Here is a 288,358-nt window from a genome sequence, read left to right as displayed (position 1 = left end):
TAAAACACATCTCCCGAAGCAAGCAGAGCCACTGAAGAACCTTACTGGTCTACTACACTTTCTTTGTGTGTTCGGGTTATGCTATGAAATACCAGCCAGTTAAGGAGTGTTTGTGGCCCAAGATTTTCTCATCTGTGATTTTCTCATACTAGTGAACTCTAGTTTGAAGTCATTCAGATTTTTCTCGTTATCTTGATGCAAAATTGGACAACTGGGCCTGCTCAGCATGTTCTGTTCTGCAGTACACGTCCCTTATTCAGTTTTATTTGTTGCCTTGTCTATACATAAACACACATCAGTCTAAACCCTCTTTGCACCCAATTTGGATGTTTATGATTTCCCTGTGCACTCCAGGACCACACTACTCCCTCCATGTTCTTCCACCGCTAGTGTCAGGACCACAACAAGACACCACTAACCTCTGCAGCAGGAATAAGAATGTTAATCCCCATCCGATCTTACCTCCCTTCGACTATGGCTACTGGTGTCTGTCTGTTTATGGTTTATGCTGAAGAAACTGACAGTCTTGACAGTGTGACTGACATTATGAAGTATCAAGGTAAATATCATTATCGAGGAACTAAGTTCTGCCTTGTTTGGTGAAACTGAACCTTGCTAACTGATAAAAGGACTTTCCAGCATGACAGTGATTCCAAGCACACGTCTAAATCAACCAAAGTACTGGAATATCCTGGAGTGGTCTTCGCAGTGTCCATATTTAAATCCCACAGAAAACCATTTGTGGGAATCAAAGAAAGTAGATCAAACATCAATGAGCTTGGAAGCTATTGCAAAAGGGAGATGTCAGAAGCTTGTCAGCACTTATTAAATCACTTATTAGAGCTTATTAAGGCAAAACGAGTACTGGGGGTTGAACAAAAGTACTGGGGGTTGAATATTAGTGCACATAGAAATTTATCAAATAAACAAAATTTGATTATTTCAACTTAATGCCGACTTACATTCTCAAAATTGCTTGTATGTATCAATAAAAATTCTTTCTCTGTTTGCTGAGACGTCATATTGTAGATTTTCATTCAATTCCATACACATTACCTATTAACTTCTGAGGCAAGGGGGCTTGAATAGTTCTAACTGCAGCTGCACAAGAGCAAATGTGTGAGTCTGTCTTCCAAAACACACAACAGTCAAAGACAATTAAGAAGATTCAGAGTTTAAATCTTATATGTGACACTTTTAATTGTATTTTTTTTTTTTTTACAAATGTTGATAAACCTGTGGCCCTTTTAATCAGCTAATATACGGATATATACACTGATCAGGCATAACTCAGTCCATAGAAGCACTTTGTAGTTCTACAATTACTGACTGTAGTCAATCTGTTTCTCTACATACCTTTTTAGCCTGTCTTCACCCTGTTCTTCAATGGTCAGGACTCTCACAGGACCACCACAAGAGCAGGTATTATTTAGGTGGTGGATCATTCTCAGCACTGCAGTGACACTGACATGGTGGTGGTGTGTTAGTGTGTGTTGTGCTGGTATGAGTGGATCAAACACAGCAGCGCTGCTGGAGTTTTTAAATACCGTGTCCACTCAGTGTCCACTCTATTAGAAACGCCTACCTAGTTGGTCCACCTTGTAGATGTAAAGTCAAGAGACGATCGCTCATCTATTGCTGCTGTTTGAGTTGGTCATCTTCTAGACCTTCATCAGTAGCCCACGGGGCGCTATTGGCTGGATATTTTTGGTTGGTGGATGATTCTCAGTCCAGCAGTGACTGTGAGGTGTTTAAAAACTCCAGCAGCGCTGCTGTCTGATCCACTCATACCAGCACAACACACACTAACACACCACCACCATGTCAGTGTCACTGCAGTGCTGAGAATGATCCACCACCTAAATAATACCTGCTCTGTGGTGGTCCTGTGGGGATCCTGACCATTGAAGAACAGCATGAAAGGGGGATAACAAAGCCTGTAGAGAAACAGATGGACTACAGTCAGTAATTGTAGAACTACAAAGTGCTTCTATATGGTAAGTGGAGCTGATAAAATGGACAGTGAGTGTAGAAACAAGGAGGTGGTTTTAATGTTATGGCTGATCGGCGTATATTGTTAAAAGTAATTAATGACTAAATACTAAACCAAGCATCCTAAATGTATTTTGTAGTGTATTTAATTACAGCACATGTAGAAAATAACATATTCAGATTATATTGTAAAAAGATATATATGGAGCACCTACAACACACTGCTCTGTAGTGCTATTGGCTGGGGCAGCTCAGAAGGGTCTAGCGGGAACACTGGGGGCGAGGGGCAGTACAACAGGGTCAACAAATTGAAGCCACATAGGTAGAACATATGCACAAAAGTTCGTTCTCCTTTCGATTGCATAAGCACAACCTCTGCAGACTATAAATGCACGCTTTGTGTAGGTACTTCATCATCATTTATACAAAGAACAGAAAAACTGTGCAAACATTTGAACCCCCTCAGTTTATCAAATTAAATAATCAGGCCTTAATTGACTCACTTGGACTTATTTGGCAGGTCAGGCGTTATTATTAGGGACTGTTAGCTGTTAGCTGTAGGTCTAGCTGTTAACACCACTGAATATGAATCAAAAAATGAAGCTGATCGACCGATTTACAAAGTAAAGGAGAGCTATAAAAGATATCAAACCCGCCCGACCTTGTGCATGTAGGTACGGTAAGTGGCCTCGTACCTACACTCATTAATACCCGCATCAGGAAACCCTAGCATACAAGTATACAATTACTGACTGTAATGGGACAGGTTCTATCCTGACCACAGTACGTCAGAGTAATAATACACCCAATATTATTTACACTGCTATATAAATATCATAATCGTGTCACTGCTGCATTGCAATGACGCAGCATTAATGTGATATCTGGTGGCCATATGGTCGTCCATCCTACTGACGGGCTAAGAAATGGTCATTAGTTGTTACCACTCTAAATAAATAGCCTGTTGTTTTAATAGTGAATTATATTTATGTGCTGATTGTGTCTTTTAAAGAGAGCTAATCTTTGGTCACCTTAAAAAATGTCTATTCCGGGATTTCAAATACATCGTATCGAATCTCAGCTCTGCCATCCGACTGGGCTGGGCGCCTACATAAACAATGATTGGCTGTTGTTTAGGGATGGGTAAGCAGGAGCAGAGTTCCTTATAAGTGGTGCAATTACGACCTCTGCTGGCTGATTGATGGCGCCTGTGCAGAGTCGAGGAATAATGCTGATCAGGGTGTGGCTCTCCATACACAAGGCTGATCCGCATATGAACTCAACTCATGCAGGGGGAAAGATGCAGTCGGCTACTGCACACGTGTCGGAGGGGGCGTGTGTCAGTCGCGAAGCTCCTCAGTCAGCAGTGGAGGGCTGTATCGGTAGAGGGGAAGCGTAGCGCAATCAGGGTAATTGGATACGACTAAATTAGGGAAGGAAAATGTCTATTGACTCTTACAGGTACATCTGATACACTCTATATTGCCTAAAGTATTCGCTCGTCTGCCTTCACACGAATATGAACTTGAGTGACTTCCATTCTTAATCCATAGGGTTTAATATGATGTCGGCCACCCTGTGCAGCTATAACAGCTTCGACTCTTCTGGGAAGGCTTTCCACAAGGTTTAGGAGTGTGTTTATGGGAATTTTTGACCATTCTTCCAGAAACGCATTTGTGAGGTCAGACACTGATGTTGGACGAGAAGGCCTGGCTCACAGTCTCCACTCTAATTCATCCCAAAGGTGTTCTATCAGGTTGAGGTCAGGACTCTGCAGGCCAGTCAAGTTCTTCCACACCAAACTTGCTCATCCACGTCTTTATGGACCTTGTGCTTTGTGCACTGGTGCGCAGTCATGTTGGAACAGAAAGGGGCCATCCCCAAACTGTTCCCACAAAGTTGGGAGCATGAAATTGTCCAAAATCTCTTGGTGTGCTGAAGCATTAAGAGTTCCTTTCACTGGAACTAAGGGGCCAAGCCCAACTCCTGAAAAACACCCCCACACCATAATCCCCCCTCCACCACACTTTACACTCGGCACAATGCAGTCAGACAGGTACCGTTCTACTGGCAACCGCCAGACCCAGACTCATCCAGCATGATTCGTCACTCCAGAGAACACGTCTCCGCTGCTCTGGTGGCGTGCTTTACACCAACAAACAAATGTTTGTAGAAGCAGTCTGCCTGTCTAGGTGCTTGGTTTTATACACCTGTGGCCATGGAAGTGATTGGAACACCTGAATTTATTGATTTGGATGGGTGAGTGAATACTTTTGGCAATATAGTGTAAGTCATGTATAATTCAAAGACCAAGACCTAATAACTCTAGTTGAATTGGGTCCTACTTGGTTGTATTCAACCTCCACAATGCTGGAGAAGACTGACCACCTCTGTTACAGACTATTTCCATACTAATGTATTCATTTTCTTTTAAAAAAGTCACTTTTTACATGAACACTGTTACAATAATGAAGTAGAATGAAATACAGCATGTACACAAAATAACATAACCAGTGCAAAATATTCACAGTAAAGAAAGTGCTTTGTACATCATCCGCTCTGTTAATACTGTCATGATAACGTCCAACAAAAGTCTGATTTACCAGCTGCTGTAGTGTCCAACAAATCAGAGACAGGGTTTCCAAAATTCATCTGTCAAACAATGTTCATTATTCTGGATTCTATATAGGAATGAATATAAATAAAGATAAATAAAAACCTTATATATTTAGAATGACTAATCACTGGAGTGGTCTGAGACTGTAGGTTTATGTGGTTTAGTAGATGAATAAATAAGCAGAAACGTTCCCAATGTGTTTTTTTACACATACCACTCCTCTTTAGAAATGATAGAGCCATCTTTCTGAGGAACCATATCCACCGAAACCTCCATCTCAGTCCCACTGTCATTGGCGTAGCATTCACCGTATCTGAAGCGGCTTCTGTCGTTCATCATCCTGCTGCCGGGATAATTATAAAACTCGTGTAAACTCTCATTAAAGAAGCCGTGGTCCGCGTGAAGATCCGGCTTCTTTTCTTCGTCGTCAGGAGAGGAAGGGCTCTGAGGCAGTGAAGGACCCGAGGACAGGCTGCCTGATTGGCCGAAGCCGTTCCCAAAGTCCTTTTTCCTGGTGCTATAGTCTCCTTTAAATGTACGTCTTTGTCGAAGGAAAAAGAATGCCAGCAGTATGATGGCTGCCAGGAGCACCGTGCCGCACACGACAGCTGCGCCGATGGCAGCGCCGGCTCGCTGCTGCTCCTCGGACATCTCGTGAGAGAAACTAGGGAACTCTGGGTAGGGAAAGAGAAGGAAGGGAACAAGGTATGAGATCCTATTTCGGCCTCGCTTTTTAATTTAAAGGAATGGTTCAGCAACAAAATAAAAATGTTAATGATCATCCTACATGCAGCTGAAACAACCAGATTTAATGTTTTAATGTTTGCTGTTTTTATTTTGCACATAAGTTCTGCGTATTTTGGGCTGATGTGGCTAACAAGACAAGTCTTTCATATCTATTTTTTTTATTGCTGAACCATTTCCTAAAATAAGATTGAGGTAAAAAGGGAGATGACAGAGGGAAATAGCATGGTAGCATTACTTTGGAGAGGTCCAAAACAAAGCGTGCAGCAGTTATCTGGTATCAAGCATAACAAGCATCGTTCCACAGACCGTACGTCCAATATTCCAGCTTCAACAGAGCACGTTTACAATCAGCAGCAAGCAAGACGGAGGTAAATAAAGTATCATGCACCATCCATGTCTTGTCAAGAATCCAACGAACAATGAAGACAGGTCACGCAAAATCAACACTCATGTTTACACAGCAAGACCATGCAGCTGAGAGAACGCGTTCCAGTAAACACCAGCAGCTGATGTTTATGAACAGAAATCAGACGATGATTCAGAGGCAGTGCATAACAGAGCACAAGCGCATTCACATAATAACATGCACACTAAAGAGCAGACAGATCAGTACCAGCGCTTACCTGTTACAGTCACCTCCACCGATGCCGTGCCTGTGCCGATGCTGTTGGTGGCGTCACACACGTATGTGCCGGTTACCTCGTAGCCCACAGGACCACTGAAGATTAGCATGTTCTCACGGGGCTCTGCTGTATTCGGCATGGAGCCATTCAGACTTTTAGGGGGGGAAAAGACAGTTTTAAATTAAGATACTTGAAAATAAAAACAGCAACATTATGTTGTATATTATCAAGTGTAACCCACATTACATACTACATCTCTTATACTGACACTGTCACCCTTTATAACATAGTAAAAACTGATTTTTATTTAATAACTTCAATAGCTTTTAAAGTATTCAGCATATTGCTACAAAACAAGTTGTATATTATCAGGTGTAACCCACATTACATACTACAACTCTTATACTGACACTGTCACCCTTTATTACATAATAAAAACTGATTTTTATTAATAACTTCAATAGCTTTTAAAGTATTCATCATATTGCTCCAAAACAAGTTGTATATTATTATTATAATATATTAGTATTATTAATAGCTTTTAAAGTCTTTATGTCTTTATACAGCTAGCTTTCTTAGTGCACAGGGGCCTTCCCTAAACTGCTGCTGCAAAGTTGGAACATATAATTTACTTTGTATAAATGATTTATTACACAAGAATTCCATAATTAGAAGGGGCGTCCCAATACTTTTGACCATATAGTGTACAATCCTCTACAAGTGTATGTAAACTTTTGGCTTGAGCTGTATCTAGTACTGAAGTGTACCTACTATCTCCACTGAAATGATGAGATGGCAGGATTAGCATTAGCAAGACAGGTTAGCTGAACGTCCTCCCGGTTTAAATACCAGTTTCCATCGAACCCCTCGATGATCACCTCCGGCTCGTCTGTGTAGAACAACAATGAACATGTGTGACACTGAAACCTTGTAATAAGACGGATGTGTTTAACTCTGTGACGTTTGCTTACACTGAACGTTCAGCACGACGCTCTCCGTGAACTGCTCATCGTTGTAGGTGGAGATGCAGGTCAGCTTCTGCTGGTGAGCTTTTCGACTGGGTGAGACCATGTAGTCGCTGCGTACTGTGGTGGTTCCATCATCGTTTCTGATCTCCAGGGTTTTAGCTTCTCCGTCCAACTCCGTGTCCCACGTGATCACGCTAGGTGGTTTCCCATTGGCCGAGACACACGTGGCCACGGTAATTTTCTGGTCTTTGGATCCTGCCACTATGGTGGGTGTGGGCAGACTCGTCTGGATCATCGGCCGAGCTGCAGGAGGAAACAAATGGAATATAATATTAACTGATTATAGTTTTATAGAGTCGCAAGAACGCCCTGGACAGGTCGGCAGGGCGACACAAAGTTGCACATTAGATCACTTGTGGACTCATCGACATTTAGGGACTCCTTACATACCAACTCCTTATAGACAGGCTCCCTACAGACAGACTGTTTAGAGACAGACTTCTTACAAACAGACTCCTTACAGACTTTTTAGAGGCAGACTTTTTAGAGAAAGACTCCTTACAGAAAGACTCCCTAAAGACAGACTCCTTACAGACAGACTTTGAGACAGGCTCCTCACAGAAAGAGTCATTACAAAAAGACTCCTTACAGACAGACTTCTTAGAGACTCCCTACAGACTCCTTACAGACATACTTCTTACAGACATACTCCTTACAGACTTCTTAGAGACTCCTTACAGACAGACTCTTTACAGACAGACTCCTTACAGACAGACTGTTTAAAGACAGTTTCCTTACAGATAGACTGTTTAAAGACAGACTCCTTACAGACAGACTCCTAATAGTCAGACTCTTTACAGACAGACTCTACAGACAGACTCCTTACAGGCAGACTTTTTAGACACAGACTCCTTACAGACAGACTTTTTAAAGACAGACTCCTTACAGAAAGAGTCATTACAAAAAGACTCCTTACAGACAGACTTCTTAGAGACTCCCTACAGACTCCTTACAGACATACTTCTTACAGACATACTCCTTACAGACTTCTTAGAGACTCCTTACAGACAGACTCTTTACAGACAGACTCCTTACAGACAGACTGTTTAAAGACAGTTTCCTTACAGATAGACTGTTTAAAGACCGACTCCTTACAGACAGACTCCTAATAGTCAGACTCTTTACAGACAGACTCCTTACAGAGACTGTTTAAAGACAGACTCCTTACAGACAGACTGTTTAAAGACAGACTCCTTACAGACAGACTGTTTAAAGACAGACTCCTTACAGAAAGACTCTTTACAGACAGACTCCTTACAGACAGACTGTTTAAAGACAGACTCCTTACAGACAGACTCCTTACAGGCAGACTTTTTAGACAGACTCCTTACAGACAGACTCCTTACAGGCAGACTTTTTAGACACAGACTCCTTACAGACAGACTCCTTACAGACAGACACTTTTTAGAGACAGACTCCTTACAGACAGACTCCTTACAGGCAGACTTTTTAGACACAGACTCCTTACAGACAGATTCCTTACAGACAGACACTTTTAGAGACAGACTCCTTACAGACAGACTCCTTACAGACAGATCATGTTTTAATGAGGCACCCCGTCTACCAACTGCACCACAAAGCCCATATTTTATTTCTTGTATTTATTTTGTTTTTTTTTCCAATTTCCAATTCCCTGTTGCATTTGCCACTCACTGGATGAGGAGGCTTTGTGGATGTACTGTACATTCCCAACACTGCTTATTCCGCACCAAACAGCTAAAGCAAAGCCCAGCGTCTTGTTTTTGGGTGGACCCCCATTTTAAAAACTGCATTCACACATGTTCAAATGTACCAAACTCAGGGTCTGTGACTAAAGTGCAGAAGCAGAAAAACTTTAACATACATAAACTGTACTTCTTCTAAAGCAAAGCAGCTACAAACCTGCACACTCCAGTTTAAATATAACTGGTGTTTTCATTTCCATATTATATATAATGTATAAAAGACTTAAGTACCAAATTCTAACCTCTAAATAGTTCAAAATTAGTTTAGCCCTGCTTGCAAAATAAGCACCAGTGAAGGAGGCAAACCTTTAGGGGTATAAAATGTAGTAAGTGAGGAAAAAATGAAAGATGTTGACGCATTTCCAGTGAAATTCCTTTCTCTTGAATCTTGGCTGCTTCAAACCCCAATAAGAAAAGTGGGGCCAAGATACAGAGAGCTGTCCAGGCTCCAGAGCTGTGTTGTGAAATCAGGTCAGCAGTGAAGATGTGAATCCATTTTTCACTTGGCTGAACTGAAGCATCCAAATTCTCCATATTTATCTCTGCCAAGAAAACGCTAATGTATACAGTCTGGCGGAGCTCTGATTCGATCTGAGTTTGGCACTTAATACGTACTGATCTTCACAATGTGCCATTCAGCACATTTTCATCTAGCAAAGTCTGTTCTGTACAGCACTGGTGGATCCGCTTTTAATTATGGAAACAAGTGTCCAGTGGCTCTGCGAAGATTATTTTAGCCTGATGTGTCTCTGCTCATAACATGTTAGATAGATAAACCACTTTAGTCCAGGGGTTCCCCACCTTTTTGCCAAGTGACCCCACTACAACCCCACTTCCCACTCCATGGGTTTCTATTTTAGCACATCACTGTACAGCAGCGCATGTTTAACAGAATGCTGGCCAAGTTATTATTTTATTTCTTTTTTTAGAAACATTCTTTTACAAGGGCAGCTGTAGCCTAGTGGTTAGGGTACTGGACTTGAAATCAAAAGGTTGCGGGTTTAAGCCCCACCACTGGCAGGTTGCCACTGTTGGGCCCTTGAGCAAGACCCTTAACCCTCAATTGCTTAGACAATATATACCCAGTGGTTAAAGTAGTAGACTAGTAATCAAAAGGTTGCTGGTTTAAGCCCCACCACTGTCAGGTTGCCACTGTTGGGCCCTTGAGCAAGACCCTTAACCCTCAATTGCTTAGACAATATATACCCAGTGGTTAAAGTAGTAGACTAGTAATCAAAAGGTTGCTGGTTTAAGCCCCACCACTGCCAGGTTGTCACTGTTGAGCCCTTGAGCAAGACCCTTAACCCTCAATTGCTTAGACATTATATACTGTCACAGTTATGTAAGGCGCTTTGGATAAAAGTGACCGCTAAATGCTGAAAATGTAAAATTCTATTAATGTTGTTTGTATTTCAGCAAATGTAGATTCTCAAATCACAATTAATGTTCACATGAAAAAAGATACAGGGTGGCACAGTGGCCTCACAGCAAGACGGGCCTGGGTTTGTTCTTTCTGTGCAGAGTTGGCATGTTCTCCCTGTGTCCAAGTCCAAAGACTAAGACAAAGATTAATTGGAGCTACTGGAAAATGCTTTAAGTGTGAATGTGTGTGTTTGTTTGCCCTGTAATGGACTGGTGACCTGTGCAGGGTGTTTCTTAACTTGTGCCCAATTAATCTGACCCATTGTGACCCTGACCAGGATAAAGCGATGGTAAAACAGACAGTTAAAGAATGATTTACACATTATTACAGAAATCCAATTGTTCTGATCTGCCTCACCGGAGATGCATTTGACTACAGGTCAGATAAAAATGCTCTAAGTGTGAGTGTGTGGGTGAATGTGTGTGTTTGTTTGCCCTGTAATGGACTGGTGACCTGTGCAGGGTGTTTCTTAACTTGTGCCCAATTAATCTGACCCACTGCAACCCTGACCAGGATAAAGCGATGGTAAAACAGACAGTTAAAGAATGATTTACTCATTATTTATCTGATCTGCCTCAGCAGAGATGCATTTAACTAACACTCCTGATAATAATCTCATCAGGATGCAACTCAGATAAAGTCAGCGTGGCACTAACAGATAAAAATGTGGTACCTAAGAGTTTATCTACAGCTCCAAATGTTCACACATACCATAGACGGTGAGGTTGACCATGCTCTCCCTGTTCCCAGCTGGAAAGGTGGTGTATTCACAGATGTAGGACGCCTCATCAGACAGTTTTAAGTCATTAAAGATGATAGTGGTGTCCTCCAGGGAAGGCGTCCTTTGGCGCACCGCAGGGTTTTTAAACCTCACTCGATCCTTAAAGGCCGGGAGCACAGACACGCCCAGCGCTGGGTTGGCAATAGCCACGTTTTGCTTCGTCCCATTAAGGAACTTCTGCCAGGTGACCTGGGAGATCTTCACGGGTGGTTTACTGTTGGCAAAATGGCAGCGCAGCTCCACTTGAGCACCCACATAGCCTGACCTGTCACCTTCGGTCTGCACTGTCTGACCACTGGTGCCTGAAAAACAAGATAAAAAAGCCATTAAAGCACTTCATCAGAAATGTACATCATGTGGGTCGCTTCCGCTGAGACGTAGCTATAAAGCAGACAAGGCAGGTAATTAAATCTTAAAACGTTTTTAAAGTTTTAGCTTGAGTGCTGTTTTTAAGCAAACCAAAACCTTGAAGTAGCATCTACAGGTCATCTTACATGAACACACACCACACAAACACACACGACTGGCTGCTATTTTACCATTTTGTAGGCATTTTGAACACTTGCTAATGCTAACAGTGCCGTCTGTGTTGAGATGAGCATAAGATAACGCCGGGCCAGCCAACCTTCTCATTTTTAACAGATGAATCTGACGTATCAGAGCTGGCATGGTAGTTCTGTAAGAAATATTTATTTTAGGAGGTAAAACTGGTTCATCTTTGAAGTCTTGTTAAGTGACAAAAAAAATGGGACTGTCAAAATAAAGAGACTGAAATTAAACAAGAGGAAAAAAGAAAGCAGAGCGGCTGTAAGTGGTGCAACTAATCACACATGAATTAAGGTTGACAACTTTAATCCACAGTGTCATGTAACTTGAGCTCAACTTCCCCAGAGCAAGCCAGCAGAAATCTGCACTGAGAGTGGATTAATATCACATTTGTGCTTTTGATAGATTTGATAAACGGTCACATAATCTGGGTACATTTCGTAACAACTGGTTTCAAACCCACTAGTAGGGTTTTGTTAATCACACAGCGACATCTTCAAAGTGCAGTGCAGAAACACAGTGGACCCATTTAGGGACAGTGGTAGCCAAATGGGTTGAGAGTTGGTATCTCAGCTCTGCCATTCGGTCACTGTTGAGCCCTTAACCTTCTCTGATCCAGAGGCGCCATAGAATGGCTGACCCTGCGCTCTGACCCCAGCTGCCAAACTAGCTGGGATATACGAAAACAGAATTTAGTTGTACTGTACACCTACTGTATATATGTACTGTATATATGACAAATAAAGGCATTCTTTTCTATTCTATTTAGAAGGTAACAGTCAATCTCTGTTATTTAAACATACTGTTTGTGTACCTTTATATCCCATCCAGATACCACAGCAAAATATGCTCTCTTGGACTACAAGTAGCTACATCATCATCAGCAAACTCATCAGCAAACCTGCAAACCTCGGATGACACAGTTAAAGTCATAGACTTACATACAATTATAAGATCAGATTCAATTATTCGAGAGAAATTCGAGTGTTACAGCAACTCCAGCACAATAAATACAATTAGAAAAAAAGTATAGAATAAAATAAAAATATTTTGACTATGTAGTGGCAAGTACTTTTATAGAGTAGTATGACAAATTATAGCTATAAAGGGAAACACAATATACACTATATAATGTATATATTTACATGTGTGTAATATGTAATGTAAAGTTAAGTGCATTAAAAAGGCGGGGGAGAAGGATTGTGAGATATTTTAGGGGGCGTGGGCTGGCTGGTCAGTGTGAAACACGTCTTTAGTCACGTATTTTTTTATAATTTTTGTGACTGTTTTTTTCCTGTGACTGAATAATTGGAATACCTTTTTGTCCAAAACGCCTTTACAACCTTGAGTTCTATTTCAAATTTAATGTGGTTTTTAGAAAATCTGCAGGGACAGAATTTACATTCAGCAGCTTAGACAATTAATTTGAAGGTGTAGAACATTCTAGTATGTTAATTATCTTTGTGTCCTAATTTTTCACGACTGATCACGGTCGAATACGAATTTGGTCCACATGATCCACAGCTGAAGATCTAGAAGCGTGGGAGATCTGATGAGATTGCAGGTTTCTAGTTCTTGATTCTTCAAATCTTAATAAGAATTATTAGAGAAGATGAATGTGCTGGAAAAACCTTTAATGAAATTCCTTAAAGACTGGAGTATGGGTCTGCAGAGAAGGATCACACATGGATGCTTGGTTTTCCACTCCCTAAATAAAAAATATTTTAAAAAATATTTTCACTTTTTAAAGTCTCAGTTTTTAACCACAAAGGCATTTTATAAAGGGTCCCTGAATTCTGAAACTGACCTTTTATTCAGTGACATGAAGCTTGTTAGTTGGAAGTTTATGACCACTGCTGTTGAGAGTTGAGACTTCATTTACATTTTCGGCATTTAGCAGAAGCTTTTATCCAAAGCGATTTACAGTACTGTGACAGTATATTGTCTAAGTAATTGAGGGTTAAGGGCCTTGCTCAAGGGCCCAACAGCAGCAACCTGGCAGTGGAGGGGCTTGAACCAGCGACCATCTGATTGCTAGTCCAGTACCTTAACCATTAGACTACAACTGCCCTAAATATGTATTTAGCAGACGCTTTTATCCAAAGTAACTTACATTATAGTGTCAGTATACAGTTTGAACAATTGAAGATTAAGGGCCTTGCTCAAGGGCCCAACACGTGACCATCTGATTGCTAGTCCAGTACCTTAACCGCTAGACTACAACTGCCCTATCGGGCAGAAGCTCCAGCCTAAAAATTCGACAGTTTAAAGCTCGACTGATGTTTTTTGCAAAGAAAAAAAGCCTCTAAGCCCATGTTAACATTAAGCTCTCCTGAGTGTTGACAGAATCAACCACGTTCCAGCAGCTTCTAATTCGTGACAGGCCTGTTTTTCCACTGGGATTGCATCTGAGCATCCACAGAAATTTCCACAGGCAACAGTTTGGGTTCTTCTTTCTTATCACGTTAAAATGTTTACTTACTTATTTACATATTCCATTCTCTTTATTTATAAATGAGAAATTTTATTTAAATGACATAATGGGAATTTCTATGCCGACAAATGAATAATCTGAGTTGCGTGATGTGATTTTATACACAATAACCACAATGAATTTACCAAGAGGTTTTGACATTAAACATTCAGTCACAGGAAAAGAACATTAGCAGAAATCATTAAATCCCCAGACTGACAGGAATCGCAGTACGTGTCCCCTGTTATCGGATGGAAACGTCGGATCTCAGCTGTACTGTACTGTACTGTTTATATTATGCAGATACGTCTGTGATCAATATGATCCATAATCAAACACATGCTGGTTATAATGTTTCGGCTTCACCTGAGTGTCTCTGTGCAGCTGATTCACCTGAGAATAACAGCCTGTAAATCTCAGTCTAAAAATAGGAAGATTTAAAAGCTGTTCGCTCAGTAAAGGACTGAATGTAAGCTGCACTTCAGCTCGGGATTTAGCCTGGTAGTAAACAGTATGTGTTTACCTGTGTGTGTGTGTGTGTGTAGGTGTGTGAGTCTGTGCTTGTGTGTGTTTGTGTATGTCAGTATGTGTGTGTGTTTAGGTGAGTGCGTATGTGTGTGTTTATGAGTCTGTGTGCTCACAAGTGTAAGTGTGTAAGTGTTGTGTATGTAAGTATATGTGTGTTTGTGTGTGTGTCTCAGTGTGTATGTGAATTAATTAATTAATTAATCAAAGAATACATCAAAAAATAAAACAACAAATCTATCTAATAAATGACTGAATTAAAGAAATAATTAATGAATTGAATGAATGTGTGAATAAACAAATGAACAAAAGAATGAATGTAAGATTCAATGAATCAATGAATAAATAAAACAATGAATCAATGACTAAACTGAAGAGCGACTGAATAAATGAATAAAAGAATGAACAAAATAATGAATAAATTAAACAATAAATTAATAAATAAATGACTGAATGAAAGAATGAATGAATACATTGAATTAGTGTCTAAATGAATAAAATAATAAACAAAAGAATGAATTAATTATATAAAACGAATAAATTAAAAAATTAATAAATAAAACAATGAAATAATAAATAAATGAATTAATTAATAAATGAATGAATAAGTTCAATGAATGTCTGAATGAACATAAGAATGAATAAATGAAAAAATGAATAAAAAAACAATAAATAAATAAATGACTGAATTAAAAAATAAATTAACCATTTTAATGAATTTCTGAATGAATGAATGAGTAAATAAAAGAATGAACATAAGAATGAATGAATGAATGAATCAATGAATTAACGAATCAATGAAAAAATGAATAAATAAAACAATGAATCAATAAATAAATGACTAAATGAAAGAATGAATAAGTTGAATAAATGTCTGAATGAATAAAATAATTAACATAAGAATGAATGAATGAACATAAGAATAAATGAATGAATGAACATAAGAATTAATTAATGAATAAATAAATAAACCAATGAATAAATGACTGAATTGAATGAATGTGTGAATAAATAAATAAAAGAATGAACTTAAGAGTGAATGAATGTCTGAATTAAAGAATGAATGAATAAGTTGAATGAATGTCTAAATGAATGAATAAAAGAATGAACATGAGAATGAATCAATCAATGAATGAACAAATCAATTAAAAAATGAATTCATGAATTGAATAAATGTGCGAATGAACGAATAAAAGAATGAACTTAAGAATAAATGAATAAAAACAATGAATGAATAAATGACTAGAAATGAATGAATGAATGAATGTGTGAATGAATGAATAAATAAACCAATGAATAAATGACTGAATTAAAAACATGAACTGAATGAATGTGTGAATGAATGAATTAATAAATAAATTGAATGAATGTGTGAATGAATGAACTGGTGGATCCTGATTAACAGTGAAACAGAGGAGCCTGAGCTATAACACCCCGGTCCTGTTCTGCACTAAATTCCAGTCTATTACGTAAGTTTAATATGAAATTCTTCTGTTGGGCCGCTGGTTCTGTTTTGGGAAAGTGAAGCCAGCGTGCCAGGCACAATTTATCTGCCTTAAGGTCTGACAAACTGAATAAAGGCTTTTTTATTTTCACCATCAGCAGTTTTATTGTATGTGAGTTTTACTTTTCAAACTGCTGCGTTTGCAGAGACGAGTTCAGGTCATGTGTCTGAAGTGCTTTTCATCATGATGGTACCCACAGAGGCGACCGCATTAATAATAATAATAATGATGAAAGTTTATCTAGACTTTTACAGGACATGAACTGTGTGTCACTGCAACTCATTTTATTTTCTGTTACTAAGTGACTCTTTTATAAGTGAAATTTACAACACATACAGCAACTTCATGTGATATTATAAATACACTGATCAGCCATAACATTAAAACCACCTCCTTGTTTCTACACACACTGTCCATGTTATCAGCTCCACTTACCATATAGAAGCACTTTGTAGTTCTACAATTACTGACTGTAGTCATCTGTTTCTCTACATACCTTTTTAGCCCCCTTTCATGCTGTTCTTTAATGGTCAGCACCCCCACAGGACCACCACAGAGCAGGTATTATTTAGGTGGTGGATCATTCTCAGCACTGCAGTGACACTGACATGGTGGTGGTGTGTTAGTGTGTGTTGTGCTGGTATGAGTGGATCAGACACAGCAGTGCTGCTGGAGTTTTTAAATACCGTGTCCTCTCACTGTCCACTCTATTACACACTCCTACCTAGTTGGTCCACCTTGTAGATGTAAAGTCAGAGACGATCGCTCATCTATTGCTGATGTTTGAGTCGATCATCTTCTAGACCTTCATCAGTGGCGCTGTTGGCTGGATATTTTTGGTTGGTGGACTATTCTCAGTCCAGCAGTGGCAGTGAGGTGTTTAAAAACTCCATCAGCGCTGCTGTGTCTGATCCACTCATACCAGCACAACACACACTAACACACCACCACCATGTCAGTGTCACTGCAGTGCTGAGAATGATCCACCACCTAAATAATACCTGCTCTGTGGTGGTCCTGTGGAGGTCCTGGCCATTGAAGAACAGCATGAAAGGGGGCTAACAAAGCATGTAGAGAAACAGATGGACTACAGTCAGTAATTGTAGAACTACAAAGTGCTTCTATATGGTAAGTGGAGCTGATAAAATGGACAGTGAGTGTAGAAACAAGGAGGTGGTTTTAATGTTATGGCTGATCGGTGTATAGCTAGTAATGTCTCAGAGCTCATATACAGTGCCTTGCAAAAGTATTCAGCCCCCTTGAACTTTTCAACCTTTTGCCACATTTCAGGCTTCAAACATAACGATATGAAATTGTAATTTTTTGTGAAGAATCAACAACAAGTGGGACACAATCGTGAAGTGGAACGAAATTTATTGGATATTTTAAACTTTTTTTAGAAATAAAAAACTAAAAAGTGGGGCGTGCAATATTATTCAGCCCCTTTACTTTCAGTGCAGCAAACTAGTGAGGATCTCTGAATGATCCAATGTTGACCTAAATGACTGATGGTAATAAATAGAATCCACCTGTGTGTAATCAAGTCTCTGTATAAATGCACCTGCTCTGTGACAGTCTCAGAGTTCTGTTTAAAGCGCAGAGAGCATCATGAAGACCAAGGAACACACCAGGCAGGTCCGAGATACTGTTGTGGAGAAGTTTAAAGCCGGATTTGGATACAAAAAGATTTCCCAAGCTTTAAACATCTCAAGGAGCACTGTGCAAGCGATCATATTGAAATGGAAGGAGTATCAGACCACTGCAAATCTACCAAGACCCGGCCGTCCCTCTAAACTTTCAGCTCAAACAAGGAGAAGACTGATCAGGGATGCAGCCAAGAGGCCCATGATCACTCTGAATGAACTGCAGAGATCTACAGCTGAGGTGGGAGACTCTGTCCATAGGACACAATCAGTCGTACACTGCACAAATCTGGCCTTTATGGAAGAGTGGCAAGAAGAAAGCCATTTCTCAAAGATATCTATAAATAAGTCACCTGGGAGACACACCAAACATGTGGAAGAAGGTGCTCTGGTCAGATGAAACCAAAATCGAACTTTTTGGCCACAATGCAAAACGTTATGTTTGGCGTAAAAGCAACACAGCTCATCACCCTGAACACACCATCCCCACTGTCAAACATGGTGGTGGCAGCATCATGGTTTGGGCCTGCTTTTCTTCAGCAGGGACAGGGAAGATGGTTAAAATTGATGGGAAGATGGATGGAGCCAAATACAGGACCATTCTGGAAGAAAACCTGTTGCAGTCTGCAAAAGACCTGAGACTGGGACGGAGATTTATCTTCCAACAAGACAATGATCCAAAACATAAAGCAAAATCTACAATGGAATGGTTCACAAATAAACGTATCCAGGTGTTAGAATGGCCAAGTCAAAGTCCAGACCTGAATCCCATCGAGAATCTGTGGAAAGAGCTGAAAACTGCTGTTCACAAACGCTCTCCATCCAACCTCACTGAGCTCGAGCTGTTTTGCAAGGAAGAATGGGCAAAAATTTCTGTCTCTCGATGTGCAAAACTGATAGAGACATACCCCAAGCGACTTGCAGCTGTAATCGCAGCAAAAGGTGGCGCTACAAAGTATTAACGCAAGGGGGCCGAATAATATTGCACGCCCCACTTTTCAGTTTTTTATTTCTAAAAAAAGTTTAAAATATCCAATAAATTTCGTTCCACTTCACGATTGTGTCCCACTTGTTGTTGATTCTTCACAAAAAATTACAATTTCATATCGTTATGTTTGAAGCCTGAAATGTGGCAAAAGGTTGAAAAGTTCAAGGGGGCTGAATACTTTTGCAAGGCACTGTAAATAGGACTAGTTCGACTATAAAAACAAAGACCAAGACAAGACAAACTCTACTCATGCCAGGAGGACATTTGTCCTGATGCCCAGATGTACTAAAAAAACAGATCTGCTAGATTGTAAAGCCTGCTTGATTGTGGACAACAGCATATCCTACACTACAAACCCAACTGTTCCTCACCCAAAGAAAGAAATCCTATCAGAAAAGTTCCAATGATGTAATTTCCTGTCACATCACTAACATGATGTCTTATTGTCGTTTCCAGTCTTTGTGGCACTAAAGTGCAGGAAATGTGTTTAACCGCTCCGGTGGCGTCCCACTCCTTCTGAGTGCTTTTAAAGAACCCACGCTTCTTTAATGATGACAGACTGTTATTGATTTTCAGGTCAAGACTTGAAGGACATAAAATCAAGAAGTACAGACAGACTCGATTAAAGTATTAGGAAGCCCCCAAGGATACGAACACTTTCGGGATTTGTCCATCTATATTTATTGATCATGTTATCTAGTCATTACTGTGTATAAATAAACATGTACATTTACATTTTAGGCATTTAGCAGACGCTTTTATCCAAAGTGATTTACAGTACTGTGACAGTATATTGTCCAAGCATTTAAGGGTTAAGGGCCTTTCTCAAGGGCCCAACAGCGACAACCTGGAAGTGGTGGGTACTAGCCCAGTACCTTAACCACTAGGCTACAACTGCAGCCTAGTGAAGGGCAAGTATTATTTTGTATTTTATAATGCCTACAATCTCCTGCTGTTGTAACGCATGGTTAAAAGCTTACAGCGTTGTTCCAGAATGTGAGTATATCTCTAATATCATTTTAATCAAGGCTGTAATCACAATATACACCAGGTGGGACACGTTCCCACCAATACTCACTCACTAGCTTAGCGTAATGGGGGTGGCACAGAGGCTCAGTGGGTAGCACTGTCGCCTCACAGCACGAAGGTCCTGGATTTGAGCCCCAGGTGGGGCGGTCTGGGTCCTTTCTGTGTGGAGTTTGCATGTTCTCTTTGTGTCTGTGTGGGTTTCCTCCGGGTGCTCCGGTTTCCTCCGAGTCGTGCAAGTGAGGTGAATTGGAGATACAAAATTGTCTATGACTGTGTTTGACATTGAACTTGTGAGCTTATGAATCTTGTGTAATGAGTAACTACCATTTCTGTCATGAATGTAAACAAAGTGTGTAAAACGTGACGTTAAAATCCTAATAAACAAACAAACAAACTTAGCGTAATGTGATCTGTGGTCCATAAGTTCCAATCCATGACTCTTGTGCCTAACATTACACTAAGCTAGTGAGTGGAATATATTTATTACTCATCTCATTTTTATCTTAGTATATTGGGTGGAGGGTTAAGCATATCTGAATATTGTGATTACAGCCTTGATTAAAATGATATCAGAGATATACTCACTGCCAGGTTGCCACTGTTGTGCCCTTGAGTAAGGCCCTTAATCCTCAATTGCTTGAACTTTATACTGTAAGTCGCTTTGCATAAAATGCCAAAAATTTAAATGTAAATGTCCTCCTAATGTTTAATTCATGGTTATGACCTTGGTTTTAAGGATGCCCTCAAAGGTGTTTAAGTTACTCAAATTGTGCTATTGAGCCAACCAGGCTGACACAGGACCAAGCCTTGTGTGGTTCTCCTTTTGTTCCCAATCATAAATAAATCACCTGTTCATGATGTGCACAACATTTGTGGTACTTACTTATACTTGTCACAAGTTTTAAATGTGTTACAGGTATCAATTTGGAATAAGTGAAACATCAAATTTTAAATATATTGTCTAAGGGTGTTTGGGTAGAGCAGTGATACATTACAGAAGCTCATGTACACTGGGATCCACCGGCCTACAGTGTATCACAAAAGTGAGTACACCCCTCACATTTCTGCAAATATTTCATTATAACTTTTCATGGGACAACACTATAGACATGAAACTTGGATATAACTTAGAGTAGTCAGTGTACAGCTTGTATAGCAGTGTAGATTTACTGTCTTCTGAAAATAACTCAACACACAGCCATTAATGTCTAAATAGCTGGCAACATAAGTGAGTACACCCCACAGTGAACATGTCCAAATTGTGCCCAAATGTGTCGTTGTCCCTCCCTGGTGTCATGTGTCAAGGTCCCAGGTGTAAATGGGGAGCAGGGCTGTTAAATTTGGTGTTTTGGGTACAATTCTCTCATACTGGCCACTGGATATTCAACATGGCACCTCATGGCAAAGAACTCTCTGAGGATTTGAGAAATAGAATTGTTGCTCTCCACAAAGATGGCCTGGGCTATAAGAAGATTGCTAACACCCTGAAACTGAGCTACAGCATGGTGGCCAAGGTCATACAGCGGTTTTCCAGGACAGGTTCCACTCGGAACAGGCTTCGCCAGGGTCGACCAAAGAAGTTGAGTCCACGTGTTCGGCGTCATATCCAGAGGTTGGCTTTAAAAAATAGACACATGAGTGCTGCCAGCATTGCTGCAGAGGTTGAAGACGTGGGAGGTCAGCCTGTCAGTGCTCAGACCATACGCCGCACACTGCATCAACTCGGTCTGCATGGTCGTCATCCCAGAAGGAAGCTGACGCACAAGAAAGCCCGCAAACAGTTTGCTGAAGACAAGCAGTCCAAGAACATGGATTACTGGAATGCCCTGTGGTCTGACGAGACCAAGATAAACTTGTTTGGCTCAGATGGTGTCCAGCATGTGTGGCGGCGCCCTGGTGAGAAGTACCAAGACAACTGTATCTTGCCTACAGTCAAGCATGGTGGTGGTAGCATCATGGTCTTGGGCTGCATGAGTGTTGCTGGCACTGGGGAGCTGCAGTTCATTGAGGGAAACATGAATTCCAACATGTACTGTGACATTCTGAAACAGAGCATGGTCCCCTCCCTTCGAAAACTCATGGCAGTTTTCCAACAGCATAACGACCCCAAACACAACCTCCAAGATGACAACTGCCTTGCTGAGGAAGCTGAAGGTAAAGGTGATGGACTAAACCCAATTGAGCACCTGTGGCGCATCCTCAAGTGGAAGGTGGAGGAGTTCAAGGTGTCTAACATCCACCAGCTCTGTGATGTCATCATGGAGGAGTGGAAGAGGATTCCAGTAGCAACCTGTGCAGCTCTGGTGAATTCCATGCCCAGGAGGGTTAAGGCAGTGCTGGATAATAATGGTGGTCACACAAAATATTGACACTTTGGGCACAATTTGGACATGTTCACTGTGGGGTGTACTCACTTATGTTGCCAGCTATTTAGACATTAATGGCTGTGTGTTGAGTTATTTTCAGAAGACAGTAAATTTACACTGCTATACAAGTTGTACACTGACTACTCTAAGTTATATCCAAGTTTTATTTCTATAGTGTTGTCCCATGAAAAGATATAATGAAATATTTGCAGAAATGTGAGGGGTGTACTCACTTTTGTGATACACTGTACATACAGACACAACTCACCATGTCTGAGGAAAAATGGGTCTGGGGTGATGGATTGGCGTCCCATCAGGGGTGTGCCCCGTGCCCAGTGATTCCAGCAAAACCAGACTCATATAAAATCTAATAACTAAAATGAGGTTTGTATTATTGTATATACACTATATTGCTAAAAGTAGTCACTCACCCATCCAAATCATTGAATTCAGATATTCCAATCACTACCATGGCCACAGGTGTATAAAACCAAGCACCTAGGCATGCAGACTGCTTCTACAAACATTTGTGAAAGAATGGGTCACTCTCAGGAGCTCAGTGAATTCGAGCGTGGTACCGTGATAGGATGCCACCTGTGCAACAAGTCCAGTCAAATATTCCACAGTCAACTGTCAGTGGTATTATAACAAAGTGGAAGCGATGTTCAATTGCGCTTATGGAATAGTGGTCAAAAATTCCCATAAACACACTCCTAAGCTTTGTGGAAAGCCTTCCCAAAAGAGTTGAAGCTGTTATAGCTGCAAAGGGTGGGCCGACTTCATATTAAACCCTATGGATTAAGAATGGGACGTCACTCAAGTTCATATGCGTGTGAAGGCAGACGAATGAATACTTTTAGCAATTTATGTTATTTATTAACCCCACTATAAACCTTTATAACCTTTTTGTGCATTGACAAAATAGGTTGGAAAGCAATACGGAACAAAAAGGATGATAAAAAAACCAGCCTGACCCTAACAGCTATAAAATAAATACACTCTCTGAAATCTAATGGACAGGATTAATTACATTTGAAGAGATACTAGCTGACCCTTCACTAAAACAGATTAAAGAGTAGCCTACTAACCAAAAGAGCAGCACTGGCAGAATTTAAAGAGAGACTGTCCTACATTAGGCAGGCGGTGGGGGTGCAGGTTGGGGTTTACCAGGGTTAAAGGTGGTTTCTGTGTGGAAACAAATACGGGAAAGCTTGTGTGCTGAACGCAGGTCTGAATGTGCTGACCAGTGCAGCAAATGACTGCTATCAGTAAGGGCAATAAATTCTCCAAATGCATGATTAAGGATGTTTGGCTTCTGCCTGCCGCACTAATACCTGAATCATTATTAATGTTTCTGAGCATGTAAACACTGAGATAAAACCAGGAAGCCAAACATATATCATACGATAATACAAAAGCTTCAGCAGCAGGCCAGCAGCCATTACTAACCACAAACTTCATTATCATGATATATGGATGTTTGAATGTAAGATAAACCTTTAAGTACCAGTAAAAATGTTGGAATAAAAATAAATTGTCATGCTTTTAATGCTTATGTCCAAGAAAAACGTCCTAAGATAACTTTTTCCTCACAGTGAACACAAGTACCAGGTTAAAAACAACAGAACTTAACCCAGACTGAACAATAACATACCTAAATGAAACCAAACAGAAAGCCCAGGGCAGGGCTCAAACCAGAGTGACTGGGTGCTAAAGCCTACAGCTCTGTTTACTGTACCATAGTTGTGAGCAAACATGAGAAACACTTAAAAAAGACTACAAACCCCCCGGGTATAAGGGTAAAATGTAAGAAATGTGCTTGTCAAACAAAACACAATAAAACAAACCAGCAGTTGAGGGAACAAACCAGCTCAGTCCACCAGTGTATCACAACAGTCTACTTGAGAAAATGTAGATGAGATGAAAGAGATGGTTAAGGTACTGGACTAGTAAGCAGAATGTTGCTGGTTCAAACCCCACCACTGCCAGGTTGCCACTGTTGGGCCCTTGAGCAGGGCTCTTAACCCTCAGTTGCTTACACTGTATACTGTAAGTCGCTTTGGATAAAGGCGTCTGCTAAATGTCGAAAATGTAAATTATTCTCCACATCATTTCCCAGTAACATCCCAAATCAAATCCCAGTAACAACCCAAATCATATCCCAATAAAAACCCAAATCATATCCCAATAAAAACCCAAATCATATCACAATAACAACCCGAATCATATCCCAATAACAACCCATATTATACCCTAACAAAAACCCAAATCATATCCCAGTAAAAACCCAAATCATATCCCAATAACAACCCAAATCATATCCCAATAACAACCCAAATCATATCCCAATAACAACCCAAAACATATCCCAGTAACAACCCAAATCACATCCCAGTAACAACCCAAATCATATCCCAAAAAACCCAAATCATATCCCAATTAAAAACCCAAATCATATCCCAATAACAACCCAAATCATATCCCAATAACAACCCAAATCATATCCCAATAACTACCCAAATCATATCCTAATAAAAAGAGTAGAGTAATAAAGAAAAACATGGCATTAACGAATGGTGCTCTAGATTCTATCCAAGACATCTTGAAAGAACTTTTTTTTACTACCCCTCCCCACCTGACACTTAGCTGGTGACCACGACTCAAGTTACCACAAAGAGCAACAGACTCAGCTGTGGTCAGTACAAGGTGACACTCAACACCATTATCCCTAAAAGATAATACATGTAAGCAGGGATGGGAGCAAGGAAATGCCATCCCTAGGTCAAGAAAGGACAAAAATCTGTCCATTTGTAAAATTGTGATCCAAATTTTGTGCGATTTAAAAGGCATAAAATCTTATGAAACAACGCCAACATACTCATGGTGACGGGCTGGCAGGGAAGCAGTAGGTGAACGGAAATTACAGTTCTCTTTCTCTCTGAACTACACTTCAAAGCATTCCCTGCACCTCATCAAACATTCTTGCTATGCCTGGTTAAGTCTACTTTGCTTTCGTCTCCTGCGTTTGGGTTTAACCTTAAATATCTCAGGTGTAGGGTTAGACTTGGGGCCTCTGTCACCAGACACTTACCACCATTTGCAAGAGAGTCGTGGTATCCCAGTGATTAAGGTACTGGGTCAGTGATCAGAAGGCTGATGGTTCAAGCCCTACCACTGCCAAGCTGCCACTCTTAGGCATCTAACCAAGGCCCGGTTCTGTCACAAATGTAAGTTACTTTGAATGAAAGCATCTGCTAAAAGGCTGTAAAGCTTATTTTAATACTACGACTTAAAAATCAGATCAGTTGTATTTGAATTTGAAGTAAAAATATGCACTGAATTTTATCCAGACACCTTTAAGTATATTTTAAATCTACACTACAGCATGTCTACTGCTGTATTTGTCACATAGCCATTGTGACCTGCGAGGTCTTGTGGCAGGACCTGCGAGGGCTTTGTAAGCGAGTTGTCGTGCTCTTAAGGACACAGGCTAATGAGAAGTGAAAGCACTTTCGGAAATATCAGCATGGCCCCGGTCCAAAGCTCTTGCTTTATCTGTGAGTCAACTATCACAGACACTCACCTTTCCACACTACAGGATGAGCCCAAATAAACACGGCACTATCACATCAGTGTATTACATAATCATAACAACCAACCGGAACACAGAAACACTTATCACTCATGGAATCACACATTAGGGACAAGATGTAGTGTTTCTGCACCAGTTCTTAGTGTGAAACAGCTTGCATGATATGTTTAAAGCTGGGTTATAAGCCTAGCGGCACAGTTTACACGTCATGTACATCGAAAAATGCAAATTGTACTTCAGCTCATTCATATGCAAATGAAAGAGTATCCCACAAAGGTCACCTCATTACAGCACACCACCTGATTACTAAGGTTTGGGCAAATATCGTCCATTTGCATGTATTTTTCTGCATTAAAAAACAACCTTTCCAGAGGAGTGGAGGCTGTTATAGCTGTGAGGTGCAATGACTTTATATTATTGCCTATGATTTTAGATCGGAACAAATCAAGTAGATCATGCGTCCACATACATTTGGCATAAATCGTCGTGTGTTATTACATCATGCTGTTATTACTAATCACAATTTACATAGAACAGTCATACTACATTTATAAAGCACTGGTTGTGCTTTAGGTGGCATGGTGGCACAGTGTGTAGTGCTGTCGTGTCACAGCAAGAAGGGCCTGGGTTTGATTCCCCAGTTGGGAGTCCTTTCTGTGTGGAGTTTGCATGTTCTCCCTGTGTCTGTGTGTGTGTTTCCTCCTACAAGTTAAAAACATGCAGTCAGGTCCATTAGTGCCTTAAGTGGGAGTGTCTGCCCTGTGATGGACTGGTGATTCCTACTTTTTGCCCAATGAACCAGACCTACTGTGACCCTGACCAGGATAAATCGGTGGTAAACAGACAGTGAATGAATAACGGTTATGCAATCAAGGTACAAGAGCCCAACTCAAGGATTTGGACTAAAACATTTTAGCACAGTAACATTTACACCGATCAGCCATAACATCAAAACCACCTCCTTGTTTCTACACTCACTGTCCATGTTATCAGCTCCACTTACCATATAGAAGCACTTTGTAGTTCTACAATTACTGACTGTAGTCCATCTGTTTCTCTGCATGCTTTGTTAGCCCCCTTTCATGCTGTTCTTCAATGGTCAGGACTCCCACAGGACCACCACAGAGCAGGTATTATTTAGGTGGTGGATCATTCTCAGCACTGCAGTGACACTGACATGGTGGTGGTGTGTTAGTGTGTGTTGTGCTGGTATGAGTGGATCAGACACAGCAGCGCTGCTGGAGTTTTTAAATACCGTGTCCACTCACTGTCCACTCTATTAGACATTCCTACCTAGTTGTTTGAGTTGGTCATCAGTGGTCACAGGACGCTGCCCACAGGGTGCTGTTGGCTGGATATATTTTTGGTTGGTGGACTATTCTCAGTCCAGCAGTGACAGTGAAGTGTTTAAAAACTCCAGCAGCGCTGCTGTGTCTGATCCACTCATACCAGCACAACACACACTAACACACCACCACCATGTCAGTGTCACTGCAGTGCTGAGAATCCACCACCTAAATAATACCTGCTCTGTGGTGGTCCTGGGGGGGTCCTGACCATTGAAGAACAGCATGAAAGCAGGCTAAAAAGCATGCAGAGAAACAGATGGACTACAGTCAGTAATTGTAGAACTACAAAGTGCTTCTATATGGTAAGTGGAGCTGATAACATGGACAGTGAGTGTAGAAACAAGGTGGTGGTTTTGATCTTATGGCTAATCGTTCCAAATAGAACGTTTGAATAATGATTTGCATACAACACATGATTAGCTTATATATGAAATTCGTTTACAAAACTGTCTCTGAATTGACAAATCATACACATTGCATTGAGAGAAAATTAACACCCTATAAAGTCCAGTGACACAAACCGAACTCCAGCTCAGTAATACTGCGGTTGTGTCATTTTTCTAAGGAGAATCATGAGCCAAGAATCTCTTCACAACATTCATAAGTACAACAAATATGATCCAGATGGAGGACTTGCCCTGTTTCTGATTAACACAAGCCCGGTTAAGATCTAAACAATGACATATTCGAGGATTTCAACTGTAGCTGAAACAACAGAAACAACAGAAAAATAAATGTAACATTTTAATGGTAAAATAATTATATGTGTATGATTGAAATTGATATATATGGATTACACAGCACAATGCATTTCTGTTTTTTACGCTTTGGCTTTTGCTTTCGTGTGCTGTTTATAGATAAACCATGGAAAAAAACATCTTCATATTTGACCGTTCAGAGCAAGTTCACGAAATGTAACAAACCAAAAGCCATAACATAAAACCCGGGCTTATTTTAGCTCCGTGAAACGTGAGATGTACAATCTGTCAGCAGCAGTTTATCTTTATTGTTTTAAGAAGCCAAAGTCATCCAAAGTCACACAACCCTGCTGCTCCAACACTTACAGTTTCATTTCATTTCTTCTTTCATTTTCATCAACCAATTCATCCACTACTGTTCCAGTTCTACCAGGCACTGGGCATAAGGCAGGAATAACTGGGAATCACATCAAGCTTTAAGCTCAAGTACAGATGTGTGTCGTGTGTGGAAAAACCATTACAAGCAAAAATCCTTCTTTTAAAGCAACAGTACCTTATTATTACCTAATATTCTCCTCCACATATAGAAATTTGAGCAATAACTACAAAAAATATGACCATATTAGTTCAGCCATAACATTAAAACCACCTCCTTGTTTCTACACTTACCGTCCATTTTATCAGCTCCACTTACCATATAGAAGCACTTTGTAGTTCTACAATTACTGACTGTAGTCCATCTGATTCTCTGCATGCTTTGTTATCTCCTTTCATGCTGTTCTTCAATGGTCAGGACCCCCACAGGACCACCACAGAGCAGGTATTATTTAGGTGCTGGATCATTCTCAGCACTGCAGTGACACTGACATGGTGGTGGTGTGTTAGTGTGTGTTGTGCTGGTATGGGTGGATCAGACACAGCAGCGCTGCTGGAGTTTTTAAATACCTCACTGTTACTGCTGGACTCAGAATAGTCCACCAACCAAAAATATCCAGACAACAGTGCCTCGTGGGCAGCATCCTGTGACCACTGATGAAGGTCTAGAAGATGACCGACTCAAACAGCAGCAATAGATGAGCGATCGTCTCTGACTTTACATCTACAAGGTGGACCGACTAGGTAGGATTGCTAATAGAGTGGACACAGTATTTAAAAACTCCAGCAGCACTGCTGTGTCTGATCCACTCATACCAGCACAACACACACTAACACACCACCACCATGTCAGTGTCACTGCAGTGCTGAGAATGATCCACCACCTAAATAATACCTGCTCTGTGGTGGCCCTGTGGAGGTCCTGGCCATTGAAGAACAGGGCAAAAACAGGTTTAAAGTAGGTAGAGAAACAGATGGACAACAGTCAGTAATTTTAGAACTACAAAGTGATCCTATATGGTAAGTGGAGCTGATAAAATGGACAGTGAGTGTAGAAACAAGGAGGTGGTTTTAATGTTATGGCTGATCAGTGTACAGCTTTATAAACATACGTATTCATTTTTAAAATAGCATTTTAGTCACGTGTGAGGGAACTGGAGGTGCACGAAAGGTCGCGATCCCATCATTGTGTTTCATATCCCGCCCAGATGGTGAACAATTCCAGGAAACGGTAGCATGCCTTTTTGGATGCGAACAAGATGACAAATGATTCTGTGCTACACATAATCGAGCTTAGAAACACAAAGGTTGATTATGGCAATGGCAGGTGTGTTTAGGTCAGTAGTGGTCTAGCTTTAATACCAAACACGGTTGGGTTCATTTTTACACCACTTAGATCTGTCTGTCTGTCTGTCTGTCTGTCTATCTATCTATCTATCTATCTATCTATCTATCTATCTATCTATCTATCTATCTATCTACCTGTCTGTCTGTCTGTCTGTCTGTCTATCTATTTTAGCTGTAATGACATCAACAGATCATTTTACTTAATTTTCATTTTAGTTTTATGTTTTATACCACCTTTCCCTAACCAGGGTCGTGGTGGAGCAAATTTCTCTGGAATCATTGGGCACAATGCAGTAACACACCCTGAACCGAATGCCAATCTATTGCTACCACTTTCTCAGACACAGCCAACCGTGTCTGCATGTAAATGCCCGGCAGTCTATTTTGCTAGTCCACCAACATCCAGCAGTGCTATGGACAAAAGTATTTGTACACCTGACCATAAACTTGTTGGAAATCTCATTTCAAATACAAATTATATTAAAAAAGACACTGAGGTGTTTAAAAGTCCTAAGAATACTGCCTCACCTGATGCACATATACCAGTACAACACACACTTCCATGTCATGACCATAGTTAGTATCACTGCAGTGCATTTATATTTCCGGCATTTAGCAGAAGCTTTTATCCAAAGCAACTTACAGTACTGTGACAGTATACTGTCTAAGCAATTGAGGGTTAAGGGCCTTGCTCGAGGGCCCAACAGCAGCAACCTGGCAGTGGTGGGGCTTGAACCACTGACCTTCTGATTACTAGTCCAGTACCTTAACCACTAGGCGACAACTGCAGTGCTGAGCCACTCAAACATTGTCCTGTCAGAGGGAGTCCGTTGGTCCCTTTCAATTGATAAATCGGGTACAGGGCTAAATCAGTGTACAGAACAATAGATGGGCTTCAGTCAGTAACAGTATACCCACAAAGTCAGTTCAATAAAATCTTTTGTTTGGGCAGAAGAAACATTTTTAGTATTAGTTGATTTCTTGTTGCTTTTCTCAGGGCTGATGATGTAAATTTTCCCAGTTTGTACCAATCAGTCGTTGTAGTTTTTACATTATTTGTCAGTTTTGCTAAATTAAGCCAAAAGAAGATGGAATTGCTGATTAAAAACATTTAAAGCTGTCTTGTTTTGGGACATGTACACAAATTAAAAGGTTTTACACAAGCCAAGCTACTTAATTCACGATGTATTAAACTTAATACCATATGAATTAGAATCAGATTTTTAGCTCGCTTCCACTTCGATACGGGACTTAAATTTCTACCATGGCGGACTTATATTGTCACATTAAATTGAGTTGATGATTTCCAACCATGGCTGTTGTTGAACTGAACCCACTGTGTGAGTGTTCTGGCAGTCAGACTGGGATGAAATCACCAGTGTCGTTACACAGCGGTACGAAGGCCAGATGACGGTGGGGTGAAACTGAGTTTTTGCAACCTGGTTAACTAGAGTCAGGCTTTGTTGCAGAAAGCAGACTAATGCAGGGATTTATATTTAACGTGATGTGCCAGGAAGCTGTGAGTCGATTCGAGAAGCTTTTCTGGGTAATGCTGTGAAACAGACTTATTCGCTACTGGCATCGCATGCTGTGACAAAATGCGCAACCATGAACCCTGAATTTCTTCCTGACCCGGTGCACTTTCTGCTAGAACGACTCGTTTAATGCTCCAGATATCTTTCCAGTCTGTGCTTCGATTACATCACGATTGGATGTTTGTAATCCTGAGATTTCCAGTGCTCGGGGGTGGTGGGTGGTTGTAATTACATTGTGATTTAATCACTGCTCAAGATTACTGTAGCTCACAATGCCGCGGCCTGAACTTGGACATAACGTAGACTAGACGTATTCAGTACAATGACATAACGTAGGGTCCATACCCCACAGCCGGTGACCTACCACGTTGTTAGGATGTACGGCATCACCATGGCAACGGGCCAGTGTGAAACAGATGGCAGAGGCAAGGAGGCTCAACAGCGGTTAAAGAGGCAGTGATGAGACCCGGAGGAGGAAACTGGGTCAGGATTATCCCCTGCACGAGCAGATGATTCTGGACGCCGCGCAGCACCGTGTACCCACACACGTACATGAGCGCATAACATCCCTGTGAGCCTGGGATGTGCATTTGAATATTTTGAGTGGATTATCCGCCAGCCTTTCATCTAACTGTGAAAAGAGCTTTTTGTCTCCGAGATTAAACCCACAACCTGTTGCATAATTCATATCATCATCAGAATATCAGAATCAGCTTCGGCTAACGTAAACAATGTGCTGCGTGAGAATCTTATATTCTAATACATTTCTAATACATTCATTTGTTATAATATTGTAAACACACACATGTACTGCCAACCTTAGATACAAACACTTACACTGATCAGCCATAACATTAAAACCACCTCCTTGTTTCTACACTCACTGTCCATTTTATCAGCTCCACTTAACATATAGAAGCACTTGTAGTTCTACAATTACTGACTGTAGTCCATCTGTTTCTCTGCATACCTTTTTAGCCTTCTTTCACCCTGTTCTTCAATGGCCAGGACCCCCACAGAGCAGGTATTACACTGTCCACTCTATTAGACACTCCTACCTAGGTGGTCCACCTTGTAGATGTAAAGTCAGAGGCGATCGCTCATCTATTGCTGCTGTTTGAGTCGGTCATCTTCTAGACCTTCATCAGTGGTCACAGGACGCTGCCCACGGGGTGCTGTTGGCTAAATATTTTAGGTTGGTGGACGATTCTCAGTCCAGCAGTGACACTGAGGTGTTTAAAAATTCCATCAATGCTGCTGTGTCTGATCCACTCATACCAGCACAACACACACTAACACACCACCACCATGTCAGTGTCACTGCAGTGCTGAGAATTATCCACCACCTAAAAAATACCTGCTCTGTAGTGGTCCTGTGGGGGTCCTGACCATTGAAGAACAGCATGAAAGGGGGCTAACAAAGCATGCAGAGAAACAGATGGACTACAGTCAGTAATTGTAGAACTACAAAGTGCTTCTATATGGTAAGTGGAGCTGATAAAATGGACAGTGAGTGTAGAAACAAGGAGGTGGTTTTAATGTTATGGCTCATCGGTGTACATGTGTCAGAGTAAACCAGCTTTGGAATAACCAGAATGATGAAGCTTTCTGTAAGTGGGTGGTTTAGAGCAAAACTTGTAAACAGTGACGCGTTCTGAACAGACAATCATCCTGATATTTCATCCACAATAACACCGTGTCTGAGAGTCCAAGAGAGCATAACTGACTTTATTGTCTATGTAAGACAGGTGGTTGTTTACTGCGTCTCTACTTAATCAAAGCGACCGGCCAGTCTGGGGCAGCTGCGAGCTCATGGGTACAGAAGGGGCAATTAGTGTCTTTTCTAAGCGTGTTAATAAAGCCCAGTGAGAGAACATGAGCCGCTGTTTGAGGAGAAGCTGTAGTTGTTTAAGTAATAGCTGAAGTCAGCGCATTTTTCAACCGAAAGAGAAAAATATGTGTTTTGTGCCTGGAATCATCTGTCAATATTAAATGTTTGGCTCCTGCACACACACACACACACACACACATACACACACACAGATGTACAAATACACAGGGCCGAACATACAACAGAAAAGCATTATGAGTGCCATTTACTTATGGTTAGTATGGTAAGATGAATACAGTTTTGAAAATCCATTAGTATCAATTACCAACCAACTGCAGCAGGGGAGGCGAATTTCTTTCAAAACATGAGAACAAAAACTGCTGAATGGCCTCTCATCAGTCATTATCTGTGTGGTTACCATGTTTGAGAATAATCGAAACATACACCATATGGCCAAAAGTATATGGACAGCCATTCTGATGATTGGGTTCAAGTGTTTTAGTCACATCCATTGTTGTAGCCAGCCTAGAGTTGTAGCCTAGTGGTTAAGGTACTGGACTAATAATCAAAAGGTTGCTGGTTTAAGCCCTACCACTGCCAGGTTGTCACTGTTGGGTCCTTGAGCAAGGCCCTTAACCCTCAATTCCTTAGACAATATGCTGTCACAGTACTGTAAGTCACTTTGGATAAAAGTGTCTGCTAAATGCTGAATATGTAAATGTAAATAACTGTATCCCGGTGCAGAAACCATATATAAATCATGGTTGATAAAATGATATGAAGGATTTCCATTAATTTTCATGTTTTCACACGTTTTGTGGACGGAATGGGAACAAATTCTCACAAACGCACTTCTGGTCACTGGTTTGTTTCCTCTGTGTAGTCCAGTTTTGTTCCATCTGCAGAAGGTGGATTGGTTCATCTGAACTGCCTCTAGCTATAAGTGAGTAAATTAGTCAAGAGTGCCAGGCTGTATTCCTGCCTGTAGGCTCTGTGACCATGATCAGGATAAAGTGTCAACTGAATACAAATAATACATTTAGTAAATCAGAACTGGACAACTAGATGATAATAATCTGGTGGACTGATGCAATTTAGCCGACACTTTTTAGCCAATTATGACTGAATACAATTCAAGCAGTTGAGGGTTCAGGGCCTTGCTCAGGGGCTCAACAGTGGCAACCTGGCAGCAGTGGGCATGAAACGGCAACCTCCTGATGACTAGTCCAGTACCTTAACCACTGAATTATCACTGCTTTGTATTTAGCATGGAGTTTTCAGTGTCTCTGCATTTATCATTTTGACATTTTTCGCTTTTTCTTGAGATCTAAACCTTTCTTTGGGAAATACGGCATGCCTGCTTATTTTAGGCCCCATCAGTGTGATTGTGAGAGGGTGGAATGTAATCCTGGAGGTATGAAGGATTTCAATTAATTTTCATGTTTTCACACATGTTTTGTGGACGGAATGGGAACAAATTCTCACAACCGCACTTTTGGTCACTGGTTTGTTTCCTCTGGGTAGTCCGGTTTAGATCCATCTGCAGAAGGTGGATTGGTTCATCTGAACTGCCTCTAGCTCTAAGTGAGTAAATCGGGCAGTGTGCCAGGCCATATTTCTGCCTTGTGCACAGTGTTTTATGGTAGGCTCTGTCTGTAATCATGATTAGGAAAAAGTGCCTACTCAATACAAGTGAATGAATGAAAACATTTGGTAAATCAGAACTAGACAACTAGATAATAACATTATGAGGGACTGATGCACTTTAGTTGACACTTTTTATCCAAAGCAACTTTTAATTATGACCGATTGCAATTTAAGCAATAAAGGGTCTTGCTCAGGGGCTCAACAGTGGCAACTTGGCAGCAGTTGGCTTGAAACAGCAACCTCCTGATTACTAGTTCAGTACCTTAACCACTGAACTATCACTGCTTTGTATGTAGCATGAATTGAGAGTTTTCAGAACTATCCGAGACTCTGCATTTATCATTTTGACATTTTTCTCTTTTTCTTGAGATCTAAACCTTTCTTTGGGAAATACGGCATGCCTGCTTATTTTAGGCCCCATCAGTGTGATTGTGAGAGGATGGAATGTAATCCTGGAGGAGCGGGAAGCCGCAGAGCCATCCAAACCAGGCATGAATCTCAGAGGAAAATAAATAAACACCAGATTTTAATTCAAAACAGAAAGAAAGTAATAAGCTGATTTTCTTACACCGGGAAAGAATGTCGAAGTTTTTGGATTCATTTGCTGACTTCTGAAGTAACGTCAGTGAAAATAAGAAACCAGCTGTAATATAAATACAATCTGTACTGAGCAATTTATTTTCCTACACGAGCCAAGGGCTGTCGACGGTACACGTCTCCCGCAGACCTGCTCCGAGTTACCACATTTTAACAGTCGGGGCTTGGGTTCGATTCGGCCCTATTGTGTAGAAACAGAGCTCTCACTGAGACTGATATACCACCGCCTGTCAAATACAGTATACACACACCTATACATCAAGGAAATATGTTATACAAATCTTTCCTTAATACATTGATTTATTCGGTTTTTTTCCACACGATTTATTCTGGTCAGGATCCCCCAGTGCTACCCAATAAGACTGGCCACAAGGTTCCGGTCCATTGCAGAGCAGCTAATCCATGTTCTGTATATTTTTGAAGGTGGGAGAAAACTGGAGTCTCATGAGTACACAGACAAGAGGAAAACTTAAACCCCATGTACTCAGGACCACTCTTGCATCCCTCAGGATGCTGTTTGCCTCCTCATTGTGCTCATAATTCACACTCATAAGTACAATATTAAAGAGTTTTCACTCGGTTACCATATACACTGATCAGCCATAACATTACAACCACCTCCTTGATTCTACACTCACTGTCCATTTTATCAGCTCCACTTACCATATAGAAGCACTTTGTAGTTCTACATTTACTGACTGTAGTCCATCTGTTTCTCTACATACCTTTTAAGCCTGCTTTCATGCTGTTCTTCAATGGTCAGGACCCCCACAGGACCACCACAGAGCAGGTATTATTTAGGTGGTGGATCATTCTCAGCACTGCAGTGACACTGACATGGTGGTGGTGTGTTAGTGTGTGTTGTGCTGGTATGAGTGGATCAGACACAGCTGTGCTGCTGGAGTTTTTAAACACCTCACTATCACTGCTGGACTGAGAATAGTCCACCAACCAAAAACATCCAACCAACAGCGCCCTGTGGGCAGCGTTCTGTGACCACTGATAAAGGTCTAGAAGATGACCAACTCTCTGACTTTACATCTACAAGGTGGACCAACTAGGTAGGAGTGTCTAATAGAGTGGACAGTGAGTGGACACGGTATTTAAAAACTCCAGCAATGCTGCTGTGTCTGATCCACTCATACCAGCACACACACTAACACACCACCACCATGTCAGTGTCACTGCAGTGCTGAGAATCATCCACCACCTAAATAATACCTGCTCTGTGGTGGTCCTGTGGGGGTCCGGATCATTGAAGAACAGGGTGAACGCAGGCTAAAAAGGTATGCAGAGAAACAGATGGACTACAGTCAGTAATTGTAGAACTACAAAGTGCTCCTATATGGTAAGTGGAGCTGATAAAATAGACAGTGAGTGTAGAAATGAGGAGGTGGTTTTAATGTTATGGCTGATCAGTGTACATCTGGTTATCCGTGTGCTTTAAGGTATGAGAATGTGTGGTTGTGGTTGGGGAAAACACTTCCACTGGACTGATGACGTCCACCAGATCAATTCATTAATGGCTTTGCTGTTATCTGATATACTGTGGGGAGAAAAGTGATGGTGCAACACAAAAAGCAGATCAAATCTAACATCTAAATCTTTAAAAGCACATTGTACTGAGTGAGCTTTACTTATATGAGTCACTTTGGTGTTATATAGTTGAAAAAAAAAAACTACACTAATGAGCAAAAATGTTTTTGATGGCATTTAACACCAATAATGATGACAAATGATTACAAACAATGTAAATAAGTAATAAACAAAGTGATTACTGGTTAATTGAAATAATTCTTATAAGGATCAATTCTGACACCTATATTTACAAAGCAGCAAGCTGAAGTCAAAAGTTTATACACATGGAGGGAACATGTATATCATTTCAGTATTATGATTTTGATGACTGATCAGTTCCTTTTTTTATTATTATTATTAATTTATTAGGATTTTAACGTCATGTTTTACACTCTTGTTTACATCCATGACAGAAACTATAGTTACTCATCATACAAGATTCATCAGTTCTAATGTCAAGTTTTAAAGTCACTTGAATGTCTTTGGACTGTGGGAGGAAATCTGAGTTCCTGGAGGAAACCCACGCAGACATGGGGAGAACATGCAAACTCCACACAGAAAAAACCCAGACCGCCCCACCTGGGGATTGAACCCAGGACCTTTTTATAATAATATACCTTTTTTATAATAATTTTATTATTGTTAGTTTTATTAACATATGACCACCCAGATTAATAATGTAGTGGTTTAGAAAGTTCTATAATGCCATTTAACTTGCTGACTTCTTTGTGCATGTATAAATTAGGTTAATTTGACCACACCCTTTAGACTGAGCCACAATAATTATAATAGGAAAGTCTAGAAAGCTCTGCACAGATCTCAGAAAGCAGATCCTAGAAATTCACTGGAAGCTTTAATTTCTAAAGAGCATTAAAAAAGAGTCAGAATGGATTGGAGGCTGCGGAAACATGGGTGATACAGTTTGTGGTCAAGGTGATGATGGACTTGTAGGCAAAATCAGCTCAATAGAAGTTTGTTTCTTGGGTGTCCAGGATATTAATTCATGCTTAGCTTTGATGGGTCGTTGATGAGTTTATTATTATGTGTAGTGTTTCGGAATCAAGCGTCAAAGGGTGGCACATATTGACCCCCAGTTATGCCCATATGTAGATGTTACTTGACTATTGCATACATAAATACAGTATTGTCTGGCTGCATAGAACTGATTAATGTACAAAATATCCTACATGACTTGCTTATAATAAAATGTTTACAATGAATCTTTCATTAAATCCCTTAAATACCCCAAAGTTACACACTGCAGCTGGAAGTTATTGTTATCTGCAGCAGCATCATCCTCCTGTTCTCCTGCAACCCTGATCTACCATTCATCACCCAGTATGATGCTCTGCTTTCCCATTGCACTAAACAATGTGCCAGTTTTGCATTCTCTGCTAGATACTGGGTATACTGGGTGATTCATGTGCACCAACGCAGATGCCATCCTCTGTACCAGAGCAGAAGTGATATAAGGACATTGCGGGTGATGGAATAAAGAAGCAGGCAGTCTGATCTTACCTGATATTAGGAACGCGGTGATCACAGCGATGCCCAGATTCACCATAGTCCCCGCGTTTAGCAGCAAACTGCAAGTTTAAACACAATGGAAATGAAAAATTGGCCGAAGCCCCATTTATAGGAGCGAATGAATCAATCGCGCGACGGGAAACTGACGGCGCGCGCGCTCAGCGTCCTCTCGATGCACGTGCACACTGAAAACGCTCTGTGCTCTGTGTTGTTCCTGCGCGTGGGCAGCGCTGCACGGTGCTGCATTGGACTGCAAGAGCAGATTATCGAGATGCTGGTCACTATATCACACAGCAACCAATAGAGATCCCAGTGAGATCAGCGTACTGGTTTCTTCAGGTCGTTCCCATTCCGAGATGAGATGTGCGCTCGCGTTCAGCCGTCCTCTTATTTATGCCTCTTTTGTCACAAGACCCCGCAATGCAACAAGTTCCAGCAGAACCTGTCCTCTCTCTCTCTCTCTCTCTCTCTCTCCCACACACACACACACACACTGACTATTGGAGTACAGTAGACCCTTGACTGAGGGGCTGTTCTTAAGTGAAAATGTTCGTTTGTTAAACCTGTTTTTCCAATAAGAAATAATGTAAATAGAATTAATCCGTGCCAGACCTCCCAACCCCCCCCCCCCCCCCCCCCCCCCCACCTAACCTCTCTAATGTCTTAAATGCTCTTTTTTGTTATAAATACACGTAGTTTCCCTTAAATCTTAAATTATAGAATAGACATTCCTGTAATAAACAATAATAAACAACAATACACAGTAGTACTGTACATAAACACACACCACATCTCAGTACGTGTGCTGCACCATACACCATAATACATTTCCTTCTTTTTTTATAAAATGTATCTACCAGAAACAACAATAACTCTCATATTTTTCTATTATTTCCTTCTTTATTTCAATAATGTTGTATTTTGTATGTGTAATTGCATGAAAGAAAGAATACTTTACTCAGCAAATTCCTTCTTCTCTCTCACTCACTGTCCCCTCTGTCTGATACACAGTGACAGCTACTGGCAGGAGTAATTATACAACCACAAATGCTCTGCGCTCTCTCTGCACCTTATTCGGGGACATTTTAATATTGAAAACACCGGAAAAACACCGGAAAAACACCGGAAAAACACCGTCCGATGTGCGAATGTTCGATCACTATATATATATATATATATATATATATATACTGTATATATATATATATATATATATACAGTGTATCACAAAAGTGAGTACACCCCTCACATTTCTGCAAATATTTCATTATATCTTTTCATGGGACAACACTATAGACATGAAACTTGGATATAAGTTAGAGTAGTCAGTGTACAGCTTGTATAGCAGTGTAGATTTACTGTCTTCTGAAAATAACTCAACACACAGCCATTAATGTCTAAATAGCTGGCAACATAAGTGAGTACACCCCACAGTGAACATGTCCAAATTGTGCCCAAATGTGTCGTTGTCCCTCCCTGGTGTCATGTGTCAAGGTCCCAGGTGTAAATGGGGAGCAGGGCTGTTAAATTTGGTGTTTTGGGTACAATTCTCTCATACTGGCCACTGGATATTCAACATGGCACCTCATGGCAAAGAACTCTCTGAGGATGTGAGAAATAGAATTGTTGCTCTCCACAAAGATGGCCTGGGCTATAAGAAGATTGCTAACACCCTGAAACTAAGCTACAGCATGGTGGCCAAGGTCATACAGCGGTTTTCCAGGACAGGTTCCACTCGGAACAGGCTTCACCAGGGTCGACCAAAGAAGTTGAGTCCACGTGTTCAGCGTCATATCCAGAGGTTGGCTTTAAAAAATAGACACATGAGTGCTGCCAGCATTGCTGCAGAGGCTGAAGACGTGGGAGGTCAGCCTGTCAGTGCTCAGACCATACACCGCACACTGCATCAACTCGGTCTGCATGGTCGTCATCCCAGAGGGAAGCTGACGCACAAGAAAGCCAGCAAACAGTTTGCTGAAAACAAGCAGTCCAAGAACATGGATTACTGGAATGCCCTGTGGTCTGACGAGACCAAGACAAACTTGTTTGGCTCAGATGGTGTCCAGCATGTGTGGCGGCGCCCTGGTGAGAAGTACCAAGACAACTGTATCTTGCCTACAGTCAAGCATGGTGGTGGTAGCATCATGGTCTTGGGCTGCATGAGTGTTGCTGGCACTGGGGAGCTGCAGTTCATTGAGGGAAACATGAATTCCAACATGTACTGTGACATTCTGAAACAGAGCATGATCCCCTTCCTTCGAAAACTGGGCCTCATGGCAGTTTTCCAACAGGATAACGACCCCAAACACAACCTTCAAGATGACAACTGCCTTGCTGAGGAAGCTGAAGGTAAAGGTGATGGACTAAACCCAATTGAGCACCTGTGGCGCATCCTCAAGTGGAAGGTGGAGGAGTTCAAGGTGTCTAACATCCACCAGCTCCGTGATGTCATCATAGGGGAGTGGAAGAGGATTCCAGTAGCAACCTGTGCAGCTCTGGTGAATTCCATGCCCAGGAGGGTTAAGGCAGTGCTGGATAATAATGGTGGTCACACAAAATATTGACACTTTGGGCACAATTTGGACATGTTCACTGTGGGGTGTACTCACTTATGTTGCAGCTATTTAGACATTAATGGCTGTGTGTTGAGTTATTTTCAGAAGACAGTAAATCTACACTGCTATACAAGCTGTACACTGACTACTCTAAGTTATATCCAAGTTTCATGTCTATAGTGTTGTCCCATGAAAAGATATAATGAAATATTTGCAGAAATGTGAGGGGTGTACTCACTTTTGTGATACACTGTATATAGAGAGAGAGAGAGAGAGAGAGAGAGAGAGAGAGAGAGAGAGAGAAAGACGCTCGGAGTCAACTTGTTCGTGACGTCACGTGTTTCGCGAATTTTGGTTCGTAATCCGAAATTTGTTCGTACGTTAAGTTGAAAAAGATCGTTCGTAACCCAAAATGTTCGTATGGTAAACCGTTGGTAAACTCAAGGGTCTACTGTATTCTAAATTCAACGTTCATTTTATAAGAGAGCAGCTTAAACTGCTGAAGGACAGCTGTAGCCTAGTGGTTAAGGTACTGGACTAGTAATCAGAAGGTTGCTGATTTAAGCCTCACCTCTGCCAGGTTGCCACTGTTGGGCTCTTGAGCAAGGCCCTTAAACCTCAATTGCTTAGATAGTATACCATCACACCTGTAAGTCGCTTTGGATAAAAATGTCTGCTAATGCCGAAGATGTAAATGTAAATAAATTGCCCTGTGGTGTGACATCACATTACGCTAAAATAAAAAGAACATGTAAAAACTATTTTAAACATGTTGTATTCAGAGTTTAAGGGTCCCTTTCGTAGATGTACATTTTTATAGCTGTTTTTCACTTCCATTCTTCACTACAGTGGTAGCCTAACAAATCCCAGCTCTGCCATGCAGCCACTGTTGGGCCCTTGTGCAAGGCCCTTAATACTCTCTGCTCCAGGGGCGCCGTACAATGGCTGACCCTGTGCTCTGACCCCAGCTTTCAAAAAAACGAGCCAGGATATGTGAAGAAAGAATTTTGTTGTAATCTACACATGTACAGTGTATCACAAAAGTGAGTACACCCCTCACATTTCTGCAGATATTTAAGTATATCTTTTCATGGGACAACACTAACAAAATGACACTTTGACACAATGAAAAGTAGTCTGTGTGCAGCTTATATAACAGTGTAAATTTACTCTTCCCTCAAAATAACTCGATATACAGCCATTAATGTCTAAACCACCGGCAACAAAAGTGAGTACACCCCTAAGAGACTACACCCCTAAATGTCCAAATTGAGCACTGCTTGTCATTTTCCCTCCAAAATGTCATGTGATTTGTTAGTGTTACTAGGTCTCAGGTGTGCATAGGGAGCAGGTGTGTTCAATTTAGTAGTACAGCTCTCACACTCTCTCATACTGGTCACTGAAAGTTCCAACATGGCACCTCATGGCAAAGAACTCTCTGAGGATCTTAAAAGACGAATTATTGCGCTACATGAAGATGGCCAAGGCTACAAGAAGATTGCCAACACCCTGAAACTGAGCTGCAGCACAGTGGCCAAGATTATCCAGCGTTTTAAAAGAGCAGGGTCCACTCAGAACAGACCTCGCGTTGGTCGTCCAAAGAAGCTGAGTGCACGTGCTCAGCGTCACATCCAACTGCTGTCTTTGAAAGATAGGTGCAGGAGTGCTGTCAGCATTGCTGCAGAGATTGAAAAGGTGGGGGGTCAGCCTGTCAGTGCTCAGACCATACGCCGCACACTACATCAAATTGGTCTGCATGGCTGTCACCCCAGAAGGAAGCCTCTTCTGAAGTCTCTACACAAGAAAGCCCGCAAACAGTTTGCTGAAGACATGTCAACAAAGGACATGGATTACTGGAACCATGTCCTATGGTCTGATGAGACCAAGATTAATTTGTTTGGTTCAGATGGTCTCAAGCATGTGTGGCGGCAATCAGGTGAGGAGTACAAAGATAAGTGCGTCATGCCTACAGTCAAGCATGGTGGTGGGAATGCCATGGTCTGGGGCTGCATGAGTGCAGCAGGTGTTGGGGAGTTACATTTCATTGAGGGACACATGAACTCCAATATGTACTGTGAAATACTGAAGCAGAGCATGATCCCCTCCCTCCGGAAACTGGGTCGCAGGGCAGTGTTCCAGCATGATAATGACCCCAAACACACCTCTAAGACGACCACTGCTTTACTGAAGAGGCTGAGGGTAAAGGTGATGGACTGGCCAAGCATGTCTCCAGACCTAAACCCAATAGAACATCTTTGGGGCATCCTCAAGCGGAAGGTGGAGGAGTGCAAAGTCTCGAATATCCGCCAGCTCCGTGATGTCGTCATGGAGGAGTGGAAAAGCATTCCAGTGGCAACCTGTGAAGCTCTGGTAAACTCCATGCCCAGGAGAGTTAAGGCAGTTCTGGGAAATAATGGTGGCCACACAAAATATTGACACTTCAGGAACTTTCACTAAGGGGTGTACTCACTTTTGTTGCCGGTGGTTTAGACATTAATGGCTGTATATTGAGTTATTTTGAGGGAAGAATAAATTTACACTGTTATATAAGCTGCACACAGACTACTTTTCATTGTGTCAAAGTGTCATTTTGTCAGTGTTGTCCCATGAAAAGATATACTTAAATATCTGCAGAAATGTGAGGGGTGTACTCACTTTTGTGATACACTGTATATGTATATATGACAAATACAGGCAGTCTGTTCTATTTTAGCCTTTTTATCCCTCACACAAGTAGAACTATTTTATAACATTATATGATTTTATACACTGATTAGGCATAACATTATGACCACCTTCCTAATATTGTGTTGGTCCCCCTTTTGCTGCCAAAACAGCCCTGCAACTGTGATGCTGCACTGTGTATTCTGACACCTTTATATCAGAACCAGCATTAACTTCTTCAGCAGTTTGAGCTACAGTAGCTCGTCTGTTTGATCGGACCACACGGGTCAGCCTTCGCTCCCCACGTGCATCAATGAGCCTTGGCTGCTCATGACCCTGTCGCCGGTTTACTACTGTTCCTTCCTTGGACCACTTTTGATAGATGCTGACCACTGCAGACTGGGAACACCCTGCAAGAGCTGCAGTTTTGGAGATGCTCTGTCCCAGTCGCCTAGCCATCACAATTTGTCCTTTGTCATACTCACTCAAATCCATTTTTCCTGCTTCTAACATCAACTTTGAGGATAAAATGTTTACTTGCTGCCTAATATATCTCACCCACTAACAGGTGCCGTGATGAAGAGATGATTCTCTGTTTTCTGTTTATAGTTACATTATGCAGTGTTTAATAAAACACATGAGGATTGCATTAACCGTACCTTCATAAAAGTAAGTACCCACAGTATCTTCTGTGTTTTGCAAGTACTAGAGTCAAGTGGTGACTTTGAAAATTACACCAATGAAAAGGGCATAGCAGTAGTCTAGTCAAGTCAAGTCAAATTTATTGGTATAGTGCTTTTTACAGTGGACATTGTCTCAAAGCAACTTTACAGAATCCAGGACCAACAGACGAAAAACCCCTGTTGAGCAGCCGATGATGACAGTGGCAGGAAATACTCTCTTAAAAATACAGGAAGAAACCTTGAGAGGAACCAGACCTAAGGTGGCCTGGAGGATAATTTGAATAAATAGGATTTACACAAATCATACATACACAATTTAAATTGAACTAAAAGTTATAACTAGCAAAAAAATAATAAAAAAATATAATGTAAACATGTAAAATAGGTTATCTGACTTTAAGAAAGACTTTAAGTAATTCATGGCCAGAGCCAATAAGTCATCATGACAACAAGTAAAGACACTAAACCAAGATTCAGATTTAATAAGGGAGAGCTGAAGTAGCAGCATGCCACTCAGTAGTCCAGTCTTGAATTTATAAAGACATAATTTATTGTCTCTGTGTCTTTTATAGTAAGCAAAGGACAAAGTCTTGCAATGTTACCTAAAGGATAAAAGACAGTTTTGCCAAGGGAGCTGATATGAGCTTCAAAGTTAAGCAGTAGATCAAAAATAAAACCAAGGTTATGGACTGTGTGAAGATTTGAGTAGAGTTTCATTAATTCCAATGGCAAACACTGCACATCTGTATTTGACTGGAGTTGAGGTTGAGAAACTGGGAATGTGTCCTTTATTTTACAGAGGAGGAGGAATTTGTGCAGCAGACAAATTAGTGACATAAATTCCAATATCCTCAGCATGAAGTTGTGATGTCGGATAACGTGCCAAAAATTAAGAATGCAGATTATGAAAAGCAGACCCAAAACAGATCTTTCAGTAATAAAAATGAAGTATCAATATAATATTGATATAATATAGTTTTTGGTCTGCTTTATAAAGACACAAAGAATATTTGCTCTTTTTAAATGCATTTTCTCCCTTTTTTCTCCACATTTTAGCATGTCCAATTTTTACCTGATTGTGTTATGCTTCCTCTTTACTGGTGCTGACCCTGCCCCTGATTGAGCAGACACATGAGCAGTACCCGATTGCATTTTTTTACCTGCACAAGACGAGTTCTTATGCCAATCAGCCTTGTGCATGAAGAGCCACACCCTGATCAGCATTATTCCTCTACTCTGTGTAGACGCCATCAATCACCCAACAGAGGTCGTAATTGCACCAGTTATGAGGTCCCTATCCGGCTCCCTACCTGAATGAAGAACAGCCAAACACAGCCGCCCAACCCAGCCAGATGGCAGAGCTGAGATTCGATATGATGTGTTTGAAATCCCAGCTCTGGTGAGCTAGCATATTTTACCGCTGTGTCACCTGAGCGGACGAATATTTGCTTTTTTGTCTTTTTTACTTAAATAATACTCTCAAAATGCTCTAGAAATGCAACCACGCTTTTTGTTAGTACAGATACACGTGAGGGGCGGCACAGTGGCTCGGTGGGAAGCACTGTCGCCCCACAGCAAGAAGGTCCTGGGTTCGATCCCCAGGTCCTTTCTGTGAGGAGTTTTCACTGGGAGCTCTGGTTTCCTCCCACAGTCCAAAAACATGTAAGTGAGGTAAATTGGAGATACAATTCTGTGACAATGTCCGTGACTGTGTTTGACATAAAAAACTTGAACTTATAAATCTTGTGTAACCAGTAACTACCGTTCCTGTCATGAAGCAAAGTGTGTAAAACATGACATTAAAATCCTAATAAATAAATAAACAAACAATTGAACATGACTGTCATTATTTATTTATTACAGCAGGGGAATACAAAACTGTAAAAGGAATTACTGTTAGTCCCTGCACTACCAAGAAAGGTAAGGTGCCAGCTTGGGTTTTAAGATCAGAGTTTGGTGCAGGACACTGGATTTAAAACCTCAGAATTAGAAAGGGTGTCCATATACTTTTGACTACATACAGTAGTATAACCGTCTGTTGTTTTGCCCTCATCAGCATCTCATTTTAAGAGCAGCTATCTCCCCCGTGTGGTAAATTTTAGCTTCTACATCTAATAAACAACCTCTGCACACGTTTTACAATGCATCACACAATCAGTCATTCACCAACTTACTGACTTAAAGTTCAGGTAATTAAAAACAGCCAATATTTATTACATGGTTTGTAATTAAGTTGGCAGAAACCTGCAGAAACCCACATAACACATGGAGAACAAACCAAACTTCAGAAAGACAGTCTGAAGGCAAGATTTGGACATGCTGTGCAGTACCCACCTTACCTACATTTTGTATGTATAATTATCATAGCAAATAAATACTAAAAAGGCAGCTCAGGTGCCACAGCGGAAAAACATTGTTTTTATTTTTTGGGGACTCTAGTTTTCTGCCACCTTACAAAAGTTGGCTTGACTTTCCTTCGGCTGAGGTGTAAGTAAGTGAATGTGTGATTCCCTGTGATGGATTAGTGCCCTGTACAGGGTGAATATCAACCTTGCACTTAGTGTAACATAAATTTTTTGGTTGATTTCTAGTGGCCCATCTTTAGTGATACAATTGACTGATAAATAAATGATTATGGCAAGCTGTAGCCTAGTGGTTAAGGCAAAGGACTAGTAATCCAAAGGTTGCTGGTTTAAGCCCCACAACTGCTAGGTTGCTGCTGTTGGGCCCTTGAGCAAGGCCCTTAACTCTCAGTTGTTCAGACTGTATACTGTCACTGTAATGTAAGTCACTTTGGATAAAGGTGTCTGCTAAATGCTGAAAGTGTAAATAATTATTGTTCTGCTTGATTGAACTGTTTATGTCTAAAAACAACTGTTTATGAGTGAATATTAGGTGATGATTTATTGCAGATGTTTCTATAAGCTATACGTTTCTAGAGAAAAAATAGCATTGTAGGTTCAGTGCAACCCTAACGACACAAACTTTTTGTCACCCTACATGTCTTGTCTTATTAATAACATTCCTTAGATTTTTATTGTTATGCCTTTTAACTAATTATCATCTATTTGCCATCATGCATATTTCATTCCACACGAACAAATGAACAAAATACATTCTGATATATAGATATTTATGTTTTTGGATGATGGATGCTTTGTCTCCCATCTGACTCCCCCTGTGCTGGTGTGTTGGTTTGGTCCGCTGCAGATCTGCAGACTGGGTGGACGGGGAGGGGGTGTGTGTGTGTGTGGGAAGGGGGGGGGGGGGGGGGGGTTTGCTGCACTGCAGCACAGAAAGAACCAGGCTGATCTGAGATGTGAGGAACATCTACCTGGAGCTGGAGCTTTTCTCTTGGTATTACCCTTGGAGGAAACAAAACAGCTGAGACGATGAAGCTGATGAACAGACAGGTTAGAAGATAGAAGACGTTTCTTATCGGTAGATTTAAATGTACAATAGACACTGGGTGGATTTCTGAAATACATCATAGGGGTTCTGTATTACCTTGTGTTTACAGTGCAGTAGTAATGATGTATTACTATGTTCTACATACATGGGATTTAAAGGGCAATTTCAGAATTTTTCAACCTAATTTGCTTAAAACTGAGATCTTAATATTTATAATTCTACTTTTTTACAGTATGTGGATACAAGTGTGTTGCTCCTAAAATAGTTCAACATGTAAACATGTATACTAAATGTATTCTTAATGTTCTTTTTCATGGTTTTAAACTAAATGCATAATTAAATTACAATTAGACCAGTGCATTATTTTATTTATTTAGTGTTCAGCCATTCCTACTTTTCAATGTGTACCAACAATTAATATATCATATCTAATTAAATTAGTAATTACCATGAATACGTCTTAGGTCAGTCTTTTGAGCAGATTATGAACCCTTATAGCAGTGATTTCCAAATTTAGGAACCACTTTCTGTGTGGAAAACATGAACTTAGGCTGTAAATTATTTAAAAAGCTTCCCTTTACTGGAAGTACAGTTAGTGGGTAGCACTGTCGCCTCACAGCAAGAAGGTCCTGGGTTTGATTCCAAGGTGGGGCGGTCTGGGTCTTTTCTGTGTGGAGTTTGCATGTTCTCCCTGTGTCTGTGTGGATTTCCTGCGGGAGCTCCGGTTTCCTCCCACAGTCCAAAGACATGCAAGTGAGGTGAACTGGAAATGCTAAATTATCCATGAGTTTGAAATTGAACTTGTGAACTGATGAATCTTGTGTAACGAGACAAATGTAACCAAGTGTGTAAAACATGACGTTAAAATCCTAATTAATAAATACATAAATATTGAACTGAAATCTATGTGCAGCCTGCCTTTGCTAAGATAGCTTGGATTCTTCTTTTATAATGCTTAATGAACTGTGAGTGAGTTTATTAGTCCTTTCTTCTGCGAACTCTCCCAAACAACTTCTTGTATTGTAGTTAGGGAGATGTTCTTGGAGCCAACAATCACTTGTGGCAAGATGAAGGGATGGACTGATGGATGGAAGGAAATGCAGACAGACAGACAGACAATTAAATAGCAATTAAATTGAATTACATTTGCAACAGTATGATCACCCAAATGTAATAAAGTAGATCTGATGTAGGGCAGCAGTTGGTATCTAAAAGAAAATAATGTTGTTAGCAGAAAATATGGTTCTTTAACAGTGATAAATAAAGCAGCATTACTCATTACTAGTGTATTACTTTTATTATTATTATTATTATTATTATTATTAAGTCCAACAGCAAGAAATTTGTGCAGATACTGATTGTAGAATCTTCTGGCAGTGGGAGGTGTTAGTGGGTCGTGTTTTCGTCTGTTACTGAATGAACTCTTTTGTTTAGTCATGGTAGCTTGTGAGAATATGAGCTGTTGTCCATAAGGGTTGACTAAAATTATTATTATTATAATTTGCTGTTTTGTTGAAACTAAAAACATTTTTCTTTATCTGATTTTCTCTCTCGAATACACAGCTTGCAACTAACCTGTTTGTATGGAGTGTTATGTTGTTGGGTAAGTTCTCTTAATAATGCTTCCACAATCTAGCTTTTGATTACTTGTTGATGATTTTAAAGTCCTTTAGCCTGCTAATATCTTCTTTCCTCTGGCAGCTATAAATAAAATATACATATACAAAATCTTTAAGAAAAACAAATTATCTTCAGAGGTCTCCATCATTTTGGGTAACTTAATATCAATATTCTGATTGTATGATGCTGGAAATCAATGTGGGTGGTACTGTGGGTGCTGGACAGCTATCTAGGTCCTGGAGACCTAATTGACCCTAATTGTTCCTTTCTACTTCCAAAAACATGCACAAGGTGGATTGGCTGCTCAAAATGAGTGAATGAGCGAGTCAGCCAGTCAGTCGATAAATGTGAGTGTGTGTAGATTGCTGCTTTATCCAGGGTATAGTATAGTCTTTCATCCAATGTTTCCAAGTTTCACCAGACTGATCTTGCATCTGATAATTAAGGACTTTGACTCCAGGTTACTCTGTTTTAAAACTGATATCTTTACCGATTCAAACCGTGGCACATGTGCACCGATTTTTAACTGCCTTGTGGTGCATCGTTACATCCCTACTTTTAATTTTTTTGTTGGAAACAGTGAGGGTGGGAGAAGGAGTAATCGGTCGTGTCTGAGAGACTGAGAGACGCTTATAGTCCGGATTTAGCTCCATCTGATTTCCACTTTTTGGACGCTAAAGGGGAAGAAGATTTTCATGTGATGAAAATCAGTGGCTACGCGCTCAACCAAAACATGTGTTGCTGACGGCATTAAAAAGTTGGTACGACGCTGGGAAAATGCATCGGAAGGCGACTGTGTAGAAAAGTGATGTCATTTGTTTTTGAAATTCTTAATAGAGTTTAAAAAGTGTGGAAACTTTTTGTAAAACCTTCTCTTGTACTGGTTGAATCTTTAAATGCCAGAAGTGAAAAAGGTAGAATTTTAACTGGCGCAGTTTAAGGCAGTTGTTAAACATGGCAAATGACCCAGTGACACAAAAGCTGTAACTCCTGCTATCCTGTACAGTTCACATCCTTTATCCTGTACAGTTTAAAACAGGTGCTGGACATGGCACAAATCCCATCACTTTACCCAGCACATGGTTGATGGAGCACCAAAACCCAACAGTGCATGTTTGATTCTGTCCTTCTGTTTTTCAGTGTTAATGAACCCTGTTGTTTGTGGTAATGATGATGATGATGAGGATCCCGACGAAGACAATCCCAGTGAAGACAGTAACAGTGAAGAAGATCTTGATGAAGAAATGACTGTGTGCCAAGAGGAGGATAATGACCTGAGAGTGATCTGTCCCCTGAGGCCCGAGCCAAACTACCACACCGATTATGAGTTCTCCATGACCAAGGGCAGCAGAGAGATCATCATTAACACCAACGTCTCCGGCACCATGCCCGAGCACGGCTTCAGGCACAATACCTACGTGGAAGATCTACAGCCGTATGGATTCAAACTGATAATGTTGAGCTTCACCCTGAAAGAGAACACTACCTTCATGTGCAAAGTGACCAAGGAGAAGAAGATGCTGTTCGTTAACGTAGGTACGTTTGTCTCTAATTAATCCAGATTCTCACATGAGCTGACAGATAATGGACAAAAAATTGCAAAACTATGCAGGGCTCTAGACTAACTTTTAGCACTGGTTGCACTGGTGCGCCTAACTTTTTTTCTTAGGTGCACCAGCACAAAAGTTAGGTGCACCCAAATTTTCGACTGCATCGCATTTAACACCGCAGTTTTACAGGTTCACTTTTTTTTTTTTTTTTTTACTCACTGTCCATACAGGCAATATTGACTTGTAATTAACTAACAATCTGGTCAACATGGCCTCATCTGATGATCTGTTTGCTACTGCCTGCCACTGAAGGGCAGTGGGGAGAGGGGACACTTGGGCAGTGCATTTATCGCCGCATGTAATGTGTTTTATAGATGCATTGTGCTTTTTCAGCCTTTCAATTCAAAATGTATTAGAACCAGTCACAAATACACTATTGCCGGCCATGGTCTTCCCATGCTCTTTACAGTTAATTATAGTATTATAGTCTAATTATAGCAATTATTTTTTATAAAAATTATAAAAATAATAATAGAGTAAATGTGTATGTATGTGTGTATATCTATTTATATGTGTGTGTATATTTAAAATTATATGTATATATATATGTGTGGGTTTGTGTGTGTGTGTGTGTGTGTATGGGGCTCTAGAGTGTTAGAGTGTAATCTTAAATGCAGTGCATTATATTATCGGCTTTACTGAATCTTTTACACAGATTCCCAAAATCGCTTGCGGTGCACTCACTGTGTATTTTGACTACATGTATTCTAATATATTATGGTCTTTTAGTTATTTTTATATTTTATTAACGAAAATATTGTCGTGTTTTTACTTTCGCTATCATCGCACTTTATCGCTAGCATTAGCCCCTTGCTACTAGAGGGTCGTCTCACCTAGCCGCTGTCCGGTGGGGATGTAACGGGTCTTTTGCTGTGCGGTGGTGGAGGTGTGGGAATTAAGGCTTCGGTGAGCATTACAACACTTTAGACTGCCTAGCTCCAGAACCCGAACTTCCATTCTGGGGACATCCAGCGAGTCTCATATACAAAACTAAACTAACTGCAGAACATCCGAACGCACATGTATAAACCGGGTGCTGCATTCTGATTGGCTGAGCTGAATGTTGCTTACATATCGCCGCTAGAATATTGTCCCGCCCTTCACTATCTCTGATGCGACCTGAGATTTTTTTTAGTCGCACCATTGAGAAATTAGGTCGCATGTGCGACCAAATTGGTCGCACTCTAGAGCCCTGTTATGCTAATACACCGATCAGGCATAACATTATGACCACCTTCCTAATATTGTGTTGGTCCCCCTTTTGCTGCCCCATACACAACAAACTGTGCTGCACTGTGTATTCTGACACCTTTTCAGATTCAGATTCAGATTCAGATTACTTTATTTGTCCCCGAGGGGCAATTTAAAGAGCATAAAGGTAGCTTAAGAGCACACACAACTCTCAAGACACATAACAGCACACACAATACAATACAATACAACAAACAGCGTTCACAAATAAGAACATATACAAACTCGTAGATGAATTATAAAGTGCATGCATTATTAAAAAGTTGTACTTCATGTAGCCGCATCAGCGCTTATGACCGGTCAGTGTTCAGCATGCGTACGTGCATCAGTGAGCCTTGGCCGCCCATGACCCTGTCGCCGGTTTACCACTGTTCTTTCCTTGGACCACTTTGTAATAGATACTGACCACTGCAGACTGGGAACACCCCACAAGAGCTGCAGTTTTGGAGATGCTCTGATCCAGTCGTCTAGCCATCACAATTTGGCCCTTGTCACTCAAATCCTCACGCTCGTCCATTTTTCCTGCTTTAAACATCAACTTTGAGGATAAAATGTTCACTTGCTGCCTAATATATCCCCCCACTAACAGGTGCCGTGATGACGAGATAATCAGTGTTATTCACTTCACCTGTCAGTGGTCATGGGGCCTTGGCCGTCCCTCCCTCAGACGTAACCTATATTGTCTGTATGTAGACGCTCGACTAGCAAAGTTGGAGATTTGCACCGTGAAACCCTGGAACCCAGCAGTAGTGGGCTTGCATAATTCACTCTAGCACCACCTGGGTTTTTAAATGTTTTAAATTATGTGCAGTGGGACTGTATTATTATTATTATTATTATTATTATTATTTTATTGAGTTTATACGGGTTTTGTTTAGACTGGGAATAGAGGGGCACATTCAATCCTGTGGTTATGTTTGGTACTGTTCTTTTTTGGTGGATTCAATTTCTGTTAGTGCTCTTTGCTCTTTGGTGGACTTTGACATCTCATATATAAATATATTTATAGCTAATATATGTTTACATTTTACTTCCTCCCTTCTTTCTTCTTTCCTTACTTCCTTCTTTACTTCCTTTCTCAGATGATCTGGAGGCGTGCTCTGCGATCAGCCTGTTTCTCCTGAGTTCTCCCTTCCTGCTGTATCTGCTGCTTCCTCTCTGCATCATTCAGCTCTTGGAAATTCTGTAGGAACCAGCCTGATACTCAGTGTGTTTGCTTTATAATGTAAACATGATATTTCTTTGTATTTCTCTGGATTTCAAAGCAATATTTTTAGATATGCTGCCTCTCCAGTCTGTGTGCTTTACTGCACTGTGAGCGTCAATCACTGCTTCTGTAATGGAGTCCGTTTCCTCTCAAAGCGCCTTTCCTTCAACAGAGCCACTAACGTTCGCAGCTGTGTCTCTGTTCACTTCCTGTTTGTAGTTTTTTTTAATAAAAGTAGCAAAACTTATACGCATTAGTGTCAGAAGCACATGATTACTGACTCTTCAACATGCCTTCGTAACCCGAGTAAACAGGAATTACAGGAAATAGCAGTCAAAGTTCAGGCCTCACCCACACACGCCAGAAATGAAAGTAAAAGTGCTTCAGTCAAAACAAGTAGAGACGAATTAGAGCAAGCAAGCAAGGTAACACTGTCTTACAATCTTATTTAAAAACCTGTATGTTTAATTTATATGTTTAACCTTTTAAAATCCACACAGCTACAATCAGATCTAAAATAAATCATATGTTGTAACAGCACATCTGCAGAACCACTGGTTGGGTGTAGACGTCTTAGTTACTGTTTTAAAGAGCAGAAATTCTTTTCATTTTTAGCATATTAATCTTTCTTACTTTTTTATTCACAGTAAGTAAATGTCAAACATTTACAAATAAAGACATCTACCGAAAACAGAGATTTGAGATTTGTGATGATTATGCACCATTTAGGTCAGCTGCTAAGATTAAGTTGTTTTGGTCACTATCAAATAAGTGCAGCCTGTTTATTTCTGCTGTTCTAGAGACAAAACACAGAATTATACACCGACGAGGCATAACATTATGACCACTGACAGGTGAAGTGAATAACACAGATTGTGATGGCTAGACGACTGGGTCAGAGCATCTCCAAACCTGCAGCTCTTGTGGGGTGTTCCCGGTCTGCAGTGGTCAGTATTTATCAAAAGTGGTCCAAGGAAGGAACAGTGGTAAACCGGCGACAGGGTCATGGGCGGCCAAGGCTCATTGATGCACGTGGGGAGCAAAGGCTGGCCGTGTGGTCCGATCCAACAGATGAGCTACTGTAGCTAAAATTGCTGAAGAAGTTAATGCTGGTTCTGATAGAAAGGTGTCAGAATACACAGAGCAGCACAGTTACAGGGCTGTTTTGACAGCAAAAGGGGGACCAACACGATATTAAGAAGGTGGTCATAATGTTATGCCTGATTGGTGTAAATACAAATAAATAACAGTTAGATTAACCTAAATAATAATAATGGTTTGAGCTTTTCAATAATACATTAAACTAAACATTACACCAAAAAGATTAAAGGAAAATGATTGGATTGCAACCGAACAAGCTGCTTCATTAATTAAAACCACTAAATTAATGAGACATGTTTACTTAATCATACACTTCAATCAAAAAAGTGGTGAGATTTTGGTTCATCCCAGCTTGTAAACAACTGAGCCTTTAGCTAATGGTCCTTTTCATCCAATCATGCCAGAATCAGCAGTTTGAGACGTTGTTTAAACACACATTTTATTGTACACCTGATGCTGCCGATTGTACAGATGACAGGCTTGAAACTTGAACATTTTACAGTAAATGTAATAAAGTAATAAAAGCAAGGCAAAGTTTATTTATATAGCACCTTAAAACCCTGCCGTGGCTGAGCAAAATGCTGTACAGGCTTTTAACATACAGTAAAACTATCGAGGATACAAATAAATCTTACAATCCCATGAAGAACATAATAAATTACATTCCTTGAACATAATATTAAACATATATACATATTAAAACTATTAATTACAGTCGATACACCCCTCAACCAGTAGTTATAACTTTATATTCATATTAATCTTAGATACAGTATATGTTATATCTATCTATCTATCTATCTATCTATCTATCTATCTATCTATCTATCTATCTATCTATCTATCTATCTATCTATCTATCTATCTATCTATCTATCTATCTATCTTCTATCTATCTATCTATCTATCTATCTATCTATCTATCTATCTATCTATCTATCTATCTATCTATCTATCTATCTATCTATCTATCTATCTATCTATCTATCTATCTATCTATCTATCTATCTATCTATCTATCTATCTATCTATCTATCTATCTATCTATCTATCTATCTATCTATCTATCTATCTATCTATCTATCTATCTATCTATCTATCTATCTATCTATCTATCTATCTATCTATCTATCTATCTATCTATCTATCTATCTATCTATCTATCTATCTATCTATCTATCTATCTATCTATCTATCTATCTATCTATCTATCTATCTATCTATCTATCTATCTATCTATCTATCTATCTATCTATCTATCTATCTATCTATCTATCTATCTATCTATCTATCTATCTATCTATCTATCTATCTATCTATCTATCTATCTATCTATCTATCTATCTATCTATCTATCTATCTATCTATCTATCTTCTATCTATCTATCTATCTATCTATCTATCTATCTATCTATCTATCTATCTATCTATCTATCTATCTATGTGACTGGAAATTTTATATTTTATTAGTTATTTGCATTAAACTCAGAAGTTTCTGTTTTCTTAGTTCCATTAGCAGAGGTAAAAGTGACTTTTGGAAGGTTTCTGAAGTCCAGAGATATGTTGACCTTGGCATGGGCACCCCCGCACACACAGTTTTGATACTTATGCATTCTTATGCAAGTGCGCCATGTTCTCAACAAGCTGACTCTTCTGGTAGGATGATAAACAAGTTTGGTGTGGAAAGTCGGCCTTGAGCTGGGTCGCTGAGCAGAGTTAGCCTGAAGGGGCAGTAAAGGGGGTATGAATAAGAAGATAGCACGGACGGTATCCACCCTTCTCTCCTGTAAAGGCATGTGTGTGTTTGCATTATGAGATGGGTCCTTAGCTGAGTAATAAATTGATTATTTGCTTTTACTATTACTCCGGATATCTGTGTCAATCTTTAAGGGTTATTTTGAATTCCCACAACACACATTAAAAAGATGTGCCTTCAGCCATGACTAAAAAAAAACAAAGTGTTTGTGTTCCACAATGTCGGAGCAGATACTGCAAATGCTCGATCACCTCTGCTTTTAGGCTTAGAAAGTTCTGCAATGTATGATGGTGTCATGCCATTTAAGGCTTTAAAAACCAGTAATAACAGCTTAAAATCAATCCTAAATTTCACTGGGAGCCAATGAAGGGAAGGGAAAGTAAAAAACACAAAAAAAAATATTACAAATCCCTGCTCTCTTTTTTATTTGAATTTGATTTGCTCAAGGTTAATAAAGTAAAAGAACACATATGGTCATGTGCTACTGTAAAACAAAATCAGTTGTGACAGTCAACAATTAACTGGAAGTTGTAGCCTAGTGGTTAAGGTACTGGACTAGTAATCAAAAAGTTGCTGGTTCAAGCCCCACCGCTGCCAGGTTGTCAAAGTTGGGCCCTTGAGCAAGGCCCTTAACCCTCAATTGCTTAGACCGTATACTGTCACAGTACTGTCAAAAATGTTAAATGTAAATTCCACAGCTGTGAGAATATTTGTAATAACGCACTCCACCTTATGTCACATTGTTTGACCAACACATATTACTCACTGTCTAAACTTGATTGTTTATTATATATTTAGAGGTAAAACCACGAAGATGCCAGTTGTCTTTAGTGGATGGAAGACCTACTGTGACAAAGCAAAGCAGCTACAACCAGGCCAGGCACCTAAAACCAGCCATGACTACACCATGTACCACGGGACTCTCAAGAGCAATGCTTCAGCCATCATATCATCAGGATTCAAACCCTCATCAGGAGGAACTCTGGGACCTGGAGTCTACTGCAGTCGAGACATTAAAAAAGCCATGAGCTATCCAGCATTTTGTGCCCCCGATGACAGAGTGGTGTTCAAGCTGCGGGTCAGAGTGGGCAAAGTCAAGAGGATCGATAGCCAGTGTTTACACCTGCAAACCACATGGCATCAGAATGGATACGACACAGCCTGGCTGCCCGGCTCTGCCCTCAACTACGAGGAAGACTGTGTGTGGGACCCGAAGCGCGTCACTGTGGTGGGAATAGCACACTGCACAGACTCCAGCACCAAGAGCTCCCTGGAGGGTCTCATAAAGCAGCACGGAGGTGGAAAAGGACCGGGAAGGTCTGAAAGAGCAGGGAATCAGTGCAAGACGTGTGGGATTCAAACAAAACAGCCGCACGCTGAGGGGAAATGTTGGACGTGTAAAGCAAATATTTGCTATTTTATGGAAAAGCATGTATGTCCGATGAAGTAATTACTCACATAACTGTTGAAAATAGAATTAAAATGATGTAAAACATAAAGTTAAAAATAAAGTAATGAATGTTGTTTTTTTGGATCAGACAGTCCTCTTGAGAATGAGGATTAAACATCAGCCTTGTAATATCATGTTTGTTTATTTATTTATTTATTTATTTATTAGGATTTTAAGGATCATGTTTTACACTTTGGTTACATTCATGACAGAAACGGTAGTTACTTATTACACAAGATTTATCAGTTAATAAGTTTAATGTCAAACGCAGTCATGGACAATTTAATATCTCCAATTCACCCCACTGCAGACACAGGGAGAACATGCAAACTCCACACAGAAAGGACCCGGACCGCCATACCTGGGGATAAAACCCAGGATCTTCTTGCTGTGAGGTGACAGTGCTACACAATATCATGTTTATGATGTTAATCTTAATAGAGGAGTGTTATTGATAGCAAGCATTTTAATAAATGATGCAAACAGTACATTACATACCACCGGTTTATTTTGGTCAGGGTTGTGGTGGGTCCAGTTTCCTCAGAATCACTGGGCACAATGTAGTAACTCACCCGGGACAGGACGCCAGTTGACTGCAATGCTTTACATTTACAGTATTTGGCAGACATTTTTTTATCCAAAGTGACTAATACAGTGCACGCAATTGAGGATTAAGGGCCTTATACAGCGGGCAGTGATTGGGTTTGAACCAGCAACCTTCATATTACTAGTCCAGTACTTTAATTAGGCTACTGAGCTACTATTGCATTTAATGAACAATACATTTGTGAACAGAGGCGCATTGATGTGGGGTCGATAAGGGGTCATTTCTAAGCTGTTGCCACACCTTTAAAAGCATTTCAATTCGTTTAACATAACAGATTTTATGAACCTGTTATCGAATGGAGTGGCTGAAACACCTAAACTCAATATTCTGACTTTTCTCTTGACGCATGCTCAATACTTCAGGTACACAAATCCACAAAGTTGAATCAGTTCATCTGGACGTACCTCTATACCAGACCTGGGCATTGTACGGCTAAACAGATCCAAACAGCAACAGCACTTTGTGTAAAGCTAGTACATATTTTGTTCACATTTGTTTTCAAGAAAGTTGATTAAATAGTGAAATAATGTTGATGTTTTTACATGATTTTGTAACATCTACCTTTAGCAGTAACAGCTTATTAGAACTAAAATTTAGGCAATAAAAAGAAATCTTATTAATATTGAGCAGAATGAAGTTCACCCTATTGGTTCGGCCCTCCACAACAGTAACAGTTTCTTATGCGGCCCCTTGGAAAATGTAATTGCCCACCCCTGCTCTATACCAAACTTGTGTCCAGTTAAACTGATTCAATATTTTGACATCATGATTTTTTACACAGTTCCATTTCTGTCCACTAGGTGGACAGTAACAACAATAACAATAAACCCAAGCTGTCACAGTAGATCAAGTTTTTATTTATATATTAATCGAATTATTAAAACGTGTTTGCGGAGATAAAACACGAGTAAGCACCATTTTTAGAATCGTAAAGCCCACAATCATAAAGATATTAAAGATTATAAAAACCTACATATGTCAGTAGAAGCTTCCAGTGTGTCCAGTAGATGATTTAAGTGTTAAAAACCATCTAAACAATATCATTCCAAAACAATAGTTTTTTATTTATATTTTAAACCGCCAAAATAATTACAAACCAGCCCAAATTTTGTCCACCCGCCAAAGCGTGTTTTTTCCCTCCAATTTACAACAAAATCTGCAGAATTTGGCGTAAACCGCCCAATCTGGCAACACCGGCTCAGTGTTCCGAAACGTTGCTTCGAAGTCTGTATCAAAATGGAAAAAGTCACGTGACTGTCCCGAAAAAACGGTTTCCTCCCACAGTCCAAAAACATGCAGTCAGGTTAATTGGAGACACTGAATTGCCCTGTAGGTGAATGTGTGTGTGTGTGTGTGTGTGTGTGTGTGTCTGCCCTGTGATGGACTGGCGCCATGTCCAGGGTGTTACTGTGTGCCTTGCGTCCACTGAGAAGCTGGGATAGGCTCCAGTACCCACCCCCGACCCTGATTGGATAAGCTGTTAAGACAGTGAGTGAGTGAGTGAGTAAACATATTATCATTCTTAACCAAAAATAAACACGTGCAATTAATATTAAATCTTTTATTGATTTTACAGTTTATCACCACTAATTTATGCATAAATCACAACTGACTGAACATTTTACCAGTCATCTTCAAATTCTCCCCATGTTTTATTTGGACGAATTATGTCAATAACCTGGATACGATTTGGATCCCACACACAGTCTTCTTCCAAACCGCTTGAAACCATGCCGCATCCAGGGGGGCACCAAGCTGTGTCATACCCATAATAATGCCGGATTTTTTGCATTGGGTGACCTCGGTGATCGATTTTGTTCACTCTACCAACATTGACCCTCACTCGAAGCACCACTCTCTCATGCTCACACAGCTCCAGAGGGTATCTGCTGGCCTTATTAAGATCACGACTGAGGTAAACACCAGGCCCTAACATGCCATCTTTGGATTGTTTAAATCCATATCTGATGATTTGTTCTGCGGCCTCCGGAGACGTACCATGATACATAAGATACACCTTCCCATCTGTAGGCTCTGACCAGCTTTCAAGACATGGTGCACTTCCTGGACCCAAATCATCTTCTGCCCACATTATGATGACTTGCAAAGTACAGTAGTTTAATCAGCAAACCTTAGAAAAAGTTATAAAAGAAAATTCTTAATTAAGAGTAAAAACTAGTTACTTTTTAATATTTGCAGGACAGTGACTAGCAGTAATGTTGGTAGTGGGTATTTGTAAACTAGGTGTGAAAAAAATATTTGCCTCCTTTACTATTTGACTCTTACTGCATACTATATCACACTAAGCAAAACATGATGTTACGCTAAGAACACTTGTAAAAACACAACACATTAAAAAAATTATATCATTAAAGCAATTATATAAGTGAAGCGTGATACCTAAACAAGCAGAGTGTTGAGTAAATTAAAAATGTACAAAATATGTTGTGGTTTATAAGATGTCGTGTTATGTTTCCTTTGCATAGTTTTATTTATTATGTAATAAGGCAAAAAGAATCATTTTTAAACATTACTTCATCTAGATACAGAAGGTAATTTAAATGAAGTCTATTACTGTGCATGTACAAGAAATTAAAATAGAAGGAATCTAGTGTGACATACACTGACTGCTAAATCACAACCCTAACCTTCATCAGAAACGTGTTACTGTTGCACTGCAGTTATTTTAGAAAAGTGCCACCAAACAAATTTCCTCCAACCTGGTTATTCATATTAATAATACAGATAAGTAAGAGAATTAAACTACAATACAGAATGCTTACCACTGTTAGGACATCTTTAGTCTGTCTGAACTGATACTGTGACAGGTTTATAAAGGAAATCCTGGGTGTGTCACTGCATGACTTCAAATTGAGTTTCGTTTTTGGTAAAAACCACAGCTAATAGTTTTGCATTCGTATTTAACCCAACCTAAATACATACACCTACACACTATATAGCTAAAAGTAGGTATAACTGTGGGGATCTGTGCCCATTCAGTCACACAGTTCATCCCAAAGCAGTTCAGTGGGGCTGAGGTCAGGACTCTGTGGAGGCCGCTGGGTTTCTTTAAACCAGACTTTATTTCTTTGTCTTTATAGAGTTTGCTTTGTGCACAGGGGCTCAGTCATGCTGAAACAGGAAAGAACCTTCCTCTAATTGTTGCTGCAAAGCGATAGCATTTAATTTCATTCACTGAATTATAACACCTGCAACTGTTGTGTCTGAAACACAATTTACAAGGGGCGTTCCAATACTTTTGTCCATACAGTGTAGCCTGAATTATTGGATTATAATTGGAATAGAATTCTATTTTAAGTATAAATATAATTAAAGTATATCTTGTTAAAGGCTTTTTAGTTACATTGATTTGTAGGCCAAACTATAGTATGACCTGGGTTATACAGATTACCTCTGATCATTTTACTGGATTTTTTTTATCAGTTAATCTTTACTAACTAAAAAATACATATATCAGATTAAATACATTCATACCTAGTTAACGTGTAATACCTGAAAATTTGTTAAAATTTGTTAAATGTGTAAATATTTGTAACTTTATGTGTTTGTCTATATGTTTTATATATACTGTAGATATAGTATTTATATATCCACACACACACACACACACACACATACACACACACACACATATATATATACAGTATATATATATATATATATATTTGTATCCTTTTATCCTTTCCCCGTGTCTGTGTGGGTTTCCTCCTTGAGCTCCACTTTACTCTCACAGTCCAAAAACATGCAGTCAGGTAAATTGGAGACACTGAATTGCCCTATAGGTGAATGGGTGTGTGTGTGTGCCCTGAAATGGACTGGTGCCATGTCCAGGGTGTTACTGTGTGCCTTGCGCCCACTGAAAAGCTGGGATAGGCTCCAGCAAGACAGTGAGTGAGTGAGTAAACATATTATCATTGTTAACCAAAAATAAACAAGTGCAATTAATGTCAAATATTTTATTGTCATACAGACATAAGATTTAACATTGATGATGTTACAGTATATCACCACTAATTTATGCATAAATCACAACTGACTGAACATTTTAGCACCAGCCTGAGACTAACGCATTCCCGGGTTTGGGCATTTAAGATCAAATGGTTCCCGTGGTCTTTTTGGACGAATTTCACCAATAACCTGGATACGTTTTGGATCCCACACACAGTCTTCTTCCAGACCGCTCGGAACCATGCCGCATCCAGGGGGGCACCAAGCTGTGTCATACCCATCATCATGCCAGGTTTTCTGCAATGGGTGACCTTGACGATCGATCTTCTTCACTCTACCAACTTCGACCCTCACTCGAAGCACCACTCTCTGATGCTCAGGCAGCTTCAGAGGGTATCTGCTGGCCTTATTAAGATCACGACTGAGGTAAACACCAGGCCCTAACATGCCATTTGCAGATTGTTTAAATCCAGATCTCATGATTTGTCTTGCGGCCTCCGGAGACGTACCATGATACATTCGATACACCTTCCCATTTGTAGGCTCTGACCAGCTTTCAAGACATGGTGCACTTCTTGGCCCCAAATCATCTTCTGCCCACATCATGATGTCAGGTGTTCAGATCAAAAAACCTTTGAACAAGTGGTTAAAGAAAACTTTTAATTATATAATTAAAGTAAATTATAACAGTAAAAAAGCAGATTGTTGGGCAACTTGAATAAGGTTGTACAAAATGTGTTGTGATTTTACTTACGTTTTCATTTGCATAGTATTAAGATTTATTATGTATTATGGTTTATTATGTGATAGCAGAGGCAAAAACAACATTTTTCAACACTATTGTGCCTAGATACAGAAGGTAATCTAAACAAAATTCATAACTGTGGAAGTACAAGAAAAACGAACCTAGTATGACATACACTGATTGCTTTGTCACAACCCTAACCTTCATCAGATACGTGTTACTGTTGCACTGCAGTTATTAAAAAAGTGTCACCAATTAACATTTTTCCCAACCTGGTTATTTTATATTAATTATATAGATAAGTAAGATAACAAGTTTATAATTAAAAAAGTTTATAGTTATGACATTGTAGCCTGTGGCCTGCAATAAACTACAATACAGAATGCTTACCTCTGTTAGGACACCTTCAGTCTGTCTGAACTGATACTGTGACAGGTTTATAAAGGAAATCCTGGGTGTGTCGCTGCATAACTTCAAATTGAGTTTCGCTTTCTGTAAAAACCCCAGCTCAAAGTTTTGATTTCTGATTAAACCAGGCTTAAATACATACACCCACACACTATTTAGCTAAAGGTAGGTATAACTGTGGGGATCTGTGCCCATTCAGTCACACAGTTTATTTCAAAGCAGTTCAGTGGGGCTGAGGTCAGGACTCTGGAGTTTCTTTAAATCAAGATTTTCTTCATGTCTTTATAGAGCTTACTTTGTGCACAGGTGCTCAGTCATGCTGGAACAGGAAAGAACCTTCCTCAAGTCGAAAGCATTTAATTTCATTTACATAACTGAATTATTACACCTGCAATTGTTGTGTCTGAAACACAGTTTACAAGGGGCGTTCCAATACTTTTGTCCATACAGTGTAGCCTGAATTATTGGAATATAATTGGGAAAGAATTCTATTTTAAATATAAATATAATTGAAATATATCTTGTTAAAGACTTTTTGATTTGTAGAAAATGAAAGTAGGCCAAACTATAGTATGACCTGGGTTATACAGATTACCTCTGATCATTTTTTTGAAATTTTTATCAGTTAATCTTTACTAACTAAAAATATATACATCAAATTAAATAAATGTATACCTAATTAACGTGTACTACCTGACAATGTGCAATTTGTGAAAATGTGTTAAATGTGTAAATATGTGTAACTTTTTACTGTATGTTTCTGTATGTTTTATACATAGATGTATTTATACACGCACACACTCACACACACAATTATATATCTTATATTTGGAACTTTTTATGTTTCTATATATGTTTTATACATAGATATATTTATATACCGATCAGCCATAACATTAAAACCACCTCCTTGTTTCTACACTCACTGTCCATCTTACAGAGCGATCGTCTCTGACTACATCTACAAGGTGGACCAACTAGGTAGGAGTGTCTAATAGAGTGGACAGTGAGTGGACATGGTATTTAAAAACTCCATCAGTGCTGCTGTGTCTGATCCACTCATACCAGAACAACACACACTAACACACCACCACCATGTCAGTGTCACTGCAGTGCTGAGAATGATCCACCACCTAAATAATACCTGCTCTGTGGTGGTCCTGTGGGGGTCCTGACCATTAATGAACAGGGTGAAAGCAGGCTAAAAAGTATGTAGAGAAATAGATGGACTACAGTCAGTAATTGTAAAACTACAAAGTGCTTCTATATGGTAAGTGGAGCTGATAAAATGGACAGTGAGTGTAGAAACAAGGAGGTGGTTTTAATGTTATAGCTGATCAGTGTAAATTATGAACAGTGCCTAAAAGCTAAAAATATCAAATTCTATTTGTCTGGTATTCTAAGTATAAAAGAATAATTCATTACAACTCATCACTGTTTTACTTTCATTTTCTCTTCCACTAAAACGGCGGTTTGTTCTCCACCCACGAAGTTTCCACGAATCCTGAGGTGGGTAAAACATAAACACCTCAACAAACACAAAGCTGCATTGTACTCAACTAGTGGCATTTTATTTTTAATGCTAATGTAGACAAATATTTGAATTGTAAATTAAAACTCTGGGTTTCCTCAACAGCTGCACAAACTAGAAAATCTAGAAAAAAAAAAACATTTTAAAAATTACTGCCATTATTTATTTCTGCTATTAGAAAATGAGTGTTCCTTTTTAACAAGCTACACCAAAAACTTGAAGGAATATAAAAATCTTCTTCAATCTAAATATTTATTTTAAAAAAATATATAGTTTCGTAATCTCGACACCCTCAAACCTTTCTTATTTGTAATGAATTATAATACATGTACATCATTGATTCATGAAAAATACAGAACCACAAGATCAGATCAACTGATAACAGCAGTTTTCACTTTACTCGACTGTATTTCTGCTTAATGTGAGTTAAGCTCTTTACAGTCTTCTTTCTGCTTTCTTATACCACACATATGATTACTGATAGTCAGAAACAAACAAGTGCAATAAATATCAAATCTTTTATTGTCATACAGACATAAGATTTAACATTGATGATTTTACAGTATATCACCACTAATTTAAACATAAATCTAGTCAAGGATCATTGCTGGATCACAACTGACTGAACATTTTAGCACCAGCCTGAGATTAATGCATTTACAGGTTTGAGCACTTGTAGATGATTCACTCATCTTCAAATGGTCCCTGTGTTTTTTTTTGGACGAATTACGTCAATAACCTGGATACGATTTGGATCCCACACACAGTCTTCTTCCAGACCGCTCGGAACCATGCCGCATTTAGGGGGGCACCAAGCTGTGTCATACCCATGATCATGCCAGGTTTTCTGCATTGGGTGACCTTGGTAATCGATTTTTATCACTTTACCAACATTGACCCTCACTCGGAGCACCACTCTCTGATGCTCAGGCAGCTCCAGAGGGTATCTGCTGGCCTTATTAAGATCTCGACTGAGGTAAACACCAGGCCCTAACATGCCATCTTCGGATTGTTTAAATCCATATCTCATGATTTGTTCTGCGGCCTCCGGAGACGTACCATGATACATTAGATACACCTTCCCATCTGTAGGCTCTGACCAGCTTTCAAGACATGGTTCACTTCTTGGAACCAAATCATCTTCTGCCCACATTATGATGTCTTGCAAAGTGTTCAGATCAAAAACCTTAGAAAAAGTGATTAAAGAAAATGTTTAATTAATAGTAATAACTAGTTTACATTTTATATTTGCAGGACAGTGACTAGTAGCGAAGTTGTTAGTGGGTAATCGTAAGTACAGTGGTGTGAAAAAGTCAGGTTTCCTTTTCGATTTAAACACATTTTGAAAACATTTAATTAAAGTAAAGTATAGCATCTAAAGCAAGGTGCTGAATAACATTCAATTCAGAATACAAGTGCAAATAACACAAAACACACAGTGCAGATAAAATGGTGAAGGTTTATAAATACAAAGACCTACAATAAAAACAAGACACGTTTTCTTACCTGAAGAAGAGAAGGAGATCAGACCAAAAGACACTACGGGACCAAAAGACAAATGTGTTGTTGGCTAGTACACAGTTCTGGGTAAATAAAGAGAGAGTGAGAAAAGAGAATTTACAACATATTTTGATATAAAGTGATATGGTATGGTATGTATAGCCCCAAATATGTTAGAAAATAATGTTTAAAAATGAAATTCTGTGCAATAAATGTGGGTGATAATAATCGGGGAGAGTAAGGAACAATAACAGTGTGTATTATTCAGAATACACACAACTTTCTTCATTAAACTAAATGAGTATAAAATGTTGTGCTTTTACTCTATTCTTTGTGTAGTTTTATTTATTATGTAAAAACAGAAGCAGAATTTTTTTTGCACTATTGTGCCTAGATACAGAAGGTAATTTAAATAAAATCCATTACTGTAGAAGTACAAGAAATTAAAATAGAAGGTAACATACACTGACTGCTTATTACAACCCCAACCTTCATTCGAAAAACATGATACTGTTGCACTGCAGTTATTAAAAAGTGTCACCAATAATAAATTTTTCTCAGTCTGGTTTCCTCACATATTTTAAATTAATCATTAACTATATAAAGCAACTATTAACTATAAAGCAAGAGAACAGTTTATAATTAAAAGTTTATAATTATGACATTGTAGCCTGTGGTCTGCAATTAAATACAATACAGAATGCTTACCTCTGTTAGGACACCTTCAGTCTGTCTGGACTGATACTGAGGACAGGTTTATATAGGAAACACGGTGTGTCGCTTCATATTGGGTTTCGATTTCCATACAATCCACAGCTCTAGGTTTTGCATGCTCATTTAACTAGACTAATTACATTTACTTATTTACTATACAGCCAAAAGTAGAGAATAATTGCGGGAATTTGTGCCCATTCAGTCAAACAGTTCAATTCAAAGCAGTTCAGTGGGGCTGAGGTCAGGACTCTGTGCAGGTCACTATAGTTTCTTTAAACTGAGATTTTTTTCATGTCTTTATAGAGTTTGCTTTGCACACAGAGGGACAGTCACGCTGAAACAGAAAAGAACCTTCCTTAAATCGTTGCTGCAAAATTGAAAGCATTTAATTTCATTTACAAAACTAACACCTGCAACTGTTGTGTCTGAAACACAGTTTACAAGGGGCGTTCCAATACTTTTGTCCATAAAGTTTAGCCTGAATTATTGGAATATAATTGGAATAGAATTCTATTTTAAGTATAAATGTAATTAAAGTATATCTTGTTAAAGGCTTTTTAGTTACACTGATTTGTAAAAAATTAAAGTAGGCCAAACTATAGTATGACCTGGGTTATACAGATTACCTCTGATCATTTTATTGGATTTTTTTATCAGTTAATCTTTACTAACAAAAAAATACATATATCAAATTAAATACATTTATACCTAGTTAACGTGTAATACCTGACAAAGTGCAATTTGTTAAAGGTTTAAAGTATTTGTAACTTTAAGTGCTTGTCCATATGTTTTATATATAGATATAGTATTTACACACACACACACACACACACACACACAAACAGCGTATCACAAAAGTGAGTACACCCCTCACATTTCTGCAGATATTTAAGTATATCTTTTCATGGGAAAACACTGACAAAATGACACTTTGACACAATGAAAAGTAGTCTGTGTGCAGCTTATATAACAGTGTAAATTTATTCTTCCCTCAAAATAACTCAATATACAGCCATTAATGTCTAAACCACCGGCAACAAAAGTGAGTACACCCCTTAGTGAAAGTTCCTGAAGTGTCAATATTTTGTGTGGCCACCATTATTTCCCAGAACTGCCTTAACTCTCCTGGGCATGGAGTTTACCAGAGCTTCACAGGTTGCCACTGGAATGCTTTTCCACTCCTCCATGACGACATCACGGAGCTGGCGGATATTCGAGACTTTGCGCTCCCCCACCTTCCGCTTGAGGATGCCCCAAAGATGTTCTATTGGGTTTAGGTCTGGAGACATGCTTGGCCAGTCCATCACCTTTACCCTCAGCCTCTTCAATAAAGCAGTGGTCGTCTTAGAGGCATGTTTGGGGTCATTATCATGCTGCAACACTGCCCTGCGACCCAGTTTCCGGAGGGAGGGGATCATGCTCTGCTTCAGTATTTCACAGTACATATTGGAGTTCATGTGTCCCTCAATGAAATGTAACTCCCCAACACCTGCTGCACTCATGCAGCCCCAGACCATGGCATTCCCACCACCATGCTTGACTGTAGGCATGACACACTTATCTTTGTACTCCTCACCTGATTGCCGCCACACATGCTTGAGACCATCTAAACCAAACAAATTAATCTTGGTCTCATCAGACCATAGGACATGGTTCCAGTAATCCATGTCCTTTGTTGACATGTCTTCAGCAAACTGTTTGCGGGCTTTCTTGTGTAGAGACTTCAGAAGAGGCTTCCTTCTGGGGTGACAGCCATGCAGACCAATTTGATGTAGTGTGCGGCGTATGGTCTGAGCACTGACAGGCTGACCCCCCACCTTTTCAATCTCTGCAGCAATGCTGACAGCACTCCTGCGCCTATCTTTCAAAGACAGCAGTTGGATGTGACGCTGAGCACGTGCACTCAGCTTCTTTGGACGACCAACGCGAGGTCTGTTCTGAGTGGACCCTGCTCTTTTAAAACGCTGGATGATCTTGGCCACTGTGCTGCAGCTCAGTTTCAGGGTGTTGGCAATCTTCTTGTAGCCTTGGCCATCTTCATGTAGCGCAACAATTCGTCTTTTAAGATCCTCAGAGAGTTCTTTGCCATGAGGTGCCATGTTGGAACTTTCAGTGACCAGTATGAGAGAGTGTGAGAGCTGTACTACTAAATTGAACACACCTGCTCCCTATGCACACCTGAGACCTAGTAACACTAACGAGTCACATGACATTTTGGAGGGAAAATGACAAGCAGTGCTCAATTTGGACATTTAGGGGTGTAGTCTCTTAGGGGTGTACTCACTTTTGTTGCCGGTGGTTTAGACATTAATGGCTGTATATTGAGTTATTTTGAGGGAAGAATAAATTTACACTGTTATATAAGCTGCACACAGACTACTTTTCATTGTGTCAAAGTGTCATTTTGTCAGTGTTGTCCCATGAAAAGATATACTTAAATATCTGCAGAAATGTGAGGGGTGTACTCACTTTTGTGATACACTGTATATATATCCTTTTATACTCTTTCCATTCTCACTGCTGTAACAATGTGAATTTTTTTTAGTGGGATAATAAAAGGCTCTTATCTTATCCTATTTTATGTAAAGAAATAAGAATGATTAACATTCACTAAGAATCTTCCACTAAACGCTGTTTTTTCTAACAGAAAAACATGCAGCAGCTACAAGTTTAGCTTTGCACTACTTACACCAGCACAACGATAATGTATATATTGTATATATCTGCTAAACTTGTATACTCTATTTTATTTATTCTCATTCATTACTCATTCATGTAGCCACTTCAGTCACCTTCTATTATTCTGTAAATACATATTAGTCTGTACACTGTACAATCATCATCATCATCTGTTTAAATCAACATCATCTGTTTAATATTCTTAACTTGTGTCTCTTCATTTCACTTATCTGGTCACTCCTGTATTATATGTAAATAATCTCTCTCCTGCACTTCTGGTTGGATGCTGCTGCATTTCATTTGCTTTGTACTTGTTTACTCTGCACAATGACAAAGTTGAATCTAATGTTCTAATCTAAGTTTGTTCTTTATTTGCAAGTTTATGCTCATCCTTTAGTTCCTCTTGCTTCAGTTCCTAACATTTAGTACATTTACATTCAATAACTATATTATGAATAGTGCCTAAAAACTAAAAACATCAAATTCTGTTTTTTTTATGTACAGTATTCTAAGTATAAAAGAATAATTCATTACAACTGATCACTGTTTTACTTTCATTTTTTCCTCCACTAAAACGGCGGTTTGTTCTCCACCCACGAAGTTTCCATAAATCCTGAGGTGGGTAAAACATAAACACCTCAACAAACACAAAGCTGCATTGTACTCAACTAGTGGCATTTTATTTTTAAAGCTAATGTAGACAAATATTCGAATTGTAACTGAAAAAAACACCAAAAACTCAAAGAAATATAAAAATCTTCTTTAATCTAAATATTTATAAAAATATATATATATAGTTTTAAATAATTGTGTTGTAATCTCGACCCTCTCAAACCTTTCTTATTTCTTATAAATTATAATACATGTACATCATTGTTCCATGAAAAATACAGAACCACAAGATCAGATCAACTGATAACAGCAGTTTTCACTTTACTCGACTGTATCTCTGCTTAATGTGAGTTAAGCTCTCTACAGTCTTCTTTCTGCTCTCTTACACCACACATATGATTATTGATAGTCAGAAATAAACAGGTGTAATTAATATCAGATTTTTTTTATTGATTGCCATACAGACATCAGATTTTACAGTTTTACAGTAAAAATTTTAGGGCCATAAACAACCTGAGACGCTTTCTTGGGCATTTGATTTCCTCTTGTGTGAATGTTCCCTATCGTGTTCTTGGGCAAATTGCATCAATAACCTGGATACGATTTGGATCCCACACACAGTCTTCTTCCAGACCGCTCGGAACCATGCCGCATCCAGGAGGGCACCAAGCTGTGTCATACCCATGATCATGCCAGGTTTTTTGCATTGGGTGACCTTGGTAATTGATCTTCTTCACTCTACCAACATTGACCTTCACTCGGAGCACCACTCTCTGATGCTCAGGTAGCTCCAGAGGGTATCTGCTGGCCTTTTTAAGATCTCGACTGAGGTAAACACCAGGCCCTAACATGCCGTTTGAGGATTGTTTAAATCCAGATCTCATGATTTGTCTCGCGGCGTCCGGATATGTACCATGATACATTCGATACACCTTCCCATCTGTAGGCTCTGACATGCTGCTGAGACATGGTGCACTTCTTGGACCCAAATCATCTTCTGCCCACATTATGATGTCTTGCAAAGTGTTCAGATCAAAAAACCTTAGAAAAAGTGATTAAAGAAAATGTTTAATTAATAGTAATAACTAGTTTACATTTTATATTTGCAGGACAGTAGTAGCGAAGTTGTTAGTGGGTAATCGTAAGTACAGTGGTGTGAAAAAGTCATGTTTCCTTTCCGATTAAACAATGTTTAAACAATGTTTAAACAAAGCATGATTTAAACACATTTTGAAAACATATTTATTTAAAGTAAAGTATAGCATATAAGAGCAAGGTGTTAAATAACATTCAATTCAAGATTTTGGCTGTTTTATTATCATTTTAGGTATAAGTAAATACTGAAATGAAATAACGTTCCTTCAGTACCAGGGTGCAACACAGAATACAAGTGCAAATAACACAAAACACACAGTGCAGATAAAATGGTGAAGGCTTATAAATACAAAGACCTACAATAAAAACAAGACACGTTTTCTTACCTGAAGAAGAGAAGGAGATCAGACCAAAAGACACTACGGGACCAAAAGACAAATGTGTTGTTGGCTAGTACACAGTCCTGAGTAAATAAAGAGAGAGTGAGGAAACTAACAATATACAGCAAGAGAATGATTTATATAATTATTAATGGTTTCAATAATGATAATGTTTAAAACGTTTTAAATGATTACATTGTATGCTGTGGTCTACATTAAACTACAATACAGAATGCTTACCTCTGTTAGGTCTTCAGTCTGTCTGAACTGTTATTGAGGACAGGTTTATAAAGGAAATGCTGGGTGGGTCGCTGTATGACTTCTGTTTGAGTTTCGTTTTCTGTAGAAAAAAAAAAAAAACCACATCTCAAAGTTTTGCATTCTGATAACACCAGGTTTTTATTGAGCTGCATTGTGCACAAGTTAGATTAATAATTTGATGGTGTAAAAAGTTCTCTAATCTAATCTTAAACTTTGTGACATGACAGAGTTCATTATTTGTAAGTGATTATAAATGTCTACAGCTGGCGTCTACTTATTGCCCATAAAAATAGGACTAGGTAGACCTATCACACTGAGCTACAGCTCCGTTCATTTCAGAATGTTGATCAGATCTTTAGAAGTCAAAAATGGAACAAGTGTATTTGTACAAACAGTAGTAAGCAAATACAAATTACCGTAAACAATACCACAATAGTAATATAATATTAGTATGGAAAAATGTAGTACTTTATTTAAAGTAATAAAGCAAACAATCAATCAGTCAATATTTCAACAACATGTCTAAGTTTGAGATAAAATACTGATTTTTTGTGTCTCCTTCAGACTATTTGGAAACCTGCCCAACCTGAACAAACACAAAACTTTTTCCATTAAACAACCACCAGATAAAAATCACAATTAATCTACTCATTGGGCCCTTAAGCAAGGCCCTTAACCCTCAATTGCTCAGACTGTATACTGTAACTGTACTGTAAGTCGCTTTGGATAAAGGCGTCTGCTAAATGCTGAAAATGTAAATGAAATAAATGAAGCACCTTATTACCACTGAAGCTCTAATTGTAGCTGAACTGCTGATTGTTATCTGATCTCACTGTACTTAATCTTACATTTTTAACTTATCTCACCAATCCATCACGGGGCTTACAGTTTACTGTAAATGCAAAATAAAACTATATTAAAAAAACACACCTAAAATATTCTCAGAGGTTTATTATTATTCAAGCCAATAATTCTACTGTGTAAGCTTGTGCAAACCTTACCTTATGTATTCCATTCAGGTTTTTTACAGGTATGTAACAACACCACGTGAGAAACATCATGTGATGAGCTTAAGAAACCAAAGTAAACAGTAATTAAAAACTTTCCATGATTCCAGTATTGAAGCTATTTGAATGTTGCATTGTCTGTTTTACCACCGTTTTATCCTGGTCAGGGTCGCGGTGTATAAAATTAACAGGTCGAAAGTTCAGGAGAGTTCAGTGACGCTTAAGGGCCTTCAAACTACCCTCCAAGGTGCTTTGTAACTTCTACAACTGCACCATTGAATCCATCATAACAGGAAACATCACTGCCTGGTTCGGAAACAGCACCAAGCAGGATAGGCAGGCTCTCCAGAGGGTGGTGCGTTCAGCTGAGTGCCTCATCCGGACCTGCAGTCCATATACAGGAAACGGTGCCGGTCAAGGGCCAGGAGGATAGTAAAGGACCCCAGTCATCCCAGCAATGGACTGTTTTCTTTGTTACAGTCTGGGAAACGCTTTCGTGCCTTGAAAGCCAAAACAGAGAGGATGAGAAGAAGCTTTTTCCCATAAGCTATTCAAGTCCTCAACCAAAATAGCAATCAGGACTAATGGTACACAAATCTAAATTTATGTGTATATATGAGTATATATATATAGATATACAGTGTATCACAAAAGTGAGTACACCCCTCACATTTCTGCAAATATTTCATTATATCTTTTCATGGGACAACACTATAGACATGAAACTTGGATATAAGTTAGAGTAGTCAGTGTACAACTTGTATAGCAGTGTAGATTTACTGTCTTCTGAAAATAACTCAACACACAGCCATTAATGTCTAAATGGCTGGCAACATAAGTGAGTACACCCCACAATGAACATGTCCAAATTGTGCCCAAAGTGTCAATATTTTGTGTGACCACCATTATTATCCAGCACTGGCTTAACCCTCCTGGGCATGAAATTCACCAGAGCTGCACAAGTTGCTACTGGAATCCTCTTCCACTCCTCCAGGATGTTAGACACCTTGAACTCCTCCACCTTCCACTTGAGGATGCGCCACAGGTGCTCAATTGGGTTTAGTCCATCACCTTTACCTTCAGCTTCCTCAGCAAGGCAGTTGTCATCTTGGAGGTTGTGTTTGGGGTCGTTATCCTGTTGGAAAACTGCCATGAGGCCCAGTTTTCGAAGGGAGGGGATCATGCTCTGTTTCAGAATGTCACAGTACATGTTGGAATTCATGTTTCCCTCAATGAACTGCAGCTCCCCAGTGCCAGCAACACTCATGCAGCCCAAGACCATGATGCTACCACCACCATGCTTGACTGTAGGCAAGATACAGTTGTCTTGGTACTTCTCACCAGGGCGCCGCCACACATGCTGGACACCATCTGAGCCAAACAAGTTTATCTTGGTCTTGTCAGACCACAGGGCATTCCAGTAATCCATGTTCTTGGACTGCTTGTCTTCAGCAAACTGTTTGCGGGCTTTCTTGTGCGTCAGCTTCCTTCTGGGATGACGACCATGCAGACCGAGTTGATGCAGTGTGCGGCGTATGGTCTGAGCACTGACAGGCTGACCTCCCACGTCTTCAACCTCTGCAGCAATGCTGGCAGCACTCATGTGTCTATTTTTTAAAGCCAACCTCTGGATATGACGCCGAACACGTGGACTCAACTTCTTTGGTCAACCCTGGCGAAGCCTGTTCCGAGTGGAACCTGTCCTGGAAAACCGCTGTATGACCTTGGCCACCATGCTGTAGCTCAGTTTCAGGGTGTTAGCAATCTTCTTATAGACCAGGCCATCTTTGTGGAGAGCAACAATTCTATTTCTCACATCCTCAGAGAGTTCTTTGCCATGAGGTGCCATGTTGAATATCCAGTGGCCAGTATGAGAGAATTGTACCCAAAACACCAAATTTAACAGCCCTGCTCCCCATTTACACCTGGGACCTTGACACATGACACCAGGGAGGGACAACGACACATTTGGGCTCAATTTGGACATGTTCACTGTGGGGTGTACTCACTTATGTTGCCAGCCATTTAGACATTAATGGCTGTGTGTTGAGTTATTTTCAGAAGACAGTAAATCTACACTGCTATACAAGTTGTACACTGACTACTCTAAGTTATATCCAAGTTTCATGTCTATAGTGTTGTCCCATGAAAAGATATAATGAAATATTTGCAGGGGTGTGAGGGGTGTACTCACTTTTGTGATACACTGTATATGTATGTGTTTATATATGTATATGCGTGTATGCAGGTTCTATGTATATATACTGTATATATATATATATATATATATATATACAGTATATATACAGTATATATATATATATATATATATATATGTGTGTATATGTATATAGATTTGTGTTTGTGTACGATATTCACACTCTTATTGCATTACGTTGCACAATAATAGATCAATATTATGTAAAGTTCTTGCACAACTGTTGTCACTTTTGCACACTTGGTTAATTTTAAATTACTTTTATTTTAAAATTGTATTTAAGCTTTCTTAATTTCAATTTTTAAATTTCTGTATTCTTTTACACTTTAGATTTTAAACATTTCTATTTTTTTGTATAATATATATTTTTGTCTACTTTGTTTACTTTTTGTAACTACTGTGGCTGAGCAGTCACAAAAGTATTTCACTGCCAGCTGTACTGTGTATGACTCTGTATGTGACAAATAAACCTTTGATTTGATTTGATTTGAAAGGTAGGAAAACTTCTGGACAGGTCAATACTCCATCCAGGGCAACACACACAGTCACAGCTAGGACAGTTTTGTATCTTCAGTTAATCTGACTGCATGTCTTTGGACTGTGGGAGAAAACAGCAGCATGAGGAGGAAACCCACGTAGACACGGGAGAACATACAAACTCAACACAGAAAGGACCAAGACCGCTCCACCTGGGAGGTGAACCCAGGACCTTCTTGCTGTGAGGCAACAGTGCTACCAACAACTAATTTACTCAACCCCGTGATCACAGTGCTGTGTGTGAAAAACGGTGCTGTAATCCTTACCATATCAAATTCAATAAGTCTTTATAATACTTTTATTTTATCAGTTCACTCTCTTTTTTTATTTATGATCTGATACAGAATATCACATCTTGCTTAATGCAATTTAGAAACCAAGTAACACATTAAATTTCACTTTATGTTGGCTGGGCAGCATGGTGGCTCGGTGGGTAGCACTGTCGCCTCACAGCAAGAAGGTCCTGGGTTTGATTCCCAGTCGGAGCGGTCCGAGTCCTTTCTCCCCGTGTCTGTGTGGGTTTCCTTCGTGAGCTCCGATTTCCTCACACAGTCCAAAGACGTGCAGTCAGGTTAATTGAAGACACTGAATTGCCCTATAGGTGTGTGTGTGTGTGTGTGTGTGTCTGCCCTGCGATGGACTGGCATCCTGTCCAAGATTTTACTGTGTGCATTGCAGCCATTGAAAAGCTGGGATAGGCTCCAGCACCCCCCATGCAACCATAACTGGATAAGCGGATAAGAAAATGAATGAATTACTTAATTTATGTTGGCTGATTTGTAATTTTACATTACTGACCAAACTAAAATGAATAAAATTATTGGATATGACAGTCAGGTTCAGTAGATAAATGGTTTTGTTGCAGCTAGGAAACCTAAATAAAAATAATAAATAAGTAATATTGTGCCTTTGTGTTTTATTCCTTATCTCTATAATCACTGTGTTTTAATACTTCAGACAAGTAATGACTTTCTCTTCTTCTTCATTTAGTTTAGTAAACTTAAATTAAGCTTGAGATTAAAAATAGTTTTCATTCTCCTTCAGGCTGTATGGAAACACGCCCAACCTGAACAAACATGAAACTTTTCCTGTAAAACGAATGTGAAACAAAACACAAGATAAAATCACAATTCATCTACATATTAAACAAATATTTTAGTACTTTTACATAAAAGCTGAAGAAATAAAAATCTAACTATGTAATAAATTACCACTGAAGCTCTGATTGTAGCTGATCTGATGATAGTTATCTGCAGATCATTAGATATTTGCTGTACTTAATCTTAGGTGATTTGACTTTTTAATGCTTTTTGTTTTTTATTTTACATTTATTCATACATTTATCACACACTTTTTTATATGTCAAAAAATGTAACAAACGTATTTATTTAACATACAGTTCTAAACAAACAAAAAGTACCACACACAGTGGTCAGGGTCGTGGCAGGTCCAGTTCCACTGGGAAACTCTGGACGCAAAGCATGAATATCACAAACAGGGCATCACTTCATCTCAGAGCTTCTTGTTTATTTTAAACAATATTTTAATTAACGTCCATCAAACATTCTCAGAGGCTCATTACTATTCAATCTGGTGATTCTACTGTGTAAGCTTGAGCAAACTTCACCTTTTGTTTTCCATTCAGGTTTTTTGAAAATATGCTTCACCTGAACCAAAGATTCTTTCATTACAGGTAACAACAGCAGGTGAAAAACATCATACCACTAGTGATCAGCTGAAGAAATGAAAGTGAAAATGTGGTTTTCTCAGAAACAAGGACATGAAACAAAAAATCTTTATTTTATTTACATTTGATTTACAGTATTTACTTTCCATGACGTTTTTATTGTGATGCTTGTTACTATGTGTCAGTTATTATTTCTGCTTAGTTCTAATGTATGCACACTTGTAAACTACAATAATCTATAGCATATAATAAGCATTATCATAAATCACTCTGAGTAAATAAAACTGCAGCTGTGAAAACTGGAAGCAGATATCAAACCCAGAGCAGATATTTAGATTAAGTTAGAAATAGAAGGGGGTTTTCTTCAAAAGTTTTAATCATTTTCATGTTCCGTACATCAGGTCATGCTTTACGCACACAGACCAAAGGCTCTCCTCTGTCACCTTTTACATACACAAACTTTCTTAAACATTATTAGGTTATAACTTATAACACATTTGATTCACATTATTAATTAATTATTGATTTTAATTACATTATATATATAATATATTATATTATATAGAAATTTCAGTAAACATCAAATGTAAAACATAGAAAAGATTAACAGTAACACCAAATCTACAAAATGCTAAACTACAAGTTTGTTCTTTATTTGCAAGTTTAAATTCATTTTTTAGTTCTTATACCTCTCGTGATCCACATACATTACTTCACTGATAAGTAAACCTAATGGTGGAGAACGTTGGATCTGAAACAGATTTTTTAAAACTTGTTTTATTGTTTTGTTAAGTGCATTTGACACACATTTGACCTCTCCTTGACTTAATCGTTTGTATGTTTGTATGTTTTTAATAACAAGAATAAATGTGAGAAACACCAGAGCTCTGATTTTGCTTTTTCAAAAACACAACACAAGGCTCAGGACGGGTCCCACAGTGGTCTTAAATGTTAGCCCACCAACACTGACATCTCCAGTTCGAATCTCAGCTGTTTTGTTTATTTAAATGTGGGTCACTTGAAAAAAAGTTTGAAAAACCCGACTCGACTCTTCCTATCTCTGCTTCATATGAGTTATTTTCTTAGTTCTTTTTGCTCTCACTTACTGCCACATCACTGACTGACATTATTGCTGAAATCTTCAGCTTTAATGACCACCTCTGACCACCCATGCGAAGGGTGAACCATGTTTTCGAACATGGGGGAATAAACTGGGTGAAATCCATGATGTCAAACAGTCTGCACTGGGTGACATTGATGATATTTGTCACTCCACCAACATTATTATGCACTCTGTGAATTGTCTCATCAGGTTTATACACAGGGCGTGTGATAGCCTTAATAATTTCTTGACTGAGGTAAACACTGTTCCTAGAGTTATAATTTTTTGATTGATTTAATATAGATCTCGTGATTTGATTGACGATGTCTGAAGGACACACATTCCTTACTGTAGGTGTTGATAGGCTGTTGACAAGTGATAGATTTGTAAGACTCAAAATCTCTTCTGCGCTCATGATGACATCTTGCAAAATCTTCAGGTAAAAACCTTAGAAAAAGTGATTAAAGAAATGTTTAATTAACAGTAAAAAATACTTTACTTTTAATATTTGCAGGATAGTGACTAGCAGCCGTGTTGTTAGTGTTTGTGTGTAAATACAATGATGTGAAAAAGTAATTGCCTCCTTTCTGATTGGCTCAGTTACTGCATATTTGTTGCACTGAATGATGTTTAAACAAAACATGATGGTACACCTTTTGTGAAAACACAACACATTTTCAAAATTATATAATTGAAGCAAAGCATTGCATCTAAAAAGAGTGTTGAATGACTTTCAGTTCAAGATTTAAGAGGCTTTATTGTCATTTCAGTCATAAATACATACTGAAATGAAGCGTTCCTTCAGTTCCAGGGTGCAACACAGAACACAAGTGTAAATAACACAATCTACACAGTGCAGATAAAAACTGTGTAACACATAAAAAATACCCAAATACAAAGACCTACAAAGAATACAAGGCACATTTTTGGACCTGAAAAACAGAAAGTTGTTGGCTAGTACACAGTCATGAGTACATGAGGAGAAAGTAAGGAAAAGGAATATACAACATATTTTGATATAAAACGAGAGGGTATGGTATGTAGAGCAGCCGATATATTAAAGAATAATGTTAAAAATGCAATAATGTGCAATGTGAGTGATAATAGTCAGAGAGAGTGAGGAATAGTAACAGTGTGTATTATTATTCCTCCATTAAACTAAGTTGCATAAAATGTGTTGTGCTTTTATTCAATTTCCTTTGTGTAGTTTTATTTTTTTCATTTAGTATGCAATAACAGAGGTAAAAAGCTTTTAGCAGTTCTGTGCCTAGATACTAATTTATTAATTTAAATAAAATTATCATATTTTTATCATAATAATCATATAAAGCAAGAGAACAGTTTATAATTAAAAAGTTCATAATTATGACATTGTAGCCTGTTGTCTGCATTAAAATACAATACAGAATGCTTACCTCTGTTAAAACACTTCAGTCTGTCTGAACTGATACTGAGGACAGGTTTCCTTACTGTGAAAGTACAAGACATTAAATTAGAAGGAAGCCAGTATGACATACACTGACTGCTAAATTACAATCCTAACATTAATCAAAACCATGATACTGTTGCACTGCAGCAGTATAAAGTATAAAGAAAACACCAGTATAAAGAAACACCAGTTTATGATTAAAAAGTTTATAGATATGACATTTTAGAATACTGAATGTTTACCTCTGTTAGGACACCTTTAGTCTGTCTGAAATGATGCTGCGGACAGGTTTATAAAGGAAAGACAGGGTGTGTCACTGCATATTTTGTGTTTTGTTTTCTTAGTGATTCTCATTCTTATAATTCTACATTCTTATTACTTATACATACACGTACAGTGTATCACAAAAGTGAGTACACCCCTCACATTTCTGCAGATATTTAAGTATATCTTTTCATGGGACAACACTGACAAAATGACACTTTGACACAATGAAAAGTAGTCTGTGTGCAGCTTATATAACAGTGTAAATTTATTCTTCCCTCAAAATAACTCAATATACAGCCATTAATGTCTAAACCACCGGCAACAAAAGTGAGTACACCCCTAAGAGACTACACCCCTAAATGTCCAAATTGAGCACTGCTTGTCATTTTCCCTCCAAAATGTCATGTGACTCGTTACTGTTACTAGGTCTCAGGTGTGCAGAGGGAGCAGGTGTGTTCAATTTAGTAGTACAGCTCTCACACTCTCTCATACTGGTCACTGAAAGTTCCAACATGGCACCTCATGGCAAAGAACTCTCTGAGGATCTTAAAAGACGAATTGTTGCGCTACATGAAGATGGCCGACACCCTGAAACTGAGCTGCAGCACAGTGGCCAAGATCATCCAGCGTTTTAAAAGAGCAGGGTCCACTCAGAACAGACCTCGCGTTGGTCGTCCAAAGAAGCTGAGTGCACGTGCTCAGCGTCACATCCAACTGCTGTCTTTGAAAGATAGGCGCAGGAGTGCTGTCAGCATTGCTGCAGAGATTGAAAAGGTGGGGGGTCAGCCTGTCAGTGCTCAGACCATACGCCGCACACTACATCAAATTGGTCTGCATGGCTGTCACCCCAGAAGGAAGCCTCTTCTGAAGTCTCTACACAAGAAAGCCCGCAAACAGTTTGCTGAAGACATGTCAACAAAGGACATGGATTACTGGAACCATGTCCTATGGTCTGATGGGACCAAGATTAATTTGTTTGGTTCAGATGGTCTCAAGCATGTGTGGCGGCAATCAGGTGAGGAGTACAAAGATAAGTGTGTCATGCCTACAGTCAAGCATGGTGGTGGGAATGCCATGGTCTGGGGCTGCATGAGTGCAGCAGGTGTTGGGGAGTTACATTTCATTGAGGGACACATGAACTCCAATATGTACTGTGAAATACTGAAGCAGAGCATGATCCCCTCCCTCCGGAAACTGGGTCGCAGGGCAGTGTTCCAGCATGATAATGACCCCAAACACACCTCTAAGACGACCACTGCTTTATTGAAGAGGCTGAGGGTAAAGGTGATGGACTGGCCAAGCATGTCTCCAGACCTAAACCCAATAGAACATCTTTGGGGCATCCTCAAGCGGAAGGTGGAGGAGCGCAAAGTCTCGAATATCCGCCAGCTCCGTGATGTCGTCATGGAGGAGTGGAAAAGCATTCCAGTGGCAACCTGTGAAGCTCTGGTAAACTCCATGCCCAGGAGAGTTAAGGCAGTTCTGGAAAATAATGGTGGCCACACAAAATATTGACACTTCAGGAACTTTCACTAAGGGGTGTACTCACTTTTGTTGCCGGTGGTTTAGACATTAATGGCTGTATATTGAGTTATTTTGAGGAAAGAATAAATTTACACTGTTATATAAGCTGCACACAGACTACTTTTCATTGTGTCAAAGTGTCATTTTGTCAGTGTTGTCCCATGAAATGATATACTTAAATATCTGCAGAAATGTGAGGGGTGTACTCACTTTTGTGATACACTGTACACATTATGTAACACACTGTATTTGGGCACCTGATCATGAGGCTGTTGGGCATCCCCTTTTAGTCACCAATTGTATAAAAATAGAGTGAGCTCTGTGTGATCTTTTTGGCTGTAACAACAGCCACTCCTTTGTGGAGACTTCTCACAAGACTTTGTAGTATAACTGTGTGAATTTATGCCCATCCAGTCAAACGAGAATTTGTATGGCTGATCAAGAAAGCCTCAATTGATGATCCAGTTCATTCCAAAGCTGTTCAGTGGGGCTGAGGTCAGAGCTCTGTGCAGGACACTGGAGTTTCTTTAAACTATATAATTTCCTTTATACAATTAATTTATTACACTGTTAGCAACTGTTGTGACTGAAACACATGAATTCAAAATTTAGAAAGGGTGTCCCAATACTTCTGTCCATATAGTGTAGCTGGAATTATTGTAACTCTTAGTAAAGGATGGTAAACTGTTAATCACCTTTGCCTTAGACTGAAGCTTACAAATATTTGTAAGGGATATACAGTGCCTTGCAAAAGTATTCAGCCCCCTTGAACTTTTCAACCTTTTGCCACATTTCAGGCTTTAAACATAAAGATATGAAATTGTAATTTTTGTGAAGAATCAATAACAAGTGCGACACAATTGTGAAGTGGAACGAAATTTATTGGATATTTTAAACTTTTTTTAGAAATAAAAACCTGAAAAGTGGGGCGTGCAATATTATTCAGCCCCTTTACTTTCAGTGCAGCAAACTCACTCCAGAAGTTCAGTGAGGATCTCTGAATGATCCAGTGTTGACCTAAATGACTGATGGTGATAAATAGAATCCACCTGTGTGTAATCAAGTCTCCGTATAAATGCACCTGCTCTGTGATAGTCTCAGAGTTCTGTTTAAAGCGCAGAGAGCATCATGAAGACCAAGAAACACACCAGGCAGGTCCGAGATACTGTTGTGGAGAAGTTTAAAGCCGAATTTGGATACAAAAAGATTTCCCAAGCTTTAAACATCTCAAGGAGCACTGTGCAAGCGATCATATTGAAATGAAGGGAGTATCAGACCACTGCAAATCTACCAAGACCCGGCCGTCCCTCTAAACTTTCAGCTCAAACAAGGAGAAGACTGATCAGAGATGCAGCCAAGAGGCCCATGATCACTCTGAATGAACTGCAGAGATCTACAGCTGAGGTGGGAGAATCTGTCCATAGGACAACAATCAGTCGTACACTGCACAAATCTGGCCTTTATGGAAGAGTGGCAAGAAGAAAGCCATTTCTCAAAGATATCTATAAAAAGTCACCTGGGAGACACACCAAGCATGTGGAAGAAGGTGCTCTGGTCAGATGAAACCAAAATCGAACTTTTTGGCCACAACGCAAAACGTTATGTTTGGCATAAAAGCAACACAGCCCATCACCCTGAACACACCATCCCCACTGTCAAACATGGTGGTGGCAGCATCATGGTTTGGGCCTGCTTTTCTTCAGCAGGGACAGGGAAGATGGTTAAAATTGATGGGAAGATGGATGGAGCCAAATACAGGACCATTCTGGAAGAAAACCTGTTGCAGTCTGCAAAAGACCTGAGACTGGGACGGTGATTTATCTTCCAACAAGACAATGATCCAAAACATAAAGCAAAATCTACAATGGAATGGTTCACAAATAAACTTATCCAGGTGTTAAAATGGCCAAGTCAAAGTCCAGACCTGAATCCCATCGAGAATCTGTGGAAAGAGCTGAAAACTGCTGTTCACAAACGCTCTCCATCCAACCTCACTGAGCTCGAACTGTTTTGCAAGGAAGAATGGGCAAAAATTTCAGTATCTCGATGTGCAAAACTAATAGAGACATACCCCAAGCGACTTGCAGCTGTAATCGCAGCAAAAGGTGGCGCTACAAAGTATTAACGCAAGGGGGCTGAATAATATTGCACGCCCCACTTTTCAGTTTTTTATTTCTAAAAAAAGTTTAAAATATCCAATACATTTCGTTCCACTTCACGATTGTGTCCCACTTGTTGTTGATTCTTCACAAAAAATTACAATTTCATATCTTTATGTTTAAAGCCTGAAATGTGGCAAAAGGTTGAAAAGTTCAAGGGGGCTGAATACTTTTGCAAGGCACTGTAAGTGTCATGGCATTTCTAAAATGTGACAGTAAGGGTTAAAAATAAAAGTTATAGATTAATAACTTGATTGTGTAGAAAGTTCTCTAATATAATCTTAAACTTTGTGACATGACTTGTTAATTCTTTGTTAGTGATTATAAATGTCTACAGCTGCCGTTTTCTCATGGGCCATAAATTAGGACTACATACACCTATCACACTGAGCTACAGCTTCGTTCAGAATGTGGATCATTTTATTAGAAGTCAAAAATGTAACAAGCTTATTTGTACAAACAGCAGTTAACAAATACTGACTGCCTTTCAGTTTCCTTCAGGCTATTTGGAAACCCGTTCAACCTGAACAAACACGAAACCTTTTCCTTTAAACAACCACCAGGTTGTTTGTTTGTTTATTAGGATTTTAACGTCATGTTTTACACTTTGGTTACATTCATGACAGGAACGGTAGTTACTCATTACAAGATTCATCAGTTCACAAGTTTATATCAAACACAGTCATGGACAATTTAGTGTCTCCAATTCACCTCACTTGCACGTCTTTGGACTGTGGGAGGAAACCGGAGCACCCAGAGGAAACCCACACAGACACGGGGAGAACATTCAAACTCCACACAGAAAGGACCCGGACCGCCCCACCTGGGGATCGAACCCAGGACCTTCTTGCTGTGAGGTGACAGTGCTACCCACTTAGTCACCGTGCCGCCCTAACAACCACCAGGTAAAAATCATAATTAATCTACCTAACTAAATATATCAGCACTTTTACACAAGATAAAAGCTGAAGAAATAAAAATAAAACTATCTAATAAATGAAGCTCTGATCATTGCTGAACTGCTGATTGTTACAGTATCTGATTAAAGACTCACTTTACTGAATCTTGTTTTTTTGGCTTTTAAGCTATTTCACCAATACATCACAGAGCTTACTGTTGATTGTAAATGCACTATAAATCTACAGTATATAAAGAAAACATACCTAAAATATCTCAAAAGTTTATTATTTAAGCCGGTAATTATACTGTGTAAGCTTGTGCAAACTTCACCTTTTGTTTTCCATTCAGGTTTTAGAAATATGTTCCACCTGAACAAACACAAAGATACTTTCTTTACAGGAATGTAACAAGACCAGGTGAGAAACATCATGAGATCACAACAATGAAAATGTGCTTCAGAGAAATAACACAAATGACATTTTATTTCATAATTTTATTTTATTTATATTTTACTATCATAGAAGACCAAAACCCAACATAAATAAGTATTATTGTGCCTTTGTGTTTTTGAATTGTGTTTCCTTTTCTTGCACCAAACACTTTTACTCACTCACTTTCTTAACCTCTTATCTTATCAGGGTCGCAGCTGGAGCCTATTCCAGTTTTTCAATAGGCGCAAGGCACACAGTAACACCTTGGACGGGGCACCAGTCCATCGCAGGGCAGACACACATAAACACACACACAAACACACCCATTCACCTATAGGGCAATTCAGTGTCTCCAATAACTTGACTGCATGTTTTTGGACTTTGGGAGGAAACCCACACATACACGGGGAGAACATGCAAACTCCACACAGAAAGGACCTGGGCAGCCCAATCTGGGGATCGAACCCAGGACCTTCTTGCTGTGAGGTGACAGTGCTACCCACCGAGCCATCGTGCCGTTTTAATACTTCAGACAAGTAATTACTTTTGTAGTTCATTAACATTAAGTTTGAGATAAAATATTATATAAAATTCATGAATAAGAAAATTGTCTCCTTCAGGCTACTTGGAAATATGTTCCACCTGAACAAACACAAAGATTCTTTCTTTACAGGAATGTAACAAGACCAGGTGAGAAACATCATGTGATGAGCTGTAAAGTAAACAGTATTTAAACACTTTCCATTACATATTAACTTATTTGCATGTTACTATTATTAATCCATTCATTCATTCATTCATTATTTCATTCATTGTCTATTGTCTATGGCAGTGAAAGCTCAGTGGTTAAGATACTGGACTGGTAAACAGAAGGTTGCCGGTTCAAGCCCCACCACCAACAAAATTGCCACTGTTGGGTCCCTGAGCAAGGCCCTTAACCCTCAATTGCTCATTGTGTAAGTCGCTTTGGATAAAAGCGTCTGCTGAAAATATATTTTACCACCGCTTTATTCTGGTAAGGGTCACGGAGGGTGAAATTAACTGGATGAAAGGAAACACCCTGGACAGGTCACCACTTTATCCTGAGCAACACATACAGTCACAGCTAGGACAATTTTGTATCTTCAAATAATTTGACTTCATGTCTTTGGACTGTACAGCATCAGAAGGAAACCCACATGGACACAGGAAAAACATACAAACTCCACAAAGAAAGGACCCAGATCTCTCCAACTGTGAAGTGAACCCAGGACCTTCTTGCTGTGAGGCGACAGTGCTACCCACAACTAATCCCACAACTAATTTACTCAACCCCGTGATCAGAGTGCCGTGCGTGAAAAACTGTGCTGTAATTCCTACCATATAAAATTCAATAAGTCTTTATAATACTTTTATTTTTAAAACATCACTTCACATATTTGATTTATGATCAGATATGAAAGATCACACCTTGTTAAATAAACTTAATGCAATTTAGTCACCAAGTAATAAATTAAAATCCACTTCATGTTGGCTAATTTTGCAATACTGTCCAAAACTAAACCTATAAAACTATTGGATATAAAAGTTCTGCTGCAGCTCCAATCAGACCAGGAACCCCCCTCCAAAAAATAGAAAATAAGTAAGGTTGTGCCTGTATTCTTGAATTGTGTTTATAAAAGTCATTACTTGTCCTTCAGGCTATTTGGAAATACGCCCAGCCTGAACAAACATGAAACTTCTTCCTTTAAAACAAAAAGTGAAACAAACTACTAGGTAAGATTCACAATTAGCCAGATATTTCATGACTTTCACACAAGATAAAAGCTGAAGAAATAAAAAATAAAGCTATAAATAGACCACTACAGCTCTGATTGCAGTTGAACTGCTGATTGTTACTTAATTTAAATCAATTTTAAGTTATTTGGCTTATTAATGCTTATTCTTCTTGTTTTACATTCATGTCATTTACCAGGCACTTTTATTCAAAGCAATTTACACTTACTATTAATGAATACAATTTGAGCAGTTGAGGGAGGTGGTGGGATTTCTAGACCTCTTGATCTCTAGTCCAGTATCTAAACCACTGATCTATCACTGCAGACTATCTGTGATTTTGTGCATCACTGTAAACTACAGGGGTTGGACAAAATAACTGAAACACCTGTCATTTTAGTGTGGGAGGTTTCATGGCTAAATTGGACCAGTCTGGTGGCCAATCTTCATTAATTGCACATTGCACCAGTAAGAGCAGAGTGTGAAGGTTCAATTAGCAGGGTAAGAGCACAGTTTTGCTCAAAATATTGCAATGCACACAACATTATGGGTGACATACCAGAGTTCAAAAGAGGACAAATTGTTGGTGCACGTCTTGCTGGCGCATCTGTGACCAAGACAGCAAGTCTTTGTGATGTATCAAGAGCCACGGTATCCAGGGTAATGTCAGCATACCACCAAGAAGGACAAACCACATCCAACAGGATTAACTGTGGACGCAAGAGGAAGCTGTCTGAAAGGGATGTTCGGGTGCTAACCCGGATTGTATCCAAAAAACATAAAACCACGGCTGCCCAAATCACGGCAGAATTAAATGTGCACCTCAACTCTCCTGTTTCCACCAGAACTGTCCGTCGGGAGCTCCACAGGGTCAATATACACGGCCGGGCTGCTATAGCCAAACCTTTGGTCACTCGTGCCAATGCCAAACGTCGGTTTCAATGGTGCAAGGAGCGCAAATCTTGGGCTGTGGACAATGTGAAACATGTATTGTTCTCTGATGAGTCCACCTTTACTGTTTTCCCCACATCCGGGAGAGTTACGGTGTGGAGAAGCCCCAAAGAAGCGTACCACCCAGACTGTTGCATGCCCAGAGTGAAGCATGGGGGTGGATCAGTGATGGTTTGGGCTGCCATATCATGGCATTCCCTTGGCCCAATACTTGTGCTAGATGGGCGCGTCACTGCCAAGGACTACCGAACCATTCTGGAGGACCATGTGCATCCAATGGCGGTGCCGTGTATCAGGATGACAATGCACCAATACACACAGCAAGACTGGTGAAAGATTGGTTTGATGAACATGAAAGTGAAGTTGAACATCTCCCATGGCCTGCACAGTCACCAGATCTAAATATTATTGAGCCACTTTGGGGTGTTTTGGAGAAGCGAGTCAGGAAACGTTTTCCTATACCAGCATCACGTAGTGACCTGGCCACTATCCTGCAAGAAGAATGACTTAAAATCCCTCTGACCACTGTGCAGGACTTGTATATGTCATTTCCAAGACGAATTGACGCTGTATTGGCCGCAAAAGGAGGCCCTACACCATACTAATAAATTATTGTGGTCTAAAACCAGGTGTTTCAGTTATTTTGTCCAACCCCTGTATATACCAATAAGAAGTTACGGATGTTTATTAAATTTTGTAATTCATATTTGACATTTAGCAGACTATTTTATTCCAAAGCGACTTACAGTACTGTCACAGCATATATTGTCTAAGCAATCGAGGGTTAACAGTGGCAACCTGGCAGTGGTGTGGGGCTTGAACCAGCGACCTTCTAATTACTAGTCCAGTACCTTAACCACTAGGCTACACCTGCCCTCAGTGTTTGTGTAATTACTGTGTTCATGTCTAAAAGTAAATTGTATCATAACCTTGAAATATTAAAAAAAAACTCTTGTAAATGTACATTTGTAAACTATCTAATTTTATAGTTAACACACTTGGTGCTCTGGTACTTATTACAAATTGTTCATATTTTATCTAATAAGGTTAAATTGTGGCACTGCTGGGTGCTGCAGTGGGTGCTGCACAGCAACAGAGCTCTTGGTGCATTAGGTTCAATTCCTGAGACATTATCACTTTATTGACATGCTTTGTACCTTTGATACTTTATAATTTGCTACATAAAATACACAAATTCAATAAATAAATAAATAATCACTGACGTTTGCAGGCGATTTGTAAATTCTGTTTTGTTTGTCCTACTCCGGTATCCGTATTGTTACGTAGTTCTTAAACAAAATGGCCGCTTCCAGGAGCCTGAGCGCTGGTGCTGCTCTTTCTAAAGCGGATTATTTAAAACGTTATTTATCCAACGATGAAGATGGAAAGAAATCCAAGGAAAACAAAGTCAGGAAAAAGCGGCACAAAACTACCGGTAGAGGGTAAATATGCTCAGATTTCTCTGCATTAAATCTTACATAATGCTAGTAGTAGCCGCTAGCTAGTTAGCATAGCATGTTAGCACTGATGTATAAACACGGCTCAGGACGATAACAGTGTTCCGCACAGTCACATTATCGTTTAGTTTAATATTAATTAGGATTAAAGTTTGTACACGCGAGTAACAAACTGCAGCAAATTCAGTTTGCACTGATGTTTGATTATTTAAAGATATTAAAATGTAGTCTTATTAAATAGGTAAAGAAAAATTGACTGCAGTTACGTTTGGACAAATTTGGTGATGTACCGCAATCTTTACTAACTGTTTATTTATTTATTCATTTAAATACGTTTTGTGTTTGTCTGATCAGCCTTACATCTGACTTCTCTCTGTATAAATATCAGTGTATTACTTTAATAACTTGATTCAGTTTTATGGTTAAAATGATCCCTCTTTAATTATTCATTGATGTCATATAAGTAGAGTAGAAAATAATTCCTGTAATAATAATCAAGGTCACAGAGGACCCGGAGCACAAATTCACCAGTCCAACAACTGCCCTTCTGGTTAAGTGAAGTAATAAAATGTTATTAAAATCATTGCAGGATGAAGATTGTTGATGATGATATTGATTGGAGGGAACTGGCTGTAGACAAAGAAGAAAAGAACAAGGAGGAAGATGATGATGATGAAGAGGCACCTGTAGTAAGTACCATTACATTATCCATTACTCATCAGGACACATTCAGTAACCTGTGAAGATTAAAGCACAGAATGTAGTAGTAAACTCTCCAGTATGTTGATCTGTCTTAGTGTCTGCTAGATTTATGATGAGGGCCTTTCGGATGCCCTTCATCAAAATCATTCAAAACTTAATTCTTAATCTGTTATTTCCTAGTGGTTTCCTAGCGTGCACTCTTGTTACTAATTCTAGCCAGCATACAGTTCAGCGACAGAAATAAAAAAACAAATTGAGTACATAAAACAGTAATACATATTACATACCTGTGGGGGCGACACGGTGGCTCGGTGGGTAGCACTGTCGCCTCACAGCAAGAAGGTCCTGGGTTTGACCCCTAGGTTTTGCATGTTCTCCCCGTGTCTGTGTGGGTTTCCGGCGGGTGCTCCGGGTTTCTCCCACAGTACAAAGACGTGCAAGTGAGGTGAATTTGAGATGCAAAATTGTCCATGACTGTGTTTGATATAATCTTGTGTAATGAGTAACTACCGTTCCTGTCACGAATGTAACCAAAAATGTCAAACATGACGTTAAAATCCTAACAAACAAACATACCCGTGTGTTTCAATCATTGTCACAGAAAAAGAACAATGACAACAATAATTAAAATCCCAAGATATACACGTTGTATAAAAAGGTATTTAAACTTGTGACTGAAATAGTACTTTTTGGAGCACAGGTGGCAGGAGCTTCAGTCACAAAGACAGCATAACGTTTTCGTGGATTTCATGGAATGTGTGGTAAGAAAATGATGCAGACCTAAAGGATAAATGTTAGCAACTACGCACAAAAAGATGTTACATGCAGGTACTCGGGGGAAAAAAAAAACATGATTTGTAATCCTGCACCTTAAAGTTTCAACACTGGTAACCAAGAGATGTGATAAAATGCCAGGGGTTTGTAAATTTGTGCACAACGATTTCCTTTCTACAGCTTTAATGTTCTTTACTCTTTGTCAGATTGCAGACATAATTGACGAGCGTCCGGACGAAGTCAAGCAACTAGAAGCTTTCAGGACCAGTAACAAGTGGAAGGTCCTGGGAGGTGAGAAATTCAACTTACCATTGCTGAGATAGACAGACAGACAGACAGATACTTTATTGATCCCGAACAAAATTAAAGAGGGAAATTGATATAAGAGTTCAAATCTCAGCAGTGCCACCAACATGTCCGGGTGTCCAACAAGGGTGGGAAGATGGGACAGGGTTTCTCCTGCCACTGTGAGATGCTTTCTCTGTGTGGAAATTCACATTAAGATCAGCATGACTTTCCATGTGCAGTAAAGCTCTGTGAGGCCTCACAACTGACCAGTGAATAGGAAGCAGGTGGTTACTACTGCACATCGTCAGAACGGGGTTTGCAATACGCAATAGGGGATTGGAAATAACTAGATTCAGACAGTTGAATTACCAGTGAATTATGTAACGTATGTTTTATTATGTCACAGTTACAAATGAGGATTCCCAAGACTCTCCAAACTCGCATACAGCAGCAAGGTAAGAGGGCTTCAGTGATTGCTGGATAAAAAATATCTATTAATAAAAAAAATTATTTAGCTGTGTGCTTACTGTTGAGTAACATGGTGTTTTCACAGTTTGTGTTTATAATATTGTTTATATTATTAAGAATTCTGCTAGAGTTTACTATTGGTAATGTACCGTGCATTGTTTAAAGCCTTTTACTCACTCAAACATTGCTCGTATTTTGGATAGTCAGGAATCAGGACCTTCTTTTCTTGTATTTATTTTAGTTCAGATGGTGAGAGAAAGTCTCGACATGATTCCCCTGAGCTCTCACCCAAGAAGTCTCGCCACGATTCCCCTGATGTCTCACCTAAAGGGAAGTCTCGCCACGATTCCCCTGATGTCTCACCTAAAGGGAAGTCTCGCCACGATTCCCCTGATGTCTCACCTAAAAGAACAGGTCGCCACGATTCCCCTGATGTCTCACCTAAAGGGAAGTCTCGTCATGATTCCCCTGATCTCTCACCTAAGAGAAGAGGTCGTCATGATTCTCCAGACGTTTCACCCCCCAGACACAAAGCAGACACCAAACACAGACGACATGACTCATCACCTCCTCCTTCACAAAAAAATGCAAGCTCGTCCACTAAGACGCAAAGACATCATCGTAAAGGTACTCACACTTAGTTCTTTGTTCATTTTTATAGTTTCAGGGCGGCACTGTGGCTCGGTGGGTAGCACTGTCACCTCACAGCAAAAAGGTCCTTGGTTCGAGTCCCAGGTAGAGTTGTCTGTGTGGAGTTTGCATGTTCTCCCCATGTGTGTGTGGGTTTCCTCCCACAGTACAAAGACGTGCAAGTGAGGTGAAATGGAGATACAAAATTGTCCATATTGTCCATATTAAACTTGAACTGATGAATCTACTGTAACCAGTAACTACCCGTCCTGTCATGAATGTAACCAAAGTGTAAAACATGACGTTAAAATCCTAATAAATCAAATAAACTATTTTCTATTTTACAGATTCACCACAGAGAGAACGCACAGCAGACTCAGACCTGTCGCCACCTCGAAGACGCCCTAACAACAAGCAGGGCTCCGACTCCGATCTTTCTCCCCCCAGGAAAAGAAAGCAGGGTGGCAGAGGCTCTGATTCTGACCTGTCACCACCCAGGAGGAGAGCACAGGATAAGAATAGATCAGACTCCGATCTCTCGCCACCTCGACGGGCGCGGTCTCCTGCTGCACCTCAGGTAAGCAAGATGCTGCTCATATACACCGATCAGCCATAACATTAAAACCGCCTCCTTGTTTCTACACTCACTGTCCATTTTATCAGCTCCACTTACCATATAGAAACACTTTGTAGTTCTACAATTACTGACTGTAGTCCATCTGTTTCTCTGCATGCTTTGTTAGCCGCTTTCATGCTGTTCTTCAATGGTCAGGACCCCCACAGGACCACCACAGAGCAGGTATTATTTAGGTGGTGGATCATTCTCAGCACTGCAGTGACACTGACATGGTGGTGGTGTGTTAGTGTGTGTTGTGCTGGTATGAGTGGATCAGACACAGCAGCGCTGCTGGAGTTTTTAAACACCTCACTGTCACTGCTGGACTGAGAATAGTCCACCAACCAAAAATATCCAGCCAACAGCGCCCCGTGGGCAGCGTCCTGTGACCACTGATGGAGGTCTAGAAGATGACCGACTCAAACAGCAGCAATAGATGAGCGATCGTCTCTGACTTTACATCTACAAGGTGGACCGACTAGGTAGGAGTGTCTAATAGAGTGGACAGTGAGTGGACACGGTATTTAAAAACTCCAGCAGCGCTGCTGTGTCTGATCCACTCATACCAGCACAACACACACTAACACACCACCACCATGTCAGTGTCACTGCAGTGCTGAGAATGATCCACCACCTAAATAATACCTGCTCTGTGGTGGCCCTGTGGAGGTCCTGACTATTAAAGAACAGCATGAAAGGGGGCTAAAAAAGTATGTAGAGAAACAGTCAGACTACAGTCAGTAATTGTAGAACTACAAAGTGCTTCTATATGGTAAGTGGAGCTGATAAAATGAGCAGTGAGTGTAGAAACAAGGAGGTGGTTTTAATGTCATGGCTGATCAGTGTAAAGGAACGTTCCAAAATGAATCAGTGAACAAATAACAACCTGGTATTAGACTTGTGCTGAAATCTTAGACGCATTAAGCTTAATCTTAGTTCTTGGCTTGTTCAGACGATTATTTAAAATTAAACTGCTTTCAGGGACCACGGATGTTATCTGGTGGAGCTGCTGGTTTGGTGTCTTCTGAAGTCCTGAGAAAAGAACAGGAGGACATACGGCGAAGAGAAAAATACAATCGGCCACTAGAAGGTCTCAGAATCAATAAAAAAACTGAAGTGTTTTTATTTAATGTAAAACTTGCTTTTATAATGTAAGTGTTGAATGTTTGTCCCTTTAGAGCAGTCTCGTAATGCAGAGACTATTTTCAGAGATAAGTCAGGAAAGAAACGAGACTTGGATTCGGAGCGTGTGGAGCAGAGCAAGAAAGCGGGCGAGAAGGCTGCAAAGGATGAAAAATACGCTCAGTGGGGCAAAGGGTGAGACATTTATGCCATGTTGACGACTGTGTTTGTTATTTATTTTGAACTGATTGGTTAGAAAACAAGTTAAAGTTTATACTGGCTGGGCTGGGTGGCTACTTGAACAATGATTGTTGTTCGTACAGGACGGGAGCCAGATAGGGACTCGCTCAGAACTGATGTAATTACGACCTCTGCTGGCTGATTGATGGCGCCTGCACAGAGTTGATTGATAATGCGTTAATCAGGGTGTGGCTCTTCGTACACAAAGCTGATCTGCATATGAACTTGCCTCGTTCAGATGGAAAGATGCAGTCTGCTACTGTACATGTGTTGGAGGGGGCGTGTGTCAGTGTCGCTCTCCTCAATCAAAAGTGGAGATCAGCATCAGTAGAAACGAAGCATAATGCAATCGGCTAATTGGATACGACTAGATTGGCAGGAAAATTGGGGGGAAAATGCAAAAAATGTTTATACTTTAATGTTTGTCATGTTTTGTTTTTTATTGGGTTTTACAGTTGAAACTTTCGGGATGTAAAATTAAAATTGTAACAGTTGTTATATATAGTTCCTGATTATAATAGACTTTAATAAGAATGCAGTTACAGGGAACTCATCATTTACTACATGTACAGTGTATCACAAAAGTGAGTACACCCCTCACATTTCTGCAGATATTTAAGTATATCTTTTCATGGGACAACACTGACAAAATGACACTTTGACACAATGAAAAGTAGTCTGTGTGCAGCTTATATAACAATGTAAATTTATTCTTCCCTCAAAATAACTCAATATACAGCCATTAATGTCTAAACCACCGGCAACAAAAGTGAGTACACCCCTTAGTGAAAGTTCCTGAAGTGTCAATATTTTGTGTGGCCACCATTATTTCCCAGAACTGCCTTAACTCTCCTGGGCATGGAGTTTACCAGAGCTTCACAGGTTGCCACTGGAATGCTTTTCCACTCCTCCATGACGACATCACGGAGCTGGCGGATATTCGAGACTTTGCGCTCCTCCACCTTCCGCTTGAGAATGCCCCAAAGATGTTCTATTGGGTTTAGGTCTGGAGACATGCTTGGCCAGTCCATCACCTTTACCCTCAGCCTCTTCAATAAAGCAGTGGTCGTCTTAGAGGTGTGTTTGGGGTCATTATCATGCTGGAACACTGCCCTGCGACCCAGTTTCCGGAGGGAGGGGATCATGCTCTGCTTCAGTATTTCACAGTACATATTGGAGTTCATGTGTCCCTCAATGAAATGTAACTCCCCAACACCTGCTGCACTCATGCAGCCCCAGACCATGGCATTCCCACCACCATGCTTGACTGTAGGCATGACACACTTATCTTTGTACTCCTCACCTGATTGCCGCCACACATGCTTGAGACCATCTGAACCAAACAAATTAATCTTGGTCTCATCAGACCATAGGACATGGTTCCAGTAATCCATGTCCTTTGTTGACATGTCTTCAGCAAACTGTTTGCGGGCTTTCTTGTGTAGAGACTTCAGAAGAGGCTTCCTTCTGGGGTGACAGCCATGCAGACCAATTTGATGTAGTGTGCGGCGTATGGTCTGAGCACTGACAGGCTGACCCCCCACCTTTTCAATCTCTGCAGCAATGCTGACAGCACTCCTGCGCCTATCTTTCAAAGACAGCAGTTGGATGTGACGCTGAGCACGTGCACTCAGCTTCTTTGGACGACCAACGCGAGGTCTGTTCTGAGTGGACCCTGCTCTTTTAAAACGCTGGATGATCTTGGCCACTGTGCTGCAGCTCAGTTTCAGGGTGTTGGCAATCTTCTTGTAGCCTTGGCCATCTTCATGTAGCGCAACAATTCGTCTTTTAAGATCCTCAGAGAGTTCTTTGCCATGAGGTGCCATGTTGGAACTTTCAGTGACCAGTATGAGAGAGTGTGAGAGCTGTACTACTAAATTGAACACACCTGCTCCCTATGCACACCTGAGACCTAGTAACACTAACAAATCACATGACATTTTGGAGGGAAAATGACAAGCAGTGCTCAATTTGGACATTTAGGGGTGTAGTCTCTTAGGGGTGTACTCACTTTTGTTGCAGGTGGTTTAGACATTAATGGCTGTATATTGAGTTATTTTGAGGGAAGAATAAATTTACACTGTTATATAAGCTGCACACAGACTACTTTTCATTGTGTCAAAGTGTCATTTTGTCAGTGTTGTCCCATGAAAAGATATACTTAAATATCTGCAGAAATGTGAGGGGTGTACTCACTTTTGTGATACACTGTAGGTTATACAAAACTTTAAAATCTCATTGAATATAAAGCAACAATTTAAGTTCATTTAAGTTTTGTGTATAAATTAAGTTATTTTTAGTTGATTTCAAGTTAATAAATGTGCATTAATCAATTTCTACATCACTTATACATCAACTTTAATAATTACCTGATCTCATTTTGCTTCCTCTACTGCTTCTGACCTCTGCTTCTGATTAACACATGCCCCCTCCTACGTGTTCTTTCCACCTGCACGAGAAGAGTTCATATGGAGACCCATACAGTGCACGGAAAGTCATGCACAGATCTCGGTTATCCCCTGTCCTTGTCAATCAGCCAGTAGAGGTCGTACTTGCAGCCGATCATTGTCAGTACAGGCACGCTGCCTGCCTCGAGATTTTGAGGTGTCAGCTCTGGAGTGCAATCGCTGCACCACCCAAGTGCAATTATATTCATTTTCTACAGTTTAACACTGTTATACTGTTACAGTATTTAGTATACTGTTATACAGTGAAGCATATTAAAGGTTTACAAGAAAACAACAACTTGGAGTTAATTAATCATCATGTTAATCTTGTTAAAAGTTAATCACAATAACTAATAACTGTAACTGTCAGGGGGAAAAGTGTTGAAGTTAAAATACTTTTTTGGCTGTTGGTGTGGCTTTATGTAAACCATATAATTAGATGTTGAAATTTAGTGCATATAAACATAAACGAGCACATTTAAGATCGGACTTGGCGTAACGGTGGCTCGGTGGGTAGCACTGTCGCCTCACAGCGAGAAGGTCCTGGGTTTGATCCCCAGGTGGGGTTGTCCAGGTCCTTTCTGTATGGAGTTTGCATGTTCTCCCCGTGTCTACACGGTTTCCTAATGAGGAGCAGCAACAGTTTCCTGCGGGAGCTCCGGTTTCCTCCTACAGTACAAAGACGTGCAGGTGAGGTGAATTGGAGACACTAATTTGTCCATGACTGTGTTTGACATTAAACTTGTGAACTGATGAATCTTGTGTAACCAGTAACTACCGTTTCTGTCATGAATGTAACCAAAGTGTAAAACATGACGTTAAAATCCTAATAAATAATAAGGTTGGACTTAACTACACATAGACTCATGCAGTAACAATTTTTGGCATTTATCAAATGAAATCATCCAAAGCACCTTACAAATGAACTGAACAGTTGAGGGTAAACAAACTTGCTCAAGAGTGTAGCGATGGCAGCCTGGATTTAAAGGATTTGAACCCACAACCAAGTCCAAAGTCTTAACCACTGCACCACCAGCCTTTCCTTTATAAGGAACTCGATGGATAGAAAGCGAAATAGATGAACTCTTGTTTCTACCTTAATGGTTCTTTTGTGGTGCAAAATAAAGAGTTTGAGGATTTTCAGGATATTTGATGATATTCTAGCTGCCACTCGGCTCTCCCTCTCTCTCTCTCTCTCTCTCTCTCTCTCTCTCTCTCTCTCTCTCTCTCTCTCTCTCAGGGTGGCACAGAGTCAGATGCAGGAGCAGAACGTAGCTGACGCCTTCAAAGAGGCTCAGAAGCCGCTGGCACGTCACATAGACGACGAAGAACTCGACCAGATGCTGAGGGAGCAGGAGAGGGAGGGAGATCCCATGGCTGCTCTGCTGCGCAAGAAAAAAGAGAAGAACGCAAAAACCAGAGAGGGCAATGGTGAGATCTGGTATATTATCCGGTTGTTTAAGGACGGAGGCTGTGTCTGTTTATTAAGGAAATCTACACAATGTAGAGATTTGGGTCTAAACATTTCCATATGATTGGTGAATTAGAGATACAAATTGTCCATGACTGTGTTTGACAAGATGAATCTTGTGTAATGAGTAACTACCGTTCCTGTCATGAATGTAACCAAAGTGTAAAACATGACATTAAAATCCTAATAAAATAAATAAGTAAAGCTTCCACAAGGGGGCGTTTGTGTACAAGTTTATTTTGTTTTTATGCACCTATTACAATTCGTTTATTACTTACTTATTATTGTAAGTAATTTTTTTTTCCTGTGACCCATTTGTTTTGGCTTGCAACTCACCCAAGGGTCGTGACCCAGAGTTTGAAAAATACTAATAATTGTAATATACACCGATTAGGCATAACATTATTCCTAACTGACTGGTCTGTGGCGGTGCAGCCTCATAAGCAACAAACTGTGATGCTCTGTGTATTCTGACACCTTTCTATCAGAACCAGCATTAACTTCTTCAGCAGTTTGAGCTACAGTAGCTCGGACCACACGGGCATCACTGAGCCATGACCCTTTTGCTGGTTTACCACTGTTCCTTCCTTGGACCACGTTTTATTGATACTGACCACTGCAGACCGGAACACACCCCACAAGAGCTGCAGTTTTGGAGATGCTCTGACCAAGTCGTCTAGCCATCTCAATCTGGTCCTAGTCAAACTCACTCAAATCATTTTTCCTGCTTCTAACATCAACTTTGTAGATAAAATGTTCACTTGCTGCATAATATATCCCCCCCACTAACAGGTGCCGTGATGAAGAGATAATCAGTGTTATTCACTTCACCTGTCAGTGGTCATAATGGTATGCCTGGTCGGTGTATGACATACAGCAGATTCCTTTTTGATCTGTATGGATTATAGATGTTTTATTAATTAGTTGTTTCCATCACAGAGAGGCCTCGTTACAGAGGTCCAGCTCCACCCCCAAATCGTTTCAGCGTCATGCCAGGCTATCGCTGGGACGGAGTGGACAGGTACAGTCATGCTGAGCATCGTTTTCTATAGATGAATTGTTCCACGTGTTTACGCTGCCAGGCTGAAACTCTTCAATCCATTTCCTGTCTTCAGGTCGAACGGGTTTGAGCAGAAATACTTCAGCAGGATGGCGAACAAGAAAGCCGTGCAGGAGGAAGCGTATAAGTGGAGTGTGGAGGACATGTAGACTCTCATCAGGACCTTATCAGAGCCGTGTGTGTTTAGTGTATCACTGTTTCACCAGCACACGACCCCACTGTATTAGACACAGCACACGTCTGAATAGACTGTTAAATGACGTGACCTTTGTGTTTGACCAAACAACACGGGAAATGTGATTATTTTTAGTGGTTGTATATGAGTAAATGATTTACACTGTCAGAGTTATTAAATGTGTTTTTTTTTAATATTGTGGTAATTATTTTCAACTCCGTTTCTACTTAATTAATCACCAGCTTTATTGTTCTTACTACTGAAAGTTTTTTCTTTATTTATTGATGCATTTTCTCCCAATTTAGTGTGGTCAATCTGTCTTCCGCTGCTGGGGGATCCCTGATTGCTGTCGAGGTGGGTATATTGCTGCTCACGCCTCCTCCGACCCGCGCTCAACCCTTGGCGGAACCCTTTTTCACCCATGCAGGCGCCTCTCTAATCAGGGTTTTTACACAGCATTTGAAGACCCCCACATAGTCCGGTCATCCCTCCCCCTGGCAGAAAAGTGTCTGCTGCAGGCACTGCCAATTATGCCCGCTAGATGGCGCCCAGCCGACCAGTGGCAACGTCGAGTTTTGAACAGAGGAGTTCAGAATCGCGGCGCTGGTGTTCTAGCGGAATATCTCGCTGCACCACCTGGATGCCACCACTGAAAGTTTTTAACTGGATTTGGGAAAATCAGGGAAAATTCCACCTACAAGGAAAGAAGTGAAGGTCTTTCCCATCCCCAATCTGGGAGAAGACCACAGTGACCCATATTGTTAGACTCTGGAGAGAATGGTTAATAACTACCTTGTACCAAAACACCAGCTTCAGATTCTCAAAAATCTCTGAGATGGCAAAATTCTTGGATTAGATGCTGGACACGAAGTTGCTTTTTATCCCACACATTAAGACACTGAAATAAACTGTTACAAGACTACATTTAGTCAAATTAAAAGTAAAATTGTGGCCCACTCAGGTGGCGCAGCGGTAAAATACGTATTGAATCTCGGCTCTGCCATCTGGCTGCTCTGGGTGGCTATAAGAACGACGATTGGCTGTTGTTCATACAACATACAGGGAGGGAGCCGGATAGGGACCTCATAACTGCTGCAGTTACGACCTCTGCTGGCTGTTTCATGGTGTCTGCACAGAGTTGAGGAATAATGCTGATCAGGGTGTGGCTGTCTGTGCACAAAGCTGATCTGCATATGAACTCGCCTCGTGCAGGTGAAAAGATGCAGTCGACTACTGCGCACGTGTCTGAGGGGCGTGTGTCAGTTCGTTCTCCTCGATCAGGACGGGGGTCAGCACCAGTAGAGAAGAAGCATAATGCAGTTGGGTAAAAATTGGTAGAAAAAGGGAGAAAATGCATAAAAAAAAGTAAAATTGTGCAGATTAATTTATTAACCATATAGAAAGTCTGATCACATTTTTGATAAAGCAGCAGTAGTAAAATAGAAGAACGTTTACTGCGGCTTCCAACTGTTTTTCTTTCATCGTTGCTTCCGCTGATGTGATGCTTTAAATGATCATCTGCCTCTGACTGAAGAGATGAAACTGGAAGCCTTAACAGATGTGAAAGAGAAACAAAGTGAATTAGTCTTTCGTATCAAGCATGAGCAGATAACCGAGAAGAGCTTGTGTGAATAATAATGCTCATACCCTCCTGGTAGCTGGACTGGGTCTGATGGAGTCCTCTCTGAGTGATATCCGCTCCCTCAGCTGAGCAGGAGGAGGTCGAGTGTGGAGAGAAATGTCCCATCCTGGATAGGTCTCCATCTGAACTGTTCTAAAATCAGCTCTGTGAAACACAGTTACCTTTTATTTTTAAGTAATGGAAGTATAAAAGCACTGAAAGAACCGACATAGACATTTTATACATACACCGATCAGCCATAACATTAAAACCACCTCCTTGTTTCTACACTCACTGTCCATCTTATCAGCTCCACTTACCATATAGAAGCACTTTGTAGTTCTACAATTACTGACTGTAGTCCATCTGTTTCTCTGCATGCTTTGTTAGCCCCCTTTCACCCTGTTCTTCAATGGTCAGGACCACCACAGAGCAGGTATTATTTAGGTGGTGGATGATTCTCAGCACTGCAGTGACACTGACATGGTGGTGGTGTGTTAGTGTGTGTTGTGCTGGTATGAGTGGATCAGACACAGCAGCGCTGCTGGAGTTTTTAAATACCGTGTCCACTCACCGTCCACTCTATTACACACTCCTACCTAGTTGGTCCACCTTGTAGATGTAAAGTCAGAGACGATCGCTCATCTATTGCTGCTGTTTGAGTCGGTCATCTTCTAGACCTTCATCAGTGGGCACAGGACGCTGCCCACGGGGCACTGTTGGCTGGATATTTTTGGTTGGTGGACTATTTAAACTCCAGCAGCGCTGCTGTGTCTGATCCACTCATACCAGCACATCCCACACTAACACACCACCACCATGTCAGTGTCACTGCAGTGCTGAGAATGATCCACCACCTAAATAATACCTGCTCTGTGGTGGTCCTGTGCTACCCACTGTGCCACCCTAACCCTATTTTAATATTACTTGGATTTGAAGCAGGCTGTCCAACAAGCTAATGGCTAGGTGTCCAAATACTTTTGGTCATGTAGTATATGTCAGATGACTGCAACAGCTTTTAAACTCTGGTTTAGTCCAATTAAGTGGCAAATGTAGTTCATTATCCTAAAAGTAATTTATTACTTTTTACTATTTTATCTTCTCTGAACTTGTACTCAGGTGCAGTATTTGTGTGTTTCTGATTAGCAGCCTCTTGCCTTAGTGCAGGGTTGATGGCGAGGTTATCAGGGCCGGGCAGAACATAAAGTCTCCTGTTGGTGATGATTTGGGGAAGAACGAAGTTCTGCTGGTAGTTGGTTTGGTAGTGCGCTAACGGACTGCCCTGTCTCACTGGAGATTTTCTCCTCATCATCAGTGGAGTTCCATCTGCTGGTTGATACGCCATCTGGTTGGTTGTTATGAAGCTTTGCTCACCTGCATTAGAGTGGTTTGGGTATTTTGCACCATATTAAGCCCAGTATAGGATGATAGGAGTGTGTGTTTGTTTTACCTTCCATAGTCAAACTGCAGTGTAGAATCTTCTTTGGTTCAGTTCGACTGTAGGGTTTGGGACCAAAAGCGACCTCTGTTGTTGTTACCATCTTCTCACGCTTGTCAGGATAAAGTAATAAACCTGTAATAAAAGGAAAAAATACTTATTTTACTAATTATTATTGCATTTTAAGATAAAAGACAAGACAAAGTTTAAAACCTTTTAGATCTTGATTTTTCTTCTCACAATTTAGTCGTATCCAATTACCCGCTTGCATTACACTTCCTCTGTACTGATGCTGATCTTCCACTGCTGATTGGGGTGACACAGTGGCGCTGTCGCCTCACAGCAAGAAGGTCCTGGGTTCGATCCCCAGGTGGGGCGGTCCGGGTCCTTTCTGTGTGGAGTTTGCATGTTCACCCCGTGTCTGTGTGGGTTTCCTCCGGGGACTCCGGTTTCCTCCCACAGTCCAACGACGTGCAAGTGAGGTGAGTTGGAGATACAAAATTGTCCATGACTGTGTTTGATATTAAACTTATGAACTGATGAATCTTGTGTAATGAGTATCTACCTGTTCTGTCATAAATGTAACCAAAGTGCAAAACATGACGTTAAAATCCTAATAAACAAACAAAATCTACTGCTGATTGAGGCCCATCCGACACGTGTTCAGTAGCCGATTGCATCTTTTCACCTGCACGAGGCGATCAGCCTTGTGTATGGAGAGCCACCCCCCCCCCGATCAACAAATTTTTTCCTCGACTCTCTGCAGGCGCCATCAATCAGCCAGCAGAGGTCCCTATCCGGCTTCCCACCCACCCTGTATGAATAAGGATGGCAGAGCTGAGCTTCCAACTGACGAGTTTGAAATGTCAGCTCTGGTGTGCTAGCGTGTTTTACCGCTGCGCCCCCTGAGCGGCTAGATCTTACCAGGTTACCATTTGAAGAAAAAGAAGAATGCCTTTATTTATCATTTATACATATACAGGTGTACAGTACTATGAAAATCTTTCTTCGCAGCTTGTTTGGTCAGTCACTGTATGGCGCCCCTGGAGCAGACAGGGTTGAGGGCCTTGCTCAAGGGCCCAACAGTGGCTGCATGGCAGAGCTGGGATTCTAACTTTTTAGTTGATAGCCCAAAACTCTACCCACTAGGCTACCACTATGTTCAGTGCTACTGAGGGCCTCATAACCATTTAATAATCTGAATATCAGATGTGACATGTCTAAACCTGTGAAACATCTCACTGCCTGTATCAGCAGTAAGAAACCAGAACACTCAGTAATCACTTGGTACTTTAGTTCATGCTCATGTGTACCTGCAATAGCAGGAAGTTCCCCCAGCTGTGGGAAAGCTTGGGGGTGATAAGTCCTCTGACTGTTTCCGAGATGCATCAGACTGACTCGGAGATCATGACTGGTGAAAGGTGGCAGATGGAAATGTTTTCTGCTGAGTCTTTTCTTTGTGGCCATTGGTTCCTGTAAAATAAGAGTAAAATTGTTTTAAAAGACAATAAGATTATTTAATTATTATAAAACATTATAGACTGTTAGAAAACAAACTGTTGATAATATCTCACTATAAATTAGTAATAGTATATTTTACATCCATACATTATGTTTTTTTTATCTTTTTTTGGTATTACTTAATCACTTACCTACATAATCACTATTTTAGTCAAATAAATTCTTTTATTTTAATTAACTTTAACTTCATTTTGTATTTTTAAACCATATAAAAAGCAAATGTACAAAATAATTAAAAGCATTTGAAAATATAGTTATTACATTATTATATATACACTGATCAGCCATAACATTAAAACCACCTCCTTGTTTCTAAACTTACTGTCCATTTTATCAGCTCCACTTAGAATGCACCACATAAAAGCACTTTGTAGTTCTACAATTACTGACTGTAGTCCATCTGTTTCTCTGCATACCTTTTTAGTCTGCTTTCACCCTGTTCTTCAATGGTCAGGACCTCCACAGGACCCCCACAGAGCAGGTATTATTTAGGTGGTGGATGATTCTCAGCACTGCAGTGACACTGACATGGTGGTGGTGTGTTAGTGTGTGTTGTGCTGGTATGAGTGGATCAGACACAGCAGCGCTGCTGGAGTTTTTAAACACTGTGTCCACTCACTGTCCACTCTATTAGACACTCCTACCTAGTTGGTCCACCTTGTAGATGTAAAGTCAGTGACGATCGCTCATCTATTGCTGCTGTTTGAGGCAGTCATCTTCTAGACCTTCATCAGTGGTCACAGGACGCTGCCCACGGGGCGCTGTTGGCTGGATATTTTTGGTTGGTGGACTATTCTCAGTCCAGCAGTGACAGTGAGGTGTTTAAAAACTCCAGCAGCGCTGCTGTCTGATCCACTCATACCAGCACAACACACACTAACACTGCAGTGCTGAGAATGATCCACCACCTAAATAATACCTGCTCTGTGGGGGTCCTGACCATTGAAGAACAGCATGAAAGGGGGCTAACAAAGTATGCAGAGAAACAGATGGACTACAGTCAGTAATTGTAGAACTACAAAGTGCTTCTATATGGTTAGTGGAGCTGATAAAATGGACAGTGAGTGTAGAAACAAGGAGGTGGTTTTAATGTTGTGGCTGATCGGTGTATATTTAATAATACTGATACAGTCCTTTCACAGCGTCCTGTTTGTTGTTCCTATCATCAGGTACATTATGCACCTCTTTTTAAGGTGCTCTAATTAATTTGCTCTAATAGTATTTGCCCAACCTGACCTACACTTTGCCCAACACTGAACTAGATCTGCTTAAAGAAAGGATTTATGTGTATTAGTATCATATTAAAGGGTAGCATTTTTAGCAAGTTTAAATATGTTAATATTGTCATGTAATGCTCACCTTCAGTGTGATGCTTTATAAATTCCAAATATCAAATCCTGCATTTACTTCTTCTTCTAGTAGCTTCAGAGAAATCCGGAATTGGCGGTGAGCTTTAGTTGATGGTGGTTGCCATGGCTGGTCCATTCTTCTCAGGAGCTTGTTTAGTAAAGAACAATAAGGCCCACAGTGGTGGATTCCACCAGACTGCAGCACCTTGTTCTAATTCTACTGGTGTTTGGTTTCACATGGTCACTGGCAAAGTACAATTATTCATTTATTCATTCATTCAGTGGTCTGTTTGACCACCACTTTATCCTGGTCAGGGTCACGATGGGTTCGATTCATTGGACGAAAGGCAGTCCAGGACAGGTTGCAAGTCACACATGCTCACACTTAATACAATATTAGTAGCTTTGATTGGCCTGGCTGCATGTGTTTGGACTTGTAGGACGAGACCAGAACACCCTGAGAAAACCCACACGGACACAGGGAGAACATGCAAACTCCACACAGAAAGAACTCTGGTCGCCTGGCTGGGGAATCAAACACACCTGTATGTGTGTGACTAAACTAAGTTTATTTAATTCAGGGGTGTCAAACTCATTTTTACCGATGGCCACATCTGCATTATGGTGGCCCTCAAAGGGCCGATTGTAACGTATCCTGCTGTGATTGCAGGTCCATCTGTTTCTCTGCATGCTTTGTTAGACCCCTTTCATGCTGTTCTTCAATGGTCAGGACCCCCACAGGACCACCACAGAGCAGGTATTATTTAGGTGGTGGATCATTCTCAGCACTGCAGTGACACTGACATGGTGGTGGTGTGTTAGTGTGTGTTGTGCTGGTATGAGTCGAGTTTTTAAACACCTCACTGTCACTGCTGGACTGAGAATAGTCCACCGACCAAAAGCATCCAGCCAACAGCGCCCTGTGGGCAGCGTCCTGTTACCACTGATGAAGGTCTAGAAGATGACCGACTCAAACAGCAGCAATAGATGAGCGATCGTCTCTGACTTTACATCTACAAGGTGGACCAACTGGGTAGGAGTGTCTAATAGAGTGGACAGTGAGTGGACATGGTGTTTAAAAACTCCAGCAGCGCTGCTGTGTCTGATCCACTCATAACAGCACAACACACACTAACACACCACCACCATGTCAGTGTCACTGCAGTCCTGACCACTGAAGAACAGGGTGAAAGCAGGCTAAAAAGGTATGTAGAGAAACAGATGGTACAGTCAGTAATTGTAGAACTGGAAAGTGCTTCTATATGGTAAGTGGAGCTGATAAAATGAACAGTGTAGAAGAGTGTAGAAACAAGGTTAAACTCTGAGGTGGAAACACTGCCATCTAGTGGCAGGATGCGGTCACTTTGCCGGTCACAAAGTTAGCATGCATTGTGGGAGATGCAGTTTATGTACGATTTTACAGTGTATTTTAAGCTCTCGTGGGCCACATGAAATGATGTGGCGGGCCGGATTTGGTGCGTGGGCCTTGAGTTTGACACGTGATTTAACTTCTCTTAATGGTCATGTTTACTGTTGCTACATGAACACATTTAGAAACAGACAACCAGTTCATTTGTTTGTTATTTTATTGATGGTTATTGTGATAAAACATGATTTAAGAAAACTTTACTGGAAGAAAAAAAGGAACCATGAAACCATTTAACTCAACAGTTATGAGGGGAAGAGAAGGAAACCAGTGAAGACGCTGTCAGTATCTCTGCTAATGATCTTGCTGTCTTTGTAGCACACGTACACCCCCACGGTATCCAGCTCCTTCAGTTCCAGCACCACAGAGCCTGAAGTTACCAGAACTCCATGAGAGAGATCACAGAGGTTTAGCACCGTCTCCCCCTTCTTTTTGATGCACAGGCAGGCCGTCTGGGCAGCAGACACGTGGTATACGAAATAGTACAAACCCGCCAGTCTTGCTTTGAAAAGGCCTCTGGTCAGTGAGTCGTCCATCTCAGGAGAAAACGAGCTATCGAATTCAACAATTCTGTTCTGGAAAATGTTGGTCCTTTCACTCGGACTCCTTTTATATGAGAAAACTGACCGCCTTTCTTTTGGGATTTCTGGAAAAGCTCCTTTCAGACCTTTCGGACCCCTTGGTCCTGGCGGTCCTAGTTCTCCTTCACCCCCCATTGGGCCGGGTCTACCCGGACGTCCAAGAATACCCATCTCACCTTTAGCGCCCTTTAGTGGCTGGGTGGCTTCACCTGCATATAAATATCCACAATCAAACAAAGACTGACAGTATTTTTAAGAAAATATTTTTAAAATGTTCGACTAAACTGAAAGAATATCTGTAAAATCTACATGTTTTTATTCTGGATTAAGATTCAAAACATTTGTCTGTATGTTTTATGTCTCAGTTTCAACAAAAACTTACACGGTAAAATACGTTAGCACACCAGAGCTGGGATTTCGAATACATCATATCAAATCTTAGCTCTGCCATCCGGCTGGGCTGGGAGGCCACATGAACAACGATTGGCTGTTGTTCACAGGGTGGGATAAGCTGGACCAGGGATCCACATAGCTGGTAAAATTACGATCTCTGCTGGCTGATTGATGGCGCATGCACAGAGTTTGGAATAATGCTGATCATGGTTTGGCACTCCCTACACAAGGCTGATCCGCATGTGAACTCGTCTCATGCAGGTGAAAAGAGGAAGTCGGTACTGCACACGTGTCGGAGGGGGCGTGTGTCAATTGTGAAGCCCCTCAGTCAGCAGTGGAGGGTTGTATCGGTGCAGGTGAAGCGTAACACAATCAGGGTAATTGGATACGACTATATTAGGGGACATGCACGTTGTTTTGTGAGGTGACCCTGGTCAGGCTGAGCTGGAAGATTTTAGCCATAAATGATCCACAATTGTGGTTCAGTTAGCAATTTAGCCACCATGACTGAGCATTTAAACTATGCTCAAGAACTTATACATCATATTTTAACTCGGGAGCTTGTTTGGCCGTCTAAGACATTGTTTTTTTACTTCTAATTTATTTGATTTAGCCTCCAAACTGACTGCAAACCATGTTGCTACATCTTTGTTAGACATTATAGTCAGTCTGGGTCACGTTACATTGAACCTCAGCTAGTACATTTCCAATATTTATGATTCTGTCATTTTGGATTTACTGTGTATCAGCGTGAATTACAGTGCTACCCTTTTGCATCATTTTGAAGCAATGCATCATCTTGCTTTACTTCTTGTCTTCAAGTTTTACCTGGATCTCCCTTTTCTCCTTTAGATCCATCCTTTCCATTGGCACCATGAGCTCCAGGCAAGCCTGGTACTCCAGAAGAACAGCTGTTAGAGACGGAGGGTGTCAGCATGGACAGCAAAATGCTCACAGGTAAAAGGACGCAAGTCAACCAGGATACCTGAAATAAAGTAATAATAAAATAAAATAAAATGGAAATTAATTAAATAAATAATAACAATGTTACAAATAATAATAATAATTAAAATATACTTTGAAATAGTAACGGAATGTAATTTAGAAATAATAAAATTTAATTTAAAATTATAACTAAATCAAAAACATCCTATAGCTTCAATAAACTATTACAATCATTGTACTGTAACAAAAATTATTTTTAATAAATAATATATTTGGTTGTGGTCATGTTAAAATGACTTAAAAACTCTCACATTATATTAAGTCACTCAATTTATTGGGGCAGCACAGTGGCTCGGTGGGTAGCACTGTTGCCTCACAGCAAGAAGGTCCTGGGTTTGAACCCCAGGCGGGGCGGTCCAGGTCCTTTCTTTGTGGAGTTTGCATGTTCTCCCCGTGTGTGCGTGGGTTTCCTCCCACAGTCCAAAAACATGCAGTCAGGTTAATTGGAGACACTGAATTGCCCTATAGGCGAATGGGTGTGTGTGTGTGTTTGTGTGTGTGTGTGTGTGTGTGTGTATGTGTGTGTCTGCCCTGAGAAGGACTGGCGCCCCGTCCAGGGTGTTACTGTGTGCCTTGTGCCCATTGAAATGCTGGGATAGGCTCCAGCCCCCCCCCCCCCCTCCCCCCCAATTGGATAAACGGTTAAGAAAGTGAGTGAGTGAGGGAGTGAGAGAGTTCTCAATTTATTTCTAAAATGCCCATCTACCCACAAGAATACAAACAAAAAATAATGAAAACAAAAAATAATTTGTTAATTTATGAAAAACACAAAAATACAAATTCCAATAAAACTTAAACATACAAGAATATCATTTAAATAAATCAAAGCAATAATATTGTGTTAGCACATTATTAATCATTCTGGTTATATGAAACAAAAATAAGGACAAAAATAAGACACCTCAACACAAAATAAATCTTAAAATAGGATTCTGCAATGTGTTAATAATAATACCAAATACAAAATATTGTAACAAATATTGTAACAAAAATACAATTATTGTAATACAGATACAAAAATGCTAAATATTAAACTATGGATTCAACTATAAATTTATTATATTTTATTTGGGCAGTACTCATTTCAATAAGTCCTGACATCAATACAAGTAACTAATTACTAATTACTAACAAGTAACTATACTTTTTGTATAATCAAAGAAACTACAAAAATAAAATACCCTCACTTAATTATAAAATCAATTACAAAAATCTGTTGTATTTATGCAGTTAGTCATTCTGATGATAATAAATATTGCTTTTCAGACTCAGCACAGTTTTAAATCCAGTCCTTATAAAATTAAATTAAAAAACCATTGAAACATTTTTAATTGTTATTTTTTCTAATACTGTCAAATGCAAAACCATAAATCTCTTACCATGATTGACGCCTTTAAGTGCTCGATATATCGACGACAAGAAGTGTGGAAACTACAAGCTTTCCTTGAAGAAAGTGTTCATGATTTCATTTCTCTTTTCCACATGAACAACATTAAGATTGCACGGATGAGGAAGTTACAAAATGCTAATTCAACACAAATGTGCTCGAGTTTACAGTAAAAAATGGAAACGACTGTTTTAGTTTTGATGACATTTGCAGATTTTGGCACGTTTAGGAAAAAAGAAAAAGGAAGTTGATCTGCAGAGACGTGATCTGCTTAAATGCACTAAATAAACAAAAGTGTTTGTTGACTTCAGGTTCTCCAGTTACACGAGTCTAAAATCAGTGATATAAAATAAATGAATGGTTTGGGGAAGGCTGTTGCCCAAGTGAGATACAAATAAAACATGGATTCATTTGGTGTGGACAAACTTGCACAGGCTCGACTTCATCTCCTTTAGACATCTTAAGGATGAACTGGAATGTTTTGTTTGTTTATTAGGATTTTAACCTTCATGACAGGAACGGTAGTTACTCATTACACAAGATTCATCAGTTCACAAGTTTTAATATCAAACACAGTCATGGACAATTTTGTGTCTCTAATTCACCTCACTTGCATGTTTTTGGACTGTGGGAGTAAACCCTCACAGACACGGGGAGAACATGCAAACTCCACACAGAAAGGACCCAGACCGCCCCACCTGGGGATCGAACCCAGGACCTTCTTGCTGTAAGGCGACAGTGCTACCCACTGAGCCACCGTGCTGCCCTGAACTGGAATGTTAATGGCAAACTAGGCCTCATTGTCCAACATCGGAGTCTGACCTTACAAGTGCTATATTGAATAAAAAGGCACAAATTCTCATAGACACACTCCAAAATCGTGCTGCAAAATAAGGGGTGAGGGGGTCAACTCCACTATAATGCCTGTAGTACTGAAATTAAAAGTCCAGCAAGCTAATGAGCAGGTGTCTACATACTTTTGGCCATATTGTGGTTCCATACATTTCTAAGGTACATGTTTGTTAGTGCAGAACACACTTACACTTTGCAATTTGTAGATGCTCCATTGGGCTTGGGCTTGTCTTTGGACTTGTTGGAGGAAACCGGAGCACCCGAAGGGAACCCATGTGGACACAGGGAGAACATGCAAACTCAACACAGAAAGGATCTAAACCAGTATAGGCAACAGCCAGTCGGGCATCTACATACAGAAACGATTGGATATTAATGCAGTTCAATTAAATAAATAATTAACATGGTATTGGATACTTTTTAGGTTTTGGATAACTTTGCTTCTTAAGAAATAAAAGGGGTGTTTGAAAACTGTCGGGTTCTTACCTCTGTATAATTTTATGCTGTGTTTAAAGATCTGAGATCCTTAATTGTGATAAATATGCAATAACAGAGGCAAAGAATTACTTTTATTTATCAGTCAAATTTGCAAGATTGATATGCTAAAATTAATTTAAAAAATAATAAGAACACAGAGACACAATCGGTTTATTAGCAGTTTTATTTGTGTTACAAAAATCAGAAATACAATCTGTGCTTTTATTATTGGATTTGTTGAGTTTATAAAGACGCGGCATGACAGAACACCTCAGTGAGCATAAAGCAGGAAACCAGAGAAGACGCTGTCGCCTTTACCGCCGGCTGCGTACATGCCATTCATCTGCTCACTGGTTTCTAACCACACCCTTTGGTTCTCCTGCAGGTACACGGCTAATCCTCCTGAGCTAACCTGGTAGTTTTGAGATGTGCCAGTATTGGGATCACAGAAGCTGGTCTTTTTCTCCCCGTCCACCATGAGCTTCACGCAAAGCATCTTGTTCACGGACGTTGCATGGTAGACGAAGTAATAGGTACCAGGGATGCTACACACAAACTGACCCTCTTTCACGTTAAAGTGATTGTTGACGTTGGTGATGACCGTTTGGAAGATGATCGGGCTGTTGGCTTTTGGCGGGTCGTTGGTATTACGCGACACACTAAAAGCAGAGGGAGGTTTTTCATCTCCGATGTCTCCTTTAGACCCCCTACCACCTGGGGATCCCGACGGGCCCTGAATTCCAGGCCGGCCCCTCTTTCCTACAGGACCTTGGATGCCTTGATCCCCCTTCTGCCCTTTTACTGCTTCTTGCTCTAATTTGATTGTTGGTCCTGTTGAGGCAGAAAAATTCAGAAAAAAAATATTGTTAAGACACTCACTCACTGTCTTAACCGCTTATCCAGTTAGGGTCACAGGGGGGTGCTGGAGCCTATCCCAACTTTTCAATGGACGCAAGGCACACAGTAACACCCTGGACGGGGCGCCAGTCCATCGCAGGGCAGACACACACACACACACATGCCCATTCTCCTATAGGGCAATTTAGTGTCTCCAATTAACCTGACTGCATGTTTTTGGACTGTGGGAGAAAACCAGATCTCCCGGAGGAAACACACGCAGACACGGGGAGAACATGCAAACTCCGCACAGAAAGGACCTGGAACGCCCTGCCTGGGGATCAAACCCAGGACCTTCTTGCTGTGAGGCGACAGTGCAACCCAGCGAGCCACCGTGCTGAATGAATATTCAGAGATTTTATTTGGTTTATTTTTTTTAATTATCATTTACTAATACAACATTATTATGCTGTACTAGTAAAATGCACTTTAGTTTATTAATTTCTTTAAACCTTTTTAACTGACCTTGTATAATGAGTAGGACAATACTTGAGAATGTTTGTCCACAACAATTATTTACTCCTACTCAAGTTTAAATAAGTATTTTTATTTATTTAATTAATGGTACATCATTACTTCAGTAATCTGAATTTCACCCTACAATGCTAAAAAAACACTTTCTGGCACAGTGTTCTTATTAAAAGTCCAAAACATCCCAATGTTTAATGACTGATTAAACTAAACAGAGCAGTATATGATTTACCTGCAGCGCCCTGCTCCCCCTTCTCACCATCCCTGCCATCCCGTCCAGGTAGTCCAGGAAAACCAGGCAGCCCGTGTGTCCCTGCAGAACACGTGTCCTGAACGGCTACAGGACAGAGACACAGTGCAAACAAAGCTCCAAAAACCAGTCCACAGTTAATCATGGCTACAGCGGAGTGAAAGCTCGTCCTCTTCTCTCTGTGCTCAGAGTTACTGTGATCATGTGGTGCTTTCGGCTCTGCGGAACAGGCCTTGTGTTCCTCTTTTGAAAAGACTTAAACTCTTCTGTCTTTATATCACTATATCCTGATCAGGGTCACTGTGGATTCCCAGCCCACACAGGAACACTAGGAGCAGGGTGGAAATGCAGGCTGCCAGACCATCGTAGGGTATCACACACTCGCTCATCTACTTCATCATGTACACCTAGGGGCACTGCATAGTATCCAATCTGACCAGGGCAGTGTTTTTTGAAGGCAAGAGGATGCTGAAGTACCCAGAAGTAACTGAAAAAAATATGCCAAACTCCTCACAGACAATGATGTAAATGCTCCTGAAATGGTGAAAATAAAAAATACTAACTGGAAAGTTACTTTTTGGCAGCTGATCATAATTATATATGCTTAGTCTCTGTGACTGCAAACTAAAACCCAAGGAAAAAATCAAAGGTGACCAGCAAAAAGCAGTCTGAATGCGTTCGGAGGATTAACTTTGTGTGGTTGGTGATTTTACTTCACCTTTACTTTCACATTAATTGGCATTTAGCAGATACTTTCATTCAAAGCTCTTTAAAGTTGTGACAATTTAATCTGAGCAATTGAAAGTAATGAGTCTTGCTCAAGGGTCCAATAGTGCTAACTTGGCAAGTATGGGACCATCTTTTGAACCATATTCTGATCACCAGTCCAGCACCTTGTGTTATATCATTTTAATGGCAGGACAAAGAAAATCATGAAAGTATAAATAAGATTAACTTTTGAGCTCAAGATACAAAATATATGTAAATCCAAGGTCATTTCTGGTTTCTGTACATAGCAAATTGAGTAAATTTAGGCTAGGAGACCTCTCCATGTCCTCATAACATAAGATATACTTTATTTGTCATTTATACTTATACAGGTGTACAGTACTATGAAATTCTTTCTTCTCATATCCCAGCTTGTTTGGAAGCTGGGGTCAGAGCGCAGGGTCAGCCATCGTACGGCGCCCCTGGAGCAGACAGGGTTAAGGGCCTTGCTCAAGAATCCAACAGTGGCTGCATAGCGGATTTTAACTGCCAATCTTCTGGTTGATAGCCCAAAGCTCTACCCACTAGGCTACAACTGTCCCAATATCTATCTATCTATCTGTCTGTCTGTCTGTCTGTCTGTCTGTCTGTCTGTCTGTCTGTCTGTCTGTCTGTCTGTCTGTCTGTCTATCTATCTATCTACAGGTGTTGGACAAAATAACTGAAACACCTGTCATTTTAGTGTGGGAGGTTTCATGGTAAATTGGACCAGTCTGGTGGCCAATCTTCATTAATTGCACATTGCACCAGTAAGAGCAGAGTGTGAAGGTTCAATTAGCAGGGTAAGAGCACAGTTTTGCTCAAAATATTGCAATGCACACAACATTATGGGTGACATACCAGAGTTCAAAAGAGGACAAATTGTTGGTGCACGTCTTGCTGGCGCATCTGTGACCAAGACAGCAAGTCTTTGTGATGTATCAAGAGCCACGGTATCCAGGGTAATGTCAGCATACCACCAAGAAGGACAAACCACATCCAACAGGATTAACTGTGGACGCAAGAGGAAGCTGTCTGAAAGGGATGTTCGGGTGCTAACCCGGATTGTATCCAAAAAACATAAAACCACGGCTGCCCAAATCACGGCAGAATTAAATGTGCACCTCAACTCTCCTGTTTCCACCAGAACTGTCCGTCGGGAGCTCCACAGGGTCAATATACACGGCCGGGCTGCTATAGCCAAACCTTTGGTCACTCGTGCCAATGCCAAACGTCGGTTTCAATGGTGCAAGGAGCGCAAATCTTGGGCTGTGGACAATGTGAAACATGTATTGTTCTCTGATGAGTCCACCTTTACTGTTTTCCCCACATCCGGGAGAGTTACGGTGTGGAGAAGCCCCAAAGAAGCGTACCACCCAGACTGTTGCATGCCCAGAGTGAAGCATGGGGGTGGATCAGTGATGGTTTGGGCTGCCATATCATGGCATTCCCTTGGCCCAATACTTGTGCTAGATGGGCGCGTCACTGCCAAGGACTACCGAACCATTCTGGAGGACCATGTGCATCCAATGGCGGTGCCGTGTATCAGGATGACAATGCACCAATACACACAGCAAGACTGGTGAAAGATTGGTTTGATGAACATGAAAGTGAAGTTGAACATCTCCCATGGCCTGCACAGTCACCAGATCTAAATATTATTGAGCCACTTTGGGGTGTTTTGGAGAAGCGAGTCAGGAAACGTTTTCCTCCACCAGCATCACGTAGTGACCTGGCCACTATCCTGCAAGAAAAATGGCTTAAAATCCCTCTGACCACTGTGCAGGACTTGTATATGTCATTTCCAAGACGAATTGACGCTGTATTGGCCGCAAAAGGAGGCCCTACACCATACTAATAAATTATTGTGGTCTAAAACCAGGTGTTTCAGTTATTTTGTCCAACCCCTGTATATGTCTGTATGTATGTCTGTCTATCTATCTATTTATATATCTATCTAGGAAAATATATGCTTTATGGTTTAACACTTAATTTCAAAGCTACAGTATTAATGCAGATACATTTTAGATCATCTTAAATTTGCATACCATTTTCACATACAATGTTTATTGCATATGAAGTACTACAACTACAATTCAGCTAAAAAAAAAAAAGCAATTAAAAAAAGATGAATCGAATAAAAGGTAACAGTTCCACAGAGTAGAGTTTATTATGAAGCTTTTATTATGCATGCTTTAAAAATCAGTATTACAGAAACCGCTCATGTTACACAACAATAAAATAATGGATTTTTTTAAGGTAATTACTTAGCAAAGAGCAGAAATCCATTGAACACATTGACACCTGCCATTTGGTTCTTCTCAGTGCCGCCCACAGAATTTTGGAAAGGTTCAATCCACACCCTGTTTCCTTTAGCGAGCTCAAAAACGACACCACCAGACAAAACCTGAGACGCTTTGCTCTGGTTAAAGTCACAGAAATGCAGTTTCACAGCAGACTTGTCACTGCACAGTCTTAGACACAGGTCGCCGTCAGAGACAGAATGGAACACAAAGTAGTACACGCCGGGAATTTTGCACGTGAAATAACCTTTATGAGGGTCGAAATCCTGGTTTACATTAGTCAGAATTTTATTGAACGTGATTGGCGTGTTGTATTTGGGCCGATCGCTGGTGGTGCGCACTACGGAGAAAGCTGCCTTGCTTGCATCCAGGGATCTGCCAGATAGGCTGCCTGGAGAACCGGAAGAACCAGGAGGGCCGGCTGGACCTGGTGGACCGATTTCACCAGAGAAGCCTTCTAGACCAGGCGGTCCTACAGGACCAGAATCACCCCTATCTCCTTTAAAACCAATCAGCACCTCCTTACTTAGCTCCACCTGCAAACCTGAGAGAAGATAATGGATCAGCAATTAATGCCACATTCATGTCATGTGCAAGAATATAAAGGGGCATCCATACATCCATACATTCATATGCTGCCAATTGTATATAACAGGGCGGCTATTTTTCTTTCAGCATTAGGTGCAGATCAGAAAACCAACAATAAACCAATTCCAGTACATTGTGTGTCAAAATGTATTCCAGTTGCAAAAATCATTAAAATCCCAGGACTGGCATGACAAGTCCTGTCTACTGTATGTCAAAATACACTTTCCCAGCCAGTCGGAGTAAATTCTATGACATGAAGGCAACATAGGCTTGATTAAACTATATAATACAATATTTACACAGGATAAATACCTGGTTCTCCTTTCTCCCCCTTTTGCCCATGCCAGCCATCCCTCCCAGGTACTCCAGGCTCCCCTGGTTTTCCATCCTGCAGCCTGCAAGTATCCTGGCAAAGACTACAGGGAAAAAACAGAGCCACCCAGACAACTCCAGACAGACGGGCCGACAGCTGCATCCTGACTAATCTGAACAGAGTCACCTGAAAATGAAGGATTACCAGAGTAAGCAAATATCTAGTATGTATTTAAACCTAGCGTGGTAAATTCTGTAAGTCACACATGTGTAAATGGAGACTCACCAGTATCTCTGTAAAGACAGTTTCAGACTTCTTCTCTCTTCATTTGGAATGACAAAGAGAGCATGTAGTCAGAGGCCAAAACGGTTATTTGTTTCAATTCCGCATAAAAAATGGGAACGTTATTAAAAACAAGACAGATCTGCAGAGTTAGCAAAAAAGTGAATCTGCTTCTGCTTCTGTTTCTGGAATGCAAATGGAAAAGTCAGCAAACCTTTTAAGACAAATCACGAATGAACCCATCCTGGACTTTTTTGGTTTTTGTCCAGTGGTGGTGTGGAAACATTAGATGTTGTTTTGCCAGCATTTTGTGTGTAGCTGTCTCAGGAATCCATCCTGGAGTTGGGTTTTATCTAGTGGTCCAGGTGTAGCTTTGCTTTGTTTTTGCTGGTATTTCTATGTCAAGTCAAGCCCCTGTTGTGGGGCGCTCAACATACTGTGACAGTCACCAGTGGCAAAAATAATTGAAATTAAAAAAGACATGATACGGTAACACATGAGTGTCCAGCATCCTTATATTGAACTGCACAATAGAACTCAGCCTAGTGTGGGGGTGAGGTACAGGACATACTCGTAGCATGTATTAAAAAATGTTTATTAGGTCAAATACCACATACTCAGGTTGGCAAAAACAGATTTAATCCATATTGTAAAACCAGACAGGAGTAAAAACTAAAGACACATTAAAAACACAATAAACTACAACGCTTGACGTAGATGAACATGCAAGGCATTACAGAGTAGAGAGAAAACATTCTGATCTTTACTTTCAGTGATGAATAAATATTTACATTTGTATTATTAATTAGTGCCAGAATACAATTAATCAAACACTGAGCAGTTTAAATATTTAATTTTTTATAAACATAGAGATGAGACTCTGTTCCTTTTCCTTTCTTTTCTGGCAGTCATTGACACAAGTCAGAAGAACCGGTTCTGTTCTGTTCTCCATCTCATAATACGGACAGACCTTCAGATGCTCAGACATTGACGGGACCTTGTCCAGGCACCAGTTATCCACGGGAGAGAACAAGTTACTGAACTGCCAGACCTGACAGAATTTAGAGCACATTATGAGACACAGTTTGTACTATATATTGTTTATAAGTCAAAGGTTTACATACACTTGTAAGAGTCATGGATGCTGCAGTCTCAGGGTTTTAATGATCTCTGGAACTGTTGTTTTGCTGTGTTTGAATTATTGGGACACACTTTGTCTAAAAAATAATATATGATTATAGGCTGAGAAGAAAGTACATTAAAGTACATGCCTCTTCTTAGAAAGGACACCCTAAAGCTCATCTAAGGCAGGGCTTTTCAAACCTGGGGTTGCGACCCTTAGGTGAGCCACCGGTCGGCTGGGTGCCATCTAGCAGGCATAATTGGCAGTGCCTGCAGGAATGGACTATGTGAGTGGGGTCTTCAAACGCTGTGTAAGGACCCTGATTGGCAGATAGAAGTGCCTGTGCAGAGTGCATGGGTGGAAAAGGGTTCCGTTAATGGCTGCGCGTGGGACGGAAGAGGCGTGGGCAGCAATATACCCTCCTAAACTGCAATCAGGGATCCACAGCAGTGGGAGACAAATTGACTACACTAAATTGGAAGAAAATGTTAGACACTCCTACCTAGTTGGTCCACCTTGTAGATGTAAAGTCAGAGACGATCGCTCATCTATTGCTGCTGTTTGAGTCGGTCATCTTCTAGACCTTCATCAGTGGTCACAGGATGCTGCCCACGGGGCACTGTTGGCTGGATATTTTTGGTTGGTGGACTATTCTCAGTCCGGCAGTGACAGTGAGGTGTTTAAAAACTCAATCAGCGCTGCTGTGTCTGATCCACTCATACCAGCACAACACACACTAACACACCACCACCATGTCAGTGTCACTGCAGTGCTGAGAATGATCCACCACCCAAACAATACCTGCTCTGTGGTGGTCCTGTGGGGGTCCTGACCATTGAAGAACAGCATGAAAGTGGGCTAACAAAGCATGCAGAGAAACAGATGGACTACAGTCAGTAATTGTAGAACTACAAAGTGCTTCTATATGGTAAGTGGAGCTGATAAAATGAACAGTGAGTGTAGAAACAAGGAGGTGGTTTTAATGTTATGGCTGATCTGTATATATACAGGTCCTTCTAAAAAAATTAGCATATTGTGATAAAGTTCATTATTTTCCATAATGTAATGATAAAAATTAAACTTTCATATATTTTAGATTCATTGCACACCAACTGAAATATTTCAGGTCTTTTATTGTTTTAATACTGATGATTTTGGCATACAGCTCATGAAAACCCAAAATTCCTATCTCAAAAAATTAGCATATTTCATCCGACCAATAAAAGAAAAGTGTTTTTAATACAAAAAAAGTCAACCTTCAAATAATTATGTTCAGTTATGCACTCAATACTTGGTCGGGAATCCTTTTGCAGAAATGACTGCTTCAATGCGGCGTGGCATGGAGGCAATCAGCCTGTGGCACTGCTGAGGTGTTATGGAGGCCCAGGATGCTTCGATAGCGGCCTTAAGCTCATCCAGAGTGTTGGGTCTTGTGTCTCTCAACTTTCTCTTCACAATATCCCACAGATTCTCTATGGGGTTCAGGTCAGGAGAGTTGGCAGGCCAATTGAGCACAGTAATACCATGGTCAGTAAACCATTCACCAGTGGTTTTGGCACTGTGAGCAGGTGCCAGGTCGTGCTGAAAAATGAAATCTTCATCTCCATAAAGCTTTTCAGCAGATGGAAGCATGAAGTGCTCCAAAATCTCCTGATAGCTAGCTGCATTGACCCTGCCCTTGATAAAACACAGTGGACCAACACCAGCAGCTGACATGGCACCCCAGACCATCACTGACTGTGGGTACTTGACACTGGACTTCAGGCATTTTGGCATTTCCTTCTCCCCAGTCTTCCTCCAGACTCTGGCACCTTGATTTCCGAATGACATGCAAAATTTGCTTTAATCCGAAAACAGTACTTTGGACCACTGAGCAACAGTCCAGTGCTGCTGTTTCTGGTTCAAAAGTGGCTTGACCTGGGGAATGCGGCACCTGTAGCCCATTTCCTGCACACGCCTGTGCACGGTGGCTCTGGATGTTTCTACTCCAGACTCAGTCCACTGCTTCCGCAGGTCCCCCAAGGTCTGGAATCGGCCCTTCTCCACAATCTTCCTCAGGGTCCGGTCACCTCTTCTCGTTGTACAGCGTTTTCTGCCACACTTTTTCCTTCCCACAGACTTCCCACTGAGGTGCCTTGATACAGCACTCTGGGAACAGCCTATTCGTTCAGAAATTTCTTTCTGTGTCTTACCCTCTTGCTTGAGGGTGTCAATGATGGCCTTCTGGACAGCAGTCAGGTCGGCAGTCTTACCCATGATTGCAGTTTTGAGTAATGAACCAGGCTGGGAGTTTTTAAAAGCCTCAGGAATCTTTTGCAGGTGTTTAGAGTTAATTCGTTGATTCAGATGATTAGGTTAATAGCTCGTTTAGAGAACCTTTTCATGATATGCTAATTTTTTGAGATAGGAATTTTGGGTTTTCATGAGCTGTATGCCAAAATCATCAGTATTAAAACAATAAAAGACCTGAAATATTTCAGTTGGTGTGCAATGAATCTAAAATATATGAAAGTTTAATTTTTATCATTACATTATGGAAAATAATGAACTTTATCACAATATGCTAATTTTTTGAGAAGGACCTGTATATATATATATACAGTATATATAATAATAATAATAATAATAAGTTGGACTTATATAGCGCCTTTCACAATACCCAAGGACGCTTTACAAAATAGAAAAATACATCAAGATACAATATTAGAGACAGACACATGAGAGACGCATGAATACATAAATGATAGGACACAATAATAATATAATAAATGTAGATTTACATAAGTTAATGAAGCTTATGAAACAGTAGAGAAATGTTTGGTAAATAGATGAGTTTTGAGTAGGGATTTGAATTCTGTAAAAGAAGAAGTAGAACGCAGGGAAAGAGGGAGAGAATTCCAAAGTAGGGGAGCAGAGACAGAAAAGGATCTTCCACCCATGGTAGAGAGCCTGAAGCTGGGGACAATCAGGAGACCAGCATCAGTAGACCGTAAAGAGCGTGAGGGGGTGTACCGATGTATCAGGTTTTGTAAGTATATTGGACCAAGACCATAAAGTGCTTTGAAAGTAAGTATGAGGACTTTGTATTGAATACGTTTGGAGATGGGTAACCAGTGAAGTTGGGCAAGGACAGGTGTAATGTGATCCGTTTTTTTGGAGCGAGTGAGCATCCTAGCAGCAGAATTTTGAACACATTGAAGAAGGTGGATAGATTTAGCAGGAAGACCAAAGAGCAGAGAGTTACAGTAATCAAGTCTGGAGGAAATAAAAGCATGAACAAGGGTTTCAGCAGCCACAGAGGAAAGAAAGGGACGCAGACGAGCAATGTTTCGTAGGTGAAAGAAGGCAGACTTAGAGATTGATCTTATTTGGGGAAGAAAGGACAATAAAGGATCAAACAGCACACCAAGGTTACGCACAGTGAGGGATGGGGAAATAGAAACACCAGCAATAGAGAGAGAGGAGGGAGAAAGAGAGGAAACCACAGATTTAGTGCCAAGGAGCAGGAATTCCGTTTTGTGGGGATTTAGCTTTAGAAAGTTAGAATGCAGCCAAGAATTGATATGGTGAAGACAGCTAGTAAGAGAAGCAGGGGGGAAAGAAGAGGAAGGTTTGTAATTTAGGTAGAGTTGAGTGTCATCAGCATAGAAATGAAAACTGAGTCCATAGTGTTGTATGATAGAACCAAGTGGTAAAATATACAGGATAAAGAGGAGTGGACCAAGAACAGAGCCCTGAGGGACACCATGTTCAATTTTAGCAGTGGCAGATGTTGATTTACCAATACGTACAAAGTGCAATCTATCAGTTAAGTATGATTTAAACCAGGCTAAGACTAAACCAGAAAGACCTATTTCAGAGAGACGAGTTATTAAAACGTTGTGATTGATGGTATCAAAAGCAGAAGAAAGATCAAGAAGAATAAGCGCAGAGGCAAGACCCTGGTCAGAAGCAGTGAGAAGATCATTTAGAACATAGAGAAGTGCAGTTTCAGTGCTATGCTGTGAGCGAAAACCAGATTGGAAAGATTCTAAGAGCTTGTTTAAATTAAGATAGTCAAGTAGCTGAGAGGCCACGACACGTTCAAGAATCTTGGAAAAAAATGGCAGATTGGAGATGGGGCGGAAATTACTAAGAATAGTATTGTCAAGATCATGTTTTTTGAGGACAGGCGTCACAGAGGCAAGCTTTAGGGCAGGGGGTACATAACCAGAAGACAGAGAAATATTAACAACATGGCAAATAACAGGAGAGAGGACCGGAGCACATGACTTAACGAGGGAGGAAGGTGCAGGATCGAGAGAAGAGGTAGATGATGAAAGACCAGAAATAATTTTAGCAATGTATTTGACATTGACAGCAGAAAAAGTAGAGAAGCAACAGGTGGGGAGAGTCTTAGGCATGGATGGAGATGGCAGTGTGGTGGAGGAAGTAGAAGAATGAGAAAGTTCATGATAGATTGTGGACACTTTGTCCATGAAAAATTGAAGAAAAGAATCACAGAGTTCAGAAGAGTCAGAGGTCTGTTTAGAGGGGGGACGCAAGAGCTTGTTTACAGTGTTAAAAAGCTGACGATGATTTTGACCAGAGGCTTGAATGCGAGAGGAAAAGTAATAAGTACGAGCAGTGTTAAGAGCGGCTTTGTATTTAGAAATGTGGTCAGAATAAGCTAGAAAATGAACATGTAATCTCGTTTTTCTATAGAGGCGTTCAAGACGCCTCCCAACAGTCTTTAAAGAATGAAGTTCAGGGGTAAACCAAGGAGAGGAATGGGTAGAGGGGACTACTACATTTATAATAGGTGCAAAGGAGTCAAGAGTAACAGACACAGTTTTATGGTAAGAAGTAACTATTTCATCAAGGGAACGGAGCTCAAGCAGACTAGGCAGAGATGTTTCTAGGGAAGCAGAGAAAGACGATGGGTCAATAGATGAGGTTCGGCGATAAGTTAAGCAAGTTTTAGACATAGGCTTAGGGACCGGAAGAGAAAGAGATGAGATAATGAGCTTATGATCAGAGATAGGTGTGAGAGAAGGTGTGAAGGTATTACTAATGAGATTGGGAGTAGAACAGATTAAATCCAAAGTGTGACCACGATTATGGGTTGGAAAAGTGACATGCTGAAGCAAGTCAAAACAGTTTAATAGTGCGAGAAAATCAGCAGTTGAGGTAGATGGAGTGTCAATGTGAATATTGAAATCACCAAGAACAATTAATAAAGATGAAATTGAACTGACAGATGTGAGTATTTCAGAGAACTCAGTAAGAAAATCTGGAATGGAATGCTTTGGTGGTCGGTAAACTAACAGGATGATAAACAGACAGTCTGAGTGAACTTTTAGCACCATATATTCAAAAGTAGCAGCATTACTAAAACCAAGTTCAGACACTTTTAAGTTATTACTAAAGAAAACAGCCAGACCCCCCCCCCACGACCAGTAAGCCTGGGGCGAGAAAGGTAATTAAAGCCAGTTGGGGTGGCAGCATTTAAATAAAAATGATCGCCCGGGGGTTGCCATGTTTCAGTCAAGCAGAGTATGTCAATCTGATGTTGAAAAATTAAGTCATTGATCAGGACTGCCTTGTCAGATAATGAACGACAGTTAAACAGGGCCAGTGTAGATGCATGACGATGAGCAGGATTTGAAGTGGGTAATGAATTTGAACGAGGAATTTCACGAAGCACAGAAGAGTCTATACCACGGCGAGCCTTCAAGAATTGTCTGGGTCGGCGAACAGGTGTCCAGATTGTAGGTATAGAAATGTTCAAAGCTGGAGAAGAAGATGCAACCTTTTTGCGACCACGATGTAAATAATGACGTCGTAGAATGCCATAGTTGTAGCACAGGGTGGAGACAGAAGTGTCCAAAGGGTAGGATAAGCGGAGGAGACGCAACTCAGCAGTAGAATAGGCAATACAGGAAAAGTTTGCAAAGGCAGAATAGACACCAGTAGCAGCCATTATTCCAAAAAAACGAACAATTAGATAAGCCCAGCAAAGCGAAAGTGGTAAAAAGTGGTGAAAAGCCAGCTTTAGGACCATGGCTGGTATGCAACAGGTGGCGACACAGCACCCAAAAGCCAAACGCTAAAATGCTACGTTAGCCGACACTAAAACCAGATGCCACGGAACCAAGAGTCAGTATTAGTTGAGACTAAAACTGGCCTGATAGCAGACAGCAAAATGAAAGAGCGTTTACTCACCCATCGGGCTGAAAGCACAGCGTCTAGAACAGTGAAGAAGGCTCGAGGCTAGCTTAGGCAGACACACCGGCAGCGCATGGCTCCCAAAGCAAAGCAGACCACAGTAAACACAGTCGCTAAGGCAGTTATAGTTCATAGCAGTTCGAGGATTCAAGAAGTGAAAAATATAATTGTCGTCACCAAGCACACATTAGTTAAGTCCATAAAAATCCTCGGGATGAAACGGATGAAACAGAGAAAAACGAAAACAAAACAAACAGTCCATGTCGGGAGTGGCAGCCAAACAAGCGCACAACGTGCCCCGGAAACGGAAAAAGTGATGATATACAGTGTATCACAAAAGTGAGTACACCCCTCACATTTCTGCAGATATTTAAGTATATCTTTTCATGGGACAACACTGACAAAATGACACTTTGACACAATGAAAAGTAGTCTGTGTGCAGCTTATATAACAGTGTAAATTTATTCTTCCCTCAAAATAACTCAATATACAGCCATTAATGTCTAAACCACCGGCAACAAAAGTGAGTACACCCCTTAGTGAAAGTTCCTGAAGTGTCAATATTTTGTGTGGCCACCATTATTTCCCAGAACTGCCTTAACTCTCCTGGGCATGGAGTTTACCAGAGCTTCACAGGTTGCCACTGGAATGCTTTTCCACTCCTCCATGACGACATCACGGAGCTGGCGGATATTCGAGACTTTGTGCTCCTCCACCTTCCGCTTGAGGATGCCCCAAAGATGTTCTATTGGGTTTAGGTCTGGAGACATGCTTGGCCAGTCCATCACCTTTACCCTCAGCCTCTTCAATAAAGCAGTGGTCGTCTTAGAGGTGTGTTTGGGGTCATTATCATGCTGGAACACTGCCCTGCGACCCAGTTTCCGGAGGGAGGGGATCATGCTCTGCTTCAGTATTTCACAGTACATATTGGAGTTAATGTGTCCCTCAATGAAATGTAACTCCCCAACACCTGCTGCACTCATGCAGCCCCAGACCATGGCATTCCCACCACCATGCTTGACTGTAGGCATGACACACTTATCTTTGTACTCCTCACCTGATTGCTGCAGCTCAGTTTCAGGGTGTTGGCAATCTTCTTGTAGCCTTGGCCATCTTCATGTAGCGCAACAATTCGTCTTTTAAGATCCTCAGAGAGTTCTTTGCCATGAGGTGCCATGTTGGAACTTTCAGTGACCAGTATGAGAGAGTGTGAGAGCTGTACTACTAAATTGAACACACCTGCTCCCTATGCACACCTGAGACCTAGTAACACTAACAAATCACATGACATTTTGGAGGGAAAATGACAAGCAGTGCTCAATTTGGACATTTAGGGGTGTAGTCTCTTAGGGGTGTACTCACTTTTGTTGCCGGTGGTTTAGACATTAATGGCTGTATATTGAGTTATTTTGAGGGAAGAATAAATTTAGACTGTTATATAAGCTGCACACAGACTACTTTTCATTGTGTCAAAGTGTCATTTTGTCAGTGTTGTCCCATGAAAAGATATACTTAAATATCTGCAGAAATGTGAGGGGTGTACTCACTTTTGTGATACACTGTATATATACTGTATATATATATATATATATATATATATATATATATATATAAAACTTGTACGTGAACGCCCCCTTGTGGAAGCTTTATGTTACACCTTGTAAATCACAGTGGGACCAGATTATGCATTGTTGCGTGGGTTATAAAAACCCTGATCTAATGTTTGTTTCTGTTTACATGGACACAAAAGGATCAGGCACAGAGGATTCTTCTTTGCATAACATCCTAAGCCTATGGGGACATAAAGCTTGCTTGACTGTAGACATTGTCACCCCTGTTCCAGGACCTGTTTTTGGTGGTTCTTGGATTACTTCTGACCATATGGACATTTTTTCTCTCAGTATATGTTGAAAGTTTGAGTTTCCTTTCTGACCTTGGCACGAGACCACAGTTTTATCTACCTTTACAAGTGTATGTAAACGTTAGAATAAAGAAAAATAAATGCATGGGTAAAATCTGACCTTATGTTTGATCCTCCAGCACCATCCGCCATGAGAGTAGACCTTCTTCTGCCACTTTAGTGAGACCATACCTCTTTCTTGCAGTAACGTCCCACATACGTCTCTCATTAGCCGGGATACTAGAGCCAGCTGAGACAGCGTGAAGCTGTCCAGAAACCCTGCGATATGGATGAGAAGCTCAAACGGCAGCTTGCTCAGAGAGTCCAGGTTGCGAGCCCGCTTCCTATCGGTCATCACTGTTTTCACACCATCATACAGAACCGGTGGCACCTCAGGTCTCAGAGTGAATGTGCTGAGGTCTTTATCATAGGACACCGTGGCTCTGTGTGAGGACGGTTGGAACCGTCTCTGGCTGAAGGTGCATCCCAAATAAGCCATTTTTCTATAGAGGCGTTCAAGACGCCTCCCAACAGTCTTTAAAGAACGAAGTTCAGGGGTAAACCAAGGAGAGGAATGGGTAGAGGGGACTACTACATTTATAATAGGTGCAAAGGAGTCAAGAGTAACAGACACAGTTTTATGGTAAGAAGTAACTATTTCATCAAGGGAACGGAGCTCAAGCAGACTAGGCAGAGATGTTTCTAGGGAAGCAGAGAAAGACGATGGGTCAATAGATGAGGTTCGGCGATAAGTTAAGCAAGTTTTAGACATAGGCTTAGGGACCGGAAGAGAAAGAGATGAGATAATGAGCTTATGATCAGAGATAGGTGTGAGAGAAGGTGTGAAGGTATTACTAATGAGATTGGGAGTAGAACAGATTAAATCCAAAGTGTGACCACGATTATGGGTTGGAAAAGTGACATGCTGAAGCAAGTCAAAACAGTTTAATAGTGCGAGAAAATCAGCAGTTGAGGTAGATGGAGTGTCAATGTGAATATTGAAATCACCAAGAACAATTAATAAAGATGAAATTGAACTGACAGATGTGAGTATTTCAGAGAACTCAGTAAGAAAATCTGGAATGGAATGCTTTGGTGGTCGGTAAACTAACAGGATGATAAACAGACAGTCTGAGTGAACTTTTAGCACCATATATTCAAAAGTAGCAGCATTACTAAAACCAAGTTCAGACACTTTTAAGTTATTACTAAAGAAAACAGCCAGACCCCCCCCCACGACCAGTAAGCCTGGGGCGAGAAAGGTAATTAAAGCCAGTTGGGGTGGCAGCATTTAAATAAAAATGATCGCCCGGGGGTTGCCATGTTTCAGTCAAGCAGAGTATGTCAATCTGATGTTGAAAAATTAAGTCATTGATCAGGACTGCCTTGTCAGATAATGAACGACAGTTAAACAGGGCCAGTGTAGATGCATGACGATGAGCAGGATTTGAAGTGGGTAATGAATTTGAACGAGGAATTTCACGAAGCACAGAAGAGTCTATACCACGGCGAGCCTTCAAGAATTGTCTGGGTCGGCGAACAGGTGTCCAGATTGTAGGTATAGAAATGTTCAAAGCTGGAGAAGAAGATGCAACCTTTTTGCGACCACGATGTAAATAATGACGTCGTAGAATGCCATAGTTGTAGCACAGGGTGGAGACAGAAGTGTCCAAAGGGTAGGATAAGCGGAGGAGACGCAACTCAGCAGTAGAATAGGCAATACAGGAAAAGTTTGCAAAGGCAGAATAGACACCAGTAGCAGCCATTATTCCAAAAAAACGAACAATTAGATAAGCCCAGCAAAGCGAAAGTGGTAAAAAGTGGTGAAAAGCCAGCTTTAGGACCATGGCTGGTATGCAACAGGTGGCGACACAGCACCCAAAAGCCAAACGCTAAAATGCTACGTTAGCCGACACTAAAACCAGATGCCACGGAACCAAGAGTCAGTATTAGTTGAGACTAAAACTGGCCTGATAGCAGACAGCAAAATGAAAGAGCGTTTACTCACCCATCGGGCTGAAAGCACAGCGTCTAGAACAGTGAAGAAGGCTCGAGGCTAGCTTAGGCAGACACACCGGCAGCGCATGGCTCCCAAAGCAAAGCAGACCACAGTAAACACAGTCGCTAAGGCAGTTATAGTTCATAGCAGTTCGAGGATTCAAGAAGTGAAAAATATAATTGTCGTCACCAAGCACACATTAGTTAAGTCCATAAAAATCCTCGGGATGAAACGGATGAAACAGAGAAAAACGAAAACAAAACAAACAGTCCATGTCGGGAGTGGCAGCCAAACAAGCGCACAACGTGCCCCGGAAACGGAAAAAGTGATGATATACAGTGTATCACAAAAGTGAGTACACCCCTCACATTTCTGCAGATATTTAAGTATATCTTTTCATGGGACAACACTGACAAAATGACACTTTGACACAATGAAAAGTAGTCTGTGTGCAGCTTATATAACAGTGTAAATTTATTCTTCCCTCAAAATAACTCAATATACAGCCATTAATGTCTAAACCACCGGCAACAAAAGTGAGTACACCCCTTAGTGAAAGTTCCTGAAGTGTCAATATTTTGTGTGGCCACCATTATTTCCCAGAACTGCCTTAACTCTCCTGGGCATGGAGTTTACCAGAGCTTCACAGGTTGCCACTGGAATGCTTTTCCACTCCTCCATGACGACATCACGGAGCTGGCGGATATTCGAGACTTTGTGCTCCTCCACCTTCCGCTTGAGGATGCCCCAAAGATGTTCTATTGGGTTTAGGTCTGGAGACATGCTTGGCCAGTCCATCACCTTTACCCTCAGCCTCTTCAATAAAGCAGTGGTCGTCTTAGAGGTGTGTTTGGGGTCATTATCATGCTGGAACACTGCCCTGCGACCCAGTTTCCGGAGGGAGGGGATCATGCTCTGCTTCAGTATTTCACAGTACATATTGGAGTTAATGTGTCCCTCAATGAAATGTAACTCCCCAACACCTGCTGCACTCATGCAGCCCCAGACCATGGCATTCCCACCACCATGCTTGACTGTAGGCATGACACACTTATCTTTGTACTCCTCACCTGATTGCTGCAGCTCAGTTTCAGGGTGTTGGCAATCTTCTTGTAGCCTTGGCCATCTTCATGTAGCGCAACAATTCGTCTTTTAAGATCCTCAGAGAGTTCTTTGCCATGAGGTGCCATGTTGGAACTTTCAGTGACCAGTATGAGAGAGTGTGAGAGCTGTACTACTAAATTGAACACACCTGCTCCCTATGCACACCTGAGACCTAGTAACACTAACAAATCACATGACATTTTGGAGGGAAAATGACAAGCAGTGCTCAATTTGGACATTTAGGGGTGTAGTCTCTTAGGGGTGTACTCACTTTTGTTGCCGGTGGTTTAGACATTAATGGCTGTATATTGAGTTATTTTGAGGGAAGAATAAATTTAGACTGTTATATAAGCTGCACACAGACTACTTTTCATTGTGTCAAAGTGTCATTTTGTCAGTGTTGTCCCATGAAAAGATATACTTAAATATCTGCAGAAATGTGAGGGGTGTACTCACTTTTGTGATACACTGTATATATACTGTATATATATATATATATATATATATATATATATATATAAAACTTGTACGTGAACGCCCCCTTGTGGAAGCTTTATGTTACACCTTGTAAATCACAGTGGGACCAGATTATGCATTGTTGCGTGGGTTATAAAAACCCTGATCTAATGTTTGTTTCTGTTTACATGGACACAAAAGGATCAGGCACAGAGGATTCTTCTTTGCATAACATCCTAAGCCTATGGGGACATAAAGCTTGCTTGACTGTAGACATTGTCACCCCTGTTCCAGGACCTGTTTTTGGTGGTTCTTGGATTACTTCTGACCATATGGACATTTTTTCTCTCAGTATATGTTGAAAGTTTGAGTTTCCTTTCTGACCTTGGCACGAGACCACAGTTTTATCTACCTTTACAAGTGTATGTAAACGTTAGAATAAAGAAAAATAAATGCATGGGTAAAATCTGACCTTATGTTTGATCCTCCAGCACCATCCGCCATGAGAGTAGACCTTCTTCTGCCACTTTAGTGAGACCATACCTCTTTCTTGCAGTAACGTCCCACATACGTCTCTCATTAGCCGGGATACTAGAGCCAGCTGAGACAGCGTGAAGCTGTCCAGAAACCCTGCGATATGGATGAGAAGCTCAAACGGCAGCTTGCTCAGAGAGTCCAGGTTGCGAGCCCGCTTCCTATCGGTCATCACTGTTTTCACACCATCATACAGAACCGGTGGCACCTCAGGTCTCAGAGTGAATGTGCTGAGGTCTTTATCATAGGACACCGTGGCTCTGTGTGAGGACGGTTGGAACCGTCTCTGGCTGAAGGTGCATCCCAAATAAGCCAGTGGACACCGCTCCTCAAACCAGCCGTTCAGAGAGAACTGGATATCAGAGTGAACGTTCTTATAGTGAGAAGGGAACTCGTCTCGTCTGAAGGAATGGCAGCAGACGTACGTGAACGCTGAGCTGGATTTGTTGTGCCTATTGGTGACACTCTCAGTTTGAATCTGGACGTGAAGCTTTAGAGCCCGTTCTGCTGTGATGTCTGCCAGGGTGGCATCTGCCTTGAAAGGAGCCGAGTAAAAATCATAGGTCTGAGTTCCCTTATCCCTAAGAAGGGAATCTGTACCACTGGACTCTGCAATCAGGTGTCCTCTTAGCTCCTTCTCCAACGAACACAAAAGGGTTGCTTGAACTTCATCCCATTTTGGCACATCATCCAGGTCAATGCCCAGGTCTGACGTGTCAACGGCTTGACAGACCTTCTTGTAATGTGAGGGATTGCGGATATGACCCGGCCTCGCCTTGAAGCTGGTGGGGACCTTGAATGTTCGCACTGTTTTGATCTTCATGGGTTGCAAATGTTCATATATGAATTTTTTCTTCGGACGTGTATCACAAGCAAACAAGGACGTGGCTATCAGATATTTGTCCTCGTCCATCTCATATGGGTTAAAATGTGGCATATCAAAAGATGGATTTGATTCCACAGTTTCAGGTTGAGTCTCTTCCTGCAGGATTTCGAGCCTTGTTGGATTTGCCTGGAGCTTCAGCTCAGTGCTGGTGGAACTAGGCTCTGTGCCCATTGATTTAATGGTATGTTTGCAACCGCTCAGCTCCATACTGAAGATCCTCTCCCAGATATCGTACCTGTCGATACCTGAAACATTAGTGTCTTTTGCTATGGCTTCTCTCTCTTCCTGTGTTAACTCCCCCTCCTGTAATTCACACCCTGGATAAACACCTGCAGATGTTGAAGCTTCCAGAACGTCTGTATATACCCCTCCGACCGCTCCTTCGAGCTCTTGATCTTCTTTGGGTTTTTCCTTCAGCTTTTCAATCAGTTCAGGAAACAGAGTTTTCATTTTGAGGGAGTGAAACAGGTACCCTTGGTCCCGGAGCGCCATGGAGAGGTCCAGTGGTTCCTGCGTATAGTTCTCCTTCAAGATATTGTTGTAAAACTCAGGAGGCTCGGCCTCTTCGATGGGCCAGCGGTTCCACTCCATCGAGCAGACCACCACACTGGCAGGACACACCTTCAGGTGTTTAGCCAGGTATGATCGACACATGGTAAGCGGGCAGCCATAGTTGGCGTTCAGGCAGGGAACTTTCTCATTAGGACACAGCAGTATGTGTTCTTCTTCTTTGCACATGTGAAAGGAGGCGCCGCAGAGCAAGCGGCAGTTGACGACCATACATGACACGGAGATTTCTATGATGACTTTGCAGTACCTTCTGTGACAGGTCTCACAGTGCCTGTGCAGCTTGGATGCCAGGGTCTTCTGCCTTCCCTGAGGTGAATATCATAAAGTAAGCTCATTTTTTTAGTCCTTTGGTGGAACATTTAGGTTAAGAGAGGTTTTACTTACCATATCTGCAAATCAGAGTCAGGCAGAGATCTTGATTTGATAATCTGAAACAAAATCCTTATCAAAACCTGAAGCTGACTTCAAGGAACAACATGACCCTAAAATGATCAATTGTACACTCCCTCATGTGGTGAAAATAGTACAATATTCAGCAATCTACTACAATCACACACCAACTAGAATGCATATGAAGCATTTACACCACAACGCATGCCCGAACTTACCCTACTTGCTGAACATAACAATGATATCAAACACTCGTGAAAATGTAGACTGTCCTATTTGATCGAGGTGTTGTTAGTGACCAGCTTTGCCGACCAAAGGAAAGACGAAATGTACTTTTGTAACTGTGAGCCTGAATGTTAAAAATAGAGAATGGCTGGCATGGTGGACGCATGACCTGACAACGCTGCTGAAATATGGAGTCCGGTTACACTCAGTATAACAGGCTCAGTATAACAGGCTCAGTCTTATCAAACACAGTTCTGTCTGAGCTGTAGTTACATCTGTCTCCTAATGTGGTGCTTTGTGCAGGCCACAGAGGTTTGGAGATTCCTAAAGAACAAACTTCTCAAGCTGTGTCATGTTGTTATACACTGATTAGCCATAACATTAAAACCACTCACTGTCCATTTTATCAGCTCCACTTACCATATAGAAACACTTTGTAGTTCTACAATTACTGACTGTAGTCCATCTGTTTCTCTGCATGCTTTTAACCTGCTTTCACCCTGTTCTTCAATGGTCAGGACCCCCACAGGACCACCACAGAGCAGGTATTATTTGGGTGGTGGATCATTCTCAGCACTGCAGTGACACTGACATGGTGGTGGTGTGTTAGTGTGTGTTGTGCTGGTATGAGTGGATCAGACACAGCAGCGCTGATGGAGTTTTTAAACACCTCACTGTCACTGCTGGACTGAGAATAGTCCACCAACCAAATATATCCAGCCAACAGCGCCCTGTGGGCAGCGTCCTGTGACCGACTCAAACAGCAGCAATAGATGAGCGATCGTCTCTGACTTTACATCTACAAGACAGTGACAGTGAGTGGACATGGTAAACTCCAGCAGCGCTGCTGTGTCTGATCCACTCACACCAGCACAACACACACTAACACACCACCACCATGTCAGTGTCACTGCAGTGCTGAGAATGATCCACCACCTAAATAATACCTGCTCTGTGGTGGTCCTGGAGAGTCCTGACCATTGAAGAACAGCATGAAAGGGGGCTAACAAATCATGCAGAGAAACATCTGGACTATGTATGTAGTATGTAGAGAAACAGATGGACTACAGTCAGTAATTGTAGAACTACAAAGTGCTTCTATATGATAGGTGGAGCTGATAAAATGGACAGTGAGTGTAAAAACAAGGAGGTGGTTTAAATGTTATGGCTGATCAGTGTACAATTGATTTATTAGTAATTCTTATGGCCAAAACACATTAATTCAATAATTAGAAAAGGTGTCCCAATAATTTTGTCAATAAAGTGCATTTTAATATAATACAAAGTGGCAGCATTTTACATAATCATGGACATTTAGTTTACATTCCAAGCCTTCAGGTCAACCTTATCCATTAAATCATCTTTATCTATATTATATATGATGCATTTAAAAAAATGTGTCCACAATGTACATTTTAATATATTTTCTAAACACTTTAAAACAATTAAATGTAGCTATAAACAAACACTATCTCCGGCTGAAGAACTGTGTGAGGACTTTTTTCCTCTGCTTAACTCTTGAGTCTTCACTGGTTTCACACATGCCGGTCAGGGCGAAGGGCTTCGTTTTGGGCTCTGTCTGATAAAACGGGCACCGCTTAAGGTGCTCGGACATGGACCGAGTGTCATCGATACACCAACTGCCCACTCTACTGAACAGACTGCTGAACTCCCAGACCTATCAGAGAAGAAGAACATGATTACATATGTGAGATGTGATTTTACAGATCTTTTATTTAGCAGGTACAGAAATAATAGAAAAAGCAGATAAAAAGAGCTTTATTTAACATGATTATACTCAGATGGATTGCCAATTAACATGATGTGTCTGTTATAAAGACTTTATTTATAACTGTTTTATAAAGATCTTTTTTTTATTATATTCAACACCACACCGTTAACACCATTAACACCCTGTACTAAACACTGGACCTGTTATTTATGATTATTTATTATCATTTATTATCATGAGCACCTGCACTTTACATAAAACTGTCTACCACACACATATCTGCACAATTATATACCCATTAACACTCTATGTATAGTTATTTATTTTATATATCTATATTATTATTATTATTATTACTATGTATACCTAGTACTCCCATTCTTATAATTATTATTATTATTATGTGTATATTACTATATTACTGTGTATATAGACCTAATACCATATTTGTAAACAGGTATAGTCTATCTATCTGTCTGTCTGTCTGTCTGTCTGTCTGTCTGTATGTCTGTCTGTCTGTCTGTCTTTCGGTCGGTCTGTCTGTCTGTCTGTCTGTCTGTTGATCGGTCTGTCTGTCTGTCTCTATCTATCTATCTATCTATCTATCTATCTGTCTGTCTATCTGTCATTCTATCTATCTATCTGTGTCATTCGATCTATCTGTCTATCTGTCTGTCTGTCTATCTGTCTGTCTGTCTATCTGTCTATTTATCTGTTTATCCATCTGTCTATCTATCTTAGGAGTCCAAATTGCATGTGCATCAGTCCTAAATGGACTATGGACGCCATAATTCTTGAACGGCCCAATATTACAGCCTCAAAAATAACCAGAAACAAGCACCCCTACCACCCAGCTCAAACAAAAAACAAAGAAGAGTCTCCAGTCAGAAACCTGTATACTGAAGGCCAAAGTGTGGAGCACTAATCAGTAATAAAATTTTATAAAAACAAAAAGGCTAGCACAGCTCCATAGAAGATCCTTGATATAATCATATTATTATGGTTTTCCGTTATTTTGTCCAGCCTCTGTATGTACCACAGCATTCATCACGTCACTTACTATGGATGACTTCCATTTGGCTCCCCCGTGTGAGTACTGCTTCTTCCTCCATTTAAACCCAACCATTCCTCTCTCGTGAAGGAACGTTGCACTAACATCTCGGAACAGTTTAGACACCAGGGCTAGCTGGGAGAGCGAGAAGCTGTCCAGGTACCTGGCAATATGGCAGAGCACCTCAAATGGAAGATTACTCAAAGAATCTTCATATCCGACTTGGGTTTTCTGACCACTGATTATTTGAGAATCACTTATAGAAGACATGAAGACTTCAGGTCTGAGGGTGAAGATGCTCAGGTCCTGGTTGTACGATACCGTGGCTCTGTGTGTGGACGGCTGGAGACGTCGGTGAGTGAAGGTGCAGCCCAGGTAAGCCAGCGGACACCTCTGCTCAAACCATCCGTTCAAACAGGACTGGATATCTGAGTGTACGTTCTTAAAATGAGACCCAAACTCGTCTCTCCTGAAGAAATGTCCACACATGAAGGTGAACGCCGAGCTGGACTTGTTGTGCCTTAGAGTTGCGCTTTCCGTATCGAGCTGGAGATAAAGTTTTAACTCTTTTTGTAGGGTTATATCAGTCAGGGTGGCGTCATACTGAAACGGGGCTGTTAGGAAGTTGTACGTCTGAGTCGCGATGTCGACATAAAGTCCGTCGGTTCCTACGGTCTCGCTGATCTTGTGTCCTCTGACCTCCAGCTCAGCGGCGCATAGCAAGGTCGCAAACATCTCATCCATCTTCAGGACGTCCTCCACGGACACACCCAGGTCGGAGGTATCCACGCTCTTGTTCTCGGTCTTTACTCTGACTGCAGGATCTTTCATTTGGATGCGTTTGTACCTATAACTTGTGGGAACGTTAAAAGAATGAAGCGTCTGAACCGGTATGGGTTCAAGGTTTCCGTAAACAAAGTCTTTATCTCTGGGAGTGCACGCTTCGATCTGTCCGAAGGTGAGGAGCATGCGTCCGTGGTGAACCACGTACATGTTGTACTCTCTTAGATTCACTTCCTGACCAAGTCTTTCCAAGACGCCTTCCTGCCAAGGAGCAAGTCCAGTTTGAGAGATGTTTGGTTTAAAAGCAACTTCTCTACTTTCAACTTTGGGTTCCACTGCCTCCTTATTGACTCCTTGCTCAGAGGTAGCTAAGCTAGTAGAAACTTTAGATGCTTCCTTTTTGTCTGTCTTGTTTTTTGATTCTTCCTTCTCAGCCTGCCTGCAGCCCCCCATCTCCTTGCTGAACATCTTCTCAAATAGATCATACTTCTCTTTATTGACTGTTAGATCCTTGGGATCACCTTTAGGGGGATCGTTTACTGAGACCTTACTTATTGTGCAGTTATCAAGTTCTCCATTAACAACCGATTCACCCCCGGCTGCCTCTTCTATCTCTTCCTCTTGTGGAATAGGTTCCTCTGGTTCCTGCATCAACTGAGGAAAAAAGCTCCTCATGTTCAACCTGCTACACAACAGCTTTTGATCCCTGAGAGACATGGACAGGTCTAGAGCTTGATTCTCATTAGTGTCCATTATAAGATTTTCAATCAGAGGCGACTTTATGTCCTCGACGGGCCAGCGGAGCCACTCCATCGAGCAGAACACCATGCTAGCAGGACACACCTCCAGATGTTTGGCCAGCCTCGAGCGACACATGGTGACAGGGCAGCCGTAGTTGGCGTTAAGGCAGGGAACTTTCTCATTAGGACACAGCAGAATGTGTTCATCCTCTTTGCACATGTGAAACGAGGCGCCGCAGAGCAGTCGGCATTTGATGATAATGCACGACACGGAGATTTCTACAGGAGCTTTGCAGAACTTCCAGTGGCAGGTCTCACAGTGCCGGTGCAGCTTCGATGCTGCAGATCTTCTATATCTGCTCTAGAATGGTAAAAAAAAATGATTCAGTACAATTCTTTACAGCGGTACACTGGAATAAAATTGGGTGTGCTTTAAATCTTTACAATGGAGTCACTTGGGCAGAAAATATATTATTATCAATATATAAAATGTTAATTAAGCCAGAGAATATACATCATTTAAATATTAAAACATTTAACTATGTCTCTGATTTCCTCTTTACGATAATAAATCAGCTCTTAGCTACCTTTATTACATGTGAAATGATACAGAAACATTTTTTTATCAAACATACAAATATCTATCAAAAAGTAAACAGAGTAAACAGACCATGAGTTGTTTGGTGACAAATGATTTCCAGCCGTTCCTGTAAACAGAACAAAGTTTTTAAATACTACAGACAGCATAACCAGTACATAAAAAATACATTACATTTGTATGGGCGAGTATTTAATGGCAGTGCTGGAATTGTGATTCCTGTTTGAATTGTAATTCTCCTGTGACTGAATTATTAAAACATACTCGTCCACAAAACATAAAACACAGAACAAATTAAAATTCATCAGTTTATTGTGTTTTTTTTTTTTTTTAATATGTTGAATTTAAAAGTTGGAATTAAAAAGTAATTAAAAGTAAGTAATTGTAAGTTGGAATTAAAAGTAAAAAATAAGATGATACGACATTCTACATCACAGGACTAATAAGCTAAACTGCTGTGGGTTTGGTTTTTGTTTAACCTAGATAGATAGATAGACAGACAGACAGACAGACAGACAGACAGACAGACAGACAGACAGACAGATATATAGATAGATAGACAGACAGACATACAAACAGACAGATAGATAGACAGACAGACAAATAGATATATGGATAGATAGACAGACAGACAGATAGATAGATACTTTATTGATCCCGTTTTTAAACGTTTTTAAAAACCCACAATATAAATAAAACAATGTTTAAATGAGTAAAAAATGTTTTTGAATGAAGAAGTAAAATGTAATCATTCATTTACAGAACACTTGCAGAAATCACTGATATCAAGACTGCCATGACACACGTTCCTTACAAGTGTTTACAGAATTTTAAATGCAGTAAAAGGAAAATATACAAAAATAAACAATATACAGTAACCTACATTGTGAATTCACAAAATGTCATGAATTATGGCATTTTTATATAAATCTGACAGATATAAAAGGTTAGATTACCTTGAAGATAAGTCAAGCAACTCAAAGCTCTGTGTCTTCCAAGTGCAGGACTGTAAGTCAAGTTAAAAATAGCTGTTTAACACAGTGTTCCCAGATACATGACTGCTAAATGTCACCAAATGCCATGGCATATGAAATTAAGGTCAAACGATCAAATAAAGATTTTCCATGTGCTGCAAATGTAGCATTTCTGTAATTTATTTGTTTGTAAAGGAAAAACTAAATATAGTAGCGCAGAACATTAGAGGAGAACGTTCTCTAAGCTGTCCACTAGATGGCAGCACATCCTCAATTTAATGCGCATCGCATTAAAACACTATTACTCACTCACCTGGAAATATAGTGGTGCTTGAAAGTTTGTGAACCCTTTAGAATTCTATATTTCTGCATAAATATGACCTAAAACATCATCAGATTTTTACACAAGTCCTAAAAGTAGATAAAGTATTGTACAAAATATTGTACTTGGTCATTTATTTATTGAGGAAAATGATCCAATATTACATATTTGTGAGTGGCAAAAGTATGTGAACCTTTGCTTTCAGTATCTGGTGTGACCCCCCTTTGCAGCAATAACTGCAACTAAACGTTTCCGATAACTGTTGATCAGTCCTGCACACCGGCTTGGAGGAATTTTAGTCCATTCCTCTGGGATGTTGGTGGGTTTCCTCACATTAACTGCTCGCTTCAGGTCCTTCCACAACATTTCGATTGGATTAAGGTCAGGACTTTGACTTGGCCATTCCAAAACATTAACTTTATTCTTCTTTAACCATTCTTTGTAGAACGACTTGTGTGCTTAGGGTCGTTGTCTTGCTGCATGACCCACCTTCTCTTGAGATTCAGTTCATGGACAGATGTCCTGACATTTTCCTTAAGAATTCTCTGATATAATTCAGAATTTATTGTTCCATCAATGATGGCAAGCCGTCCTGGCCCAGATGCAGCAAAACAGGCCCAAACCATGATACTACCACCACCATGTTTCACAGATGGGATAAGGTTCTTATGCTGGAATGCAGTGTTTTCCTTTCTCCAAACATAACGCTTTTCATTTAAACCAGAAAGTTCTATTTTGGTCTCATCCGTCCACAAAACATTCTTCCAATAGCCTTCTGGCTTGTCCACATGATCTGTAGCAAACTGCAGATGAGCAGCAATGTTCTTTTTGGAGAGCAGTGGCTTTCTCCTTGCAACCCTGCCATGCACACCATTGTTGTTCAGTGTTCTCCTGATGGTGGACTCATGAACATTAACATTAGCCAATGTGAGAAAGGCCTTCAGTTGCTTAGAAGTTACCCTGGCGTCCTTTGTGACCTCGCCGACTATTACACGCCTTGCTCTTGGAGTGATCTTTGTTGGTCGACCACTCCTGGCGAGGGTAACAATGGTCTTGAATTTCCTCCATTTGTACACAATCTGTATGACTGTGGATTGGTGGAGTCCAAACTCTTTAGAGATGGTTTTGTAACCTTTTCCAGCCTGATGAGCATCAACAACTCTTTTTCTGAGGTCCTCAGAAATCTCTTTTGTTCATGCCCATGATACACTACCACAAATATGTGTTGTGAAGAGCAGACTTTAATGGATCCCTGTTCTTTAAATAAAACAGGGTGCCCACTCACACCTGATTGTCATCCCATTGATTGAAAACACCTGACTCTAATTTCACCTTCAAATTAACTGCGAATCCTAGAGGTTCACATACTTTTGCCACTCACAAATATGTAATATTGGATCATTTTCCTCAATAAATAAATGACCAAGTACAATATTTTTGTCTCATTTGTTTAACTGGGTTCTCTTTATCTACTTTTATGACTTGTGTGAAAATCTGATGATGTTTTAGGTCATATTTATGCAGAAATATAGAAAATTCTAAGGGGTACACAAACTTTCAAGCACCACTGTATATATATATATATATATATATATATATATATATATATATGTATTATGTATGTATTATGTATGTATTATGTATATAAGTTTGCTGGAGTGGTGTCACTCAGTGGAAATGCATTGTCTGATGTAATAAATTATTCTCTAGCAATATGCGGTGTGATGGATGTGATGTTTGGAAGACGTCTGGACCTGAAACTATAAAGTTTACTGGGCTTAGATGGTGTTTCTAAAGTAATGACCATATAGAATAAATGTATATTAATGTATGTAAAGCATACAGTACATAACCTTGTCCCATCCGACCTTGTAGAAGGAGCAGGCCAGTAGGAGTCCCTGCTGCTCCCACCGCTATCTACTCCACCGTTATATGTCCTACCCGCTTTCTGACAAATCACGCTTTCATTTCCAGGATTGGGTAGAACCTACAAGCATAAACGATCATCCAATCGCGGCACTGTACTGAATAACGATAGCCAATCATAATAGAGGAGGCGGGACTGTTCAGAAAACAGGTATGAGAAAAATAGTCTCCTAGTGATGGAGTTGGAAACAACATGCCGGAAGCAGAGAATCGAGATAGAAAGTTTTAGGAGTTGCAAAAGTACCAGTGAGACGTAAAAAGGAGAAATCAGGACTGGAAATACATTAGCAGGAGCAGAACACTAAACAGGACGCGTGAAAGTGAATAAAAGCGGTTTGCGGGTTAAATTAAACTCTGAATGAGTGTATTGGTGGAGGTACAATGGGATTACCAGCACTGGAATTCAGCGACTCTGTGGTGGACAGTCCAGACTTCAGAGATCGACTCAAATATCATGAAATCGAGCTGGATCGTACCAATAAATTCATCAAAGAGCTTATAAAGGATGGAAACATGCTCATCAGTGCTCTTAAAAGTAAGTTTGTATTGATTGCCTATAATTAATTGAGCAGATCTGATTGTGTGTATCTCTTGTTTTCAGATCTTTATCACCAGTCTATTAATTAAATGTTCTGATTATTCTATATAAATACAAAAATAAATGTAGCAGTTTAATACAAATGTTAATGTTATATTTAATTCATTGATCTGATCTGATTGTGTGTATCTCCTGTTTTCAGATCTTTATCATCAGTCTATAAATTAAATGTATTGATTCTTCTATATAACAGTAGTCTAATATTATATTTAATTAATTCTCTCATTATTATTCATTTTCACAGTTTATACACTTGTACAAATGCATTTTCCATGCATTTATATTACCTGATATTTATTTAGGTGTTACTTCTGATGAAAACTGTATATAAGATAGGATAAGATTCCTTTATTGATCACAGTGAGGGGAAATTCTAGTGTTACAGCAGCTCCAGTACAGTGTAAGTACAGTAGAATAAAATACAAATAAAGTAAATTGACTATTAAATGCAATTACTGTTATACAGCAGTACGACAAATACAGCTACAACGGTACCTTGAAATTTAACATCGATTGGTTATGGGAGTGGCGTTGAGTTTTAAGGTATTTTTTCCCATAAGAATGTTTGGAAAACCTGTTAAAGCGTTCCATGGTCCCATGGTACTGCATATAATTAAGGCTAATGTAAAATAATGGGGTTGTTTTTGACACTTATACACTGAAAATAACACAAATCTAATATAAAAACACTGAAATACAATTTAAAAACAGAAAGAAATTAATATTAAAAATCTGCTCTTCACTGTAACCTCTTTTCTTATGCTTCTTAATTAGTGGAGGGAACCTATGAGCGGTAATAATTAAGAGAAGTTTAGTGCTCCTGTGTTGTTCTTTTAATACATTTTAACAATAAGCTCTCGGAAAAGCTGATTCATGTTAGCATCACCTCTGTTACAGTTAACCCAATAACAATCAGCCCTGTTACCATTGACAATGTTACCCATGTATTAATGAAGGTGCAGTTGTCTGTTAAAAGAAATGTCAAAATGAATGAATGGCACTCTCACATTAAGAACTTAAAACTGCATCTTTAAAAAAAAAAAAAAAAAAATTAAACATATTGTTGATTGGCGCCCAGGTGACGCAGCGGGATATTCCGCTTGCTTGCTTGTAGTTTCTGAGTTTTCCGGTTGGCTGGGCGCCATCTAGAGGGCATAATTGGCAGTGCCTGCAGCAGATACTAATTGGCCACCGTATCTGCAGGGTGGGGACCGGACTATGTGTGTGCAATCGGGTATCCCTCAGCAGCGGAAGACAAAAATTGAGTGCGCTAAATCGGGAGGAAAATGGGGAGACAATGCATTAAAAAAAAAAAAGAAAATAAAAAAAAAACATGTTGTTGATCATTAACAATGACTGATTTTTTCATGTCCGGGTTTTTTCAACTATACAGCCGTGTGTAAAGTGTAGAATAAGCATCATAAGTGGAATAAGGACAAACATAAGATGAAACATAAACTCACTATTATCAGCTCAGCATTCTGTAGGTTGGAGGTTAGGTTAAACGTCTACCCAGATTTATAAATAACTAAATGTACAACAAACAATTTCATAGGCCGCTCAGGTGGCGCAGCGGTAAAAAACACATGCTGGAACCAGAGCTGGGATCTCGAATACATCGTATCGAAACTCAGCTCTGCCTGCCGGCTGAGGCTGAGCGGCCTCATGAACAACGATTGGCCTGTTGTTCAGATGGGCGGGACTAAGCCGGATGGGGTCTCTCTCTCATGGACACGCTAAAAAAAGGGAGGAAAAGGGGAGAAAATGCATAAAGAAAATATATTTATTAAAAAAAAACTATTTCATAATACTCGCAGTTATGATAACTGATTTACAAGTAAACATTTTTAGTTATTCAGCGTCTGATAGGAGATCTATAAAATAATAAAATTGCTGTAAACATAAGTGGGATGATTGCTGATGCAGGCCTGAACACTGTTCCTATCAGCCCTGTTACTATGATATAAATTAGTAATAAATGTCTCTAATACACTAATAATGCCTTCACTAACTACATTTTTAAATCTGCAAAATAAATATTGTATTTTTATAGATTAAAGCTTTGAAATTAATTTTGAAAGTAACTTTTAACATAACTTATCATGAGGTAACAGGTTTCTTTCTCATCCTTTACTACACAACTTCAATATGTTAACGTCTTAAATAAGTGTGATCAGTTTGATCCTCACAGGCATTCAGAAATGCGACAATGACATGTAAAGACCGCTGGGGTCCAATAAGCGTAGCCCAAAAAATGTTTCAGCATCTTGCAGGTTATCACCAGGCAGCCGAGAGATTAGTCATTTCTGTGGATAGAGGCCAGGACATAGAGGTTGGCGGGGGAGGTCAACAATTTGGCAGTATACAGGTCTAGTGCAGACTTGTGTGCTGGGTTGGATTCCCATTATTGAGCAGCCACACAACCAGTGATCACCATACAGGACCAACTGGGTGGCACGGTGGCTCAGTGGGTAGCACTGTCACCTCACAGCAAGAAGGTCCTGGGTTCGATCCCCAGGTGGTGCAGTCCAGGTCCTTTCTTCTCATGTCTGTGTGGGTTTCCTCCGGGAGCTCCGGTTTCCTCCCACAGTCCAAAGATGTGCAAGAGGTGAACTGTAGATACAAAATTGTCCATGACTGTGTTTGACATTATTTTATAAGCATCACTTTATTTCTGCAACATTCACAAGTACTTTCCCTCAGGAGCATTAAGCAAATGGTTTAGTAAACCTACAATAAAGTATCACGGTATTAAGAAGACGACATACAGCTTAAAACAATCATGACCCGGTTACTACAGTTTATTTAACGTTCTTACGTTTAACAAAGTCAATCACGCCAATGTGCTCACTCACTCACTTACAATTTAGAGTCACAGTACATCAACTAGATTGTGTTTTGAAGGTGTGACAGAACTGAGTTACCCAAGGGAAGAACATACCAAATTTACAGACAGTAAATGATGTGAGGATCAAACCCTGGAGCTGTGTTCTACATATTGCACCACTACCACACAATCCCATGTTTCCTTTAAGTGGGTTCAGTGACAGTAGCATTAAAGAGACTAGACTGGTGCCGCTCAGGTGGCGCAGCGGTAAAAACACATGCTGGAACCAGAGCTGGTATCTCGAATACATCGTATTGAATCTAGTAGGTAGGCTAAGGCTGAGCGGCCACATGAACAACGATTGGCCTGTTGTTCATATGGGCGGGACTAAGCCGGATGGGGTCTCTCTCTCATGACTGGTGCAATTACGACCTCTGCTGGCTGATTGATGGCACTTGCACAGAGATGAGAAAAGAGTGCTCTCAGGGTGTGTCTCTCCGTACACAGTGCTGAGCTGCACTGCACTCATCAAAGTGTAGGTGATAAGATGCATACGTGTCGGAGGGGGCGTGGGTTAGCTTCAATGTCCTCAATCAGAGAAGGGTTTTGGCATTAGTGGAAAGGAAGCATGATGCAATCGGGCAATTGGACGCACTAAAAAGGGGAGAAAATGCATAAAACAAACAAAAAAAAAATATATATATATATACAGACTGGTAAATTCAAACCCTGCCAGCAGAACGCTCTTCCTACTGCTGATGTTCATGGGAAATGAGTCTGTTTGAGAGATAAAGAGTTTGATGCATCTACCATGAAGAGTTTTTCCCTCCGTTCGAGCTCTTTCTCACATGTTCTTCTTTCATTCTTTGCCAGTGTTGCCCTTTCTGGCGGCTCTGCCATGACAACATGGCTCTCGCTGAAACCCCTCCTTACCAAACCAAGTGAACGACTTCCCAGAAAGCTCTGCAGCACCTTTACTGGATTTTTGAGTCATGCTGGAATTTTTTATTAAAACTGGGATTAGAATCATTCTGAAATTTGATTCACGTCCCATGTAAATCATCGATGGGGTTTGATTCATATTGTGATTTGATTTTTGCTTTAAATGAGTTCATTGATTCATAATATAAATTTATATGTTCAAGAGCTGAATATATATTTATATATATATAGTATATATAGTATTTATATATGTATTCATCCTAGGCTTTAATTTGATTCATACTGAGATTTGTTTTGCACTTTAATTAAACTTGTTGATTCATTATGTAATTAGGACGGCATCTTACAGCAAGAAGGTCCTGGGTTCAATCCCCAGGTGGGGCGGTCCGGGTCCTTTCTGTGTGGAGTTTGCATGTTCTCCCTGTGCCTGCGTGGGTTTACTCCGGGTGCTCCGGTTTCCTCCCACAGTCCAAAGACGTGCAAGTGAGGTGAATTGGAGACACTAAATTGTCCATGACTGTGTTTGATATAAACTTGTGAACTGATGAATCTTGTGTAATGAGTAACTACCGTTCCTGTCATGAATGTAACCAAAGTGTAAAACATGACATTAAAATCCTAATAAACAAACAAACAAACAAACAAACAAACATTATGTTATTTTATACATTCAGGGGTTGAATTTATATTTAATTTATTTATTCATACTATGTTTTGATTCATTCTATGTTTCTATTTGTTATGGGGTTTTTATTTTTACTTGGATCTGAATCACTTTGAGAGTTGATTCACATTGGGAGTTGATTCATACTAATATTTCAATCTTAGTCATACTTTAGTTTAAAAACTCACGTGAGGAGAATATGCCAAACCCCATGCGAATTCCATAGGACCCATGTTGCTGTGCGTCACCTCTATGCCGCCCCTGTGTTGCCCTCTTATTACGAATTTCTTGAGTATTGTATTGTGCTGTTCCTCTGATGTGTATTTGATACGTCTGATATGCAGATTCAGTTCTGGCTTTATTATATAAGCAGATTTCACAGATAAACTCAAGTGCTGACAGTCACTTTTGTGTGTTCATGATACAGTTATGAAAATGGAAGTCGTCTAAACTTGGTAATTGATACCGAGTTGTTTTTTTTTTTTCTTTTTCTTGCAGATCTTTCTGCAGCTGTGCAGAAATTTTCACAGTCCCTTCAGGATTTCCAGTTTGAATGTATCGGTGATGCAGAAACAGATGATGAGATTAACATCGGTAAGTGACTAACCGAGTCTTCTGAGAATTCACCACCACCTCAACACAGCAGAGCGGACGTCAGCGTTCTAGACTTTAAATCCAGCAGAAATAAATAATCAGCTGGTGCTGGCAGTGACACACTTGTGATTATTAATCATGGTGAAATCACACACACTTTTAGGACTGACACTCACAGCTGGAAGTAAAATAAAATTCATGCATTATTCCTAGCCGGCAGATTTGCTTTGGTAGTTTATACTGGTGCTGTCAGACTAATCTTTTAGCTACCGGTTTAGCAAAGTCAGGCGTCTACTTGGGATGAGATGGAAAGGGTGGCGGAGGCCCTGTGATGGATTGGCATTTTGTCTGGTGTGTGTTACTGCATGGTGCCCAGTGAGTCCAGGGGAACAGTACCCACAGCAGCCAGGATAAAAACGCTTATCCAATTAGTGTCGGGGGTGGGTGCTGGAGCCAATCCCAGCTTTTCAATGGGTGCAAGGCACACAGTAACACCCTGAACCAGGGCAGACACATATGTACACACCCATTCACCTATAGGGCAATTCAGTGTCTCCAATTAACCTGACTCCACGCTCCCGGAGGAAACCCATGCAGACACGGGGAGAACATGCAAACTCTGCACGGCAAGGACCCAGACCGCCCCGCCCCGCCCCGCCTGGGGATCGAACACAGGACCTTCTTGCTATGAGGCGACAGTGCTACCCACCGAGCCAAAAAAACATGAAAGCGAAATGAACAATTAGTCTGGATATATACAGAGAGCATAGTGTGTTTCACCTATAGGAATCTCTGGTTGTGGTCAGCAGGGAATTAAATATGTCCAAATTGGGAGAAAAATGGGGGGTAGTAGGTTATTACACAGGAACATTTAATTCAATTTAATTAGGTAGCAGCAGCTATACCACCAGGGGGGTGCATTAAAGGGTTAATCCAGTACAAATGTTGTACACTTGGTCAGATTTCACTTCAGTTTTTAGCAAAGTATCTGTGCTGGAGGTTTTTGCCATGACTTCATTTCCATGTCCTCATTCCGAGCTGGGCACATGTCCTCAGTCACAACAACACAGCTACAAACATTGCGGCCCATTTCCACCACAGCTAGCACCACCACGCACCAGTCTCAGCCTCATTCAGCGCTAAACAATGATGCTCTTCATCACACAGAGAACAAGCGCTGCCTGCGTTTGATTATTCTGGAATCAAAAATGTCACGTTGTATAAAGTACAGAAATGTTTCGCTCTTAATGAGATGGTGGAATAAAAAAACCTAGCACATGTTCTTTATAGAGTACGGAGCCCCTTAGGGGTCACTAAGGAAAAAAATATATATGAAGACAAAATCCGTACCCTCGGTTTAGTAATCCGTACCCTCAGTTTAGTAAACCGTACGCACGGATTAGTAAACCGTACCCTCAGTTTAGTAAACCGTACCCTCAGTTTAGTAAACCGTACGCACGGATTAGTAAACCGTACCCTCAGTTTAGTAAACCGTACCCTCAGTTTAGTAAACCGTACCCTCGGTTTAGTAATCCGTACCCTCGGTTTAGTAAACCGTACCCTCGGTTTAGTAATCCGTACCCTCGGTTTAGTAAACCGTACGCACGGATTTGTAAACTGTACTCTTAGTTTAAAGTCCGTCCGCGGTCACGCTAACTGCGCTACAAGTTTTACTGTGCGCCTAAAACCTGTTTTACGGTAATACAGTTGCGAAGCATTGAAGAGGATAAAGCATCTTTTTGCAGCTTAATATATTAGATATAATAAACACACACACACACACACACACACACACATATATATATATATATATATATATATGTGTGTGTGTGTGTGTGTGTGTGTGTTTGTTATATCTAATATATAGTATGTTAAGCTGCAAAAATATGCTTTATCCTCTTCAATGCTTCGCAACTATATATATATATATATAGGCAACAAAAGCACATAACATGGTAAAATTATGCAAATGTATAATTTTAAAATTCCATTAAAACAAGTGGAATTCTTACAGACCAATTTGAAAGGTCTAAAATAAGCAAATCAAATTATTATCAAAGTACTCCACTTTTTTCTTTAAGAGCATTAACTCTTTTATTAATGGAATACATTTCATACATCTTTACTGTAGTAATCTGGGGTGATGGGATAGCAAACTTATTAAAAAGTCAAATCAATAACAATAAATAAACAATAAATAAATCAATAAATAACACTAGTACTCATCTTGTGATTTTGAGACTATTTTACCCTAGGAATTTAGAATAATAGGATTGCAAACCAACGTAAAGTAAAATGCAAATCAAATTATTATCAAATCGCCCCATCAGACTCTTAAAGAATACTTCTACTTCTACTTACTGACTTTATGAGTCTCAGACATTTATACTGTACATTTCACTTTACGTTGGTTTGCAATCCTATTATTCTAAATTCCTAAGGTAAAATAGTCTCAAATCACAAGATGAGTACTCGTGTTATTTATGATTGTGGGGTGGCATTTGATAAGATTTTGATTTGACTTTTTAATAAGTTTGCTATCCCATCACCCCAGCTGTAAAAAGATGCTTTATTCTCTTCAATGCTTCGCAACTGTATTACCGTAAAACGGGGTGTGGGCGCACAGTAAAACTTGTAGCGCAGACAATCCGTGCGTACGGTTTACTAAACTGAGGGTACGGTTTACTAATCCGTGCGTACAGTTTACTAAACCGAGGGTACGGTTTACTAATCCGTGCGTACGGTTTACTAAACCGAGGGTACGGTTTACTAATCCGTGCGTACGGTTTACTAAACTGAGGGTACGGTTTACTAATCCGTGCGTACGGATTTCGTCTTCACATATTTTTTTTCCTTAGTGACCCCTAAGGGGCTCCGTAATAGAGGGAAACAGCTCAGCACTTTTACTTAGTGATACTCTATAATGCCTAAAGTATTCACTCGTCTGCCTTCACACGCATATGAACTTAAGTGACGTCCCATTCTTAATCCATAGGGTTTAATATGATGTCGGCCCACCCTGTGCAGCTATAACAGCTTCAATTCTTCTAGGAAGGCTTACCACAAGGTTTAGGAGTGTGTTCATGGGAATTTTTGACCATTCTTCTTGAAGCGCATTTGTGAGGTCAGACACTGATGTTGGACGAGAAGGCCTGGCTCACAGTCTCCGCTCTAATTCATCCCAAAGGTGTTCTATCGGGTTGAGGTCAGGACTCTGTGCAGGCCAGTCAAGTTCTTCCACACCAAACTCATCCACGTCTTTATGGACCTTGTGCTTTGTGCACTGGTGCGCAGTCATGTTGGAACAGGAAGGGGTCATCCCCAAACTGTTCCCACAAAGTTGGGAGCACAGAAATGTCCAAAATCTCTTGGTGTGCTGAAGCATTAAGAGTTCCTTTCACTGGAACTAAGGGGCCGAGCCCAACTCCTGAAAAACACCCCCACACCATAATCCCCCCTCCACCACACTTTACACTCGGCACAATGCAGTCAGACAGGTACCGTTCTCCACCAAACCCAGACTCGTCCAGCATGATTCGTCACTACAGAGTCCAGTGGCGGCGTGCTTTACACAATTGCATCCGACGCTTTGCATTGCGCTCGGTGATGTAAGGCTAGGATGCAGCTGCTCGGCCATGGAAACCCATCCCATGAAGCTCTACACACTGTTCCTGAGCTCATATGAAGGCCACATGAAGTTTGGAGGTCTGGAGCGATCGACTCTGCAGAAAGTTGGTGACCTCTGTACACTATGTTCCTCAGCATCCGCTGACCCGCTCTGTCATTTTACATGGCCAAACACTTTGTGGCTGAGTTGCTGTCGTTCCCAATCGCTTCCACTTTATATAATACCACTAGCAGTTGACTGTGGAATATTTAGTAGCGAGGAAATTTCACAACTGGACTTGTTGCACAGGTGGCATCTTATCACGGTCCCACGCTGGAATTCATTGAGCTCCTGAGAGCGACCTGTTCTTTAACTAATGTTTGTAGGAGCAGTCTGCATGCCTAGGTGCTTGGTTTTATACACCTGTGGCCATGGAATTTAATGATTGGGTGGGTGAATGAATACTTTTGGCAATATAGTATATCTTGGTGAATAAAAAGGGGTCAGAAACATGATTAAAAGCATTAAAATGGCTGTTATTATTATTAAGTGAAGAGTATTAAGTGGGTACTGATTTAGCAGTTCAGTAAACTGGAGGCTAACAGATTAATTGTCTTCTGTCTGAGCTACATCAGCATTATTGTCTCGTCGTTCCACATTTTTGCTAAGTGAGTCTGAGTAAACGTGCTGTCTCTGTGTTCACGCTCCTCGGATGCATTAGCGCAGCTGAAATATGTCACGCTGCGCCCGAGAGACTGTTTACTCAGAGGCCTGCGTTAATAACCCGAAATATGTAGCCCTGGGACGCATGTTTGAAAGAGCTGAGAGCAGAAGATTAGTGTAGGGGTCGTCCGGCTCTTATCATCGAACAGGAAATTGTTGTGTATTCCACACAGGAAGTGATGTAGCTAAAGATGTTTACTAAACCTGACAGAGATAAGCTGTCGGGGTACAGAATTATACACAGTACACGGTGCTTTAAGATTTTCCCTGAAGTCACTGGTTCAGTTCAGGAATAGTGTTTAAATTTTGTCCCACTTGACTGCAGGGATTTACTTCCATTCAGGTAGAAAAGCATTATGCAGTAAGTGTGGCTCGCAGTCTGCATTCTAATTCATTCTAAAGCTGTCAGATGGATTTCACATTAGGACATTTGTGTTGTCTTAACAAACCATGTTTTTATTGAGATTTCTTAACAGGAAGGGCCTTCCCCAAGGTGTTGCTGACATTCTAGCAGCACATTGTTCTGAAATGTCACTGTATGCTAAAGAACAAAAACATCCATATATAACGTTATGTCTTCTCCACTTTTGGAATGAACTGACACCACCAAATTTGTCCCTGATTTACACTATTTGGCCAAAAATATGTGGACACCTGACTGTACGCTTGTTGGACTTTTCATTCCAAACCATCGACAATAATATGAGGTTGCACCTCACTGCAGTTATAACAGCCTCTATTCTCCTGGGAAGCCTTTACACAAGATTTTGGAGTGTGTCTGTGGGATGTTGTGCCCACTTAGTAAAAAGAACCTTTGTGAGGTCAAGCACTGATGTTGGATTTTGAGACACAATACTGCAAATCTATGTAAACTTTTGACTCTAACTGTAAATACTTGGTCAAAAACGCTGTAGAATTTTAATCTACTTGATTTTAAACATGATGCCACCACCAGCCTCAGTACTGGGAAGTGAAGAGTTTCACCTCGTGTAGTGACTCAGATGACTGAGTGACTGACTGACTCGTGTAAAATTTCAGGTTGCCACAAGATTTTGGAGTGTGCGCATGGGACTTTTGTTTAGTGAGAAGAACTTTTGTGAGGTCAGGGACTGATGTTGGACGACCTCAGTGTTCCCAAACGTGTTCAGGGCTCTGTGCAGGTTTTTATGGTCCTCAGTTTGTGCGTGGTGGTACAATCCTGCTGAACCGAGAAAAGGCCTTCCCCAAACTGTTCCCACAAAGTTGTATTTGCTAGAATTAATTTCATACACCTACTAACAGTGACTGTGGCTGAAACTCCTGAGCTCAGTTCTTATCTTTTGGCCATGGGGTGGATCATGTAATTACGTAAACATGCTTCCGGCGCCCAGGTGGCACAGCGGGATATTTCGCTAGCACACCAGCACCGAGATTCTGTCGGCTGGCCATCTAGCGGGCACAACTGACAGTGCCTGCAGCAGACACAAATTGACCATTGTGTCTGCTGGGTGGGGAAATGACCGGACTAAGTGGGTTCAAACGCTGTGTTGTGCAAGGACCCTGGTTAGCACGGGCATAAAGAAGGGGAGGGCACGCCTCGGAGGGCACGTGAGCAGCAATATACCCTCCTTGAATGCAATCAGGGATCCACAGCAGCGGAAGACAAATTGACTACATGCTAAATCAGGAGAAAATGCTTAAATAAATAGAAGAAAAACATTCTTCCACTGATCAAGAGTCCAACGTCTGTGTGCTTTAGCCCAGCGATCCCCAACCTTTTTTGCACCACGGACCGGTTTCATATAAGATATAATTTCTTGGACCGGCAAGGACGAGAGGATTTAATATAGGATTTAACTATAGAATGGAAAATCAGTGTAAATCCTTAAAGTTTTTTCGCTGCAATGAGATGCTGCTCCCACCTAGTGGTGATAAGAGGCAATAACACCCAAAGAGTTTTGGAAATTTAATTGCTCTTGTAGCGATCTCAAATTATTTATCCTTTCTGTGCGGCCCGGTAATAAATGACCCACGGACTGGTACCGGTCCAGAGCCCAGTGGTTGGGGAGCACTGATTGTGACCACTTCAGCTGACATTTGGCATCGTGCATGTTAGTCTTAGGGTTGTGTGTTAGTCTTCGGCTGCTCCAAAGTCTGCTTCTTTCTATATTTCAACAACTAGGTGAGTGTTAATATTAAGGACGAATGATTCTCATGTACTTTATCACGTGTTAATTCTGTTCTTCTGGCTTATAAAACTTTCGCTTCACAATAGCAGCACTTGATTCATAGATGTCTTTAAAATGTGGCACCTTATGAACTCAGAAAGCTTCTTTTTAAACCTGTATGCACTAGGCGTGGCTGAAATAGCCGAATCTATTCATTAGACGGGTGTCTACACATAATTCTGTTTTTTCTTACATGTGACTTTTGCAGAGGTGCCGAGTTGGTGGTGCAGCTACATTAATTAAAAAATACCTCAGGATTGTGTTAACCTCTTCTCTACCACATCTGTAGCGTCTGGGCCAGTAATTACGACTCGGTAATTACACGTACACTACAGATGTGGTGGATAAAGCTCAGGTAGAAAAATGACGACCTGATGCTTTAAATGTGCTGCTCGAATACCTGCAGTGTTTTGAAGTTATTTGAGATGAATTGCTTTAGCAGATGTATTTTTTGTCTGTTACAGTTCACAAGCTTCTTTTTATTCGGTGCGACATGTTTGGGTTCACTGTGCACTCCACGGATTTATGCTTCACGGTCCGGACATTTTCCACATCATGAACACGTGGGTTTTTTTTTCGGTCTGTGTAATTGTTTAACAATGCAGGACTGATCCTGAGTTCCCTCTGCTTACAGACGGTCTGCGGGTGGGCTCGAGGGTTATTTATCTCGTTTATTTCACTTTTAGTTCTTATAAAACATTAAAAACAAACTTCGTCAAATCTTTAGTTAAGTATTAAACTGTAACTTTAGTATTGGAGAGGGTGATATAACGAAAACTGTGATATTGGGTAACATTGGGATACTGGGTAATATTGTAGTCTAGCAGTTAGGGTACTGGACTAGTAATCAAACGGTTGCTGGTTTAAGCCCCACCACTGCCAGGTTTCCACTGTTGGGCCCTTGAGCAAGGCCCTTAAACCTTAATTGCTTAGACAATATACTGCCACAGTACTGTAAGTCACTTATAAGTTGCTTTAGATAAAAGCGTCCACATGTAAAAAATTTAAATGTTCACCTCACAGCAAGAAGGGTCTGGGTTTGATTCCTCGGCCAGGCAGCCAGGGTCCATTCTGTGTGGAGTTTGCATGGGTTTCCTCCAGGTGCTTCGGTTTCCCCCCACAAGGCATGCAGTCAGGCCAGTTGGAGCTACTAGCTACTAGAAATTACCCTAAGTGACACAAAACGTCCACAGCTCCTACCTGAGAAAGAGGATAGAACAGGAACAGCGCAGAACTGAAGACTCATTGATACAATATGACAGGCTGAAAAAATAGGGCAGATGGAGAACCCTCAAAACAAGCTGGGAACACCACACTAAGCTACAAGGATTTACAGGAGGGTCCACAGCTGGAACCATTACACACAATCCACTTCATCCAAAAAACATCTCACTATACCATACAGACAAAAGTATCGGGACACCCCGTCTAATTATTGAATCCAAATATAAAGGAAATTATACACTGACCAGGCATAACATTATGAGCAGCAAGTGAACATTTTATCCTCAAATTGATGTTTGACGAGGGCCAGATTGTTATGGCTAGACGACTGGGTCAGAGCATCTCCAAAACTGCAGCTCTTGTGGGGTGTTCCGGTCTGCAGTGGTCAGCATCTATCAAAAGTGGTCCAAGGAAGGAACAGTGGTGAACCGGCGACAGGGTCATGGGCGGCCAAGGCTCACTGATGCACTTTGGGATACTGTAGCTCAAACTGGTGAGGAAAGTAATGCTGGTTCTGATAGAAAGGTGTCAGAATACACAGAGCATCACAGTTTGTTGTGTATGGGGCAGCTAAAGGGGGACCAAGACAATATTAGGAAGGTGGTCATAATGTTATGCCTAGTCGGTGTATGCTTCCAGCATGACTTGACTGTTTCCTTGTGCACAAAGCAAAGTCTTTAAAGACATGAAGGGAAGCTCGGTTTAAAGACGTGTAGCTGAGCATCTACACAGACACAATTGGCTGTGTCTTGGTCGGGGTTAGCGCCCTGTACAGGGTATTCCTGCCTCGCCCAGTGTTCCCCTTTAAAACCGGATATGCTGTGACCCTGACCAGAATAAAGCTGTTAATGAAAATGAAATAAAATGTTAGTAAATAAAGTCTAAATGTTAATGTGTCTAAGTAGCTGAATTTGTCACATAAAACACATGGAGTGTGAAGCTGCTCGGTGAAGCTGCTCATCTGTACTGTTACCGACAATAAAGGAAGTGAAAAACAGACTCGGGCTCAATGGTTAAAGCAGCAGTAAGTAACCTTTAAGGATCTGAAGATTTGGTGAACTCTGTTTAGACATTTCATGTATTTTTAGTTTTGCTTTGAAGTCTTTTTTTATTAAATGTAGCTGCACAACCAACAAGGCACTTCTGAAAGAGTCAAATTATTTGTAGACACCTTTCTAATGCATAGATTCAATCAGAAGAATGAAGCCTCACTAAATTATTTAATTAGTATGAAAACGGTCAGATAAATACCTACAGTACATTTTGGAGCATGTGTTAACACTTCAGTACTATAGTAAAAACAATGAACTGATGTTCTTAACACACACAGTCTCATGTCTGTGATATTTTTATAACACAAATACAGAAGACTGAAGCAGGTAAGCTTACTTACCACAATGGTGACCTTATCAGATCATTAACAGGTACATTTTAGAGCTTTTTTATTATATTAAAGGAAACAAAATGGGATTAATGCCTCTGTGTGTGTTAAATAAAGATAAAAATGTAGTATCTGATGTCTACATGAATAAACATTTTCTTTCTCTTGTTATAGCTCAGTCATTGAAGGAATTCTCCCAGCTGTTAAACACAGTTGAAGAGGAAAGACGCAGACTTGTAAGTACATTTTTTGCATCTAATCATTATACTGATCATAACTGGGGAGATGATTCAGGTCTTATTATAAGGGACATTATAAGGGATATTAGGGACAGAGGTAGCCTAGTAGGTAGAGCTTTGGGTTATCAACCGGAAGATTGGCGGTTCAAATCCAGGCTCTGCTATGCAGCCACTGTTGGGTCCTTGAGCAAGACCCTTAACCCTGTCTGCTACAGGGGCGCCGTACGATGGCTGACCCTGCGCTCTGACCCCAGCTTCCAAACAAGCTGGGATATGCGAAGAAAGAATTTCATTGTAATGTAATGTACGTCTGTATATGTATATATGACAAATAAAGGATATTCTAATCTTCTAATAAATCGTAGCTTGTAATTCAGACCTTTGACCCCTTGAAATTCCTCTTAAGGTTGTAACATTTTCTGACTGAACTTGCAGAAGCAAATTAAAACCATGTAGAAATATAATACAGTAGAAATTGTTTAAAGTATTATTGAAAGCTTTAAAATATGTTTAAACCCCATTTCTGAAGAAGAAACAAGATCAAAGAAAAGATTCCCAGTGTTTTAATGACCATCTTAATTACATTTTGTTAATATAAACAAATTTTGAATACAATGCCTATGACACAAAAGTTGGGACAGAGGCGTGTTTACCCTTGTGCTATCACCTGCCCTAGTAATGACACTTTTTAGTGGTTTGGAAACTGAGGACACTGTTGCTGTTTCATGCGAGACTTTAGCTGCTTAACAGTCCGTGATCGACGTCTGATTCTCCTCTCAATGATGCACTACACATTATTAATAGGAGACAGATCTGGACTACAGGCAGGCCATTCAAGCACATGCACTGCTAAAATAACTATGGACTTTCCAATAAATGTTTCAGTAATTACTGCACCTTCATACATGTGAATGTCACCCACGTCGTGAACAATGATAAACCACGATACCTTGACGGATGTCGGCATTTGCACTTTTCGTTTATAACAATCACAGAGAATTTGACACCAAAACGTGGACTTGTCTGATAACAGTACACAGTCTTATGGTTTTTGCATTGATTTATGACTTTCCAACAGTTTTCCAAATGACTCTTGTACCCATGTGGCTGTATTTTTCACAGTGGCATGACGACAGTGAGATTTCTCCGGATTCCCTGAATCTTTTCATGATATTATGTACGGTAGATAGTGAAAGCTGACTAAGCTCTCTGTGCATTCTCTCACGAAACTTTGCACAAAATGGAGAGCCACAAGCCATATTTGCTTGCAAAACTGAGCCTTTTACAGTGAAAAAAGTATTTAGTCAGCCACTGATTGTGCAAGTTCTCCTACTTAGAAAGATGAGAGAGGTCTGTAATTTTCATCATAGGTACACTTCAACTATGAGAGACAAAATGAGAAAAAAAAATCCAGGAAATCACATTGTAGGATTTTTAAAGAATTTATTTGTAAATTATGGTGGAAAATAAGTATTTGGTCAATAACAAACAAGCAAGATTTCTGGCTCTCACAGACCTGTAACTTCTTCTTTAAGAAGCTCTTCTGTCCTCCACTCGTTACCTGTATTAATGGCACCTGTTTGACCTCGTTATCTGTATAAAAGACACCTGTCCACAGCCTCAAACAGTCAGACTCCAAACTCAACCATGGCCAAGACCAAAGAGCTGTCGAAGGACACCAGGAAGAAAATTGTAGACCTGCACCAGGCTGGGAAGAGTGAATCTACAATAGGCAAGCAGGTTGGTGTGAATAGATCAACTGTGGGAGCAATTGTAAGAAAATGGAAGACATACAAGACCATTGATAATCTCCCTTGATCCCGTGGGGTCAAAATGATCATGAGAACGGTGAGCAAAAGTCCCAGAACTACACGGAGGGACCTGATGAATGACCTGCAGTGAGCTGGGACCAAAGTAACAAAGGCTACCATCAGTAACACACTACGCAGAGAGGGACTCAAATCCTGCAGTGCCAGGCGTGTCCCCCTGCTTAAGCCAGTGCATGTCCAGGCCCGTCTGAAGTTTGCCAGAGAGCATATGGATGATCCAGAAGAGGATTGGGAGAATATCATGTGGTCAGATGAAACCAAAATGGAACTTTTTGGTAAAAACTCAACTCGTCGTGTTTGGAGGAAGAAGAATGCTGAGTTACATCCCAAGAACACCATACCTACTGTGAAGCATGGGGGTGGAAACATCATGCTTTGGGGCTGTTTTTCTGCAAAGGGGACAGGACGACTGATCCGTGTTAAGGGAAGAATGAACGGGGCCATGTATCGTGAGATTTTAAACCAAAACCTCCTTCCATCAGTGAGAGCATTGAAGATGGAACGTGACTGGGTCTTCCAGCATGACAATAATCCCAAACACACCGCTCGGGCAACGAAGGAGTGGCTCCGTAAAAAGCATTTCAAGGTCCTGGAGTGGCCTAGCCAGTCTCCAGACCTCAACCCCATAGAAAATTTGTGGAGGGAGTTGAAAGTCCGTGTTGCCCAGCGACAGCCCCAAAACATCACTGCTCTAAAGGAGATCTGCATGGAGGAATGGGCCAAAATACCAGCAACAGTGTGTGCAAACCTGGTGAAGACTTACAGGAAACGTTTGACCTCTGTCATTGCCAACAAAGGTTATGTTACAAAGTATTGAGTTGAACGTTTTTGACCAAATACTTATTTTCCACCATAATTTACAAATAAATTCTTTAAAAATCCTACAATGTGATTTCCTGGATTTTTTTTCTCATTTTTTCTCTCATAGTTGAAGTGTACCTATGATGAAAATTACAGACCTCTCTCATCTTTCTAAGTAGGAGAACCTGCACAATCAGTGGCTGACTAAATACTTTTTGGCCCCACTGTATATGTCCTTAATTTTATGCATTTACCTTTCTGGCTTGGCCTCTTAATTCTTTCCTAGTGATTATTATTGACTACAGCTGGTAATTTCCATGTGTCTCCCTAACTATGGCTAGTTTGACTGCACCCGTTAAAAACAGATGGAAAAGTGGTCTTACTGCCAATCTCAGGAATAAAACATAAACTTAAAATGTGTCTGAATTGTGACAGGTCCACCATTAAAGACAAGCTGCTTGTCAGAAAGCTTTCACTGTCATGATTTTAAACTATGCTGCTCTAAAAGTCAACCTTAAGTTTGATGATCATGTTGAGTCAGGAACAGAAGCAGGGACGTCTTTCCTGCAAGGCAGCCTCTAAGCCCATGATGATTGAAAGCTTGCTGGGAGATCAGACCCCTGTACTGGCTTTTAATTAACTGGGTTGTGTTCTACAATACAAATAAAATAAAAAGCCTGGAAAAGCCGGCGGATTCTTAACCTGTCGGTCACAACTGCGCATGAGATGACCTGAAATTCAGATGAAACCTGCAGAAATTTCTTTACATTTACATTTTCGGCATTTAGCAGAGGCTGTTATCCAGAGCGACTTACAGAGGAGCTTCCACAGTAAACCTTTCCTTACTCTAGTTTAAGTAAATAACAGTCCAAGAACACAAATCTGCTAAAACCCTGTTAGAAATTTTTTTTTTATAAATAAGAGCATTATTAAGTTCATGGTTGCGTGGTCCAGAGCGGGGTGTGATGATTTTCTTTTCTTTGCTTTTTAACAGCAATGTAGGGCTGCACCTAACAATTATTTTCTTATCGATTAATCTAATAACTAATTTATTTATTTTTCTAAAAGGGTTATGTGGTTATGTGTGCACTCAAATAAAATAATTTGCCAATATACCAATGTTTCAATATTTTCTCTAATCCTCTCTTAACACAATATGCACTTCAGGGCATTATTCTGCAAAATTCTTTGTTGTAATGTCAAACATAAAATCTATAAAACGAAAGCAAAAGCTTGTAAAATTCAAGTAAAGGAATATAGTGCAATACATATACATACATAGTTTACGTAAATACGTAAATACATAGTTTAAGTAATACTCTATTTTATCTTAACAATCAACTGGAGGATGCTCAGTAGCCATCTGGGTGAGCATGGACTTGGGTTTCTTTTGTGGAAAAAGTCCTCCACACTTCTTTGCTTGACCCTTAAATAAACATAAAGCAGATCAGAATTACAATGATAGGGGCATCATCACTACTGTGTGGTCAGATGTCTTATCAGAAAAACACTAGACCTCAAATTCAAATTGCTGTGACAGTTTTATTTTATCACTATGTAACAGCAACTAACTTTTCTCTTCCTCCAATGCGCCATTAAATTAAACAGAAAAAAATATAAAGCGGCCGAATAACAATATTATATAATGCCTGGTGATACATTACATTACCGCAACAACAACGGCGCAGAAATGTATTTGTTAAATGCACTACAATGAGGCGATGAAAACAGTTAAAAACTTTAACTTACAAACTTTATAGTTACTACTACTAACATTAGCACCTTAGCTACATGTGTTAATAACCTCTAAGAAGTACGTACTTATGGTCGTGTTTTGCTGCCACTCCGAGATGCTTGCACTTCATGTGCTCGTCGTACAGCTGTGATAAACCATCTGCAATTTCCTTCGGGATCAATAAAGTGTTATCTTATCTTATCTTATCTTATCTTCACTAAACAAAGTTTACAGAGCACCACACTGTTGGGTCTCTGTCAAAACCACTCCTAAACCTTAGGTGCTATTGTGATAGTTTTTTAGCCACAGCTTGCTCCTCAGAAAAATCCATGTTTTTAGTGGGCGTGGCCATCTTTGCGATGCGTTGATGCACGTTTTCCAAATCGACGGATTTTTATAATCGATTATGTTGAGTACGTTGACGCATCGCCCCTTCAACAGTAATACATCGGAAAAAAACCCCACAAGGTCTGGGGTGAGGTTTGTACTGGGAAGCTGAAAATCTTAACCTTTGAAATGGAGTCGGTACTTGGGCTTGCTTCCTCCCCCCTATAAATGATGATGTAATTAAAGCTTTATAAATACCGAGCATAATTTAACTGTGACTATTAGGCCGTATGGAAAACTGTGAACTACCGGAATGAGTGCAGGAGATGGGGAGTTATGGGAAACACGCTTTGCTCAAACAGATGCTTGCGTAAGGTCACGACTCTTTTCTGGAAGGAGATGAAGTGGCACGTATCAGGCTGCCATGCTGGAATTTTTCTAGTTTATGAAAACATTACAATATTTATAGCCGCTACATTAAACAGTAGCGGGATGAGTAAGAATGAGTGATGTGAGATCTGTTGAAATGAGGGACATTCCCGTTTACCTTCACTGTTTCTATATTCAGCGTGCTGATAATGATCACCACTAAGATTCATTCATTCATGCTGTCAGGTGAATGTTTACAGTGATGATTCAGAATGAGCTCAGGTTACCTCACACTCAGCACTGACGTCAGCAGCTTCTGTTTTCTCCCGAGTGTCTGACAGATTAAAGTCTTTTGCTTAAAGGAGTTTTCATCAGCCCACATGGAGCCGCTCAGCTCATGGTGTTGCTTATTTATTTAGACCTGAAGCTATAAAACTAATGTCTCTTTCGAAAAAGGATGTCAACCATTAACAGGTTAACTGATAACCCACAAAGAAGTCATTGTTCGATTAATGCTGTGGGTTAAAAATTCATTAGTTAATTTACAACTTCTGCCGCTTGGTTCCACTTGAGTTCCAATTGACTTGTTGTTCAGGGAGGGTGCCGGACAGGAATTCTCATAACTGATGCAATTAAGACCTCTGCTGGCTGATTGATGGCGCCTGCACATAGATGGGGGATAATGTGACCAGAGTGTGTCTCTCCATGCGCAAAGCTGATCCACATAAGAAATCGCCTCGTGCAGGTAAAAAGAAGCAGTCGGCTACTGCACGTGTGTGTTAGTCCTGGCTCTCCTCAGTCAGAGTGGAGGTCAACATCTGGAAGTGTAATGCAATCAGGTAATTGGACTAGATTGGGAGGAAAATTGGGGGGAAAAGGCAAACAAATCTGTGTGATTATTATTATTTGCTATCAGATTTTTACTTTAACCTGGGGCTATCAACCGGAAGATTGGCGGTTCAAATCCAGGCTCTGCTATGCAGCCACTGTTTGGTCCTTGAGCAAGGCCCTTAACCCTGTCTGCTCCAGGGGCGCCGTACGATGGCTGACCCTGCGCTCTGACCACAGATTCCAAACAAGCTGGGATATGCGAAGAAAGAATTTCTTTGTACTGTACACCTGTATATGTATATATGACAAATAAAGTATATCTATCGATCGATCGATCAATCCGCTATCGCCACCCCTAAATACGGGAGCAGCCGAAAGAACAAATATATTGTATTTCCTTTCAGTTGATGCATATACAGCTAAATAAAATGTCAGTATTATTTAATGTCTGTACTTTCAGCTGTATTGGAAATGAAAGCACATATGATTTATAATTTGGCCTTGGTGTTTGACTTCATGGAGCAGTGAAACACGCTGTACAGTAAGTTTCTGGAATTAATTCAATTGTTTAGTTTATTTAGCATTCATGATCCCTTACGCAATGGCTTACAGTGTACGCTGCTTCACTTCAGTGCTTTGCTGCATACTGGAATGAGTTTGGGGTCAGTGGGGTTGTGTGAGAAGCCTCAGGGGGAGAATTACCCAGCAACCCCTCTCCAGCCCCACGATTTCCTGCAGACCACGGCTCTGCTAAGCTCCATTCTCCCAGGCTGCTGTGCCAGGCCTCTCAGGATGACAAATACCTCCGTAAAAAAGAGTCTCAGACAGTCCTTTCATTCATATGTACAATAACAAGAGTAGAAAGTGAATGACTGTACGTGGACGTTCTGGCCTCCCTCTGGGATGCTGCTGGAAAATCCTTATCATTGTTGGGGCATAAAATTCTCTAGACTGTTTTAACTTAAATCATTATTCACTGCTCATTCTGCAAAGTATGCCAATGCTAGTTGTACATTCCTACATGTAAACTCCCCCATATCCGGCACACGTACTGTACGGCAGGGCGAGCAGCCAGACATATGTGTTTAAATTGGGAGTCATTTTCCCACATGATGGATCAGGCTGATGTAAGAAGGAAGAACCATGGGAACTTGTGTTACGAGCGGAATGCTCGAGCCAACAGTACAGCAGACTGGCCTTTGAAATCAGGAAATCCTAAATGTACTGAAAGGCCACTCAGCGTAATGAGTCAAGGACTAACTGTCGACTTTGATGTCAGTGTTCAGTCTCTATGTTCCTGGGTTCTGTATGCACTGATCAGCCATAACATTAAAACCACCTCCTTGTTTCTACACTCACTGTCCATTTTATCAGCTCCACCTACCATATAGAAGCACTTTGTAGTTCTACAATTACTGACTGTAGTGCATCTATTTCTCTGCATGCTTTTTTACCGGTTTTACCTGGCCTCAGTGCAGGAATACCCTGGACATGGTGCCAATCCATCGCAGGACTTCAGCCTTCTTTCCGCCAGACATTGCCAATCATGTCTGTGTAGATACCCGACCGCCTCCTCTGAGATTTGAACCCGGATTTTAGTGGTGATGGGCAAGCGTAATAGAGGTCACCCGAGTGCCTCTAATCAACTTTTAGAATGGCTCATTTCCAATTTGATGCCTGAAACACATTTTAAAAAATTGGGACTGGTGATGCTGTCAGTATTAATGGGTTATATTGATGGAAAAGGGGAGTTGTAGGGCAGTTGTAGCCTAGTGGTTAAGGTACTGGAGTAGTAATCAAAAGGTGGCTGGTTCAAGCCCCACCACTGCCAGAGCAAGGCCCTTAACCCTCAATTGCTTAGACAGTATACTGTAGTAGTAGTAGTAGTAGTACTGTAGAAATATTGTAGTACTGGATAAAAACCATCTGCTAAATGCCTCAAATGTCAATTACAAAACTCAATAAACGTCTGTTACTTTTGTCTACATTAACTAGAGTAAGGTAAAGTTTACTATGGAAGCACTTCTGTAAGTCGCTCTGGATAAGCGTCTGCTAAATGCCAAAAATGTAACTGTAAATGAAAAGTACTTTGACCACTAAAGCAACACAAAGTTATGAATTCAAAAAATGGCATGTTATGCTGAGAGAAAATTTGTCTTCGTTGATTGATGTAATTCTACACCCACCAAATCTGTGTTAGAAACTTCCGGAACCTTCATTACAGTGTTCACAGTCAAGTAAGCTTTACATTGCCATGGGCATTGAGACTGCCATGCAAGAAAAACAGCGTGATGCTACAAAATTGGCACCTTAAAACTCGTCTGACTCCTGATCACATAAATAAATATCACATTGACATTTTCATCCAAAGCGACTTACAATTGTGATCGTGTTCATCCGAGCAACTAAAGGTTAACAGCCTGGCAACTTGGCAGTGGTGCAGCTTGAACCAGTGACCTTCTGATGACCGGTCCAGTTGCTCAACCACTGAGCTGCCATTGCTCTCAGGAGCAGAATAATCAGGAGCAGTGGCTTTCTATGTCAAGTCAAGTCCATTTTATTTGTATAGTGCTTTTTACAACAGACATTGTCTCAAAGCAACTTTACAGAATCCAGGACCAACAGTCCAAAAACCCCTGTTGAGCAAGCCGAGGGCGACTGTGGCAAGGAAAAACTCCCTTAAAAATACAGGAAAAAACCTTGAGAGGAACCAGACTCAGCAGGGACCCCCATCCTTCTTGGGTGGCCTGGTTTGCTCGGCTGGGCAAAGACGTTCGTGTTTCAGTCATTCAGTCAAAGAAAAAGAACAGCTACAGAAGTCGCTTAAAGTTTGTTTTTTGGAAGCATAAACTTCTGACTTTAGTTCACTTTTTTGGTGACAGTGGAGGCTCAGTGGTTAGGGTACTGGACTAGTAATCAGAAGATTGCTGACACTGTTGGGCCTCTGAGCAAGGCCCTTAATCGTCAATTGCTCTAATTGTTGTTGGTCACAATTGTAGGTCACTTTGGATTAGGGTGGCCACATTCATAGTCACAAAAATGAGGACATTACACCCCCAAAAGGAGGACGTCATACCAGGAACAGGGGGACAGGATACTGCAACACACAAAATGAAACCATAACCCATATAACAGAGTTTTTGACCAGTTTAAGCAAGAATTCTATTAAGGCGAAATTCAACCACCCAATCACAGACTAGCATTTAGAGGGCGGACCTTCTGCGATTGGCCAGTAGTGGGCGAGCCACGATAGGTAGCACTATAAGCAATCAAATGAGACTGTTAAACCAATGAAATACAAAGCATTTGTTTTGACACGCACCTAAGCCAATGACAGATAATATTGATAAAAAATGTAACCAGTTCACTCCAAAAGGAGGATTTTTAAGTGTCCGTCCTAGCGCTGCATGGGCGGAGGACTGTCAGCTGAAAAACCGGACTGTCCGACCTAAAGCCGGACGGCTGGCCACCCTACTTTGAATAAAAGCATCTGCTAAATGTCGTACCTGTGAATGTTTAAGTTTAGAAGCACATCAGTATTTTACACAGAAGTTCTGCTCTTTTATGAATCTTGATGATATAAATGTTTTCTTTATGACCGTGTTACACTGCAGAAGCTTGAGAACTCAAAAAAAGTCGAGTTATTTCTCTGTATACTGTGTGTGATCATATCTTCCTTACATCTGGAGCTGCCTTGGTCCAACTTCATTATAAATTCAGGTTCGGTCCAGCTAGAGATGGACTGTCAGTTGGCAGGGGGAGGGCTCAGCACGGGCGAGCATGTGGAACCTATTTTGGGTAATTCTCTAGAGAGACTGGAAGCCCTTCTCTCTGTTCCTGGGAAAGTATATAAAAGCAACTTGAGTATGTAATTGTGTGCGTTTTCAATCGGGACTACAAAATAAAAGTGTTACTAATTATAGCAGCATTAGAATACAGTACACAGCGACGGACATGCTGGATAGATTTGGTGTTGTAATTCTTGGCACGGTCGGTTTATAACGCGTTAGCCGTGGACTCGCTCACAGTCACTGCGTTTTTTTTATGTTGCGAAATTGACTTACTCATGTTACTTATAATAAAGTTCACATTGTAAATCTCTCCCAACATCTCTCACATGTACATGTACACCGATCAGCCATAACATTAAAACCACCTCCTTCTTTCTACACTCACTGTCCATTTTATCAGCTCCACTTACCATATAGTAGCACTTTGTAGTCCTACAATTACTGACTGTAGTCCATCTGTTTCTGTGCATGCTTTCGTCAATGGTCAGGACCACCACAGAGCAGGTATTATTTAGGTGGTGGATCATTCTCAGCACTGCAGTGACACTGACATGGTGGTGGTGTGTTAGTGTGTGTTGTGCTGGTATGAGTGGATCAGACACAGCAGACCAGCACAACACACACTAACACACCACCACCATGTCAGTGTCACTGCAGTGCTGAGAATGATCCACCACCCAAATAATACCTGCTCTGTGGTGGTCCTGTGGGAGTCCTGACCATTGAAGAACAGCATGAAAACAGGCTAAAAAGGTATGTAGAGAAACAGATGGACTACTGTCAGTAATTGTAGAACTACAAAGTGCTTCTATATGGTAAGTGGAGCTGATAAAATGGACAGTGAGTAGAAACAAGGAGGTGGTTTTAATGTTATGACTGATCGGTGTATTTGATTTAATGAATGAATAAATAATACTCGTGTGGAGCAATGTAAGATTACTCAGTTGTAGCCTAGAGGTTAAGGTATTGGACTAGTAATCGAAAGGTTGCTGGTTCAAGCCCCATCACTGCCAGGTTGCTGCTGTTGGGTCCTTGAGCAAGGCCCATAACCCTTAATTGTTTAGACTGTGTACTGTTACAGTACTGTAAGCTAAATGCTGAAAATGTGAATGCTGAAATTACTCTACACCGTCCTGCAAGGTCAAACAGTGCAGAATGTTTCCTCAAGTTTTCCAGCTACAGTCGAAACTCTAAGAGTTACAAATTATCTTTTCATCCAAATTCAGGGACAATTTCAGTGAAGAATTACAGAAAAATTTACTTTTCCCTTGAATAATGTTATGGTTAAACATTCCAATGTGCTGCTTGCTCTAGATACAGAACGCTGACGACGTCTTGATCACGCCGCTGGAGAAGTTTCGCAAGGAGCAAATCGGTGCTGCCAAAGTAAGTTCTGAAACCTCACATGATGGGTTTATTTGTTCTAGGTTTCAGCAGAGAGTCGTTTGTGATCTTCCTGTGACATGATCCAGTACGTGATTTGACCTGGTCCATGCTGAGGGTCTACAGGAAGGAGGAAAATTACAAACACCTGTTGAGGCCAAATTCTGAGTGTTTAACCATGGGTGAGGACTGTGGGCACAGATAGCCTGCTTGAGGAGGGGCGAGAGATTAGCTAAAGATATGCAGTATGCCAAAAACGTCATACTGCAAATAATTTAACTTTATTCAATGGGTTACAGGTGGCAGGAAACTTAATAAAAAAAAAAAAAACATTTAGCTGATGTTCAGCATGTTAAAGTAAAATTTTAAAATGATTTTTTTTATTTATTGAAGGGAAAATTGGTAGTTTGTTCCAAAACTGTTTAATTAAACCAGACACACCCTTACTTGATTAATGCAACTATGTTAAATCTAAACATGACATAAATATGGTCGATCTAGAAATGTAAAGTAGCTAAAAGAAACAGCAGCTAGGCCGCAATCAAATGTATGAATAAGAAAGGGTTAATTAATATGAGGGTTCTTCCGAGGGTCAACTTCCAATGCGTCTCCCAGCGTCGTACTTTTTAATGCCATGACGCACCGCTGCTTCCACATCATCATCACGTGAAAATCTTCTTCCCCTTAAAGCTTCTTTGAGCGTCCAAAAAGGTGGAAATCAGATGGAGCTAAATCCAGACTATGAGCGTCTCTCAGTCTCTTAGACACGGCCGATTACTCCCCCTCCCACCCTCACCTCTTATAACCAAAATATAAAAGTGCGGAAACTTTTTGAAGATCCCTCGTATTTAGCATGGAAAGCCATTTCTAAAGCTTTGGGACACCTCTGTGAGACTCCACGTCTGACAGGTGAAAAGAAGCAGCTGGTGACTCCACACATGTTAGAAAAGGCGTGTGATAGTCTGCAGCTCTCCTTGTTTAGGGCGGTTGTGCAAGCGGAAGGAGTTACAGTTGGGGAATCGAAAATGATGGCAAGAAGGCAAAAAAGAATAATAAATAAAAAATACAGATGTTACAGGTTTAAAAGGCAATTATTTTCCGCACAGGTGATATAGGTGTTGCATAACGTTTTTCCTTCAATAAATGAAAAGATGATTTTATGGTGGCACAGCGGGATAATCCTCTAGCACACCAGTGCCGAGATTCTGAACTCATCGGTTCGAAACTCGCCGTTGCCACCAGTAGGCTGGGCGCCATCTAGCGGTGCCTGCAGCAGACACGGTTCTGCTAAGGCTGGATGACCGGACTATGTGGGTGGGGTCTTCAAACGCTGTGTAGGGACCCTGATTGACAGATAGAGAGGCGCCTGTGCAGAGTGCATGGGTGAAAAGGGTTCCGCTAAGGGCTGTATGTGGGTCGGAGGAGGCGTGAGCAGCAATATACACACCCCAAACTAATCCATGCTCACCCAGCAGCAGAAGACAGATTGACTACACTAAATTGGGAGAAAATGCATAAATAATATATATATATATTTAAAAAAAGATGATTTTGTTGATTATTTTGTTTGTGTTTACGTATGCGTTCTTTTTGATATTACGTTTTGTATGGTTCTCTGGAACACACACATTTAGTGTGACAAATATACAAAAACAGAGGACGTCAGGAGGGGTAAATATTCTTCTCGGAAGAACAGTGTTCCCTCCCCCTAGTACAGTTCTACAGACTGAAGAACTCCAAAGTGCATTGCACTGTTTCAGAATGAAAAAGTTACTTCAGGTTAATAAATGATTCAGGAGTGTTCGGAGCACAAAAGTCTAACATGGAGCTCAGGGATTCCAGGAGCAAGTGAATCATGGGTAAATGTAGAGATTAAGACTAAGTCTGAGACTCCTGACAAGCTGGATGTGTGACCTTCCCTCCACCGAGCGCCGGATGAGCTCACTGCTAAAAGATCCAGCGCTCAAAACTCGCTGCCTTATTTGGCCGTCTGAGCCCCAGACCCCGAGCCAGAGAGATGAGACGGAACTCGCTCAGCCTCCAGCGCTGAGACGCACGGAGGCCATAGGGACGGGCCGTCTGATTTCGGCCTCCCACCTAAAAGCACACATGGTAAATGGATGACGTAAAACGGCACGGTACTGCTGTCTAACCAAAACACTGACGAGCGTCTTCTCGAGAACACACACCAACGCTAACACTAATGCTAACAGTACAAACAGATCGATGTGCTACCTCAATTCTGTATGTAAATTCCTCCTAAAATCTTAAACGAGATGTCCAGTCAGCAGATGGATTAAGCACGTCAGATAGGTAAATCCTCTGTTTTTGTCTCTGGCATGTCAGCATTCTGCCGAACGTCCATGACAGGGTCATGAGAAAGGTTGGGCTAATGGCGCAGAGGAAAAACAAACAGCTGGGATCAGATTTCAGTTTCAGTCTTAAGAACGACACCCTCAGTCAGGATCTTTTTTTATAATCATTCAGTTTATTGTCTCAATAAAAGCACTTTAGAAATCTCAGGATCAAGGAGAGAACCAGGCTGTTATCTCAAGACACAGAGAGAGAAGGACGACCATGGACTTTTGACTGTGCGGTCAGATTGTGCAACGTCTAATGCCAAGTTCACACTACACGACTTTCTGATTTGCCGGGTCGCTGTACAGTTCACACTACACGACTGAATCTTTTGCACTCGGGAGTCTTTCAGTCGGTGTATATTTCACACTACACGACTGAATCTTTTGCACTCGGGAGTCTTTCAGTCGGTGTATATTTCACACTACACGACTGATGGGTGATAGGTGGTTTCACACTACACCATCTATCACCAACTGGAATCGCAGGCGAGCTTCTCTGCTCTCACAAATATCGTTTTGTTACGAAAACACACGTGAGATGTGACGAAAGGTTTAATGATACCACGTCCTAAAATGCACAAGTAGCGAGCGATCAAAGTTTGTGCACGTAAAAACAAAGAGAAAAAATAAATGAATCCTAGTGGATTTGGCTTGGGTGGTTGTGTAGTGAGTTGGAGGTTAATAAATATTTTTTGCAATGCAACGTTGGTGTTATGTAGAGAACGATAAGGTCAGAAATACTGTAAAACTTGTGTGTAACACCTGTGTATTCTGATATAAACTATATTAAGCCCCTGTACAGCCTTTTACACTCCTCCCCTGCATTTCTTCTCACGCTGTATCTTGCGTTCTCATTGGCTGTTCGACATAGCACTCATTGCCAGTCGGGAAACACCCATTCAGATATCTGACATGCTAGAAATCTCGATCCGGTCGCCGAGCGCTCGCCAAGCACCGAGTTGCTCCCGAGCCGGCAAATCTTGCACCGACCAGTCGCCGAGCGAAAATCAGGGTAGTGTGAACCAGGCATAAGTGAACTAGGTTTAAACTTATTTACAGAACGAATAAAGTCTCAGCATTTTGTATTATTATTACTTTAAATTGTTTATGAAGTTATTCTCATATTTCACTGAATGTGTATTTAGCAGGACATAAAATCTCTCTGGCGGCACGCTGGCTCGGTGGGTAGCACTGTCACCTCACAGCAAGAAGGTCCTATGTTCGATCCCCAGGCGGGGCGGTCCGGGTCCTTTCTGTGTGGAGTTTGCATGTTCTCCCCATGTCTGTGTGGGTTTCCTCCAGGAGCTCCGGTTTCCTCCCACAGTAAAAGAAACATGCAGTCAGGTTAATTGGAGACACTGAATTACCCTATAGGTGAATGTGTGTGTATGTGTGTGTGTGTGTCTGCCCTGCAGCGGTAAAAACACACACTAGCACACCGGAGCTGGGATCTCGAATACATCGTATCGAATCTCAGCTGCCATCCGGCTGGGCTGAGCGGCCACATGAACGACGATTGGCCTGTTGTTTATATAGGGGTAGGGTAGTCATAAGCCGGATAGGGTCACCTCGTAACTGATGCACTACGACCACTGCTGGCTGATTGGTGGCGCCTGCACAGGGCCGGGAAAGGAGTGCGTTGATCAGGGTGTGTCTCTCCGTACACAGGGCTGATCCGCACTCGCCTAGTGCAGGTGAAAAGATGCATACGGCTGCTGCCCACGTGCCGGAGGGGGCATGGGTTAGCTTTGTTCTACTCAATCAGAGCAGGGATCGGCATTAGTGGAGAGGAACCGTGATGCAATCGGGCAAGTGGACGTGCTAAAAGTCGGGAGAAAAAGAGGAGAAATTATGTTCTGAAAACTAATAATAGACAAAAATTGCTCTCTGTGTTTTGTGTAATGTTATATCAGACAAAACAGATTTTTAGACAGACAAAATAATTCTGTTAGGAATTTTCCAATTAATATAAAAAACAACCCTGTCTGGTTTAGGCTGCTTAGGTTTGTTCTAACCTTTCCTCCAGCACGGTTGCCCTGGATGTAGCTGGTGCTCGGTTGGCATGAACTCTGGCAGCCATACTGGCTCTTTGTGGATAACACTTGAGTACAATTGATGTTAAACTTGTACAGCTAATGATTAATCCGTTGTTTTTGTCCTCTAATGTGACCCCTCACATCTGCACTCAACGTCCACACTGGCATGTGTATGTGTATTATTCCATATGTATCACCTTATAACACGATTTAATAGAAAGTCAGTGGTTTTCACCCCCTCACACGACACACCAGACTGAGCTGGATTCAGTAATTTGCTAGTTTGTGTTGCTCAGTGGTCAGGCGTGAGTGCGCCACCTGTTGGTTACACTGCTAACCAGAATTCCTTCTGTCCGATTCACTCGAATAAAAACACAATCAAAACTTTTTAATGAGAGTTTCAATGTTTGTTTACAAGCTGCAGATTTTAGATAACAGACTCGTTTTCTCTTCTGTAATGAAGATGTTTAGCTCGTCTGTAATTACAGAGGAGGCATTTCCACTTTCTGTCAACATTCTGTTTTATTGCAGGAAGGAAAAAAGAAGTTTGACAAGGAAACAGAGAAATACTACACACTGCTGGACAAACACTTGAACTTGTCCTCGAAAAAGAAAGAATCCATTTTACTAGAGGTAAAAGTAAAACACTGCATCCTATCATCTACACTGCTGAGCCAAAACATCATGACCATGCACCTAATATGCTGTTAAAACAATTGTAACCCACTGGGACATCTGAAGGAGTGCTGTGGTATCTGGCACCAGGAAATCTTACTTACATAACTTCTGTATGTTGTGAGATTGGCATTCTGGTGCCATCTTTTCTGCAGGCTAACGGTGGCACATTACAGCATTTAGCAGACACTTTTATCTAAGGTGACTTACAGTGCTGGGGCGGCACAGTGGCTAAGTGGGTAGCACTGTCGCCTCTGCGTGGGTTTACTCCGGGTGCTCTGGTTTCCTCCGACAGTCCAAAGACGTGCAAGTGAGGTGAATTGGAGACACTAAATTGTCCATGACTGTGTTCAATATAACCTTGTGAACTGATGAATCTTGTGTAATGAGTAACTACCGTTCCTGTCATGAATGTAACCAAAGTGAAAAACATGACGTTAAAATCCAAATAAACAAGCAAAAAAACTTACAGTACTGTGACAGTATACAGTCTAAGCAATTGAAGGTTAAGGGCCTTGTTCAAGGGCCCAACAGTGGCAACCTGGCTGCAACTTTTTGATTACTAGTCCAGTACCATAACCATTAGGCCACAACTGCCCACATGATGTTGGACATAACATGATTTGTCTGATTTGTTTCTTCCATTGCTTCGATTTCCAGTTCTGATGCCTGTCTGCCCTTTTTAGGTCCTTTCAGTGGTGGACAGGAGTTAACCTGGGGAATTTAATTGGTGACTATACAACCCCATACACAGAAGCCTTTGATGCACTTTGTGTTGTGACACATTCAGCTCGTCACCAAAATTAAAATAGTCTGACGTTTGGGTCACAGTACCTCTTGTTGGTCTGTACTGGACACCGTAGCCTTTATGTCCTTACATATAAATGAGTCTTTGCAGCGTAATAAATTGTCTGTGATTCATAGCTTGTACCTTCACAGACCACAGTCTTTGGTTACTCACCACGGCTGCTGTGACGTAGTGACCCTGCCGTTTCTTCAAAGATACTGAGACCCAGTTGTCTGGATATAATGATTTATCTCTTACTAAAATCACTCAGGTATTCATGCTGACCGTATCTGTTCTTGGGAAGTACAGGGAACTACCATCATCCCAACATTTAATAGATTCCTGACCAAGGGATTTGCATATCTATACTTTGTGGACAAAAGTATTTATTGGGACACCTGATCCCATTCCAAAACCACAGACATTTGTATTAAATTTTTCTTCCTTTTATTTGTAGCTTTAATATCAACAACTCTTCTGGGAAGCCTTTCTACAAGACAAGTGTTTCTTTTGGGAATTTGTGCTCATTCAGTCAGTAGAATCATTGAGGTCAGGCAATGGTGTTAAAAAAGAAAGGCCTAGCTCAAATTCATCCCAACCAAAAGTTTTAAGCTGGGTTGTGCACAACTAGTCAAACCATGTCTATATAGACATTGTTCTGTACTTAGGGACTTAATCATAATGAAAGAGAAAGGGGATTCCCTAAACTGTTGCCACAATGTTAAAAGCATATCATTTACCTTATATCATTTTAATACATGTTAGCAATGGATGGAGCAGAAACAACAGCATTTAATCAGTGTCCACTTCTGGCCATACAGTGTATTTGGGGGCTGGTCCTAATGCTTTGACTGATCTGTGAATATTCTGTATTATTACTATTTTATGCTGTAACGTTTCATAAAGTAAACACGTCTCTATTTTAGGCCGATTCCCAAATCGGTAAGGAGCGCCAGATGTTTTGTGATGCTTCCCTCGAATACGTCTTTAAGATCCAGGAAGTTCAGGAGCGAAAGAAATTTGAGTTTGTTGAGCCGGTAAGGAAAGAAATCCAAACGTGACACCATTCTCAATGTGATTATAGAAGGAATAGTGATATGATCTGAAATGTTCACCTGCTAGATTCTATTTGTTTATTCTATTCTATTCTATTTATTTATAATAAAAATCTTCTAATATTTATAGGAAACTCTGAATAGTGAATGATACTTTGGTGTTTATTTCAACTTTAACTTTCTTATGTGAATGAAACTGGAAATTCTAATGATATTTTTAATTAGTGGAATCAGTGCAAATCAGTTTGCCAGTGAAAGCTTATACTGGCTACTGCACTGGTAAAATGAGCCAACATGACTGGTGCCATTCTGTTGATGTCTCTGTATATATAATGGACAGTGGCTTAGTGGGTAGCACTGCAAGCAAGCAAGGTCCTGGGTTCAGTTCCCAGGTGGTGAGGTCCGGGTCCCTTCTGTGTGGAGTTTGCATGTTCTCCACATGTCTGTGTGGGTTTTCTTCCGGGTGCTCCGGTTTCCTCCCACAGTACAAATATGTGCAAGTGAGGTGAATTGGAGATACAAAATTGTCCATGACTGTGTTTGATATTAATCTTGTGAACTGATGAATAATTACTAATAAATAAAAATTTATAAATCCTAAAAAATAAAATAAGTAAATATATTAAAGAAAAGTGGGATTATTGTCTTACAGACATTCATATTAGATCTGCTGGGGACCAACCAATTGGTATGAATATGGTCTCCCATAATCACCCAAATTTACCATAAAACTCAGATGAACTAAAAGCGGCAGAATCTAGATCAGGTACCTGTTTGTGGATGTTGCAAATATTAAGCACAATTAAAGACTATTTTAATAAATATGGGTTTGTTTTATCATACATCTGTGTTTCCAACCACCACTGACAATCAATCATACATCTAGATCAGTGGTGGGAAAACTACGGCCCACGGGCCACATATGGCCCGTTAGGCTGTTTGATCCGGCCCGTTGAGCATTTACCAAACTGTCCTTTTGAGTAGTGCATGCAAACTGAATCACTGAGTCAACGAGTCAGAGACAACTCTTTTCAAATGAATTATTAATTGGAATCGAATCAGGTAGCTGTACTCTTATCTATGCTAAAGATTCATTCGTTTTGTTCACTCTATTTCAATACGGTGTTGTGCTCAAACAACTTAATGAATCAGTTCTTTTTGCTAAAGTTGTGGTCTAGGCGTTGATAAACGACTTTTTTCTTTAATACCCTGCATTTCAGTTTATTCCACTATTTTGCGCACTCCAAACACTACCAACCTTTGTTAAAGTCGAGTCTATCATCTATACACACAGACATTTAACTCTTTGATTGATAATTTATATTAGTTCACCCCCCCCATCTGCTACTGGTCCGGCCCGTTTGTCAAAATTTAAAACCCAGTGTGGCCCTTCAGCCAAAAAGTTTGCCCACCCCTGATCTAGATGTTTTGGTCAGACATGAAATGCATTGTTATCTATCAGAATCCCGTTCTAAACCATGTTCTGATGAATGATTTTCTCTTTTTTAGCTCCTGGCTTTCCTCCAAGGACTGTTCACGTTTTACCATGAAGGTTATGAACTGGCACATGAGTTCGAGCCGTACAAACAACAGCTACAGTTCAACCTGCAGAACGTAAGAGGCCACGTCAGGGTTAGAACCAGAATCATTTAGTGCCAGTTTTTAGCTGCTAAATGCAAGCCAGACGTACATTGATGCAGTAATGTAGGAGAATGTAGGAGACTTCTGATTTGCATATTTATACAGTAGATATTTCTTGATGAATATAAAATGGTAGACGTGGTTCTGGGTGGGTTTTTTTGGCTGACTGCTGAAACCACCAGAAACCACAACAAAATTCATTTTAAAAAGTCTCAGCATCAGCAGTACGAGCACGGCTGCTCTTTTGTGTTGACCTTCAGATGGGAGGTGTTTTACATGCATGTCAGATGATATTGCAGTTTGAGAGTTTGAAATTAAATGCAGTATTACCCAACCTGACCTTAATACAATTGTAGAGATGAGGGGTTGACATAAACTCAGACAGACAAGGCAGATAGCCAACAAACCCCTGATGTATAAAACTTTATGTACATGTAGCAACTAATTCGATCCCCCACGGTTCAGCATGTTAAATTCTGTTTATCAAATCTGCAAAAGCATTATGAATTCTCAAACTAAAATGAAACTTTAGATAAAGTTGGACTCACGTTTGCTTCTCCTGCATGTAGACAAGAAATAACTTTGAGAGCACTAGACAGGAAGTGGAAAATCTGATGCGAAGGATAAAATCAGCGGAGCAGGATTACAAAGCGCCAGGACAGTGGACCATGGAGGGATTTCTGTACGTGCAGGAGAAGCGTAAGTATTCACTGAAAACAAATCACTACAACTACAGCTACAGCACAGTAAATATTACATTAAGCAGTGCTGCTGTTTACTTTTATTGGTCAGAAGTCTGTCTAAGTGTGTGTGTGTGTGGTGACCTGTCTGTGGTGCTTCCTGGCTTTTGATCAGTGAATCAGACCCACCGTGACCCAGACCAGGATAAAGCGGTGGTGAAACAGACAATGAATAATAATTGAATGTTTGTTTATTTATTTATTAAGGTAAATGTTTCCATCGTTTTGTTCAGGTCCTCTGGGTTTCACATGGAGTCGACACTACTGCACTTATGACAAAGAGACCAAGATGTTCACCATGAGCAGCTCAGAGATCAAAACTGGAAGCAAACAGGTATAACAGTGAATTTGTAAAACGCTGTTGTCCTTTCTGTTTCTACACTCACTGTCCATTTTATCAGCTCCACTTACCATATAGAAGCACTTTGTAGTTCTACAATTACTGACTGTAGTCCATCTGTTTCTCTGCATGCTTTGTTAGCCCCCTGTCATGCTGTTCTTTAATGATCAGGACCCCCACAGGACCACCACAGAGCAGGTATTATTTAGGTGGTGGATGATTCTCAGCACTGCAGTGACACTGACATGGTGGTGGTGTGTTAGTGTGTGTTGTGCTGGTAGGAGTGGATCAGACACAGCAGCGCTGCTGGAGTTTTTAAATACCGTGTCCACTCGCTGTCCACTCTATTAGACACTCCTACCTAGTCGGTCCACCTTGTAGATGTAAAGTCAGAGACGATCGCCCATCTATTGCTGCTGTTTGAGTCGGTCATCTTCTAGACCTTCATCAGTGGTCACAGGACGCTGCCCACGGGGTGCTGTTGGCTGGATATTTTTGGTTGGTGGACTATTCTTAGTCCAGCAGTGACAGTGAGGTGTTTAAAAACTCCATCAGCGCTGCTGTGCCGGATCCACTCATACCAGCACAACACACACTAACACACCACCACCATGTCACTGTCACTGCAGTGCTGAGAATCATCCACCACCTAAATAATACCTGCTCTGTGGGGGTCCTGTGGGAGCATGTAGAGAAACAGATGGACTACAGTCAGTAATTGTAGAACTACAAAGTGCTTCTATAGGGTGAAGTGAAGCTGATAAAATGGACGGTGAGTGTAGAAACAAGGAGGTGGTTTTAATGTTATGGCTGATCAGTGTATATATATAAGGGTTCTTCAAAATGTTTTGGTTGAGCTTGTAGCCACTGATGCAGCGCTGCTTTCACATCATCATCACATGAAAATCTTCTTCTCCTTAAAGCTTCTTTGAGCGTCCAAAAAGGTGGAAATCGGTTAAGAAAGCGAGAGTGAAAATGAAAATCTAATGAAGTTATTCTAGGAAGATCTTTATGGATTTGAAATGATAAGATTAAATTCAATATTAATGTGAAGACATTATAACCTGTTTAATATGAGTAACTCTGTATGTTTTCTCTGTGAAGAATGGACTTGTTTTGAGCCCACCTGAGATCTTCAAGCTGAAGTCCTGTATCAGGAGGAGAACAGACTCCATCGACAAGCGATTCTGCTTCGATATTGAAGTGGTGGAACGGTCAGTTTTTAGTCTGTGTTTCTGAAATGATTTGTTTTCTTCTGAGGTCACAGTGAGGCTGTTGTGACGTTATTTTTAAAGGGTGCGAGTGAATTTTAACCAGACGTATTTTTTATTCTACTGTTTTTACTGACCGTAGTGAAAGTCTCACAGTGACTGTATTCATCTCTATTTTCTTTCCTCTGTCCTTTCATAACTAAAGAAATAACTCTTGTCAAGGGCTTCTGTTCAGTTCTCTTCAGTGTTTCTATAAAGTCCGCCGGTACGTCTCTCTCTCTCTCTCTTCCTGTTTCGTGCTGTGATTGCGTTTAGATTTGCTGCGTATAGATTTAACCACTCACACTTTCTAACATCCTGCTTCTAATCTGCAATAAGTTGGAGCATTTTGAATAAATGGTGCTCATAGGGACAATAATACTTTAAAACTAATACTTATTTTACTAAAGCTGTAGCTCATCACATAAACCGCTTTCTAGTTGCCCTCTGTTTGTGTCACAAGAATGAAAAGCTGGTGTGAAATGGTGAAAATAGAAAACCCCTCAGAGAGTGCAAGGGAAGGGGGTGGGGGGTTGTGGGTAAAGTAAACATTAAAAATAAAGAGACCCTGTTGTCAGAACCGATAAGACTAATAAGCCAAGGGAAATGCTTTTATCCAGATTAAAGTGTTACCGTAAACAGAAACATTCTCTGTATATTTAAACACCGGAATGATGCTTTTTATGGTTGTTCTTGTTTTTGGACAATTTGCAATATAAGAAAACAAATTCTTCAGGGTTTTTATTAGCTTTCGAGTGCTGGAATGATCAGGCTAATGAGTAAAGAGAAAGAATAAAGAAACAGATTATTTGCAAGGTTGGAGACACTAGTCAGATTTAATGATTGCAAATATTCTCATAATAAAATAATAGCTGAAATAATAAAACAAAAATTACTAACATAATTAGTATTAGTCTAGGACATCCAGTGCTGAACAGCTGTTGGGATTGAAAAGAAAATAGACAGACCACATCAAATGATCCCTACTATCAAATGTCATACTTAATTTTAATAATGAGGCGCACGTTCAGTATTTTCTCACTTATCAACACCGTCAACATTGTTCTGTATTTATTAGTACAAAGTCACATGTCATTATGTTTAAAATATGAAGTAAATAAACACACAGGACCTGTATTACATATCCAAAAGTGTGTCTTAATACTTCAATACTTTCCTCTCACTGTAGACTTGCATTCTACACTAGTGTTGTAAATGCTAAACCTACAAAATGCAACACTGACTAAAATAAAATGACTACAAGAAAAAGCATATAGTATTAAATGCAGATTATAGATTGGATATCTCTTTAAGCTTAAAAACCATTCCACGTCTAGGGTTTTCATCCTGACAGGCAGATTATGTGAAGTTAAACAGTGTTTTATACAGTAGAATATCTTTAAAAGTGTAACTTCTTTCTTTTACGTTATGCATGACCTGTTTTGCATCAGCTGACGTTGTTGTGCAGCATATCACTAAGTTGTGAATGATTTGCTTCTCAGGCATGGCATCATCACCCTGCAGGCTCTGTCTGAATCCAACAGACGTCTGTGGATGGAGGCCATGGACGGCAAAGAACCAGTAAGAACACACCCATCATCCTAATGGATTCTTAGTCTATTACTTGTCAAGGATCACTTGTTAATATTTATTATTAATGAAGGGCCAGAAACTAAACAACTTTTTTGGAAATATGTGTCTTGTATTGTTTATATCTATATCTAAATAGGGCCTATAATGCTGACACTATAGACTATACTTAATAATTATGGTCTAAGCAATAGGATCAGATTAAAAAAAATAAGAAAAATAACATGGTTTGTCATAATGAATGAATTTGCTTTGTCTATGTAGTAAGACGTCTTTAGTAAACATGTAATTTGGGTCATTATAGGGGCTCATTGGTTAAAAACCTTGTTGTACAACACATGATTAAAACACGGACCTCATAAGTCTAATTGTTTTAATATTTTATGTGTAGATTACCTTACCAGATGTGTAGCTTCACTTGTACCCTGCAACATCCCTCAAATATAACATGACAATGTACAGCAGCGTATTATCGGGTCCCATTTTTATATTTAGCCCACAGTTGTCTAGATGATTTATTTACATAATGTTTATGGCGTTTATCCAAGGTGATTTACTGTTGTGACCTAATATAGTCTAAGCAACTGAGAGTAACTAAGGGTCTTGTTCAGGGGCCCAACAGTGGCATTTTGGTGGTGGTGGGGCATAACCAGGGACCTTTCACCTCTGCCCTTTCACCACTGCCCATGTTACCCAAAGGTATAACTCCTACAGTTTTACTTTGCTTAACCAGTCAGAACGTTCTCGGTTCTAATCAGCAGTGTAAGATGATCTATTATTGTGTTGGGACTTGTTTGTTGGAGCAGCCGCTCTCTGTGGTTTCCGGTAGTTAAAGAGTGTGAGATTTGTTACAGACTCATAAAGCTGCAGAACAATCAGACCGAGTCAGGTTTGTCTGGAGTGATTGGATTCTGACCTTTTGAGTCGTTCCTTCCTCTTTTTGTTTAAACACAAATAAGTTTATATAGCTTCCTCTGTTTATCCATGCACACATCATCCGCTCAGCTGTAAAAATAGATCTTACTCTTTAAATCCTTTTTTTTAAACCCAAAGTCACTAAATAAAGAAAGAATTTAAGAATACCAACGTTATATAAGTCAAAGTCAAAAGTTTACATACACATGTAGGGTGACACCCCTGGTCAAATGTCTTTATTTTTGTTGATTAAGTAAAACACATTCTCTGCAAACCTAAATATGCCACTTTTAAGAAACCTGTTCTGCACAGTCATAATTTATTTATTGAATTTAACATGTAACATAAAGTACTAACTCTAAAACTGCCCTCTGTCTCAGTCTCAGTCATAATATCAAATATTCTTGGTCTTTCTCATCTTCTAAGTCCTACCAAAAGTCCTATAACACAGTCTTTATTGTTGTCATGTGTCTGCCTTATCACATGCCTTAAGTGCCCAAAAACTTAAAACACACAACTGCATCCAGAATTTAGGAATTTTGATCTTGTATGTGATTAGCAACAAACGTCACTGTGACACACTGAATGTTGCCTGCACTTGTGTTCAGTGGGCTTAGTTCAGTTAATAAATAGCATCTGTACAGGATCCCAGCAGATACCTGAACCCTTGTGATAAACAGAAGTATGCGCATACATGTTCTGGTGAATTATGGATACAGTTTGTGCCGTGATAAATCCTGGTATCCAAACGTCACTGTGCATATAGTAAAGAGAAGTGAACCAAGGAATAAGCCTTGTTGGACCCCTTGTGTGAAGGTAGTTGTGCAAGAAGCCAGAGCAAAAGTAAAGAACCAAGTCTAGTGAACCTGTCCAATACGTGTATGCAAATACAGGGGCTGCAAATATACAGTAAAAAAATTGTAAATGCTTATCTTATGTAACGTCTTATAAACACATAAGATAAATCGTCATCTATGTGTTTCAAGCACCATCACTAAGGACAGTACTTCATTTAAATTCAGAGGCACTTCTTGTATGGAATTGCACCAAATTGCACAAATAAAAAAACATAAGAACAATAGAGTTCAGCTACACAATGAAGATTTGTGCATGTTTATAGATTATTATAGATTACAGAAGGTCGTTCTGTATCCCAAACCACATCTGTCTGGCATGACTTGAGAACTGGATGCATAACTTGTGAGCAGCGATGCAAAACTGAAGGAAGTGAAGTCAGATGCCCGACATGCATGGCTGAGTAAAGGACATTTAGGACGGTTTTATTTCTTCATATTGATGCTGGTATAAAGTTTAAGGAGGGGAATCCAGTTAGTCGTGTAGATATGAGGGCGTCGGTGCTTTTTGTTCCCATGTTCCCATTGTTTTTTTTTTTTTTGGGGGGTAGTCGTGTATATTATGAGGCACTTTGTGGAAGAAAGGCTTTGTGGAGTCTATGAAAACCAGGAAGAGTAGATGACAGACTGCCATGTTTATATATGTTTCACCACTGGTTCTTAATGGTTTAAAGCTTTAATCAGAGTAAGTGCACAGTTATCCTCGACCTCTGACCGGATTTAAACTCTATTGTGCTTTTATAAAAACACAGTCAAAACAAAGAGGTGTGGACAGACTCTACACACACTGCTTCTGACAGCTCTCTTTGAGCGCTGTTTTTGAGTCTTACATGTACAAATATACTCATTTACTCACTCACATATAGGGTCAGTTTGAATAGCCACTCCGACCGTTTGCATGAGCCTAGTGGTTACGGTTCTGGACTAGTAATAGAAAGGTCGCTGGTTCAAGCCCCATCATTGCCAGGTTGCCACTGTTGGGCCCTTGAGAAAGGCCCTTAACCCTCAATTGCTTAGACAATATACTGTTACAGTACTGTAAGTCACTTAGGATGAAAGTGTCTGCTAAATGCTGAAAATATAAATATCTCTTGAATTTATGTCACTGGGTACTCGTACTCTATCTGCCCCTTGGTATAAGTTACTAATTAAGTGTATACGTGGATAAAAAAAGTGAATAAAGGATTTTCCCTTGTCTAGGCTCTGTTCCTATCTTGCTTCAGACCACCACTACTCTGATAAAGCTTTTGCTAAACATAAATAAATGAATTAAAATAATATAATTAGCCATAAGGCTCATGTTCACATACTCCATGTTTAAAATTTTAGTCTGTTTGTACTAATATGTGTTTTCTTTGTGTAGATTTACACACTCCCAGCACTCCTCAGCAAAAAAGAAGAGAGTAAGTTCACTCCTCTCACTGTTCACTCAGACATCATGGATCAGTTCAGTAATGGTGTATTGTTTTTCCAATAAAAGCATTTAATCACATAGTATTCTTTGTGTCTGCAGCATTCCTAAATGAGGCGGGTTTTAACTTTGTCAGGAAGTGCATTCACCTCGTAGAGACAAGAGGTGAGTGATGATTATTTTCCCAGATGTCTTTTGTCCCCTCGAGCATTTATGCTTGTGTCGTGTTTGTGCTGCAGTTCTCAGATCTGGTTCTTCTGAGCATCCAAGCAATGTTCCTCAGCATAAAGTGACAGGATGGCTTTTCTTCCAGGCCTGAGACAAGAAAATTATTTCTTTATTCACTACATTAGGATTTTAATGTCATGTTTTACACTTTGTTTACATTTATGACAGAAACTGTAGTTATTCATTACACAAGATTCATCAGTTCACAAGTTTATTGTCAAACATGTTCAAGAACAATTTTGTATCTCCAATTCACCTCACTTGCACGTCTTTGGACTGTGGGAGGAAACCGGAGCACCCGGAAGAAAGCCCACGCAGACACGGGGAGAACATGGAAACTCCACACAGAAAGGATCCGGAACACCCCACCTGGGGATCGAACCCGGGACCTTCTTGCTGTGAGGCGACAGTGCTACCCACTTAGCCACCGTGCTGCCCCCTTAGAATTGTATTTCTGCCTCTACTGCTTCTGGTGCACTTATTGTCTGTTTAGGCACCTGACTGGCCAGATTTATATTTTAACTTCAAACCTAAATTAGATTTTTGTTCATAAATAACATCCCTGCATGTTTAACATTTTTAACAGGGTACGTTGATAGCTACAGTCACCTCATAGCTTCAGTAGAAAAATCAAAAGGCCATTGTGGGGCACCAAACACGCCTTACCTGATCAAATACAGTGGTACCTTGAAATTCAACACCAGTTGGTTCTGGGAGTGGCGTTAAGTTTAAAAGGCGTTGAGTTTCAAGGTATTTTTTCCCATAAGGATGTATGGAAAACCTGTTCATGCGTTCCTTGGTCCCGTGGTACTGCATTTATTTTAGTCTTATGTAAAATAATGGGGTTGTTTTTGACACGTATACACAAATATAATATAAAACACTGAAATAAAAAGCTGATTCTTACAATTTTTCAGAACCTCGAGCTGTAACACAAGTTTAAAAGTGAAACATTGAAGAAAATCCAGATAAACACAGATACATGTGGAGCTTTCAGACCGGATCTGATGGTTATTCCACACAAATGCAGTTTCGTCTCATATTCGCATTTCGATGACGTATTACCGCACCGCTCAAGCCGAGCGCGGAACAAAGCGGCTGTTCATTGTTAATTTGAAATTAAATAAATACATTTTTAGAAAACAAACTGAACACGTCGAGTTTAAGGGGAACGCTGAGCTTAAGGGTACAAATTTCTTAACGAAGGGTGTTGAGTTTCAAAGATTTTGAGTTTAGGGGACGTTGAGTTACAAGGTACCAGTGTATATCTAAGGTGAGGGGTAAATTAGTCTTATTCTGAACTATGTCTTTACATTCATTTGACTGTATTTCCCAGGTATCCAGACGATGGGCCTGTACAGAATAGGAGGAGTGAATTCCAAAGTGCAGAGACTGATGACCTCAGTGTTCGGTAAATTGATTTAGAAATAAAAAATGTTCAGGCTTTATTGTAAAGCTTTTCAGTTGAAGCTGACTTTAATCTAACGAGCATCGATGTTTGTTTGTCCAGCCGCCAAAGCTCCTGCAGACATGGACCTGGACCCGGACACTTGGGATAACAAGACAATCACCAGTGGACTGAAGAATTACCTCAGGTATGGTAATAATGGAATGGAATGGAATTTACTGTGTAATATTCAAACCATGTGTAATAATTTAGCCGCTCTGGGCTTTCAGGTGTCTGGCTGAACCCCTGTTAACCTACAGACTCCACCAAGATTTCATCATGGCAGTCAGTGAGTTTATTCTAATGTGTTTTAATGGAAAAGTATGATTGGAAGCATTGTAGGCAGATTTTGCTGTTTTAAGTTGTCCCTGCACATAAATATAAACACTCGACAAAGGGAGCAGAATTAAAAAAGGAATTGAATTAATTTAATAAAGCTTAACACAAGGAATTTCCGGCATCTGTCAGTACACGTACTGACGTTTGTTGCTAGTTTGTTGGAGGTCAATGTTAGTGATTGAGGTTTAGTTTAGAAGTCTGATACAGGGTGCTCGGGTTTGAATCTCAGCTCTGCTATCATTGGCCGAAGTGCGGCCTCTGCTGGCCGTTTGATGGCACCTGCACAGAGACTATGGATAATAGAGATCAGTGTGTGACTCTCCATACGCGATACTGATCCCTGTGTGAACCTAAACCTGCCCTGTGCAGGTGAAAAAAAGTGGTTGGCAGCTGCACACATGTCGGAGGGAGCGTGTTAGGTGTGGAGAGATATAACCAGGGTAACTGGATATGCCTAGATTGGGACAAAAGGGGAAAAATGTATGAATATAAAAATAAATAAATAAGTCTTTAACAGCATTTGTGTTTGTAGTAATTAAAATAGTAATGACACTTTTAGTCGTGTAGTTCTGTTTGATATGGGAACTAAAATCAGATTTTATTCTGATTTTCATTTAAATAAAATTAGTTTAATTTAGTATTAAAATAATTTAATACTTTTTAAATGGAACACGACAGCTGTGATTATTTTCTTATTTATCTACTCTCTGACATGTAGTCTCTGATTGACTCTGTTTGATTATGTTTGTGTTGTATCGAGTCATTGTGCACAGTCTGTCAGGACATTTGTTTTTAGATGCCCAAAATGCCCCTGTACATGCAGTCGCACTGACCAAATCTTATCATTTTGGTGCTTTTGTAGAATCAGATGATCAGAACTACAGAGTGTGTGCCGTTCACGCTCTCGTCCACAAGCTGCCCGACCGGAATAAAGAGATGCTGGACATCCTAATCAAACACCTGCAAGTGTAAGTTCATCCAAAGTATGTATAGACGGAAATGCCACTGAGTTTAAGGTTATACAGTATTATTTATTTGCACTAACTAAATCTGAAGGCTGTTTTGTGTGTATATTTACATTTTACTTTTGACGTGTTGTTAATGTTATCCATCCTTAATTGTAATAAACAATTATGGTTCATTAATTCACTTTCAAATTTTGTTTGTACTTCAGTGTATCCACACACAGTCAGAAGAATCTGATGACCGTTTCTAACCTGGGTGTGATCTTCGGCCCTACGCTGATGCGCTCACAAGAGGAAACGGTGGCCGCCATGATGAACATCAAGTTTCAGAACATTGTGGTGGAGATTCTCATCGAGAACCATGAGAAGGTGAGAGCGACTCGCTCCAGCAGTTTCCTTTATTAAATCTACCAGCGAGTGTGAGTGTTTATCAAACACACAGAGGAGCGTTTATCATTTCATCAGTTCTGCAGCACAGCCTGACAACCCAGTCTTTGTTTCACCAGTGCTCTGATGCTTATTGTGTTTGAACTTTCTGGCTCGGTTACGTGTGATGTGATTTATGGTTGTACGCGTTTTTAATAACGCGTCTTTTCATGTTCCACAGATCTTTCATCAGTCTCCAGACCCCAACGTGCCTCTTCCTCAACCTCAATCTGAGTCTCGTGCCAGCTCACGCCGCAGCAAAGCCATCTGCCTGTCGTCAGGCCCGCGCAAGTCCCGGGGCCTGTACCCGCCCGCCCTGTGCCTGGCAGACGCTGACAGTGTGTATCTCGTTTTAATCTAACAAGTGCTATGTGAGGCGCTAGAGAACCACCGCCCACGATCAGCAACCGTGCTCTTAGAGTAACACAAGTAACAGTCATTTTGGTAGAACTGATTCTGCTTCATCAATTTATTGGACTGTACGGAATGTTATTACCAGCGATGCCAACGCTAGTATCAAACCATACACAGTACTAATTCAATATTGATATTTTTACAGTTTATGAACTGATTTTTATAGACATAGATAGAGATGGATAGATAGATAGATAGATAGATAGATAGATAGATAGATAGATAGATAGATAGACAGACAGACAGACAGACAGACAGACAGACAGACAGACAGACACCACCCACAATCAGCAACAGTGCTTTTAGAGTAACACAAATAACACTTGTAGACACAAGCCTGGTGGTTAAGGTGCAGGACTAGTAATCATAAGGTTGCTGGTTCAAGCCCCACCACTGCCAGGTTGCTGCCCTTGAGCAAGGCCCTTAATTAATTGCTCAGAGTGTATACTTGAACTGTAATGTATACTTGAAGTGTAAGAGTGTGTGTTTGTATACTAATATTTAAATTACATACACTATATGGACAAAAGTATTGGGACACCCATTAAAATTTTTCATTTATGTGTTTCAGCCACAGCAATAGCTAAAAAGTACAATAAATATAATACAATAATAATACAGTAATATAAAGGAAATTATATGCTTTCAACTGTGCAGCAACAGTTTTAGGGAAGGCCCTTTCCTGTCCCAGCATGCCTGTTCCCCTGTGTACAAAGCAGGCTCTATAGAGACATGAAAACTCCAGTGTCCTGCTCAGAGCCCGGACTCAACAGCTTTGGAATGAACTAAAACATCAACTGAGGCTTTATTAAACCAACATCAGTACCCAGGCATTGTTTGACTGAATGGGCACAAATTCCCACAGACATGCTTGCTTACAAGTCTTGTAAGAAGCCTTGTCAGAGGAGCGGCTGTTGTTCTAGTTGAGCTGTATTTTAATACCATTTGTTTTTGTTTTTTGAAATGGGACATCCAACAAGCTCATGATCATGTGTCCAAATACTTTTGGCCATATGGTGTAATTGATTACTGGGCTAAAACTGAACAGCCTTACTGTAGATACTAAATGACTTCATTAAGCAGCATAATTCAGGACCAGGCAATTCACTCAGCAACACTGATACAGAAATTCAGACACAGAAACCCACTGCCCAAATCTAACGAAACGTATTTAGCCTCACTTTTACTATCTTTAATCGTTATGGCATAGAAACTTTGTGTAATCCACCCACATTTGCACATTTATGAGGGAAAGATGCACAGTACGTGTGTACGTCTTTAAACGGTGTTTAAACTACTCACCACAATTCTATTTAAATAGAATCACATCTAAAATCAGACTCAAACAGCTTATGCCTAGTTCACACTACAAGATTTTCCCTCGCCGACTGTTTGCCGCTAGATGTGGCAGCTCGGAGGCAACTCGGCGGCAACTCGTGTAAAAACGTGGGACAGGAGCCGCTCAGGTGGCGCAGCGGTAAAAAGACGCGCTGCAACCAGAGCTGGATTCTGAGTACGTGGTATCGAATCCAGCTTTGCTTCACCGGTTCGAAGCTGAGTGGCTGTATGAGCAACGATTGGCCAGTTGCCCATATGGGGGGGGTGGGACAAAGAACCGGATGTGGGTCTCTCTCTGTCAGAATGCGATTACGTTCTCTGCCGGCTGATTAGAGGCGCTTGCACAAGAGATGAGGAAGAGTGCCCTTAGGGTGTGTCTCTCCTCATGCAACGCTGGGTGGTGCCAAACTCATCAATGTGTGGGTGGCAAAGATGCATCTGGCTGCTGCTCATGTTTCGGAGGGGATATGGGTTAGCTTCGATCTCCTCGGTCAGGGCAGGGTTCGGCATAGACAGGGAGGAAGCACGATGCAAAATTGAACAATTGGATGCGCTAAAGAAAAAAACGTGGGACAGGGGCGTAATATAGTTTCTATCAGAATACATCTGCACACACACAAGCTTTACAGTATTTGTGATCTTAACATCCACGCCAAACCAGAATACCCACGCGGTATCATTAAACCCCTCGTCACTTCTCACGTGTGTTTTCGTGACAAAACGTGGTTTGGGAGACCAGACAGACTCGTCTGCGATTGCCCATGGTGATAGATGGTGTAGTGTGTGACCGCCTATCGCCGATCAGTCGTGTAGTGTGAAATACACACCGACTTAAAGACTCCCGAGTGCAAGAGATCCAGTCGTGTAGTGTGAACTGTACAGCCATCTGACGACTTGGAAAGTCGTGTAGTGTGAACTTGGCATTAGTAAATCACACCCACGGGTCTGACAGCTTTCGTACAATCACACAAGTATGATATGGTATTAATGTCACATGGCTGAACCTTGGTTTTTTCACTGTGGCTTTAGGTGACACGTTCAGCAGCAGTCCCAGCAGTACACCCATGGGTAGCCTGGAGTCTCTGTCCTCTCACTCATCGGAACGAAACGGCTGCTCCAAAGCAACGTCTCCCTCACGCTCCAAACACAAGATCTCAGGAAGCCTGTGCTGGACCACGCCCTCTCCGTCCTCCGACGGCCCCAAGAGCCCCGGCGGTACCACCAGTCCCGACTCCAGCTCCAAAGAGGACGCCGCTAAGACGGACGGCGAGTGGGAGGAGGCTCTGAGCGTCCTGCCGGAGTGTCCTTTAGCTACGGAGGAGAACACGGACGAGCCTGGATCGAGACGCATGTCTCGCATGTCCTCCTGCTCCTCGCTCACCTCCCTCCACATTTCTGAGGGTGAATATTCTGAAAGTCTGAGCACAGCATCAGTAAAAATAATTGTGTTGATTTTAGTCACATATACAGCAATTTAAACAATTTTCAAATTCATTTTAATATAAAATAATATAAAATTTTTATTACGGAGCACCTTAGGGGTCACTAACGAGAAAAAATATGTGAAGAGTAAAATCTGTACCCACGGTTGAGTAATACGTACTCTCAGTTTATAAGCTGTACCCACGGACTTGTAAACTGTACCCTCAACTTAGATACCCTGCATTAACCATATCGTTCTTTTTAAAACGCGTCACCAGTTCTAAGGTTCGCATGGTGGTTAAACCGAACTAACGTTAATAAATACGTAAGCAATAATAAATATAAATATAAGGGTTTTATATGTATGTACACTGACTAGGCATAACATTATGAGCACTGACAGGTGAAGTGAATAACACTGATTATCTCTTCATCACAGCACCTGTTAGTGGGGGGGATATATTAGTCAGCAAGTGAAAATTTTTTCTCAAAGTTGATGTTAGAAGCAGGAAAAATGGGTGAGCGTGAGGATCTGAGTGAGTTTGGCTTTGTATTTTGTTTTTTTTAATTGCAGCCTCTGAGCCCATGGTTATGTATAGCTTGCTGTACTGCGAACAGTGAATATGTTTCAGCAGCAGTAAATATGTTTGTAATGTACAGCAGATGGTTCTTGTTTTTGGTGGTTTTTTGATTCGATCTGACCAAATTTCCTCTCAGCATTAGGTGACAGTTTGGGTTTTTGTTCTGACCTTGGCAAAGAGACCATTGTTCCAAGTAATTTGATCTAGGCCCCTGAAGTTGCTTAGATATGGCTCCAAGTGACATTTCTGACTGTTGGTGATTTTAAGCAGAGCTTTTTAGACTTTCCCATTCCAACACTTGCGGCTAGTGTAATGGGTGCAATCAGTCCTCAGCTGTAGTCGTATGTATGTTTTGGATTCAGCAGATTTTGTTTTATTTTTTAGAATAAACCAGTCACAAAATACGAGTCCGAGTCAAGTCACGAGTCTTTAGACTAGAATCCGAGTCAAGTCAGGAGTCAATATAATCTACGCAAAACATATATTGGAAATGTAGCATAGAAATAAACAAATAATCTGTAAGTTCAGATAAAAAACAACAACAGATTAGCGACTGTATTTAGCTGTTTTACTTCGTGCCTTTACTTTCCTAGTCATTGCGCAAAAGCGCTTGATAAATCACGTCACAGCGGCCAAAATCCAAAACCCAGCAAAAAAAATCCATAACCACTGCTTACCTTAGCTTATGTTTTTTCAGACGCTATTAAATTTCTAACCGTGTGTCCTATTAGGAATAGAATCCGTTATTTTATAAATGTGCTTATAATTAAAAACCTCCACATTTTTCCCGGTTGTGAAGTAAAACACGAACTCGTTAGAAAGCCAATCAAGCGTTTCCTTGACAATCATCTGTGTGACGCGAACTGAATAAATGCAAATAACAGCATTTCTTACTAGAAAAAAATTACAATCAGAAGGTCTGATTGCGCTCTTTCAACCATTAGCACCATTTCTGTAGGAGCGTTCCATTCACACCAGTTGTTCCTGTGAAGTGCACTACGTAGGGTATTCCACCATTTTAAGTGAGATTTCAATCCAGAGGTAACAAATAATGTTTAAATGAAGTGAACTACATATATATATATATATATATATATATATATATATATATATATATATATATATATATATAATTGTCACACGTAACTAATGTTAACACATGCTGACGCTAGGGACTTTTTTTGTTTATGAGTCTGTTTTTGTGAGTCATGAGTCGAGTCAGAGTAATTTGAAACGAGTCCGCGTCACTGTGTGTGCGACTTACTTGTGACTTTTATTTTGCATGTCTGGAATAAACCTATGAAAGAGTTTATATTTGTTTTAAATTTCAAAAAGTCTTTTAGTCAAACAAATAACAGTTGAGAGAAGTTAGATTATTGGAATTGCAAGACTGCTGTGGGCCGCACCAGGAAAGAAAAAAATGCTCAGTCTATTTTACATTCAATTTTAACTACAGTTAAGACTGTAAATCAGTTTTTTATTGAGCTCCTTAGAAGCAAGATTAGGCAAACAGATGTCACATCTTCATTTTGATTACAGCCTGTCTAGAAATAGAATTAATTATGAATAAAACCACATTTATTAGCCACCCAATGTGGGACTGTAAAGTCGTGTAATACAGCAGCAACAACTTTGCTGGTTTCATGTTAGTTCAGTGTGAAAAAAGCCACAGCAAACTAACACCAGCACATTACAGACTTCATCTTATGCTGTTACAGTGTTCGTGTTAATTCATACGTTTATTAGATTGCATTTCTGCTGTCTTTCCGACCTCCAGGTGCTACTGCAGTATACTAAATGTTCTTGTGTTTTTGTGTTTGTTTTCTGAAGGATTTAGGAGCTGCCATGGTTCCGTTCAGAGTTTGGTTTCTCGCAGTAACAGAGACAGTTTAAAGTCGCTGACCGCACCAGAAGTTGCTCTTAAAGAAACACCCAAATGCAGCCTGGACTCTACAGGAAGCAACGGATACCAGAGACCCGGATCTATGTAAGGAACCTTTACAGTGTTTGGTACACACAGCAGAAAACCAGAATATCACCTGGATATTATTAAACATGAATGATACTGGTTTTACATGTCATCCCTGATGCACTATTATAATTACTGGTAGGAAAGGGTTTGTATGTTCTGATTGGCTGTTATTAATTGCCTAAAATGCCATTTCTTCTATTTTATAGGTGCATTTTTATCACACACTGAAGGAACTGGGGTCATTATGTAACTGCTGAAGTAATGCAATCTAGAATTTTTTGGCTGCTCCCCATACCTGATCTACACTTTTTAGTTCACCTTTCACTAGCTAGACTTTTGGCCATTCACCCCTCTCCAACCAGACCTAGCCAGTCATGTCTCAGCACCGCTGAGATTTGAACCCTGGTGTTTTACTTTTATACCTTTCGAGTATCTAACATATATCTTATTAGCTTATATTTAATTCTGGTATAATCACTTTTTGTAAATCTGTTTTGTATAATGGTTTCACTGGTTTATAAAGTGATCTTCATGTTTTTTGAGTCTCTTATCCAAAATGTTTTTCTCCTTTTATCATTACTTGGGGACTCAGATCAAACAAGGAGACGAGTTTGCTGATAGCCGCTGTTGAGTAAACTGTATGTGATGCTATCAGTATGTTGAAAGAATCTGTAAACAGAACTTTGGGAGGCTAACTGATGCATTAGCATTACACGCTGTCATGTTTAACGTGGTGTGTTTACTGTTGTAGGGTGGCCAACAGAGCAGCTATTTTCGAGAGTCCTGTGGTGTCTCAGCCTGCCCCTGCTGGAAGGTACGTTGTCAGCACACAGAAGTGCATCAACTCTGTTTTACATTTACATTTACATTTGGGCTTTTAGCAAAAGCATTTATCCAAAGTAACTTTTATGACAAAATTCAATGCAAGCAGTAAAGGTTTAAGGGCCCAATCATGACAGCTTGACAATGAGGGGCTTAAACCAGCAATCTTCTGATTAGTAGTCCAGTATCTTAACCACTGAGCCACTACTGTTCTGTGTTACCTTATACAATCTGGCTTAACGATCCTTTAATTGTCTTTGATTGCAGTATTATTAGGAAGGTTATTTAGTAAAATATTGGTTTTGTAAGTACATAAATCTTTATGTACATAATAAAGCCACGACACACATGCCATACAAGTCAATGGAAATTATTGGCTTTAGCTGTACATTGTCCAAGCTATCTGTTATTCAGATTGTGAAATGAATTTGCATACATTTAGAGTTTGGGTGGCATTCAGTCATTTTTGTCAAGGTTTAGTCACAAAATCAGATAATAAGTGATCAATAGAAACACATTAGAGGCACAAGCACATGAATTGACATATGATCAGATGACCTGGGACCTGTTAATAGCAAGTGTGCTGTGATTGGCTCTTGTGTTGGACTTTCAGGATTAAAACACTGAACAGGTGAGAAAAGTCAATTTTGGTAACTCTGTGGTAAAAGTCCACTCACTTTGCTTGCTTGTAGAGTTTCTATTCAGAAAGTTGTATCTTGTATTTTTGTCTATATTAGTTACTTAATCTGGCCCATACAGACTAAGTTTGTATTAAAACATTTACCCTGACCAGTATAAGAACATCCCATCAGTGTAAGCAGATGTTTTCTTGTCTTTTAAACACTTTATCATCACTAGTATGTGGTTCGTCTTTATTTGTATTATCTCTAACTCACCTCTTCTGTTGTGAATACAGGGAAGCCAAAGCCATGTATTCCTGCCAAGCAGAACACAGCTATGAACTCAGCTTCCCTCAGGGGGCGCTATTCCTGAACGGTACATACACTCTTACAGTACTTACATCATAGTAACACTAGTTACAACACTACTACTACAACTTGCTTACTAGGTATGCTAATAATTTAATAATACTACAGTGATTACCATCTTGAAAATGTGGTAGTGTATTGCTCAGGAAGGAAAACTGCAGCTATTATAACAAATTACATATCTAGATGTTGTTTAATTCATCATTTAAAATTACTATTATTTGTTTTAGTGTAATTAAACATTAAAAAAAAATGATTACACTAAACTAAATGAAACAGCACTGATACAAATAGGAGGGTCGAGTCAGAAAGTGTCCCAAATCTGGTATGCAGACCAGAATGGTCTTCTGTAGCGACCCCCTTAATACAGGAACAGTTTAAAGTCAAAGAATAAATGTAGTAACTGTAGTAAGTGACTACCATTTTACAGATATTCAAGAAAATCAGGTTGTTTTAACATTGCTTGTTTATTGAGCAGCTTCTAGCTTTCTTTATGTAACTCTTATCCAGCAATGTGAAACATACTAGAACTAGAAACTGGTGGAATTTTGGATATTGTAAACAGATCAAGCAACAGTCCACCAGAAAATTAAATAAAAATCTTGGGGGTTTTTTCAGTTTACAGTAATGTTTCCATCAAAATAAAACTAGTTCCCAGTATCTAATGGCATATCAGCAAATCAATTTCTTCAACATATTTACTTGTTCAGAGATAATTCATGCTTATTTACAATTACTTTATCAATAAATGTAACCTCGTGTGTTAACCCCACAGTGTTGTGTTTGTTTTAATTGTACATTTCTGTTATATTTTTGTCATTTCAGTGCACCCCTCGGTGGAACCTGGGTGGCTCCAAGGAACATATAATGGCAGAACTGGACTCATCCCAGAAAATTACGTTGTGTACCACTAGCGGGGCCTGAAACTAAACGTAACAAGTCCATGGCATCCATGGTATTCATTTCTCCATATAGGGACTGCTTTGTACATTCATTTTTACATTATGTAAATAGTCGAAGTTGTTTTAACCTCATCGTTAACAGTAGAGTCTATTCTGTATGTTCGTTTTAAAAAGTATTATTATTTTATGATTTGTACTGACACTCCTTCGGCTCTGTAGGCTGTGAGGTGGTTTATTTATAGGTGGTGATAATGCAGACTGGCTCTGACCTGTTGATCTGATAATGTGAGAGACAGAGGCACATTACTGTGTGTGTCTATGTGCCTCTTGTTATTGTTCAATCTCTAATGAAGGGAAACTTGCAATTAACAAACTGATTATTATTATTATGGTACTGATGTCAAGATCTGATGTGTTAGTAGTTTTATTCTCATTTGAAAAAGTATTCCCACATATAACTTATTTACCTTTTTTAGAATGTAGTCATTTTCTATATATCATTCGTTTATATGAGTCAAAATTTGTTTTACTTATGTCTGTTCCAGCTCATTCTGGGATAACAGTCTTGTGGGGCCAGACTTTAACAATTAAGCTTAAGAGGGATCTTACTCGGTCAGGACCAAACTCAGTTTCAATTTTATAAGCAGTTTATTGCATTCTGTGTTCCAGATTCCCATACTAAATCACATACATACCATAACATACTAAATATTCAGTCTAATTACGGCTCTACCAAAACTACCATAGTTAAACAATATGTAGTGTGTGTATTAGTGCAGTTTAGGGCGCCGGCAGTATATCACCTGCATGATTAATGCTGCTTATCCTAACTATGATTGTAGTCTCTCATGGATAAACAAAAGTGTTAAGTTGTGTCTTACAGGTACCACAGTACGTGCAGTAAAATAAATGTTACCTTTCAAACCTTTCAGTTGCTGTAGCATTAGAAAGATTATCTGTACATGTCAACGTGAGGAATGGTGCCGTGTGCCCCTGCTGATCAGAGTAAATCGAGGCTAAAGAAATTGGCCGTGATGAACGTAAAAACACAAACACTACATTCGTACTGAAGATAAGGGATGTACCGTTACCATAAATTCTATGGTGGGCCTATTTCTAACACATTAATCGAGAGTTTACTAAAGTTTGAGTCGTTTAAACAGTGCTGAGGTTTATAGCCAACCTTTGTCATGGCCCTCCCTAAAAAGATCCTATTAGTGATTGTGGTTGTCTTGTTATATATGTTTATTCCATCCATTTTTCTTCAAAGGTTTACTAATTAATAAGTCGTTCACAGCAGATGCAAGTCATCATAATTGAGTATGATAAAACATCACTGTTTTTAATACTTAAAACAATAATTCAGCACGATCTTCAGTATTAATGATTTAATACACTAGTGCCTACTGTAACTCCTGGTACGCTTGTCATAATTTGACTGCCAATACACCACTACTATAAGTACCGATTATAAGTTTCTATTAGGGGTGTAATGATGCACGTAACACTAGCATATTAGTTTAATTACATGACCAAATCTTCACACTCAACCTAAATGACACTGAAAAGCTTTTATATTTAACTCTAAACCACAACTAAAGTACATAATTAGAGCAACTATAGTAAAGATATGAAGCAAACTTTATCAGCTTTGTTTTTTTAATTATACAACAGATTTAACAAAATAAAGAAACAGAAATTAAAGTAGTGCTTTCATTCCCTCCGCCAAAAAGAAGTTCCACAACAGATGAGTGGTTGTGATGCAGCGGTAACGATTCCCTAGCCTGCACAAGGTGCATTCCAGTAGTTCCCAATTAACTGGGCCGAACGGTGCGGGGTGAAAGCATAAGGCTCAAATGGAACTCCCGACAGCGTAGGGATTTTAAGGAGTAATGGTTTATCACTATGCAGGAGGTTAACAGTCATATTTACCCATCAATCATCGCGTGTCGTGCGGGTTAAGACAGCTGGCGGTACAAATTGTGTTTGTAACTCTGATTATGTCGAAGTTTAATTATGTCTGTAAGTGCTAGTAAACTAATGTTCCATTAATCTTTGCAGAAAATTACCACCAATGTAACCAGTAAAGGTCCAGAAACGAATTTAGCTTGTAAACTTACATAGCTAATGTTAGCTAGGTTATGCCTAGTTCACACTACACGATTTTTGGCCAGATTTCGCTCGGCGACTGGTCGGCACTAGATTTGCCGGCTCGGGAGCAACTCGGCGTTCGCTCAGCGATCAAAACTCGGCACTCAGTCGCTATGTGTGAACTATCCAACAACTCGATCCGACCGGCTCGCCGAGCGCTCGGCGACCGGATTGAGATATCTAGCATGTCAGATATCTGATCTGAGTTGCACGTCTGGCAATGAGTGCCATGTCGAACAGCCAATGAGAACGCAAGATACAGTGTGAGGGGAAATGCAGGAGAGGAGTGTAAACAGGTACATAATATAGACAGGGACATAATATAGTTTATATCAGAATACACCGGCACACACACAAGCTTTACAGTATTTCTGACCTGATCGTTCTCTACAAAACACCAACGTTGCATTGCAAAAATATTAATTAACCTCCAAATTACTATAGAACAATCCATACTGTTCGTGTTGCCAAATCCACTCAGATTCATTTATTTTTCCTCTTTGATTTTACGCTGCACATCAGCGCACAAACACTTTGATCACTCGCTACTTGTTGACGTGCATTTTTGGACGTGGAATCATTAAACCCCTCGTCACTTCTCGCGTTTGTTTTCGTGACAAAACGTAGTTTGGGAGACCAGAGAAGCTCATCTGTGATTCCAGTTGGTGATAGATGGTGTAGTGTGAAACCCCCTATCGCCGATCAGTCGTGTAGTGTGAAATATACACCGACTGAAAGACTCCCGAGTGCAAAAGATTCAGTCGTGTAGTGTGAACTGTACAGCGACCCGACAAATCAGAAAGTCGTGTAGTGTGAACTTGGCATTAGTTATCCTGAGGTAAATGTTGACTAGTAACTTAAAAAGCAAAGGAGCGTCAAAGATTGCTGTCAGCTCGACGTGCTCTCTTTAACTTGATTCAACCAACTAAAGTTCCTTACATGTAATTAGTGTATTGAAAATACAAGAGCACTGTATAGGGCCGCTGTGGAATGGTATGCAGCCAGTTTGTGGGCATAAAGCTTATCATTACTTGGCAACGTGACAGAGGGGTGATGCAGTTTTGGCGTGGAAAGCCGTTATCACAAATATCACCATGGTTAGAACTGTAGGAACTGACAGCTGTATCATGTAATTTAAGTTAGGAAATATATTATAAAATCTATGCGCACTGAAACGGTATTTACTTGAGCAATGCTTGCGCTGTGCTTTATTTTACACATTTTCATGTACTTCAATACGATGTATGGTACAATGATGCAGGGTACTAATGCTCTCCAAACTCTCCCCCTTATCTCTGATTGTACTCTGAACATGTGATGAGGTTTCATCCTTAAGGATCATGACATGTTTTTCAGTCTTGTTTCAGCTTCTGTATTATCATCAGAACGTTCTTAATGTCTTAAACCACAAAGTGCACCTTCATGTTCAAAACCCCTGAATCAAACCCTCGTCCTGTTAGTCTTTAAATGCAGTATTTTAACCAGAAAATAATTAAAGAGTGATCACTGATCAGCCATAACATTAAAACCACCTCCTTGTTTCTACACTCACTGACCATTTTATCAGCTCCACTTACCATATAGAAGCATTGTAGTTCTACAATTACTGACTAGTCCATCTGTTTCTCTTCATGCTTTTTTAACCTTTCACCCTGTTCTTCAATGGTCAGGACCCCCACAGGGAGGAGTTTTTAAATACCGTGTCCACTCACTGTCCACTCTATTAGACACTCCTACCTAGTTGGTCCACCTTGTAGATGTAAAGTCAGAGACGATCGCTCATCTATTGCTGCTGTTTGAGTCGGTCATCTTCTAGACCTTCATCAGTGGTCACAGGATGCTGCCCACGGGGCGCTGTTGGCTGTATATTTTTGGTTGGTGGACTGTTCTCAGTCCAGCAGTAACAGTGAAGCGTTTAAAAACTCCATCAGTGCTGCTGTGCCGGATCCACTCATACCAGCACAACACACACTAACACACCACCACCAAAGCATGCAGAGAAACAGATGGACTACAGTCAGTAATTGTAGAACTACAAAGTGCTTCAATATGGTAAGTGGAGCTGATAAAATGGTGATCAGTGAGTGTAGAAACATGGAGGTGGTTTTAATGTTATGGCTGATCGGTGTAGATACACAATTCACAAAAACCTGTCTAATGTTTCTAAAATAGTGTGAATAAAAATAGAGGAAGATAAAAACTTAATACAAAAACTGAGCAAAAAATCCCCATAGAACGTAAAAAGATTGTAAGCGTGTAAATCTGTGTTATTTATCAAACAATTATTTGAAAGGAAATGCATATTGTACACTATTAGTATTACAGTCTTAAAATGTACATTTCATTGTGTAGTTATTAGAAATGTGTAGTATTATTTCACATTTATAAAATATTATTGGGACGGCACTGTTGATGAAGTGTTGGTCCTAAGTTTGTCCAAAGTTCTCTTCTACATTTATGCCATTTAGCAGATGGTTTTATCCATAATTTAGAATTGTGATTGAAGCGCCCTGGTGGCGCAGCGGGATATTCCGCTTGCACACCAAACCGAGGTTCGAAACTCTGCGTTGCCTCCGGTCGGCTGGGCGCCATCTAGCGGGCATAATTGGCAGTGCCTGCAGCAGATACTAATTGGCCACCGTATTTGCAGGGTGGGGGCGGGACTATGTGTGGCTGGGTGAGTGTTCATACGCTGTGTAAGGACCCTGATTGGCGGAAGAGACGCCTGTGCAGAATGCAGGGGCGAGAAGAGGAGGGCTGTACACGTGTTGGAAGAGGCGTACAGTGACGTGCTCTCCTCGGATGCAATCTGGTATCTCTCAGCAGCGGAAGACAAAACTGAGTGTGCTAAATCGGGAGGAAAATGGGGAGAAAATGCATTTAAAATGTAAGGCTTGAACCAGCAAACTTTTGATTACTAATCCTGTACCTTAACCACCGAACTACCACTGCCCTCTCTCTCACCTCTAAAAACGAAAGACTGCTTTGGCTGCTCTTAATTTCCCCCAGATACGAGTATATGGGTGTAAGTGTGACCCGTTGCACTTTTGACCAATATAATAAGGTTGATGAAAATAAATGAAACATTATTATTAATGAAATTCTATCTTATATTGTGTTTGTTTGTTTATTAGGATTTTAATGTTTTACACTTTGGTTACATTCATGACAGGAACAGTAGTTACTCATTACACAAGATTCATCAGTTCACAAGGTCATATCGAACACAGTCATGGACAATTCAGTGTCTCCAATTCACTTCACTTGTACGTCTTTGGACTGTGGGAGGAAACCGGAGCTCCCGGAGGAAACCCACGCGGACACGGGGAGAACATGCAAACTCAACACAGAAAGGACCCGGGCCGCCCCACCTGGGGATCGAACCCAGGACCTTCTTGCTTTGAGGTGACAGTGCTACCCACTTAGCCACCGTGCCACCCCTTATATTGTGTATATATAGCGATGTTGTGAGGAGGATTGCTTCTCATAAAAGCAAAGCAAGTCGAATACCTTTAAGGAGCTGCTTATGTTACACAGTTTTATTTATGTAGTAATTATAAAGCTTCCAGTCAATTCCAAAATATATTTAAAACAAAACCTTTATTCATAATGTATCACCTTATTCTAAAAGTAGCTCAATCATTTCACCTATTTTTCATTATTTAGCTTTTAACTTTTTTCAATATTTAGGAAAACGTTTAGGGGTCAAACGTATTCTCAGTTTGTATACAAAAGATTCAACGTCTTGTAGAATTGTGTATCAGCAAAAGTTTGTAGCTAACTAGGAATGTTGGCATCCAAAGAAAGTATTAAAAGCAAATGTGGAGCTTTGATGGATGACTTCCTTACTTGCTTGCTTGGTTGGGGTTTCACCACCATAGTAGAATGTAATTAATGGTTACCAGTATAGACATGCTTGTGCATTCCTAAATCTTAAGAGTTACCCTACTGATCATTGATTAGTTTTGTTCATTTAAAATGTTCTGCCGTTTGTTATTGAAATGCTGTCATGTACTGTATCTTATCATGAGAATGATTTCATTCCTTTTGAAATGAAAAAAACTATTTTGTTGTTCGTGTTTTTTCAAACGTCTCTCAGTGTTACTAAAGTCGTGCGTTTTCAGTGTCCGGGTTCAATATTTTTGTTAAAATACTGAATAAATACTTGACATGTACGACATGAGTCTCCAAATTTGTTATTCTGTATTTTTTTTTTTTTCAATTGAACACATTTTATTGCATTTAACATTCATGTTTTTGTAACCAGTTCATCCTAGTCAGGATCGTACTGGGTCCATTCTGCATTATGCATTTTCTCCCCATTTACCTCCCGATTTAGCACACTCAGTTTGGTCTTCCGCTGCTGAGGGATACCCGATTGCATCCGAGGAGAGCACGTCGCTCTTACGACACATGTACAGCCCTCCTCTTCTCGTCCTGCACTCTGCACAGACGTCTCTTCCGCCAATCAGGGTCCTTACACAGTGTATGAAGACCCACCCACCCACCCACCCATGTGGGTTTCCTCCGGGTGCTCTGGTTTTCTCCCACAGTCCAAAGACATGCAAGTGAGGTGAATTGGAGATAGAAAATTGTCCATGACTGTGTTTGCCAACTTAAAGCCTCCTTGTTTCTACACTCACTGTCCATTTTATCAGCTCCACTTACCATATAGAAGCACTTTGTAGTTCTACAATTACTGACTGTAATCATCCATCTGTTTCTCTTCATGCTTTGTTAGCCCCCTTTCATGCTGTTCTTCAATGGTCAGGACCCCCACAGGACCCCCACAGAGCAGGTATTATTTAGGTGGTGGATCATTCTCAGCACTGCAGTGACACTGACATGGTGGTGGTGTGTTAGTGTGTGTTGTGCTGGTGTGAGTGGATCAGACACAGCAGCGCTGCTGGAGTTTTTAAACACCTCACTGTCACTGCTGGACTGAGAATAGTCCACCAACCAAAAATATCCACCCAACAGCGCCCCGTGGGCAGCGTCCTGTGACCACTGATGAAGGTCTAGAAGATGACCGACTCAAACAGCAGCAGTAGATGAGTGATCGTCTCTGACTTTACATCTACAAGGTGGACCAACTAGGTAGGAGTGTCTAATAGAGTGGACAGTGAGTGGACACGGTATTTAAAAACTCCAGCAGCGCTGCTGTGTCTGATCCACTCATACCAGCACAACACACACTAACACACCACCACCATGTCAGTGTCACTGCAGTGCTGAGAATGATCCACCACCTAAATAATACCTGCTCTGTGGTGGTCCTGTGGGGGTCCTTTGAAGAACAGGGTGAAAGCAGGTTAAAAAAGCATGAAGAGAAACAGCTGGACTACAGTCAGTAATTGTAGAACTACAAAGTGCTTCTATATGGTAAGTGGAGCTGATAACATGGACAGTGAGCGTAGAAGTACAAGTACAAGGAGGTGGTTTTAACCCTTTGATGCACAAGCTAAGCAAACCCCTTCTAATGCACAACATGGGTGGAAAATGACCCATATTCATCCATTCAAGAATATTTTCATATGCACATTAGTCAGTTATTCATGTATTTACTGTCTTAGCTAATAAAAGCTATCTATACTAGAATATGTAAACAGCTAGCAAGCAAATGGTATTGAATATATTCAAGATTGAAGAGCCTAATCTTTGGTTGTCTTTCAAAAGATCAGTAAATATGTTTTTGACTACAAACACTTACAAATGTCAGTAGTTCCTGTCAAATTCCATAGTAAATACATAAGGGTCATTTTTGACCCATGTTGTGCATTAGAAGGGTAGTGATACAAAAAAATTTTTATTAAAAAAGTAAAAAATATAAAACTGAAATAAGGATTTGTGATGATCAAAAACAAGTTACTTGAGGAATTCATGGAAGCTTGAATGACAAAATTAATTTATTGCAAAGATATAGAAAATAAAAACAGTTGGGTCACTTTTGACCCAGGTTGTGCATCAAAGGGTTAATGTTATGGCTGATCGGTGTATATAAGCAAGCTTGTGTGATTTTTGCAATCCTGAGATCAGAGTTCCACCTGATAAGAATTTCACATTGTACAACACTGACACTAAACCCTCACTCCTTATTCAAACAGGCGTGTTTTTCAAGTTTGCTGATAAGCTGAGCCATCCTCTCCATGTGATGCGCCTTTTCCTCCAGTAGCTCGTAGCGCAAACTAGAAATGTCCTGCTTTATTTCCTTTAGTTCACCTGCAACAAGGAACAAGTGTGATCACTAATAATATTCACATCACCCAGTATATTATAGATTGTAAGAGAAAGAGCAAATAAAGAGGGGCGCTCAGGAGGCGCAGCGGTAAAACACTCTAGCACATCAGAGCTGACATTTCGAACTTGTCGGTTCAAAACTCAGCTCTGCCATGCGGCGGGCTGGGTGCCTACACAGGAGGATTGGCTGTTGTACTAGGAGGGTGCCTGACGGGACCTCATAACTGATGCAGTTATGACCTCTGCTGGATGATTGATGGTGCCTGCACAGAGTCGTGGAATAATGGATCAGGGTGTGGCTCTCCGTACACAAAGCTGATTCGCAAATGAACTCGCCTTGTGCAGGTGAAAAGATGCAGTCGGCTACTGCACACGTGTCGGAGGGGGCGTGTGTCAGTCTCAGCTCTCCTCAACCAGGGTGGAGATCAACATCAGTGGAGAGGAAGCGTAAAGCAATCGGGTAATTGGATACGACTAGACTGAAAGGAAAATTGGGAAAAATGCTGCAAAAAAAGAGCATATAAAGAACACAGAACCCACCCTCATTAACTTCATCAAACTCTTTGTCCACTTGAGCTTTGATGATGTAGCGCTTGATCAGACGTTTCATTATCTTCTGTAGAAATGAAATTTATTTTAAAACAGTGTGTGCAAATTTAAAGTCATGTGACCTTCAAAAACATTAAAACATTTTAAACATAAAACCGTATTATTAGTTATCCTTAGCCAAAACATGTAGTGTCCAAAGTTTTGCTCTGTTTTTCTACTAAAAATAAAATTTTAATGTTGCTTACACAGGAATTCTGCTAATGCTAATTTGTTTTAAAACTGTAAAGCACAATAATATTATTTGGAATTGAAATTAAAGTCTAATAACAACAACAGTATTTTTTTTAAATAGATTTTATGCATTTTTCTCCCATTTTATCCCAATTTAGTGTAGTGAATTTATCTTTCGCTGCTGGGGGATCCCCAATATTTTGCAGTTTAGGAGGGTATATTGCTGCTCACGCCTCCGACGACCCGCGCGCAGCCCTTAACGGAACCCTTTTCCATCCATGCACTCTGCACAGGCGTCTTTATCCGCCAATCAGGGTCCTTACACAGCGTTTGAAGACCCCGACCATATATTCCGGCCATGCCTCCCTGCATGCACCGCCAATTATGCCCGCTAGATGGCGCCCAGCTGACCGATGACAACGCCGAGGAGTTCAGAATCTCGGCGCTGGTGTGCTAGCGGAATACCCTGCTATGCCACCAGACACCTCCAACAGGTTTTTTAACATTGTCAGATTTTAAATGGAGTTGTGAAACTAGGTTTATATGGGGAATTGTACATTAGAAGTAAAATAAAAACAATTCTAGGCATTAATTTTAGATCATTTAAAGAGGGTGACCATACGTCCTCTTTTTCCAGGACATTTTCTCTTTTTAAGACCTAACAAATGTTTCAAAATCACCAAAAAACATCATGGATTCTGATTTTGTAGTCTGTGTGCACTATTCTTTGCGTGTTTTTGCACTGATCTCACGTTTCTCTTTAGGTCCAGCCTTCTCACACTTCTCTTACAAATGCCTAATTACAGAATTACAGTAAAATGCCAAATGCTGAACTGAGAGTAATAAGATTATCACAGTAAATGCATTTGTTAGTTGTCTTGTTTAGTAGCTGTTTATTTATTAAAGTTCATTAACATAGTTGCATGGTTATTGATGCATCTGTCAAATATGGAAACCCCTACCCCATACACATTGCCATGGTGCCACCAATTACATGAAATTACTTTGCCTACCGCGCCTCCGAACCCAGCGCAGGTGTCCGTCCTCTTTTTTGAAAACCAAAATATGGTCACCCTAATTTCAATGTTATTACTAAATAATCACTAAATAATTACTGTTAAACTGGGGTGGAAAAAGGCAAACTTCAAGCACTAAATATATCTGGACTAATCAAGTACATCTGATGTTTTTGGAACATTGTGCAAATTTCACTTACATCCAAACTCGAGTGTCACTGTGGTTCTTGTTTTTAATTAGTGTAATAACCCCTGAGAGGACACTTGCAAGGGTAGGAATACCCTGGACATGGTTCAAATCCACCCCCCTTCCCCAAAGACATAGCCAATCATGTCTGTGTAGATGCCCAGACGACCAATAGCAGTTTTCATCAGGAATTGCAAAATGACAATCATTTTAGAGTTGACTATATAGCGTCTGTACTACTTACGTGGTGGTAAAGGCACTCAAGTAATATGAATAGAGGTTAAACATCCCAATCATTCAGACCAGAAAGACCAAAATGAAGATGACCATGAACTATTTGTAATTGAGTAATTACTGCTGTAAGTTTCATACCTGATAGCGCTGACTTGTAGATCTGTTGACTTTGCCTCCTAACTAAAAAAAGAACAAGAATACAATGTATGAAACAATGAAAGTGTCTCGATTTATTGCAGTTGTACCTGTTTGTATGGTCATGTTATCAGTTATCATTAACTCTGTGTCTTTCAGGGATCTTTTTGTAAAACGTTACTTATTCCATAGTTGTTAGGTACTATTACTACATGCAGACAGTGTTTACATGTTTACATGCACTATATGACCGAGTATGTTGACACCTGACTACGAGGGGCACATTCATGTTGGAACAGGGCCTTCCCAAAACTGTTGTCACAAAGTTGGAAACATATAACTGTTGGCAGTGGGTGTGTCTAAAACACTTGGAATTAAAATTTAGAGGTGGTGTCAGCAGCCACATACCACGTAGTCAATTTGCTGCTGGGGACCCCTAGTGATGCCTAAGGAGCGGGTGACTTGACTGACACACATATGTGTGCACAGTCTACTGATCCCTTCTAATACACCCACACCTCCGTGGATTTGCACGTGCACGGAGAGCCACGCACCGACCTTTGCGCTCCTCCACCGCTGTGCAGGTGCTCTGGGCAACCAGGATCCTTACACAGCCCCACCCCTCTGCATAATCCTGTCATTTCCTATCCTAGCAGACTGGAGGCCAATTTTGTCTGCTGCAGACATTAGCCAATTATGCCTGCTAGAGGGCGCCCAGGGGTTCAGAATCTCGGCGCTGGTGTGCTAGAGACTTATCACGCTGCACCACCTGAGCTCCCAGCTGTATCTCATAGTCCTCTGGCACACCTCAGTGAGGTGCGTTCGTTAGCTTCGCTTGATAAACAGTGGTAAATAGGCACCACTGAGTGGCATCAATTGTAATTTATTTAGTTTATCACCCCATCAACAAGTTAAATCAAATTAAAACAGTAAACAGGAAAATAGTTGGTTAATCCATTTAAACTGTATTTGTATTATTTTTATTATTTGATAGTGCCTGACTAAGTGTTTAGCAGAGGTGGAAAGTAACGAATTACATTTACTCGCGTTACTGTAATTGAGTAGTTTTTTTGTGTACTTGTGTATGTAATTGTGTACTTTTTAAAGTAGATTTTACAACCAGTAATTTTACTTTTACTTAGGTATGTTTTGTATTAAGAATTGTAATTCACTACATTTTAAATAACATCCGTTACTGAGTGAATTCTGGGATGGAAAATAAACTGGTGCTAAAATAAAGGAGCTGTAATCTAGGTATAGAGGGAGGGAGGGAAGGGCGATTTTAAAAGTTTAACATGTTTGGAGTTTGCTGTTTCGTTATTTGATAACATAGTCTGATGTCAAAGAATGGTAAAGTTTTGTCTTATACATCTTGAAGGTTTTCTTTGGGTCATTTAGTGAAAGTCACAACACTTGTAACCGTGACTTGTTTTGAGTTCTGAGATTTGCAGTATGATTGTTGTTTGGTATTTGCTGGTGATGAAAAGAAGGCTGGTCTATAGAATCCACAATTAATGCCAACTTCAGTGGTTATACAGTTTGAGAAAGTTTTATGGGTTGGTCTGTACTAAACTGACACATTACACATCCCTAAATGTTTTAAATGTTGTATCAACATGTTTTTTCTATTATATTTTAATTCAAAACAACTATTGTGAGATATATCCCCCCCCCCATTAAAAAAGTAACTAAGTTACGTTTAACTAACTTAACGAGTACATTTTAATTGAGTTACTTTTTACTTGAGTAGATTTTTAGATTTTTATTCGTACTTAAGTAAAAATTCATTAAAGTAAGAGTACTTTTACTTGAGTAAAATATTTTAGTACTCATTCCACATCTGGTGTTTAGGAATGTGGTGTGAGTCTGTAAGATCTAGGATATGTGTCACCTCACTGAGTTCTGCCTCGCTCTTCATCATGTTCTTGTGTTTGTGGATGACTTTCAGCAGAAGTTTCTTCAGCCCTAGGCTCATCCCGAGCAAAGACTTTGGACTGGGCACCAGGTTGAACGGTACAGGGAGAGTCCTGCCTTCCTCAAAATAGGAGAACCAGAGTTTGGCACGGGCAAATTTCCACTCCACGTCTGCATCATCCTGTAAACAGCACAGAGATCAGGATGTACTGAGGCTACCACAGTGAGAAGATGAAGGTAGATGCATATTTGCATCAGTTTCATATGAATAATACTCACACCCTGATAATATAAGATCGCAAATACAGAGGATTGAGTTGTAGAGTTGTCCCAACACCAAGAGTTTGTTTAACCATATTAACTGTTTGTCAATCAACACACTGACATGTCATTTAAGTCTTATAGTTAAGTAAACAATGCTTTAAAAGAAATACTTTAGGTATCAAAGTACACTACGTGGACATACACCGATCAGCCATAACATTAAAATCACCTCCTTGTTTCTAAGCTCATTGTCCATTTTATCAGCTCCACTTACCATATAAAAGCACTTTGTAGTTCTGCAGTTACTAAGGTAGTCCATCTGATTCTCTGCATGCTTTGTGAGCCCCCTTTCATGCTGTTCTTCAATGGTCAGGACCACCACAGGACCACCACAGAGCAGGTATTATTTAGGTGGTGGATCATTCTCAGCACTGCAGTGACACTGACATGGTGGTGGTGTGTTAGTGTGTGTTGTGCTGGTATGAGTGGATCAGACAGCAGCGCTGCTGGAGTTTTTAAACACTTCACTGTCACTGTTGGACTGACAATCGTCCACCAACCAAAAATATCCAGCCAACAGCGCCCCGTGGGCAGCGTCCTGTGACCACTGATGAAGGTCTAGAAGATGACCGACTCAAACAGCAGCAATAGATGAGCGATCGTCTCTGACTTCACATCTACAAGGTGGACCAACTAGGTAGGAGTGTCTAATAGAGTGGACAGTGAGTGGACATGGTATTTAAAAACTCCAGCAGCGTTGCTGTGTCTGATCCACTCATACCAGCACAACACACACTAACACACCATTATGTCAGTGTCACTGCAGTGCTGGGAATGATCCACCACCTAAATAATACCTGATCTGTGGTGGTCCTGTGTGGGTTGTGACCATTGAAGAACAGAGTGAAAGCAGGCTAAAAAAGCATGCAGAGAAACAGATGGACTACAGTCAGTAATTGTAGAACTACAAAGTGCTTCTATATGGTAAGTGGAGCTGATAAAATGGACAGCAACAGTTACTACTTACTATCAATAAAATAAAAAAAACTTCAATACCTCAATTTCCTGAAAGGAGCTGTTGATCATGGCAATGAGCATGTTGAGCAGGACGATGACCATGGTGACGTTGTACACTCCATACAGAACGTAGCCTGTGTTCTCTATAAACTTGTGCCCATTGTTTACCACCACAGATTTCACCTCTGAGAGTCCGAAAATCGCCCAAAACAGCGTTTTGAAGCTTTCTTCTATGCTGTGGGAATTGTAACAGAGAGGAAGAGAGGGATTGCACTATATATTTATTGGATCAAATACATTTCTGCTTTGTCAGGCTGGCAGTATTTCTGTGGTTTTGCTTTTTTGTCCCCCTTACATCCCAACTTAGTCAAATTTAATTCCAAAACTGTACTGCAGTCTGCCATGCATCCCTTTCAACAAGCAAGCATTTGCCAACCATTTATTTTCACCCGCACAAAAAAGTGTCCCACAGGGGGCAGTGTTGTGGTAAGCCTTGCACTAATACAGTATATGATAAATAAACCATCCCTCGGTAAGGGTGCCCAGCCAGTCGATAGCACAACAGAGATTCAGGCTTGAGAGCTCAAGACATCAGCACTGGTGGGGTAGTGCAGCTGTCCCCAACCTTTTTAGCACCACGAACCGGTTTCATATAAGATATAATTTCAGGGACTGGCAGGGGGTGGGAGGAATTAAAATAAAATTATATGACGAGCATAATAAAAAACACAAAGTGCAAACCAATACTACTCACCAGTGATGGAAAATCAGTGGGAACCCTGAGCTTTTTTTGCTGCAATGAGACACTCCCACCTTTTAGCATTTTAGCTAGCATGTACTCTTAATTTTTTGTTATCAAGTGATTGAAATAGGTACATGTCAAACGCGTCAAGAGGAGCAGACAGATGTTATTAAAAGAGAATCTGGTTTTTCAAACTAAAACATCTTTTAGAGTGTGATTGTCAATAAAACGGTTGGGGACCACTGGGCTAGTTCACTGGACTGTTGTGCCACCTGAGTGTCACTGTGGTTCTTGTTTTTAATTAGTATAATAACATACTGTACATATACCTACATGCACAAGGTATGAATACCCTAGAAAAAGGGTGCAAATCCACCCCCCTTGCCCAAAGACATAGCCAGTTATGTCTGCATATACGCCCAGACGGCCAATAACAGTTTTCATCAAGAATGGCAAAAGGGCAATAAAGTTAACTGTGTCATGGAAAAATAAGGTGAGATGATAAATGAAAACAAAGATTACAGTTGACTGGACTGGAGAATTTATTGGCATGATCGTGGGTTCCTACAGCAGTGTATCTGAAGAAGAACAAGGAACAGATACTATGGCCCTCACTTTACACCGATCAGCCATAACATTAAAACCACCTCCTTGTTTCTACACTCACTGTCCATTTTATCAGCTCCACTTACCATATAGAAGCACTTTGCAGTTCTACAAATACCGACTGTAGTCCATCTGTTTCTCTGCATGCATTCTCAGCACTGCACTGACACTGACATGGTGGTGGTGTGTTAGTGTGTGTTGTGCTGGTATGAGTGGATCAGACACAGCAGCGCTGCTGGAGTTTTTAAACACCTCATTGTCACTGCTTGACTGAGAATAGTCCACCAACCAAAAATATCCAGCCAACAGTGAGTTTAGAAACAAGGAGGTGGTTTAAATGTTATGGCTGATCGGTGTATACTGCACACTGGGTGTTGGACTTTGGAACCTCCATTCTGTGCTAAGTGTGGTTTCTTATCTGCTCACAGCTTAAAGACATGTTGCTTATCTCTGTATTCTAGACTGCCAGCCACATCTCAAGCAGATTTAACAACTATACGTATTTAATGCACATGCAGCAAAATAATTTGCTAATATTTAGGTGATATCAAACATAATATCAAATTTCTCCATAACACTGTGTAGCCTCTGTACTACTTACGTGGTAAAGGCCTCATTCTGTTTAGCACCCAGGTAATACGAATAGAGGTTAAACATCCCAATCATAAAGGCCAGAAAGACCAAAATGAAGATGACCATGAACTTGAAGATGTCTTTCACGGTTCGTCCTAAAGAGATCTGCAGTGGTCCGAAGCTTTCATTGGCTGGGAGGATGTACGCAATCCGAGAGAAGCTTAAAACCACGGCAATGGCGTAGAGTCCTTCTGATATGAGCTGTGGATCTGAGGGCAGCCAGTAAATACGAGCTAATAACAAAAAAACAAAACAAGTAGAACAAAGGAGCAAGTTAAGTTACTTAGTATTTTATTATTTAATCAGTTTTGCCTCTGTGTGGTGCTTTTACTTACCGAGTTGAAAGTACTGCACCTCCCGAGGTAAAGTTACATTTGTTATATCTGTGTAATGTTTATCAACATAACTCTGTGCTTCATATGCATGCCAGAAGGCCATAATCCTCGTGACAAATGAGCCTATAAAAATGGCTAACATTCCAAAATCCAACATGTTCCATGGTTCGAGGAGGTACTCTCTAGGACCCTGACACCAAATCTCTTTGCACTCTGCCCAGATCATCCCTGAAAGACAGAAGAAACAACTGGTTGTGTTTTTTCTAATCAAATAATGGGTAGCACTGTCACCTCACAGCAAGAAGGTTCTGGGTGGAGTGGTCTGGATCCTTTCTGTGTGGAGTTTGCATGTTCTCCCCGTGTCTGTGTGGGTTTCCTCCGGGTGCTCTGGTTTTCTCCCACAGTCCAAAGACATGCAAGTGAGGTGAATTGGAGATAGAAAATTGTCCATGACTGTGTTTGCCAACTTAAAGCCTCCTTGTTTCTACACTCACTGTCCATTTTATCAGCTTCACTTACCATATAGAAGCACTTTGTAGTTCTACAATTACTGACTGTAGTTCATCTGTTTCTCTGCATGCTTTGTGAGCCCCCTTTCATGCTGTTCTTCAATGGTCACGACCCCCACAGGACCACCACAGAGCAGGTATTATTTAGGTGGTGGATCATTCTCAGCACTGCAGTGACACTGACATGGTGGTGGTGTGTTAGTGTGTGTTGTGCTGGTATGAGTGGATCAGACACAGCAGTGCTGCTGGAGTTTTTAAATACCGTGTCCACTCACTGTCCACTCTATTAGACTCTCCTACCTAGTCAGTCCACCTTGTAGATGTAAAGTCAGAGACGATCGCTCATCTATTGCTGCTGTTTGAGTCGGTCATCTTCTAGACCTTCATCAGTGGTCACAGGACGCTGCCCACGGGGCGCTGTTGGCTGGATGTTTTTGGTTGGTGGACTATTCTCAGTCCAGCAGTGACAGTGATGCGTTTAAAACCTCCAACAGCGCTGCTGTGTCTGATCCACTCGTACCAGCTCAACACACACTAACACACCACCACCGTGTCAGTGTCACTGCAGTGCTGAGAATGATGGTCCTGTGGTGGTCCTGTGGGGGTCCTGACCATTGAAGAACAGCATGAAAGGGGGCTAACAAAGCATGCAGAGAAACATCTGGACTACAGTCAGTAATTGTAGAACTACAAAGTGCTTCTATATGGTAAGTGGAGCTGATAAAATGGACAGTGTGTGTAGAAACTAGAAGGTGGTTCTGTGGCTGATCCAGCTATGTGTAATCAAACAAACTGAGGTAATTGGTTATAACAAACCAGCACAAAAGATTGTTCTGTTTCTCACATGTCATTTTGGTTTAGTATCGGTGTAAAAGTGAATATTGGACAATAAATGTCTTGGCTAATTGACTAAATTTGAGCATATTAAAATCTTTAATATCATATTATGACATCAATAAATATGTTTTAGACTCAAAGTCGGATCAGAATCTTTATAACCTGGAAGTAATTTCTGTAGTTTCCCTTTGGGGATTAATAAAGTGTTATCTTAAGTAGTGCTGATAGGAGTAGGTTTGTTAGACTGACCTATAACCCAGAAGCTAATGAGCATCTCCATCCAGGTCATTGTTGTGGTTTTCATGCGGAACAGCTGTGTCGGGTAGTCGTGTACAGTCATGTTTGGTAACAGTTTGGTTCCGTCAAAACGATCGGCTGCGTTGAAGACCAGCAAGCACAGAAAAATAGTGAAAGATGCTCCATGAGCCACAAACTTGAGGAACGGGCCTCGCATGATCTTTCCCAGCTGCAGGAGAGAACAAAACCGGATGAGCAGAAAGTGGGAGTGAGCCAGACGTACAAGTCTGAGAGACACACCAAAAAATAACCTCACTGTTTATAACGAATGTTTGTTCGGCCGCTTTGTTTATCTGCGCTGGATTATTTTCATTAACAGATATTTATTTCACATGCAGCAGATAGCTGATAAGCTATTTTGGGACTGCTATTTTATTACCATGAGAACTGTGATCCGGGGTCTTTTTTTCTAGTGAGATATTTTTCTTAAAATGCCCAATAAATCATTTCTGTCAGCTTACAGTGTATCACAAAAGTGAGTACACCCCTCACATTTCTGCAGATATTTAAGTATATCTTTTCATGGGACAACACTGACAAAATGACACTTTGACACAATGAAAAGTAGTCTGTGTGCAGCTTATATAACAGTGTAAATTTATTCTTCCCTCAAAATAACTCAATATACAGCAATTAATGTCTAAACCACCGGCAACAAAAGTGAGTACACCCCTAAGAGACTACACCCCTAAATGTCCAAATTGAGCACTGCTTGTCATTTTCCCTCCAAAATGTCATGTGACTCGTTAGTGTTACTAGGTCTCAGGTGTGCATAGGGAGCAGGTGTGTTCAATTTAGTAGTACAGCTCTCACACTCTCTCATACTGGTCACTGAAAGTTCCAACATGGCACCTCATGGCAAAGAACTCTCTGAGGATCTTAAAAGATGAATTGTTGCGCTACATGAAGATGGCCAAGGCTACAAGAAGATTGCCAACACCCTGAAACTGAGCTGCAGCACAGTGGCCAAGATCATCCAGCGTTTTAAAAGAGCAGGGTCCACTCAGAACAGACCTCGCGTTGGTCGTCCAAAGAAGCTGAGTGCACGTGCTCAGCGTCACATCCAACTGCTGTCTTTGAAAGATAGGCGCAGGAGTGCTGTCAGCATTGCTGCAGAGATTGAAAAGGTGGGGGGTCAGCCTGTCAGTGCTCAGACCATACGCCGCACACTACATCAAATTGGTCTGCATGGCTGTCACCCCAGAAGGAAGCTTCTTCTGAAGTCTCTACACAAGAAAGCCTGCAAACAGTTTGCTGAAGACATGTCAACAAAGGACATGGATTACTGGAACCATGTCCTATGGTCTGATGAGACCAAGATTAATTTGTTTGGTTCAGATGGTCTCAAGCATGTGTGGCGGCAATCAGGTGAGGAGTACAAAGATAAGTGTGTCATGCCTACAGTCAAGCATGGTGGTGGGAATGCCATGGTCTGGGGCTGCATGAGTGCAGCAGGTGTTGGGGAGTTACATTTCATTGAGGGACACATGAACTCCAATATGTACTGTGAAATACTGAAGCAGAGCATGATCCCCTCCCTCCGGAAACTGGGTCGCAGGGCAGTGTTCCAGCATGATAATGACCCCAAACACACCTCTAAGACGACCACTGCTTTATTGAAGAGGCTGAGGGTAAAGGTGATGGACTGGCCAAGCATGTCTCCAGACCTAAACCCAATAGAACATCTTTGGGGCATCCTCAAGCGGAAGGTGGAGGAGCGCAAAGTCTCGAATATCCGCCAGCTCCGTGATGTCGTCATGGAGGAGTGGAAAAGCATTCCAGTGGCAACCTGTGAAGCTCTGGTAAACTCCATGCCCAGGAGAGTTAAGGCAGTTCTGGGAAATAATGGTGGCCACACAAAATATTGACACTTCAGGAACTTTCACTAAGGGGTGTACTCACTTTTGTTGCCGGTGGTTTAGACATTAATGGCTGTATATTGAGTTATTTTGAGGGAAGAATAAATTTACACTGTTATATAAGCTGCACACAGACTACTTTTAATTGTGTCAAAGTGTCATTTTGTCAGTGTTGTCCCATGAAAAGATATACTTAAATATCTGCAGAAATGTGAGGGGTGTACTCACTTTTGTGATACACTGTATTCTGACCACAGAGTGACTTATAACTTAAGTTACATCTTAGAAAACAATAAATTAATACTAAAATAATACTAGTTAAACATCATATGTACATAATTTTTAAAATGTGGCGTCACAGAACTGATTAATAATTGAAATCTGTCACAAGGATAATTACTATTGTAACATGGCAGCTGCTGAATTAGTTCGGCAGTGAGTCATGTTAATAGTCGTGTCCTTCTGCGGTACTAAATTGGCCGGCAGAGGGGGCAGACGGCCCCTTTCCTGTTTTAAAGGGTAATAAAGGTGCAAACGTTAAGTATCTGGACTACAGCTCAAAAGATTATGAGCTTAAATCCTGAGCACTGTTCACTGTTTAGCTAATGCCTAGTTCACACTTCACAATCTTTGCCCTGATTTTCGCTCGCTGACTGGTCGGCTTTGCCGGCTCAGGAGCAACTTGGCGTTTGCTCATCGATCGAAACTCGGCTCTCAATCGCTATGTGTGGACTGTTCAACAACTTGATCTGAGCGCTCGGCGCTTGGCGACCGAAGAGAGATTTCCAGCATGTCAAATATCTGGATCCGAGTCTCACAACTGGCAATGAGTGCTATGTTGAACAGTGAATGCAATGTTTTGCATTCAAAGGGGGAATTGTTATAATATAAATTATTATTGGGCATTACAATATTGGTCTAAAACATTTTGGTATTCAAGGAATGTAATTGGAAATGGGCCAGACCGCCACGTGGCATAAAACCGGTTAGAACTGGCTGAGTGGAAGCCTGGAACAAAAGGCATACCTTATATGGAGTAGTTCTACACCTGGCCACTAGGGGGTGGCGGTAAACTATAAATAACAACTGAGCGCTCTGCTCGAGGTCTGTTGCATTCTTCACTTAGAGGCTTCAGAACGCAGCTGCTGTGACCTGGAAGACGAACCAACCTTTTCTGAATAAAACTTTTAAAGAACGTCACCTAGCCTCCTGATAAATTCGGATCGATTCTAACAAAAGATCCACGACAACAACAGCCAATGAGAACGCAAGATGCAGTGTGAGGAGAAACGCAGGGGAGGAGTGTAAAAAGGTGGGACAGGGGCTTAATACAGCTTATATCAGAATACATCGATTACAAGAGATCCAGTCGTGTAGTGTGAACTGTACAGCGACCTGACAACTTGGAAAGTCGTGTAGTCTGAACTTGGCATTAGCTATAAGTCACTTTGTATAAAAATGCTGCTCCATATCAGTTAGGCTCACTAACCTTACTAAATGGTGCCACCAGGTACACTATGGATAAAATAGGCAACCCAACTGCAACACCCAAGACCACCAACAACTTAATGGCTGTGGTCTGCTGTCTCAATCCAGGTAGATTCTCGTACCAAATTGAGAGAAGCTGCTGCTGGCAGTTAGGATGTGCAACAAACTGTACAGGACAAAAAGATCAACACATCATTAATACTAGACAAATTAAATACACTTCTTAAGAATAAGTTTAGTCACGTGAGCTGAACTTTACCTTTTTTAGTTCATACTTAATTGCCAGATTTAGTCGGGTGAGACTTGGCCGCCCGGGTAATTCACACGTCTCGTCCTCCTCTCCGTTCAAAATGGCTTCCACTTCCTCAGTGTTTCGACACAGATCCAGAAGTCCAACTACAAAGTCTTTGCATTGCATGGAGAGTTTCCTGTAATCATTCTTAGTAAAGGGATTTATTAGATACAGTTTATGTAGAGATTTTATTCACCCCTGGCACACTATCCCTTAGTGGTTGTCATTTTTACACATCAGTCTATACTTATTCTATTGTCTATAATGAGTGAAAACTTCTATTTGGATTTTTTTATATATATTTTGTTTATGCATTTTCTCCCCTTTTTTAGCGCGTCCAATTGCCCGATTGCATCATGCTTCCTCTCCACCAATGCCGATCCCCGCACTGATTGAGGAGAATGAAGCTAACCCACGCCCCCTCCGACACGTGGGCAGCACCCGTATGGATCTTATCACCTACACTTTCATGAGTGCAGATCAGCACTGTGTACGGAGAGACACACCCTGACAGCACTCTTTTCCCGTCTCTGTACAGGCGCCATCAATCAGCTAGCAGAGGTTCGTAAGTGCATTAGTTATAAGAGAGACCCTATCCGGCTTAATCTCACCCCTATCTGAACAACAGGCCAATCGTTGTTCATGTGGCCGCTCACGTATTGATGTATTCGAGATCCCAGCTCTGGTTCCAGAGTGTGTTTTTACTGCTGCGCCACCTGAGCGGCCTCTTTTTGTGATTAAATTGTGGCAAAGATGCAAAGATTATATATACAGCTTTGAGTGTTCTCAAGACCACAGTGGCCTTAATTATTTTAAAATAAAAGAAGAAGCTTGGCACAACCTTGAACCTTTATTGAGCTGGACACCCAGCAAAATTAAGCAATCCAGGTCACTCTAAACTAGCTCCCAAAATTCAACTTTCAGCTCCCTAAAAACAACCTTCTCTTCTGTACTCCTTATATAGGAATGGATAAATGCAGCCAAATACAGGAACCTTGAAGAAAACCTCAAAGTGTGGCCAACAGCTCAGCTTTTAATATGACAGTGACCCAAACCATACAGCCAAAACGACAAAGCTTGTAGAGACGTATCCAAGACTCACTGCTAATAATTACTTTTCCAGTTTGTCAGTATGGGTGATTAAATGTAGACTAATTGGTAAAAATGGCAATTATATCTATTTAAAATCGAATCCACAAAACAATAAAATGTGCTAAAGGCCCTGCGATGGACTGACACTCTGTCCAGGGTATTCCTGCCTTGCATTCAGTGTTGTGGATTGGAACACAGCCATAGATGTTTGAATACAGGAAAGAATTCTGTATTCTGGATATGTACTCATAAACTTTGAGAAAATAGATTATATGTGCTGGATTTGGCTACTGGATGAGAGCTGATAGTCCCAATTTTTTAATGATGCCTGATTACCTCAAGGTAAAATTTTGAATAGATTAATGGCCATGCGTCAGTGGGTATGATCCATTAATGCATCATTGTTTTCACAGTTGATGGCATCGGTGCATTAATGAAGGATGTCTATAACTGTCTATAATTAAAACACCTATGAACAGAAGTGGAAGTAAAATGTATGTAAAATATTTATGTAATTTTAAAATAGGCGAGTATTAACATGGAACCCTCCGAGGGTTAGAACCTGTATACAATAGGAGCATTTTAACTGGAGAAAACTGACTGGTTACTAGATAGGCAGAGAAACTAGCCACTACCTGCTAAGCTAAACATATATAACATAACCAGTATTCCAGACCTATATGACTTTTACCTTAAATTCCTTCTCAATGTTTGCCAGACAGGCGAGTTCATTGCTGAGCTCTAACGCAGCCAGTACTGGATCCTCATTGGACAGACAGAGGTAAGCTGGACTGGCCAGACCTCGGTAGGCATTGATTCGTGAGCAGGAGTGACTGAAGGAGTCGTACTTCTGATGATAATTGCAGGTATCACAGGCACAGAAGTAGTCATGAGGCTGATCGATACGAGCACCCCTCACCAACAGGATGTGCACGATCTCATATTCATGGCAGTGAGATGCCAGGATGATTGGCGTAACGTCATGAGAAAATCGAGTCCCGTCTTCATCATATGCAAAGAAGTCGTCGTGCATGGCAGCCTCCCGTGGGCTAGCCGTTAGCCTTCTGGAGTCAGCAAAGGCCTTGTGGGACAGGATGGCCTCCACAATTCGGATGTAGCCTTTACTAATAGCTAAAAGGAGGGCGTCCCCGACCCGAGACAGGTTGTTTTTTTTCAGCAGAAGTTCAGTAACTTCGAGGTGTTCGTTTGCTACGGCCAGCTGTAAAGCATTCTGACCCATATAATCCACACAGTTTACATCCAGGCCAGGAATCTCCTCCAGCATGCGTCTCACCTCAGGAATGTTTCCATATTCAGCTGCATCAAGGAAGCGCTCCTCTACTGGTGTCAGGCTGTTGGGGTGAGCGTTGAACATATAGGCTGCCCCACGTGTAGCCTGCCTCCTGCTCTTTGCCAGATTCTGACGAGTCTGATGGGTACCGTCACTGCCAAAAACAAACGCCACGTCATTCGAAATGTTTATCTGCTTAAGGTTCATTCAACATTTAGTGAAATATAGAGATCAAATTATGAGAAAAGTGTTTATTGCAGTCAGTGATGCTGTAATTATTCTTTTTTAATATATTTACATTTTGTTTTATGCATTTCCTCCCCTTTTTCTCTCAACTTTTAACGCTAATTGCCCGATTGCGTCATGCTTCCTCTCCACTAATGCCAATCCCCGCTCTGATTGAGGAGAACAAAGCTAACCCATGCCCCCTCCGACACGTGGGCAGCAGCTGTATGCATTTTGTCACCTACACTTTGACGAGTGCAATGTGGATCTGCACTGTGTACGGAGAGACACACCCTGACAGCACTCTTTTTCCATCTCTGTGCGGGCGCCATCAATCAGCCAGCAGAGGTCGCAATTGCACCAGCCATAAGAGAGTCCTTATCCGGCTTTTTTTCTAATATCCCACTCCTATCTGAACAACAGGCCAATCGTTGTTCATGTGGCTGCTCAGCCCAGCCGGCAAGCAGAGCTGAGATTCCATACGATGTATTCGAGATCCCATGTAGATTGTGTAGGTTCTTAACTATGAATAACAGGTAAAAGTTGAAATTACTGTGTGTCACATCAACTTGCTCTGTATTTTTCCTACAACGTTAGCTGGGTTGCAGAGGAAACAGATCGTCTCTGAGAATGTTTATACAGAGTGAACAACAGACATGCACCCAGATTTATGTAACATTTGATTTACCACAAGCACAAAGTAATCCGTTTTCTCTGTCTGCATGTCTGACCTATGTCTGTATCTCTCTGCTCTTCAGCTTACAAAGTTTATTTAAAGTTTAAATTTCTGCAAATAGTTCTCATTGTTTCAATGTCTGCTCCAAATGTATTTAATGTTGAACAAAACCTTTTAAAACAAATTAAACAAACAGCTGAGAAGGCTTCTCACAAGACTGACAATGATGTATGTCTGTGGGAATTTAGTCAAATGAGCATACAGTATGTATGGCTGGGCACTGATTTTAGTCAGGGGCACAGTAATGCTATAACAGTAAAGGGCCTTTCCTAAACTGTTGTAAACCGCTGCTGCAAAGTTGGAAGAATATAATCTTATAATCTTCTTTATATAATTGATTTATTACACTTGTTAGCAATTGTTGTGGCTGAAACACACAAATTCAGATTAGAAGGGGTGTCCCATTACTTTTGTCCATATACACTGATCAGCCATAACATTAAAACCACCTCCTTGTTTCTATACACACTGTCCATTTTATCAGCTCCACTTACCATACCATGTATTCCATCTGTTTCTCTACATACCTTTTTAACCTGCTTTCACCCTGTTCTTCAATGGTCAGGACCCCCACAGGACCACCACAGAGCAGGTATTATTTAGGTGGTGGATCATTCTCAGCACTGCAGTGACACTGACATGGTGGTGGTGTGTTAGTGTGTGTTGTGCTGGTATGAGTGAATCAGACACAGGAGTACTGCTGGAGTTTTTAAATACCGTGTCCACTCACTGTCCACTCTATTAGACACTCCTACCTAGTTGGTCCACCTTGTAGATGTAAAGTCAGAGACGACCGCTCATCTATTGCTGCTGTTTGAGTCGGTCATCTTCTAGACCTTCATCAGTGGTCACAGGACGCTGCCCACGGGGTGCTGTTGGCTGGATATATTTTGGTTGGTGGACTATTCTCAGTCCAGCAGGGACAGTGAGGTGTTTAAAAACTCCATCAGCGCTGCTGTGTCTGATCCACTCATACCAGCACAACACACACTAACACACCACCACCATGTCAGTGTCACTGCAGTGCTGAGAATCATCCACCACTTACATAATACCTGCTCTGTAGTGGTCCTGTGGGGGTCCTGACCATTGAGGAACAGGATGAAAGGGGGCTAATAAAGTATGTAGAGAAACAGATGGACTACAGTCAGTAATTGTAGAACTACAAAGTGCTTCTATATGGTAAGTGGAGCTGATAAAATGGACAGTGAGTGTAGAAACAAGGAGGTGGTTTTAATGTAACACATTTATAATGCAATTTAACATTTGCAATGCATCAAGAGATAAAGTGACACATTTAAACTTTAAATAACTAAATATTAGGAGTAAAGCTTTTAGGATTTGTACATTTTGCTATGTTACACCACCAATTGCACCAGCCATAAGAGAGTCCTTATCCGGCTTTTTTTCTAATATCCCACTCCTATCTGAACAACAGGCCAATCGTTGTTCATGTGGCTGCTCAGCCCAGCCGGCAAGCAGAGCTGAGATTCGATACGATGTATTCGAGATCCCATGTAGATTGTGTAGGTTCTTAACTATGAATAACAGGTAAAAGTTGAAATTACTGTGTGTCACATCAACTTGCTCTGTATTTTTCCTACAACGTTAGCTGGGTTGCAGAGGAAACAGATCGTCTCTGAGAATGTTTATACAGAGTGAACAACAGACATGCACCCAGATTTATGTAACATTTGATTTACCACAAGCACAAAGTAATCCGTTTTCTCTGTCTGCATGTCTGACCTATGTCTGTATCTCTCTGCTCTTCAGCTTACAAAGTTTATTTAAAGTTTAAATTTCTGCAAATAGTTCTCATTGTTTCAATGTCTGCTCCAAATGTATTTAATGTTGAACAAAACCTTTTAAAACAAATTAAACAAACAGCTGAGAAGGCTTCTCACAAGACTGACAATGATGTATGTCTGTGGGAATTTAGTCAAATGAGCATACAGTATGTATGGCTGGGCACTGATTTTAGTCAGGGGCACAGTAATGCTATAACAGTAAAGGGCCTTTCCTAAACTGTTGTAAACCGCTGCTGCAAAGTTGGAAGAATATAATCTTATAATCTTCTTTATATAATTGATTTATTACACTTGTTAGCAATTGTTGTGGCTGAAACACACAAATTCAGATTAGAAGGGGTGTCCCATTACTTTTGTCCATATACACTGATCAGCCATAACATTAAAACCACCTCCTTGTTTCTATACACACTGTCCATTTTATCAGCTCCACTTACCATACCATGTATTCCATCTGTTTCTCTACATACCTTTTTAACCTGCTTTCACCCTGTTCTTCAATGGTCAGGACCCCCACAGGACCACCACAGAGCAGGTATTATTTAGGTGGTGGATCATTCTCAGCACTGCAGTGACACTGACATGGTGGTGGTGTGTTAGTGTGTGTTGTGCTGGTATGAGTGAATCAGACACAGGAGTACTGCTGGAGTTTTTAAATACCGTGTCCACTCACTGTCCACTCTATTAGACACTCCTACCTAGTTGGTCCACCTTGTAGATGTAAAGTCAGAGACGACCGCTCATCTATTGCTGCTGTTTGAGTCGGTCATCTTCTAGACCTTCATCAGTGGTCACAGGACGCTGCCCACGGGGTGCTGTTGGCTGGATATATTTTGGTTGGTGGACTATTCTCAGTCCAGCAGGGACAGTGAGGTGTTTAAAAACTCCATCAGCGCTGCTGTGTCTGATCCACTCATACCAGCACAACACACACTAACACACCACCACCATGTCAGTGTCACTGCAGTGCTGAGAATCATCCACCACTTACATAATACCTGCTCTGTAGTGGTCCTGTGGGGGTCCTGACCATTGAGGAACAGGATGAAAGGGGGCTAATAAAGTATGTAGAGAAACAGATGGACTACAGTCAGTAATTGTAGAACTACAAAGTGCTTCTATATGGTAAGTGGAGCTGATAAAATGGACAGTGAGTGTAGAAACAAGGAGGTGGTTTTAATGTAACACATTTATAATGCAATTTAACATTTGCAATGCATCAAGAGATAAAGTGACACATTTAAACTTTAAATAACTAAATATTAGGAGTAAAGTTTTTAGGATTTGTACATTTTGCTATGTTACACCACATGTGAAGGTTATGCTGTTTGGTTATACAGGGTTATGCATTTTTATTATGTAAACTAACTGTGTAATAAGTAATAGAAAAATAGACATTGAGCTACTTAAGGTGTATATTTAACACACAGTGCAACATCATTCAGTAATAAACATTCACATTTAAATAAGCTTTAATTTTATACATTTCACATTCACTGTCATTTATTTTCTATGTAAAATAATTTATGTTTACTAAATTATGACATTGATACTAGATAGGTTTACATTTATTTGTAAAAAGATTAACAGTTACATGTTAAGTATGATAAATATATAAAGTGAGTATAATTCTCAGCAAAAACTCACCTATGAAAATGTCCATAATAACAATATCCATCATCAAGTTCAGCATTCACCAGCAGATTGTCTTTACTTCTGTTCCTCTGTCCACTGGTGTGAAGGTTTGATTGATTTTTATCTTCAGAAAAAGTCCTTCTTTGATTCATTTTTCCAGCCAAAACAATGAAACTCAAACTCTGTAACAGTGTGAAAGCCAGCAGTAATCCAAACATCCAGCAGGAACAGACGAACAGCGCATTATTGTCTAGTAAAAATCACCTTCTCCTCAGTCTGCTGGGGTTTGGTCTTCGTTTACAGCTTGAGCTAATACAGAGTATTTAGGAATTTTGGCTGCCTTCAATCCTTAAATCCTTTGGTATCTTTAGCTTGTTTAAGCCACCCCTCTGTGTTCAGTTATTAGTAATAAGAAGATAAGCTCATGTTATGTTTCTTGTTTTGAAAATATCTTTACAGTTACATATTATTAAATAACAGTTTTAATAAATATCCTCATTATAACACACAATAGTTTCACATTAGAATAACTAAATATAAACTATAAAAAGCACAGTTACACCTGCTGTCTGATAAATAACCTACTGAGAAAGTCCAACAGTGTCTGTATTCCCAGGAAATCATTTCCTGTGTTCTGGACAACAGATCTAGCTGTGGGAAACGGCTTCAATGGAATTCCACACTGACCAATCAAACCATACAGTCAGCTTCATGCTTCTGTCTCCCTGTCCTCCCTTCGGCTGTAATATATGTGAGCGTTTGTGTGCGTACCCACATTGATAAGTGAGTACGTGCATGTACGGTCACTCTGGTGTTCAGTAAGCTCCTTGTGGATGTATGAGTGCAGCTGATAAGGTCAAAAGGTAAAAACCACAGAAGGGGTCATGGGAAGCCACGGTCTTGGTCCCTTTCTCATGTTTATAGTTCTTCATATTGATGACCGTCAGGGTACGAGACTATTTTAAGCTCCTGTTTATGAGGACTGCGTTCTTTAGAGCACAGACGTTTTGCTGTGTTGTCTAATGATGTTTCACTTTTAGGACACTTCAACCAAGAAAATTTAGCATAAATTTATAAAACCAATAAAATTTTATGTGACTTTAATTCTTTTAAAAGTTGCTCTTAAAGCAATTTTGTTTTGTTTTGTGGTTACACTTCCATGCTGAATAACAAAGTACTTACTATCATTAACTGGTTGCTGGTTCCAACTGGAAAACACTGGTTTACTCGTTTTTATGCTGTTTTTATTTATTTATTGTGGTGTTTTATGCTGGTTTGTTTGTTTATTAGGATTTTAACATCATGTTTTACACTTTGATTACATTCATGACAGGAACTGTAGTTAGTCATTACACAAGATTCATCAGATCACAAGGTTATATCAAATGCAGTCATGGACAATTTAGTATCTCCAATTCACCTCACTTGCACATCTTTGGACTGTGGGAGGAAACCGGAGACTCCCCAGACACAGGGAGTACATGCAAACTCAGGACCTTCTTGCTGTGAGGCGACAGTGCTACACACTTAGCCACCGTGCCGCTTGTTATGCTGCCATTTTTTTTTATTTATGCATTTTCTCCCAATTTAGTGTCTTTCACTGCTGGGGGATTGCAGTCGAGGTGGGTATATTGCTGCTCACGCCTCCTCTGACCCGCATACAGCCCTTAGAGGAACCCTTTTCCACCCATGCACTCTGCACAGGCGCCTCTATCCGCCAATCAGGGTTCTTACACAGCGTTTGAAGACCCCGTCCATTTACATTTAGCAAGACCTGGTTCATACAGAGCTTTACCGAAGCTGTGACGTGTTGTTTAGACTTTGAAACAGTACAGATGGTTTAACTGCTGATGTGTTTACCTTAGCACCGTGATGGCAGTCGAGGCCCACACACCATGCCATCTTTTTTAAGGTGGTTGCCATTTTAATGAATTAATTTCAAACACTGGGCCACCCACAGTAGCGGGGTTGATTATTATAGTAGATAATATGTTTAAACTTAGGCTGAGATGTTTGGTACTCATTATAATAATATATCTGTAATTATCTCATATGGGAAATTACAGAATACATCACACAGCCACCTGAGAGTAAAATACAAGTTGTGGACTAAATAAAGGGGCTTCTTTTTTATTTGTCATGTATGCAGTACATATACAGGTGTACAGTACAATGTAATTCTTTTATGCATATCCCAGCTTGTTTGAAAGCTGGAGTCAAAGCGCAGGGTCAGACATTGTATGGCACCCTGGAGCTAAGAGTTTTGCTTAAGGGCCCAACAGTGGCTGCATAGCAAAGGCTGGATTTTAATTGACAATCTTGTGATTGGTAGCTACCTCTTAGCAGCAGGGACTGGGAGACTGTTAAGAATTGAAGAATGGATGGATGCAGGAACACCCTTAAATAAAAACTACTCCGCCGCTCAGGTAGTGCAGCTGTAAAAACACACGCTGGAACCAGAGCTGGGATCTTGAATACATTGTATCGAATCTCAGCTCTGCCTGCCGGCTAAGGCTGAGCGGCCACATGAACAACGATTGGCCTGTTGTTCAGATATGGGCGGGATTAAGCCGGATGGGGTCTCTCTCCCATGACTGGTGCAATTACGACCTCTGCTGACTGATTGATGGCGCCTGCACAGAGATGAGAAAAGGAATCAGGAGGCCAACCAGTTAAATGACTTTATAGAACTTTCAAAATCTAAGTTACTGAATGTATTTTTTTGATTTAGCAAAGAAACAATAAACATATTACAGACTTAAATTTGTTTTTAATTATTCATGTATAGAGAGAAAGAACAGTTGAAATTAATAAAAAACCAACGACATGACTCACGTGTCCATTTATAAGTGTAACTCATTGACTTAAACTCTACAACATGGGCTTAAAGTGCATCGAATTATGTTTTTCACGGATTCAAGGAATGCTGGCAGCTGATCTTCATCATCCAACACAAACACTAATCATCAGACCCACCAATAGATCTGGAACACACAGTTTTAGTTTCTATAAACAGGTCAGTCTTCATCCGTAACACTGAATCCTAAAATGGGCTAATAGTTTCATTCCAGCCAGCCAACCAGGGTTCAAATAAGGACAAATTACACATTAATATTTATTCTCAAAACAATCCCTTTACACTTCAGCATGTAATAGTTTTATGTTTATTTCCACAGCAACTAAAGCTTCTCCCATCACAGTCTCATAAATCCTATTTCAGGTTCGATCCTTCCACTCTTCTGATCTTCATTGTTACAGACTTGATGCTGACAGGTTCTCCATTTTTAGTCCACGTGTCCCAGTGAAGGTACGGCTGAGCCGAACGATCCTGATCCAGAGGCGACCCGTTGAGGTTCGCCCGGCCGCACTGGTTAAACCACCAGCCTGTGTTGTTGTAATGTGTGCTGCAGCTCTCCATGACCGTGTCGTTAAATTTACAGAATGGAATGCAGCCATCATTGTCCACATCTAAGGTGCTGAAAGGTGCCGTGTCCTGGTTCTGCTCCTGGTCGTATCCTCTAAAGGCATCACCTGCGAAAGAGAGGAAAATAAGCTTCGAAATTTAGTTAAAAACTTATGGGTGGGAAATTCTTAGTATATTGATTCTGGTTTGTGGATCAAATTATGCTTGACATTGCAAATGCAGCATTTTTCAAGACCTTCCAGCAAAAGCATAATTTAGGAGATACATTCAGTGTATGGTTTTGGGTAGCAGTATTTTAAACGAATTATAATAATATTACCTGCAAATAAAATGGATTTGTTATATGCCAGGTCTAATTTAAAATAGTTTGATGTGTATATCTGCTTTATTCTAATCTGAATTGCATGAGTATTTTCTCATTTGGTTCACTTCAGTCACTTTATTTTGGGTATTGTGAAGAAATTACGGTAAATAAAGGAAATCTATTCAATAACTAAAGTCAAGAATTGATCCAGAGAAGTTGACGCCGCTTCTGGACATGGTTAACATAAGGCTTCTTTTTTGCACAGTAAAGTTTTAAGTGGCATTTGTGCAGTAACTCTGTATTGTAGTGCTTGACAAAGTTTTACCAAGTAATTCCTCACCCATGTGGTTATATCAGCTATTGTTGAGTGGTGGTTCTTGATGCAGTGCCATCAGTGAACCTGATCACCAGTTTCATTGTTATGCAATGGGCCGGTTTCGGTTGTTATGCAAATCGTCTGCATATAAGGTTGGGGTTATTCACCACCAGCTCAGACTGAAGAAGTCACTTGGATGAGTGACGAAACGTATCTCTACAACAAACTTGTGTCCAGATGAACTGATTCAACTTTGTGGATCGAAGATCATGGGTATTCAGCTTAAGCTTGCGCTCTTGGCCTTTACGCACTGAAATTCCTCTCGATTCCTTGAATGGTTTAATGACATTATGCACTGTAGAGGGAGAAATATGCAAATCCCTTCCAATCTTTCTTTGAGGTTCATTGTTTTTAAACATTTCAATCATTTTCTCACACATTTGTGGACAAGCTGAAGATCCTCTGATCATCGTTGCTCAGCCTTTCCTGGATGCTGCTTTTGTACCAAACCATGTTCACAATCACCTGTTTGGAATCACATCATTTTTTAGTTATTACACCTCATTACTAGCCCTAAATTGCCCCCTTCCCAACTTTTTTTGGAATGTATTGCAGGCCTGAAATGCCGGAATGGATGTTTATTAATAAATGAAATGAAGTTGAGCAGATAAAACATGAAATATCTCAGGTTCATCCTGTCTGCAATCAAATAAAAGTCAAAGTAAATGTAAGGAACACTGTGTTTTTATTTGATTTGCATTTTCCATGCTGTCCCAACTTTTGTTTGTTATAGGTGTACGAGAGGAAATATCTCACCTGCACTTCCGGCGTATCTGCCAAGATGTATTGCAAAGAATTTGGTCTCATCTTCGAGCCAGAAGTTGTCGTAGGACGTGTACGCAGTGGAGTCGTCCTGAGAGACGAGGGATATGTGTAGCTGGAATCGTGTGTTCTTCTGATTAACAATACTGAACAACTTCCTTAACCCAAGCCAGTGTTCTCCTACACACAGAAGCAATGCAGAAATACACTAATTACAAAATCATTTGTAAACACTTCGTGGTCAAACATATGTGGACACTCCCTTTGAAACAACACTAAATTTTTTCCATTAAGTTAGTTGGTTTCGTTTCTGACCTGCTAGATCTGCCCCATAATGTATTTAAAGTGAAAACATTTGAGCTTAGTCACATAACCACAAAAGCTCACAGAAGGCATCTGCCATCTATCATTCCTGAGTTTTACACCACCCCTGAAAGCAGCATCAGCTGCTTTTTTAGTGGTTTTGATTGCAATATGTTTTTTTGATGGTTAGGAAGCCTAAGATCAACATTTGCGTTTTTAAATGCTGACTGAAATATGGTAAAGAACACCCACCGTGAACTCATTATGCCTGGTGAATATGTGTGTGTGTGTGTGTGTGTGTGTGTCTGCCCTGCAATGGACTGGCGCCCCGTCCAGGGTGTTCCTGTGTGCCTTGTGCCCATTGAAAAGTTGGGATAGGCTCCAGCACCAGCCCCCGGGACCCTAATTGGATAAGCGGTTAAGAAAGTGAGTAAATGAGTGAGTAAGTGGAACAGGGGCCTAACCCCAAGACTGTCTAACACCTGTGGTATGAACTGGAACGCTGACTGCAGAACTGAACGAATTAAATATTCTTGTGAATAAAGAGAATTAAATACTTGCAGTCATAGTCCAAAATTCAGTGGAATATCTTTCGGAAAAGTGAAAGCTGTTATAGCACCTAAAATACACCGATCAGTCATAACATTATGACCACCTTCCTAATATTGTGTTGGTCCCCATTTTGCTGCCAAAACAGCCCTGATCCGTCGAGGCATGGACTCCACTAGACCCCTGAATGTGTGCTGTGGTATCTGGCACCAAGATGTCAGCAGCAGATCCTTTAACTCCTATAAGTTGTGAGGTGGGGCCTCCGTGGATCTGACTTGTCTGCCAGCACATCCCACAGATAATCGATTGGATTGAGATATGGGGAACACCTCAAACTCGTTGTTGTGCTCCTCAAACCATTCCTGAACCAATTTTGCTTTGTGGCAGGGCGCATTAACCTGCTGAAAGATAAAATTGAAATTTTTTCCTGCTTCTAACACATCAATTTTGAGGATGAGGTGCCGTGATGAAGAGATAATCAGTGTTATTCACTTCACCTGTCAGTGCTCAAAATGTTATGCCTGGCCAGTGTAGATCATATCTATATTAATGTCCATAATTTTTGATGTAATGTTTAGGTCAACAGACATTAGGCCACAAAATTTCAAAGCATGAGGAACATTTTAAAAAAAACTATGTAGGGTTACTAACCTGGTAGAGATCCAAATCCATCCAGATAGTCTGACCACGTTCGCTTAAAGTCGGTAAGGCCATCAGTTCGTCTCTGGATTACCGTCCAGCCTCCTTCCATGTAATCCATCTCACAGAACACCTACAGCAGTGGTCATATGTTTACAATTATATCATCTGTGCCACTTCCAACAGCAAAGAAAAAGCTTTGAAAAAATTCATGTAAGGAACAAATTGTTCAGCAGTTATACAAACACTGTGTGACGTTTTACCTCAAACAAAAGTTCAGAGTTGTCGGGCTGAATGATGTAAACTCCACTTGGAATTTTGGGTGACACGGCTTCTAATGTTTCCTTGATGTCGCTGCAGTCCCTTCCTATAAAGGTAAGTATATAAGTATACATTTTTGTTTTTTATTTTATTTTTCTGCATTATTCTGGCCACGGTTGCAGTCAAACTGTGCGAAATACCCATACCAAAGACACACATTCCTATAAATGGCAGACACTGGATTTTACACTAGTTTGTCGTCTCACAGCAAGAAGGTCCTGGGTTTGATTCCCAGGTGGAACAGTCTGGGTTCTGTCTGAGTGGAGTTTGCATGTTCTCCCCTTGTCTGTGTGGGTTTCCTCCGGGAGCTCCGGTTTCCTTCCAAAGTCCAAAGGTGAATTAGAGATACAAAATTGCCCATGAGTGTTTGATTTAACCTTGTGAACTGATGAATCTTGTGTAACCAGTAACTACCTGTCAGGACATGAATGTAACCAAAGTGTATGATGTTAAAATTCTAATAAATAAATATAAATAAATTACACTAGTTGTGTTCATAACAATCAAGAAGACTAGATGTTCCCACTTGGCAGAATTTGTAGTTTATTAAGCAGGTTTATTGGTTTTAGTACAGTCCACATATTATTGATAGGACTGATGTCAGGAATTTGGAAAGCTCAGTCCAAATGCGTAGTTTTATCCTGATTTAGCCATTTTAAAACTAGTATTGCTGTGTGTTGTGGGTCATTGTCCTGCTGGATTGTCCTGTTGCATTCACTGTTGAAGAACGTTGTCACTGCTACATTCACTTTTTTGCAATGCACCAGGACATATAATACCATACGTATCTACTACCTTGGTTCATTTCTGACCACAAAACTCCCATCAATAAGCTTTTTCTTTGTCCTTGTAACCAGCAACAAACTTTACTTGAGCTTTAAGTTACTGATTGTGAATCTGGGGCTTCTTTGTCGCATGTGCATGGTGATGTAATGCATACTTGACTGTGGACAGAAACATCTGTGTTCCAGCTATTCCTTCTTTTTTGCTGACTGTGCTGACAAATCTCATCTTAGTTTACAGAGACAGTTTGGCTTTTTCTTTGTTTCTTTACTTTGGCAATGAGACCACTGTTCCATGTATATACAGTGTATCACAAAAGTGAGTACACCCCTCACATTTCTGCAGATATTTAAGTATATCTTTTCATGGGACAACACTGACAAAATGACACTTTGACACAATGAAAAGTAGTCTGTGTGCAGCTTATATAACAGTGTAAATTTATTCTTCCCTCAAAATAACTCAATATACAGCCATTAATGTCTAAACCACCGGCAACAAAAGTGAGTACACCCCTAAGAGACTACACCCCTAAATGTCCAAATTGAGCACTGCTTGTCATTTTCCCTCCAAAATGTCATGTGACTCGTTAGTGTTACTAGGTCTCAGGTGTGCATAGGGAGCAGGTGTGTTCAATTTAGTAGTACAGCTCTCACACTCTCTCATACTGGTCACTGAAAGTTCCAACATGGCACCTCATGGCAAAGAACTCTCTGAGGATCTTAAAAGACGAATTGTTGCGCTACATGAAGATGGCCAAGGCTACATGAAGATTGCCAACACCCTGAAACTGAGCTGCAGCACAGTGGCCAAGATCATCCAGCGTTTTAAAAGAGCAGGGTCCACTCAGAACAGACCTCGCGTTGGTCGTCCAAAGAAGCTGAGTGCACGTGCTCAGCGTCACATCCGACTGCTGTCTTTGAAAGATAGGCGCAGGAGTGCTGTCAGCATTGCTGCAGAGATTGAAAAGGTGGGGGGTCAGCCTGTCAGTGCTCAGACCATACGCCGCACACTACATCAAATTGGTCTGCATGGCTGTCACCCCAGAAGGAAGCCTCTTCTGAAGTCTCTACACAAGAAAGCCTGCAAACAGTTTGCTGAAGACATGTCAACAAAGGACATGGATTACTGGAACCATGTCCTATGGTCTGATGAGACCAAGATTAATTTGTTTGGTTCAGATGGTCTCAAGCATGTGTGGCGGCAATCAGGTGAGGAGTACAAAGATAAGTGTGTCATGCCTACAGTCAAGCATGGTGGTGGGAATGCCATGGTCTGGGGCTGCATGAGTGCAGCAGGTGTTGGGGAGTTACATTTCATTGAGGGACACATGAACTCCAATATGTACTGTGAAATACTGAAGCAGAGCATGATCCCCTCCCTCCGGAAACTGGGTCGCAGGGCAGTGTTCCAGCATGATAATGACCCCAAACACACCTCTAAGACGACCACTGCTTTATTGAAGAGGCTGAGGGTAAAGGTGATGGACTGGCCAAGCATGTCTCCAGACCTAAACCCAATAGAACATCTTTGGGGCATCCTCAAGCGGAAGGTGGAGGAGCGCAAAGTCTCGAATATCCGCCAGCTCCGTGATGTCGTCATGGAGGAGTGGAAAAGCATTCCAGTGGCAACCTGTGAAGCTCTGGTAAACTCCATGCCCAGGAGAGTTAAGGCAGTTCTGGGAAATAATGGTGGCCACACAAAATATTGACACTTCAGGAACTTTCACTAAGGGGTGTACTCACTTTTGTTACCGGTGGTTTAGACATTAATGGCTGTATATTGAGTTATTTTGAGGGAAGAATAAATTTACACTGTTATATAAGCTGCACACAGACTACTTTTCATTGTGTCAAAGTGTCATTTTGTCAGTGTTGTCCCATGAAAAGATATACTTAAATATCTGCAGAAATGTGAGGGGTGTACTCACTTTTGTGATACACTGTATATATATATATATATATATATATATATATATGCATTTTCTCCCCATTTTTCTCCCAATTTAGTGCACCCAATTTTGTCTTCTGCTGCTGAGGGATACCCGATTGCATCCAAGGAGAGCACGTCGCTGTACACACCTCTTCCGACGTGCACAGCCCTCCTCTTCTTGCCCCTGCTTTCTGCACAGGTGTCTCTTCCGCAAATCAGGGTCCTTACACAGCGTATGAAATCCCACCCACCCACCCACACATAGTCCGGCCCCCACCCTGCAGATACGGTGGCCAATTTTGAATCTGTTGCAGGCACTGCCAATTATGCCCGCTAGATGGCGCCCAGCCGTTCGGTGGCAACACTGAGTTTCGAACAGAGGAGTTCAGAATCTCAGTGCTGGTGTGCTAGCGGAATATCCTGCCGCGCCACCTGGGCGCCTCTTTCTTCCTTTACTTTGGCAAAGAGACCACTGTTCCACGTACATTATAACTATGGACGATTGTACAAATGATCTTGTGATGTAAGGTTGCTTAGAAATTGCTACAAGTTATGTTCCTGAATCTGTTATTCACTTTTGAAGAGCGGAACATGTGTTTATAAACTCCTCTGTTATAATACATGTGGTTCAGTATAATGGGTGTAGTTAAACTAGCCCTGTTTACATGAGCACAGAGAAATCACCAGCTGTAGTCTAAATATTAACAAGGAATTAATAAACTATGCCACTAACTTAAATGACATCATAGAGCTTTCTACAGCACAAACTTCTTTTTAACTGAACAGATTCTGATATATTTTTAGAAAATACTTAATAAACATACAAAAAACTCAAATTTGTTAAAACTGTTTGGATTGTTTGTGTTCCTTTGATTCAGTCATGGAAAAATAACAGTTGCAGAAATCATTGAAATCCTAAGACTGCCTTTCAAGTGAATGTAAACTTGAATTGATTTACCGTGAGCGTGCGTGGGCTTCAGGGAAAACATGTCGTTATTGTTTCTCTGCACCTCTAAACTCAACATCTGAACCTTGGTCGTTAGCTCCATTACCTTAAAAAAGAAACAAAGCCAGTCAGATGGTGTTTTGTTGATTTATGTGCAGGAATACAGAGAACAGAAGCTGAGACGTTTGGTACCTGACTGGACAGGAATTCCAGGGTCTTCTGCTGTTCATCAATCAGATCTCTGATCAGCTTTCTGGTACTTCTGGTGTAGGTTGTCATGGCATGCTGGAGGTTACCTGAGTCACACAAATCACTAGAATTTTTGAATGAGTTCAGTTGTTATAAAATAAGTTGTAAACCTAGTAGATTTACCCAGATTTCTGTAATGATTTCTCATAATGCAGTTTGTGTTCTGCTCTTTATCCATTTGCTTGTTGTCATAACTGAGCAAATACATTTAGTAAGAGCACACAAGGGTCTTAATTTAAAACATCATTCCACTCATGTATTTTACAGCACGAATGTTTTCTAGCTGCTTAAAGCCTGAATCAGATCATCATGACCTGCTCAGTGGAGCATTTTTACTGGTTGAGGGTCTAGAAATCAGATGCAACAACCTAGCTATTAGGTGGTGCACTTGCCTGGATAGAAATATGAGGGTTTCATCAGAATAAGCATACATAAAAACTGTGCCAGCTCTGGTCCTGGGCAGCAGGAAAGTGTTATATTGTGTTTTTAATACAGAACAGGTCATTATCCCAAAGGTTTACATTCTTTTTCCTGCATAAGGGGCGAGGTTCCCCCCACTGTGAGAATTGCCACATGCATATTACTATCAAACACTGACTAAGTCTCCCGTATACATTAAAGATCTTCAACATTTTTTATTAAGCATTTTCTCCCTTTTTCTCCTCATTTTCAGCGTGTCCAGTTTTGACCCCCGCCCCGATCGAGGAGAGTGAACTGACACATGCTTCCTCCGACACGTGAGCAGTACCCGACTGCATCTTTTCACCTGCATGAGGTGAGTTCATATGCAGATCAGCCTTGTGCACGGAGAGCCACACCCTGATCAGCATTATTCCTTAACTCGATGTGTTCGAAATCCCAGCTCTGGTGTGCTAGTGTATTTTGAGGACCAATGTAAAATTACGTCTCTCAGCAAACTCCATCAACTGATATGTTAGAATCAAAAACCTGTCCTACCATGAATTTGATCTTTCATGTAGTTAAATAAACTTCCTTTTCTTTCTTTTTTTTAAATGCATTTTCTCCCCATTTTCTTTCCAATTTAGCACACTCAATTTTTGTCTTCCACTGCTGAGGGTTTTCTCGATTGCATGAGCACTTTGCTGTACACGCCTCTTCCAATGCAGACCACTGAAGTTAAGACCACATTTTATTGCTTAATTTCTGTCTAAAATTTAATTCCCAGTCAGCTTTTCTGTTGTATTGTGGATTTCTTATAAAGATCCAGTAAAGGAAACCAGTTTTGTGATTGTGGTTGAATACATACTGCACAGAGAATGCTTTTCATCCAGCATGAGCTTTGCTGTCATCTCACATGGCACTGTGCACTTTTCCTTCTGGTTATGGAGGGATGCCGCTTCAAAACCATCCGCCACCATCTCAGAGTCATTAAGTGTGGCATTGTTTATGTCCTATTTAACAAGAATATAATGTGATTATGATTTGACGATTAACGATTAAGTTATATTACATATCTATGAACAGAAAGTTTATTGTTATTATTATTATTTATTTTATTTATTGTCATAAATCAGGCAAACATGTCATAATCTGGTCTGCAGAGTGTGTCTTACTTGTTTATGGGTGTAAAAATGCTTCAAACAAAGTGTATGTCCTCCAGATTTTTCCGTTCAGTTTTAGGTAGACACAGCCAATTGTGTGTCTGTGTAGGTGCCCGACCGGCTGATAGCAGAGCTGATATTCAAACTTGAAAGCTTGAGATCTCAGCAATGGTGGGCTTGTGTGTTTTACTCTTGTACCACTTGATTGCCACTATTTTTTTAACATATTGATTAAAAATTTGTGTTTTTAAACATTTGCTCACAAATAGAAACCTCATTTAATGAAAAGTTGGGTCATTTTGTAGATTGCAATAAAAATAAAAATCCCACACATTTAACAGTGGTGCCCTACACATACACACTGAGATGTATCTGCATTCCCTCAATCTCTTCATAGTATTTTGTACAATAGATGGTAAAACCCTTAACTATTAACAATCTTGCATTAAGAAATGTTTTTAACCAACTGACAATTCTCTCACAAAGACTGAGCCTGTGGAAGATCCTCATTTAATTTATTAATGATGCCCTCACTTGTTACCAACTCACTCATTATGCCCCGTCTCAACTTTGTTTTGAATGTGTTGCATGTATCAAATTCAATATATATTTTAATATAGTTTAATATACAATCAGGTTGGTCAACCAAAACTTGAGACTTAAACTGGCTACAGGTCTGGGGTTTTTCCTACCGTTTGCCAAATAAATAAGACCCACAGTGACCCTGACCAGGATAAAACAGAAAGTAAATAAATGAATATATATCATAATGTGTTGATGCTAAATTATTTGCTTGTTTGTTTTTAATACCACTACAAATATAGAAATATGGAAATTTACTAATAGAACCCTCAATTATATACTGTAGTTTGGTTTGAGTTATTTTAAAGGTATAAAACTTCTTCATGCTCTGTAGACTATAATGTACACCGATCAGCCATAACATTAAAACCACCTCCTTGTTTCTACACTCACTGTCCATTTTATCAGCGCCACTTACCATATAGAAGCACTTTGTAGTTCTACAATTACTGACTGTAGTCCATCTGTTTTTATACATACTTTTTTAACCTGCTTTCACCTTGTTCTTCAGTGGTCAGGACCCCCACAGGACCCCCACAGAGCAGGTATTATTTAGGTGGTGGATGATTCTCAGCACTGCGGTGACACTGACTTGGTGGTGATGTGTTAGTGTGTGTTGTGCTGGTATGAGTGGATCAGACAGCAGCGCTGCTGGAGTTTTTAAATACCGTGTCCACTCACTGTCCACTCTATTAGACACTCCTACCTAGTTGGTCCACCTTGTAGATGTAAAGTCAGAGACGATCGCTCATCTATTGCTGCTGTTTGAGTCGGTCATCTTCTAGACCTTCATCAGTGGTCACAGGACGCTGCCCACGGGGTGCTGTTGGCTGAATGTTTTTGGTTGGTGGACTATTCTTAGTCCAGCAGTGACAGTGAAGTGTTTAAAAACTCCAGCAGCGCTGCTGTGTCTGATCCACTCATACCAGCACAACACACACTAACACACCACCACCATGTCAGTGTCACTGCAGTGCTGAGAATGATCCACCACCTAAATAATACCTGCTCTGTGGGGGTCCTGACCACTGAAGAACAGCATGAAAGGGGGCTAACAAAGTATGTAGAGAAACAGATGGACTACAGTCAGTAATTGTAGAACTACAAAGTGCTTCTATATGGTAAGTTGAGCTGATAAAATGGACAGTGAGTGTAGAAACAAGGAGGTGGTTTAAATGTTATGGCTGATCGGTGTACATTAATATGCCTTAAAAACAAACCGTTTAACAGAGGTTATATGTTTTTCTAATTACAATAACGGTTTCATCCAATGACCATAGACAATAAAACAAAATTAAAAAACACATGGTTTGTTTAAAAACACTTACCACAGTACGGTTGGGTAATGCAAGTACATTTGGAAACACATAGAGCCAGAACAAGGTAATCCAAATCATGTCTCCTCATGTAGAGCTCTGTGAGAAAATGATGCTCCGCTCTCAGTGTGAAGTGGTTAGGACTAGGACTGCCTTCTTTTGGCCACAGTACAACAAAAGCCAGCTGCTGCTGCTTCTGCTCATATCATGGAAAACCTCTGTCCACCCAGCTCTATTCAATATCAATTGTAAACCACTGTTGTTTTTATTGCTGTTTGACAACATCCTGTGAGCTCTATCAAAACCACATGTTGCAGGGAAACGTGACACTTTGGTCTGCCGTGTCTGAGCTGGAAATCAGCAGGTCTGGGAGTGGAGACTACGTAAATTATATTCCTTCCACAAGCACAGCAGGATCCGCTGTGGTCTTACAAAAGCAACGGTAAAGCTAGAACGTCAGCACATGCCTTTGTAGGCCCTCTTTATTACCTATAGAACAGTGTGGAAAGTGTTACTGATTGCTGCCAAGCAGGTTTCACATCAGAAGGCTTTGTGGGAACACATCTGTTGACCATTACCTAGTTCTGCTGAGTCAGCAAGAATTAGGAAATATCAAGGATTGTCCAAGAAGAGCACAAAGTATAGTCTGTTTTTAACCTACGTTAGCATGAGCTGAACCCTTCTGCAGTTGGACGTGGCTAGCTCTAACAACCATTTGATTGTTTTGAATCAACTATAGACTTACATTTTAAATAAGCACACATTTATAATAATGAGTCCAGTTTAAAGCTACAGTTTGGAATCTGTATTTGCTTATAATTCTTCCAGTGCCAGTCATTGTTTGGTGCAGCACTTAAAGAACTATCCATCAGCATTTTTTTTACTCCAGAAAAAATTCAAGGTGATTAAAGACCAAGGACGTGATGTGGGTTTAATTTTTGCCTCTGGTCAACACTGTGAGGACTTTTGCATTTTCTCTGTGTCGTTTTCCTAAAGGTGCTCCACCTAACAAAGACGTGCAGAAGGTGGACTGGATGCTCCTAAGTGTAAGTGCCAACTGAGTGTTTGGCCCTGCACAGTTTCTGGGGGTGTATTCCTGCCTTGTTTCTGTAATACAAAGACCTGTAATACAAACCCCAGTCCACGAAAATTTGGATAGTGGATAAAATGTAACCATTTTTTGGCCCATAAAACGAGATTAATCTTTAAATAATGTTATGGACTGTAGATTGGAAAATATCTTAATCTTTTGCATCCATGATACTCATTGGAGTTTTTTGCTTCCTGTAGTGCTGCTGACCTCCGATCCTGAAAAAATAGGGTTATGATTAAGACGACCCTTTGACACGTGTGCAGTAGCCGACCACTTGTTTTCACCTGCACCTAGGGATCAGTATTTCATTGTGCAGGTGCCATCAATCAGCCAGCAGAGGTTGTAATTGTATGCACTTATGAGGGGTCACCTCTGGTAATCCCAACCCGACAGACGAGCCATACATCATTGAACGTCTGTATAGGTGCCTGGCCTGCCAGTAGCAGAGCTGAGATTTAAACTTGCGAGTTTGGTGCTCAGGTGGCGCAGCGGTAAAATACGCTAGCACACCAGAGCTGACATTTCGAACTCGTCGGTTCGAAACTCAGCCCTGCCATCCGGCTGGGCTGGGATCCTACATGAACAACGATTGGCCATTGTTAATGCAGGGTGGGAGCTGGACAGGGACCTCATAACTGAGGCAATTACAACCTCTGCTGGCTAATTGATGGCGCCTGCACAGAGATGAAGGATAATGCATTGGTCAGTGTGTGGCTCTCCGTACACAAAGCTGATCTGCATATGATCTGATCTCGCCTCATGCAGGTGAGAAGATGCAGTTGGCTACTGCACACGTGTCAGAGGGGAGGAACCACTGGACGCGTTCAGGAGAGAGGAAGCATATTGCAATTGGGTAATTGGATACGCTAAAAGTTGGGAGAAAAAGGGGAGAAAATGCATTTAAAAAAAATGTAAGAGAGTTTGCAATGTAAGGTCCGGTGTGCTAGTGTGTTTTATCGCTGCACCACCTAAGCACCCTCCTCTACACAATTTTTGCAAATTGGCAATGCCTGACTCGTTTTTACTTGTGGTAGTATTAGTAATAGTGGTAGTATTGTTGCTGTAATTACTTTATTGCCTACAAAAAATATGTCATTGATGATGTCATTATTGAATATAACATTAATTTATTTTGTTATTATAGGTATAGGTCTAACTGGGCGGCACAGTGGCTTAGTGGGTAGCACTGTCTCCTCACAGCAAGAAGGTCCTGGGTTCGATCCCCAGGTGGGGCAGTCCGGGTCCTTTCTGTGCGGAGTTTGCATGTTCTCCCCGTGTCCGTGTGGGTTTCCTCCGGGTGCTCCGGTTTCCTCCCACAGTCCAAAAACATGACACCAGGTTAACTGGAAACACTAAATTGTCCTATAGATACCAGGCCGCTAGATGCACAAACCAGTGCATTGTAGTGCCGGTCCCAAGCCCGGATAAATAGGGAGGGTCGTGTCAGGAAGGGCTACCGGCATAAAACTGTGCCAAATCCCGCGGGCGACCCCTAACGGGAAGAAGCCGGAAATGCCGACCCCGTAACCGAAAAACGGGACAAAGGCTGAGGAACAAGAAGAAGATTATAGGTATAGGTCGAACTGACAGGAAACTTTCACATTTATTGTAATTATGCTAAACTAGTCACACCTATGTGTTCTTTATAAAAAACATTAGTGTCATTGTTGTTCAAGAAAGCTACCAAGCGCATTGGATGTCTTTGGGTACCATCTAGTGGACAAAATGTAACACAATTGCCCAAATTTTCACATTGTTGTGCTCTCTCAACATGTAACTCACACCTATGGGCAATTTAGACCGACCAATGCACCTTCTGCATGTTTTGGGAGGTGGTAGCTCGCTGAGTAGGTGTCGCACTGTATGCTTTTATTTACATTTAAATTTTTTGGCATTTAGCAGACGCTTTTATCCAAAGCGACTTACAGTACTGTGACAGTATACTGTCTAAGCAATTGAGGGTTAAGGGCCTTGCTCAAGGGCCCAACAGTGGCCACCTGGCAGTTGTGGAGCTTGAACCAGCGACGTTTGGACTATTTTGACTACTAGTCCAGTACCTTAACCACTAGGCTACATGTCCCTTTCACTGAATTCCCTGTGTAGTCCACTTCACTGGGAAGTTCTGGGGTGATTGGAGTGCACCCCGAGTTTTTCCTAATGGCAAAACTGTAATTACTGCAACAGTCATGCTAATAAAAGCTACAACAAAAAGAGTGGCCAATGGTTTGGCGCCTTGTGTGGGGTGTATTTTCTAATATTGTGTGTGTGTGTGTGTGTGTGTGTTTCTTAAATTTTTAAATGTGTAAATCTGTAATTTTTATATATTGTATATTTTCTATTTACTACTACTGTTATTGTTGTTGTTTTTTTATTTTACTTTATTTTTTAATTATATTTCCTAAATATGTAGCTAAGCTTTGGCAATACTTCTTCTTCTTCTTCTTCTTGTTCCTCAGCCTTTGTCCCATTTTTCGGTTACGGGGTCGGCATTTCCGGCTTCTTCCCGTTTGGCACAGTTTCACGCCGGATGCCCTTCCTGACACGACCCTCCCTATTTATCCGGGCTTGGGACCGGCACTACAATGCACTGGTCTGTGCATCCCAGCGGCTAGGTAACTATGGGACAATTCAGTGTCTCCAATGTCTTTGGACTGTAGGAGGAAACCGGAGCACCCGGAGGAAACCCACACCACGCTGACACGGGGAGAACATGCAAACTCCGCACAGAAAGGACCCGGACCGCCCCATCCGGGGATCGAACCCAGGACCTTCTCGCTGTGAGACGGTGCTACCCACTTAGCCACCGTTCCGCCCTTAAGCTTTGGTAATACGAATGTCCATAATTTGTCATGACATGCCAATAAAGCTACGTTTGAGTTTGTGTGTGTGTTGTTTGGTAAAAGTGCTCCGAAGCCACTGCGAGCCTGACCACTCACCAATGAGTGTGTGTCACTCCCTAACCTCCCGGTTCAGCTAAACATTAGCGAAGTTAAATGTGGAACCTTTCATACACGGCTTGTGTATCCAGTCGGGCGGATTTGTAAAAGCACGGCGGGATTTTTAACTGATTTGTGTTTGTTTATGTTTTATAGCGGCGATGTTTCAAAACTGCTGTTTTTATTTTTATAACGTTTTGCCTCTGTCATTTAGATGAATGTTAAATAAAGTAATAATGAGTTTAAAAACATTAAGCTGCTGCTAACTAGAAATAAGCAAACTTGTATATAAATGTTTAGTTAGATAAATGCTAATGCTAACAGGAGGAGACAGGTAAGTGTGTTATATATTAATAATATAACGGTGTCTTATAGGTCTGAGTTTTATCACTAATTACTTGTAATCAACTGTGTGTTTACACATTGTAGCTCCCTGTTGGTGTAATGAACAGTTCAACATCGAAGAAATGTTATTTGGGACAGCATCCAGTCATCAGGAGAAATGGGTAAGAATTCATTAATACTGAATTACACGTTAATTCATCTAAACTGGACGTTTTATACTAAATGTATTTATTTATTAGGATTTAACGTCATGTTTTACACACTTTGGTTACATTCATGACAGGACAGGTAGCTACTCATTACACAAGATTTACCTTTAAGTGTAGTTCGAGTTTGTGATATCAAACACAGTCATGGACAATTCAGTGTCTCCAATTCACCTCACTTGCACGTCTTTGGACTGTGGGAGGAAACCGGAGCACCCGGAGGAAACCCACGCAGACACGGGGAGAACATACAAACTCCACACAGAAAGGACTTGGACCGTTCGACCTGGGAATCGAACCCAGGACCCAGATTCTTTCACCTGAAATACACAAAAATTTCAGTCATTGTATTGGAATGATTTCTGTGATTTTGTAAAAAAAAAAAAATAATATTAAAATAAAAAGTTTAGTTATTTAATAAGTGTATTACGGCTTTTATAAAAACCTTCCAGGTTAAATATACATACAGCAACTCTAATTAATTTATTGGTGTAGATGTAGAAGGCTCTATGATGGCTTTTTAACTCTCTGGAATTTTGTTCAGCGATTGAGTGAAAACTCAAACCTTACATTCTTTAATTTCCATCTTTGTGTTAGATCCCCTTACTAAATGTAATGAACACAGTTTTTCATTGATCATTTGTTTATTGAAGGAAAACAGTTATGCTCCAAATGTAACAACCATGTGCTGTCTCAGTGGGCAGCACTGTCGGCTCACTGCAAGAAGGTCCTGGTTTCGATCCCCAGGTGGAGCAGTGTGGGTCCTTTCTGTGTGTGAGTTTGCATGTTCTCTCCGTGTCTGTGTGGGGTGAATTGGAGATACAAAATTGTCCATGACTGTGTTTGACATTAAAGACTTGAACTGATTAATATCATTAAAATCAATATCAGAATCAGCTTTATTCGTATTTTACACACACGAGGAATTAGTTTTCGGCTGTTGTTAGCTCTCTACAATATACAAACAAAACGATATGTAGACAATGTACAAATTTAACCCTAGGCAGAATTTTGCATATATACAGAAAATAGAAAAATAGCATAAGAGCATAAACCCAATTACATCCAGCCGAGCATCTTACATCCATCTGAGGCATCCAAATAGTTTAATTTAACTGCATTCAATCTTAGTCAATTACTAAATTTTTTGAGGGCAGCACGGTGGCTCGGTGGGTAGCACTGTCGCCTCACAGCAAGAAGGTCCTGGGTTCGATCCCCAGGTGGGGCGGTCCGGGTCCTTTCTGTGTGGAGTTTGTATGTTCTGCGTGGGTTTCCTCCGGGAGCTCCGGTTTCCTCCCACAGTCCAAAGACGTGCAAGTGAGGTGAATTGGAGATACTAAATTGTCCATGACTGTGTTCCATATAACCTTGTGAACTGATGAATCTTGTGTAATGAGTAACTACCGTTCCTGTCATGAATGTAACCAAAGTGTAAAACATGACGTTAAAATCCTAATAAACAAACAAACTACATTTTTTTGACAGATTGTCTGCAGATGAAAAACCAACAACACGCTCCAACCGACTCCATCAGGTCCCAAAGGATGGAATACAGAAGACAGAAGGCTGCAATAAATCTTTTACTATGGTAAATGGTGAATATTTAACTAGAACTTTAACATTATTAGGAGTTTCATTATAATTGTGATCCAAATGCTGATATTTCTGCTTGCAGCAAGGTGACAAGAAACCGTGGATACCTGTCAATTCAGCCCTGACAAATAACACAGGGAATCAACAGTATACATCTGCAAAAGACCCGATTCCAGGATCTGTTTTACCAGAGAAAAGAGCTCATCTTACTGAAATCAAGGAAAACGGTCATTATGAACATCAAAAACAAAGTGCTGAAGACATCAGAACTCCAGAGTCTGTGTGTGGAAGAACTAAAACACATACAAAAAAGGCACAAGACTGGAAGGACCTGGCACAAAAGCTGCTGTTCAGTGAAACCAAAAGCAGCAGCAGCAGAACTAATCTCCAGTCAGAATGTGACCAGGAGACTGAAAACTGTTCACTTTACAAAGGAGTCAGATCCAAAAACAGGCCAAAGGTCAAGTTTAAAGAAAATAACACAGTGACCAGTCCTGAAGGATCTGTGAAAAATACAAAGGATTATATACTGTTCAGTCCAACACGCATGGCAGCTGCCAAGAAAAGTTCTTATGTGCAGCAGCAGAAACAGTCAAACGGCAATCTGTCCATCTCTGTGTTGACTCCTCCAACTGGTCTGGATCTCAGTTCACTCTGCAGCTCACAGCAGGATACAGGTGAAATTTTGCACTATTCATTTCTGTAAAGTTTAAATGTTTAAAGCTACTTTATAGTAGTTTTTCCAAATATAAATATTTTAATCATAGCCTAACTGCTTTTACTCAGAGTGATCGGGCTCGGTGGGTAGCACTCTCGCCTCACAGCAAGAAGGTCCTGGGTTTGATTCCCAGGTGGAGCGGTCTGGGTCCTTTCTGTGTGGAGTTTGTATGTTCTCCCCGTGTCTGAGTGGGTTTCCTCCGGGAGCTCCGGTTTCCTCCCACAGTCCTAAGACGTGCAAGTGAGATGAATTGGAGATACTGAATTGTCCATGACTGTGTTTGACAATGAAAAAAGATTGAACTGATGAATCCTGGGTAACTAGTAACTACCTGTCCTGTCATGAATGTAACCAAAGTGTGTAAAACATGATGTTAAATCCTAATAAATAAATACTCTTAGTGATAATAATCACAAACATCTTGCACTTAATTTTTTTTCCTACTAAACAGTGCACAGCATCCACATGGCAGTTCCTGCAGAGCAGACAGATAAGCTACTGCTCTCTAGCTGGGGTTTGCCCAAACCTGTGCTAGAGAAGTACCAGAGTTTGGGGGTGAAGCAGATGTTTGAGTGGCAGGCTGAGTGTCTCACCTTGGGGAAGGTGTTGGAGGGAAAGAATCTGGTGTACTCAGGTAAACCTTATTATTAATGGGAGCCTTTAACAGAATGCAAGAGTAGAGCAAAGCAACCTGAATGTTTTTGTTTTTTTGTCAGTGTTATTTTAATATGGTTAGTGTGGAAAGTAAAAGCAAAAATGGTGGAGAAACAAAGTTAAAAATTGGTGAGGTGGGTGGGTGCATCTTTACTGTGTCAATGCTATAAATTATAATTATATAAATTATTATATATAAATCAGAAAAAGGTTGCATTCCACCACACCTGAGAGCATCCAGGGTTTGGACATTGAGATGGTGAAGGAGTACAAATAACTACTGGGTGTTCACCTCAGTAACAAACTGGACTGGTCTAGCAACTCGGATGCTCTATATAGAAAGGGCCAAAGTTGCCTCCACCTACTGAGCAGACTGAGGTCCTTTGGAGTGTGCCGACCACTGCTTAGATCCTTTTATGACACAGTGGTGTGCTGGGGAGGTGCAATCTCAGAGAGAAACAGGAAAAGACTGAACAAGCTGATCAAGAAAGCGAGCTCTGTCCTGAACTGTCCTCTCGAACCTTTAGAGGAGGTAGGAGAAAAGAGGATGATAGCCAAGCTGTCATCCGTCCCTGACAACACCGCACATCCACTACACGAGTCTGTAGGAGACCTAACAAGCTCCTTCAGCACCAGACTCCTCCACCCCCTGTGTAAGAAGGCGCGCTACCGCAGCCATCAGGGCTTTTAATAATAATATGTAATATGTGATACAGCATGTCTCTCATAACTACACTTACACATCTATGGTGCAATACAAAAAGTGCAATATGTAATATATTACAATAAGTGCAGTTGTAGCCTAGTGGTTGAGGTACTGGACTAGTAATCAAAAGGTCGCTGGTTCAAGCCTCACCACTGCCAGGTTGCCACTGTTGGACCCTTGAGCAAGGCCCTTAACCCTCAATTGCTTAGACAATATGCTGTCACAGTACTGTAAGTCGCTTTGGATAAAAGTGTCTGCTAAATGCCGAAAATGTAAATAAGTGCATTATGTAACATATTCTTCATATTTTTAATGTATATATTATATTATAATTATATATATATTTAAATCTGTGAATAACAACACACTATGTGTGCTTTCATTCTGCTGTAACAAGTTAATTAAGTCTTATTTTATAAATTAGTGCTACTTTAGCATGAATGGAAATTCCTATTTTCAGTTTTAAAAAGTTGTTTTTTCTTTCAGCCCCAACCAGTGCTGGGAAAACACTGGTTTCAGAGTTATTAATATTGAAAAGAGTGCTGGAAACCAGACGTAAGGCCATATTCATTCTCCCGTTTGTGTCTGTGGCGAGAGAGAAGATGTTTTATCTGCAGGTGGGTTTACTTTTTTTCACACTTTTAAATAGTATTGTGTTTTAAATATTTACTGTATTTACCGGTAACATCTATGTGAATCAAAACTTGAGCAGCTGATCATCTTAATTTTGTGTACAGAATGTTTTCCAAGAGGCCGGGGTCCGAGTTGAAGGATATATGGGAAGCACATCAGCAGCTGGTGGCTTCTCCTCACTGGATGTAGCTGTGTGTACAATCGAGAAAGCCAATGGACTCATCAACAGGCTTATTGAGGAGGACAAAATGGATTTGCTAGGTCAAAGAATATTAATATGGTTCTACAGGGTGTCCCTAAAGTCTGGACACAGGAAATATCACTAACTATATGTTTACTAAAACACGCACACATACGTGTTGCATCACAAATAGTGGAAAACACATTGAAGATGTTACTGATTAATATTCTAATGAAATAAAATGTTGAAAAATGTATTAAAATTTATTCAAAATATGCATTTTGCCTATGTGTCCAGACTTTAGGGACACCCTGTATTTTTTATCCAAAAAGTGTTGATTAGCTTTGTGTCAGTGCTTAATGTTTCTTTTTATAATGCATCTACAGGGATTGTTGTGGTGGACGAGCTTCACATGCTGGGCGATTCAGGTCGTGGATATTTGTTGGAGCTCCTGCTGACTAAAATCCAGTACATTGCAAAGAAAGCAGCAGAAAAGTACGTCACCAAAATGCCATAGTTTACAGCTAATAAGTACCTATTCTGCTCATACAGACCTGTAGGGCTACCTATGAGGTAAAAAAAACCAAAAACAAAGCCTTAAGACTAAGATTTAATGAAGCTAGGAGTTATCAAAGGTTAATTCAACCAAAACCTTTTCTGTAATAGAAACCCAAATACATATTTCTTCGTCTCCTCCTTAAACAGGTTTGTGCCAGTTAGCCGTTAACACCACCCATGCCAAACTGTAATCCTCTTCCCCTCGTAGGTGCTCTGATAACAGCTCCAACACTGGTGTACAGATTGTAGGGATGAGCGCTACATTGCCAAACCTGGAGCTCCTTGCCCGCTGGCTAAACGCTGAGCTCTACCATACAGATTACCGACCTGTGCCCCTGATGGAGTGGGTCAAGATCGGTTCTAAAATATACGATGGGGCCATGAATCTGGTCAGGCCATTCACACCCGCTCTTCCAGTTAAGGTCAGGATTCAGCACGGCACTCCAACAATCAGTTTCTGACATGAACTGCTGTCGACATTCAGTATTTGGTCCGTACTGTGTTTTGTTTTCAGGGGGATGATGACCACATAGTGAGCCTCTGCTTTGAAACTGTGCAGGATGGTCACTCTGCTCTGCTTTTCTGCCCCTCCAAGAACTGGTGTGAGAAGCTTGCGGACAGTATCGCCAGGGAGTTTTACAACCTGTATCATCAAGGTGTGTTCACTGACCTGCCTATATCTAATTAAAATGGGACTGTATTGGTGTTTAAGTCATTCTTTTGGTTTCTCGAAATAATTCATTAAATACCTGCATCACATATTACAGGAACATCTTTTTATCTAATCAGTTTGAATGCATTTAAATCAAATTAATTTTAACCCTTTAGAATAGAACTCAAACACATACAGGTGTACAGTACAGTGAAATTGTTTCTTCGCATATCCTAGCTTGTTTGGAAACTGGTGTCAAAACGCCGGGTCAGCAATTGTACAGTGCCTTTGGAGCAGAGAGGGTTAAAGGCCTTGCTCAATGGCCCAACAGTGGCTGCATGGCAGAGCCGGGATTCAAACTCTCAACCTTTCAGTCAATAGCCCAAAGCCCTACTCACCAGGCTACCACTGTCCCTTTAATGGTCTGCTTAACCTTTCGAGCTTCCTTTGAGACTAAATACTTGTCTAAAAATAAGTTGTATTTAAATAATCTTGTTTGGGCCGTATCTAATCCTTAGTTGATGTGTTAAACTCAAAAATATTAGATGGTTTTAAGAAAACAGCTTTTCTAACCTTCATGTCAACTTGAATCTGCAGCTGAAAAATCATCCATGAAAGTTGCATCATTTTTGTGATTATCTCAACTGTTTGGTAGAAGCTCATTGTGCACTAGTACAAAATATTAATCGGTCGTTGTTGGTATAGTCCTAAGAAACTAAGAAAAGCAAAGAAACATTATTTTCTTGTTGAGACCATTACAGGGTTCATGAAAAATGGCCAAACATGCCAGGTAGTATGACTGCCTGGTGAAGTTTGGATCATTTAATTAAAAGTTTGGACAATTTAACTGCTGAAGGATTCTTTTTTTATTAGAGAAACAGTCAGGATCTGCAGTGCAGTCTGTATCTCTGAATCCAGAGGGTCTGCAGGATGTGGTGGCTCAGCTCAAGCGTGCTCCTGCAGGACTGGATGAGATTCTCAAGCGCACTGTTCCGTGGGGAGTAGGCTTCCACCATGCAGGTACCTTATACAAGGGATCTTCAAAAGGTTTCTGCACTTTTATATTTTGATTATAAGCGGTGAGGGTGGGAGGAGGAGTAATCGGTCATGTCTAAGAGACTGAGAGACGCTTACAGTCTGGATTTAGCTCCATCTGATTTCCACCTTTTTGGAGGCTCACAGAAGCTTTAAGGGGAAGAAGATTTTCATGTGATGATGATGAAGTGAAAGCAGCGGCACAACCAAAATATTTTTTGCGGACGGCATTAAAAAGTTGGTACGGCGCTGGAAAAATGCATCAGAAGGTGACGGTGTAGAAAAGTGACGTCATTTGTTTTTGCTAATTCTTAATAAATAGAGTTTTTAAAAAGTGCGGACACTTTTTGAAGATCCCTCATCTTTTTTTAATTAGAAATAAAGTTTCTTGGTCGCTCAGGTGGCGCAGCGGTAAAAACACATGCTGGAACCAGAGCTGGGATCTCAAATACATCGTATCGAGTCTCAGCTCTGCCTGCCGGCTAGGCTGAGCGGCCACATGAACAATGATCGGCCTGTTGTTCAGATACGGGCGGGATTAAGCCGGATGGGGTCTCTCTCTCATAACTAATGCAATTACGACCTCTGCTGGCTGATTGATGGCGCCTGCACAGAGATGAGAAAAGAGTGCTCTCAGGGTGTGTCTCTCCATACACAACGCTGAGCTGCACTGCACTCATCAAAGTGTAGGTGATAGGATGCATACGGCTGCTGCCCACGTGTCGGAGGGGGCGTGGGTTAGCTTTGTTCTCCTCAATCAATCAGAGCGGGAATCGGCATTGGTGGAGAGGAAGCATGACGCAATCGGGCAATTGGAAGCGCTAAAAGGGAGAGAAAGGGGAGAAAATACATAAACAAAATTTTAAAAAAATAAATAAAGTTTCTTGACATTATTTTAATGAGACGGGTTCACACAGTGATCACAAATTCTTAATCCAGGTTTGACGTTTGATGAGCGCGACATCCTGGAAGGTGCGTTTCGTCAGGGCTTTATCAGAGTCCTGGCGGCCACCTCCACTTTGTCTTCGGGTGTAAATCTACCTGCCCGGCGTGTGATCATCAGGACTCCGGTGTTCAACGGTCGCCTGCTGGACATACTGACCTACAAGCAGATGGTGGGACGAGCAGGACGTAAAGGAGTGGACACCATTGGTAAATGCTGCTATGTCTGTATATTAAAGATGATTGACAGTGGTCGTGGGTTGAAGTAATGCTTCTTCTGCATGTCATGTCAGGTGAGAGTGTGCTGGTGTGTAAGGAGGCTGAACGTATGAAAGGTGTGAGTCTCATCCAGGGATCGTTAAAGCCAATCAGCAGCTGCCTGGTGAAGCGAGAGGGAGAAGGTGTCACTACTAGCATGCTCCGTGCCATCCTGGAGGTTATAATCACAATTACAGCTGTTATCAGTGCAGTATTTACAGTATACATTTATGTATATGGGGTGGTGGGCTAGCATAGTAGATCCCTGTGCCACCCAAATGCCTCGATTAATACCCGACTAGTGCAAATATTAACAACAATAGTGTTGTTAGTTCATGTAAATTGTGCTTGTTACCACAAATTACCCCAATTTTTGTGTCATTATTTATGATTTTAGGGCAATTTAAAGAATTTATTCTGCATTAAATATATACTTCTGTCTTTGACAATTTCAGATCATAGTGGGTGGTGTTGCCAGCACGCCAGAGGAGGTGAGGATCTACGCGTCCTGCACTTTGCTGGCGGCTAGCATGGCATCCGAACAACCCGATGAGCCAGGAGCAGCTCGTAGTCGTGGTGCCATCGAGGCCTGCATGGATTGGCTGATGGACAACGAGTTCATTCAAATCCAAAAGGAAGGAGACGGTAACGAGACAGAAGTTACATCAGATCTTTATATTTCCGTAGGACAGAGTGTAACTGCGCTGTTTCTCATACAGTGGAGAGATACTGCCCCACTCATCTGGGTTCTGCCACGCTGTCGTCGTCTCTGTCTCCACCGGAGGCGCTGGGAATTTTTGCTGATCTACAACGAGCAATGAAAGGATTTGTGCTGGAAAATGATCTGCACATGCTTTACCAGGTAGATAAACTGGTTCTATGCTGTTGTGCTTTAACTATAGAAGTCCATGAGTAAGAAACCATAGTTTTAAATATTTTCTTTTTTTTATTTTTCATCCTGCTTAATTGACAAGTTTGCCTCAAAAACAGTTGCCACTGTCGGGTCCTTGAGCAAAGCCCTCAACTCTCAATTACAGCGGTACCTTAAAACTCAACGTCAATTGGTTCTGGGAGTGGTGTTAAGTTTAAAAGGCGTTGAGTTTTAAGGTATTTTTTCCCTTAAGTATGTTTAGAAAACCTGTTAATGCGTCCATGGTCCCGTGGAACTGCATATAATTTAGGCTAATGTAAAATAATGGGGTTGTTTTTGACACTTATACACTAAAAATAAAAAACACTGAAATACAATTAAAAACAGTTAAAAATCAATAAAACCTGCACTTTACTTCTTTATTGTTTCCTCATGCTTCTTAATCTTGGAGATGCTTGATCTTGGAATACTGTATTTCGTTCAGTACCGGCGCATTCACATGAGAAGAGGCAAAATAGCCTTTGGCTGCTGTGCCGTTATTTCCTATGGAGTGTGACGTGCACAAAACTTAACGTGACTTATTGTACTAAAAACAGCGAGTGAGGAATTTCATTAGTGGAGGAACTTATGAGCAGTAATAATGAAGAGAAGTTTAGTGCTCCTGTTAAACGATAAGCTTTGTAGACTCTCGGACAAGCTGATTCTCACAGTTTCTCAGAACCCTGACTGTAACACAAGTTTAAAAGTAAAACAGAAAAATCCAGATGAACAGGGTAAATTTGACTGTTATTTTACACAAATGCGGATTCATCTCATATTCGCATGACGTTTCACTGTACCGCTTAAGCTGAGCGCTGAGCAAAGCAGCAGTCGCACACACATCGAGTTCAAGGGTACAAATTTCTCGACGAAGGGCATCGAGTTTCAAAGATTTTGATTTAGGGGATGTTGAGTTACAAGGTACCACTGTACTTGCATTGTATTAAGTCACAGTTGTAAGTTGTTTTAGGGAAAAGTGTTTGCTAAATGCTATAAATGTTTAAAAAATGAAAATGAAGTGCAAATTCTGGGCCCTTATAGTTGCAGATGTCTTTTCAAACAACATCCAACAGGTGGACACTAATTGCAAACTGGAAATCTCTACAACAAACTGAGCGTTCACCGCTATAATTAATCACTCCAAGTCCTCAGGCATTTTGTAAACACAGCACAAATCTTTATTGAATACACACCGGGAGCTTCTACTGCTCCCAAAACGAAACTTAAGTCTATCCCGCATGCGCAGTAGGCACTTAAATAAACAGACACATTTTCCACTCCACATGACACAATAGTCATACTGGTAGTTTAGTGTGATTAATCAATACAAAAATATTGGTATTTATGTAAAATCTAAGGCTGTGGTCTTTCATAATACCTTATTAGGTATGATACCAGTCTAAAGTTTTATGCCAAGCTATATATTTTAGAAAATTATTTAATTTAATGACTAGAATACACCGCAACGTGCAGCTTTATTTATCATTTAAGAAATGCAGTTCTGATTCTTTACCGCCAGATGTCACCACTATTGTTCACCTGTTATTTTCGGTCAGATAGATAGATAGATAGATAGATGGATGGATGGATGGATGGATGGATGGATGGATGGATGGATGGATGGATGGATGGATGGATGGATGGATGGATGGATGGATGGATGGATGGATGGATGGATGGATGGATGGATGGATGGATGGATGGATGGATGGATGGATGGATGGATGGATGGATACTTTATTGATCCCGAAGGAAATTATTGAATTATTGGAAATTGCAGTTCTTCCAGTTTATACGAACTGATAAGCACCGTTAATATTTTGGTTTTAATATAAACATGTTTTTTAGCATTCTGTTGAATTTACAAAATATTTTAACTACTTTTTTATGTAATAGGGTTCGAATATTTAAGTATACTCACACTGTCTCTCTCTCATTGCCTCCCTCTCTCAGTCTCTTTAATTCATTGGTGCTTTATTGGCATGACAAATATTTACACTTACATTGTAAATATTGGAAAAGTAGAACTGCATGTCTTACACTTGCATTGCCAAAACGTTGTAGCCTGGTCCAGTAATCAGACGGTTGCCGGTTCAAGCGTCACCACTGCCAGGTTGCCACTGTTGGGCCCTTGAGCAAGCCCTTAAGCCTCAATTGCTTAGACAGTATACTGTCACTGTACTGTAAGTCACTTTGGATAAAAGCATCTGCTAAATGCTGAAAATGTAAACAAAAGGTAAAATAAAAATAACAGCAATGACATTACTACTACCAACTTCAATGGCGGTTATAACAACAATAATGAAATATACTAATAAATTAACTGCAACTGTCCTCTTACCTGTCATTATGAATAATAATAATAAGAGAAACAATAATAATACCAGTATAATGCTACAAATAATAATAATGATTGTGTGTGTATATCAGTACCTACTGGTATACAGTTTGCTGACCTACGATGCTAGTGCTCCTGGGTTTGATCCTTGGAGTTTGCACGTTCTTCCCGTGTTCGCGTGGGTTTCCTCCTGGTGCTCTGATTTCCTCCCACAGTCCAAAGACATGCAAGTGAGGTGAATTGGAGACACTAATTTGTCCATGACTGTGTTTGATATGACCTTGTAAACTGATGAACCTTGTGTAATGAGTAACTCCGTTCCTGTCATGAATGTAATCAAAAAGTGTGAAAAATCCTAATTAACAAACAAACCACCTCTAATGACAGTAATAACAACTATTATAAAATATTTTAATACATATAACTGCAATCCTATTATCTGTCATCATGAATAATAGTAATTTTTGCACTCAGACATTAATATAATTTTTGATATAATGTCTCTTTGTGTCTCAGATAACACCAGTATACGTTGACTGGACAACAATAGACTGGTACCAGTTTTTCTGCCTGTGGGAACAACTGCCGTCCGCAATGAAACGGGTTGCAGAGATGGTGGGCATCCAGGAGGGATTTCTCGCACGCTCTGTCAGCGGAAAGTTAATCGCCAAGACTGAAAAGCAACACAGGCAGATGGCGATACACAAACGGTAATATTTGAAATATTTATGCTTAGGTTAACATCAGTGTTCATGTTTACTACCACTGTGAGCCTGGCATGAGTCTCTGTGCTGCCAGTTGCCTGTTTAGGCATTCTACAGACACAACCGGCCATGTCTAAGGGAGGAAATGCTGGTTTTGAGTTTTGACTCTTGATGTCATCATACTATTTTATAAACATTTATGTTAAATATCAAGATAGCATAAATTGTATTATATTAATTTCAGAGCCACATTCATGGTATTCTCGGTTGTGTTTTTCTCAACCTGGGCAAACGTGAAGGGAATTGTTAAAAGAAAAACGCAGAATGTAAGAGTCTTATTAATAATGATGCTGTGTTTTGTAGTTTTTTCACAACCCTAGTATTGTTTGATCTGGTCAATGAGGAACCGCTTGGAGTCGTAGCAAAGAAGTACGGGTGCAGTCGAGGGCAGCTGCAGTCACTTCAGCAGTCCGCTTCTACCTACGCAGGTTTCTCTACTATATATCTATATTGTGGTGCAAACTCACCTTGGTTTATACTCTAATGTTGTGTTTTTACTGTAATTACCATCATTTTACCTACAGGTATGGTTACGGTCTTCTGTAATCGGCTCGGCTGGCACAACCTGGAGCTGCTCTTGTCGCAGTTTCAAAGTCGGCTCAGTTTTGGCGTGCAGAGAGAGCTGTGTGATCTGGTGAGGATTTCTTTGCTGAACGCTCAGCGAGCACGAGCGCTCTACAAAGCTGGTCTCGTCACCGTGGCAGAGGTGGCCAGGGCGAGCGTTAGCGATGTGGAGAAGGCCCTGCGAAAGGCTATTCCTTTTAAAAGGTATAGTTTTATGATTGACATTTTAATGGGTACTTGCCATAAAGATCTTGCTGTTCAGTTAAATTCAAGAGTTTATACTTGTAAAGGACTTGTAAAGGCTACTGCCTCCTTACGAGCTGCCACTCGTGTGTTATCACTGGGTAGATCAGTGCAGTTAGAGTAGTGAGCTAACTGTCATTGTCCAAACAAAAGCTCACATATTCCAGCCTCACATAGTTGTTAGGGGAGGCAGAAATGCCATGTCGTTTGTTGAACTGCATTTTTGTGTCTGGGCTAAATAATTACTCTCTAAAAAATTTTAACTCTGGGGCACTCGGTTTGCACAGTGGTATGACGCGCTAGCCCACCACCGCTTGGATCTCGAGCTCTCGAGTTTGAATCCTAGCTGTGCTATTAACTCGACAGGCACCCACACAGAAACATGATTGGCTGTGTGTCTGTAGGAGGGAAAGACAGTGGGTGAATTGGTTGGCTGTCGGCGGCTGCATGTGTGTCAGAAGGGGTGTGTGATAGCCGGAGCACTCCTTGCTCAGGGTATGGGTGGTGGCAGCGACGAGAGAGAGAGACGGTCTCCATTTAGAGGGAAAAATGAATAAACAGGTTAAATAAATACAGGATTCAACAAGTTAAAAAGCTCTATTTGGTAACAGTTCTTTAATGTTGTCTTGGTGTATCTGGGCACTCGGTTGGCACAGTGGTATGACGTGCTAGCCCACCGCTTGGATCTTGAGCTTTCGAGTTTGAATCCTATTAAGAGCTATTAACTGGCCGGGCACCTACACAGAAACACGATTGGCTGTGTGTTGGTTGAAGGAGGGGGGCAATGGTCAAAGTGATTGGCTGTCTCCGGCTGCATGTGTGTCGGAAGGGGCACGTGATAGCCACAGCACTCTCCTTGCTCAGGGTATGGGTGGTGGCAGCAACGAGAGAAGCTCCAATTAGAGGGAAAAATTTATAAATAGATTAAATAAATAAAGGATTAAAAATGTTACCACTATTTTAAATAGAAATATCTGCTGTTTACTCTTGTCATGGCAGTTCTAAACAGGCGGTGGATGAGACTGAGGAGGAGGCTCGGGAGCGCAGGAACATGCGCTGTATCTGGGTCAGCGGCAAGAAGGCGCTGACTGAAAGCGAGGCAGCGCAGCAGATCGTGTCCGAGGCCAGGATGCTTCTTCAGCAGGACCTGGCACTTCTTGGCATAGCGTGGAACCCCGACTCCCTCTCGCAAGAGATTAGAAGCGGTTCTGACGAACCAGAGAAGGAAGAAAAGGACTCCGAGTTACAACCTCCAGCGGGTCGACAGTCTGATAGTTTACCTAAGAAAGATGCGACTGAGAGATCGGCAGAGGCTGTAAAAGACGTCACCACATCAGATTCTGGTCCAAATTCGGGAAAGCAAACCGATCTAGTTAAGGAAGCTGCTACGAGTCTGGCGTCAACCAGCAATACAGAAACAGAGCAATCCAACGCATTACGGAAGGTCCTGAAATCTATAAGTGCCAAAGACGACACAACAAAGGTTTCATTAGCATTTCCAGTAAATGCTTTTCAGAAAAAGAACAGAGAAGATTCTGATCTAGAGTGTGAATCTGTCTTACTCAGGAACGGTCATTCTGTAAGTCCCCTAAATAAGCGTAGGAGGATGGAATTAAATGTGATCTCTGTTGATTCTGGAATCAAAGTCAGTGAAGCAAAAGAATCAAACCTCTCAATAGCTGGTAATGAAAAATTAAGCAGTGAGAAAACACCAGACGTGTCCAAACTTCAGTGCTCATCGTCTTTAATACACCTCAATACACAAACATCCTGTTCATCATCTGTTCTGTGTAATCTCGGAGAGAAACCAGTCGTGACTGGTAATCTTTGTTCATCTGGTTATGGGAAAAAGTGCAAAACAAAGTTAAAACATCTAGATCAGAGTGTAGACCTCACACGGGTGGAAACTGAAACTAAAAAGGGGAATTTCAAACACGCAGACAGTCACAACAATGCGACGAGTGGAAGTGAAGTAAGATCATATGAATGTCAGAAGATTTCGGTGAGCTCAAAAGTAAAATCCAGAGTTGCGCCTGATGTCATGTCAAAACCAGGGGAAAAGTGTAACTCTCCAGATTTGTACTCCGGAGATTTAGAAGAATTTGGTGACAGTTTTCAGCTTGATACTCAGACTGAAAAAATGCTTATGCAAGATGACAAGTTACATCATAGCAATGTCAAGATAATCAGTCATGAATTTAAGATTCTCAGTAATAATAAAAACAAAGAAGAAATCTCTCAAGATAGAATCATAGTCTCAGAGAAGTCTGAAAACGCAGAAAAGGAAACGTCAGCCATTCTCAGCAATGCTCTTATCAGCCCAAGTGAAGCTAAATCAAAGTACAATATTTCTCTAACAGATAGTCAGATGGAGAACATTCTCAACTTCACCAATCAAGTGCCTGAGAAAGAATCTGATAACATGCTAATCCAGGTCCAAACAGATAAACCTGACAAACCTGAAAATGTTGTGGATGATCAAACCAGCCCCAACCGGAGCAGCAGTTTTCTGTTCGATAGTCTTTATGACAGCTCCATCTTGGAGGCCTTAGACGTCGAGGCTGGAATGGTCGAACAACCTGAAGAGAAACCTGTGGAAACGTACAGCAGTTCTCACCGACAACAATCTGCTGAGTTAATACGCGATAACAGAGATGAGGTCCTAGCAGAGGATCAGGAGGCATTACAGTGGGGCGAGTCTTCCTTCAACCTTTCTGAGTGGGGAGATTCCTTACTCGTTGGAGAGCACTATCTGGAGAAACGAAACAACAGTTTTAAAGTCTGCGCCGAACCAAAAACAAGCTCGGGCGAAGCCGATGAGCCTCGTTATACAGACGACGTCGTGGCCGAGTTACAAGTATCACAAAGCAATCCACCAAGTTCAGAAGCTTTTCCTGATTCGTCTTTTAATATCAGCCCGGGGATGCAGGACATCTTTGATAAGTGGTCTGGTCAGTTTTCAACCCTTCATGAACCTCCAGTGAACACGCCTGTGGTAGAAAAGATGGATGCAACTGAAGTAAAGCAAGTTCCAATAACTAACAACCAGTTTAACAATGAGAATTCTGAGGTGATCCCGAAAGCCAAGCCAAACTCGGTGAACCATGACCTTATTCCTCCCACTCCTGTATCAGAGCCCGTCACTCCCAGAGTCAAAATGACAACTTCAGCAATACAGTCGCCTATAAATTCCAAGTTTGATAATAGACTGAAATTATCTCCAAGCTTTAGCCCCGAGGCTGATCAGGAACCCTGTTTGGAGCCGAAGGCCACGTCTCCACTGGAAACATCCCTGATTAATGAGGGGTTTTCACTGCAGCTCTCGCAGGATGCTTCTCCCTCTGCCTCCAACCTCGGCAGTCCAGAAACCTTCTCCATTATAGACGTGGCGAGTGATATCAGACTTTTTAAAACGTTTATCAAGGAGTGGAAGACGAAGAAGAGATTTTCTCTGGCTGTTGCATGTGAGAGGAAAGATGGTGCAGTGCAGCCCGAGTCCGCTATAGGAAGCAGATTTAAAAAAGGTGATCGGTCTGTTGAGCATGTATAATTTTGCTTTTTATGGCCATACCAGCATTTTGTCTGAGAAATTGTGTTTATTTTAATGTGTTAATCACAGACCTGGTAAATACTATTAAAGTTTTTACGCAAAACTTGATGTTAAATCCCCCCCCCCCCTTTTAGCAAGGCCCTTAATCTTCTCTGCTCCAAGGGTGCCATACAATGGCTGACCCTGCGCTCTGACTCCAGCTTCCAAACAAGCTGGGATATGCGAAGAAAGAATTTCATTGTACTGTCAACATGTACCTGTATACATGACAAAATAAAGGCATTCTTCTGTTCTATCAACCAACAGCAGACCTGCTTGGTTGTGCCGACCTTTGTGGGTGGTCATCTATATCGCAGCACAGAGGATCCAATACAGACACAATGCCAGATATGCACTGTAGGCCTGACTGAATATTTTTATACAAAAGAGTCAGCATGGTTGGCATTCTTCTGGGAAGCTAATTTAGCCTTATTGTTGTTTGTGTTTAGTCTGCTAGCCCACACGCCACAGATGTTTTAGATAACGGTTGGTAGAAGCTGGAGTACATGTGAACACGTGTGTTTTCTGTTCTGTTTTTAAGCAACCACACCAATGAGGAACAGAAGAAAAGATGGTTTTGTCCTTAAAGGACTTGATGACCTTGTTGTCACTGGCATATCGTTAAGCTGGGGAGGAAAGGATGCTTACTATGTTTCACTGCAACAAGAACTACCAGACACAGGTACTGAATGTACTTGCTTCAAACTCAAGTATTAAGTACATGCTTAACCCTTCAGAACTGACTGGTACTCTCTGACAGGTATAAGTGCCAGCTTAGCACCACCTCCACTTGATGGAAATCTGACCGTTGAAGAGAGGATGAAGGACATTCAGGCATGTTTGGCATCAGGATCAGGTGGCGTGATGGCTGTTTATGACCTCGTTCAGTTGTACAAGACTCTTGTGCTGGCGTGTGGACTTTCTATAAGAGGTGCCTTTGAGGATCCCAAAGTAAGAATTTAAGGAAGTAAATAGAATTTACTGCTGGAACATGGTAAAACTGTCCAAGGTCAAGGAAGTATGACATTGCCAGTGGCTTAACCCTTTAATGGTCTCGCCAAGAAAATAAAGATTAAAAATGATTTCTTTTAATTTCTTCGTTTCTTGAGACTACACCAGCAACAAACAATTTATAACAATTAAGCTTTACGTTGCCATATATGTTAGAAAGCCTGTTTTCTTAAAACCACAGTGTCATCTACCAATATTTTTGAGTTTAACACGTCAACCAAGGAGTAGATACGGCCAAAACAAAATCATTTAAATACAGCTTATTTTTACACAAGTATTTAGACTCAAAGTAAGCTCAATCAAATGGTTAAGGAGGCCATTAAAGGGTTAACAAGAAGCCTTCGCTCGAAAATTAGCATCTTAGAGCTTGACTGAAGTTAGTTTCAGATTACATGGACGAAGAATAGCCTGAGTAGGGGCTTCTTCTGGACTGCGGCTTCCAAGTCCAATGCAATGTAAAACTCACTTGAATGGACCATTTCATGAGATTCAAATCAACTCCAGACCTGTTTCAGTCTAGACGTGTTTAAAAACTTGATCACATTTACCTTTAGGCAGTTGTAGCCTAGTGGTTAAGGTTCTGGACTAGTAATCAGAAGGTTGCTGGTTCAAGCCGCACCACTGCCAGGTTACTGCTGTTGGGCCCCTGAACAAGACCCTTAAACCTCAATTGCTCAGACGCTTTGGATAAAAAGTGTCTGCTAAATGCTGAAAATGTAAATGTACCTGGGTGATCTAAAATTAAAAAAGGTTTTGTATATGTTAGGTAGCATGTTGGCTTTTGGATCCAGGCTCCAAGGAGCGAACTCTTCACAACATGGTGACCAACTTCGCTCCTCAGGATCTGCCCCTGTTGGATGGAATTAGCTCCGGACAGGGTGTGGAGAGTTTGGGAATATATGGAGACCCAAGTCTGTCTGGACGCTACAGAGCAGCCGTAGAATCTGTTCTCATCTTTAGGGTCATGACACAACTCGACGTGCTCTTGGAAAAAGACGGTTTCTCAGGTACTGCAGATCGGTTGTATCTGGTAACGATGACTCTGTTTATATGTTTCCTTTTCCTCTGTGTATGATCGATGATCTTATCTGATGGTTAGATGCGTTCCAGAGAGTGGAGATGCCCACTCAGTACTGCCTGGCTCTGTTGGAGCTGAATGGCATCGGCTTCAGTGTGGCTGAATGTGAAGCTCAGAAGCACGTGATGCAGGCCAAGCTGAGTGACCTGGAATCCCGGGCGTACCAGTTAGCCGGGCACAGCTTCTCGCTGACCAGCCCAGACGATGTCGCTGAGGTCTGATCACTTTAAAAGAATTACAGTTTGTCTTTGATTATGCTTTATTTCTTTTTTTAATGACCAAACTGGATGGCTGTGCTGTCTAAACAATTTTAGGTCCTGTTTCTTGAACTGAAGCTCCCTCCTAATGGAGATTTGAACGGTTTAAAAAATAAAAAGACTCTGGGCTACACAAGGAGAGCAGGAACAAGCGGCCGTGTAAAACTTTCCAAACAGTTCAGCACAACCAAGGTCTGTTCATCAGTTTTGCCCTTTTCCCCTAAGAACTTTAATGATCTGCTATAAAATTAGAACCACCTCCTTGTTTCTACACTCACTGTCCATGTTATCAGCTCCACTTACCATATAGAAGCACTTTGTAGTTCTACAATTACTGACTGTAGTTCATCTGTTTCTCTACATACTTTTTTAACCTGCTTTCACCCTGTTCTTCAATGGTCAGGACCCCCACAGGACCACCACAGAGCAGGTATTATTTGGGTGGTGGATCATGCTCAGCACTGCAGTGACACTGACATGGTGGTGGTGTGTTAGTGTGTGCTGTGCTGGTATGAGTGGATCAGACAGCAGCGCTGCTGGAGTTTTTATATACCGTGTCCACTCACTGTCCACTCTATTAGATGCTCCTATCTAGATGGTCCACCTTGTAGATGTAAAGTCAGAGACGATCGCTCATCTATTGCTGCTGTGTGAGTCGATCATCTTCTAGACCTTCATCAGTGGTCACAGGACTCTGCCCACGGGGTGCTGTTGGCTGGATATTTTTGGTTGGTGGACTATTCTCAGTCCAGCAGTGACAGTAAGGTGTTTAAAAACTAAAAAAGGGGGCTAACAAAGCATGCAGATGGACTACAGTCAGTAATTGTAGAACTACAAAGTGCTTCTATATGGTAAGTGGAGCTGATAAAATGGACAGTGAGTGTAGAAACAAGGAGGTGGTTTTAATGTTATGGCTGATCGGTGTACATTTATATCTTTTCCAGAATCAGAATCAGAATCAGAATACTTTATTGATCCCAGAGGGAAATTGCAGTTTTTTACAGTAGCACCCATTTATGTCAAAATAATAAACACTCTACTCTCTTAAAACAAAGAAAAAAATGTGAAAAATGAATATTGCACATATGAAAAAACTGAACATTGCACATATTAATACTGAATATTGCACGTATGAAAACTGAATATTGCACATATTAATACTGAATATTACACAGATAAACCATAATGTCACACATTAAAAACTAGGTATTTAAAAACTCCAGCAGCGCTGCTGTGTCTGATCCACTCATACCAGCACAACACACACTAACACACCACCACCATGTCAGTGTCACTGCAGTGCTGAGAATCATCCACCACCTAAATAATACCTGCTCTGTGGGGGTCCTGTGTTCCAAATGTGTTGGTGTTTATAATGTTACTTTTCCTCCCACAGGATGTACTGGAAAAGCTCAAACCATTACATCAGTTACCAGGAGTCATTCTGGAGTGGAGAAGGATAACCAATGCCATGACCAAGGTGGTTTTTCCGCTGCAAAGAGAAAAGAGCTGGCACCCTAAACTGGAAATGGACAGAATATACCCTGTCTCACAGTCCCACACTGCGACAGGTGATTTAAATAGATCACCTTTATTTGTCATTTATACATATACAGATGTACAGTACAACAAAATTCTTTCTTTGCATACCCCAGCTTGTTTGGAAACTGGGGTCAGAGCACAGGGTCAGCCATCGTATGGCAAGGGTCTTGCTCAAGGACCCAACAGTGGCTGCATGGCAGAGCTGGGATTCAAACACTCCTTTCAGTTGATAGCCCAAAGCTCTACCCACTAGGCTACCACTGAATCTTAAAATGTACTAAATTTCCAGAATCAGAGCTAGGCTACCTGACACAAAACTGTGTACCTAATGTGGAACTCAGTGCTAAGCTAAATTATGGATTGAATTATGGATATTATGGTACTTTTTTCAGTCTGGAGGGGCTAAAGTGAGCCTCTGCACTGAGAAAGCACCTGAGAAATCAGAGCTCATCCTGAAACTCAGAGGGGAAAATACCAAACTGTTGGATGGGTAAAACAACCCAGAGTCTAATAGCTAAAACTATACAAGTCCTCCAAACTGTCTCTTGTACAGAGCCAAGCACTCCGTTACCAGGCGTAGAAACCTGATCTTACTTTTTTCCTGACAACAGTGAGTGTAATTTGAGAGCACTGCTTCACATTTAGTGTTTTGTTCTCATGAGTAAACTCATCATTCAATATACACCAATCAGGCATAACATTAAAACCACCTCCTTGTTTCTACACTCACTGTCAATTTTTTTGGCTTCACTTACCATATAGAAGCACTTTGTAGTTCTACAATTACTGACTGTAGTCCATCTGATTCTTTGCATGCTTTGTTAGCTCCTTTCATGCTGTTCTTCAATGGTCAGGACCCCCACAGTGCAGGTATTATTTAGGTGGATCACACTGTCACTGCTGGACTGAGAATAGTCCACCAACCAAAAATATCCAGCCAACAGCGCCCCGTGGGCAGCTTCCTGTGACCACTGATGAAGGTCTAGAAGATGACCGACTCAAACAGCAGCAATAGATGAGCGATCGTCTCTGACTTTACATCTATCTACAAGGTGGACCAACTAGGTAGGAGTGTCTAATAGAGTGGACAGTGAGTGGACACAGTGTTTAAAAACTCCAGCAGTGCTGCTGTGTCTGATCCACTCATACCAGCACCATGTCAGTGTCACTGCAGTGCTGAGAATCATCCACCACCTAAATAATACCTGCTCTGTGGTGGTCCTGTGGGGGTCCTGACCATTGAAGAACAGGGTGAAAGCAGGTTAAAAGGTAGAGAAATAGATGGACTACAGTCAGTAATTGTAGAACTGCAAAGTGCTTCTATATGGTAAGTGGAGCTGATAAAATGGACAGAGTGTAGAAACAAGGAGGTGGTTTTAATGTTATGGCTGATCGGTGTAAGTCGTTGTGTTTTACAGTGGTGTTTTTCATTTATTTTTCAGTTCATTCATGTCTCTTTATATTTATATTTGTGTAGGAAGGGTGAGCTTTACTGAACCCAATATCCAGAATGTCCCAAAAGATTTTGAAATCCAGATGCCAACTTCTATAGGAGAGAGCCAGCCCTCACAAAATCACCCAGCTGGTACCTTCAGCAAAACACGGTAGGGCTCTGTGTTCAGCATGAGATTCAATTCATAGTTCAATGTTATTGTTCCACTTTAGCCTTGATTTTATTTCTGTTTCAGGGCTAAAATATCCCGCACTCGTCATCAGCTGGTATCTCTGATCAAGGATTCAGATAAATCACCAGAGAAAGGGATTCCTTTCTCAGTCAGCATGAGGCATGCGTTCGTTCCATTTACAGGTAAGAATGATTTATTAGTATAATATTGTTTTTAATATAAAGAACCTTTGATTTAGCCCACTGTCGTCTTGTTTGATTAGGAGGACTCGTTCTGGCCGCTGATTACTCCCAGCTGGAGCTCCGTGTGCTTGCTCACTTGTCCCGTGATCGAAGACTTCTTCAGGTCCTCAACAGCGGTGAAGACGTTTTCAAAAGCATCGCTGCCGAGTGGAAGATGGTGGATCCTGCAGCAGTCGACGATTGCATGCGACAGCAGGCTAAACAGGTATTAGAACTTTGTAGATTTCTAATATAGATTACAAATGATCGCTGCAGAGATTCAGCTGCATTTAGTTACAGCTGCAAGTTGTTTTTTTTTGCTTTCAGTTGGGGTTAGGGTCAGGACCCCTTTTTCAAAATTTGAGCCTGGTGAATCTTGGCATTGTCATCCTGGAATTTGCCCGTGCCGTCAGGGAAGAAAAAATCCATTGATGGGTTATTCAGTATTCGCTTTGTGAGTTCGCTGAGCTGATTCCTGACCAACTGAAGCCACCTCAGATCATAACACTGCCTCCAGAGGCTAGTATAGTGTAGTATAGTTGGCGCTTTGCATGATGGGTGCATCGTTTCATGCACTTTTTTCCTTTACCTTATTGCTCTGGAATAGGGTAAATCTGGACTCATCAGACCACATTTCCATTGCTCTGGTCGGCGATCGAAACTCTGCCCTCAATCTCTATGTGTGAACTGTTCAACGACTCGATCCGAGCTGCTCGCCGACTGAAGAAATATATCTAGCTTGTCAAATATCCCGACTGGCGATAAGTGCTATGTCGAACAGCCAATGAGAACGCAGGATACGGGGTGAGAGGAAATGCAGGGGAGGAGTGTAAACAGGTGGAACAGGAGCATAATATAGTTTATATCAGAATACATCAGCACACACAAGTTTTACAGTATTTCTGACCTGATCGTTCTCTACAAAACACCAACGCTGCATTGCAAAACATATTTATTAACCTCCAACTCACTATAGAACAATCCATGCTGCTCGCGTTGCCAAATCCACTCAGATTCATTCATTTTTCTCATTGATTTTACGCTGCACATCAGCACACAAACTCTGATCGCTCGCTACTTGTTGACGTGCATTTTTGGACGTGGTATCATTAAACCCCTCGTCACTTCTCACATTGGTTTTCATGAAAAAATGAAGTTTGGGAGACCAGAGAAGCTCGCCTGCGATTCCAGTTAGTGATAGATGGTGTAGTGTGAAACCCCCTATCACAGATCAGTCATGTAGTGTGAAATGCACACCGACTTGAAAGACTCCCGATAACAAGAGATCCAGTCGTGTAGTGTGAACTGTACAGCGACCTGACCACTTGGAAAGTCGTGTAGTGTGAACTTGGCATAACAGAGTGACTGAATAAATGGATGTTGTAGGTCCCCTATTTATGGTGGATTTTCACCTTGACCCCAGTGTTTGTAACAGTTAGGAATAAAGTGGAAAGGGAAATGTTTTCATATCGTATTACATGTAGAACAAAATGGAAACGTGATTTCTAACTGTAAATCAGGTTTTGAGTGGCGTCAGGTGATCGTGTCCTTTTATTCCGACAGATTTGTTATGGAATAATCTACGGTATGGGAGCAAAGTCATTAGGAGAGCAGATGGGTATTGATGAAAATGATGCTGCCTGTTACATCGAAACATTTAAAGCCAGATACTCAGGTAAATCACACACAAGCTTACAAGCGTCCTGTTATGAAAACCATTGTAGTATCTGATTATGAAGATTTTGGTTTTAGGGTTAAAGATTTATCACAGTAAGGTCTGACAATACAGTTAAAAGTATTAGGCGTATATATTGAACCCCCAAGAACGAATGGCCTGATGAAGGCTTGGACAAATGTTGGTAGCAGCCATAAGATGATCACCATGAACACGCCAAGGACTTCATGGTTGGACTTCACAACTCTGGGACACAGTTTTATAGACTGACAAATCAAAACTGGATCCGTCTGGCCACATGGATCAGCGCTTTCTCTGGCACAAGAAAAATACTGTCCTCGCTGTGAAGCATGAATAATGTGATGGTCGGTCATGTGAGGATGTTTTTTCTGCTGTAGGAACTGGCAGTCTTGACCATGTGACTTGCAATATTAATTCAAAAAATACCAAAGCATTCTGAGGGGGAACGTAATGCCCTGTGTAGTGAAATTAAACCTTGGTGATTACCGGACTTTCCAGCAAGACAATGAACCCAAACACACTTCCATTTCAAGGAATCAGTTGAGAAATATTCTGGAGTGGACTTCTCGGTCTTCAGATTTAAAGCTCATAGAAAAGCTATCGAACCACAATCCATTGGGAACGTTTTTGTGAGAAGAATGGGTGAAAATTCCACAGGAGAGGTGTGAGAAGATCGTTAGCACTTAACTTAATAGCTTATTATAGGTCATCACGGTGAAAAGAATGTTCCACCTTGTACTGAAGGTAGGGATTGGACAAGAGTGCACATGAGCAGGTGTGAAGAGAACTAGATGTCGTTATTTAAACTATGTTCTCTTACATGTATCAATATAAATTCTGTCTGAGAGTTACTGAGATTTCTTGTTGCATTTTTATAACTCTTTACACATCATAATATCTTTTATGGTGAGGAGGGTTAAATATTGCCAGTTGCAGGTGTAAATTTCTGACTGTAATAGTGATTTGGTTCTTGTAGTTGGCTGACATGCTAAATCTAAAGGGTTGTTACCGGATTGTATACTGCATACTTGGTAAATTAGTACCAATAACACAAGGTGTGGTGCCCTAATTTTACAAACTGTTGAGATTCCAGAGAAAAACATTTTGTCCTTCTGCTATTACTGTCAGGATTTAAGAGCATTTAAAACATTTTGTAGTTTTAATGAGCTTCGATGTGCAGAAAGGTTCATGAACCTGTTTTATTAATTTCATAGATATTAAAATAAATACACATAATATCCTGCGATTATTTCTTCCTCACAGGCATTCAGGCGTTTCTCCGTGACACAGTGAAGAACTGCAGTAAGAACGGCTTTGTTAAGACGTTACTGGGTAGGAAGAGATTTCTGCCTGGCATCAAGGAATCAAACCTGTACATCAAATCTCATGTAAAAGCTTCTATCATCAATCCTCTCCAGAACGTTCAGAGCTGTAGGAAAGAGGATGAGCTGCTGATCCGTTTTTCTCTCTCCAGGCAGAGCGACAGGCTGTAAATACGACAGTTCAGGGATCTGCTGCAGACATCGTGAAGCTGGCCACTGTTAATATCCAGCGCAGACTGGAGGCAACGTTTCCTGACGTCCCACTGTCACATCAGCATCCACTGGGCAGCACAGGTGAAGTGATTTTAAAACCAGATGTGCACGGCGAAGTTCTCCGCCTGTGCAGTATTAAAATCAGATGTTTTACTAGTCATGGAGCTCCATTAGAACCAGAACTTTTAGTTAATTCAAGATTTGTGTAAATTCTATTCATTTAAATGATCCTCCAGGCCACCCAAGGAAGATGGGGGTCCCTGCTGAGTCTGGTTCCTCTCAAGGTTTCTTCCTGTAATTTTTCCTTGCCACTGTCGCCCTCGGCTTGCTCAACAGGGGTTTTTGGTCTGTTGGTCCTTGACTCTGTAAAGTTGCTTTGAGACAATGTCCATTGTAAAAAGTGCTATACAAATAAAATGGACTTGACTCGAGATTAATTGGTCGTCTTAAAAATACAAATCTTAGTCCAAATTGGTTTCAAAGTTTAAAATATTTCATTTTAAGGTCTGTAAACATACAGGATTCTTGTAGTTTGAGACAATAGGCATGAAATAAAGGTTAAAAATCCAAAGTATGCATTAATGTAGTGTAATCCAAGCCCTAAAGGCCCTTTAAAAGGAGAAAGTTTTTGTCACTCCATCCCGGAATTTAAGGTGGTCAGATGCTGGTCTCCTGGTAGTTCCCAGGTTCAGGCTGAGTACTATGGGCAGTCGATCTTTTACTGTTGCTTCCCCTTCGCTCTGGAACTCTCTTCCTTCCTCTCTACGTTCCACTTCTTCTCTCGTAAAGTGACCTTGGCTTTTGTGAAAGGCACTATACAAGTGTAACTTATTATTATTCATTTATTTCTGTGGTTCCTAACTTCTTCCATTAAATACATGAAGAAACGACACAAGAAGAAAAGGACAGGTGTCAAAGCTGGTCTGTGTGCTAGTGAATTTAGTAACGGAGTTATTTTGAAGTGGCTCAGTTTCCTCGTAATCACTGCTGTAATAGAAATGTAAGTCATTCTGCACTGGTGTGTCTGGCTTTAGGCGTTCTCCATGGTTGCCTGTGCAGGGTGACAGTGGTGGATTTATAGTTGAGGTATTGACCACTGGCCACATCCTTAATCAATCTTAGGTTAAATACGGTCACATTTTTTGGGAAACTATTTATTAGGAAGGCTAATTTTTAAATCACAGACTGAAGAACACAAATTACAAATTATTAAAGGTTCCATTAGGGTGAACATTACAGTCCTTACAGTATTGGTATTTTCTTCACACAGATAGAGGACGGATCAGGCCTCGGTCCAGACCTACTCGAGGAGCTTTCTTCATCCTTCAGCTACATGATGAACTCATCTATGAGGTTGCAGAGGAGGATATCATCCAGGTAGAGTAAAAAATTCTCTCTCTCCAATTGTAACTTTTATACAGAAATAAAATGGCTCAGTGTGCTGCAAGATTTGTGTCTTTTTGCAGGTTGCACAAATTGTAAAACGAGAAATGGAATCTGCTGTGAAATTATACGTGAAACTCAGAGCGAAAGTAAAAGTCGGGCCAAGCTGGGGAAACCTTCAAGAGTTAGATATTTAAAAAAAAGGATTTCATGCTGCTTTATAGTGATCGTTATAAATATGAACTACTGGAATCGAGTTCCATTTTAAACTGACATAAATGTAATGAAATGTTAAAATGCTAATCATGTAGAGTAAGCATATGTAAATCTGAAGAATTATTTAATGTAGTATTGTATTTTTATCAACACAACAGAATAAAAATGATTGTAAACTCAGACTAGTATGTTTATTAATGATTAGTGCAACAGGACTTTACAAGTCCACAAATTTTAAATACCTCACATTTGCATTTTTCCTTTCCTATCATCTGGAGGTTTTAGTTTCATTTTGACCATCAATTCTGTGTGTTTAGTTATCAATAGCAAATTTACAGCACTTAGCAGATGCTTTTATCTAAACTGACGTAGAGCGTCAGGAATTGTATTAATCCACACACCCCTAAAGCACATATATGTTTTTATAGATGCCGAAAAAAGTCCTTGTAAATTCAGTTTAGGATAAAAATGTGCGCACAGTGCCTTTGACCAAGCCCCTACATATGGGGCACTTTCGTAAGGATGGGGCGCATTCTTTACACACCACTAGGTGCCCACAGGGAATAAAGACAATGTTGACTTCTTTATCCATGCATACTTTACACGTACGCTCCTCCTGCAGTCTCCTAAGCTGTTCCTCCATCGGCAGGTCTGTGAAATAAACATACACACATAATTAATTCTGCTACAGTTCTCTGTTTATGGTTCACTCTTTGAGGGCAGGATCTGTATCTGATTCCCTTTAGTGTGAAAGCTACTAACTGAAGAAAAAAACTAAAAACAAAAAAAAAAAACCTCTGTATACCTGAAAGATCTTGACTCGGTGATGCGGCTTCATTTGTCTGGGCTGAAATTGCAGTGAAGAGAACATAAAACGGATCATCAGCATTATGTCGTGATGCAAGTTTGTTGTTGGATTTTTCCCTGCATATTTTTAAACTATGGAGTTTTTTTTCTGAGCATCACCTTTTATAATTGGAGGGAATCTATTTAAGTAAATTCTTGTTCCTACCTACTAGTATGGACTACTACAGTTCAACAAAGACAAGGACTAACATGGAACACTGAAAATCTACACACATTATCTACGACAGTATGCAAAAAGTGAAATACCCATTAGCTCTCGTAAGAGGTACACGTCGTTCTTTTTGATCCAGTTGCGGAAAACCTCGGCTGCCGCGTTCCCTTTCGTCAGGACCAAATCGATAAGCTGGCCGGTTTGCAGCTTGACTGTAGCACAGTTGCGTATGGTGTCGTACTCCTTCTGTGAAATGACGTTCTCCTCCAGCAGATGATCCATCAGACTCTGCACGCTTTTTAGACGTTGTGTCAGAGCTGCGTGATGCTTTTTAAGGAAAGTAAATCCATCTAGATAGAAATATTAAAGAAGAAATACATCAATCATTTTCTTTAATCAATTTATCCTGGTCTGGGTTGTGGCAGACTGGTTTTATCATGAAACACTGGGTGCAAGGCAGGAATATCTTGAACTGGCAGAACAGAGGTAGCTCGGCAGTTAAGGCACAAGACTAGTAATCGAAAGGTCACTGGTTGCCATTGTTGGGCCCCTGAGCAAGGTCCTTAACCCTCAAGCCAATATAGCCTATAGCCAATCATGTCTGTGTAGATGCCTGGCTGGCCCAACAGCACCACTGAGATTAAAATGTAGGGTTTATAAGGTCGCTGGTTGCCACTGTTGGGCCCTTGAGCAAGGAAGGTCCTTAACCCTCAATTGATTGCAATGTATACAGTCACAGTTGTAAGTCGCTTTGAATTAAAAAAAAGCATCTGCTAAATGCCAAAAATGTAAATGTAAATAGATTGGGCACCCCCAGATATAGCCAATCATGTCTGTGTAGATGCCTGGCTGGTCCAACAGCACCGCTGAGATTAAAATTTAGGGTCATTAGGGTTGTATTTTGAAGCCCTGCGATGTACGGCCACCATGTAGAGGGTATTCCTGCCTTGGGTCCAGTGTTTCCAGGCAGGACCAGGATAAAGCAGTTGATGAAAATCAAATGAGACAGGTGTGGCCTAGTGGTTGAGGTACTGGACTAGTAAGCCAAAGGTTGCTGGTTCAAGCCCCACCACTGCCAGGTTGCCACTGTTGGGCCCCTGAGCAAGGTCCTTAACCTTCAATTGCTTAGACAATATACTGTCACAGTACTGTAAGTCGCTTTGGGTTAAAGCGTCTGCTAATGCCGTAAATGTAAATGGAACAATATAATAGAAATTCCACTTCACAGATCAGCATGTTTGTTAAATAAAACAAACCTGATGCCATTTCCTCTGCGAAAAGTTCCCGTTCCTCCTCTCTCTTCTCATCCTCGGCACTCAGCAGATCAGACACCAGCTCCTGCACAGTCTTGTAGTTTTCTCCACTGGTGAGGATTTTGCTCTGCACCGTCTGTTTCACCAAATTACGGTCAAAGCCCATCTCCAGCGCGGACTTGACCACCGGTGTGTTCATCATTACGGCATCTTCTGAACGTTCTTCTCCTGGACCCAGATGCACAACTGCATGTACAGAGGAAGAAAGTTATTAGACCCTGTTGTTGTAAGTGAAATTGTGAAAGTGTTCCGGTTTGTATATCGTTTACTCACCTGGTGGATCAACAAATTCTCTTGAATCTCCGTTGGTCAGCAGCTATTACAACACAACAAAATGATTATAGTTTAAACGGAATCACAAGTAACAGCACATTATTACCATGATGGTGTCGATGGAGTGCCAAGAACGGTCCACCACCCAAATAATACCTGGTCAGTAGGGGCTCGATAACAGGGCCTTTATTTATTGATAAATGGAGTAAAGAGGAGTGTACAAAGCAACTTTGGCAGTAATTGTATACCCATATTGTGCATCTCTATGGTAGGTATAGCTGGCAATGATCAATATATGTACATACATAATAGGTAAACCTAATAAATGTAATAAAAGTAGTTATTCGGTTATTAAAAGTGTAATTACTCACTCACTCTCTTAACCACTCATCCAGTTAGGGTCACGGGGCGGTGCTGGAGCCTATCCCAGCTTTTCAATGGGCGCAAGGCACACAGTAACACCCTGGACGGGGCGCCAGTCCATCGCAGGGCAGACCCATTCATCAATAGGGTAATTCAGTGTCTCCAGTTAACCTGACTGCATGTTTTTGGACTGTGGGATGAAACCGGAGCGCTCGGAGGAAACCCACACAGACACGGGGTGAACATGCAAACTCCACACCGGCTAGGGATTGAACCCAGGACCTTCTTGCTGTGAGGCGACAGCGCTACCCACCGAGCCGCCCAGAGTGTATTCAGTTATGTCAAAAAAAATATTTGCCCCCCTCCTGATTCCTATTTTGGTACATTTACTTGTTTTAGATGTTCAGACTAAACTTAATACAAGTCAAAACGATCTGAGTAAACAAACTACATTTTTAAATGATTATTTTATTAATGAAAGGAATAACATCCAACACCAACTGGCCCTGTGTGGAACCAAAATATATCTATCAGTAAGGAAGGGTTTACAAACCCCATGACTAGAATTCTGGCACTACAGTGAAATACAGCGAGAGCTATTCTCTCCCAAACGAGAACAGCCAACTTTCATAAATCAAACCATTGAAGCGAGACTGAACAAAAACACGTCACATGGGGAAGTCACAAAGCAAAACCACTGCAGGAGGAACAAAGAGGCATTGTCCAGTTAACCACAAGCCTTTACTTTGGACTTTGTGGTCCAGTTCCATCCTATGTATGGCTGGCACAGCATTTCTCGATTTGAACTCCATCCCAACAGTCAAGCACAGAGGTGCAAGTGATATGATACCAGGGCAACCTGCCCTAAGTGACCACTGCTGACCTTTAGTAGAATTGTTATGCAGCAGCACAGTGATCAAGTCCAACTATAAATGGCTCAAAATACCTTTTTTCTGTTACATCACATTTTGTACGATGATCTGACATCATTTAGTGCAACATATGGGACAGTTGTGGCCTAGTGGTTAAGGTACTGGACTAGTAATCCCTTAACTCTCAATTGCATAGACAATATACTGTCACTAAATGCTAAAAATGTGAAATGTAATGTAAATATGCACAAAGAAAGAACATATTAACCAAATAATTATACTAGTCCACATACCTGTTCGAACAATCTTGGAAATCTAGCTTGGATCTGGTGGACAAACTCTTGGCCCTTTTCTTGCAACAGATACTCACACCTACAGGAAAAGATACAAACTTATAAATCAACAATAACCATGAGATATACTTCCACTCCATTTTAAATAAACATCCAGACCAATATATCAGTTTTACATAAATAAAGTCCTGTTTCCCACAGCCATTAAGGTCTGCCTAATGTTTATACAGTTGTATCAGCCAATATGAACAAGGGTCTTGGCAAAAATACACTAGGAATCTAATCATCTCTCTACCTTGGAAACCATTTGGCATGTTCTACCCAAGGATCATCTCCAGATTCCCAACATCTTAATCCTCCGTCACAACAAAAGCACTTCACATCATCGTTACGACCTGTTGATGAATACACAAAATGAGTTATAGTGACTTTACTTCATACTGAAGGGAAATAAATGCTTCAAATGTCAAACATTCTCACCAACATAGTAGAAGCCCGCCTTGGCAAGCTGATCCGGTCGGACTGGTATTCTCGCGGGCCAGTTGACGAACGTGAGAAGCCTTTCGTCACACAGCTGCATGGCTGGGTTTGAGATATTGGCGAGACCTCCAGCTGAGCCGATGGGTAGGTTATCGGCTCGGTCACCTTTCACAAATCGGCAGTGTGGGTAGTGTCTCTGGTGCTCAGACACAGCCCTGTCTCCGGGCTCCCAGCTGCTGAGATGCCCACCGCAGCTGAAGCACGCCACTCTGTCGCCCTGGTTCAGATAGTAGAAACCGGCTTTGGCGAGCTCGGTAGGGGTGATCGTGGTAACGGTCCAGTTTTGGAAGGTGTCTAGACGATCCTGCTCCCGCCGCATGTTGGGATTATTGCAAGCGGAGGGCCGCTGATGGGATACGTCCTCTACGCCGCGAGACGTGAGTGGGCTGGCAGGGGCGAGGTTCCCGAAGCCCATGTTAAGGTAGCCAGCCTGCTCGTCCGCCTGGTTCACCGCTGAGGCCACTACAGACACATTTACCGTAACGTTGCGGGGAGGAGAGAAGGCCGAATGAGAGGAGGACAGGAGGTTTGCAGTGGAAGGTAAACTCTGGATGAAGGTGCAACTGGGAGACAGCTGCTTGTGTCTTTCTGCTGGGCATTCTCCCGACTGCCAGTTTTCAGCAGTCACGTTGCAGCGAAAGCACTGGACTCGATCCACGACACCGGTGTAATAAAACCCGGCGCGGGCGAGACTTCTTTCAGTCACTGGTGCAGTAGAAGGGAATTTTGCAAAGGTTGATATTCTATACAGTTCACTTGTGTTATCATACTGCAGGTCTGCTGGCAGGCTGTTATGGCACAGACCTCTTAAAAAGGCATTCTTTTGTAGGAGTTCCATTTGTAAGCAAGGAAGAGGGATATCCATTAGGAAGGAAGGCTTTAGTTATCACACCCAAGGCTTTGATTGCATTATTCAATATGGTTGCATGTGACCTATCTATCTAGTCACTGAATCATGAGACCATTTGTCAAAACACCAACACCAAAACATAGCATGAAGAACTCAAATTGTCACGAAATGCCAACAGCTTTAAAAACAATAACACCGCTTGTGAAAATTAAGTGAACGTAAACTAAAGTTGTGTGGCCAGGTTTGGTTTTAAATCCGTTCAGCAGAACTTACTGTTCCTTACTTGACCTACAGAATGAATCTAAAATCAGCTCCTTCTGTGACCGTTCTGCATTTTTCTCCCTCACAGTTTAGTCAATTCCAGTAGCACTACTGAATCTGAAAAGCTCAAGCTCTCCACCGTGGTGGGCTAGCTCATTACACTGCTGCCTCCTCGTTCTGTGATCTGACAAGACACCGACACAAGCACGCCACCTAAAACTGAACTAAAATCCTTACAAGATGATCAAATAAGTGTGTGAACACAATCATAATGTAAAAGAAAAAGATAAAAAAATGGTCGTTCAGTTTCTCAATCTGTATTCACCCAGGATCACTGACGCATTTGAAAAAAGGATCATGAGTAGATCTAATCTTTAACCCCGAGTAATGGCAACAGCTTAGAACTTTGCTCCTTGGGTGTAATAAATAAGGGCTTTCTTCCTGAAGGACATCCCTCATGGTGGTGTTTAGGTCTCCATGATGTAGATTTTACACCAATTATTTAAAAAAATTATGCTCAAAATAGCAGAAATGTTTGATTTGGTAGAAGACGACGTTTCTCCCCAGAGGTCAGGGTGTCTGCAGATAAAAGAAAAAAGGAAAATATCAATATCAATGTTTCATGCTCCAAGACAGAACGAATTCAATCATTTGGCATACGTGCAACACTGACGGCTGTAAAGCAGTTTACAGGGTGTGTTCTGCTCTTGTATTTCACACACCTTAATGTTCCATGTCATTAAAGTGCCATGTCATTCTCTATAATATAGTACAGTATATGAATAAACTACAATTTAGAGAAAATAGATGACAAAGACCACAAACATTATGATTAGCATATGCCAAGGCATTTGTGACACTGTAGAAAAAAAATGGAAAATATTTATTTTTACAGGGCAAACCTCAGCTGTAAGTGTGAGACAGTTTAAAAAAGTAGAAGATTATTTCTGGTTATTCTTTAAAAATCACATGATTGCTGACTAAACATACATTTACACTCACTCATTTCCTGTGAGGATGAGCCACTGCATTTGTCATTACTAAAAAAATTCAAATTACAAAGAACTGCAAGGCGTTTTTCAGAAAATACGAGTCAATGTGTCCTGTTTCCACAATAGAAACCAGTTTTGTTACATTCATGACAGAAATGGTTGTAACTCGTTACACGAGATTAATCAGTTCACAAGGTTATACTGAACACAGTCATGAACAATTTAGTATCTCCAGTTCACCTCACTTGCACGTCTTTGGACTGTGGGAGGAAACCGGAGCACCCGGAAAAAACCCACGCGGACACGGGGAGAACATGCAAACTCCACACAGAAAAGACCCGGACTGCCCCACCTGGGAATCGAACCCAGGACCTTCTTGCTGTGAGGTGACGGTGCCACCCCTACTACATTAGTAAACGATCGTTTACAAAAATTGCTTACAACATTATCTGAATTTTTTAAACTAGAATTACTTCTAACATTAGCATAACTTTCCCATGCAGTGACCAAATTCAAAGTGCAGTTGTAGCCTAGCGGTTAAGGTACAGAACAAGTTATCAAAACGTCGCTGGTTCAAGGTGCACCACTGGCAGCTTGCCACTGCTGGGCCCTTAATCCTCAATTGCTTAGACAATATACTGTCACAGTCCTGCAAGTCGCTTTGGATAAAGGCGTCTCCTAAATGCCGTAAATTTAAATATTTGGTTAGCAAATGTGTCACGATGTTTTATTTTTTGTGTGACTGGGACTTTTTAGATGTCTGTGGCTGATTCTACTGTCATAAGTACACAGAATATAGAACGTTTTAATTTCACATTAATGTATATAATGAAGGTTTTCAGGACTATGACTTTGCTCAGTCCCACAAAATGACACAACATATGATGGAATCAGTACCTATGAAACAGGTGCAATATATACGATGTTTATTTAATATTTAAGTATTGTACTATAACCTTTAGCTCTGCCATTAACAAATGAAACGATGTTTGCAATCTCCCCGTCATCATCATTGATGAAATGCCCCGTCATACTGAGGTACGACTCCACTGATTGTACAACTTAACCACGGGTCTGTTGTAAAAATGTTACGACTTCCAGCTTGCTTCAGTGTTCGGTACAGCAACTACACTGAAGCATTTTCACCCCCGGTAGTAACGTCGCTCCACAACAGACAGTACAGTATTTAGTGTTTTAATCCGTGTCGAAGCAGCGATTAACATTATATGATTTGCTGCCTTTTGAAGACAAGGAATCAAAGACAGTATACCAAATGAACCGTGATATCGCCCAGCACTGATATATAAATTCTAGTAAGTTTGAATGTTCTCATCACTCAGAAACTGTGTTCATGTTACTTCTACCAGCAAAAAAGCAACTTAATTACTGACCAGTAAAACTGGTGTGGCAAAATTCTACAAAACCATCAGTAACATAAATGTGTTGTGGGGTGGCACAGCATCCCATCTGGTAGAGTGGGTGTGGCAGAGCAACAGGTTCAGTCCTTACCTCTGGTCAGGGTCTCTGGACGTTTGTATCGTACTGCCTTCTTTACACCGGGTGTGAATGAGTGTGTGCTTTGTCCTGTGATGGTTTAAGTGTTTTAACAGCCTGATTTAAAAGCAGCCCCCAGAAATTTTTTCTACACTCACTAAAAAAGAAACTGAAGACTTATCGGAAACTTGTAAATGTCAGACACCAACCAGGAAATTTTGAGCTTGGAAACCACCTGATTCCAAAGTACTCATCTTATTTAAATGTATATTATGATTGTGTAAATTATACTCACATTATTTAAATGTATTTTTATAATTGTGTAAGTTATACTCAGCTTATATAAATGTAGTTTGTTATAATTGTGTACTCACCTTATTTTAATGTATTTTTTATGATTGTGTAAGTTATACTCACATTATTTTAATGTATTTTTTATGATTGTGTAAGTTATACTCACATTATTTTAATGTATTTTTTATGATTGTGTAAGTTATACTCACATTATTTTAATGTATTTTTTATAATTGTGTAAGTTATACTCACATTATTTTAATGTATTTTTTATGATTGTGTAAGTTATACTCACATTATTTTAATGTATTTTTTATGATTGTGTAAGTTATACTCACATTATTTTAATGTATTTTTTATGATTGTGTAAGTTATACTCACATTATTTTAATGTATTTTTTATGATTGTGTAAGTTATACTCACATTATTTTAATGTATTTTTTATGATTGTGTAAGTTATACTCACCTTATTTTAATGTATTTTTTATGATTGTGTAAGTTATACTCACCTTATTTTAATGTATTTTTTATGATTGTGTAAGTTATACTCACATTATTTTAATGTATTTTTTATGATTGTGTAAGTTATACTCACCTTATTTTAATGTATTTTTTATGATTGTGTAAGTTATACTCACATTATTTTAATGTATTTTTTATGATTGTGTAAGTTATACTCACATTATTTTAATGTATTTTTTATGATTGTGTAAGTTATACTCACATTATTTTAATGTATTTTTTATGATTGTGTAAGTTATACTCACATTATTTTAATGTATTTTTTATGATTGTGTAAGTTATACTCACATTATTTTAATGTATTTTTTATGATTGTGTAAGTTATACTCACATTATTTTAATGTATTTTTTATGATTGTGTAAGTTATACTCACATTATTTTAATGTATTTTTTATGATTGTGTAAGTTATACTCACATTATTTTAATGTATTTTTTATAATTGTGTAAGTTATACTCACATTATTTTAATGTATTTTTTATGATTGTGTAAGTTATACTCACCTTATTTTAATGTATTTTTTATGATTGTGTAAGTTATACTCACCTTATTTTAATGTATTTTTATGATTGTGTAAATTATACTCACATTATTTTAATGTATTTTTTATGATTGTGTAAGTTATACTCACATTATTTTAATGTATTTTTTATGATTGTGTAAGTTATACTCACATTATTTTAATGTATTTTTTATGATTGTGTAAGTTATACTCACATTATTTTAATGTATTTTGTTATAATTGTGTAAGTTATACTCACATTATTTTAATGTATTTTTTATGATTGTGTAAGTTATACTCACCTTATTTTAATGTATTTTTTATGATTGTGTAAGTTATACTCACCTTATTTTAATGTATTTTTTATGATTGTGTAAGTTATACTCACCTTATTTTAATGTATTTTTTATGATTGTGTAAGTTATACTCACATTATTTTAATGTATTTTTTATGATTGTGTAAGTTATACTCACCTTATTTTAATGTATTTTTTATGATTGTGTAAGTTACTCACCTTATTTTAATGTATTTTTTATGATTGTGTAAGTTATACTCACCTTATTTTAATGTATTTTTTATGATTGTGTAAGTTATACTCACATTATTTTAATGTATTTTTTATGATTGTGTAAGTTATACTCACATTATTTTAATGTATTTTTTATGATTGTGTAAGTTACTCACCTTATTTTAATGTATTTTTTATGATTGTGTAAGTTATACTCACCTTATTTTAATGTATTTTTTATGATTGTGTAAGTTATACTCACATTATTTTAATGTATTTTTTATGATTGTGTAAGTTATACTCACATTATTTTAATGTATTTTTTATGATTGTGTAAGTTATACTCACATTATTTTAATGTATTTTTTATGATTGTGTAAGTTATACTCACATTATTTTAATGTATTTTTTATGATTGTGTAAGTTATACTCACATTATTTTAATGTATTTTTTATGATTGTGTAAGTTATACTCACCTTATTTTAATGTATTTTTTATGATTGTGTAAGTTATACTCACATTATTTTAATGTATTTTTTATGATTGTGTAAGTTACTCACCTTATTTTAATGTATTTTTTATGATTGTGTAAGTTATACTCACCTTATTTTAATGTATTTTTTATGATTGTGTAAGTTATACTCACATTATTTTAATGTATTTTTTATGATTGTGTAAGTTATACTCACCTTATTTTAATGTATTTTTTATGATTGTGTAAGTTATACTCACCTTATTTTAATGTATTTTTATGATTGTGTAAATTATACTCACATTATTTTAATGTATTTTTTATGATTGTGTAAGTTATACTCACATTATTTTAATGTATTTTTTATGATTGTGTAAGTTATACTCACCTTATTTTAATGTATTTTTTATGATTGTGTAAGTTATACTCACCTTATTTTAATGTATTTTTTATGATTGTGTAAGTTATACTCACATTATTTTAATGTATTTTGTTATAATTGTGTAAGTTATACTCACATTATTTTAATGTATTTTTTATGATTGTGTAAGTTATACTCACCTTATTTTAATGTATTTTTTATGATTGTGTAAGTTATACTCACCTTATTTTAATGTATTTTTTATGATTGTGTAAGTTATACTCACCTTATTTTAATGTATTTTTTATGATTGTGTAAGTTATACTCACATTATTTTAATGTATTTTTTATGATTGTGTAAGTTATACTCACATTATTTTAATGTATTTTTTATGATTGTGTAAGTTATACTCACCTTATTTTAATGTATTTTTTATGATTGTGTAAGTTACTCACCTTATTTTAATGTATTTTTTATGATTGTGTAAGTTATACTCACCTTATTTTAATGTATTTTTTATGATTGTGTAAGTTATACTCACATTATTTTAATGTATTTTTTATGATTGTGTAAGTTATACTCACATTATTTTAATGTATTTTTTATGATTGTGTAAGTTACTCACCTTATTTTAATGTATTTTTTATGATTGTGTAAGTTATACTCACCTTATTTTAATGTATTTTTTATGATTGTGTAAGTTATACTCACATTATTTTAATGTATTTTTTATGATTGTGTAAGTTATACTCACATTATTTTAATGTATTTTTTATGATTGTGTAAGTTATACTCACATTATTTTAATGTATTTTTTATGATTGTGTAAGTTATACTCACATTATTTTAATGTATTTTTTATGATTGTGTAAGTTATACTCACCTTATTTTAATGTATTTTTTATGATTGTGTAAGTTATACTCACATTATTTTAATGTATTTTTTATGATTGTGTAAGTTACTCACCTTATTTTAATGTATTTTTTATGATTGTGTAAGTTATACTCACCTTATTTTAATGTATTTTTTATGATTGTGTAAGTTATACTCACATTATTTTAATGTATTTTTTATGATTGTGTAAGTTATACTCACATTATTTTAATGTATTTTTTATGATTGTGTAAGTTATACTCACATTATTTTAATGTATTTTTTATGATTGTGTAAGTTATACTCACATTATTTTAATGTATTTTTTATGATTGTGTAAGTTATACTCACATTATTTTAATGTATTTTTTATGATTGTGTAAGTTATACTCACCTTATTTTAATGTATTTTTTATGATTGTGTAAGTTACTCACCTTATTTTAATGTATTTTTTATGATTGTGTAAGTTATACTCACCTTATTTTAATGTATTTTTTATGATTGTGTAAGTTATACTCACATTATTTTAATGTATTTTTATGATTGTGTAAGTTTATACTCACATCATTTTTACTTCTAAAACTAAAGCAATTCATTTTCAACCCACGGGAGACATACTCTCATTCATCTAAAGACCTAAAACGACGCAGGTTACAGTATACAGGTCGATCTGAAAAAACTATATATACTGAACAGCCATAAAACTGACGACCGTGAAACTAATCGACTTATCCGATTAAGAGACTTCAGAAGTCGACTCATTTTATGTAAGAGTAAGTTATCTCTCGTAAGTCTCTCCGTGTTTACTGTTAATAATTAATGTCGTGGTTTTAAAAAAAACACACTAATACAACCAATAACACCACTACTACAGAACATCTATGTGTAACCTCTCTAACATTAAAAAGCTTCATTAAACTGCTAAGTTTACCACAGATCTGTAACCGAGTCAGACTCGTTCCGTCTGTGGAGCTAAAAGTTTTCTGTCAGTCAGAGCAGATGATCCTGAACTATGTACGATGCACAACGTTCATTATGTTATTTTAAGCTGGACGCATCACGCTTCAACAATGATGTGATGGTTGGCGCTTTGTAGCTCAAAGTCTGATCGATCCACTGAGCTGTTAAGCTTAACACGGTCTTTATATCACACGATCGGATCGGCTACATACTTGGGAAATATCGCCGATAGCATATTTTGATTAAAAATCGGCCGATATCGATTTATAGCCGATCGATCGTTCGTCCTTCCATCTCTAATATATATACAGGGTTGACAAATACACTGAAACACCTGTCATTTTAGTGTGGGAGGTTTCATGGCTAAATTGGACCAGTCTGGTGGCCAATCTTCATTAATTGCACATTTGCCACCAGTAAGAGCAGGATCCTACATTCTAACTCTCTAGTCAGGGTAAGAGCACAGTTTTGCTCAATTATCAGTTTTGCTCAAAATATTGCAATGCACACAACATTATGGGTGACATACCAGAGTTCAAAAGAGGACAAATTGTTGGTGCACGTCTTGCTGGCGCATCTGTGACCAAGACAGCAAGTCTTTGTGATGTATCAAGAGCCACGGTATCCAGGGTAATGTCAGCATACCACCAAGAAGGACAAACCACATCCAACAGGATTAACTGTGGACGCAAGAGGAAGCTGTCTGAAAGGGATGTTCGGGTGCTAACCCGGATTGTATCCAAAAAACATAAAACCACGGCTGCCCAAATCACGGCAGAATTAAATGTGCACCTCAACTCTCCTGTTTCCACCAGAACTGTCCGTCGGGAGCTCCACAGGGTCAATATACACGGCCGGGCTGCTATAGCCAAACCTTTGGTCACTCGTGCCAATGCCAAACGTCGGTTTCAATGGTGCAAGGAGCGCAAATCTTGGGCTGTGGACAATGTGAAACATGTATTGTTCTCTGATGAGTCCACCTTTACTGTTTTCCCCACATCCGGGAGAGTTACGGTGTGGAGAAGCCCCAAAGAAGCGTACCACCCAGACTGTTGCATGCCCAGAGTGAAGCATGGGGGTGGATCAGTGATGGTTTGGGCTGCCATATCATGGCATTCCCTTGGCCCAATACTTGTGCTAGATGGGCGCGTCACTGCCAAGGACTACCGAACCATTCTGGAGGACCATGTGCATCCAATGGCGGTGCCGTGTATCAGGATGACAATGCACCAATACACACAGCAAGACTGGTGAAAGATTGGTTTGATGAACATGAAAGTGAAGTTGAACATCTCCCATGGCCTGCACAGTCACCAGATCTAAATATTATCGAGCCACTTTGGGGTGTTTTGGAGAAGCGAGTCAGGAAACGTTTTCCTCCACCAGCATCACGTAGTGACCTGGCCACTATCCTGCAAGAAGAATGGCTTAAAATCCCTCTGACCACTGTGCAGGACTTGTATATGTCATTTCCAAGACGAATTGACGCTGTATTGGCCGCAAAAGGAGGCCCTACACCATACTAATAAATTATTATGGTCTAAAACCAGGTGTTTCAGTTATTTTGTCCAACCCCTGTATATGTATATATATATATATATATATATATATATATATATATATATATATATATATATATATATATATATATATATATATAATCTGTGTAACCTGCTTAACGTTACTAGACCTATATATATACATATATATATATATAGGTCTAGTAACGTTACGCAGGTTACACAGATTCCCAAAATCCCTTGCTGTGCACCTACTGTGTATTGTGATTACATGTATTCTGATATTTCATTCATTTAGTTATTTTTATATTTTACTTAACGAAAATATTGTCGTGTTTTTACTTTCGCTATCGCGGCACTTTATCGCTAGCATTAGCCACTTGCTACCGTAGAGGGTAGCCGCTGTCCGGTGGGGATGCTGCGGGTCTTTTGCTGTGCGGTGGTGGAGGTGTGGGAATAAAGGCACACGACAGGGTAGAGTCACTTTAACTGTTTAGTCAGGACTTCAATGAGTGTTACAGCACATTAGACTGCCGAGCTCCAACTCCAGAACCCGAACTTCAATGCTCGGACCCAGAGCGGTAGAGAGAACAGAGTGGCGACACTCCCATAGGGAACCGTTGGAAAGGGGGCGGGACATTTTTTCTGCGCAGCTTCCGGGTTGTGGAGCTCTGTATAGTTCCAAACAACCCATAGAGCCCCATTCATTTCCAATACTTATCAAACATTTTTAGCTGTTTGTTGCTTTGTTTTAAAACAATTATGAATTTAATGTCATTAATATACTTAATACTGTTATTGTTTAGCATTTGCTCAGCACTAAATGTTACATGTTTATCTTAATTAATAGGTATAACTGAATTTAGCTTAGTCAGTTAAGCTTAATTAATGACACACGAGTCTTTTCACCTAAAATGAGTTGATTAATCAAGAGTCTTGTTACAGAAATGATCATAAAACATTAGAACCACAATAAATCATTATACTTTTACTTTCATACTTAAGTACATTTGAAGGTAAATTTAGTTTAGTACTTTAGTGGAGGTAAAGAGTATTTTTACTTTTACTACTACTTTTACTGGAGTAATATGTTACCTTGGATATCTCTACTTTAACTCAACTACATGGTTTGTGTACCTTGTCCACCACTTACATTAGACAAAATGAACTAGTGCATATTCATAATGAATTCATTAATGTATTACATGTAGGAATCAATTATTAATCACTCATGAAATAAGAGATGAATGAAGCTTTTTCATGTACCTGCACTATAATGTTTTTGGTACGGTAATGTGTTTATCAATCTGTTCATTCAGTGCAGGTAAACCTTATGAATCCAGCACATGACTTAGTGTTTAGCCAAAATGATTATTATTATGAATCCTCAGGAAAGTGAAGGGAGATTAGTTTATGCAAAAAACAAAACATAAAAAACTTTAATGTCTATACTGTATATTGTCTCTACTACTTAATGATATCGCATTATGTAATGTATGCTATTATAATGTACTGTGTGTTAACAAGAACGACCTATTAACAAGTCATTATAAACATCAATCTTCCACTTTATATACCAAATTGACATTAAAGCAGATGCAGTAAATGTAAACGCAGTTGAAAATACCCAGAAATTGTGTTGAAAATACCCAGAAATTGTACAAATGTTTATTATTTGCCGTTTAATATTTCATTTACTGCTGCCTGTCCCATTTGAGAACATGACAGCGCCGGGTTTGTTTGGAACTATTGAGGGTTACATGAACCACGTGACCGCGTAGCGGCGAGATCAAGGAGTGTCGCAACTCTCTCTATCTACGGCTCTGGTTCCAAACAAACCCGGCGCTGTCATGTTCTCAAATGGGACAGGCAGCAGTAAATGAAATATTAAACGGCAAATAATAAACATTTGTACAATTTCTGGGTATTTTCAACTGCGTTTACATTTACTGCATCTGCTTTAATGTCAATTTGGTATATAAAGTGGAAGATTGATGTTTATAATGACTTGTTAATAGGTCGTTCTTGTTAACACACAGTACATTATATTAGCATACATTACATAATGCGATATCCTTAAGTAGTAGAGACAATATACAGTATAGACATTAAAGTTTTTTATGTTTTGATTTTTGCATAAACTAATCTCCCTTCACTTTCCTGAGGATTCATAATAATAATCATTTTGGCTAAACACTAAGTCATGTGCTGGATTCATAAGGTTTACCTGCACTGAATGAACAGATTGATAAACACATTACCGTACCAAAAACATTATAGTGCAGGTACATGAAAAAGCTTCATTCATCTCTTATTTCATGAGTGATTAATAATTGATTCCTACATGTAATACATTAATGAATTCATTATGAATATGCACTAGTTCATTTTGTCTAATGTAAGTGGTGGACAAGGTAGACAAACCATGTAGTTGAGTTAAAGTAGAGATATCCAAGGTAACATATTACTCCAGTAAAAGTAGTAGTAAAAGTAAAAATACTCTTTACCTCCACTAAAGTACTAAACTAAATTTACCTTCAAATGTACTTAAGTATGAAAGTAAAAGTATAATGATTTATTGTGGTTCTAATGTTTTATGATCATTTCTGTAACAAGAATCTTGATTAATCAACTCATTTTAGGTGAAAAGACTCGTGTGTCATTAATTAAGCTTAACTGACTAAGCTAAATTGGGTTATACCTATTAATTAAGATAAACATGTAACATTTAGTGCTGAGCAAATGCTAAACAATAACAGTATTAAGTATATTAATGACATTAAATTCATAATTTTTTTAAAACAAAGCAACATACAGCTAAAAATGTTTGATAAGTAGTGGAAATGAATGGGGCTCTATGGGTTGTTTGGAACTATACAGAGCTCCACAACCCGGAAGCTGCGCAGAAAAAATGTCCCGCCCCCTTTCCAACGGTTCCCTATGGGAGTGTCGCCACTCTGTTCTCTCTACCGCTCTGTTTGGAACTATTGAGGGTTACATGAACCACGTGACCGCGTAGCGGCGAGATCAAGGAGTGTCGCAACTCTCTCTATCTACGGCTCTGAGTTGCTTAACTGAAACCACCAATCAGAATGACAGCAGCGCGTTAGAGTTTATCTGGCCAATCAACAGTCAGAAACATGACTAACGTGTAAATGGTTTACAAAAATCATTGGTTTGTAAGCTTCCCCATTCATATTAACCAAAATAACTAATGAAATAAATAAAAAAATAAAACAGCCAATCCGGGGCCCTCAATTATTCGGGGCCCCTGGTAAGCCCGTGCATTAAATCGCCCCTGCTCACATTATTTAAATATATTTTCATAATTGTGTAAATTATACTTGCATTATTTAAATGTATTTTGTTATAATTGTGTAAGTTATACTTGCATTATTTTAATGTATTTTGTTCTAATTGTGTACTCACCTTATATCAATGTATTTTGTTATAATTGTGTAAGTTATACTCATCTTATATAACCAGACAAACTGGTTTACTCATTCTTTGAGTAATAATGATGAAGCCAGGCCTGAACCCAGCTCGTACTACAGAAGCACACTACCGTACTAGAAAGTATTTACTATAGTACAGACTCCATAGATCCATTCTATATAAACGCGCTACTTTAGACACTCGTTAGAACGTTAGTGTGCAGTATGGATCACAGATAGAAAACGCAGCTGACAAAAGACTCCATTTTGTTTAAAAGCCTGTTTAGGCAGTTTAGAGAATAACGACGATGAAAATTACGAGAATAAACGAGAATCTATTATGCAGAGCAAAACTTACCACTGACAGCGTGTAGGCAGCTGAAATGTTTGGTGTAAAGATGTAAAAAAAAAAAAGTCACTTCTCCACTCTGCTGTTTCACTGAAATGATGATTCAAAATGGCTTACCCAACCCAGAGTCTGGAATTTCTGTGACGCACACCGGAAAGCGAAATAGCCTTTAAACCTTGCAGATTAGTCATGCTTAATTGGCATCTAATCAGTATTGAAAAACGGAAAACGTTCGTTTTTCGAATCAAATAACAAAGAAGCAGAAATTGAAAAGCGGGGCGTATTTTCTATCAGTTCAACCACAAATAAACACGCAAGTTCGCACATGCGCAGACATGCACGTATTTACGAGCCGTTTTTCTTGTTCTTTAACTTTGGGATTTGAAGTGAAAAACGAATGAACAAAAGTACACGGACATTACACCTATCATCTATTTATCTTTCTCTTGCACTGGTTTCATTGTCTATAACTCATTTCTTTTACTCTATTTTATTTTTACTTAATACTCCCGGTCCTCTTTTATTCTAATTCACATAATAATGTTCGAATAAATGTACTAATCGTGCATTAAATCTTTCTTTCGAAAAAAATATGAAAAAAAAAAACAACCAGTCACATTCATGACAGGAACGGTAGTTACTCATTACACAAGATTCATCAGTTCACAAGGTTATATTAAACACGCTTATGGACAATTGTGTATCTCCAATTCACCTCACTTGCACGTCTTTGGACTGTGGGAGAAAACCGGATTTTATCTTATTGTCTGTTCATTGTGTTCTTTTCTAAAGGCTGAATAAACAATGTGCTCACAGAAACTCAGGGAATTTCCAGAAGGCGGGTGAAAATTTCACTGACACTGGGTGTGTGTGTGTGTGTTCAGTCATGCAAATACTTCTGATCTGAATCAAGTCATAGACAGACAGATAGCAGCTCAATGTACATTAGAAAAAAATAAGTAAGTATTACTGTACAATACTTGTAGGTAATAAATATAACAATAAAGATATGTAATACGTGTGATAATAGACAATTATGAAAGTGTCCTGTGCAGTAAATATTTACAGATGTGCCATGTACAGTAGGTTCCATAAACAGAGTGACAGATCATGCTTCATGAGTCTGTCCTGATAGTCCTTCATGAGTCTGTCCCCTTATGAGTCTGTAAACTGTTATGGTTGTTATAGCCATAAAATGTCGACATTATTCTTGAAATCGAAACTTAAACTCCTTTACATTTTTAGACACGGTCGTAAAATACCCAGGCCGACAGCAGTAGGTGTGGTGGGGTGGGTGTGGTTGCATAGTTAAATAAAAATATATTCAAATTTAAACAAAAACATCATGCTCTTAATTTGTGATTCCTTTTTTTTTATTTAAAGAAACAGTACACAGTAAACGAAACAGGACACTTAATATACTGTATATGAAAATATTACCAAAATATGCTTAACATTAATAACCAGTATATGTTTACATTTACATTTTCAGCATTTAGCAGACGCTTTTATCCAAAGCGACTTACACAATGAGCAATTGAGGGTTAAGGGCCTTGCTCAAGGACCCAACAGTGGCAACTTGGTGGTGGTGGGGCTTGAACCGGCAACCTTCTGTTTACTAGTCCAGTACCTTAACCACTGAGCTATCACTGTGCCACAACAATATTATATTATATGTTCAACAACAATAAAAAATAAAAAATATTAAAGAAAAAACATTTACAAATAATTTAAGGAATCTTGTTTCAATAGCATCACATATAAAATAAGATACAATACTCCTTAAAAATGCCAGCCCCCTCCAGCCCCTAGCCCAGGCCCTGCAACAAGTATAACTGGTGATCTAGCAATTTCCTGCATAATGAAGGTGTTACTTATCAAATAATTCAAAATAAAATCCACTGACCAGCTTGAACTCTTCCATAGATGACAATTCATGTTTAGAAAGGGTCTATACAGACAGTATGTAATATTAACACCACCAACACATATCGATATTAAAAAAAATGTCACGCGCCCTTTCCAACGGTTCCCTATGGGAGTGTCGCTACTCTGTTCTCGTGAAAACTTCAATGTGGATGTTTTCTTTTATTCTTAGAGCAAAAAGGTACGCTACAGTTAGGGTTGCCAACT

At 40.3% G+C, this 288,358-nt stretch overlaps 16 protein-coding genes across 21 annotated transcripts; 4 read left to right on the top strand and 12 right to left on the bottom strand.

Annotated features, from left to right (window-relative positions):
• Positions 1 to 4,427: 4,427 nt before the first annotated feature.
• On the bottom strand, positions 4,428 to 38,173 carry nectin1a (nectin cell adhesion molecule 1a). The gene is made up of 6 exons (XM_063011988.1): positions 38,078 to 38,173; positions 10,866 to 11,237; positions 6,951 to 7,250; positions 6,751 to 6,868; positions 5,980 to 6,131; positions 4,428 to 5,283 (listed from the first exon to the last, which is right to left on the bottom strand). Exons 1-6 carry the CDS (start codon positions 38,121 to 38,123, stop codon positions 4,814 to 4,816), a joined length of 1,458 nt encoding a protein of 485 aa, XP_062868058.1. The 5' UTR covers positions 38,124 to 38,173; the 3' UTR covers positions 4,428 to 4,813.
• Positions 38,174 to 53,434: 15,261 nt separating this feature from the next.
• LOC134330458 (uncharacterized) lies at positions 53,435 to 57,512 on the top strand. Its single transcript, XM_063011601.1, has 2 exons — positions 53,435 to 53,512; positions 56,743 to 57,512. Exon 2 carries the CDS (start codon positions 56,759 to 56,761, stop codon positions 57,392 to 57,394), a length of 636 nt encoding a protein of 211 aa, XP_062867671.1. The 5' UTR covers positions 53,435 to 53,512; positions 56,743 to 56,758; the 3' UTR covers positions 57,395 to 57,512.
• Positions 57,513 to 59,587: 2,075 nt separating this feature from the next.
• On the bottom strand, positions 59,588 to 63,144 carry LOC134330389 (uncharacterized). The gene is made up of 3 exons (XM_063011502.1): positions 63,106 to 63,144; positions 62,153 to 62,602; positions 59,588 to 60,080 (listed from the first exon to the last, which is right to left on the bottom strand). Exons 2-3 carry the CDS (start codon positions 62,574 to 62,576, stop codon positions 59,623 to 59,625), a joined length of 882 nt encoding a protein of 293 aa, XP_062867572.1. The 5' UTR covers positions 62,577 to 62,602; positions 63,106 to 63,144; the 3' UTR covers positions 59,588 to 59,622.
• Positions 63,145 to 65,348: 2,204 nt separating this feature from the next.
• Positions 65,349 to 71,961, bottom strand: LOC134330904 (uncharacterized). Its single transcript, XM_063012176.1, has 5 exons — positions 71,875 to 71,961; positions 71,641 to 71,717; positions 70,733 to 71,200; positions 69,075 to 69,092; positions 65,349 to 65,757 (listed from the first exon to the last, which is right to left on the bottom strand). Exons 3-5 carry the CDS (start codon positions 71,164 to 71,166, stop codon positions 65,349 to 65,351), a joined length of 861 nt encoding a protein of 286 aa, XP_062868246.1. The 5' UTR covers positions 71,167 to 71,200; positions 71,641 to 71,717; positions 71,875 to 71,961.
• A 17,197-nt stretch (positions 71,962 to 89,158) lies between these two features.
• bud13 (BUD13 homolog) lies at positions 89,159 to 99,506 on the top strand. 3 transcript variants are annotated; one of them, XM_063011251.1, is made up of 11 exons: positions 89,159 to 89,304; positions 89,909 to 90,008; positions 91,002 to 91,086; positions 91,490 to 91,538; positions 91,793 to 92,178; positions 92,529 to 92,758; positions 93,779 to 93,887; positions 93,976 to 94,114; positions 97,847 to 98,037; positions 99,017 to 99,098; positions 99,193 to 99,506. In XM_063011251.1, the coding sequence occupies exons 1-11, from the start codon at positions 89,162 to 89,164 to the stop codon at positions 99,284 to 99,286; spliced, it is 1,608 nt and encodes a 535-aa protein (XP_062867321.1). In that variant the 5' UTR covers positions 89,159 to 89,161; the 3' UTR covers positions 99,287 to 99,506. The 3 variants fall into 3 exon arrangements, with proteins under 3 accessions (XP_062867321.1, XP_062867320.1, XP_062867319.1); XM_063011249.1 differs by lacking the exons at positions 89,159 to 89,304; positions 89,909 to 90,008 and adding an exon at positions 90,756 to 90,782; XM_063011250.1 differs by lacking the exons at positions 97,847 to 98,037; positions 99,017 to 99,098; positions 99,193 to 99,506 and adding an exon at positions 96,621 to 96,845 and having other exon boundaries at positions 89,162 to 89,304.
• Positions 99,507 to 101,993: 2,487 nt separating this feature from the next.
• Positions 101,994 to 103,786, bottom strand: si:dkeyp-69c1.9 (uncharacterized). Its single transcript, XM_063012174.1, has 3 exons — positions 103,685 to 103,786; positions 102,384 to 102,506; positions 101,994 to 102,307 (listed from the first exon to the last, which is right to left on the bottom strand). Exons 1-3 carry the CDS (start codon positions 103,758 to 103,760, stop codon positions 101,994 to 101,996), a joined length of 513 nt encoding a protein of 170 aa, XP_062868244.1. The 5' UTR covers positions 103,761 to 103,786.
• Positions 103,787 to 106,813: 3,027 nt separating this feature from the next.
• c1qb (complement component 1, q subcomponent, B chain) lies at positions 106,814 to 110,096 on the bottom strand. Its single transcript, XM_063011902.1, has 3 exons — positions 110,026 to 110,096; positions 108,470 to 108,626; positions 106,814 to 107,457 (listed from the first exon to the last, which is right to left on the bottom strand). The coding sequence occupies exons 1-3, from the start codon at positions 110,026 to 110,028 to the stop codon at positions 106,913 to 106,915; spliced, it is 705 nt and encodes a 234-aa protein (XP_062867972.1). The 5' UTR covers positions 110,029 to 110,096; the 3' UTR covers positions 106,814 to 106,912.
• A 1,432-nt stretch (positions 110,097 to 111,528) lies between these two features.
• c1qc (complement component 1, q subcomponent, C chain) lies at positions 111,529 to 113,195 on the bottom strand. The gene is made up of 2 exons (XM_063011522.1): positions 112,963 to 113,195; positions 111,529 to 112,193 (listed from the first exon to the last, which is right to left on the bottom strand). The coding sequence occupies exons 1-2, from the start codon at positions 113,123 to 113,125 to the stop codon at positions 111,634 to 111,636; spliced, it is 723 nt and encodes a 240-aa protein (XP_062867592.1). The 5' UTR covers positions 113,126 to 113,195; the 3' UTR covers positions 111,529 to 111,633.
• A 2,677-nt stretch (positions 113,196 to 115,872) lies between these two features.
• On the bottom strand, positions 115,873 to 117,309 carry c1qa (complement component 1, q subcomponent, A chain). Its single transcript, XM_063011318.1, has 3 exons — positions 117,217 to 117,309; positions 116,931 to 117,117; positions 115,873 to 116,574 (listed from the first exon to the last, which is right to left on the bottom strand). Exons 2-3 carry the CDS (start codon positions 117,091 to 117,093, stop codon positions 115,991 to 115,993), a joined length of 747 nt encoding a protein of 248 aa, XP_062867388.1. The 5' UTR covers positions 117,094 to 117,117; positions 117,217 to 117,309; the 3' UTR covers positions 115,873 to 115,990.
• A 147-nt stretch (positions 117,310 to 117,456) lies between these two features.
• On the bottom strand, positions 117,457 to 132,690 carry fbxo40.1 (F-box protein 40, tandem duplicate 1). Its single transcript, XM_063011319.1, has 4 exons — positions 132,602 to 132,690; positions 132,378 to 132,421; positions 130,476 to 132,299; positions 117,457 to 118,264 (listed from the first exon to the last, which is right to left on the bottom strand). Exons 2-4 carry the CDS (start codon positions 132,378 to 132,380, stop codon positions 118,064 to 118,066), a joined length of 2,028 nt encoding a protein of 675 aa, XP_062867389.1. The 5' UTR covers positions 132,381 to 132,421; positions 132,602 to 132,690; the 3' UTR covers positions 117,457 to 118,063.
• A 1,187-nt stretch (positions 132,691 to 133,877) lies between these two features.
• Positions 133,878 to 138,495, bottom strand: fbxo40.2 (F-box protein 40, tandem duplicate 2). The gene is made up of 4 exons (XM_063011718.1): positions 138,469 to 138,495; positions 137,585 to 137,621; positions 135,401 to 137,275; positions 133,878 to 134,286 (listed from the first exon to the last, which is right to left on the bottom strand). The coding sequence occupies exons 2-4, from the start codon at positions 137,585 to 137,587 to the stop codon at positions 134,077 to 134,079; spliced, it is 2,088 nt and encodes a 695-aa protein (XP_062867788.1). The 5' UTR covers positions 137,588 to 137,621; positions 138,469 to 138,495; the 3' UTR covers positions 133,878 to 134,076.
• Positions 138,496 to 140,937: 2,442 nt separating this feature from the next.
• arhgap42a (Rho GTPase activating protein 42a) lies at positions 140,938 to 195,498 on the top strand. 2 transcript variants are annotated; one of them, XM_063011175.1, is made up of 24 exons: positions 140,938 to 141,269; positions 146,264 to 146,359; positions 155,676 to 155,737; positions 166,738 to 166,809; positions 171,734 to 171,835; positions 173,591 to 173,701; positions 175,229 to 175,333; positions 175,930 to 176,059; positions 176,334 to 176,434; positions 177,545 to 177,654; positions 179,193 to 179,271; positions 182,413 to 182,452; positions 182,563 to 182,625; positions 184,025 to 184,099; positions 184,199 to 184,283; positions 184,366 to 184,424; positions 185,337 to 185,442; positions 185,649 to 185,808; positions 186,047 to 186,203; positions 188,647 to 189,018; positions 191,451 to 191,607; positions 192,344 to 192,406; positions 193,331 to 193,410; positions 194,229 to 195,498. In XM_063011175.1, exons 1-24 carry the CDS (start codon positions 141,116 to 141,118, stop codon positions 194,315 to 194,317), a joined length of 2,628 nt encoding a protein of 875 aa, XP_062867245.1. In that variant the 5' UTR covers positions 140,938 to 141,115; the 3' UTR covers positions 194,318 to 195,498. The 2 variants fall into 2 exon arrangements, with proteins under 2 accessions (XP_062867245.1, XP_062867244.1); XM_063011174.1 differs by having other exon boundaries at positions 175,229 to 175,351.
• Positions 195,499 to 202,500: 7,002 nt separating this feature from the next.
• Positions 202,501 to 222,777, bottom strand: trpc6a (transient receptor potential cation channel, subfamily C, member 6a). Of its 2 annotated transcripts, XM_063011176.1 has the most exons (12): positions 222,638 to 222,777; positions 217,622 to 218,375; positions 215,806 to 215,985; positions 215,548 to 215,712; positions 212,152 to 212,368; positions 210,557 to 210,784; positions 210,190 to 210,454; positions 208,280 to 208,475; positions 206,937 to 207,140; positions 205,049 to 205,090; positions 203,234 to 203,309; positions 202,501 to 202,675 (listed from the first exon to the last, which is right to left on the bottom strand). In XM_063011176.1, exons 1-12 carry the CDS (start codon positions 222,775 to 222,777, stop codon positions 202,542 to 202,544), a joined length of 2,601 nt encoding a protein of 866 aa, XP_062867246.1. In that variant the 3' UTR covers positions 202,501 to 202,541. The 2 variants fall into 2 exon arrangements, with proteins under 2 accessions (XP_062867246.1, XP_062867248.1); XM_063011178.1 differs by lacking the exon at positions 205,049 to 205,090.
• A 2,388-nt stretch (positions 222,778 to 225,165) lies between these two features.
• angptl5 (angiopoietin-like 5) lies at positions 225,166 to 236,796 on the bottom strand. Its single transcript, XM_063011802.1, has 8 exons — positions 236,686 to 236,796; positions 234,481 to 234,625; positions 233,157 to 233,260; positions 232,977 to 233,070; positions 229,246 to 229,349; positions 228,995 to 229,115; positions 227,486 to 227,671; positions 225,166 to 226,156 (listed from the first exon to the last, which is right to left on the bottom strand). Exons 1-8 carry the CDS (start codon positions 236,752 to 236,754, stop codon positions 225,837 to 225,839), a joined length of 1,143 nt encoding a protein of 380 aa, XP_062867872.1. The 5' UTR covers positions 236,755 to 236,796; the 3' UTR covers positions 225,166 to 225,836.
• Positions 236,797 to 243,030: 6,234 nt separating this feature from the next.
• polq (polymerase (DNA directed), theta) lies at positions 243,031 to 268,327 on the top strand (the record flags this gene model as incomplete). The annotated part of the gene is made up of 30 exons (XM_063012173.1): positions 243,031 to 243,523; positions 244,016 to 244,198; positions 245,411 to 245,541; positions 245,662 to 245,818; positions 246,125 to 246,233; positions 246,505 to 246,718; positions 246,811 to 246,952; positions 247,822 to 247,968; positions 248,923 to 249,135; positions 249,219 to 249,361; positions 249,639 to 249,828; positions 249,903 to 250,045; positions 252,948 to 253,141; positions 253,499 to 253,623; positions 253,720 to 253,963; positions 255,002 to 257,526; positions 258,133 to 258,273; positions 258,352 to 258,542; positions 259,369 to 259,609; positions 259,702 to 259,895; positions 259,995 to 260,129; positions 261,334 to 261,508; positions 262,957 to 263,083; positions 263,168 to 263,286; positions 263,367 to 263,551; positions 264,889 to 265,000; positions 266,285 to 266,409; positions 266,496 to 266,637; positions 267,827 to 267,933; positions 268,023 to 268,327. Coding segments are annotated over 30 exons (7,461 nt in total), but the record flags the coding sequence as incomplete, so codon positions are not given.
• On the bottom strand, positions 268,325 to 286,465 carry birc2 (baculoviral IAP repeat containing 2). Of its 2 annotated transcripts, XM_063012251.1 has the most exons (9): positions 286,235 to 286,459; positions 272,768 to 274,517; positions 272,583 to 272,682; positions 272,288 to 272,366; positions 270,760 to 270,802; positions 270,430 to 270,672; positions 269,269 to 269,523; positions 268,961 to 269,002; positions 268,325 to 268,806 (listed from the first exon to the last, which is right to left on the bottom strand). In XM_063012251.1, exons 2-9 carry the CDS (start codon positions 273,690 to 273,692, stop codon positions 268,613 to 268,615), a joined length of 1,881 nt encoding a protein of 626 aa, XP_062868321.1. In that variant the 5' UTR covers positions 273,693 to 274,517; positions 286,235 to 286,459; the 3' UTR covers positions 268,325 to 268,612. The 2 variants fall into 2 exon arrangements, with proteins under 2 accessions (XP_062868321.1, XP_062868322.1); XM_063012252.1 differs by lacking the exon at positions 268,961 to 269,002 and having other exon boundaries at positions 286,235 to 286,465.
• Positions 286,466 to 288,358: the final 1,893 nt, after the last annotated feature.

Source organism: Trichomycterus rosablanca, chromosome 16, assembly GCF_030014385.1.
Source record: "Trichomycterus rosablanca isolate fTriRos1 chromosome 16, fTriRos1.hap1, whole genome shotgun sequence".
Lineage (NCBI taxonomy): Eukaryota > Metazoa > Chordata > Actinopteri > Siluriformes > Trichomycteridae > Trichomycterus > Trichomycterus rosablanca.
Note: the sequence above shows the minus strand (reverse complement) of the source record. Positions and strands in the feature narration are given on the sequence as shown.

Coding starts and splice junctions, on each gene's coding strand:
- nectin1a (XM_063011988.1), bottom strand. CDS start 38,123: ATGGTGAATCTGGGCATCGCTGTGATCACCGCGTTCCTAATATCAG. Junction 6,132..6,750: donor TCATCATTTCAGTGGAGATA/GTAGGTACACTT, acceptor CCCCCCTAAAAG/TCTGAATGGCTCCATGCCGA. Junction 5,284..5,979: donor GGTGGAGGTGACTGTAACAG/GTAAGCGCTGGT, acceptor TTCCCTACCCAG/AGTTCCCTAGTTTCTCTCAC.
- LOC134330458 (XM_063011601.1), top strand. CDS start 56,759: ATGCCAGTTGTCTTTAGTGGATGGAAGACCTACTGTGACAAAGCAAAG.
- LOC134330389 (XM_063011502.1), bottom strand. CDS start 62,576: ATGATGTGGGCAGAAGATGATTTGGGGCCAAGAAGTGCACCATGTCTT. Junction 60,081..62,152: donor AAAACGTATCCAGGTTATTG/GTGAAATTCGTC, acceptor TGTGGGCAGAAG/ATGATTTGGGTCCAGGAAGT.
- LOC134330904 (XM_063012176.1), bottom strand. CDS start 71,166: ATGTGGGCAGAAGATGATTTGGGTCCAAGAAGTGCACCATGTCTCAGC.
- bud13 (XM_063011251.1), top strand. CDS start 89,162: ATGGCCGCTTCCAGGAGCCTGAGCGCTGGTGCTGCTCTTTCTAAAGCG. Junction 91,087..91,489: donor CAAGTGGAAGGTCCTGGGAG/GTGAGAAATTCA, acceptor ATTATGTCACAG/TTACAAATGAGGATTCCCAA. Junction 92,759..93,778: donor GGTCTCCTGCTGCACCTCAG/GTAAGCAAGATG, acceptor AACTGCTTTCAG/GGACCACGGATGTTATCTGG.
- si:dkeyp-69c1.9 (XM_063012174.1), bottom strand. CDS start 103,760: ATGCATCTCGGAAACAGTCAGAGGACTTATCACCCCCAAGCTTTCCCA. Junction 102,507..103,684: donor GGAACTTCCTGCTATTGCAG/GTACACATGAGC, acceptor CTTTTATTACAG/GTTTATTACTTTATCCTGAC. Junction 102,308..102,383: donor CTGCAGTTTGACTATGGAAG/GTAAAACAAACA, acceptor ACTCTAATGCAG/GTGAGCAAAGCTTCATAACA.
- c1qb (XM_063011902.1), bottom strand. Junction 107,458..108,469: donor AGGAGAAAAGGGAGATCCAG/GTAAAACTTGAA, acceptor ATTTATATGCAG/GTGAAGCCACCCAGCCACTA.
- c1qc (XM_063011522.1), bottom strand. CDS start 113,125: ATGATTAACTGTGGACTGGTTTTTGGAGCTTTGTTTGCACTGTGTCTC. Junction 112,194..112,962: donor GGGGGAGCAGGGCGCTGCAG/GTAAATCATATA, acceptor CTGCCTCAACAG/GACCAACAATCAAATTAGAG.
- c1qa (XM_063011318.1), bottom strand. CDS start 117,093: ATGCAGCTGTCGGCCCGTCTGTCTGGAGTTGTCTGGGTGGCTCTGTTT. Junction 116,575..116,930: donor GGGGGAGAAAGGAGAACCAG/GTATTTATCCTG, acceptor ATCTTCTCTCAG/GTTTGCAGGTGGAGCTAAGT.
- fbxo40.1 (XM_063011319.1), bottom strand. Junction 118,265..130,475: donor GCTGGAGGATCAAACATAAG/GTCAGATTTTAC, acceptor AAATTCTGTCAG/GTCTGGCAGTTCAGTAACTT.
- fbxo40.2 (XM_063011718.1), bottom strand. Junction 134,287..135,400: donor CCAAATGGAAGTCATCCATA/GTAAGTGACGTG, acceptor CTTCTCTGATAG/GTCTGGGAGTTCAGCAGTCT.
- arhgap42a (XM_063011174.1), top strand. CDS start 141,116: ATGGGATTACCAGCACTGGAATTCAGCGACTCTGTGGTGGACAGTCCA. Junction 146,360..155,675: donor AGATGATGAGATTAACATCG/GTAAGTGACTAA, acceptor CTCTTGTTATAG/CTCAGTCATTGAAGGAATTC. Junction 191,608..192,343: donor TACCAGAGACCCGGATCTAT/GTAAGGAACCTT, acceptor TTACTGTTGTAG/GGTGGCCAACAGAGCAGCTA.
- trpc6a (XM_063011176.1), bottom strand. CDS start 222,777: ATGAATCAAAGAAGGACTTTTTCTGAAGATAAAAATCAATCAAACCTT. Junction 215,713..215,805: donor TTAAGTATGAACTAAAAAAG/GTAAAGTTCAGC, acceptor TGTCCTGTACAG/TTTGTTGCACATCCTAACTG. Junction 207,141..208,279: donor GCTCCTTTCAGGAAATTGAG/GTATTGAAGTTT, acceptor TGCTGTTTACAG/GATGATGCAGACGTGGAGTG.
- angptl5 (XM_063011802.1), bottom strand. CDS start 236,754: ATGATTTGGATTACCTTGTTCTGGCTCTATGTGTTTCCAAATGTACTT. Junction 233,261..234,480: donor TGAAAAGCATTCTCTGTGCA/GTATGTATTCAA, acceptor TGTGTGACTCAG/GTAACCTCCAGCATGCCATG. Junction 233,071..233,156: donor TGGAATTCCTGTCCAGTCAG/GTACCAAACGTC, acceptor TTCTTTTTTAAG/GTAATGGAGCTAACGACCAA.
- birc2 (XM_063012251.1), bottom strand. CDS start 273,692: ATGGATATCCCTCTTCCTTGCTTACAAATGGAACTCCTACAAAAGAAT. Junction 272,367..272,582: donor CATGCCAAATGGTTTCCAAG/GTAGAGAGATGA, acceptor CTTTTCCTGTAG/GTGTGAGTATCTGTTGCAAG. Junction 270,803..272,287: donor TTCCAAGATTGTTCGAACAG/GTATGTGGACTA, acceptor GTGTTGTAATAG/CTGCTGACCAACGGAGATTC.